Source organism: Microcebus murinus, chromosome 3, assembly GCF_040939455.1.
Source record: "Microcebus murinus isolate Inina chromosome 3, M.murinus_Inina_mat1.0, whole genome shotgun sequence".
Lineage (NCBI taxonomy): Eukaryota > Metazoa > Chordata > Mammalia > Primates > Cheirogaleidae > Microcebus > Microcebus murinus.
Genome location: NC_134106.1, coordinates 8266095 through 8551350, shown reverse-complemented (window position 1 = coordinate 8551350; position 285256 = coordinate 8266095). Strand labels below are relative to the sequence as shown.

The window sequence follows — 285256 nt, the reverse complement described above, 5'->3', positions numbered from 1 at the left end:
CAGTTGAGAGAATACCAGCAAACAACCACCTACCGTGCAATGGGATCAGGCACCCAACAGGGGAAGGTAGGAACGGGAGTGGAGTGACTGATACATTTAAAATAGGACTTGGAGGATGATAGAAATCCTCCCGGGCAGAGAAAGAGGAAGACCAGGTGAGGAAACAATATGCACAAAGGCAAAGAAGTAGCAACATGTGCTGGGAGGGATGTGGTTTTCAAACTTCTGACTATGACCCACAGTGAGAAAGATATGACATCGTTTCCACTGCACATGCAAATATTTCTCACAACAATTATCTAACTTCCCTGCAGTATACTCTTCTATTTATCCCATTTCATTTAAAACACAACAATGTAAAGACCTAATCAGTCACAAGCTGCAGTGTGAAAAACACGGTGCTAAAGCTTCCAGAACTCTCTAATGCCTACAAGATAAGGAGTTGTGGTGGTGGTGATTATTTAACAGGTCAGTGGTATGGTCAGAATTGTATTTTAGAGAGATGGGTGCAGAATAATGTAGTGAAAGAGTGTTAAACTTAAGAATCAGGAAGATTGGAATCTGTTCATTCATACAACAAATATATGTTGCACATTATGTAAGTGCTAGGTACACAAAGACAAACAAGGTCTCACCGTCTAGGTGGTGAAGGACTGTTAGGGCTTGATCTTCCAGCATTAAGACTGTAAGAGCCTTTACTTAACCTCTGTGAACCTCAGGTTTACCACCTGTTTAAAGTGTTAGGGGTTGCAGCGCAGGTGAGGAGGGGAGACAGGGTCTGGCTTAAAGTAAGCATTGGGTAAACAGATTTCTCCCTCCTAGTGCGGAGAGTGGCTTGAGAGGAGAAGTGATACAAGAAAGGAAACAAAATTATTTTTATTTTCCGGTTCAGCCATTTTAGAAAATGTATAGATGACATCGAAGTTATTGACAAGGATGTTTTGCTTTTTAAAACTTTGGTTAAATTTCAAAAAGTGGTTTAGAATTGCTTCAAAGCACCAGTGTGGTTTGTGTTCATGGTTTGGCTCTGGATTGGTAATATAAAAAGATGATGTATCTACTCTGTGCCCAAAAGAATGATCAAATACATAGGGTTGTTATATGAGGATTAAACAAGTTGATATTTTTAAGGTATTTTTAATGCACAGAGCCTGACAAATAGTAAATACTATATAAATATTGGATGAGTTAAAAAATCTAACAGAAATAAGGCTGGTCTGAATTCTGTTTTAGCTGTGGTTGTAATTGCATTTTACTTGGAATCTTACATTGATCCATCATCAGAGGGTCTTCTGACATGCTAGAGGGACGTTGCCTGTTTGAGAGGATCCTTGATGTCTCTGGGTGCTAGCATAGGTATCCATATCATCCAGGCCTTCTGGGAACAGATCGTTGTTGCGATGAAAACTCCAGCCTAAACCAAATGAGTTTCCAACTCCCAGAGAAGTAGATGGTGATTCACAGGTTTTAAGAAAGTGAGAAACTTTTAACACATTTGCTGTTAATTTCCTAATGTAGCCACCGTGCTACTGTCTTCAGGAATAAGTGTCAAAAGGGTCTAAATGAGCTGTCTTTGTCTGCATATCTGTTCTATTAAGCTCATTTTATTTTTTAAAAAATGTTTGTTAGGTTTTAAGTATTTTATGCACAAAGTTCTTACTGTTTTTAAACTATAGCAAACTGCTTTTAAACTATAGAAAACGGTCATTTACTATTCTTAGAAGTGGCAAATATGTGGCATAGAAAAGAATCGGTGGTCAGTGAAACTATTAAAGCAGATAATTGATAATTAAGTGACAGTTAAATGTTTGCAGTACTCCCTAACAAGTAGGAAATAAAAATGCATTTATTCATAGGAACTTGGCTATTTTAAATTACTGATTATATAAAAAGGCTTTTATGAAAGATAGCATCAAGCCAAAGAATGTTTATACCTTTTATAAAGCCCATTTTATTTTGAGACAAGGTCTCACTGTCACCTGGGGAGAGTGCAGTAGCACCATCATAGCTCACTGCAACTTCAAACCCTGGGTTCAAATGATCCTCCTACATCAGCCTCCCAAGTAGCTGGGACTACAGGCATGTGCTGCCACAGCCTGGTAATTAAAAAAAAATTTTTTTTAAGAGACAGGATCTTGCCATGTTGCCCAGGCTGATGTCAAGCTCCTGGCCTCCAATGATCCTCTCGCCTTGGCCTCCCAAAGTGCTGGGATTACAGACGTGAGCCGTGGTGCCTGGCCAAGCCGTTTTACAAGTAACAATATGCCCAAGAGGTGGATATGTTGGATCCGGTTTTGTGGCTAATTAGTACACTTTGCTGTGACCGTGCGTCCTTGAGGCTGTGTCTGTGCGTGCCGAGCCTACTGTGGCTATACCTGTCGTCCTGCCAGGGAGAGGCAGCTGCTAAACTATGTGGAGGCTCTGTACGTGCCCACGGCTTTTCTCAGCCGCACTGAAAGCGTGGGCACACGGGCCCTCCTGCCAGCCATTCTCAGGAACGGCGAAGGCTTGGGTATCTCACGCCACAAAGTCTGGGAGGCAGCCACCTGGGAGGACCCGTGGACCTACTCCAGGGTGATGTCTGCAGGTGATTGCTTTAGAAATCTCCACTGAAAAATGTCCCCTTCTGGGGAAGGACAGCTACTCGAAGTAGGCCTAAAACCAGGCGTCCTTAAACTATGGCCCGAGGGCCACACGCCTCCTGCCAATGACATTCATCCCGCCCCCGGGTGTTTTGCCGCCGCTGCCTGTCCTGCTTAGCAGCCGACTCATCCCAGGCCCACAGTGCGCACTCTCCAACGGTCCGAGGGACAGTGAACTGGCCCCCTGTTTAAACAGTTTGAGGACCCCTGCCTAAAACTATAGCCAAGAAGGTGAGCTGAATGCAGATGTTCTGTGGGTCTGTGTGTCTAAAAGGGGAGCCTGTTTGTGGAATGACAGAGGAGGATTTGAGACTGTTCTTCATCTCACTGCAGGTCACTCTGTTGACAGGTGGCAGAGGCGTGGCACAGGCGGAGGAATGGCATCCTCGGGGTGTGGTCCAGGGCTAACAGCCTGAACTAGGGCGGGGTATAGAGGCTGGCGTCGTTTCCAATTACAAAACTGCTATTTGGAGGGCTTACAACTTTGTCATCTTGATAACGACACAAAGTGAGCCTGCCCCAAAAGCTGTTTCCGTTCCTGCAATAGAGAAAACAACAGAAAATGTGAGAAGGAGTGGTCGTATGTATGGTGGGAAGAAAATGACGAAAGTAGGCCCTCCGTTAAGAATGGATGATGCAATTCTTGGGTTGGTGTAATTCCTGAAAGGAAAATGTCCATTTCTAAATAATTTTAAGAAGTCATACTTCAAGTTTTTGTTTTGTTTTGTTTTTTTGAGACAGAGTCTCACTTTGTTGCCCAGGCTAGAGTGAGTGCCGTGTAATTAATTTAAAATGAAATAAAATTTAAAATTCAATTCCTGAGTTGCACTAACCACATCTCCAGTGCCCAGTAGTCACATGTGGCTGGCAGCTGCCACACTGGACAGCACAGAGAACATTTCTTTTTTTTTTTTTTTTTGAGACAGAGTCTCACTCTGTTGCCCTGGCTAGAGTGCCATGGCATCCGCCTAGCTCACAGCAACCTCAAACTCCTGAGCTCAAGCAATCCTTCTGCCTCAGCCTCCCAAGTAGCTGGGACTACAGGCATGCACCATCATACCCGGCTAATTTTTTCTAAATATTTTTACTTGGCCAATTAATTTCTTTCTATTTTTAGTAGAGATGGGGTCTCGCTCTTGCTCAGGCCGGTTTCGAACTCCTGACCTTGAGCAATCCTCCCACCTCGGCCTCCCAGAGAGCAAGGATTATAGGCATGAGCCACCACCGCCCAGCCACAGAGAACATTTCTATCATACAGAAAGTTCTGGTAAACAGTACTGCTATCAACTATTATTATTGCATCCCCCAACAAAAGTGACCACATTCTAACTAAGCTTTACCAATTGCATTTCATTATTTAAAATATTTAAAACATTTCATTATTTAATCAGATATGTTTTGGTGTCAAAGATTAATTATAGTGATTTTAATCACACATTAAGCCATTAAAATAGTTACTCTGATTTATGTAGGCACAGTTATAAATAAAGCATGTTGGCAATTAAATTGGATAGTGTTGACAGATATGGAATGCATGTAAGTCACATATGTATTCAACACTTAGCTTGCTGTCTGAGTGTGATCGACTGACAGCATTGAGGAGGTGGAGTTTTGAGTGTTCACATCCTGACACCACGTGGCCAGCTGAGTCTATCATAGCACAGGTGTCATGGCCCCCAAACTGACATTAATTTTTCTAAATCTCTACTCTTGTTTGCTCAAAAGAAGAAAATAAGGAAATTTCATGATCACTATGTTTCATAAGACAGAAAGAGTATAAATTAAAATGTTGAGAGACAAAACTGCCCATCCCTGTGAGAGAGGCAAACTGGTTAATACTTTCTCTCACCTGTAATGACACCTCACTGCTCTCTTCCAGGCCGTGTCACTGTCCAGGTAGGGAACACACAGGCCCATTGGCATCTGTGCAGGAAGAAACAGGCCAGTGCCAGCAAGCTTGCAGACCCTGGGGCTTCTTAATTGAAAACGTCTCTAAGACCCTTTGATCAAAGTAAATATAAAAGGATTTAACATGATTATGAAAAAACAAATACATTTTACCCTAATGTTATTGCTTTATTCTAATTATAAAAGCAACACGTGGTTGTAGCAGAAAATTTGGAAAATGCAAAGAAGTGTAATCATGTTTCTTCCTAGTTTTATTTCTATCCATATATATTTTTACATACATAGTTGAAACATGCAAAATAAAATTTTCTACCAGAATAATGAGCTTTTGAAGTCAGAAAGTTCAAAATAGCAAAAACAAAGTATCACTTTATACTCTTACAACTTTATACTCTTACAAGAAAATGTTTTGAAAATTTCAGTAACATTTTTAAACTTTTTTTTTGAGACACAGAGTCTTGCTTTGTTGCCCAGGCTAGAGTGAGTGCCTTGGCATCAGCCTAGCTCACAGCAACCTCAAACTCCTGGGCTTAAGCAATCCTCCTGCCTCAGCCTCCCGAGTAGCTGGGACTACAGGCATGCGCCACCATGCCCGGCTAATTTTTTCTATATATATTAGTTGGCCAATTAATTTCTTTCTATTTATAGTAGAGACGGGGTCTCGCTCTTGCTCAGGCTGGTTTTGAACTCCTGACCTCAAGCAATCCACCCACCTCCCAGAGTGCTAGGATTACAGGCGTGAGCCACCGCGCCCGGCCTTAAACATTTTTAAACCAAACCACTAATGTATCAATTGATATCAATATCTTATTCTTCCAACATAAATTGTTGGAATATAGTTTTTTGCAGATAGTCTCCGTTATGCAGGACCATCTATCCTAAGACTATGTGAAATTCCTTGTATTAGGGCCGTGGCGGTGGTGGTTCACATCTGTAATCCTAGCACGCTGGGAGGCCGAGGTGGGAGGATTTCTTGAGCTCAGGAGTTTGAGACCAGCCTGAGCAAAAGCAAGACCCCATCTCTACTAAAAAGAGAAAAATTAGCCAGGTGTTGTGGTGCCTATAGTCAAAGCTACTCGGAGGCTGAGGCGAGAGGATCACTTGAGCCCAGGAATCTGAGGTTGCTGTGAGCTATGATGGCGCCACTGCACTCTATACAGGGAGAAAGAGTGAGACTCTGTCTCAAAAAAAACCAAAATTCTATGTGTTAGACCTTAGCTCTGGAAGAAATCAAATAGAATTATGGAGTAGATTTTAGGGCATGATTGGAAATTGATTGGACAGAGGTACAAGAGGTGTTGGAAACTTTTTGTGGTGATGGAGACCTTCTGTATGTTGTTATGGGCAATGGTTGCATGAATGTATCCAATTGCCAAACTCATTAAACTGTACATTTAAAATCTGTGCATTTTATTTATTGTTATTAATAATTCAATTAATAAAAAACCTTTAACCACTTGCAATTATTCCAAAGAAAATTAAATACTTAGGTATACACTTAACAAAACATGTACAAGATCTGTATACTGAAAATTACCAAATGCTAATGAAAGAAATCAAAGAAGGCCTAAATAAATGGAGAGATATCTTGTGTTCATGATTGGAAGATTCAGCATGCTAAAAATGTCAGTTCTCTATAAATCAATCTGTAGGTTTAATGCAATTCCTATCAAAATTTCAGCAAAGTTTTTTGTAGATATAGACAAGCTTATTCTAAAATTTATATGGAAAGGCACATGCCCTAGAATAGCTAAAACTATCTTGAAAAAGAATAATAAAGTAGAAGCACTCATCCTATCTACTATATAGTAACCAAGACAATGTGGTATTGCAGAGGAATAGACACAGAGATCAGTGGAAAAGAATTGAGAACCCAGAAATAGGCCCATGCAAGTATGTGCAACCGATTTTTGAAAAAAGTACAAAAGCAATTTAATGGAGGAAGGGTAGCCTTTTCAGCAAATAGTACTGGAGCAACTGGATGTCCACAGGGCAAAAAAATGGGTCTGTACCTAAATCTCACACCTAATACAAAAATTAGCTCAAAACGGATCGTGGTCTTATATGTAAAATATAAAACTATACAACTTTTAGGAAAAAAATAGTAGAAAATCTTTAGAATCTAGGGATAGGCAGAATTCTTCTACATGACACACCAAACACAATGTATGTCAGGGAAAATGGATACATTGAACCTCATCAAAATTAAAACCTTTGCTTTGCAAAAACCTGTGTGAAAAGGATGCAAAGACAATGTACAGACTGGAGAAAGTATTTGCAAACCACATATACAACAAAGAAACAGTATCTAGACTAGATAAAACAAATTCTTCAAACTCGGCAATTAAGAAAAAAACAATCCAACTAAAAAGTGGGCAAAAGACATGAACAGATTATTTCACAAAAGAGGATACACAAATAGCAAATGAGCACATGAAAAGGCGTTTAACATCATTAGTGTTACAGAAATGCAAATTAAAACCACATGAGTTTTAGTCGCTCCATACCTATCAGAATGGCTAACATTTAAAAAGCAACAACACCGACTGCTAGGGGGATGCAAGAAAAATGGATTACTTATTCATTGCTGGTGGGTATGTAAAATGGTGCAAGCACTCTGGAAAACAGTTCTCAGTTTCTTATAAAAAAAGAAACAACAAACTACACAAGCAAGTTTATAAAACTAAACAGGCAAGTTCCATCAGGCCCAACAATTACACTCTTCTTGGGTATATATCCCAGAAAGGCAAAAACTTGTGCTCACACAAAAACCTATGCACAAATGTTCGTAACAGCTGTATTTGTAACAGCCAAAGCCTGGAAACAACTGGATGTCATTCAAAGAATGAATAAACACCCCCCATAGTACATCTGTACCAGGGACTACCACTCAGCAATACACAGGGACAAACTACTGATACACTCAACAACTTGGATGGATCTCCAGGGAATTGCACTAAGGGAAGAAAAAAAAAAAAAAAAAGCCAATCCCAAAAGATCACAAATTCTGGTCCTATTTATATAACATTCTTGAAATAACAACACTATAGAAATGGAGAAGAGATTAGTGGTTGTCTGGTGCCAGGGCCGGGGTGGGAGTGGGCTAGCTGTTGCTGTCTTTGAAAGAGCAACCTAAGAGATTTCTGTGCTGATGGAATTGTCCTGTATTTTGACTGTATCGATGTCAATATCCTAGCTATGACATTGTACTGTAATTTGCTGAGTTCACCGCTGGGGAACCTGGGTGCACAGCTTTCCATAGTTTCTTACTATTGTGTTTCCCTGAAAATAAGACAGGGTCTTATATTTATTTTTCCTCAAGAAGATACCCTACGGCTTATTTTCAGGGGATGTGTTGTTGTTTTTTTAAGTACAGTACAACAATCTACATTTATTCAAATATAGTTAAGTTTTCTTCTTCTGGAACATCATCATAACTCTCCAAACCCCAAATTCCATCCTGAATTTCTTGCGACTCTATTTCCATTAGAACCATTGGCCCCAATCTCTCATGTCAAGCCTTAGAGCTCTCACGGGGCAGATGAGAAGGGCTGCTCGTCTTCTTTCCCACTCCGCAACGACATGCATGGGTTGTGCAGACGCGCTGCGTAGCCACGCCCGTCACTAGGGCTTATTTTCAGGGTGGGGCTTATATTGCACAAACGCTTAGAGATCCTGCTAGGGCTTATTTTATGGGTAGGTCTTATTTTCAGGGACACACAGTACTGCATGTGAATTGACAATTCTATGTAAATAAAACATTTAATCAGAAAAATGTTAAGTTATTCCACATAACTGTTTCAGATTTTCACTTGCATCTTCAAACCTTCCTTTAAACCACTGTTCTTCTTACCCTCATAGGAACTTAGTGTGTGAGTGATAAAATTTGACCATTTCCGTCAACTTAGTGTTTTTCTGTACTTCTTTCCATCTGTCTAAATACAGATTGCTGTGTTTTCGTTGTTGTCTGCAGAGTTAAAGCATAAAATGGCTGAATAGAGAGCAAAAAAGCAGGGGGAAAAAAGACTCTTTCAAAGGAGGAAAACAAAATAATCAATAAATATTGCAAAAAAAGTTTTTTTTTTTAAAGCTTACCCTGCTCCCCCCACCCCCACGACCTCCTGAGTCACAGACAGCCATTCTACCGGTGGAGATGATATTGCCGGAGAAGGATATTTCACCAGTTCAGAAAAAGCACCTGTCTCTGCTTTCCTTGCCCTCCGTGCCTCTCTGTGCTCTCTGCCTGTTCGTAACTGCAGGCGGTAACAGAATATGAAGACATGATGACGGGATGACGGAAGAAGAAACCTTCAGATGCTCCTAAACAAGGGGGGACCTGCGACTGGATTCCGCCCAAGCAGGAGCAGGGAGTGCAAGCGGGTGAGTCGGAGGAACGAACACCACGTGGGAGGAAAGACGCCAACCCTGGACACAGGCTCAGACCGGTTCGAAATCCATACATTGAACTGATTTCCCGTTCTGTGAAATAGTTGGTACCCTGGCTATTCCCTAAGTGACCCCTGGTTGACTTGCGTGGTACTGTTAAGATAAAGATGTGTTAGTGGTGGAAAAACATCAGACCCAAAAGAAATATTGAAATGTTGCTTAGTTAAAAGCCTTTTCAGGCCGGGCACGGTGGCTCGCGCCTGTAATCCTAGCACTCTGGGAGGCCGAGGCGGGCGGATTGCTCGAGGTCAGGAGTTCGAAACCAGCCTGTGCAAGAGCCAGACCCCCGTCTCTACTATAAATAGAAAGAAATTAATTGGTCAACTAATATATATAGAAAAAATCAGCCGGGCATGGTGGCGCATGCCTGTAGTCCCAGCTACTCGGGAGGCTGAGGCAGGAGAATTGCTTGAGCCCAGGAGTTTGAGGTTGCTGTGAGCTAGGCTGACACCATGGCACTCACTCTAGCCTGGGCAACAAATCGAGACTCTGTCTCAAAAAAAAAAAAAAAAAAAAAAAGCCTTTTCAATGTGTTACCATCTGACATGCGGTTGCTGATTCCATCACATAATCTGGGGAGGGAAAGTAAAGCCTGTGACACTGGCGAGCTATTTAAAAAACAAGGCAGCGTGCTGCTCAGTGCTCGTCAGCCCTCTGAAGAAGCTGAACATCACGTCCGGTGCTTTGCAAAATCCTTTCAGATCCTCTAATGATAGCTTTAGTAAAAAATGTCATCACGATCCAACCCAGTCATCTGTAGACAGGCTCGTTTTACATTTAACTTTGAAGATATATTTACAATGATTGAGAATCATTCTTCTCAGGGTCACTGCCTCTCAGCTGCACAGCTGGGTTCTATTTAAGGCCCAAAGGAAAATTGGACCTTAGGTAAACGTTACATCATGCTCAGGCAGTGATTTGTAGCAATTTCAAGCTACACCTAGATCTCTTGTACTTGCATGAATCTTATTACACTTTATTATTGTTATAATTCCTATCTACTCATGGCAATGACTGCCATTTCTTGAGCCCTTATCGTGTGCCAGCCGCTGGAGCCGGAGATGGAATGGAATCTTTGCATTACCTGTGGCATCATCGTCCTCATTTTAGAAATGGGGGTGAGTGGCGTCCCAGCCCAGGTCCACAGCTGGTATAATATGAGAGCAGGATCTGGACCCCAGATGGCGCCATTCATGCTCCCTTTAAAAACAAGGGTGACCCTTAGTCAAGCTGTGTGATGTGGGGTTCTAGAAGTCTTTCAGCGTATGCTGCAGTTACTAGAGAAGATCTCACTTTTCAGACAACTCTTCAGAAGTTGGGACAAACATTGACTATCAAACTGTGAAGTCAGAACATATTTATATATGTACATATAAAACAACTAGGCCAGGCACAGTGGCTCACGCCTGTAATCCTAGCACTCTGGGAGGCGGAGGCGGGCGGATCGCTCAAGGTCAGGAGTTCAAAACCAGCCTGAGCAAGAGCGAGACCCCGTCTCTACCATAAATAGAAAGAAATTAACTTGGCCAACTAAAAATATACAGAAAAAATTAGCCGGGCATGGTGGCGCATGACTGTAGTCCCAGCTACTTGGGAGGCTGAGGCAGAAGGATCACTTGAGCCCAGGAGTTTGAGGTTGCTGTGAGCTAGGCTGACGCCACGGCACTCTAGCCTGGGCAACAGAGTGAGACTCTGTCTCAAAAAATAAAAAAATAAAATAAAATAAAACAACTACATATATGATATTATGTATATTACATATGTTGTGTCTATAATATACATATGTACAATAGGTATATAATATATGTAATGTATATGTTATACATATTCTGGAGTAACTTTTTGGATCTTTATTAGGGAATTAGAGATATTTTAAATAAAGTCACCAAAAATAATGTCACAGCAAATTTAGAAGGTTATCATTAACGCTTGAAATATGGCATGTTTACTTATTTACACTTCACAATGTTTAAGATAGGATTGCCAACATCTTATGAAAGCATACAATACAGCATCCTTAAAAAAGAGTTAAGGAAATTGGGGCCAAGGGTGAATCAAGGGAGAAAATAGCATGAAACCCGGGGAGAGGCCAGTGCAGAGGCGCATGCTGTACCGTGTGCGTCACTTGCTGCACCTCACTTTAAAAATAAAACGGCACATCCCACTTTCCTAAAAATGCGGCTTCTTGATCAGGAATCTCCATCTCTTTTATGGCAATGGGACTTCGTGTCCTTTTGAACACTTTGCTCTTTCTGCCCTGCCCTAGGACATATTCCACTTGATTTTGTCCTTTTTTTTTTTTTTTATCCAAATAGGCAACCTTCCATAGCAGTCTGAGACAATGAAAAATCACTTGAGCTTTTTAAAACAAACGATCACGAGGAGCATTTGAGGATTCCTTTGTCAAGTTAGTTGGAACTTCTTATGTGGGCAAGATCATGTTTCCAATTTGGGACTCGGAGCGAGCAATCAGCTGTGCGCCTCCTCATATCTGCTTGACGTCAGCACCGAGGCCCGCGGTATCTTTAGCAGCTTACTGTGTGCGGTGACGCCAAGAGCATGAGTCGCCCTCCTGGAAAACAGCTCACTTGACATATGTGGATGAAGCTGCAACTTGGCACTGGTATACAAGACCTTTCTTCTAGAAATTGCTATTCCCACTGTGCACAGCGGACAGACCTGAAAGGGAGAATCTAATTTTTCCACTGACTCTTCCCTCCCTATGAAGATTAGGTAGCATGTCCTACATAAAACCACAACTTCCAAACGGAGAACGTTGATTGCATTCTTTACATCAGCACTTTAGATGGATGAGTTGAATATGATAAAAATGAAATGTACATAACTCTATATAGAACTGCAAAGTGTTTTAGATAAAATGTGAAGTGTCCATTATTTTCACATTGGGCCACTGTAAATATAAAAAGAAATAATCAAAAACACTAGGCAGAATTGTGGGGCAATGGGGACCTAAAATTCTAAAAGCAATGTTTGCTGAACTTTTTTAATTTTTGCCTTCAATGGCTTTTTAAAATAGATTTTATTTTTTTAGAGAAAATTTAGGTTTACAGAAAAATGATGCAGGAAATACAAAGTTCCCATATACCCCCCTCCTCCCACACTTAGTTTTCTCCTATTATTAACATCTTACATTGGTGCCGTATACCCATTACAACTGATGGACCAATATTAATACAGTATTATTAATTGAAGTCCGTAATTTACATTAGGATTCACTCTCTCTTCTGTACATTTCCATGGCTTTTTTTTTTTTTGAGACAGAGTCTCACTCCGTTGCCTGGGCCAGAGTGCTGTAGTGTCAGCCTAGCTCACAGCAACCTCAAACTCCTGGGCTCAAGCAATCCTTCTGCCTCAGTCTCCCAAGTAGCTGGGACTACAGGCATGCGTTAGCATGCCCACCTAATTTTTTCTATATATATTAGTTGGCCAATTAATTTCTTTCTATTTTTAGTAGAGACAGGGTCTTGCTCTTGCTAGTTTCAAACTCCTGACGTTGAACGATCCTCCCACCTAGGCCTCCCAGAGTGCTAGGATTACAGGCGTGAGCCACCCTGCCCAGCCATTTCCATGGGTTTTGACAAGTGCATAATGTCTTATATCCGCCATTACAGTATCATACAGAGTAGTCACCACCCTAAAAATCCCGTGCTCTGCCGATTCATCTCTCCTTCCCTACCTCTGATAACTTCTGATATTTTTACTGTCTCTATAGTTTCTCCTTTTCCAGAATGACATACAGTTGGAATCATAGAGTATGTAGCTTTTTCAGACAGGCTTCTTTAACTTAGCAATACATATTTAAGCTAGTGTGCCTTGATAGCCCATTTCTTTTTATTGCTGAATGATACTGCACTGGGCGGAGGGACCACAGTTCGTGTTGGGAAGCCGTATGTGCTGCAGGGCCTGTTCTGGGAGAAGCCACACACAGTGGAGTCTGCCCAGCAATACAGAGACCAGAAAGCAAAACCTTTCCCTCCTGCACTCTCCCTCGTGCTCGCTACTGACAAAGCTTAGCACCATGCCAGATGGCAAAGAAAAAGTATTCAAAAGGCCCAGATTCATTTTCACAGAGCAAGCAAAAAGGATGGTGTTGAGGTTGCCAGGCTGTATATCAATAATTGGCCCAACAATAATCTAACCTACCGCAGATTGTTGGACTCAAAGGAGAGAAATCGGGGAGCTGAAATCTAATCACTCGTGAGAAGCATCCATCCAAGCTCACTCTCCAGACCAAAGCACTACTTCTGCTGGGCCAATGAGTCCAGAGTGCCTTCCTCAAACCTGTTACGCCAGAACCACCGAGGGGCTTGTTACAGTGCAGATTCCTGGGCTCCAGCTGCAGCTGAGGAGCTGATTTACGACGGAGACAGGCAGGAATCTGTATTTTGAGAGCTTGTTTGGAGGTTCTAGCAGGGGAGCGCAGCTACTCGTATACCCTTGACCGAACCCGAAGACCGGTCCTCCTCTAGCGGGGAAGGTCGTCCTCTTCGACCGAGCGCGCAGCTTCGGGAGGGACGCACATGGAGCGGTGAGGGAGGAAGGGGACACCCGCCTAGCCAGCCAGATCAGCCGAATCAACCCTGGCGATCAATGGGGTGACAGATGTCGCAGCCAGATCGCCCTCACATCCAGGAATCTGTATTTTGAACTTCTACTCCGCTAACTTAGTGTTACCAAAAAATGGTGTTCTTCTACTTTACATCGGCTGCAAAGAAAGAAGGCCCATCGGTAAAGCATTTAGGTTTTAAATCAGTAGCCAAAGAATGGAGAAGGGGAGTTTATGCTCAAGACAGCTTCCCCCTGAGCAAGGAGGTGTCCCGGGACGGAGGAGGTGTGTGAGCATGCGCAGGGCGGAGTCGCAGGCGCGCAGGCGCAGTTCCTGTACGTGCTTCGTACATCGCGTGCACAGAAAACGGTGGCGATTTCTTCTCGAGGGAGGGTTGTTTTAGTATTATGATATTTTACTAAGCCAGAGGTAACTGGAGGTGGCCTGCTCTGGTCTGCATGGGTTTTGTGCAGGTCTGGACTTCCTCTGGCATCCCTGGGGGTCATGTGACTCTCTGTGGCCTCTGGCCATCTGGTGTCCTTGAGCAGCTGGGCCTCTAGATAAAGAGGCTAAAGGAAAAACTGTTAAAAGATAGAAAGAAAAGAGAGGGGGGAAAACTGCTGAAGTTTTCCATTTGCTTTGTCAGGGCCCATCCCGGTGACATTAGCACTCTAAAGTTTAAGATTCAGGAGCTCTTTGAGAGTAGGGACCGGTTTTATTCATTGTCATGTCCTTGACTCTCAGCCCGGCATCTGGCTTTTACAGGGTGTTGCTGCAGACTGGTTGGTTCCTGGTTGGCTGTGTGGTTGAGCGATCTGATTCACACCCGGCCAGCCGGGACTGGTCGTGGGCTACACCCCCACTGCACTCTGATGGCGTGTGGCTGGCGAGCGTGTCCCTCCACTATTGTTGGTAAAACCCAGAGGTGACACAGCCTCACTGGGATGGCAGATAGTATTTTCCAAAGGCGACTGCAGCAGTATCTTCCCATCCTACACCTGGAAGAGGTGTGTGAGCATGTGCAGAGGGTGGAGTCGCAGACATGAAGGTGCAGTTCATGTGCATGCTTCACACCCCTCCCGTGGTGTGATCTCACCACCCCTCCATCAAGGGGTGAGGTCTATGTCTCCCACCCGTGAATGCGGGCAGGCATGGGACTTGCTTGTAACTGATCGGGTGTGCAGAAGTGATGTTCTCTGAGGCTGACTTAGAACGGCAATGCAAGTTCTGCCCTGTCCTCGGCACTCTTGCTTTTGGGGCCTTGAGTCTCCATGTAAGAGGGACAACTACCCTGGTGCCTCCACACTATGAAGAAACTCAGGCTACAAGGAAAAGCCACATGTGGATTCTCCAATCAAGTGTCCTGGCTGAGGGCCCACCCAATGGTCAGATCAACCCCCACCTGACAAGTGAGTGCGATGTCCCCAGGGATTCCAGCCCCCAGACACTGAGTCACTCTTCCCAGCTGAGGCCTCAGGGCCATCCCACTGCCTTGTCCAAATTCCTGACCACAGAATCTGTGAGAGTGATAAAATAGTTGTTGTAAGCTTCTTAGTTTGAAGATAATTTGTTATGCAGCAATAGTAACTACAACAGGTTGTAAAGCACTTCCGGATCAGAATCACTGTTCATCTCATCCTACAACTCACAGCCACTGAAATGCATGAACTTATACTTTAACCTTCCCTCTACCAGTGGTACCGCTGAGATCTTCCTTTCCTTCTCCCAGCAGCATTGTAAAAGAGAAAACCCAAGGCTCCTAAACTTGTTGCATTGTCTAATAGTTCTGTTTGAAGAGCTTAAAAAAAGCTAGCTGGGAAGGTTTCATTACTTTAGCAATATCAGGGAGGTTTAATAAAGCAACACATTCCAATCTAAGAAGGAAAGCACTACACAATCACTTGTGTCATAGCAGTATCCAGGCACTGGCCACGTAATCTTTAGCAAGCCTCTCAGTCTGGAAGGTCAAACAGGAAATCATTAGGGATCCATAAAACCTATGTTCAAAAATAGGTTCTTCCAGACAGAACCTGTGTGGTTGTCTGTGTAGTCTCCAACAATTTACTTAACCTCTCTGAGCTTCAGTTTCTCTATCTCTAAAACAGGATTATCTAACGACATGCCTAGCCCACGGGGTTGTGACACTGACCAAGCGAGGTGCTAAGAGATGTGAACGCATTTTGTAAGGCTGTAAGACAAAATAGGAACAGTTGTTATAGCTTCCCACTAAGGACCGCTTCAGAAAAATGAGAGATAATACACAAAATAAGGTGACAATGTTTCTAGGCAACTTAGGACAGTGTCAAGAAAGACAGAGCAAAGAAAAATGTCCTCTATGGACATTTTCCTTCTTAAGTTGTGATGTGCCTGGCAGACGCAGTGTTCGTCATTTGCCTGTTATGCGGCTAGAGGGACCGGGCAGTGACAGTAGCACCACCTCACTGTCCTTCCCCGCAAATGCTGTTTACGCCAAGCGCTGTGCTGCCAGGCTTTGCAAGCTCATCTTCTGCTAAAGCGCTTCCTTCCCCGACACCCCCACTTTCCAAACGAGCCTGTGCTTTGCAAACTGCCAGCTCAGGTTCCTAGCTTAGGCTGCCAGTCTTCTTGGGGTCTTCCATTTGGGTTTTATGCCCAACCTGCAGCTGGCCTCGTCTGCTCCTGTTGCTCAGAGAATTTAAATGCTAGTGTTCTATTTTTGACTTGCATGGCTGAAGGGACCCTCAGAGCCCAGCCAACCCCATCACTTTACAAACCAAGACCCAGGAGATTGCAGGCTCGCAATCAGGTGTCACAACATGCTACAGAACAGAGCTCCTCTTGCCATAAATAGTTTCCCCCGGTTATTCCCGCATCAAGCATGTGTTCCAGACTCTCAAATCCAGCAGCCTGCTTGACATCTCCAGATGGATGACTAAGAAGTTCCTCAAACTTAACTTGTCCAAGCAGAACTCTCGATTCCACCCACCCGAGCTCGTTCCTCCCCCGGTGCACCCAGCCTCAGCTAATTGCCCAGTCGCCCGGGCCAAAAATCCCAGGAGTCATACTTAATTTAGTTTTTTTTCTCTCACTTCCTACATCCAATTCACCAGCAAGTCCTGTGGCTCTTCCCTCAAAATACAGCCAGAATTTGCCTAGTTCTTACCGCTTTGCTGACTACCAAGACACCCTCTCCTCTCGCTTGGGCTCCTATGGTAGCCATCCAACCAGACTCCCTGTGTCCCCACCTGTCCGCCTTGAGTTTTGTCTCCACATAGTAGCCACGGTGAAGTTTCACAACCATAAATCAGATCATGTCACTTCTCTAGTCAAAGGGCCCCAGTTACTGCCCATCTCATAATAAAATCCAAACTCCTTACCATATTCTTTAAGGTCCCACATAATGGACCCTGCCTACTTCTTGGACTCCGTCTCCCATTGCTGACTCCTTAACTCTCTCTATTCCAGCCTCACTGGGCTTCCTGCTATTCCTGGAACACACCAAGCTCATCTCTACCCCAGGGCCCTTGCACTTGCTGTTTCCTCTCCTGAAATGCTCTTCACCCACTTCTTCACGTGGATCATCTTTACTTTATCCAGGTTTCTGATTAAACCTACCTTGACCATTCTATCAAAGAGTACATACCCCACCGGTCACTCCAATCCTTTATCCTGCTTTATTCTTGAAATTATGCTATACATTTGTTCCTGTGCTTGTTTATTGTGTGTCATCCCCACTAGTACTTGAGTGCCATCGCCATGAGGGTGGGCTCTTTGTCTTGGTCCCTTGCTTTATCTAGGGTGCCTAAAATAACGTCTATCGTGTATCGATCACATATCACAGTGTCTATCACAATATTTATTGAATGAATGAGTGAGTGAATGAATCAGTAAACTAGCATATAAAATTTGGGACAATTCAAGACTTTTTGAGAAACAACTTTGAGACTTAACACACCGTAGTCTTATGTATCATTTCTTAGCACATGGCTGATGCAGAGGCAATTTTGTCTGTGACGGATTTGCCAAAGGGCCACAGTGCTTACAAAGAAGAGAGAGAACGAAATACTTTAAAATGCATTTAGTGCAAGGAGTGCACCAGCTGGCGCTGGAGCTCCTGGTGGTCCTCGTTTTCCTGCGGCACATTTATGTGTAGGCTCAGACCTCGGCACATTCCCAAGACACGCAGCTCCCAGCAGAGAGGTGGGTCGATTCCAAGCAGTTGAAGCATTCCATCTGTGCAACATGGCTTAGAGGCTCTCCAGCATCCATTTGCACATGGACCTCCAGGAATTCCCTGGCAGGAAGGAATCGGACCTGCAGGGGGAGCTGATGGCATGCGTCCATTCTGGAAAGCCTCAGAAAACTGGGGTCCAGAAAGTTAGCTGTTTCTTCAAGTAGAACAGATTAAAGGGGTCATTAAATTTTATAAACATCCAAGATGTTCTCTTACTCCTGCCAGAATTTGAAAAATTGAAAGATTCTTAAGACTCCAAAATCTCAAGCGGTCACATTGGGTTTATTACAGCCTGTTTAAGGCAGGATTTTGTCTGAACTCTGGGACCACTTTCTCTTTGTGTATAGATTTGAATGTCCCTCATCACCTTGTCTGCAAACATCGCCAAGGTGGTGGCTCTAAAGAATGGTTAAGAAGACCCAAGAAATACGCTATCAAAATTCTGCCTGGAAAAACACATCAAGCCAGCTCTCATCATCATATAGAAACTTTTGTGGATTTCAGAGAACCTCAGAACTTTGCTTCATGCAAACAAGAACAAAACAATGCGACCTTTGTGTTCAGCGATCTAAAAACACTAAACAAAATGGAAATCACTCTACCAATATCTTATTTACAACACTATAGCTAGGTCAGATTTGATTATCAAATCTTGCTTCTAATGTCACACTGGCAACTTCATTAAGCCTTCATGAAGCCAGCCTTTTTTGTGGGTGATAAGGCTTTGCTCACTCTCAGACTCCAATCCTTCAAGGCAACCCTTGAAAACGACAATGAGTCCTGTTTCCAATCCCGCTGTCACCCCAGCAAGAACCAGTGTAGTCAGAAGGAAAGGGGGACAGTTCCTCTCAGCCTGGCTTCTCCATTAGATCTGGGAAAGGGCGTGTCTCTCCCCAGCATGAAAGGGCAGGGGCAGATTTTTGCTCAGGAGCAGTGGGATGGGGTGACCCTCCGAAGGCAGATCTTCAAGTCTTCCTAGTGTGGAATTCAACTTTGTGAATTCCTGGACTTCCCTCTCAAGGCCTTAACACCAAAAACACAGTCTATATAAAAATAAACTTTGCAAGATTGCTCATTCCCCATCCAAACCATGACATATATGTCAGTGTATCTGACGTGTCCTCAGATCTCACCAAGCTGTGACTACGAAAACAAGAACACATCTAAATTGTAATGACTCTGTCTTCACCTGCCCCAAAGAACAGAAAAATCAGACTCCTTCTCTAGACTCTCCTCTGAAATTCCATATTTACCTAATATTTATTACATAATTAACAGCTCTGAAAGGGTACATCTTACAACTAACACCAAAAATTAAAAACACAATTCTCAGTGTACCTCCAGTTCCAGGTGTTGCTGTTCCTAGTTGTCTGATGGTCACAGCCTGTGTGTGGGTATATTCCCAGGGTGGATCCACTCACCTGGGCATCTCCTCCAGTTACGTGCCTTGGTGCCATCGCACAGTGCTGCATCTTAACTTACATGGGGATCCCCGACTGTTATTTAAAATGTCTTTGCAGGCCAGGCGCAGTGGCTCACGCTTGTAATCCTAGCACTCTGGGAGGCCGAGGAGGGCAGATTGCTCAAGGTCAGGAGTTCGAAACCAGCCTGAGCAAGAGCGAGACCCCGTCTCTACTAAAAATATATAAAGAAATTAATTGGCCAACTAAAAATATATATAGAAAAAATTAGCCAGGCATGGTGGCGCATGCCTGTAGTCCCAGCTACTCGGGAGGCCGAGGCAAGAGGATTGCTTGAGCCCAGGAGTTTGAGGTTGCTGTGAGCTAGGCTGACACCACAGCACTCACTCTAGCCTGGGCAACAAAGTGAGAACTCTGTATAAATAAATAAATAAAATGTCTTTGCAATGGTCTGTTGGACTACTGCAGCATGGAGGCAAGAAGTTTTATATATGCCAAAGACTGTCTCTCACATACCAATACAATAAGACGCAATATACACATTGCCAAATCACTCAGGGTGTATTCTTAGATTTTTCTAAGTTAAGCAAGGTTAATGTAGTCAGTCCTTGACTAAAAAGAGACTTTTCCTTCAACTCCAGAACAAACACCTATCAAAATCTCAAGAAAATTGATGGTAATTCCACTGATATGTAATTCAGTTGAGGAGGGGTGTGAGGATGAAACTAGGCATTTAACCAAGCAGGCAATGAAGATGCGTGATCCCAACATGCCGGTCAACTGTGAAGGCCGTGTCACCTGGCACCGTGCGTCCTCGCCAACAGCGGCCGGGAATTCAAAAGAATCTTCAGAGTCTGGATATGAAGCTGCTTCAACAAAATTTTTAACTATACCCTGGAAATTAATGCTGTGGATAAGTGTAGGCTACTGTTCATGTTTTTTAAACGTTTTTTAGAGAACATAGAGTGGTTCTTTGATTCCCACAAAGCTGTCATGAAATCAGCCATACATTTTACAGCCTCTAGCATCTTAGGACGGGAGCGCCGTTGCCAGGCGCCCATGGCTGCTTCCCCGGCCACTGAACCAGTCCTCCTCTTCCTCCTCCTCCTCCTCCCCGAGGCGCCCCTGCTGCTTCTGCCAGGTGAGTGGGAAACTCGGATGCTGACGCCGAAGGGTACCACCGGGCTATGCCCACTGGGCGCTGCCGCCCAGGGCTTTCTGGCCTGCCCTGCTGTCTCCACTGCCGAGACTAGCGCCCCCAGCCCTCGGCGACCCTGCCAGCTCCACCCTCCACCTCCTAGGCATCAGGAGCCTCTTACAAATTCATCAGAAGAAAGGGACACACAGCTACATTTTTTAAAGCCATTGGGCTGATTTACCTCTAATGTCATTTTTGTTCAAATGTTCTACGATTCACTAAGTCCATATGCTGCTTTTAATTGAATTGACATAGTCATTGCTTTCTTCACATGAAGAGACTGGATCAGGGCAGGGTAAAGGGTTCAGCCAGGACTCGGATGACTCTAGCTCTGGTCCGGTGGTTCTCAACTGAAGCTTAAAAAAAAAAAAAGAACACACGAAAAAAGATGTTTATACTCCATCCCTGGCTGGTTACATCAGAATCTCTGGGGTCAAGCCTAGGAATCAGTATTTCTTTTCTCTGGTTCAAGCTCTCTCATGGGACATCAGTATTTAAAAAAAAAAACAACATTTGTCAAGGTGATTCTAATTCAATGCCACATTGAGAAGCATTGGTTTGGTGGACAAAATCCACCACCGCATGGCTCTGTGGAACCCAGGGACTCCCAGCTTCTAGGCTCTGCTCTGTCACTCGGGGAAGCCACCGAGTTCTTGGGCCCAATTTCCATATCTGTAAAATAAAGGATGTGGGCCGGAGGATCGCTTCTTCCTTTCAGATCTGACTCTCATGCTAATGGCAAGTCTCTGTCACTGTGTCCACAGATATTTCAGTATAAGGATGCTTAGAACTGCACTTTGGACTAAAGCTACCAAAGTAGATCAGAACCCAAAACGTGACCTCTTTTTGCCCAACATATTAGCCTTTTTTAGACGCCATTCCTCTCCCAGCTTTGTGGCTCTGACGCTTAGTCCCATCTTCCTGAGCGCTTCCTCCCTAAAGGCCCCTGAGGCATTGCATTCACTAGACAGCAGGACAAAGTCCTCAGCACGGGATTGAAGGAACCCCGAGAACAGGGGAAGAACAGAAGTGAAGAGGGACGGGGGAGGATCTCTTGGGATGACTGGGAGTGGAGGCAAGCGAGGCTCAGATTCCCATCGTCCCCAGGTTTTTGTTAGTCTTCCAGGACGTGTCGTCAGCATATGAAACAGGCATGTAAAGGGGAGAGGCTGGCTTGGCTGGGAACGTGATACATTCAGTGTTCTGTACCTGTTTTTTTTTTTTTTTGAGACAGAGTTTCACTTTGTTGTCCAGGCTAGAGTGAGTGCCGTGGCGTCAGCCTAGCTCACAGCAACCTCAATCTCCTGGGCTTGAGTGATCCTTCTGCCTCAGCCTCCCGAGTAGCTGGGACTACAGGCATGCGCCACCATGCCCGGCTAATTTTTATATATATATATATCAGTTGGCCAATTAATTTCTTTCTATTTATAGTAGAGACGGGGTCTCGCTCTTGCTCAGGCTGGTTTTGAACTCCTGACCTTGAGCAATCCGCCCGCCTCGGCCTCCCAAGAGCTAGGATTACAGGCGTGAGCCACAGCGCCCGGCCAGTGTTCTGTACCTGTTGAGTTTGAAACGCCAATGTTTCCATAATTGCATCTAGAAGGGTATGTAAGGCCTCGAGGAACTCTGAGATTCTTCCAGATTTTTCACTCATGTTAATGGCAAATCCTGTAATGGTGTATGCAGTTATACAATGGGAAGGGAAATTGGATGTGCATTTGGGGGCGTCTATCAGGATTAAGGAAGATGCCCTGGTGTTTGTCCCATGCCCCCATGACTTTCCTGTCAATTTCTTCATTCATGACACACTCACGCCTTCATTCTTCATTTATCCATCCCCTTCTCCTCTCAGTTCTCAAAATACTGCATTTGGGACTCTTTTTTTGGCATTTATTTTCTCACATTGTATTTTGTCACCAATGGATGTTGAATAAATGAATGGAATAAGAAAGTACGTCGTTTGACAAGCACTCCCTAGCAAAAAGTAAACATAAAAAACACAAAACAGATATAAAGCTCAATGAACTCAGATCCCTTACAGTGACAAAAACAATCTTGGAGTAGTTACTGTAGGGGCAATAACAATAGCTGACCTTTTTGTGTCATTGATAATGACATGAGCACATTCCATTTGTCAGGTATGCTGCCGGAAAGCTTTATGGGCACACTGTGTACATAATGTATAGACATTATCTCATTTATTTATTAATTATTTTTTAGAGACAGAGTCACTTCCTGTTGCCCAGGCTAGAGTGCAGTGGCACAATCATACCTCACTGTCATCTCGACTCCTGGGCTCAAGCGATCCTCCTTGCCTCAGCCTACCAAGTAGCTCAGACTATAGGCATGCACCACAGTGCCCAGCTAATTTTTAAAATTTTTTGGTAGAGATGGGGTCTTGCTATGTTGCCTAAGCTGGTCTCAAACTCCTGGCCTCAGTGATCCTCCTACCTTGGCCTCCCAAAGTGTGAGGATTACAGGTGTGCACCACCATTGTCTCATTTAATCTTCACAACAACCCCAGGAGGTAAGAATTATTCCCATTTTATATATGAGGAAACTGAGGCTGAGAGGTTAGGTCACTTCTAGAAAATTGCACAGCTGGTGGGCGGCAGCTAGAATTCAAAGCTGGGTGGGCTCGACTCCAAAGCCCACTCTTTCTGTCTTGTCACTGGCAGCAACAGTGTGTCTAGTCCAATGCGATAAATGATGTTCCTACTAGTGATTCTGAATCATCATTTCATTTCCTCATCTCAGAAAGTGCAAAGGTGTGTACTATCATTTGGAAAGGGTCCTTCCCAAATGGTCAAAATGAAAATGTTTTAGTTCATAATTGGTTACTCTTCAACTACCTGGAAAATTCACTTATATGGAGATCTTATCCTCGTCAGTGAAATAAATATAGAATTACAGTAGTTTTCTTGAGATTAAATCACCAGAAACACACAGAATGCCAAGCACAAATGCACCATGACTTTGAATAAGATAAGGGTGATATATTCTGGTTTGCTTCCAAAATCTTAAGAAATCATGTCCCAGGCTAGTTCAACCTTTTGAACCACAAAAACACATTGGCCTATTGGATTCAGAGAATAATCTATGATGACTCACTCCAAAGTCCCTCTCCTGGGTCACGGTCAAAGCTGGGCCACTAATTTTTTATACTTATAAATTGGATAATTCACCCCCAAAATGTTTTCCTTCCCATCTGCCCCCACCACTGTCAGGCCACCGCTCAGCCCAGAAACAAAAGGCCCCGAAAGCATCAAATGAATCTCCTTTTGGCTGACTCCTTCCCAATATTGTGCAAGTAAAGGCACTTGAAAGTAAAAATTGTAAATTCAGAGGTGGAAGTCAGAGCTTCAAACAGACTGCACAGTGAATTTCTATTTTATCTCTGTTACTTTGGCCATCTTGGATAGCCAAGAGTCAATGTAATTCATTAGACTTTCATGCTATCTTTTATTTTTTCCCCTCTGAGCCAAGAAAGAAGTAAGAGAGGTTAAAAACACAAGTTTGGAGTTAGAAAGAGTGCCCTTACATCCCAGCACTGTCCCAGCCCCTCTGAGCAAGTCACTTGAGCCACATCTGAAAATTGGGGTTAGAATGTCTCCCTTCCCCATTCCTCCTTCTTTCTTTTTTTCCCCTCATTTGAAAAACCTTGCCATATCAGAAACCAGGGAGAGGGCCTAAGCCTGAATAAGAAGCTTTTAGCACGGTCCTTCTTACATTTAAGTTCTCCATAAATTAGTTATTCTAATTATTAAGAGAGGGCCAAGTTGGTTGGGTTCACAGGAAGACTGAAGGTCCAGCTTAGCCATCAGAGGGGCCGCCATAGTTTAACTGGCATAACTCATGGAGTAGCAGTTGGCTTTGGTATTGGTCAGTGTAGAAGGTTGAATGGTGTTACCCACAATTTATGTCACTGGGACCCTCAGAATATGACCTTATTTTGAAATAGGGTCTTTGCAGATGTACTTAGCTAAGTGTCTTGAAATGAAATCATCTTGGGTTTAGAGCACCCCTAAATCCAATGACTGGTGTCCTTAAAAGAAGAGGAGAGGGCACAGAGAAACGAGGAGAAGGTCACGTGGAAACAGAGGCAGAGATTGGAGTCGAGCTGTCCTAAGCCAAGAAACATCTGTACCAGAGGTTGGACAGGCAGGAAGGAGCCTCCTCTAGAACCTTTGAAGGAGAATGGCCCTGTTGACACCTTGATTTTGGACTTCTAATTTCCAGAACTGTGAAAGAATTAAATTTTTGTTGATTTAAGCCACCCAGTTTGTGGTAATTTGTGATGACAGCCCCAGGGAACTAACACAGTCATTCTCTGGTTTTTCACCTCAAAATTCTGAATTAGTCTCGTAATTGCTATAAAGTTTGGCCCAGGATCCGCTGAACAGCAAATGCGGATGCACTGAATGAACTCCTGGTACCTGAGGAGGGATTTGAGGAAGAAGGCCACAGCCTCCCATCACACCCATACAAACACTGCCTGAAAGATTAAGACCAGATTTCTTAGTGTGTCCTTCACTACTCACCATGCTCTGACCCAGCCCAACCCTTCTAGGGTCAGCTTAATTGGATTAGGATTCAGCCCACATCCAGCCAACACGACTGTTCAGCCACAGAGATGTCCTTGTCCTCTCTCATCTCACTGCTCCAAATCCTACTCATCTTCAAGTTTTAAGTTCTATGCCACCTCTAATCCTAATCCATCCTGTATCAGCAGGGATGCTTTGGTTGGAAGTTCAAAAATACCCAACTCAAACTGACTTAAACAATGAGGAGAATTTATTGTCTCATGTGACTGAGAAACCAAGAACAAGAATGGTGTTAGGTAAAGAACATTCTCGTGGTTCAGAGACTAGTTTACTTGTTCCTTCATTCACCTTCTGCAGTCAGCCTCATCAGAAGGCTGGCTCACCTCATGGTTACAAAACAGCTTTCAGCAACTCCGGGCTTCTTTCCTTCTGTCCAACACAGAGCCTCCCATCCCAGTCTGTATCAACATTCCCAGCCACAGTCTTAAACTTCACTCTGATTGGTCCAGCTTGGGGTGAACCTGAACCAAACACCGTGCTAGGGCATGAAGTGCACTGATTGGCCAAGCCAAGTCATGTGTTCAGCTAGGAGGGAGACTCTACTTCCCTGGAACCATGTGGCTCCTCCAATAGAAGCAGGGGCTGTTGGGAAGAGGGTAGGAGGAAGGATGATGAGAGAGAACCATCAAATGTCCGTTACAATCACGCCCTCTTCTATATGCCTAAAACACTTGTCAGCAGTTCTATAAAGGGACTGGTCACCCTTGTCGTGTAATGTATTTTATTCATGTACCTCCCTCTGAAACCTGCCAGTTCCTTGGGACCAGAGACTGTGTCTTGCTTAGGTCTCAAGTTAACCTTTCCCATCATTGCTGCTCAATAAAGTTTTGTTGAAGTGAATTAGACTTTTTAAAAAAATAAAGAAAAATGTTGTTTTCAGACTTTCAAATTCCCAAGGGATCCTGTTACATTGTTTTCTGCATGTTGGTTAATCCCTTCTCCAGTAAGCAAGGTTAATCACGGGCACAGAAAGGCTCTCACGTGCTGTAACCTGATACATCTAGAACATTTTCGTCATTTAAAAACGAAGTCAAATGTCCCCTGCATTTTTCATGTGTGAATGTGCGCCTAGTTATAAATAGAAATGGAAAAACACTGAACTCCGTTGGCAGGGGACCTGGATTTAGACCCCCAAATATAGCCTGCTGACAATTTGCCTCAGGCATGTTTTTTCCACACAGTTCATTTCATACATTCTGAGCAACCATCCTGAATATTTGCTCAACAGTACATTTTTTCCACTTTGTCTCTTGGCCAAATGTGTGGCTTTTTCTTTAAAAAGAGATGAGAATCTCAGGCACAGATAAATATATACCCTGGCATTTGGCTACAATACAATTCTCCATAGGCAGTTCTCTGTCATGTCCGTGGGAGTGCTTTAAGTTTGGAAGCCTCCGGAAGGCCTCGGTCTCACATGCCTTCTCCCATAGCTTGAGCCAATGGCAGGAACCCTGAGGAGAAGTTTCAGGGAGTGGAAAGCAGACATAGTTTCCCATTAAATAGAACCAGACAGAAAGAAAATCTTGGGCAGTGGTTTCTCAACACAGTGGAGCTCTGGGTAGCCTTCACTTTGGAACTGTGTGGTGACCACCACAGAATGTAACCGTCAGCCCCAGAACTTGTCCCAACATTGTCACACTGTTGTTCTGCCTATGTTTCTCCCCCTTCCACTTCCCCTCTCCGGACCCCACCCAGCTTCCAAAGGCCAGCCTCACTGCCGGATTTGACACATCTGATTATACATACAGTCATTTCCCAATGGATGGCTGCTCCATGACTGGATCTCGGAGTCTGAGATCAGAACAGACTTTCCCATGGTATCAAGTAATTAATGACGGTTTGGATTCCCAGGGTTGACCACAGAAGCCCATGTAATCCAGATGTGCCACTGATGTCCTGGGTGAGGCTTCGAGTCAGCTTTTGAAAGGGAACAGACCTGAATGGCATCTTCATTTAGCCCTGCATCCTTGGCTCTTCCCTCATCCTCCTGCCTCAGGTGCAATGGGGTGGATGGCTGGAGGGGATCCACCATCAAAACGCCAGGAGAGCAAGAGCCACACCTCCCTGAGTAGCTATAGCCACCCAGGGCTGCCCACCTCTAGATCCCTTACAGAAGTAAAAAGAAAAAGAAAAGAGAGACCTGTTTGAATAATCCACTATGGGCAGCTTTTTGCTTAATGCAGCAGAACAAAGTTCTATTAATAAATTGATTCAGGATAGTTCTTGCTGTAGCTCCAGGTGTACTGACTCCTGATTTTAAACAACTGGGGGCTGAGATATCTCGATCACACAGAGGCCACTGATGAGCTTTGCTATTCCTGGTGTCCCTCCCTTGTCAGGCCTGGTGGGGCACTGGGCTAGGAAGAAGTGACAATGAAAACACAATCCAATGATGGATTAAGAGGCTGGAAGGAGGGGCAGGAGAAGCTCTCAAGGGACATGCTTGTGTTTTGAAATAGGCACAGAAAACTAAAACTGCCTCAGTAGGGCTGCTCTCCTCTCTCTCAGCTCTGGAGCAATCCTAGCTCACCTGGCCATGCATACTTCACTAGCAGTTTCCTTCTGCCAGGAGCTTGGAGCAACCTGAGTCCACACCAGCCCTCACTGAGCCAGGCCCCATCTACCCGATACTCAGGTGGGGAGACCCTGACGCTCTGTGGCTTCAGCCAGGGCCACAGGCTGTTCTCAGCAGGCCTCCACGGGCAGCAAACAGAGCCCAGAGGCTGCAAGGGCAGGCCTGGGTCTGTTCTGAGAGGCTGCAACACAGCCTAGGGCCCACTGTGGCATTTGTCAAATGTGGTGGCAGCAGCTCTGAGAATTGTGTGCCTTATCTTGATCACACAGTTTCATCTTTCAGCAGCACAGGACTTTGCAACAAAGGACAGGGGCTTTTTGCCACGGACCAAAGACTGCCACGGTGCTGGAGAGAAGAAAGAGGGGACAGAGGAGATCTGTGGTCAAGAACAATCTCATTACTATTGTTACTTTTAATAATTCTAATAACAGAGTCACTATCATACCTTTTTTTCCCGGAGTATTGTCACCTATATTGATTCATTTAATTCCCACACTGTACCTCTGAATTAGGAAAGTCTGGGGTATGATACTTTCATTTAACAGCTAAAGAAACAGCCTCAGAACGGATTACTGACTTGATAGGATCACACAGGAAATCAGATGTGCTCTCACACTCAAAGGAACACTAACAAGGGTGTAGCACCCAGGAAACAGCGGCACTCTCCAAAGAAGTGATTCCCACAAGTATAATGAAGGGACTATTTACAGAAGTGTGCACAGGATTAAGGGACCCCAAGAAGGGATCGTGAAGCGGCCGAGGCCAAGGCCGAGGCCGTGGAGGAGCAGAGAGGGAGTGGTTCCTGGAACCCCAAGGAGAGCTGTGCTGGTTAGGGGACTGCCACCAGGAGCTGCGGGAAACACAGTCGTAGGCAAACTCAGGGAATGAACACCCACCGCTCTTTCCTCCCAGCCCCTCCCATTTCCTGCTGTGCCTCCCATTGGCCAAACCCTACCGGAAGTCGGAGGGCAAACCGGCCCATGACGTGCAGTCCATGAGGTCATCTTCCGGCAGCCGAGAGCCACTGGGGAGCGGATCCCGGGGAAGATGGAAAATGTCCAGCCACGAGCTGTTTGGACTGATTAGGTGGCAGAAACTATACTGGGAGACTGTGGTGGTTTCATTAATCCTTGTCATAGTCCTGTGAAGTAGATATGAAATCTCAGGTGGCCAACGCAGAGGTATAAGAAATGGAGCATTATTTATCTATAGTTTCATTTCCTTTCTACGAGGAGCTTCTAATCTGAAGGGTAGTAGAAATTTTACCTCAGTCAGTTCATAGTTTGTTCAGCCAATTCTGGATCCCAGCACAAACTAACTGCTAAAAAAAAATGTTTGCAAGGGGCTTCATGTGTGTCCACCAGGTTTGCAGGGTGCCCAGGCAACAGTTGCTTCTATCCTCACTTCTATGTTGGCATCTCTCAAGGCATCCTTGTTCCCATCTGGTCTCTTGTCACTGGATCAAATTCGTGAGTGCCTGTCCCAACTGTAAGATCTCTCTAGGTCCTATTCTCTTTCAGCCCTCTAGGGAGCTTGGGAAGCATTGGGCCATTGCCCATAATGTGATGGTGGTGGTGGTGTCACTCAGGGCTGCCATGGTCCAGCCAGATGCAGCCTTCTCTACTGTACCCCTCTCAGGTGGACCGGTGGGGAGATTCCATGGTACTTGCCACTTCAGGGCTCCACTCTGGAAGCAAGGTTAAAGTCCTCTTCGAGTCAAATTTCCAAGTGGATCTGGAGTTTCTGTTATGCCCATTCCTCTGAGGGTGTGGCCCAGGATCCTTCCCTTGGGTCCCATGGCAGTATCCATCTAAACTGCATCTCCTTCTCTGCTCCTCCTGCCCCCAACCCCCAGCGGCTGATGCCAGCATGTGGAATCTTTGAGCGATCATTGCATTAGAGTATTAGAAAATGACTCTGAATAATTAGATATGTTTCTGTTTTCAAATCCATGGCATAAACTTTATTCTCTAAGTCTCTCAAGGATTAGGAGTTTGAAGCTCAAAAGCCTAGATTTTTGTAACCCAAAGCATTTTCTTAAAAAAAAAAAACACCACTTTTTTGTTATCTCTGCCATGGGATAATTAGGAACTCAGAAGTCAAGAACTGCCATCTTGGTTTTTTGCCTTCTGTGGCATCCCTCCCTGGGGGAAGAGCCTGCAGGGGGCTCCGGTTGCCCAGTGGGGGAGAGGCCTCTGCAGGGTGGGGGAAGAAAGGCCCAGCTCTTAATGGGAGAAGTGGGCCACCCCTGCCAGCTTTGAGGGTTCAGAGGGGTCTTGGGAACCAAAATCCTCAGGACAAATAATTTTTTTAGTATAAGTATGTTCCAAGTTTTGGGATGAGGTTGCAACCCACTTGCTATCATTTTCCCTGGGAGAAAGTTATGACACTGGAGAATGCCCCAGCCACGGGAGAGTCCAGGCAGTGCGATGGTCCTAGCTTTTAAAGAGTAGCGGGAGATATGGGTGGTGGAATGCACAATAAAGTATACATTGTACACAAGGAGTAATTTTTAAGTATAAGTATGTCCCATGCATTATTTGGGGCATGCAGCATTTTTATTTAATGTTTGGGACATACTCATACTTAAAAAGTATTGCTTGTTTATCTGAAATTTGAACATAACTGGGCATCCTGTTTGTATCTGGGAAGCCCAAGTGAGAGGGCAGCAGCCGTGCGGGTTCCCTGCAGGCCAGGGCTGACAGCAGGAGATGTCCCTGAGATTGGCTAATTGACAGCTGGGGGGATGATGGTGCTGGGAAGCAGTAGAAGCCAGGTGGCAGGGCTTAGCCACCAGAGGCCAGGAGCTCAGGACTGGCAAGGCTGGAACAGCAACCAAGGGGGCTTGACCTGCAGAGAGTGGGGGAGACGTTAATAGAACACAGCAGCCCGTAAGTGTATCGCTGTACATGTATGAACATGGTTGTGCACATATATAAGTGTGTGTCAATGTGTGTGTATATAAACTGGACTGGATTCAGTTTTCTAAACTGAAAACCATTGATGAGAGGTGGCTGGGTACTTAAGAGAAAGAATCCTGTAACATAATGGGTTATAATGTAATGACTTCAGATAAACAACAGGACCTATGGCCATTTACTAGAGTGACTTTTCACTGGGGAAAGGGGAATACTCATATATTTGGGGGACTATTTGAAGAACTGAATTGACATTGACATCCAGAGACCCCAAGCACCACAGGGGCAGGGTAATAAGTGGAGTACTTACTGGCTAAAGTCCAGCTTCTTTTGGGTCCACTAGGCCCATGGATCCATCCTGTGGTCATTTCCCCAGTCCTTAGATGCATAATTGGCATTGGAGAAATCCCACATTGGGTTTTGGCATGCAGGGTAAAAGCTATTGTAGTGGGAAAAGCTAAGTGGAAACCTCCGATACAGCTCCCACTCTGAACCTCAGCCAAGACAGTAAAATATAAACAATGTCACATCTCCTGGGGAGGCTGGAGATGAATGCCACCCTCAAGGAACTCAAGGATGCATGGCTGGTGGTCCCCACCATATCTCCACTTAACTGAGCAGTCTGGCCCTACAAGAACGGGAGGAACCAGGAGAACTGAGGACTCGCAGACTCAACCAATGACAGCCAGGGCAGTGTCTCTGCTGTAGCAGATGAATATGGCCTTAGGTACATGACATGTAGCCATTGATTTAATGAGCACATTCTTTTTTATCCCAATCAGATAAGAGAATCAGAAATATTTTGTATTCATCTGGAATGGACAACTCACATTTATAGTGTTGCCCCAGGGCTATTTGGTTCACTCATTTGCTTTCTGTCTTAATTTAGCTGGGAGAGATCTGGCTTGTTTGGGCACCTCACAGAACATCACACTGATCCATTAAATTGATACTATCTTTCTAATTTGGCAGGATGAGGAAGGAGTAGCTAGCTTGCAGAGGACTTGGTGAAGTACACACGCTATAGAGTGTGGGTGATAAACACTGATGTGCAGAGACTGGCATAGCAATGATGTTTTAAGGGGTGGAGTGATTGGGGACATGCTAGGGCATCCCCTCCAAAGTAAAAGATAAATTGGTGCATTTTGCATCCTCTGTTGCAAAGAAGGAAGCAGGATGCCTGATAAGCCCCTGGGGATTCTAGAGGCCACCTGCTGCACACCCAGGAATGCTATTCCAGCCCCACCGGCAAGTGGCATGGAGGGCCGCCAGCTCTGAGCAGAGTGGGCCCTGAGGCAGGTTCGGGCTGTGGTGTGGACAGCCCTGCCAGTTGGGCTGTGTGATCTAGCACTGTGGTCCCCAACCCCTGGGCCAAGGACCTGGAAGCAGGAAGTGAGCAGCAGGCTAGCAAGCGAAGCTTCAACTGTGTTTATAGCTGCTCTCGATCGCTCGCATCACCGCCTGAGCTCCACCTCCTGTCAGATTAGTGGTGGCATTAGATTCTCATGGGAGCGTGACCCCGACTGTAAACTGGGCATGGGAGGGATCTGGGTTGTGCTTTTTATGAGAATCTGGTGCCTGACGATCTGAGGTGGAGCTGAGGTGGTGATGCTAGCGCTGGGGAGCAGCTGCAAATACAGATCATCATTAGCAGAGAGGTTTGACTACACAGAGACCATGATAAATCAATTGCTTGCAGACTATCAACCCAGTGAGTGGCAAGTGACAATTAAGCTGCATCTGATGATAAGATTTATAGTGGCAAGTTAGTCTATATACTTCAATTGTACAACTGCATCTGGTGGCAGGCTTTAAGCCAGAATCCAGCACTTATTTTAGTCCACGAGTGGCCTGCCCATTATTTTATTTAGCACTTCTGTCTATGCCTGTTTCCCCACACTGTGCACTTGTCCCAGTCACACTTTGGTAAGCCCACAGCTAACCCTAGAAAAAATGAGTAAAAAACAAATGTAGCTGGAAAGCTTCTTTGGATAGGAGAAAAGACCCAATGATGAGACAGCAGAAGGTGCTAAGACTGTCAACAAAATGAAAGCTGCTTTTAAAAGAAAATACCAAGAGTCCTACTTAAATTACAGGTTCATTGCAACAGGTGATTCACATTCTCCAAGCTGCTTTGTACAATATGTGGTGACTGGCTATCCAATGAAGCCATGAAACCTTCAAAACTGCTTTGCCACATGGAGGCCAGGCACCCTGTATTAAAGACAAGCATTTGGAGTTTTTCAAAATATAAAAATACGGACATGAAGAACAGAAGCAATTACTGAAGGCCACCACTTCAAATGTGTCTGCACTGACAGCATCATTCTTAGCGACTAACCGCATTGCTGAAGCTAAGAAGCCCTTTACTCTTGGTGAAGAGTCGATCCTGCCTGCTGCTAAGGACATTTGCCGTGAACTTTTAGGAGAGGCTGTAGTTCAAAAGGTGGCACTTATTTCTCTTTTGGCTAGCGCCATGACTAGACGAATTGATGAAATAGCGGAGGATATTGAAGCACAATTGTAGAGAGGATTAATGAGTCACTGTGGTACGCAATCCAGGTTGACAAGTCTACCAATGTCGACAGCAAGGCAACAATGCTTGTTTTTGTGCCATATATTTTTCAGGAGAATGTGCATGAGGATATGTCATATGCACTTTTGTTGCCAACCAACACCACAGCTGCAGAACTATTCAAGTCTTTGAATGATTTCATATCAGGAAAACTGAACTGGGCATTTTGTGTCGGTATATGCACGGATGGAGCAGCTGCCATGACTGGCTTTCTGGTTTCACTACTTGGGTCAAAGGGGTCTCATCTGCATGTGAGTCTATGCACGGTGTCATCCATAGAGAAATGGTGGCTAGCCAGAAAATGTAACCTGAACTAAAGAGCGTTTCGTAGGATGTGATTAAAATTATCAACCACATTAAAGTGCATGCCCTTAACTCACATCTGTTTGCTCAGCTCTGTGAGGAGATGGACACAGAGCACACATGTCTTCTCTTGTACATGGAAGTGAGATGGCTTTCTAAAGGTAGCTCACTGGCCAGAGTTTTTGAGTTGTGAGAGCCACTCCAGAGATTTCTTTTAGAAAAACAGTCACCACTGTTTAGAAAAACAGCACATTTCAGGGACACAGAATGGGCTGCAAAACTTGCTTACATATTCAACCTGCTCAACAAACTCAATCTATCACTTCAGGGGAGAACGACAACTGTGTCAAGTCAGCATATAAATTGGCTGCATTCAAAGCCAAACTGGAATTATGGGGGCGACAAGTGAACATTGGGATTTTTGACATGTTTCAAACATTAGCAGAGACTTTGAAAGAGACTGAACCAGGGCCTTCTCTCTCCCAGCTGGTGCATGCTCACCTATCTCAGCTTTCAAAAGAATTTGAGCATTACTTCCCAACCACAGAAGACCCCTGAACTGGGAAAGAATGGCCATTCATGACCCATTTGCGAATAAGCCAGGTGAATCTACTTTGTCCAGGCTAGAAGAGGATCAACTGCTTGATCATAAATGATGGTGGCTTTAAAACTGTGTCTGAGACAACTTGGAATCTCATACATTCTGGATTGAAGTCAATGTGGAATATCCTGAGATTGCCACAAAAGCACTGAAAATCCAGCTTCCATTTCCAACATTTTATCTTTGTAAAGCAGTTTTCTGCAGTGACAGCAACCAAAATGAGAATACAAAGTAGACTAGACATAAACAACACACTCCGGGTGTCACTGTGTCCCATCACCCCCAGATGGGACCCTCTAGTTGCAGGAAAACAAGCTCAGGGCTCTCACTGATTCTGTATTATGGTGAGTTGTATAATTATTTCATTATAATATTACAATGTAATAATAATAAAAATAAAGTAATAATAATTACTTTATTTATTTATTTTTTATTATTATAAAATAATAATAAAAAATAAAAATAAATGTAATGCCCTTGGATCATTTCCAAACCACCCCCACCCATCCATCCCCAGTCCATGGAAAAATTGTCTTCTATGAAACTGGTCCCTGGTGCCAAAAAGTTTGAGGGCCACTGATCTAGCACGTCTTGTGGTGTTGAGGTGTCAATGCAGTGCCCATGACAAGCTGCCATGGGAGAATCACCACACAGCCCTCCACCGGGGTCCTGAAACAAGACCATGCCATAGGCAGCAGAGGATGCATGCTTTTTGGAAAAAGTGCTCCAGGTGTGTTATTAATGGGAATGGAAGAGTTGCCCGTGGGATACCAAGTGAAATTGCATCTAGAAATGCCATGGTGATCTGGGTTCTCATCAAGCCATGGAAAAGGTACACCTGAGATGGAGCCTGAGGGGTGGGGGCAGAGGAAGGTGCCAAGCAGGTGTCCCGGAGCCCAGGTCCTCCTCCCTGAGCTCACCCCCATGGCAATCCGGCAGGTGGAAGCAGGTGGGGGTCTCACACTGCCAGCTGAAGGAGGAGGAAGGGCCAGAGCTTGATTTACAGGTGGGCTGGCTCAGTACTATGTGCGGGTGCAAGCTGGGACTGGAGGGCTACTACGACACTCAGGGATGGATCGCTAAAGACGGTGGCCAGGGGAGACCCTCCCAGAGGCAGGGACTCCAGCAGTGTCGCTGGTTATGCCCTTTATGTGGAAGGAAAATTTGCCAAAGATGAGAAAAATCTGAACTCATGGCAGTGACAAATGGCCTGGAGGGCTGGTCAGGGGCCAGCCTAGAAGACCAAATGACTGAGACAAGGGTGTCTGGGGGAGAAGCAATTCACAGGTATATGGAAATGGGTGTAAAGAATGAAGATCTTGGGCCAGGCATGGCGGCTCACGCCTGTAATCCTAGCACTCTGGGAGGCAGAGGCAGGCGGATTGCTCGAGGTCAGGAGTTCGAAACCAGCCTGAGCGAGACCCTGTCTCTACTATAAATAGAAAGAAATTAATTGGCCAACTAATATATATAGAAAAAATTAGCCAGGCATGGTGGCGCATGCCTGTGGTCCCAGCTACTCGGGAGGCTGAGGCAGGAGGATTGCTTGAGCCCAGGAGTTTGAGGTTGCTGTGAGCTAGGCTGACGCCATGGCACTCACTCTAGCCTGGGCAACAAAGCGAGACTCTGTCTCAAAAAAAAAAAAAAAAAAAAAGAATGACGATCTTGGTGTTATATGTCAATTAGCAGAAAACATTCAGCACGGAAGGGGCACTAAATAACCGAGTAGGCAAAATAACTGAGCCACCTGATGTCAGCGAGCAAATGCTAGAGCCTGCAAACCTGCAGAGGCAGAGGCTATATATGGCCCCAACAACATGGGCTGCCACTGACCGAGACCTGACTGGTGACTGTGGGCTGTGGCTGTCATGAAAACGTGTCCCTTGCTCAGATGTCCCTTCAAGGGCAGAGGTAAGGGGTGCAGTTGGCTGGCAGTCTCCCGTTGAGGCCCTTTCATGATTCACTGTGGCTCTTCCCTGGCAGCCAGTGGCTGAGCATGCCAGGAGCCGTCTCTGCAGACGCAGGACTCCTGGGATCGGCAGGCTTTGCTCCAGAACTGCCTGCTGGCTGGACCACAACTTTAGAAGCCCTACAGGACAGTGAGGGCCCTCCACGCCACTTCTGTTCCTCTTTCTTACCCTTGACAGGCTTCAGGTCAGCACTGTGGTCTGAAGGCTTTCTCAGCCAATCCCGTTTCAACTCTTTTTACCTGTCACAACTGTTACTCCCCGGAAACCTCCTGCATCCCTAACCCTGGTCCAGCACCTGCTTATCAGAAGACCTAGATTGATATATGGGATCCATGGGACGTGGGATTCCTTGCCAATGACATTGGTCGTGCTACCAGGGCCCGCAAGGGGCTCTGCCCACGTCCTCCCAAAGGCTACCCACACTCTGGTCTGCAAACCCCAGGCCTGAGGGGTGCCAGAAGTGGCTGTCTGCATGGGAGTGGCAGATCTTAGCCATGGAGCCTGGGCTGTGCACATTCATGTGCAAGAGCCCTCGTGGTGCAAACACAACGCCTCCTCCTGCAGGAGGAGACAGATAGCCAGGGGGTGGCTAGTTTTCTCCTCCCGATACATTCCCATATGCACTTGTTCTAAATCTGAACCCAGCCTTTCAGATTGTCAAGGAAGGAGACTGAGACACAATTTATTTAACAGTTTGTTAGCATGATTAATAACTTTCAAGTATTTATTTTAAATATATGGAATGTAGATATCCGTTTGTAGTCTTGTCCTGGGCTACACAGTTGTTAGGAGTGGGCCTAAGATTCATCTTATCTGGGCTAGTGGGATATATTGACATGTTTCAAAATCACTTCCAGTAAGTTGTTGCCAGCCATCCAGGGGAAGGAATGGCTTCTAGAAATCTTCCTGAGGCCAGCTGCGCCCACTCACCAGGCATCATGACAGAAAGTAGAGTTCTGAAAGTCACACTGTGAAATGAATGTGTTCTGGCTGCAAAAGTATGGGGTTGTGAAGAAGCAAGTCAGAATAAATCCATGGAAAATTCTTCCAGTCATGAAGATGGAATTCTGATTGCAAGCAGAGAATTTGTTTTTCATTGGCATCTAAGTGAAACTATCAATAATAAAAAACAACTTTTGATCAGCCATGCTAAAGAAAACACTGAATTATTGTTATCTCTTTATAGAAAATACCATCACAAAATCATTGTCATAGGAAGAAGCTATCAAATGTATGCAGCCAAAAATATATAGAAAAAAAGTCTTCTAGAAGCATATAAGATAATTAATAAAATACAGTATGTTATTTTTCTGGGTTTTGTGATGTTTGTAGTATTTGTTCAGTTTTTCTTTGTAATTTGTTGTGACTTTTTCTTCTAAGTTACTGTTCCCTTTCATACTAAATGTTGTATTTGTAAATGTGTACTCTTCTTTCTTAAAAAGGGCTCTCCAAATTGAATAAGCTTCAGGCCCTATAAAACCCAGATGCACTCCTGAACGAATATTGTTATTATTAGTCGCAGTATTGCTTCATCGCATCTGTAAGGTGGGTAGGATTGTCTGTTTTACAGAAAAGAAAAGTGAAGGCCCGGAGATGAAGTTGCTTACTCATTCTGACTCTGAATGCTTTTCCCGCTGGATTCTGGAATCTTCAGGCTTCTTGGCTCTCAGCCTGTTCATTTATCCTTCTGCTGCTTCCACCACCCAAGTCCCAGCAGAGAAAGCCAGAGGGAGCCTAAGGAGGAAGAACAGGCCTCTCCAAATAAGCTCCACTGAGGAGGCTCCGTAAGGTCCAGCTCTGCGGCAGATAGACCGAGGTCGGGGAGCAGGCTGGGGGTGGGAGGGGCCACAAGGAAGCTAGAAACCAGGTGGCCCAAACAACCAGCTTTTGCAGGAGGACAAAGCAGGGGCACTTAGGGGCTCTGGACCCTCGTCCAGCCTCAGTTAACTGCTAGTGTGGCTTAAACCTGATGTCATCAACAGAGAAAGGAGAGGAGGGAAGGATGTCACGTCTGTGCTTCTCATTTCCTGAAACCGTCCAGCCTGCAGTGGGGAGCCAGGGCCTGACCGGGTTCAGGATGGCCTCCAAGGGCGCCTCATCCGTCACTCATCTTTGGCCATGGGCTGTGGACATTCCTTCTGCTAATTAGGGTCATTAAGAACCATGAAAGCATTGCCTCCCAGAGCAGAAAGAACCCCAATCTCCCCGCATCTGGGGATTCTGAGGTCTACCCTGATGAAACAGGGTCAGTGAGTGACTTTTTCCAAAAGCTACGTTTATAAAATTTAAACACTATCATTTTGGCTGACATTATATCTTTTTTTAAAACTTTTTTGGTTCACCGATCCTCTCGTTTGTGAAATGATGGTGACAGTGATGACATTTGCTGGCATTTATCGTTGCCACGCGCTAAGCATCGTGCTGAAAACTTTGCGCAGCGTGCCTCACCTCACCACTATGAGAACCTTAAGAGGCAGACACTGCTATTAACCCAGTTTTACTTTCGAGGAAACAAAGACTTGGGGAGATCAAGTGGGCACATGTCAGACAGCAGCGTGTCGTGGAGTCGGGACCTGAGCTTGGCCGGTCTGATTTCATCTTGCACACCCTTCACCATCACATCTTCCTGTCTCTGTAGATTAAATGCAGTTTTGAAATTTTGATGTTCTTGTCTCCCCAAATAAAACTGTGGCAACCCTGGGTTGGAGCCTCGTGTTTGTCACAGAACTCGTGCTGGCCTAGCAGTCTGGAGGCCTGACAGCCAGTGGTGTGGCCCCTCAGGCTCATTGACAGCCGCCCCTGGGAGACGGACTTCAGGTATTCAATGTCGCCCAGCAAGTTGGAAGCAAATTAGACAAAGAGAAGACCTGGCCTGGCAGATTTCAGCATCGGTGAGACGTGAAAATTTGGGAATGTCCTTTGGTTTGGACGGCGGGTGACTGAGAGAAAGGCAGCCCCTAGAAATAAACTCAGAAACGAAGTTCTTCCAACTCGTTTCCCCAGGGACGTCCTGGCTGTGACAGCTGCAGGAATGCCTCCGCATTCCTCCCCGAGTGGGAATTTCCAGTCTGGGCTCCTGCTGGATGCCGCTTCTGGGTGACAAAGGAGTGTCTGGAGGCACATTCTCACCTCTCCCTTGCTGCACCTCCTCCCACTCGAGGAACTTCTTTCCGATTGGCTGTCTCCATGGTGAAGGTGAGAGAAAGAGAGAGTTTTGATGGTTTCTATGACAACAGCAAAGGAGAGGCTGTTTCCCTGGTGACAGTGGGAAGGTAGAGGCAGCTGGGCACACAGGATCTGTCCTCCCCCACCCCCTGCCGCCCAGCTCCCGCCCTGCACAGGTCACACCCGCAGTGTTGTTACCTGCAATGGCAGCAAGAGCAAAGTCTTCTAAGGGACAGACACTACCCTGGCCAGGAAGGCAAGCTCTGTTTGGGCTCCGGGTCCAGGCACACTCGGTTTGGGGCACGTTATCTCACCCTTTAGGTGCCTTCTCAGTTGCCTCATCTATAAAATGGGGCTAAGAACAGGGTCAACCTATTTGGGTGGTGAGGAAAGTAAAAGTCGAGTGCTTAGCTTGTGGCAAGTGCCAGTAAGTGCTAACCATTATTACTCCCTGCTAACTATTATTATGACCTGCTAATAACCATTCTTACTGCAATGCACAGAGGGAGGCAAGGCGGGTTTAATGAGGCCATTTTACAGAAGACGAAGCTGGAGGCCTGGGATGGCAGGTGAGTCTGCCTGAGTCCCACCTTTACCGGGCGCTGGTACTGGGGCTAGAAGCCAGGCGTTTGGACTCAAAGTCCAGTGCTCTTTCCTCTCCACACCCCTGCCCCCTTGCACCGTAGACACACCAACCACTGGCTGGGCTGTTTTGTTTCTGTGCCTCAATCAGAGAACCTGAAGGCTGAGCAGCTAGTCCCTAAGCCTTCCCTCTGTCACTCACCATTTGCACCATAAGTCTATACCAAGTCCACAGAAGTATCTAGATCAGTGGTCCCAGCATTTGTGGCACCAAAGATCAGCTTCATGGAAGACAATTTTTCCATGGACTAGAGGTAGGGGAGATGGTTTCGGGATGATTCAAGTGGGTTACATTTATTGTGCAGTCAAACCTCTCTGCTAATGATCATCTGTATTTGCAGCTGCTGCCCAGTGCTAGCATCACCACCTCAGCTCCACCTCAGATCGTCAGGCATTAGATGCTCATAAGGAGCATGCAACCTAGATCTCTCCGTGTGCTGTTTACAGTAGGGTTTGCGCTTCTATGAGAACCTAATGCCACGGCTGATCTGACAGGAGTTGGAGCTTATGTGGTGATGCAAGAGAGGGGAGTGGCTGTAAATACAGACAAAGCTTTGCTAGCTGGCCCAGCTACTTACCTCCTGCTGTGTAGCCCAGTTCCTAACAGGCCACCAACTGGTACTGTTCCATAGCCTGCGAGTTAGGGACTGCAGATCTAGATGATTCTCAAAGCAATTAATAAGCATGAAAAGGGAAAAGTGAGTTAACTTAGTGAAGTCTCCCCATCCCATAAATTACTGAGAAGCAGTCTAGGCTAAAGCCTGGGCTGCAGATGACAGACAGAAAGCTTCACTGCTTCAGTGAGTGATCTGGGCCTCAGGCAGCCTCCTATGGCACTCCTGAATCATACAATGTATGAATTATTAACATTTCACTTGTGTGATCTATTCGTTATTTAGAAGGTGGTACATCATCCTGGGAAGACTACCAGCTTTAGAACTAACCAGATTTGAATCAAATCCTAAACTCTCCCCACTAAATACTAGCAATTTGACTTTGGATGAGTTAGTTACAGTTTTTCTGATCTATAAAGTGGGCTATAACACTATCTCCTGATAGATTAATTGTGAAGCGTAGAGATGAAATATATAAAACACCTGGCACATTAGAAGCCATTCAACAACTGGTAGGCTTTCTTACTAAACACTGATGGGCTCATCACAGTCCTGTGGGTCGCCGATTGGGGTGGATGCTCCCCAGCGGGTCCGCGCCTTACAGGGATCTGCGAGAAGGGGAGCTGGGGAAAGTTTCACTGGTGTCAATGTGGGCTCTTGGTGGCCTCCTATGCAGTGCAGGGAAGCAGCAGGGCTCGATGATCTTAGCCTGCAGCTGGGCCAGCACTACTGTCCAGGTCAGATCTTGGGCTGTTGATCACATCCACGGTCCCTGGCAGCCGTGTGGGCTGCAAGCCCCCGCCTAAGAGCATCAGAAGTTAGTATCTGGGCCGGGCGCTGTGGCTCACGCCTGTAATCCTAGCTCTTGGGAGGCCGAGGCGGGCGGATTGCTCAAGGTCAGGAGTTCAAAACCAGCCTGAGCAAGAGCGAGACCCCGTCTCTACTATAAATAGAAAGAATTTAATTGGCCAACTGATATATATATAAAAAATTAGCCGGGCATGGTGGCGCATGCCTGTAGTCCCAGCTACTCGGGAGGCTGAGGCAGAAGGATCACTCAAGCCCAGGAGTTTGAGGTTGCTGTGAGCTAGGCTGACGCCACGGCACTCACTCTAGCCTGGACAACAAAGTGAGACTCTGTCTCAAAAAAAAAAAAAAAAAAAAAAAAAAAAAAAAAAAGAAGTTAGTATCTGGCCAAAACCCACCAACAAACTTGTATTTCCTAGGAATCTGGGATGGAGTCCAAGAGAGAGTTTAGTTAGTATCTTGATTAAGATGTTTATATATAAAGCCTGGAATGGAGAACTGGCCAATTGCCAGCCTAAGGCACTTGACCACGGGAAAGACACATACATGTGTGTACACACATACAAACACATACACACACTTGCACACACACGCACACAGATACCAGAATTCAGTGGACAGACATCCCAGATCACATGTCTGATCCCTTTCTGGGTTCCGGCAGCATTTCTGACCTTAGGTTTGGGGAAACACCTTAAAATAAATTCTCCCTTTTGGATTTTTTGTTGTTGTTAAACTAAGTCAAGTTTATTTCTATTATTTGCAGGGAGCAGGGAAGCAGACTATGAAGGGCAGGGCGAGAGCTGTGGTACCTTGAAGGAATTCCTTTAACAGAGGTTCTACTCCTCACTTTAACTTAAATAATAATAAAGTGAAAGTGAAAGGATTATTATGACCTCTTCCCATCTCAGATCCTCCTCAGCAGGGGACTTCTGCTAAGGCAGGCTGACACCAGTTTTTTGGAGCCTGAGCACCTGCATTCATATAGTTATTGTCTTTCACTGATGCCCTGTAAGTTCGCTCCCCTCTGGGTGCCAAAGAGGCTTGGAAGGCAGAAGATGAAATGCAGCCATGCACTGCCCACCATGGGCAGGTTTTTGGACTAAATTAGTTCCTGTGGGAACAACAAACAATGCTTCCCTCTGTGCTGGAAGCCATCTGGTGACAGTCACCACAAGCGATCAGAAGAGCCAAAGGTTTTGGGATCGCCCAGCAAAGCGGCCATCCACCCCCCCCCCCGGCCGCCAGGTGGGGACTCAGAAGCACCCGAGAGAGCACCCACCAAGGTGGCAGCCCACCAGCAGCCAGCGCCAGCCCCAAGGTCATGGGCTCCCAGAGGGGGAGGCTTAGGGCTCAGGGGCTCGGGGTTGCAGGGCCACCCTCTCAAGGACTGTCCTGAGGGAGGGGCAGGGAGGAGTCGGTACAGGTACAGGTCGTTTGCAGGCAGGGTGCTTGCTAAGCCATGCCATCAGAACCTCCCCGGGGAGGAGAGAGGAAGGAAGCAGGATTGGACAGAAGGCAAAGGTGAGGCCCAAAGACAGCCTTGCTGACCAGAGGGAGCACAGGAGCTAGAATGACTGTCATAGTTGTCTCTCTTGGGACCCAGATGACCAAGCCTTTACACCTTCCCCATAGGGTGCAGTCACCCCAAAAGGGCAAGATCTTGGACCAACCAGCTCTCTGCAGCTGCAGCAAACCCTGAAGGGGCTGACGATTGGGGTAGTCTGTACGCAGCGCTCCCAGCAGCCAGGGAAGCAAGTCCTTCAGGGAGGAGGCCTCTGGGTGACACATCAGTGTCCACCAAAGGCACCGCCCTCCCCACCACCCTCAACAGAAGGCAGAACAAAAACCAGCTGGGGAAGCTACAGGAGGCCAGATTCTAGTGCAGGCTGCTACGCTGGGTTCAGCTGCTCATGCTCTTGTTAAAATAATGAATGGGGAGGCCACCAAGCTGAGACACCCCAGCACCCCAGGTTCCTACATAAGCAAATGGAAACTCAGCTCAGTGGAAATGGTAAAATGAAACTTGAGCTTAACCAATCAGAAACCACCAACTAATCTCTAACTAAAGACTTTTCACTTTAACCAATCAAATACTTTCTCTGCCATGCTTCTGTGAACACCTTATACAAGTTTCCCTTTCGTGCCCTGTTGGTAGAGCCCTAAACAGTTTGCACACTTGCACTGCCCAATCCATGAGTTGCTGAATGCTCAAGTAAACTCAAATTTGTAATATGCCTACATGTATCTTTTAACACTCTGAACCCACGTTTATGAAGCATCTCTATATGCCAGCCCTTTGCCAAACACTCGATAAAAGCAGCTCCTGTCCAGAGTAGCTAGTTTGGCAGTTCAAACACAGAAGCAATATTTTATTCACCACCGTGTGCCAGGCTTCTAGCCTGGAGGGGTGTAGGAGCTCAGGGTTTAACTAAACTAAGAAACAAAATTTTAACAAGTCAAACTGTCACCAAAATTGGCTGGGCAACATTGAAAACAATTTTAAAATGCTGGTCTAGGAATCAGAAAACCTGGATTTGAAACTAGGCTCTGCTGGCTGTGTGACCTTGGCAAAGTCTCTAAGCCTCTCTGAGCTAAGTCTAAACATGGCAATCATGATACCTACCTAACTCACAGGGTCGATGTGAGATTAGTAAATTAACACATATGGCTGGCACCGTCCATGACAAAGAACAAGGATACGGAATGTTAGTTGTCTGGCTTCCTTCCTCTGATAACCACTCAGCCACTGTGGATATTGTAAAAGTTATTGTTCCAACCAGAAGGGCCATAAACTATCCTTTTTATGGCCTAATGAAGGCCAGATGTCAAATAGGGAACCATAGAACCAACGTTCACTCCCGAAACCTTTGGAACAACACAGCTGCTCAGTGTCTGATGGTCCATTGCCTTCGGTCTAGGGACAGGGAAGATTTAAATACATTATCTTGGGCTCTGGTTCAACCCTGGCCAAGGTCCATCTGGGCACAGTCGTTCTGAGTGACTCTGGCCAGACAGCATCCTTGTGAAATCAGGTAGGCAGCTACTACAAGCAATCCAACACACACACACACACACACACGCACACGCACACGCACACGCACACACATGCACGCACACACGTGATATCTCAGTCTTATGATAGCCTCTCAGATAAACATCTGCAAAATGGGCAGAGGCTCATATTAAAAAAAAAAAAAAACCAACTCATCTGAAGGATGAGGCAGAGTCATTTGTGGCTTAGATAATTAGGAGAATTGAAGTCATCTTTGCCACCCAAGTTTGCGGAAAGTGGGAGGCAAGCAGAATATTTTTATTCCCGGTGACCTAAAAATGCTGTTATAAACAGAACAGTTGGAAGATCCCAAGCAACAGCCTTCTTGTACAGCTGAGGAAACTAAAGCCCAGAGAGGGGTGGTAACTCGTTAAGGACACACAGGCCCTCTGCGGCAGGTCGAGGACTCAACCCAGACCCTTGGAGTCCCTGCCCGTGTCATTGCTCTGTGCTTTCTCGCAATCATGGGGCTAGGAGGGCAGGGTGTGGCTGGCAGTGCTCCTGAGCCTGCCAGTCCTGACTCAGCCTCCTGCACTTCTGCGGGCTTTGCAAGCAGGGAAAAGAGATGGGGATGAGGCTCAGAAGTGGGGCAGCACAGTGGAGGCTGTGTTAGTTCCCCAGGGCAGCCGCAACAGAGCGCCACGTGCTGCAGGGCTTAGACACCGGAAACTCATTTCCTTGCAGTGCCGGAAGCCAGAAGTCTGAAGTGAAGGTGTTGGCAGGGGTAGTTCTTTCTGAGGCTGTGACGGAAGGATCTGCTCCCGGCCTCTTTCCTTGGCTTGCAGAGGGCCGTCTTCATCTTCATATAGTGTCCTCCCTGTGGGCAGCTATGTCCTAATTTCCCCCTTTTATAAGGACACCAGGAACACTGGATCAGGGGCCCACCCGAGTCCAGCATGACCTCATCTTGACTAATTGCATCTGCAACAGCCCTGTTTCCAAATAAGGTCACATTCTGAGGTGCTGGGGATTAGGAGTTCAGCATACGCCTTTGGGAGCTGGCGAGGGGCAGGCGACACGGCTCAGTCCATAACAGAGTCCCTCTCCCTTGTGAATTCCTCCGGAGAGACAAGCAGACCCTGGGCTGGAGAGCCCAGACATTGCCCACGTACATTTGGCGACTCAACACATGACTCTATGGATTAACGAGAAAGGGATGAGACACTAGTCAATAAATAACCCAAATAGCCCAGCAATTTCACTCCTAGGCAGACACACTCAGCTCTAGCCAGCAAATGTGACACAGAGCTTAGTAGGAGCATATTTGTTGCAGTGTCATTTGCAATACCAAAAAGTGTCTGTCCACAGGAGAGTAAGTATGTAGGAGGTTGCTGTGGGCTGAAATGCGTCCCCCCAAATTCACACGTTGAAGTCCTAACCCAAACACCTCAGAATGTGACTGTATTTGGAGATAGGGCCCCTAGAGAGGTCATTAAATTAAAGAGAGGTCACTAGGGTGGGCCCTAATGCAGCGTGACTGGTGTCTCCATAAGAAGAGATTAGGACACAGGCGCCTACAAGCAGACGGCCATCAGCAACCCCGGGAGAGAGGCCTCAGAAGGAACCAACCCTGCCAACACCTTCATCTCAGACTTCCGCCTCCAGGACTGTGAGAAAACGGATTTCTGTTGTTTGAGGCCCACAGCCTGCGGTGCTTGGTTCTGGCCGCCCCAGCAAATTAATACACTGGGGTAAGTACAAACCCAACATGCCTAGAAAAGATCAACACCGAATTCAAGACAGCGGTTACTTTTACGAGGAATGAATGAAGTGGGACGTGACCAGGGAGAGGTGCTTAGAAGGCTTGGGCCATATTTGCAATATAGTATTTTTAAGCTGAGTGGTGGGTATCCGGATATTGATGTTATTCTATTTTTTATTATAAATCCGTGGGAATAAGTTAGTGCAACCGAAGTCTGAGTAATCCTTCCTTTCAAGGCAGCCTAGTGTAGAGGGCCTGTGGCTGTAACTCACTGTGCAACCCTGGGCTGGTCACTACTGCCCTTTGGCTTCCGTTTCTCTACCTGTAAAATTAGGAGAATGAACTAATTAGATGGTTCTCAAAGTATGTCCCACGGAACACTAATTGTGTGAGATTTTTAATACATATTCTACACTAAAAAAAGGGCTACCTGGTCAAATAATTTTAGGAAGCACTGGATAACCAAAGATATAATTGCATTGTTTTGCTGCAGAAATGTCAAAGGCGTTAATGAATAGCCAACAGGGGGCTATGGTATGCACACGACAGATTCCTCTTGTCAAGAAATAGCAATTGATTTCTGTTTGTTTTTCTATTCACTCAAATAAGAGCTGATGTTGGCAGAGCACGGTGGCTCACGCCTGTAATCCTAGCATTCGGGGAGGCCAAGGTGGAAGGATCGTTTGAGCTCAGGCGTTCAAGACCAGCCTGAGCAAGAGCGAGACCCCATCTCTACCAAAAAAGAAAGAAAGAAAGAAAGAAATTAGCTGGACAATGAAAAATATATAGAAAAAAATTAGCCGGGCATGGTGGCACATGCCTAGGATTGCTTGATCCCAGGAGTTTGAGGTTGCTGTGAGCTAGGCTGACATCACAGCACACTAGCCCAGGCAACAGAGTGAGACTCTGTCTCAAAAAGTAGCATTAAGGCCGGGCGCTGTGGCTCACGCCTGTAATCCTAGCTCTTGGGAGGCCGAGGCGGGCGGATTGCTCAAGGTCAGGAGTTCAAAACCAGCCTGAGCAAGAGCGAGACCCCGTCTCTACTATAAATAGAAAGAAATTAATTGGCCAACTGATATATATATAAAAAAATTAGCCGGGCATGGTGGCGCATGCCTGTAGTCCCAGCTACTCGGGAGGCTGAGGCAGAAGGATCACTCAAGCCCAGGAGATTGAGGTTGCTGTGAGCTAGGCTGATGCCACGGCACTCACTCTAGCCTGGGCAACAAAGTGAGACTCTGTCTCAAAAAAAAAAAAAAAAAAAAAAAAAAGTAGCATTAATATTTTTCTGCATGGGCCGGGCATGGTGGCTCACGCCTGTAATCCTAGCACTCTGGGAGGCTGAGGCGGGCGGATTGCTCCAGGTCAGGAGTTTGAAACCAGCCTGAGCAAGAGGGAGACCCCATCTCTACTATAAATAGAAAGAAATTAATTGGCCAACTAATATATATAGAAAAAATTAGCCGGGCATGGTGGCGCATGCCTGTAGTCCCAGATACTTGGGAGGCTGAGGCAGGAGGATTGCTTGAGCTCAGGAGTTTGAGGTTGCTGTGAGCTAGGCTGACGCCATGGCACTCACTCTAGCCTGGGCAACAAAGCGAGACTCTGTCTCAAAAAAAAAATTTTTTTTTTTCTGCATGGACTACTTTGTGTAAATGAATATATTTAAAAAGTTTAAAAGGCATGACAGACCCAATAGCTGCCTTGTATGCAATAGACCTTACAGAGTGTGAAATGGAACATCCTAAAATGCAAAAAGAAAGACTTTATTGAAAATATTTTTGTTGTAATGATTAGAAAAAATCTAATTTTATTTTGAAAACACTAAGCTAAAAGATAAATTAGATAAAAACTCAACTGCCTTGAATTAATTGAAAGTTAAAATAAATAGTATATATATATTATTTTTTTATTTTTTATTTATTTATTTATTTTGAGACAGAGTCTCACTTTGTTGCCCAGGCTAGAGTGAGTGCCGTGGCATCAGCCTAGCTCACAGCAACCTCAAACTCCTGGGCTCAAGCGATCTTCCTGCCTCAGCCTCCCAAGTAGCTGGGACTACAGGCATGTGCCACCATGCCCGGCTAATTTTTTCTATATATATTAGTCGGCCAATTAATTTCTTTCTATTCATAGTAGAGACGGGGTCTCGCTCTTGCTCAGGCTGGATTTGAACTCCCGACCTTGAGCAATCTACCCGTCTCAGCCTCCCAGAGAGCTAGGATTACAGGCGTGAGCCATGTTTTTGAATTTTTCACTGTGATGTATAATATGCATACAGAAAGAGTACAAAATAAATATGTAGCTTAGTAAGTATCCATCACCCAGATCAATAAATAGACATTGCCAGAACCCTACATGCCTCTTGCCAATCACTACTTCCTCTTTCCTCCCCAAAGGTAAAAGTTTATTCTGACTGTATCATTCATTACTGTTTAGTTTTGCCCCTTTAAAAAAACATCTGTTTATAAATTTTCTAAAGTATCCATTCTTTAGCATCTGCTTTCATTTGCTGTGCATTGTGCCTGTGAGAATCCATGTGATTGCACTAACTGTAGTTCCTTTATTTTCCTTGTTGCATCCATTGTATGAACACATCATAATTATTTTTACTACTCTACTGTTAATGGCATTTTGAGTTACTTCCAGTTTGAGGGCATGTATAAATGATGATGCTATGAATATTCTGCATATGTCTCTTGGTGAGCATACATTTCTCTAGTGGATATTTACTTAGGGGTAAAATTGCTAGTTGAATAGTACATTATCTTCTAAAGCCAAACATTTTCCAAAATGACTTTACCTGTTCATATTCCTACCATGAGAGTAAGAAAGCTCCTGTTGCTCTATACCTTCTCAACAATAGGCATTATCAAATTTTTAAATTTTAGTCATTCTGGTGAGCATGGTTTTAATTTGCCTGTCCACAATAATTAATGAGGTTAAGTACGTTTTCATATGCTTAGTGACCAACTACATATCCTGTTGTGAAGGATCTGTTCTGAACCATGTTGCTAATGGTTTGTCTTTTTCTTATTGATTTGTGGGAGTTCTTTATATATTTGGGATACCCTGGTGTATTAGTTCCCTGTTGCTGATGTAACAAATTACCACAAACTAACTTAGTGACTTAAAACAGTGCAAATTTATCCTCCCCTTATTGTCTGGAGGTGAGAAGTCCAAAATCAGTCCCACTGGGTGAAAGTGAAGGTGTTGGCAGGGCTGCTTCCTTCTGAAGCCTCTGAGGGAAGAATTTATTTCCTTGCCTTTTCCAGCTTCTAGAAGTCACAAGCTTCTGCTTGTGGCCCCTTCCTCACGTCACTCTCCCTTCTGGCTCCTGTCTTCACGTCTCCTGCTAGGTCTCTGCCTCTGTCTTATAAGAACCCTTGAAATTACGCTGATGGCCAAATAATCCAGCATAGTCTTCCAGTCTCAAGATTCTAAACGTAATCACATCTGCAAAATACTGTTTTCCACTTAAGGTAGAATTTTCACAGGTTCTGGACATCTTCAGGGGTCCTTATTCTGACTAGCACATCTGGTCAACAAAACCAACAAAAAATAAGATTTTAAAAATCAGGATACCGTTGTTCATTTTTCAAATTGAGATTCTTAAAAACGATCATACCTAGTGAGGGTCAGAACAGTGAATTACTAGATTCTTTTACTACTGTATACAAAACTGATACAACCTCCTTACAGGGCATTTGACTGTATGTAGGAAAGGCCTTAGAAAGGCTTAGGCCTTTTGACCCACTAATTGCACTTTGAGAACTTTGGAACAGTGACACACTTTGAAAGTATGCAGCTATTAAAAGCCATACATTTGAAAGATATTTAACAGCATGATACATATTATACGATATACCATGATATGTTAAGTACCATTTACCTAAGTGTGTTTCTTAGGACACTAGTTCTGTACAATGTCGGCAGGAAAATGTTCCATAGTTAAATATGCCTGGAGAATATTACACCCTTCATCCTTGTTTTGGAGATGTATGATAATATTAGAACATTAAAGGCTCCAACAAGGCCTAGAAGAAGAAAAAATAACCATTTCACCCAGCATTTCCCAAACTTATTTGACTATAGTTCTCTTTCTTCATGGAATACTTATTAAAATCCTGCAATGCCAGAGTCTACCTAACACACTTAAAGAAAATCTTGTTAAATAAATAAGCTTGAGATGGGAAAAAAAAAAAAAAAACAAAGACATGGGGAATGATCTTAGGGTCATATTCAGATATATATCTGTATAAATATATCACACATATATAGGGAAATGTAGCAAGACCTAGTCAAGGTTATCTTTCTGAATTGCTGCTACTGGCATTTTCTTGTTTTCAGGGTTTTCTGAATTTCAAAATTTTCTACAAAAGAACACTAGTCCTATTTTTAAAATCATAAAAAAAACTATGCATAAGCACTCTGGGAGGCCGAGGCGGGTGGATCGCTTGATGTCAGGAGTTCAAAACCAGCCTGAGCAAGAGCGAGACCCCGTCTCTACTATAAATAGAAAGAAATTAATTGGCCAACTGATATATATAGAAAAAATCAGCCGGGCATGGTGGCACATGCCTGTAGTCCCAGCTACTTGGGAGGCTGAGGCAGGAGGATTGCCTGAGCCCAGGAGTTTGAGGTTGCTGTGAGTTAGGCTAACGCCACAGCACTCACTCTAGCCTGGGCAACAAAACGAGACTCTGTCTCAAAAAAAAACTATGCATATATATGCACATACATATATGTGTATATGTATACATATGTGTATATGGGGGGGGGTTAAAATTAAATGCCAGCCATCCACAGACTATTAATGGAAATCCCGGCTTCTCGCAGCAAAGCCACTCCAAGGGCTCTGCTGTAATTCTCAGATGTCGGAGAAGCCATGTTTTCATGAGGTTCTTCCTGTACTTGTCCGAAGAGCACAGGCGCATCAAAGGCAGAAACGCCTTCCTTGAGTTATGGTGTTCCCGGTGGCCTCTGCCTTTTTGGAAATGCCCTACGAGCATCATCTGTTTGCACAGCGTCTGTGGGTCTTTTGCAATACTGTGTTGGAAGCCACGGTCCATTCCATTACCCTGTGTCTCTTTTGCAGGGACACTCAGAGGAAGTTTTGGCAGGAGCTTTATTCCAGGAAAATGAAATCAAGGAAAATGCTGTGCTCTTGCAAATCAATTTGCATGCATTCTTTTGTCAGAAAAAGAAAACTGTGTAACTCTATATGTTCCTCCCTCTGTTTTAGATGCCAGGAAGTTTAGACCCAAACTCACCATCCCTTTATAGTAATCAGCTTTTAGGATTTTCTGGGCTCCAAAATGTCAGGAGCCAGAAGACCCCTACATAACACATGGTCCCGTGCGAACACATGGGGAAAGTGAGGCTCCCGCCCTGTCACTGGGCTTTCCCAGGTGACTAGCTGCTTCCTTGATACAGGTCTCTGGCCTCAGTGGCTCCCTTTGCATCTCAGATAAGGTAAAACTCCTCTAAATTCTGCCAGAAGTACAGTGTTGCCACATATCAGAGCTGAGTGCAACAGGAGCGGGGTGAGGGGCTTCCAACAGCCCAAGCTGTGACTGAGCCTCAGCAAAAGGAGCAACCTTCTGGAAGTTTCCAGTGAATGCCAGGCCTCTCCTCCTCCAGCTCATGGCATTTTGAACTCACAGTGTACACAGATCTGTCACTCGTGTCCTGTAGAGATCTGTGTACTGAAGGCAGAGACCATGCCTTCCCTGTCTTTACCTTCCCAAGGCCCTGTGCAGGCTCTCAGACACAGGTATACCCATTTAATGTCTATCAAACAAAGGAGGGCGGGAGGGAGCCAGTGACCCAATGAGCCTAGCTCAGGAAGTAGGTAGGCACAGAGCAGGAGTGGGCTGGGAGCCCTGCCTCTCTGGACTTTCTTCCCACAGCTTGGCCATAGTCAGTGGCAGGAGGCAGCTGTGGGCCAGAGGGAGAGGGTAAGAAAAAGAGCATTTGTTAACGGTCTGATCTGGACCAAGCCACCTTTCCTGTAGTATCTCATTTAGTCTTCTCACTGATCGATGTTAGAAAACTACTGCTCAGAGAAGAGAAACAGCTCCATGGGGCCTCAGCCTGACTCTCAAATCTCCCCTCCATTCACTTTTCAGAAGGAGCCACCCTGGGCCACACAGTCCCTGCCCAGCCCCTACAGGCCCACCCGAGACTAGACTCTCGCCCTTTCAGAGGCCTGAGAGAAAGTTCCCAGGAGGAGTGGTGGCCATGTGGGGGGAAGGGACCATTTATCACAGCAAGCAACGACCCCACACGCTGCTACGGCAAACACAGCTATTTCAGACGCCATCAAGGGAGGACGGGCAGCTTAGCACAGCCGGGCTTTACTTTGTGAATAGGAGACAGAAATATCACAGAGAGCGCAGAGAGTGTTGGAAAGGGAAATATTTGTGCTCTATCACTCGACCCAGAAACTCAGCAGAGTCCTAATCTTTGATGGATTCTGTCTGCTTAACAAGCAAAAATCATAATAAAAGCGAGGGGAGTGGGGAGCATTTCAACACCTGACACATCAAACACCCCGCGCCTGAGGTGCCGCCCAAGCCTCCAGAAGCCATCTCTGTGAGGCGTCAAACACTGAGCACCATTAAATGGGTCATAAATGTTTGCAGCCCAGCAGCAAAGGAGGGGAACAGACAGTTCTCCAGGGGCGTTGAAGGCTGGGCTCCTCCTAATCCGAAAGTCAGTTTGACTTTGACAGGCCAAGGTTTCATACCTTACCAAATTTTCTCATTTCCTTAAATGTTCTTGTTCTAGTAATTCTATGTGTGGGCAATGCTTGTGCATTCAATGAATGTTACTAAGCATCGTGGGAGTGGGGGTGGGGGAGCAAGCATGGGGACAGAGTCAGCCTGGGAGGTCAGAGGAAGTTCCCCAGCCAGGTGAGCCTGCAAGGCTAGGAATTCCCCGGGAAGACCTGCCAGCCAGCAGGGCTGAGAGCCCAGGGACTAGACTTTCATTTTCCTAAAGGGTTTTTTTTTTTTTCAATTCTTTAAAAATAAATGTCCCACAACATCTAGCCAGCTGCCGTGGGCATTGTAAAGAAATGCAAGATTTACCTGCTTCTCCCACATGACCTTGTTGCTAGAGGAAGCTGCCCGGAGGTTCAGAGCCAGTCAGGCCGGAGGAGGGGCTGCCTCTACCCCGTGCTCCCTGCTTTGATCTCTCCCTTACTCCTCTGCAAATCACTTCCGACCCACTGCGCCATCTGAGCCTCATAACAGCCCTGTGAGGAGAAACCATGAGATACAGAACAAAGGCAAAGGCTTCCTGAAGAGAAGCCTTAGGTCTCTGAGATAAAAACTAAACGTAATTTTACTGAGGTTTATTGTTTCTCTTCCACGACTTCTTTACCATTGTTTGTTAAATAACAGTTTTATTGAGATATAATTCACTTATTATAAAATGTACCCTTTTAAAGTGTATGATTCAGTGGTTTTTAGTGCAGTCACAGGTTGTATAACCATCACCACAGTTTAATTCGAATATTTTCATTACCCCCCAAACAAATCCCTGTTAGCAAGTCACCCCCACTCTTCTCCTCCCTGGACAATCTTTTTTTTTTTATTTCAGCATATTATGGGGGTACAAATGTTCAGGTTATGTGTGGTGCCTTTCTTCTCCCTTCCCCCCCCCCCCAGAGTCAGAGCTCCAAGCATGTCCATCCCCCAGATGGTACACATCGCACTCATTATGTGTGTATATACCCATCCCCTCCCCCCCTACCTGCCCGACACCCGAGAAATGTCATTCCTATTGGACCATCTTTTTGAAGGGTGCAGCTGGTCCCACCACAGCTCAGAGCCAGGAAGGCCCTTTGCGTTATAGAGAAGTGAGCCCAGAGGGGTGCGGTCCTATCGGCAGGGTCTAGGGGGGCAGCCCACCAGGGTCCACCTCGCAGCACCACAGGGATTTGCAGCGGAGTGAATCTGGATCAGGGCTTCCCGAAGGTACCAGGGAAATTGTTAAAATGCAGATTTTGATTCAGAGTTCTGACACGATTCTCCATTTCTACCAAGCTCCTGGGGCTCCATTGCTGCCTCCCCTTGGAGTAACGGGGGGCTCGAGCCACTTAGCAGCACTGAGGGTTCTGCTGAAGGCAGCCAGAGAGGAGGTGGCTGACGTGGAATGACCTCTGGACTTATAAAGCCACTCAGATTTCCAGTCGGACAGACCTGGGTCTATACTCAGCATCCCTCGGCATTTGTGACTTGGAACAAGGTTCATTTAGTCACAGGAACTAGTTTAAGCAAGATGGGGAAGTTACTGGAAGTGTAGCCAGGTCTCAGATGGCAGTATGGACTTCATGAAGCCCAGTGGATTCCTCTTCTAAGTCCAGACAGCCCCAACCGCCAGCCACCGTGGGGGAGGCAGAGGGAATGGAGGGCGCAGTCCCGTTGCCTTAACCTGGATAAGCCCGTGGCACAGAGACGACATGGATGCTCTTGGAAGCTGCCTTCGGAAGTCGGGGGGAAGCACCACAGCTGGCTCAGGCGTGGTGCTCTCTTACACACATGGCAGCCATCCGGGCCTTGCTGTCCTTCTCTGCTTTTGCTGGGACATTCTGGTTTATCTCAATAGCTTCCCCATCTCCAAATATAGGGGAGAAGGGCTAGAGCTCCTTCCTTTGCTGAGTATCTCTGGATCACTCTCCAAATTGCCCCCCTAGTTCCTGGAGCTCTGCAGAACACCTGCAGGGGCTGGCTTTGCCAAGTCAAAGCTGGCCTCTTGTTCACCTAGTGAGGCCATTCAGGAATCTGCCCTGCAATGACCTTTTGTCTTTGTCTCACCAGATAGCAGCTGGTAGATTTTTCCATTAAAATTTTTTAAAAAATGGGCCGGGTGTGGTGGCTCACGCCTGTAATCCTAGCACTCTGGGAGGCCGAGGTGGCCAGATTGCTCAAGGTCAGGAGTTTGAAACCAGCTTGAGCAAGAGCGAGACCCGGTCTCTACTATAAATAGAAACAAATTAATTGGCCAACTAATATATAGAGAAAAAATTAGCCGGGCATGGTGGCACATGCCTGTAGTCCCAGCTACTTGGGAAGGCTGAGGCAGGAGGATTGCTTGAACCCAGGAGTTTGAGGTTGCTGTGAGCTAGGCTGATGCCACGGCACTCACTCTAGCCTGGGCAACAAAGTGAGACCCTGTCTCAAAAAAAAAAAAAATTTTTTTTTAAATTCAGTCTAGGTGTAGTGGCTCAAGCCTATAATCCTAGCACTTCAGGAGGAAGAGGCAGGAGGATTTCTTGAGGCCAGGAGTTCAAGACCAGCCTGAACAACATAGTGAGACCCCATCTCTACAAAAACTAGAAAAATTAGCCAGGCGTCATAGCACACACCTGTAGTCCCAGCTACTCTGGAGGCTGAAGGAGGAGGATACCTTGAGCCTAGGAGTTTGAGGCTGCAGTGAGCTATGATGATACCACTGTATTCTAACTTGGGTGACAGAGTATGACCCTGTCTCAAAGAAAAAAAAATTTTTTTTAATTCTAATAGGGTATCGTGTTACATAAAGTTAAACCCTACTAGAACATTCTGTTACAAAAAGATACAGCAGTATCTCAGGGAACCAGCTGACAGACTTTTTTCCTTAAAATTTTTTTTTTTTTTTAATTTTCATAGGGTATAGTGTTACATAAATTTAAGCCCTAATAGAACATTCTGCTACAAAATGATATAGCAGTATCTCAGGGAACCAAAGGGCCCCAAGAGTGACTGGACTAGGAAAGCTGTCAGAACCATTTGTCTGGAGTTCTGGGGGTCATCGTGTGACACTTTCATCATTTGCTCTGCAGAGAAGCTTCAGTGGCTTCTGTTTGATGTGACAAGCTCAGCTTCCCCTGTCCTGGCTTCCCCAGGGCTCCCCACACAAGAGCAAAACAGAGGTTAAGAATCAAAACTTCAGAAGAGAGTATCTGCTTGTTCTACCTTGGGTCATTGGTCCTGCGCTGGTCCAGTTAACCAAGGCTGGGGCGAGACAGGGTCACACTGCATGAACGTGGCTGTGGTTGGGGTCAGTTCTCAAAGTTAAGGGACTATGTTGGAGAGGCAGATACCCCAGAGGTTGCCTAGAATAGCCTGTTACGTGGCACAAAATGAGTGTTTTGGAGCTGTGCTGTGTGTAGCAACAGGGACAGCAACAGCCACTCTGAGTTTCCGGGAGGGAGAGTGAGTTCTTGCACACAGCAGCACTTGGGCAGCTCTCAGGGGCTGCTTCTCCTTCAGGAAGCCGGGGGAGGGGAAGAGCAAGCCCTGCAGCTTCGCACTGGGCCCTGCAGGCACCCTGGCTGGGAGGCAGCACCCAGCCCCGGTCCAGTGCCAGGTGGTGCCAACTCCACGTCCACACTCCTGGAGAGACGCCAGGCAATTCACAGGTTGTCTCTGCAACGCTAACAGTCGTAAATACTCAGCTATGAGATGTGCTTGTGTTGGCCCAGCCCAGTATAAATAGGTCTCTTTATTCCCCTGCCTTCATGCTAAGGAGAAAGAGCAGCAGCACTGGGGAAGAAGGACATTCCAGAAATGCCACAGAGACCTCAAGAGAGTGCTGCACTGTCTGTGGAGGAAGCACTTCAAGAGAGAGAAACAAGCTGCAGGAAGAGACCGCGGACTGGCGTCAGGGACGGGCCTGTCCCAGCTCTCGGGGGAGCCCAGGGCCGAGGCAGGGGGCAGGCCCCCTGACCCGGGCCAGCGTTCTTTCCACTGTGTCACCTCTTCTCTAATTTAAAAAGCGGTGGAATGTTGCCGCAGCGTGTCATTCGGAGTGAACTCCAAAGATGCCGGATTGTCCAGAGATCCATGGGGGGGTGGCTGGTATTAGTTTTAAACAGAATCGTTTTCAAACAAATGGAGTCTCCATCCAAGTGTATTAAGAATGAAGTCCTGGGGCTGGGTGTGGTGGCTCATGCTTGTAATCCTAGCTCTCTGGGAGGCCAACTCGGGCGGATTGCTCAAGGTCAGGAGTTCAAGACCAGCCTGAGCAAGAGCGAGACCCCCGTCTCTACTCTAAATAGAAAGAAATTAATTGGCCAATTAATATATATAGAAAAAATCAGCCGGGCATGGTGGCACATGCCTGTAGTCCCAGCTACTTGGGAGGCCGAGGCAGAAGGATTGCTTGAGCCCAGGAGTTTGAGGTTGCTGTGAGCTAGGCTGACTCCACGGCACTCACTCTAGCCTGGGCAACAAAGCGAGACTCTGTCTCAAAAAAAAAAAGAATGAAGTCCTGCTCCTAACTGTAGACTCGTTTACTCAATGGGAAAAACAGAGCCTTGTCAGCCCTCCTGCAGGGTCCTCCCCCTGGGGCCCTCCCAACTGACTGGCATCTCGATGGGATCTCCTCCGGTTTGAGAAAGTAAAGGTGAAAGAGGTGAATTTTTTCCCAATTTGGATGAACTTCAAATACACGTGCACCCTAACCTGGTAAAACATCCTCTCCACTTAGCTAGGCTTGGTGGATTCTGTTTTTTTCAGCTCGTTTCTCGCTTAATAACCTTCGTGCTGACTCGTGACCGCTGACGTCATCGGGCGCGAGGTTCAGGTTGGGAGCAGCTCTTCCTGTGCCACCGCTGTGCCTCTTTTCCATCGCAGACAATAGGGTCGGAAGTTTGGGTTTATTGTTATGAGGCCAAAGAAGGGGGCCACCGCTTGTGTGGGCCTGTGTTGCCTATTTCCAGAATGGGACTTCTGAGTCACCACCTAAATTAAACGCAGGTGTTCTCAGCCTGCCTCACTGAGAGATGTCGCTGAGAGTCCCCGAGAGAAGACTGTCCTCACAAGACCGCTGGGACTGGGAGAAAAAGCAGATGGGCACTGTAAAATTAGGCCCCCAGAGTGGCACCTTGTTAAGGAATAAGTTCTGGACCTTCCTTGGAAAGATCTGGTTTCACATCCTGGTTCCAGAACCTTCTGCCCTCTGGCATATGGGGCGATTTCATAGCCTGTAAAACGGTTCTCTAATTCACAAATTGCAAGATCGTTATACAGATGAAAGGTGGTGACCATCAAGCATCCCCCCAGACACACTAGGCGCTTAGCAAATGACACGTGCTGCTATTGGTACCCATTCTGGATCTGCCCTTTGTGTTAGCTGTGTTTTCCTCCCCAAACCCTCAAGCTAAGCTCTTGGAGGGCAAGGCCTGATTTGTTCACCTTTGAAATTCTTGCAGGGCAGGAAGGCATGTAGACAGCTGCCAGCAAATCCTCATGGGTCAGTCCACCAGCACCGGGTCTCCGTCTGCCACCCCAACCTATCTTGACACACGCCTCATGGCATCTGTGTTTCCAGAAGCCCCTCACGTGTGTCACAGTGATGGTCAGTGGAGTAAGAGACAGACGAAGAAGCAGCAGAAACCTAGCGAAGCACAGCATATTTCAGTTTAAGTGTCGAAGACGGCAGTGAAGAGCAGGGCCTGGGGGCAGTGGCATTCCCAGGCAGGTGTCGAGGGGAGGACTGCAGAGTCCAGTGCAAGGCCAGTGGGGACGGGGACTGCAGAGGTCTGGGTGCAGGTGTGTCTGCGGTGTGGGAGGGTAAGATCACCCCCATTCATTCATTAAGTGCCCTCGAGGGCCTACTATGTGCCAGGGACTAGGCCAGGTGCTGCAGAGTGGGCCACTGGGGACACGGACAGAGAAGAGCTCATGACAAGACTGTGCGGCGCTGTGGGTCGGTGCACAAGGCCCTGAGAGCACGTGGAGGTCGGGGGACGGGCTGCCGGGCAGGGACGGCCCATCTGGGACCTGAAGGTCGGGCGGAGGAGTTGGTCTGGCAGAGGCGGAAGAACCTTTGGAAGAGAGAAGGTTTAAAGCCTGGACACACTTGGCTTGAATGTGGGAGTCGAGGCCGACATGGGGCAGCCTTGCCGGACGGGCAGCGGGTGACCTGAGGGGAGTCCCCCCGGGGTGACAGGCTGGCATGCTGTGAGATCCTGCCTGGGGGTGCCACGCGTCCCCCCTTGGCCAAGCGTGGAGGAGGCAAGTGAGAAATGCCCCAAGGACGAGCGCAGGGAACCAGAGGAATGGCTTTCCCCACAACAGGTTTGGTGGCAGCTCAGGTTCTGCTTCTTGTTCTGGAACTTTCAGTTCCTGAAGGAGGAAGTTGGGCCTTTCATTTGGCTGTCCCCTAGGCAGGCTGTGGCCCAGCCGCGGCAGACAGATTACATTTCAAAGGTTAACTGTATTGCCACAGGCCTGGCACTCCACCCAGACCAGGGGCCGCTCAGGTTCAGGGTCAGTCTCCAGCAACGGCTGGAGACACCCCCAGGCCCCTGCGGCATCTCTCTGCCACTGCAGGCCTTAAAACACCACCCTCAAAGAGGCCACTGCTCCACGGGGCCCAGCACAGTGTTGACAGAGGACAACGCACAGTAAGGGCTGCACTTGAAGGTGAAAGAGAAGAGTGTAAGGGGACAGGAAGTGAGCCCCGAGTCCTCTGCCCTGTCCTCTGGTGGGCACCTACTCTCAGTCCGACAACGCAGTGTGTCACGGAGGAAGAACTACACATCCAGGTCTGAGCCTCTGATGTCACCTTCCCCCCTGGAGTCCCCATGGCATATGGAGGTAGCCCGGTTTGGTACCTGGCCACAGGGCCCTCAGAGTCACGAGTGACCATCAGCCAATCCCCGGAGACAAATTGCTCTGTTCGAGGACTTCCAAATATCTACTGTCCCTAGTTCAGATGATTGTTACTATTTTCCATGTGGATGGGTGGGAAAGAGCTGACGGTTTTCCTCCTAGAGAGAAGCAGCCTAAGAGCCAACTGCAGGCACCGAGCGTCACAGGAAAGGCAGGGTTAGGGTCCAGGAAGGGCCCTGCTCCCCACGCTCCTCTGCTTGCGCAGATAGCCAGAGAGGCCACAGCAGGCACCTATAGCCAGGGAGAGGTTCCCTGGGGTCAAAGTCAGAGAGAAACAGGGCACCCTGGAATGCAAGGGTGGGGAGGGCCTTGCCAATCAGATTCAGCAAACATTTGCTCAGTGCCCCAGTATGTACCAGGCACCAGGCCAGGTGACTTAGATACATGAAATAATTTAACACGTTAACTGCCAGGTGAGTCATATTTAACCCATGCTAGTTTTCAGCCCAGGGTCTCGTGAAGCATACGTACCCAACACGTCCCTTCCCCTTAGTCACTATACCTATGGGCGCAGAAAACAAAAAATAACAAATTTTTCATTAAATTAGAAAGGATCATTTCGTTTTCAAAGCTTCTATTCTGTTTTCGTAATAAAACACTGTGGCCCCAAGGAAAAACATTTTTTTTTTGTAGTGTGGCAGTCAATGTGTTAATCTCCATGACAACCCCAGGGAGTAGGCATCATGTCATCTCTGTGTCATAAGTTCTGATGGGTTGTGTGGCCTGCCCAAGAGCACAGGCCTTTGCTCCACTCAGCCTCTTTGGATATCATGGCTTAGGTCTCAGCACCTGCCCGGAGAGGACATTGGAGTCCTTTCTCTCCCGCAGCACCTGGATCTATTTTTTTTTTTTTTTTTTTTTTTTTACTTCAGGACGGCCTCTGCAATCACATACTTACTTGTGTGTTGCTTTATGTCATGTCTAACTCTCCAACTAGGCTGTGAACACACGGAACAGAACCCTACCAATTGTGTTCACTGTTTTCCTGTGAGAAAACATGTATTGAACAAACTCTAGGAATAAATACAGGTATTAAGGGCTTAAACATACATTGTCTGATTTTTTAAATTCTCTCCTTTTTTTTTTCTTTCATCATTCTTCATTATAGATATGATATGAGAAATAATGCTTGGGTGAGACTTTTCAATAAGGCCATAAAAGTTCCCATAATCTTTCTTACCCCGAAACCCCTGAGCATGTGAGCCTGAGACCTCAGCAAATCCCGGGGTCCACAACGATCTCTTCCCATGTCACAGTTTCCGCAGTACCCAAAGCGTTCCAGGTGCTCAGAGAACTCTTCGTGATTCTGGAGTAAGCCAACTAAACTTGCTCCTTGGCCATTTGATACGTGGATTGGGGCTATTTCTGTCCTGGTAGAGAAGTGTGTTTTGTCAATACAAACATTCAACTTGAATAGATTTAGCCATGGCTCAGACCATGCTGTCAGTATTTTAATTGCACCATTTCTTTGGTTGAAATGGCTTCTTCCCTTCTCCCTTCCAACCCGATCTTAGGATTACCAGAGATAACCAGCCAAAGCTCTTACACCAACACTGGCACGTGGTGGGTGCTAACTGCTGCCTCCCTTCCTTCCCCCACCTGTGGAGGTGGGCCTTGATCCCAAGTAATCCCTACCCCAACCCCCAGGGACAACCCTCTCCTCTGAATTCCTATACCACTTCCTCCTTCCCCTAGTTAACTTTGAACTGAGACATTTTTCCCTGGGCATGTGGTTCCCCAAGTCTACACTCCGAGCTCCTTGAGGACAAAGACGCAGTCTGATACTTTAAGTCCTGGCCACTCTTGTCTCCCTGCAATGTTCATTTCAGGCCTGGTCTTGCTCGAAGTAGATGCAACATAAATAAAGACCGGACCTTAGAACCTCTGAAACACAAAGCATAATGGTTGCAGAACAAGCAAGGAAAAAAAGTTGGCAGTTAGGTGTCAATCAACTGTTCCTTTTCCAGTTCTGAGCTGAGTTCTGTCTGGGCCTCCACCTTGCAGACTGAGCCCCTGACCACGCCACCGTAATCCCCAATCCCCTTCCAAGAGGACAACCTGAGCCTGGGGAGAGGTTAGAGTTTTAGAGCTAGAGTTGGATCAAAGTGGGAAAATCTGGGTGATGAGGATCAAACTAGAAAAGCAGAATTCTGCCCAAGAAGTCGTCACGGGGCCCAAAATGGGTGCAAAAGCCAGAAAGCGAGAAGCCCGGTCCTCAGCCTTCTGGAATGCAAGGCAGACAGAGAAGAGGGCAGGAAGAGCTGGACGTTGCTGCGAAGGAGGCTGGGCAGGCGAAGCTTGTTTAGCCGGTGTGGACAGGGCGCCCCATTTGGTGGCTGGGAATCCGAGGGACACCCACACGGGCCTCCCCAGCTTCCCGTAGCCCACTAGCGTCCAGGCGAAAGAGAACAAAGCTGCAGACACACGGAGAGTCCTATGTTCCGTTTCACCCAGACTGTGGAAGTGCCTTTTCTCTCCCAGAACCTCACTTTCCGGGCTCCAGGCTGCGTCCAGGGCCCAGCACCTGGCCCTCAGCCAACTTGCAAGATTCCTTTTCTGTCTGGGGTTAGAGATCTGTCTTGCTTGGATGTTTAGTCAAACGGCTTGGGAGCGCTCATGCCCAGAATCCACCCAGTCTGCATCTTGCAGGACAGCCCTGTCTCCCCAGCTGCAGCCTGGGTTTTCACTGTGCGCTGCTGATACAACACGGAGACCCTTCCAACTGGGAACCGCCTGAGGTCTCCCGCCGCCATCTGACATCTGCGGGAGAGGGCAGAGTGGGGGCCGGGACACAGGAACTTATCCATCTCATCCAAAGCTAGAGTCGGCTCCTCACTGCGATTCCACAACTGGAAAACTCTTCAACCAGCTCTCTTTTTGTTTTTCAAATCAGATATGCAAAGAAGCTGATAATTTTTTAAAAAATGCAAAACAAGAACCTCCAATTTTGGGAGCGGAGAGCCTTTGGCTTCTGAGTTCCTGCCTCGCTGAGGAAATGGATTTGAATGGCAGGGAGGAAGTGAGGAGGCAAACTTGCATGTCTATTTTAGTTTTCCAGTGAAGTCCCGTTTCCTTTTGGCTTTGTATAAACAAGGGAAGGACAGTTAGTTCGGTTATTACAGATAACCTATGTTTTTAAAGTAAATGTAGTTTATCTCGTTGGAACTCTAACAAATGACTAAACTTTTTCAAAAGTTAACTCCCCGGCTAATACTAAGAATAATAGCAGACATCACTTTATTGAGCAATTACTATGTAAGAGACACTTTGGCGTACGCTTTAGAAATGGTGTTGACTGGCTAATCATTGAACCCAGAAATCTCATTTCTGAAAATCTATTGCAAAGAAATAAAATCATCAACATAACAAAGGGGTGCGTGTGCATGCACACGTGTATACCATGGAGTACTACTCAGCTTTAAGAAACAATGGTGATCTAGCACCTCTTGTATATTCCTGGATACAGCTGGAACTCATTCTACTAAGTGAAATATCTCAAGAATGGAAAAACCAGCACCACATGTACTCACCAGCAAATTGGTATTAATGGATCAACACCTAAGCAACACCTAAGCGTGTACACACACGCACACACGTGTTACAGAATTTTTCATAGCGTCAAAAACTGGAAACAAAGTGAGTATTGATAAACATGTGAGAAAATGCAAAAAATTATGTTATTTTCAAATCATGAAATGTTATGCAGCCATTAAAGTCAGAGCTTCACCAAGTGACTGGATGGAGTTCCAGAAAGTATTGTTGAGTAAGAAAAGTAGAATACATAAATTCGGTATAATAAGATCTCTTTTTTAAAAAGATCAATCAATCTCTTGTATGATTACATATATTCACGTAAGTGTATATGCCTATCTATCTCTCTGTATGCTTTTATTATTGTACTATCATGGAGAAAAACATGGAACATCTAGGCTGTCAGCACAGTTATGTGGGCTGCGTCTTGGGCCTGGGTTTGACCGGGAGCCAGGACACAGTGGGACATCACCAGGGTACACAACGTAATCATACTGATGTATTTATGTACAGTCATGTTAGTTATGAATAATGAAAATATTAGAAATATAAAAATAGTATTGAATTTTTCTGAACCTTGTGAAATGTTCTTTTTCCCACTGAATAGATGAGGGAACTTGTGATCTGATTCACTAAAGGCTACCTAATAGGCCAGGGCTATCTGATTCCAAAGCCTGAATTCTTGTTCTGGAAGTATGATGTATAGTCATGGTGAAAAAAAGAATCAAACATTGTACTAAAGTACAAGGAAGATTATTAAAAAATCCCGAGACCCAGAGGCACTGCTTTAAATTCTGGGAAGCAGCCCTCCAGACATTGCTTTATGCATATGTACCCATTTGCCTTATCTTGTAAAATATGCCAGTATCAGTGGCTGTTGGGATCATGGGGGGGCACCACACCCATCCACTGTCACTATTACTAAAAGTGGATAATGCTAGGCAGGAAATAAGGTCGGCCTTATGGCTGGGGGAGGCCCAGGGCCTGCCTAGGGAGGCTGGAAGCGTTTGCTGTGGTGGAAAGGAGCTACCCCCCCACACACACACAGCTGCCAAAGCGTGCATGGCAAGTGAGAGCTACAGTGGCCTCTGTCCTCCAAACGCACTCCCCACCTGGACAGCCATGAAAGAAATTAGGACTGACCCTGTGGATAGGAGGAGGGCTTTGTCCCCCACCCACAGGCCAGAGAGGAATGCTGTTTCTGGACAGAGCCTGTGCTGGCCTCACCGTGTCTGCTGCCATGGCTGCAGGATGCCTTATCCTGCCTTTGGATAAACAGCCATCTACTCACTGCAGAGAGGAGCTGATCCACTAGAGTTGTCACAGTTATGCCCTACTTGCTGCTGGAGGCCTCTTCTGAATGTGACAGAAGGGTTGGGGGATCTTCTCTTTTCTCCCTGGGAGACACTGAGGTGAAACAGGTCCACATCAGCCCCCACGGAGGCAGCGGGAGGGTCCTAAGATACTCATGTGGCCATGGAAGGCACTGGGTGTTTCCTCAAGCTGCCTGGATGGTCCCTGCTCTGGGAAGATCCTGAGCGCCAGCTCTAGTGACGGCAGTGAGGCCACTCTGGACGCAGCCCACAGAAGCTGGCCATTCACGGAAGGGTCAGCATCAAAGGACAGAGCCACATTCATGTTCTTGGGGAGGTGGCAGCAAGGACATGCCTGGGGGACAGGGGGCTGATGCACAGACAGTCTTCAGAAATACCTGGAGAAGGGAATCTCAGAGATAGCATCTTTCTCCTAATTTGGGTGGGTGGGGGCTTGTGGGCATTATGATTTGAGTATTAAGGAAGAGTGACTTCAGTTTGTACCCAAGCTGGCAAGGTGGCAGGTGTCAATTATGTGGATATAGACACACATCCACAATACAATGCTTGTCATGCTGGTCCCCTACTCCCCTATTTAAAATCCACCCACAGCTTCCCTTGGGATGAAGCCCAAACTCCTGACCACAGACCTCAGGCCCTGAGCGCTATGCGGCAGCCACACTGAAGTCTTCCAGTTCCTTCCGTGGGTGTCCAGGACCTTCTACATGCTTCTGCTTGAAACACTTCCCATTCCAGTCACTCACATGGTTCCTGTTTACCCTTAGAGATTCAGCTGAACATTTCTCCTCTCCTGGGAAGTCTTCCCTTGCCCATCCCTCCCCCCAGATTAGATGAAGTCCTCCTGCTTGGTGTTCCTATAGTCATAGCATTTATTACACTTCACTGATGTGCTTTGTTAAGAAATAGGGACACTGCCCTACTTGTTTCTGTATCCTCAGTGTTTTCTATACAGTTAGCATTTATTAATATCTCCTGAATGTCAGAAGGGTGAAAGTACATAATTTCACACAAGGGATCATGTTCTGTAATCTCCTGTTTTGCACTAACAATGCCATAAGTCTGTGCCTTTCACTATGGCAGGTTCCTGCCAAAGAGATCATGGCATCCATGCACTGTAAAATCTAACCTCTTCAGCTCCATCTTCTTCCCTGATATTCATGCCTTCTCGTCTACAGTGCCTAGCACACACACAACTGGTGCACAATCAATGCGTATTCAACTGCCACAGTGAAATGCTTCAGGGTCTTCCCACATTCTTTCCTCACTTTATTCCATTCCTGTCTCCCACCCCCCCAAACCTGGCTAACTCCTACCTCTCCTCTGAAGTCCCACTGAAACGTTTTTTCTGTGGGGAGCCCAGACAGAGTGTGTCAGGCCTCCTTCTGTGGGCCCCCTGCACCTGTTCCTATCTCCTTGTGGCTCCTAACTGTACGTCAACTATGTGTTTGTAAGTCTGCTCCCGACTCAGCTTTGATCATTGATGGCACTGAGACGTTGTCTCCTTCTATTTGTCATCTGTTATCCCCAGCGTCTAGTACAGCTTCTGCCACCAACGGATGCCCAGTATTTGTTGAGTGAATGAATGAGTGAGTGAGTGAATGAATAAAGTTTAAAGTTTCACTCTTTTTTTTTCTTTTTTAAAATTTTATTTTAGCGTATTATGGGGGTACAAGTGTTAAGGTTACTTATATTCTTCATTTCCCCCTCCCCCCTCGAGTAAGAGCTTCAAGCATGTCCATCCCCCAAACGTTGCACTTCTTACTAGTTGTGGTTGTATATACCCGTCCCTTCCTCCCCCCTCCCACCCACCTGACACCCAATAAATGTTACTCCTATATGTCCGCTTAGGTGTTGATCCATTAATACCAATTTGCTGGTGAGTACATGTGGTGCTGGTTTTTCCATTCTTGAGATACTTCACTTAGTAGAATGGGTTCTAGCTCTATCCAGGAATATACAAGAGGTGCTATATCACTGTTGTTTCTTAAAGCTGAGTAGTACTCCATGGTATACATATACCACATTTTATTAATCCACTCATGAATTGATGGGCACTTGGGTTGTTTCCATAGCTTTGCAATTGTGAATCGTGCTGCTATAAACATTCGAGTGCAGGTGTCTTTTTCATAAAGTGACTTTTGATCTTTTGGGTAGATGCCCAGTAGTGGAATTGCTGGATCAAATGGTAGATCTACTGGTATCACTTTGAGGTATCTCCATATTGCTTTCCATGGAGGTTGAACTAGTTTGCAGTCCCACCAGCAGTGTAGGAGTGTCCCTCTCTCTCTGCATCCACACCAGCATTTGTTGTTTGGGGACTTTTTGATAAAGGCCATTCTCACTGGAGTTAAGTGATATCTCATTGTGGTTTTGATTTGCATTTCCCTGATGATTAGAGATGTTGAACATTATTTCATATGCTTGTTGGCCATTATTCTGTCTTCTTTTGAGAAGTTTCTGTTCATGTCCTTTGCCCATTTTTTGATAGGGTTGTTTGATTTTTTTTCTTGTTGATTTTCCTGAGTTCTAAATAAATTCTAGTTATCAGCCCTTTATCAGATGTGTAGCTTGCAAAAATTTTCTCCCATTCTGTGGGTTGTCTGTTTGCTCTCTTGACAGTTTCTTTTGGCTGTGCAGAAGCTTTTTAATTTCATTAGGTCCCATTTGTTTATTTTTGTTGCTGTTGTGATTGCCTTTGGGGTCTTCTTCATAAATTCTTTGCCTAGGCCAATGTCCTTGCAGGTTAGATGTGTTTCCTGAAGGCAGCAGATACTTGGCTTGTGTTGTATTATCCATTCAGCTAGCCTATGTCTCTTGAGTGGGGAGTTCAAGCCATTCACATTTATTGAGATAACTGCTAGGTGGGGAAGATTTCTGTTCATTATGTTGGGTTGAACTTTGTTGCTTTGTTTTCTCTCTTGAGCCATTGTAGTGTCTGGGCTTTGATCTTTAGCTTTGAGTAGATTTAACAGGAATTTGTGAGTGTTTATTGTGCTGATCCGTGGGTAACACTGATTTGAGTACTTCTTGAAGGGCTGGTCTTGTCTTGGCGAATTCCCTAAGTCTGTGCTTATCTGAGAATGTCTTGATTTCTCCTTCATATACAAAACTTAGTTTTGCAGGGAATAAGATTCTAGGCTGGGCATTGTTCTGTTTCAGAAGAGTGAGAATGGGGGCCCAGTCTCTCCTTGCTTGTAAAGTCTCAGTAGAGAAGTCTGGTGTTGTTCGAATTGGCTTTCCCTTGTATGTTACTTGCTTCTTTTGTCTTACAGCTCTTAGAAGGGCCTCTTTAGTTGATATTTTGGTCAGTCTGATGACTGTGTGTCATGACATCTTCCTTTTCGCATTGAATCTCCCAGGGGTCCTTTGAGCTTCTTGAACTTGTATATCAAGATTTTTAGCAAGGCCTGGGAAATTTTCCTCTATTACATCTTCAAATAGCTTGTCCAACCCTTGAGTGTTGTCTTCTTTCCCTTCTGGCAACACTATGACCCTCACATTAGGTTTTTTCACATAATCTCACATCTCTTGTAGGCTTTGCTCTTTTCTCTTGTTTCTCTGCTCTATCTCTGTGACTGATATATTTAATTGGAAGGTGTTATCTTCAATCTCTGAGAATCTTTCTTCTGTTTGATCTACACTGTTCTTGAGGCTTTCCACTGAATTTTGTAGTTCCCTGAATTGATTCTTCATTTCCAGGAGTTCAGTTAAACTTTTCTTCATTGTATCGATTTCTTTAGTGAAATTTTGTTCCAGGTCCTGGAGGCTTTTTGTGGTTTCTTTGTGTTGGTTATTGAGTTGTTCTTGCAGGGCGTTGAATTTTCTTATGATCCACATTCGGAATTCCTCTTCTGTCATTTTGTTTGCTTGATTTTGGTTGGTTTCCGTTTTTAAGGAGCTGGTGCTCTTCCTTGGGGGTGTGTTTCCGTTTGGTTCTTCATATTTCCGGAGTTCCTTCACTGATTTCTTCCCATGTCGATCAGTTGTTGCTTCTTTCATTTGGGTATTCACACGCCTTGCTTTAGTTTCTGAGCCAGTAGGTGGTGTCTGTAGGTGAGGTTCGACCACTCCCTGTATAATGAGTCAGTAGGTGCCATGAAGAGGGTGTGCAGGGTGTCCTCCCTGTCAGTAGGTGGTGCTTGCTTGGAGGAACAGGCTACGCTGTTGTTTTTGTGACCTGTGACCTGCTCTTGTTCCTGTAGAGAGGCACTCTAGTGCCTCAGGTGGTCAGTGAGGCCCTGGGACTTCCAGGTGTGTCCTTTTCTCCCCCTCAGTGAGGGCTGGTCTGGGAGAGAGTCTGGGCAGAGCTGGAAGCCTGCCCTCGGGCACCACGAATGCCGTTAGCAGGGGTCAAAGTTCTGTTCTCTGCTTTCGGGAAAAGCTGCCAAGGAGGGGCTGGAATGGCCCCACTCAGTCAGAGTCTGAGTGTGGGGTGGGGCTGTCTGAGACCCGCAGTGTGGAGCGGGCCTCGCTTCTTTCCACCCTCCCCAACTCTGTGGCTACTCCTGGGCCTCTGCCAGCAGGCCAGACCTCATGCCACCGGGCCTCCCCTGGCTGTGATGCTGGAGGTTCCCTGCGCAGGAACGCCACCTGGGCTGGGCGCACGGCCTCCTTTTGGAAGAAGGGTTGCCCTCTGGGACACTGATCTTCCCCTGAAGGCACACACACCTCAGTAGGCTGTTCCAGTATACCCCTTCTGTGTCCTGGGCAATGTGAGACCTGGGTGCACGGGATCTGGTCTGCAGGTCTGACCTCTGGGCCCCAGAGTTCAAACTACATCCCCACCAGGGAGAGGAGTGCCAGTCCCAATTCACCCACAGGAAGCCCAAGCTGGGTCTATGTCTCTCAGACTCAGGGTCTGCCCCGTTCTCCTGGGATCACTGGGTCAGCAGCTCCTGGGAGGGCTGGCAGGTGGGGAGCTCACAGTCTGAGTTCCCCTCAGTCAGCTGTAGGGCCCCAAAAGGGAAGGTCCCGCTCCCTGGAGGTGCCTCAAGCTGGTGGCTATACTGTCTCTCTCGGCAGCCGCGGATAGGGTCGGAGGAGGGGAGAATGAGGCAATATGGCACCTGCCGCGCGGCTCGGGTGTGTGCACAGGGAAGTGCCCTGCGGGAGTTGGGGGCCTGGTGCCACGTCCGCTATAGGCTTACTGCTCACTGGTGGCGGCCGTCTCTGGGCTGGTCTCCGCAGGTCTTTCCATCCGCTGGGGCGCCCACCAGCAGTCCGAGATGCAAGGGAGGGGAGAGTTAATTGCTCTACCTACCCTTGCTACTGGTCTCCAGGCTGTTCCAGAGGTCTCTGCTTCCAGTTCTCCTCCACAACCTTCTCCTGTGGCGTCTCCTGTGGTCTCAGGTACCCCTCCTTCTGACTCTCATCCAATGTATGCTCGTCTTCTTGCTTCTTCTAATTTCTCTTAGAATCTGTCTTTTCTGCAGAGACACTTTGTCTGGCGGTGTTTCTCTTCTGCCATCTTGATTCGATCTCTAAAGTTTCACTCTTAGGGAACCATCAAGTGAGGCTGCAGGATCAATTGGAATCCATCCCTATTGACTGCCGCAGACCTACAGACCTTATCAGTTATGATAAGAGTCACAGAAATCAGCCCAGCAGGTTGGAACTAGGTAGAAGTCTTTTTTGCACATGATGAAACATGTCTTAAAAGTAAAGGTCACACAAATTCCATATCCAGTTGGCCTGGATATCAAGATTAATACCCATTAATTTTTAGAGTCATGAGTCACCAAGATCTTACTCTTTTCTAGTGCCATGTAATATACTTTTTACTTCTCAACGAAATAATGATGATTCCTTAAAATTGTATGGCACTTTGTAGTTCACAAAGTTCTGTAAAAAAGACCTCTGAACCAGCTATTTGTGGTTAAGTCACTTTCCAGAATCGGCTTTTAAGATATGGGTCTAGGACTAGGACATAAATTTTCTGGCTCTATGTCTAGTATACTCTTCGGAACCCAATAGCTGCCTCCAACATCCCAATAAACAGTGGTTAAATATTGATTCTAGGCTCACCCATGGCAAACACCATCATTTCTAATCAATATCATCATCTCCTACTTCTAAGAATTTCCTGAAGGAGACATAGACCAGACTTGTCAAACCTTTACATGAAAGAGCTGATAAGATCTAAGCTAAGCTACAAGAAGAAACCGGAATGTTGTTTGTGTATGTGTATGTCTGTGTGTGTGTAGCTTGTCAGTGACTCTGCATGTAGAGGACTTGGTGCTTCAGAAGTGTGAGTATAAACAAAACAAGCAAATCTCCAATGCTAGGTGTCTGCATGGAGTATGACCTTAATAAATATTGCCAATGAATTAATATGCCTTATGTTAAAAATTTCTCTAATAGTTTCTCTGCATTTAACCAGTATTTCTATAATATGACTTTAAAAAATTTAAATATGTCTTCCAAATAACTGAATCTATTCATTCATGCTTTCATTCAATAATGAAGGCCTGTAGAGATGCCAGATGCAGTTTCACCATGATACAGCAGGGAACAAAACAGATAGACAAACCCCTACCTTCACAAAGTACATATTTTTTGGGGGTGGGAGACATGGGTAATAATCAAGCACTAAGTTATATTAGGTGATACTTGGTACAAAGAAAAATGTGGTAGAAAAAGGGGACGGGTAGTGCTGGCAGTTGGCAGGGGCTGGAGGCAGCAATTTAAATAAAGGTGTTCAGGAAGGTGACATTTGAGTAAAGACTTGAGAACAAAAGGCATGAACTGAGAGGCTATCTTGGGGGAAATATTAACCTTTTGAACAATCATTTGTTATTTTAAAAAGAAATTTTTCCCAAATAGCTTGTATATACTTGGCTTCCTTCAGAGGGCATGACAAGTAGTTTCACGTTTCTTGATAATCCAGGCGTCTCTGTGACGGTCTGTGCTGACCTGCAGTGTCACGGAGTCCATGGCGGTCGAGACAGTCAAAGTTCACAGCACTGCTCGCCCTCCACTCAACGGCTCAAATCAGTTTTCCTTCTGTGTTGGTTCTACGGCATCTGCTCACTGTCACATCCCGCTGTCGCTGGTAGTTCCTCTGCATCACTGCCCCACACCTCTCATCTGCCCTCTCTAATACAACACTGGTTTGCAGGCGTGGATCTAGAAGAAAAAGGCTTGAACAAAAGCCTAAAGTGTACATCTGTTCTGCCTATTCAGATAGGACTTTTTGTGCCCATTTTCCTTGCTCTCCATGTCCTTCATGACTGTCTAAATGTCAAATAAGTAAACCCTTAATTTGGGAACCATTGCTAATTCATCATTGTCTCTCCTTTTAGGGCTCAGAACCATTTTTCCCCCTGATTTCAACAGATTATTGTAGTAGGAGACAAGTCAATACACGAGTTAGTTCCACATGTGTGGCTGAGACAGACTCGGGATGGAGCAGCATATGGGAAGAAGGTTCCAAGGACGTGATGATCCAAGAGGCTCCCCGGTGAGGGGAGGGGACACAGAAGCACAGACAACAGGGACTGTATCTCTTTTTAACCAGTAAGCTTCTTGCCTGCCACCTAATAGTGGTCCCGAGGGCCACCCATAGATCATAGCTTTTATTATACATATCGGGGAGAGTAGAATGAAAAGTACTTTAACAGAAGCTCATGAAAAATGCTACGATGACTCAGAGCAATGAGTGATAAATTCTTATACAGAATTTGGGGGTTCCACAGAAGAGCTGACACTTTAGAGCTTTGAAAGATGAATACAGTCTTTATAGGTAAAGAAAGGAGGGAAGTTTCCAGACCGTAGGATCAGCAGGAGCAAAGGCCTGGAGGGGGAATAACTGCCTAGTTTCTTGACAAAAAAGTGAGCAAATAATTAGTATAGTTTAACTTTTCTAGTGCTTGTGGCCTGCGACCTAGGATCCTTCAGGTAATATACTTGCTTAAGGCTCTGTATTTCTTTTCTTTCTCCAGGTTTATATTTTGCAACATTCTCACACACACGTGTCATCAACTACCAACTCATCATTCAATGGAGCTGGAATTTAGGGTGCACAGATGGGTACTGGGAAGCGAGGTGGAGGGTTATCTGGGTCTGGACTGAGACAAGCCTTGTCTAAACACTAGCAAGTTTGGATTTTAATCCACACAGCAGTATTACCCAGGGCATATTATGGGGAACTGTAGTTCTGAGGGACATTTCTTGGAGTTACTAAGCAAAAAAAAAAAAAAAAAAGTCCTTTGGTTGAATATATTTGGGAAACACACTGAGTTCAATGAGGCTGAACAGGTTTCCTTCCTGCAGGACTCTAGGAGCAGTAGGAGGCAGCCAGGGGGAGGGAGAGAGAGAGTGGCTACATTCTCTAGTGACTCCAGTGACTAAGTGTCTCTCAGGGCCACATTGCCGTAGCTTAGCAAGGGAGTGTCACCGACATATTTGAGCTGGAGATAACAGTAACAGTAACAGATGAGCATTGTGGAATGACCCCTCTGGGTGTCATGCGGGATGTGGACAGGAGATTGGAAAAATGTTCAGGGGCTCCTCTGGTGAGCATCTGCAAGAGGGGACAAGTCCTGTCCCCAGCAGTGGCAGTGAGGCCGGCACACGTCCAGATGACCTCTACCCAAAGGTCCAGCCTTATGGCAGGCTGGCGTGGACTCCTTTCATCTCTGGCCAGAGCCAAAGTGCCAGAGCTGAGCAGCTGCCCTGGTTCTCCAGCTCCTGGGCGCCAAGAGACCACACAAGGGAGGGACATCAGAAGAGCCGAAACAAGTGACGAAAGTTCTCTTGTGCCCTCCTGGGAATGCTGTTCCCAACAAAGGGGGAGAGAGCAGCAACGTGGGACCCGCAGGCCCCATCAGGGCAGGACAGCCTTCTAGAGCCCACCATTGGGTCTAAATCCTTTATTTGAAGGGGAAACTTATTTTAAGGGGAAACTGAGGCCCAAGAAGGGAAGGGAGATGACTAAACTCACACAGCTAGCCACATTTTTCAAATAACTCCAGTTGTCCTACAGCAGTTTTACATTATCATCCTTATTGTTAATTTTTATCATTTGTTTACAAGTACTTTTGACTTAATGCCTAGTATCCTCCAGTGAATATTCTTGCTCGAGGCCAATTACATTTTTTCCCTGGATTTATAGTTTTTCAAGAACTTAAAAACATCACTTTGTTTTGGTGAGCATGCCTTTGACTTTGCTGCAAACAAACATATTTTAAAATGCAAGCGGGATAACGACAGGCACATGTCTTTTGCCAAGATTTGAATGGTGCCAAAAATATCTGTTACCGAATGGTTTCCTCACTTAATAAATTTTCCTCCAACCCTACTTTGACAAGTGACCTTCAAAGAAAGGAATCACAAAAGGGAGAAGGCAACTGCCATCAGGAGATGGAGAGACAGACCCTGATGGCAACTCAGTGGGTCAGCAGAGGAAACGAGAACCCGAGTTCCGCACTAGCTTTGGGTCCTTGAGGAGGTCAGACTCCTTCTTCCACAGTTCCTTTCAGTTTCTCGGTCTGATGGTCATGTGTCTCCAGGCTCTGTCCCCAGCCATTTCCCCTTATGTCCCATGGGCAACTTCTGTTCCGGCTGGATGTTCTTCTTAGTCACCAGCATGGTGACCCACCATCCACCCCCCAAGACTCGCTCCATTGGGAGATCTTCTGCTCTTCCAGTTATGGTTCCATTCTTCAAGTTCCTGCTTCCTCCCCACGGCCTTCCCCAGCTTCTGCAACTCAGATTGTTGTACAGTCCCCTGAATGCTGAGTACTTGATAGGATCTCCAAATTGGATGGGTACTTACAGGTTATTACCTGCAACTCTTTTGTTTACAGGGGAAGAAATAGAGGCACAGAATGGGGAGATAATTTTCCTGAGACCACACAGTTAGCAAGTGGAATCAGATTTCCTGATTCTTGACCCGTGCCCATTTTAGGATATCGAGATAGTTAACACTGTTAGATTCATTTGCCATTTAATAAGAATTATAGTAACCGACATTTTCACACCTAGTACAGTAACACCTCATCATTAGTCCTCTTAGCCATTCATTCATTCGTTCATTAGTTCATTCACTCATTGATTTATTCAAGCAGCCAATGTTTATTAGGGCCAATGTTCAGGCATAGCACTAGTCCTAAGTATTGTTGTTATTCTATTTCATAGTCAAAGAATCTGGCACTCTGAGAAGTTCCATGATTTCCTCTAATTTACCTAATGAGTTGGGTCTCAGCAGGAAATGGAACTAACTCAGGTGGTTAGTTCCAAGGAGGAACTTTTTCCAGAGGTATGGACAGGATTAAAGGAAGACAGAGTGTTGAAGGACTAAGACATCAGTAACAGAAACTGAGGTCAAAGGGCAAGGCAGGGGCAGGACATAATGTTCCCCGAGCCCAGTGAGAAGTGGGAAGCAACCTGTGGGAGTGCAAGGACTGAGGTGCAGGGCTGCTGCCAGAGGCTGAGCCCGGGGAGGGGAAGAAATCCTGTCCTCACCCCCAGTCTCTTTCAAGGGATTCCTTTTGGGCTGAGCCCAGCCAGAAGACAGACCACAAGGGAGCCCTGGGAAGGCATCTACACAGGTCACCATGGGGCACAGAGCAGGTGGACCATGGATCTGGAAGCAAGCAGAACCACCTAGCTGGGAAGTGGGTGAGCCAGGATGCCAACTGTGTCTTCAGATTCCAAGTCCTGTGTTCTTTCTTCTGTACCGCATGCCTTTCTTGTGTGTATATCCGGTTCATTCATTCAGTCCATCCTTTGTGTAGGCAATAAATACACTGAGCACTTGCTCCTGGCCAGGCCCTGTATATTTATTTGTCTCATTTCTCTCTCCAAATCACAAGGTCCATGACCTTGCCTTTCTTATCTCTGAGTTCCCCTTGGTGCCAGTCGGAGTCTCCGATGCATGGTAGGCATTCAACCCATTTTACTGATTGATAAATAGTCCCACAAAATACCACTTGTGACTTGTACTGAGGCTGCTGCCACAGAGGCAGCTGTACGTGCTGGCTGTCTTTGGACGCCCTGGGAGGGACTGCTGCTGTGCTCACCAGTAAGTCACCTTCTTGTTGTCTTGAAGTGGGAGTGGGGATCATACGTAAGGCTGATGATACCTGAGGCTGATGTGTCTGATGCTCTTGAAATTCTCGCCACTCCCAGAGCACAGAGCTCTGGGGCTGGGTGTCCCTTTCGGAGCACCTCTGCTCTGCTGAGCTGTCAATCTGGGCAGCGGAGTGTCGGTGCTACTTCTGGAGGCTCATGGCACAGCTGATGAGAGCAGAGTTTACCCTTTTCCTTCCAACACGTGGCTCCCACCTCCTTGCATAGGAGTGATCTATGTTGAGGTTTGAACGGCCTTCCCTGGTCGGCCCTGCTGGGCCACAGCAAACAGTGACTGTGCCTAACAGCCCCTGTTTAAACATGGTCAGCGAGAATGTCAATAAGAAATCCAAAGGCATGAAGACTGTGGCCATTGGCATTCTGATTCAGTAGTTGCCTCAATATCTCTCTTTCTTTTTCTGGAAAAGGGCAAAAGAATCACCATGGATTAACCTGCTTCTGATTTTGTTTGTTTTTAAATCATTTATTTTTATCTACCCTAAAATAAATTGGCAGCATTCAGATACAATAATCAATCTTTGCTACTTTGCTGATGAAGCCTGGTGAAACCCGAGGGCCATCCTAACACCCCCTGTCCCTCCTCTTCCACGTCCAGAGCCCAAGCTGGAGGCTGTTGCAGGACGTCAGAGAAAAGACTGCAGCGGTATCCAGACTCCCATACTCGTGTAGCCCCTGCACATACATTTGCTTATTTTAGTATTGAAATCAACTCTGTGGTATAGCTTTTACCACCGAGGAAGCAGAGCTCAGCAAGGTTAAGTGACTTGCCTAAAGTCACACAGCCAATAAATGGCTGTTGAATATCTGTCCCCTCCATTAGATTATAAGCCTAGTAAGGGCCAACAGGGATTATTTCTCTGTTGTTCACCATTGTGTTACCAGCACATACATTTCTTTGTTGAGTGAATAAATGAAAAAAATGAATACATGAAAGAGACAATGCCTGGAATTCTGTCAGCTTCTGCCAGGCGGGAAGGAGCTAGCCTATGCAGAGCACCTGTTCAATACGCTGGATGCCGTATGAGCCTTCTTTTTATGTGTTCCTTATAAAAATCCCAGCAGAGAAATTGAAGCTCACAGAGGTGCTCAAGGCTGCACAGCTAGAAAAGGCAGAGCTAGGCCTGAAATGAGGTGTCTCTGACTCTCTGACTCTACTGCAAATGCCGTCATCCCCACTGTCACATCCTGCCCAGAGCCTCGACCAGCCCGTGCGCCTGGCACACAGCTCTCACCCGCAGCGCGCCGGCCTCCTCTGGTTCACTCCACGGAGGCCCTGACTCTGCTTAGAGGCCAAAGGAGCAAATGGAATATCCCGAGGGCAGCCGTAGCCATCAAAGCGCCACTCTAAAGGCCAGGAAGTTTAAAGTGTTTCCTCATTTCACAACAAGGCAGGCTTTTATGGAAACTAAGTATATTCCTGCATTCTAATGACCCATCACTCAAACTACAGCTTTCTTTTTTGTATGCTTTGTAAGTTTTTAATCGATCATGATCATAAACTACCTAATTACAAACAGTGGGCTGTGGATTAGTAAAATGCCCTCTAAACTGGCATTCTTCCACTCTGCGGCTGAGGGCTGAGGACTCTTTCCAAGTCCCACCCCCACCTTGCCCATGACCGCTGAGAGGTCCCTCCCGCCTGCCACACAGGGCTACGGAATCAGAGGGTGGTGCAGCTGGAGAGACCTGGATGGCATCCTATGCCAACAGCTTCGGTTACAGTGAGTCCTGGAGGACTGGACTGCAGTGGCTTCTTTGACGTCACATTGCAAGCCAGTGCAGCCTCTAGGCCTCCTCTGATCTGGTTTCACTTACCCACTCTCGGTCCAACCACTGTGTGTCCCGTTCTCTAGGCATCATTTTTTTTCCTTTTATTTACTCATACTTTCCCACTCCTTCCCTCATTTTGCCTGGAGGACTGTTCTCTCTTTCCATTTCCAAACCTTGCTGAACCCTAAGGACTAGGTCACATGCCACCTCCTTTTTCTGATCCCTTTGCTAAAAGACATCTCTTGCTTCAGGATTCTTTGGGTTCTCATAGCAATGTTATCTGTGAATTTCTTTGGGCACATATGGTTCTTGAATTACAATGATTTGTGTTTTTTCATTTATATATTCAGCCATTTAAAAAAATTGAGTATCCGATCAACAGGCTTTTTAAATTTAATCTTTCTTTTTTTTTTTTTTTTTTGAGACAGGGTCTCATTATGTTGCCCAGGCTGGACTCAAACTCCTTGGCTCAAGGGATCCTCCTGCCTCAGCCTCCCAAGTAGCTGGGACTGCAGGTACACATCACCATGCCCAGCTTGAATCAACAATTCTTGGTTGCAAACTCTGTGTAGGAATAACCCATACTCAGTCATTTTTGTATCTGCCAAAGAACTTAGCACAGTGTTCAAGCTGAATTTACAAGAAGATTCAGCAGTTCCAGCAAAGGCAGAGGTGGCAATGGCGTGGTCTCTCCCATGGATAATGCATCCTACACAGTTTATAGTTTTGCTGGACCAGAGTGCTAGGAGAGTGGAATAGTAGGAAGACACTCTTTATGGCAAACAATGGGAAATTGAAATTACTAACTTACTCTGGACATATAACAGACCCAAGTTTCTGGATGTCAAAAACATTGAAAGAAGAATAAAGACACTGCTCTTCTCATGTATCTGAGGCAAGCACCTTGCTAAATATCTTTTTAAAAGCTACAGGGGATCCAGAACTCAGTAAGCATCAAGCCATGGTTCAAGGAAGAGGAGGTCTTCTTGAAGGACGGGCAGGAGCTCAACGGGCAGAGATGGGCTGGGAGGTGCCATTCCCCGTGGCTGGAAAGTGGCTTCACCAAAGAGGGAAGAGTTATGTGTGTTTCATTTTGAGAAAAAGTGAAGAGGAGCACTGGAACAAAAGTCTGTAAAGGAAGGCTGTGGACTCCTGTAGAAACCTCTGAATTCTAAGCTGAGGATTTCATGCACAATCATAGAAGACCCAGTGAAGGTTTTTGAGTAGGGAAATCACATGGAGAATCCTGGTACCATTTCTATCTCACTAATGGGGAAAATGAGATCGCCAGGTATGACGTCAAGGTCTCTCCACAAACTAGCAGAGCTGGAGTCTAAGCTTAGCTTTCCAGGATCCAGTCATTTCTTCCGAAACATATGTCTACGATGTATACATTTTTGGAGTGACTTACCATTTACTTCTGAGCACACTGCTGAACCATGGCCAGATCTTTCTCCTCTGAGAGTCTTTCTTTCATAGTATGCTGATGAATAATATGTCTTGGATGAATACAGTATCTTTCATCTGGGGATCTTAAGAAGCCTTAATGACAACCAAGCGTCATTATTTCTGTTTTGTGTATGAGGAAACTGACTCACAGAGGGGTTCAGTGCTTTACTCGTTCACCCTGGGAATTATGACCAGAACCATGAATGAAACTTAGGATGAAAGTCTATTTTATAAACCATTAAACTCTGTATCCTTTGTAGTAGTGGAGTTTACAAAGATAATGACATCTTTGTATTGAGAGTCCATTCCTTTATTCTGTTATTAAATCCTGGCTTATGTGGGCAGAGGCGTCTCACTACAACAGCTCCAGTCTGAGTTGCTTGGTGGTGTGAAGCAAGACGGGAAAAGTTGTTACGTGTTTTATCCATGATGGCCAGACCATTCACAGCTCATCGTTTTCATCTATCCATTTGTTAATTCATTTATTCATTCCATTTGCATATATCTGAGTCCCCATTACATCATCTGTAAAATGGGCACAATAATATTACCATTAGCAAAAGGCTGTTTGGAGAATTAAGATAATTTCTATAAAGAATGCTGCCTAGCCCATAGTAAGCCCTTAAAATAATAATTATTATCATTAAACAAGTAAGTAATTACTAAGAGCTAGATTGAAAGACAAAAAAGTGATCCTTTTGCAGCCCTATCTGTGGGTGGAGAGGGTGAGTTTGCATCTGAAGGCTAAATTAATTCTTGGGGAAGAAGCAGATCCCTCAAATCAAAAACTAGAACGGAGGAGACAGGCCTCAGACCAAAGAGGGAAGCCTGGGCCCTGGCTTTGGGACAGAAGCCTCAGGAGGGCTGGGAAGGCATTGTTGAGTAATGGCTGTTAAATTGACTCCAACCACTTAGAAAGGGCTGGGAATGAAGAGATGGACAAAAGAATCACAGACAAAATTCATATGAAATGGGGTGGAGCTTTTAAGTCCTGCAGAGCAAGCAAGTTGTGGTAGAATCAAAGCCTTATGCTCCGATTGGCCAGCCTGTTTAAATGCCCTGGATTTTCTGGGCTTATTTCCCCATTGTTCTTCCTTAGTATTGAACGAAAGTTTTTGTCCAAGTCCCTGCCTGTCTCACCTGTGCTCAGCATACCCCAGAGACAATGTTGAAAAGAAGCAGCTGACATGGGACACAGTTGCAGAGCAGCAAGAATGAGGGCAGCAGACCCCTCGGAGAAGAGCATGGACATGGAGCCCCTTTCTGTAGCTAATTTGGGATGAGCTGAGCTGGTAGTGTTAGAACTGCCATTTCCTAACATTTCCTTTATATAGCCTGTTGCAATTTCAAACCGGGTTTGAAATCTTCCCCAGCCCAGACACAAAATCCAGAAGCCATAAAGGAAAATATTGACTGATTTGACTGAATATAAGGTAAAAACTTTTGTGACAAAAGATACCAAAACCAAACTGAATGACAAGCAACAAATTGGAAGAACATATTTGCAAACTATAACATATTTTAACAAAGATATTATAATGAGGAGAACTATCCATAATACATGAGGAACTCTTGTAAATCACTAAGAAAGAGGCAAAAACCAATGGACAAAAGATATAAACAGGAGATTTGAGAAGAAACAGATACACAAAATGCCCATCTTTAGTAGTAATTAAGGGAAGACAAGTTAAAACAAGATGCCATCTTTTTTGCCCATTGGCAAAAATGTAAAAAATTGTAATATTTAATTTTGTCATAGTGGGAAATGGGCAGTTTCTTCTACTGATGGTGAGAACGTAAACTGGCATAGTTTTTCTAAAGGACAGTTTGGCAGTATCTGTAACTATTTAAAGTATGCCTACCCTTTGTTACAACAATTTCACTTTTAGGGATCTATACTCTTCAAATATTTCCACACGAAGGCAAATATATAAGATGTCAATGGCATTATTGTTTGTGACAGGGAAAAATTAGAAAATACTAATAATATCAATCATTTAGTGAGGGCCAACACACTTTCAAAGCACTTTATAGCAAACATAAGGACACAGAGATGCAGAGAAGTTAGGTAACTTGCTCAGGGTCACACAGTTGGTGTGTAGTAGGGGCAGGATTTTAGCCCAGACAATTGTTTATAGAGGTCTGTTCTTAACCACTGTGCTAACAGAGAGTAAATACAGTGTGGTACAGCCATATACTATGGACTAGAGTACAACAGTTAAAAAGAATGAGTTAGATTTCTGTCAACAGACATGGACATATCTCTAAGATATTATTGAGGGAAAAATCAAGATGCAAAATACTATGATATGGTATAATTGCATATATGTGGGAAAAAGATACATGTGTATATGCAAATATGTATATGTATGAGGATGGATAAAGGCCTGGAATGATACAAGAATGTATGTGGGAGAGTAATTTTTCAGATTATGTTCTATATATTTCTGGTCTGTTTGAACTTTTACAAGAATGCATTCGTGCATTACTTTTGTAAAACAAGAAGTGTTGTATTTACCCCCTCTCTTTACCCCTCCCCCCCAATTTTTAGCTCAAGAAGAAAAGATTAGCCTTTTCTTCTTCCTGGTAAACAATGGTACAGATCTTGGGTGAAGATCTTTTATACTATGGCTTTTTCTGGTCTATGTAAATAACCATATGAAGAAGGTACCCTGCATAGTAGCTTGTTGATCACTACTCTTTCTTTTGAAATAAGGTTTCCATGTCCAGTGTTCGGGACCAGAGAATCCTGTTATCCCTCCAAACTCCACAGAAATATACAGCCTAGTCATTGCAAAAATAATTTGGAAACTGAGAATCACCTAATGTTCCTTTTGCCTTGCATATTATATAGCTACTGAAATAAGAATCTGTAATCATGGATTATCTCATTATTTTGCTCCAATGCTCAATAGGAGGAGTGTCTTACTCTGTCCTCCTGGTGAGGTCTGTGGAGGTATAAATGAATAACTCAACACACAGACTTAAATGACTTACCTTTTGACCAGAAATCAGTGCTACTAATTGAAATGAAAAAGCTGTATTGTATCATCTAAGGCCTCTTCCTGCCTAAGTGCAAGTAAGGGTGGCTTTAACCCAAAACAAAAGAGGCTCTCAGAACACTTAATGATTAAAATGCTACATTTGCAAGGTTAGGGCTTTGGCCTATCGGTGGACTTATCTCTGACATGCCAGTGAGAAGGTTCTCAACATTTTTATTACTTAATAGCTATCAGATTGTGGCTTTTTTGGAGTGGCTCAAGTATCTCAATACAACATTTCAATTTTTGAAATTTTAACGTGCTCTTAAGTGTCTTTACGCACGAAAAAAATCCCATTCACTTAAAATACAACTGTATTCTCCTCTGTTTCTTATTGCTGCTCATTTTACATAGCCTTAAATAGTGTGCACAAACTATTTTGTGGTTGTTTTATTTCATTTAACTTTATTTCCAACACACCTTTCATGTACTTGCCAAAATTTCATGTGCTTGACACAGTCCGCATACCTGCCAGGATTCTTCCTGTAATGCGACAGAGCTTGCTTGGAGTATTCAATTGTTGGACAAATTGGGTCCATTCCCAGGTTCTGGTCATTACAAACATTGTGAATAGCCCTGCTGTAAACATCTTTCCGCAAGTTCCACCCCCCTTCCCCCTTTGGATCATTTCCTTAGAAATGTACTTCCTTAAATGGGTTTACTGGGTCAAAAGGGCTCTATGGACAGTTTTACAGCTCTTGGCACATATTTTTCATATTGCGCCCTGGGCGGATGTGACCAATGGCACGGGCCTCGAGAAGGCAGGAATGTGGGGGGCGGCACCGACGACCACCCCCCTCCGCCCCCCCAAAGGAAAGGACCCCGCGAAAGCCTGCGGAGTGCGAGTGTTTTTCTCCCGCTCCCTCGACGCGGTTAGCGATTAAGCCCGGGCGGGGAGGTGACTGCCGAGGAGCGGCAGAAACGTTTTCGACACCGCGGGCCCTGCTGCCCCAGGCCTAGGATTCCACCCGCCTCTGCCCTTCCCGAACTCCCGACGCCCAGCGCACGCGGGCGCCTCTCCCACCCTCCCGCCAAACGCCCCGCGGCCCGGGAGGCCCCGCGAGGCAGAGCCGGGCGCGCGGGGGCAGCGGCCGGTGGTCGCGGCGGCTCCGGCGCGGGTGATGCAAGGCCCGCATAGCTGCGCGCTGAGTCAGCGGGGCCGGGGGCGCGGGCCCGCCCGTCCTCCCCGGCCCCCTCCCCGGCGGCGGGGGACCGCCTCAGAGGCCACGGGGTCGTCGCCGCGGCGGGGTCAGGCGGGAGGGGCGCGGGCGGGGGCGCCGCCCCTCCCCCACGAGGGCTCGGCAGGGGCCGCGGGCCCGGCGCCTTCGCCTCTCAGGACCCCGAACGAGGAAGCGGGGGAAGGGGGTGCAAAGGACAGAGCGAAGCAGAGCATACTGGAGGAAAGAAAGAGGCAGCGCGGCGAGCCGAGGCCGGCGGGCGCGGGGGCGCGCGGGGCGGGCGGGGCGAGCGGGCGCGCGCCGGCGGCCGCGGGCGGAAGGGCTTGTGGGTAGCGGCGGCGCGCGGCCGGAGACGGGCCGCCGCGCGGGAGTGCGTGTGAGGGGCGCGGGGCGGCGGGACTGCGAGGCGGCTGGAGGCGACCATGGCAGCGGCTTGGCGGCGGCCGTAGTCCCTCACGCCTGGGCTTCAGCCTCCCGGGGCCCCAGAGGGTGGGGCGGTCAGGGCGGCGGCGGTGGCGCCGCCACTTCCCCGCTCCCGCCCGCGGCGTCCTGCTGGAGCTCGCGGCGGACCAGCGGACCGGGCGGCGCGAATCTGACTGAGGGGCGGGGACGCCGTCTGTGCCTCGTCGCTCCCGGCCGGGCCGGGCCGGGCGGGCCCCTCGCAGCAGCCCCTGGGCCCCGGACGGGCGCGGAGACCCGGAGCCCGAGCTAGAGGCGGGCGGTGGGCCGGGGCAGAGCCCCGCCCGGAGCCGGTGGTTCGGGGGCGGCGCTAGGCCCCGAGGCTGCCGGACCCCAGCGCGAGGAGCCGGAGTGCGGGCCCGGTGGTGGCGGCATGAGCCGGCCCCCGCCGACGGGGAAAATGCCCGGCGCCCCCGAGACCGTGCCGGGGGACGGGGCCGGCGCGGGCCGCCAGAGGAAGCTGGAGGCGCTGATCCGAGACCCTCGCTCCCCCATCAACGTGGAGAGCTTGCTGGTAGGTGGCCCGGGCCTGGGAGCCCTTCCCGCTCCAGCTCATGCCTCTGATCCCCCCTCTGCCACCCCTCTGTGCCCATCCATCCGTGGGGTGGGGAGATCTCACCCCACCCCGCCCAGCTTCCGGCAGCTGAGGCCGGAGACCAAACGCTCCTGCGACTAAGTTCCAAGAGTAGTGACCCGCCTTTGATTCCTTCCTTCTGTTATACCTCCTGTTGGAGCTGGTGTCATCCCCGGCTGCTCCTTTCTTCCAGCACTGGGAGGAAACACCTCTCTTTGCCTTCCGCCTACCCACTCTGGGGAGATAGGGTGGAGGACGGCCCATTCTTCATACACCAGACTAGCCGATTTGAAAGAGTGTCATGCTGCGTGGGGACTTGGGTGCAAGCAAGGGAGAAAGAAACCTGATGCTGTCCCTATTGGAAGTATCCATCTGGGGTACATGACAGAAAGCTGCCCTCACTTTCCTTTTAGTTTGAAATCTTGGAACGCATAGCTAAAGTTTTGTTGTTTTTAATTGCCTTTAAACACTCCGTAGTTGTAGTTTAGGACATTTTAATTTCTGTAAATTTAATTTCCCGAGATTATTGTGCCAGAGCCCAAAAATCAGTCTGAATCGTAGAGTGGAATAAATCTCTCCCCTTCATTGTGTATCTCTTTACAAAGACGGCCTTTGAAATCCAAATTAATAGCCAAGTAAAGGCTGCTAATTGGCTCTTGATTAAGAAAGGAACATGTTTTACAAATTAGAAATGCACAGTAGAATGCTGGCTTATTCCTTATTTTTGTTAGGATTGACAATGGTATTTCGCAGACAGGATGATTAGCGTGCATTTATGGGAAAAGGTGGTGTGGACTTTTACCCTGGGGAGTAGAAGAAAGTGAAAAAGATACTCTGGATATTAAATTAACTCTGGAAGACTTGAATTAGGATGGGTGATCCTTAGATCCCTTAGACATTCTGGGCCAAAATGCAGATGTTCAGTTCTAGTCCCTGCTGGGATAAACCTAGTCACCATGTGATGAGAAAAACTGTCTCTCCTCCCTTTACAAGGACTGCCTGACTTTTCTTCAGAGGCTGTTGGTTATCCTTTGAGGTTTCAGGAATCATTTGCTGAGTGACTCAGTCCTGTTTGGCCAAAATGCAGGAACTAACTGAAGAGTGTGTGTCTTTCTGTGCAATGCACAGAAGGCAGTGATGTACTGTATTGTATCATACATGTTTGTCTTTTTTTTCTTTTTTAATACTGATTTTCGGGTTCCTGTGTTCTTCCTATCTTCTCTTGGGAGCGTGACATCTTGGACAGTCTGTGGAAGTCTTTAATTGGGACTAAGATTGGTTGCATGGAGGGCATAGATTTTCCTAGGTTAAAGCAGAGACTCTGGGCTTCACTCCCAGCATTTTCACTTTGGTATTTGCTAGCAAAACTTTGACCTAAGGCCAGAAAATTCAGTTAAAAATAGTACAGCAAATCTCAAGTATTCATCAGGTTCATACTCAATCCCAGATAGAAATATTTTATACTTTACTTTCATCTCTTGGATCTTTAGTGATATTAATCATAATTTTTAGGGTTATTATGAACTTGAGCCTGAAGTGTTTACAAGTGTAACAAGATCATACATTTTGTTTTATTAAAATATTTCTTAATAAAATGAATGGTATTTTTAAAAATGAAACATTTCACATGCTTATTAAACAATTTAGTCCATTCATTTATTGAGTGCTTAATATAGCCAAGATATACTTTTATTAAGGTGACATATTATTGGTATGAGAGTTGACGTCACTTGCTGATGACTTCATAGACTGTTATTGCTGCTTTTAATTGATTAAATGTTATGGTTGTGAGGTGCAGTAAATCTTACCAAGCCAAAAGGTGTCCCTTACTCTTTGGAGCAAAGTTCCTGGTGCCTCTGTTGCAAATTGATAAACTGAAAAAAAATTTAAAAACCTTTTTATAATAAATTAATTTTAAAGTATGTATATTTAACTGTATAAAATATTAGAACAAATCAAGTTTTTCATTGTGGTAGCATATACATAACATAAAATTTACCATTTTTAAGTGTACAGTTCAGTGGCATTAAGTACATTCATATTGTTGTGCAGTGATTACCACTATCCATCTGCAGAACCTTTTCATCTTTCCAAACTAAAACTGCAAATTAATCTTTAAAAGAATGTTATAAAAACTTATATTTCCTGAAATACTGATGAAATAATGGCAGATATCACCTTAAAGGTTTGAAACCTTACCATTTAGGTTGCATTTTACAGTTGATCATTGTTTTAATTCATGTGGCCTTTCTTTTGGTTTTGCTATAGAAAATAAGTATTTTGGCTTTAACAGAGAAGACTTAAAGGAATATAATCTAATACAAACATAGCCATGAAATTTAGTTACTTCATGCAAGAGCTAAGAAACTATCACTGAAAATTGTAAATTGCCTAAGATGATAAGAGCAAGAAGATGAAGTATACCAGAAGTTACTGTAGGATGTTTTTGGTAGGCTGGACCTACAAGGTATAACAGTTACATGAGATAACAAGTGAAGTGCTTAGCTTAGTGCTTGGTACTCATGCTCATTAAATTTAGTTCACTTCTGCGTGCATTAGGCATATTTTTAGTTAATTGCTTTAAATTTCCTTTTAAAAAGGAAATTGGTTTTATTTACAACTATTTCTTGCATCTTAATTTTTGGTTAGTAGCATTATCATTTGAGTTTTCTTACCATCAGAAAAGTGCTAGCAATCATCAAGCTTAGAGCTGGATTCCAAGACTATATTATTGTGTAGAGTACATTATCTTGTTTCTCTGCAGAAGCTCATTGCTTTATGCAGGTCCTTAAGTTAATCTGAAGAGAATAAATATTAATATATATATATCTTTTGTGGTTGTAGATTGTGAGCTGCTTGTTATTAAAAATAGAGTTTCTAGAGAGGTTTGTTTCTGTAATGCCTTTTTTTTTTTTTTTAATTTTTTTTATTTATTTTTTTTTTTTTGAGACAGAGTCTCGCTTTGTTGCCCAGGCTAGAGTGAGTGCCATGGCGTCAGCCTAGCTCACAGCAACCTCAAACTCCTGGGCTCGAGCGATCCTTCTGCCTCAGCCTCCCGAGTAGCTGGGACTATAGGCATGCGCCACCATGCCCGGCTAATTTTTTTTTTCTATATATATCAGTTGGCCAATTAATTTCTTTCGATTTATAGTAGAGACGGGGTCTCGCTCTTGCTCAGGCTGGTTTTGAACTCCTGACCTTGAGCAATCCGCCCGCCTCGGCCTCCCAAGAGCTAGGATTACAGGCGTGAGCCACCGCGCCCGGCCTGTAATGCCTTTTTTTTAAGGGGAATCTTCAGTGATATGCTTTTGTAGTGTTTGAAACCTTTGAGTAGATACCTGTGTTTTGTTGTCAAGACTCAGCTTTTCAAACTGCTTAACCTGTTATGGTAAAAAGAATTGTGTTTTAGTGTTATGCTGGAAATATGTCTTTCTAAAAGTCTGTGTTTTTGATTTATTTTACTCTTTCAAAGAGTGAACAGTCATAATAACCTGTAGGACTTAGACTTGAGTAAACTGTTACTCAAGACTTGTGTGGATGGGCAGAGGTGATTAAAAATTCCTCTGTAATTTTCTGTGGTGTAGAACACAAAACACTTGATTTGATCAATTTCATTATACTTGTAAACTATATGAAAATATTTCTTATGGTGCTTAAGCTCAGCTTGCTGCTAGTTATTTGCCTAGTTAGAATAAAATTGTATGTGTATTTTTTCCAACTATGTAATAATGGAGTGTATTATAAATAATAATGAAATAGAATAAAAGTTGAAAAATTGTTTTATACATTTTTTTGTGGATGGATTGAGGATTTGCCATTTATAGCATAAAGGAGATTAGTTTTCTTTAAAACTTGCATTTTGATAGTCAGGAAATCTTTAAAGAAAATGAGTTATTTAGGGAGATGTTAAAAAAAAAGGTGATATGTGGAACTCTCTGCATGTATAGGTCCACAATGTCTTATCCACAATTCTGATATATAAAAAGCTCTGAAAGCAAAGTTTTTTGGTAAAATTTATATGATGGTGACATCTGACCTGATCTGACATTAGAATGTTTGTAGTCCAGTGATTCTTTTTGGTGTAAATAGGAATAGCTTTCAATGGAGAAATATTAATGTGTTTGATTTCAAGGTAATGCCCCAGATTCCCAGGAAGGTTTTCGGGAATATACAATATATATACTGTGTTACCATTCTAAAATCCAAAAAATTCTGAATTCTGAAACATCTTGGCCCCACTGTGAGGCCAGTGTAGACAAAGGAAATGTAGACTTACATACCTCTCAGTAGTTGTAAAGAAATAGTGGATGATTATCTTGAAGCTTAAGTTTTTTATTTTTCTTTTTGCTGAGTTTTGATCAGATAGCCCTCTTTTTCTCATTTTGAATTCAGAAATATTCTAATCATTAAAAGAATGTAGCATACAAATGTAAGTTATGAAGCATAAAAAGCAAACATTCATGAAATCACACAAGCTGGTAAATGGAACACTGGCCTATTGAAGTAACCTGCGTGCTACTGCTGTTGCTGGCTTCAGTCTTCCTACATTTTCTCCCGTCTGCTACCCTGAAAATTTTCTTTCTTTATTTCATAGATTATTATATTTGTGTGTATCCCTAGACAATATTGTTTAGTTTTATTGGTTTTTTTAAACTATGAAATGTCAACATTTGTATGTATGCTTTTATGACTTGCTTTTTTTCACTCAAAATTGTGTTTCTAAGATTTATTCATATTGTGGTTTATTCATATTCTCTGCTATCATGAATCAGTATAGCTCCAGTCTACTTGATGGATATTTAGGTTGTTTTTCATTTTTTCGGTATTATGGAAAGTATTGCCAGGAGCATTCTTAGAGCTCGTGTGAAGAGTTTCTATAGACTAGGATATATATATGGGAGTGGAATTGGTGGATTTTAAGATATGCTGGGTTTGACATAACATGATGGATAGAATTTAATAGTTTAAAATTTCTCCCAATATTTTATTATGGAAAATTTCAGAGTATAGTAAGGGTGAAAGAATTGACAATGAGCATCCATATACTTACCACCTAATTAATGCTTTGCAATATTTTCTTTATTACATTTATCAATCACTTTATATTATCTATCAATAATATCTTTTATTTTCGAGTCATTTAAAGTAAGTTGAGATAATAGTACATTTCACCTTTAAATACTTAAGCATGCATTTGATTAAGTAGAGTTCAATATTTGTTTAGATATTTTAAAGATTAAATTTATGTGCAATGAAATGCACAAATAAATATTAAGTGTACCATTGAAGAGTTGACAAAAGCACATACCTGTGTAATCCAAATCCTTATCAAAATGCAGACCGTTATTATGAGTTAGTATTTAGAATTCTCCCTTACATGCCTTTTCAGCTAAGTCCAAACCCCATTCTCTTAGAGGCAGTCACTTTTCTGATTTTTTTTGGACTAAAGATTACTTTTGGTCTTTTCTAGGACTTCATACAAATGAAATCATGTATACTTATTTGTGTCTGGCTTCTTCAGCTTGGCACAGTTTTGGAAATTCATCCATATTGTGTGTGTCAGCAGTTTATTCCTTTTTTAATGCTGAGTTTTATTCTTTATTATGTATAAACTACAGTTTAGCCATCTCCTGTTGATGAACACCTGGACTGTTTTCAGTTATTGTTTTTAGAATTTACAGTGGTCCCTTGGTATCTGCAGGGGATTGGTTCCAGGACACCCTTCCCATCTTCCCCACCATACCAAAATCTCAAATCCTAAATTATATATTAATAAAATGGCATAGTATTTGGCATATAGTGTACATATGTTCTTCTGTATACTTAAATCGTCTCTAGGTTACTTATAATACCTAATACAGCATAAATGCTATGTAAATAATTATACTGTATTGTTTTTTATTTGTATTATTATTTACGATTATATTGCTGTTTTACATTTTTTTCTAAATATTTTCAATCCATGGTTGGTTGAATTTGAGGATGTAGAGGGCCATCTGTATTATATACTTTGGCTCTGAATACAGCTGCTGTGAACAATCTGTATTAAGTCTTTGTAAGGACATTTTCATTTCTCTTGGGTAAATTAAATACCTTGTAGTAAGATTGCTGGGTTATAGGGCAGATATATGTTTACTTTTTAAGAAGCTGCCAGATCTTTTTTTTGAAGTAGTTATACCATTTTACACTTTCAGCAAAAATGTATGAGTATTCCAGTTGTTCCACAGCCTCCCAAACATTCAGTCTTTAAAATTTTAGCCATTCTCTGGGTAGGTAAGGATATCTCATTGTGATTTTAATTTGTATTTCCCTGATGACTAATGATGTACTTTTTCATGCATTTACCAGTCATTTGTGTGTCGTCCTTTGTGAAGCATCTGTTCAAAATATTGTTATCTCCATTTTTGCCCATTTAAAAAAGTTGGGTCATTTATTTCTTTATCATTGAGTTGTAAACACTCTTTATATATCTTAGATATATAAAGGGTCTTTTTTTTTGAGACAGAGTCTCACTTTGTTGCCCAGGTTAGAGTGAGTGCCTTGGCATCAGCCTAGCTCACAGCAACTTCAAACTCCTGGGCTCAAGCGATCCTGCTGCCTCAGCCTCCCGAGTAGCTGGGACTACAGGCATGCACCACCATGCCTGGCTAATTTTTTCTATATATATTAGTTGGCCAATTAATTTCTTTCTATTTATAGTAGAGATGGGGTCTCTTGCTCAGGCTGGTTTCTAACTCCTGACCTTGAGCAATCTGCCAGGCCTCCCAGAGAGCTAGGATTACAGGCGTGAGCAACCGTGCCCAGCCTATAAAGGGTCTTATAAATAAAGAGAAAACTTTTTATCAGATGTGTTTTGTGAATGTTTTTTCCTAGTTTGTGGTATCTCTGTTTTGTTTTTTTTTTGTTTTTTTTTTGAGACAGAGTCTTACTCTGTTCTCTAGGCTTGTACCTTGGCATCAGCTAGCTGACAGCAACCTCAAACTCGTGGTCTCAAGTGATCCTCCTGCCTTAGCCTCCTGAGTAGCTGGGACTACAGACGTGCACCACCATGTCAGCTTAATTTTTCTATATTTAGTAGAGATGGGTCTTGCTCTTGCTCAGGCTGGTCTTCTGAGCTCAAACGATCTTCCTGCCTCAGCTCAGAGTGCTAGGAACAGGCTAGAGTCAGTGCACCTGGCCAATTTCTGTTTTTTTAATAAGAATTTTTTATGGTTACTGCTTTTTCTGCCCAAGTAATTGCCCAAGCCTATCCACTGGTCAAAATGATATTCTCCTTCGTTTTCTTCCAGAAGCTCTATGGTTCGACTTTTACATTTAGGTCTAGAATACATTTTAAGCCACATTTAATGTGTGGTGTGAGTTAGGGATTGAGGTCAATTTTTTTTCCATGTCACTGTCCAGACAGACTATCATAACTGTTAAAAAACAAAACAAAACTATTTTTCTTTCTTTTCTCATTAGATTACTTTGGCATCTTTTTTAAAGATCAATTTACTGATAGGTGAACTTTTTATTTGCATTTCTACCACATTACCAACTACATCAAATCCTCAGTTTGGTTTTGTTTAACCCAAGCTCTGTTCAAAAGTCATTTCTTTTTAGTTTTATCTGTACCTGAAGGAAATGGGCAGCCAACCATGACTGAGAAAGGGAAACATATATTTTATTTTTTGAAGTGAAGAAAGATTTCCCACTTTTTAAATTACAAAAATAATATATTTTTATTATAGAAATTTAGGAAATATAAAAAAGTTTAAATGCTAGTAGCACTTACTTATCTGCAGTCTCCCTTCCCACCTGCCCCCTCAGAGATAACCACTCTTTAACATTTTGGTGTATATATCTAAAAAAAATTACAAACATTACACTATATATGTGCTTGTCATTGTTTTATTACAGTTATTGGTTTTATGTAGTCAAATTTATCTTTTCACTGTAAAGTGATTTCTGGCTTAGAAATGATTTCATGATTAGGGAATTCTTCATGACCAAAATAATAATGTCATATAGCTGACTTTTTGTACTCTTATGGCTGTATTTTTATTGATATTTTGATTCCATTTGGAATTCTGATGGAAAGAATGAAGTAGGGGTACAAAAATCTTATCAGGAGACTTTTCTAAGCATTAGAATTCCCAAAATATTAGTTGGGAGTCTCTGTTTATTATATTTCTACATTATACTTTCTATTTGGAGAGTGGTCGTTGGGGTGAGAGAGGGTCATGATTATAGATTTGATCTCTATTTGGGCCTCTTAAGTTTCTTCATGGAAATATTACTCTACAAGTATACTTAAAATGCTAATCTGTGCTGACATTTAAAAAAATATATATGGGCTGTTAGTGATAAGGGTTACTGATAAAGAGAATGTGGATGACTCAGTGCAACTTATTATAGCTTTTAAAAGTTATGCAAAGGAACATTTTCCATTGGTGGGCTAGTTTATTATATGAAACTTAATATTATTTAAATTCACATGAAATCACAGTGCATTTGGGGACTCCACTAAAACGGGCCTCACTTTGTCCTTGATTGGAGTCATTCTCCTTTTCTCTCATCTATACTTTTCCTTTAAAAGTATGATTAAATTGTATGGATATACTCATAAATTTTGCTTCCCCAAATGACCTTCACTCCTTGGAAAGCATTTGGGTCACAACAGTTGGCATTGCACTGTGTGTGTGACAAAGGGAAATATTAGGATTCATTTTTGGTTCATTGTTGGTAATCTTTTGTGGAATGGGTCTAAGTCCAAGAATGATTTTATGGTTTGTTGCCTTGTTTGGTAAGGTATGGGTTGTTTGTTCACATATCTAAAGTGCTTTATAATTTTTTTGTTATAGTTGATTGACCACTTTGTATTCATTATTCAATTTTCTGTATTCTCTAAAAGAGTTTCAGACTTCTTTAGCTATAAAGCAAGTGATAGAAATTTTACTTTATAGACTTGGAACTAATTTCTAAGATTTCATTATTGAGGTTGTTTTTTGTGCCATGGAAATGAATAGCAGAGCCTTCTCCAGAGATACTTTAGATAGGAAGAGGCCAGAGAAGCCTTGGTATTATCTTAATTATCTAGATGCTTGTGTTCAGGAATGCTTAATACACTGTTGTCTTCTAATATATTTCTTGACTTTTGAGTTTTTTACTTAATGCACAGAATACAAGCTCTTATAGAGCATGGATCTTTGTTGTTTTTGTTGTGTTCTGTAAATATTTGTTGACTGTAGTAACAATTGTTTTTTTTAAACATCAGGAATGATAACCTGTGGAAATATATCCCTACTTGAAGAGGTATTAAAGTATTCCCCACATAAACATTTTGATATGTGTTCTTATCTAGCCATAGGAAGGAAAGTAAACATTTGTATATTTAGGGAGGACAGGTTTAGAAGTAGAATATTAGGTCATATAGGAAAAGTGAATTGTGATTGGGATATTTTCTAGATTGTGCTGAAAGTTTGTCTTGGAAAGGATTTAAGCTAATTTTATTCAGTCTTTTTGGTGAAGAAAGATACCAAGTGTGGGCTGAACAACCTTTAACATTAATATGTATCATTTATTCTCGTTCCTCCTGCCCCGTGTAATGTTTTTTTCTGGTTAAACACTTCCACTTCTTATGTACCTAGGTATGCCTGTTATTGAAACAGCACTTCATGAATAAGGGCATAAGAAATGCTGGCGCTGTGTTCACGTGGTGAAATCCTTTAAAATGACATATTGGCTATTTATTAGTAATAAGGCAGTATTTATTACCATTAAAAACAAAGTTAAAGGACATGAGAGATTTTGATTAAGAATCAAGTGTCATTACATTTGTTGTGATGAATGACTGTTGTGAATGAATAATCTTTAGATATTATCAAGCATTCTGATTACTAACTTTTTTTTTTTTTTTTTTTTTTTTTGAGGCAGAGTCTCGCTTTGTTACCCAGGCTAGAGTGAGTGCCGTGGCGTCAGCCTAGCTCACAGCAACCTCAAACTACTGGGCTCAAGGGATCCTCCTGCCTCAGCCTCCCAAGTAGCTGGGACTACAGGCATGTGCCACCATGCCCGGCTAATTTTTTGTATATATTAGTTGGCCAATTAATTTCTTTCTATTTATAGTAGAGACGGGGTCTCGCTCTTGCTCAGGCTGGTTTCAAACTCCTGACCTTGAGCAATCTGCCCGCCTCGGCCTCCCAGAGAGCTAGGATTACAGGCAGCTAACTTTTTTTTTTTTTAAGACAGGATCTCACGCTGTTACTCTGGCTAGAGTGCAGTGACATCATCATAGCTCACTGCAACCTCAAACTCCTGGGCTGAAAGGATCCTCCTCCTCCCTCAGCCTTCCCTGGGACTACAGGCATGCGCTGCTGCATTAGCCTAACTAATTTTTCTATTATGGTAGCGACAGGGTCTTGCTATGTTGCTCAGGTTGATTTTGAACTCCTGGCCTCAAGCCATCCTCCTGTCTCAGCCCCCCAAAGTGCCAGGATTACAGGCATGAGCCACTGAGCCCAGCCAGATTACTAACATCTTTATCTGGCTTTAAACTGTTTAATGTTTGTAATAGTGGTTTTTCTAATAGATGCAAATGCTTAATTTTTCGTGTTGTCTTTGCACCATGTTTAAAACAGGAAGGGTAATTTAGAGTTATGATAGTTTTTCTTCTGCAGCTACTGGTGGTGTTTATTTAGCAGACAAAGAATAATACATAGTATCTTGCTTGTAGTAAGTTCTGATAATTATTGGTTGAATAAATAAATATAGCTTGCATATGTAGTGCAATTGACAAGGAGGCATGTTTCCATCTCTTATTTGCTCTTAGAATCAGCTCTGAAATAAGTCTGGCAGTTGAGAGACAACAGGTGTTGAAATAATCCGGTATCATTGTTGATTAGCTTTGCTAATTATTTTTATTTTCAACTGATTTATGTTATATTTTACATTTCATAAAGTTCACCCATTGTAAGTGTACATTTAATGATTTTCAGTAAATGTATAGGGTTGTGTAACCATCACCACAATTCCATTTTCCTTAACCCCCTAAAATTCCCTTGTGCCTATTTGCAGCCAGTCCTGACTCCCAACCCCAGGCAACCACTGATCTGCTTTCTGTGTCTATAAATTTTTTTTCTGTAAATTCCTTATAAATGTAATCATACAATATGCAGTCATTTATATGTGGCTTCTTTTACCAAGCATAATGTTTTTAAGGTTCATCTGTGTTTTAGCATTTATCAGCATTATGTTCTTTTTTATTTGCTGAATAATATTCTATGTATTATTCCATACATGTGGGACATTTTGTTTATGAAAGCATCGTATGTGAGGACATATATTTTCATTTCTCTTGGGTAGATTCCAGGGTGTGAGATTGCAGGGTTATATGGTAAGTTTACTTTTGAGAAACTGCCTGCTGTTTTCCAAAGTAGCCCTGCCATTTTACATTCCCACCAGCAATGAATGAGGTTTCAGTTTCTCCATATCTGCACAGAACACTTGGTACTATGTCTTTGTGATTATAGCCATTGTAGTGCATTTTACTAATGACAAATGATGTTGACTACCATTTTATTTGTCTGTTAATTTTGTTTATTCTTTTGATTTTTGCTGATGTGCCATGAATGTGTTGAATCAGTATATTTAAATTGTTTTTTTGTTTTTGTGCAAAAAGATAACATGGTAATCAACTGGTAAAGGAGTTTTATTTATTATGCCACAGGCCAATTCCAGTGTTAGAACACAAAATATATACAGATCAGAGCCTTCTTGCATATTATCCAAGATACAGTGTCCTTTTCAGATGTAAAAGTAGCTGCTAATGTATGCATTCAGTATCAGGTTTTGATCTTACTGTTTTCCCTTGTATTTAAGTATGATTCCTCTAGAAGTCATTCTCGAAATATGTGTATTGAAATTACAGTTTTCCCTTTAGCCTTAGTTTAGATCATTCTAATTATTTTGAATTTTTATTAAAGATACCTACCTGTGGGACTTTTTTTTGAGCAGTGAAGGAAAATTTTAGAATAGAATTATTTCAGTATTTAAGATGCTTCTCTAATATATTAAAGATAAATTTAAAAAGTTGGTTGTAGTGATAATTATTTTTCTAAAAGGAAAGTACATTAACACAGTTGACCTTTGATGTCTGTAAGATTGAGTAAAAATGTGTTTTTGTATGTTGAAATCTCTGTAAAAGTATTTAATGTGAAAATACTAATACTGTTTTGAAAAATATTTCACTCTTGAGATTAACTTAATAGTGTTACAGTTTGTGGCACTTTGGGCTCTTACACATTTAAATATATAGGGCCATATTTTTCGTGTTTTATATAGTGAGTAAAGTTGAAGTCGAATGGTTGAAACAGTGTGTTATGATTGACGATTTTGCATCTGTTCAAAGAATAAAGATTTAAAAAATTTTTCCTTGTGTATCATTAGATTTCACCAAGTGCTGCTAACAGGCCATGCCATCAGCATCCATAGAATTAGTAAAGATTAGAGGAAAAGAGATCAAAGTTATGATTTTCTTTCAGAGAAACAACATAGCAAGTAAGAAATTGGGGAAAGAGATAATGTAAAATACCAATATTGCAACTATTATAAATGTAGAATAAAATTGATTTGGAGTTAACTAATATTTGGATTTGCTTTTAAGTATCTAAATATGAACTTTGAATTTTTGCATGGGCTTCTTAATGATATAATTTCTCAAAATATAACCACGCATTGAATGTGCAAATGAAATAATGATGAACCTTTCCCTCAAACTTTAGGTACATGGTATGATCCTATGTTAGTTACATTACATTCAGTGTGAAACAAATTTTTGTCTTATATTTTTTTCAACAGTAATCTTAAAGAAGATTTACTATAATAAATGCATTGAAGGCCGGGCGCTGTGGCTCACGCCTGTAATCCTAGCTCTTGGGAGGCCGAGGCGGGCGGATTGCTCAAGGTCAGGAGTTCAAAACCAGCCTGAGCAAGAGCGAGACCCCGTCTCTACTATAAATAGAAAGAAATCAATTGGCCAACTGATATATATAGAAAAAATTAGCCGGGCATGGTGGTGCATGCCTGTAGTCCCAGCTACTCGGGAGGCTGAGGCAGAAGGATCACTTGAGCCCAGGAGTCTGAGGTTGCTGTGAGCTAGGCTGACGCCACGGCACTCACTCTAGCCTGGACAACAAAGCGAGACTCTGTCTCAAAAAAAAAAAAAAAAAAAAAAAAATGCATTGAAAAAATGTTCCTACTGGGCTTAAAATATAGAAATATATACATGTCTGGAAGTTTTAAAAATAGTTTAACACTGATAAATTTTTTTTCCTGGCTCTTCCAGATCATTTTAAGTTAAGATTTTTCTGATACATATCTGCTAAAGCTAATAGCTAAGACAGTGGTTTCCAAACTTTGCTATATATATATGTCACCAGTGATCTTTAGAAATATTGATGCCTGGCTTCCACCCCCCAGACATTCTAATATAATTGGTACATGGTATGACTTGGGGGGGGGGGCGTTAAACGTTCCCTAGGTGATTCTTATACACAGGAAAATTTGGGACCCACTGAGCTAAGGAGTGCAGTGTTGTAATTTAAAGATTGGGAGAGGTGGCCATTGGGTCCAGCTATATCTGAGAAAAGGAGAGTATTTATTTATTTACTTTTTTGTTCCCTTAACTTTGTGGTGCACTGAGGCTTGCATAAAGCCTGAAAATCAGATGTAAGCCAGAATTATGCTTAGGGTGCTTGGTGGAAGTGGTGTCAGATCTTCTGATTTAGATGATCTTCTGTGGGGCTAGGAGATCTCAGGTGATTCTGATGCAGGTAATCTGCAGGTCACAGTTTAAAAACCCTGTAACTGTTGCTGCTTCTAGTAAGTGAAAAAAACAAATAAATGCCTGAGATCTTTTTGGGACATAGAATTGTATATGTTGAAAGGCTGAAATATTGAGGGATGCCAGATTTTCTGAAATATTGTAGGATCATCACATTTTATGTCTTTTAGGTTTCCACAGGAATCAGAAAAAGGCTTAAAAATTTTTTTTAGAAGGAAACTTAATTTGCTGAGCTTTTCTGTGAGAGGATCAGATAAGAAGCATTAATATAGAAATGAAAAAAAAATTTGTTAAATATATGTAATAAAATTTCAATATAGAAATTTTATCATTACATCTTACCCTTCTATGAGAAATAAATATAGAAATGTATAATTTTAATGTTTCACATTTAGTAAATGGCAATAAGAAAAATAGTGACAATCTGTTTAGTCACTGGAGTTGATTTAATTCAGGAAGAAAATTTTCACTAGAAATTTAGAATTGAACGTGTGGTCCTTCAGAGCATAACACCTAAAGCAGTATAGTATATGTCTATCCTGTGATTGTGCCTGTATTTAAAAAATAATAGGATCATTCAAAAATTATTTTGTAGTTTCCTTAAAAGTGAGCAAAAAATAAAATGTAAAATATTTAAAACCCTTATTTTAAAATTATTTTGAAAATTCATTTTCAAAGCAGCTTTCAAGTTACTGGTTACATTAAGAAATAGTCATGAATATGTTACCGTTTAGATTTTTAAAAATGCATTCTTTGCAATTATTTCTCTTCATATAATTTAAAATTAGAGAACACCAGGGGATTCATGGGCAGTGGATATGGAGTTCATATTTTTCTTTCTTGGAAGTACATGTATATCAGATTTCCTGATGTATGGCTCTTTTATTTTTGATGGTTAAGGGATATTTACATATGTCAGATATTTGAAAATTAAATTTTATTTGTTTGTTTGTTTATTTATTTATTTTTTTGAGACAGAATCTCGCTTTGTTGCCCAGGCTAGAGTGAGTGCTATAGCGTCAGCCTAGCTCATAGCAACCTCAAACTCCTGGGCTCAAGCAATCCTGCTGCCTCAGCCTCCCAAGTAGCTGGGACTACAGGCATGCACCACTATGCCCGGCTAATTTTTTTCTATATATATTAGTTGGCCAATTAATTTATTTCTATTTATACTAGAGACGTGGTCTCGCTCTTGCTCAGGCTGGTTTCGAACTCCTGACCTTGAACAATCCGCCTGCCTCGGCCTCCCAGAGTGCTAGGATTACAGGTGTGAGCCACCATGCCAGGCCTGAAAATTAAATTTTGCATTTATTGATTTTTGAGATAATAGTTATAGCTTTTAGAGGAATGACAGTTGTGATTTTTATCTTTTTCAGTATTTGAAATCTTTAGTAATTCAGTTTGTAGATTTCTTTTTTATATCCCGGCTAATAAAACTGCATATACTTGTGGCCGTGGCACAATTAATTTTTATGAGGCTCTTGGATGACACATAATAAAAGGATCTTTAAAATTCAAAAGATTTATGACATTTTATCTCTTAAAATGTATTTATCCTTTCTAAATAATTGCTGAATAGGATATTAGAAATGTGAAATAAGTCTGAAATTGGTGACCCTTCTTTCACTAACTTATTTTTGCAATTATCTTTAGAAGTTTGTTATGGGTCATTTATGAACATTTTCATTGGAAGTGTTCAATGAAAAGTGAACATTTTCATTGGAATGTAACACTTCTCATTTTCATGTGAGAAGTGTTACAGTCTCATCAGCAGACTGTAAAATATTTCTAATTGGACTGTAAAATATTTCTAATTTATTTCTAATTGGAAATATTTTATAGTCTGCTGATGAGAATTCCTAGTCCTGTAATACTTCAGCTTTATACAAGATGCTCCAGTATTTCTAAGTATTTGGAAAAATGCAATTTAATTTGAGACTTCATGATTCAGTTATGACATGTTCATGCTAAAAATATTCCCAGACATTATTTCTTGCTATAGCTTAAATGAAATATATCTCATTATTGCAGCATTTAAAATTAGAGTATGAATATCTTTTGTCAAGGTTGGTGTTGAAGTTAAAGAAGAATTTAATTACAAAAGCAAGGAGTTACATTATAAAACAATGAGAAAATTTACGGAAAGGATTTTACTGATTGTTTTGCAAAACAAGTATATATTTTTGTGAAAAAGGGGAGGCTGTAAAGTTATAAATTTTGAAGACATTCCAGAAAACAGATTGTTTTCCATATTTAAGACATTCCCATAATAGAACAACAGATGATACAAATAAAACTAAATTTAGAACTAATAAAAGGAAACTCTAGTACAAAATTGGCTTATGAAATTTCCTCCTGAGGGAAGTCATAAAACAAAACACTGAATAAATTTTTAAGAAGTAACTGATTTTTGGGGGAGAGCTGATTGTTATAAGTTTTAGCATAGGGAAATTTTGTTTTTCAGAATGATATAGAGAATGTCAGTTCCTAGGATAGTGTTTTTGTCTTCTTCCCCCCCCTTATTATAAACAGAATTATTCAGTTTGATTCTAGTTATAACAAATCTGTGAAATAAAAGTTTCAAACTCTGAACAATGGCTTATTTCAAATAATTTTCTATTAGTGAAATTCCACTAAAGTAAGTTCAAAAGTGGATCCCTGTTTAACCTGTATTAACATATGAAAATAAAAATGAGTTTTTTTTCCCTTAAGAGTCTTTCTTTTTTCCTAAGATAGTGAAGATGAGAGAAATGAAGGCAAATTACTTGATTTTTAAAACATTTTCAAATGGATTTTTAAAAGAGAAGCAGAGTAGTATAAGACATTGGATTTGTAGTCAGAAGACTGATATTAATTAATTAGATGTTCTACTGATTATCTTCCTGATTGTGAGTAATTTATAAAACTATCTGCCATCCTTAAGGAGTTGTGAAGATTAAATTTAGTGAGAAGCTAATTGTATGTGCTCGTGTTCTGTAAACTGTGCAGTGTTAGCTTTTTACAGACAGTTAAAGAACTATGTGTAAAATAGCCTCTGTTCAATGTCTACCAAAAAATAATATGTGTATACAGAAAGTCTCCTGATATTAGCCTGTTTTTTCCCAAAAAGGTAGCATGTTAGCTGGCACATATTAGGTTTTCTCTGTATTAAATCAGTAAATTAAAATTAGTTGGCATTTTTGATTTTTTAATTCACTGGCATAGTTAGGTGCATTGGGATTTTAGATGGGCCTTTATGACCTGGATAGTAGGGCAAAATCTTGGTGGGGTTTATGGCTCAGAGACATGGGTATTGGGAATGGAAGCTTCTCCTCCTCTGATGTGGAAGGGAAGGGAGTGAGCAGGACCAGGGGATGAAGGCAATTTTCTTTTCACTGATAATCTGAATTATGTTCTTTTATACTCTTTGCCTTTATCTCTGCCTAGAGTGCTCATTCTCCCTCTCTCCTTTATCAGCTTATCAAACCAAACAAAACAAACTTCATTTTTTTAATTATAAAAGTAATATATACCTATTGTAAAAATTAAAAATTACTGAAGTGAATATAAAATATAAGTTCTCTTGTTAGCCCTTTCTCCTTGATCTCAGTCTTCTGAGGCAACTACTTTATAAAACATCACTGTAACACTCCTTTTTTTCTGTCCATATAACAATGTATCATTTTCCTGTTTTTCATGCATATAAAAATATATGACTACTTGTATGTAGCTATACCATATCTATTTTTCTGTATCCCAATTTTCATTTAGTTTGGAGATTTTCTGGTCAGAATTTATAATTTTTCTAGTTTTTTTAAAGTGCTGTGGAGTACTCCATTATCTGGATTTGCCATAATTTATTTTACTATTTCAATATTGATAGACATTTAGGTTATTTTTTTCTTTCTGTTATAAACATTGCTCTGTGAACATAATTATAAATATTTTTGCATATATGAATATTTTTATAGATTTCTAGAAATAAAAATTGTTAAAGGGTATATATACACATTTTAGAATTCCAAAATATTCTCTATTTTTAAAAAAGGTTTTAGCAAAATTGAACTCTCCCAGTAGTGATGAGAATACACGTAGTTTCACATTTTGGTAGGCTGAATATTATTAGCCTTTTACATCATTTGCCAATCTGATAGATGAAAAAAAGCCAGTATATCCCTTTACTTTTTTATGTGCATTTCAATATTTGACTACTAATGAGATTGAGTACTTGTTGTTAGGTACTAACAATAACCTATTATTAGTCTTTCTTGGATTTTAATCCTTACTTTAAGACCCACCTTAAATTATCTTCTCTGTGAGATCTCTCATTCCTACTCCTTCTTTCCACTCCAGGCAGTTTCCTTCTCTCAGTTTACTTACATAGTACTTTGTATATACCTGTGTTGTAAGCAATTATAATCATATTGTATTACAGTTGCTATCTTATTATTTTTTTATTTTTTTAGAGGCAGAGTCTCCTACTGTCACCAGGCTGGAGTGCAGTGGCACTATCATAGCTCACTGTAACCTCAGATGCCTGGGCTCAGTGATTCTCCTGCTTCAGCCTCCAGAGTAGCTAGGACTACAGGCGTGTGCCACCAAGCCTGGCTAACTTTTTTATTTTTAACTTTTTGTAGAGGCAGGGCTATGTTGTTGCCAGGCTAGTCTCCTAGCCTTAAGTGATTCTCCTGCCTCAGCCTCCCGAAGTGCTAGGATTACAGGTATGGCTCACCACTCCCAGCTCCTGTATTATGATTATTTACTTATCTGTTTATATTATATACTAGACCAGGGATTCCTCTCGAGGGTTGTGATCATGTGGTATTTATGTCTCTTCTCACTATCTAGCATGGTGCCTATAGCTCTTACTATATGTTTAGGAAACTTCATTGAATGGTTAGTCTGATTCTCAATTAAGGGTCTGCTCCTAAGGTTTGCTGCTTTCCTTCTGTTTTGAGTGTGAAGGTTGTTAATGCTACTGGTCCTAGTTCAACTCCTTCATTTTACAAACTAGGTCTAAAGGGGAAAGGACTGAGGAATGTCTTGTTTGGTTAATGAGATGTTTTTATTTCTTTATCACACTCTACTAGGTGTTGTGAAACATAGCAGAACTCCAAACTGGAAGGTACTTACAGTCAAGGACAGTTGTTTATTTTTACAATCTGTGATACATGGTGAGTTTCTCTCAGTTTTTACAGACCAAGCCTGACCATTGAGGTTTTTGCTTGATTGTTTTATCATGGAGCTTTAAACCAACACAGTTCATTCCATTCATTTGGCTCCTTCCAAAGAGGTCTGAATCTTCTTACATACTAGAAACAGATTCTCTTCTAATTGCAGTTATTCCAGACACTGGATGATTCTTGAGAGGCCTGATGTCTTCTCTTCCAGAGAACTCTTGGGACCTGTCCTCAGAGCTACTTTCTCATGAAGAAGCTCCCCACCAAGCCTCATTTCAGGGTTGCCTTTTCGTGCTCAAGATAAAAGTATAAGCTTTCTTATCATTCTTGTTCCTCCACTTGTTCTTCCTATCCTTTTGAAACATTTCTCTCCCTTGTTCTAAGGTTAACATATTCACTTACATCTTCAAATTCTTTACCAAAAGTTACTTTTATCTTTGCTTTAGTTAACACCTTTCCCTGAGGGGAAGCTCTCTAGAAGAACTTGTGTCTTCTTTTACTCCCTACATCTCAGCATAAGAAAGGCACTGGCATTGCTGTAAAACCTTCCTGTTAAAATTACAGCTAAATCCAGTGTAGTGGGGATATACATCTTCTGCCTGTCTTCCTGGGTATTACCTGCTGACCTCTTTCTTGGCCTTATCCTTTTACTCGTTGAAGATGTAGGCATCGGCCTTATAGTCTTTCCACACACAAGGTCATGCCCTATTCCAGGTGAATTTAGTGTTAATGTGAACAGATTGCCCAGGGCCTTGGCTTTACAGTTTCCTAATTTCATCATCTCTAGGGGTCTTTCTTTTCCACTTAATTCATTCACTTAATCCTAAGGAGCTACTCTGGACATCATTAATTGAAATCAGCTTTACCTTTGAAATCATAAATTTAAAACATCCTGCTCCTAGTTCTGACTCTAATCACTATCTTTTCACAAAATCTATTCATTGACACTTGAGATTTGCAGTTCCTTGACATCTCTAAATGCCTTCTTTACAAGCAGGCAAGAATCCATTGTCTGTCACTTCAAACCTCTTGCTAGAATTCTCAGTTTCCTTGTCCTGATGAATTTCCATCATATGCATCTGGCAAAACCTAGGTTCTAGATCAGTTTGTCTCTTTGGCCTACACAAGAGATGATGAATAAAAATCACACAATTACCCAACATTAATGGTACTGCAAATTCATGATCTCTAGTCCCTGAAGGAGCTATCAGGTCTGCAGGACAGTTCTTTCATTCCCCATAGGGGCTATTTTAAACATTCTTTTCTTCCTTTACACTTAAGAAACAAAGTGTCTTCCATCCAGGACAAATTGGGCAGATAAAAACAAAAACAAAAACAAAAAAAAAACACAAAGTGTCTTCCAGATGGTCTTCCTACTTGTGGGAAAGAAAATAGAAGCTATCAAAAGGAGATCTCTTAGATTTCCTGTTGCTTGACTCACCTGTCTGCCTCCTCTATACCATTTGTTCTTCCTTTCCTTTTTCAGTGGATGAGTCCATCATGCTGATTCTCCAAATGTGCTCTGGTCTCATTCTTTCCTTCCTACTGGTTAACTCTTAGTCTTTAATCTCTCACTTAATTCTGACTCTTATCTTGCTAATAAATATATTCAAATGTCTCACAAAAACAAACCAAAATACCCCAGGAAAGAGATCTCAATTCTTTCTAGCTTCTGCATCGCCTCACCAGCAAAAGAAAGCCCCAAACTTGTCTACTTCTCTTTTGTCTCACATTTTATTCACTCCTCAATACAATGTATTATGTTTTTCTCCCATCACTCACTAGAACTGCTTGCTCCAAGATCATCTGGACTTCCTTGCTGCTAAAACCGTCATCTGGTAGAATGTTCGGAAAGAAGTACTTGACACTTCTCAAATTGGCTTCTGTGACAGTACACAGAGCATCTCTAGCTGTTTCTCCTCAGGCTTCTTTGCTACCTCCTCTTCCTCTGCTAAATGGGAACATTCCTCACTTGTTTTTGTTTGTTAATGCATTTGCTGCCTTATTGGTTTTGTATCTTTTTCTAGGACTTTATCATTTGTATATTGATGACTTCCATTTTGTCCATCTGAAAGCTTGCCTCTGAGCTTCAGGCTCACACATCCAGCTACTTGCTAGGGATCTCCACTTGGATGTACTGTGGACACTTAAAGATCAGCATATCTACAGCTATATTCTTTTTCCCCCTTTGCTTCCAAATCTGCTTCATTTTTTTGTGATCTTAGACCCAGTTTCCACTATCCATCTAGCTTGGATCAAACCCAAAATCTGGGTGTCTATTGTTATCCTTGACCTCACATTCACTCACTGGATCCTTCCTGTCAGTGTAACCTCCTAAAAATTATTCACTTCTCTCCCACCTCCTGCTACTTCCCTACTTCAAGTGACTGTCATACTATTTCTAGATTATTATGATATTCTCTTCCCCAGTGTTCTTTCCTCCAGCTTTTCTAGTCCTATCCATTTTCTCCTCTCCAGCTGAGATTACTTATTATAAAATGCAAATCTTACCATGTTACTCTCTAACTTAAAGTACTTAAATGGCTAATTTCCCATTCATTCAGGGAAAAGTTAAAAATTCTAGTAATTTCCCACAAAATTGTTCATGATCTAATTTCTGTTGAATTTTCCAGCCCTATCTGTTGTCACTTACTCTCTTCCTTCTCCCAGATCCACCCATATTAAATAACTTACTTGAAAGCTACAGTTTTTCTTACCATCCTTAAGGATATATATATATTTTAAGACATGTAGATCCCTCTGCTTAAAATAAAAATGCAGACTCCCCAAATATCACTGTTACGCAGTGTGTGGAAAAACTTCTGTAGCTATTGTACTTACTTTGATTTGAAGTCAGATTCTGGAAGGAAAAGACAAATATGTACGGTCATCCCTCAATATCTAAGGGGGATTGGTTCCAGAACCTACGTGGGTACCAAAATCTATGCATGCTCATTTTTGCAGTTGGCCCTGTGGAACCTGTGGATCCAGAAAGTAGGCCCTTGGTATCTGTGGGTTTCGTCTGGTTGTAGATGTGGAACTCGCTGATACAGAGAGTCGACTGTATTTATTGAAACAAAATCTGCCTATAAGTGAACTCTTGGAGTTTAAGGGTCAACTGTATTTACAGTAATGTCTTTCAGAAAGTGACCTATTTATGTTTTTAATTATAATGGACAGTTGGTTTATATTAATAGAATTCAAAGAGGATTTCCTTAGAGATGTATTTCAAGGAGAAATGGCTAATATGAACTAATGCTTCTTGTGAACATTTCTGTTATGAAAAATGTGGATAAAATAGATGGCTAATGGAAAAATGGTAATGAAGATGCTGAACATAAAACTTCTTTAAACTAGAGAAAATGGATAGATATTTTAAGTGATAGACATTTTAATAGATATTTTAATGATAAGTACTTGAATCCTATCACATTGAGTAGAAGTTTTTATGACATACCATTAAAGTTCTTGTCAATAATAATAATAATAATAATAATATTAGCAAGGTATGTATTTCTTACTATGTTCCAGACACTGTTCTGAAATGCTTTACTAATTCATTAAATTTCTGTTTGGTTTTTCCAGTGGCATAAAAATAACATGCTTTTTAGATTTTCTTCTTTTACTTGGTAATATGCATTTAAGTTTCCTCCATGTCTTTTCATGGCTTGATAGCTCATTTTTAAAAAATGTTGAATAGTATACCATTGTCTGGATGTACCATAGTTTATTTTATTTATCCATTTACCTGCTGAAAGACATTGGTTTCTTCCAAGTTTTGGCAGTTATGAATAAAGCTGCTATAAACATCTGTGTGTAGTTTTTTGTGTGACATAAGTTTTTAACTCCTTTGGGTTAATACCAAGGAGTGCGATGCTGGATTGTACAGTAAGAGTATGATTACAACTATGTGATGTTTTGGACAAAGACAACAGTAAGGAAACAAGAAACATTGGTGATTATTAGAGGGGAGAGAGGGTTGAACAGGTGAAGCACAGAAGATTTTCAGGGCAGTGAAAATACTATATATGCCATATAATAGAATATATGGAATATATGACATTATACATTTGTCTGAACCCATAGGATGTGCAACATTTAAGTGAATCCTACTGTGCACTGTGGACTTTGGGTGGTAATGATGGGTCAGTGTAGCAGGTTTATAAGTTGTAACAAATATTCTGGTAGGGGATGTTGATAAGCGGGGAGGCGATATACGGGACATCTCTGTACATTTCAGTTTTGCTGTGAACCTAAAACTGATCTAAAAAAATAAAGTCTTAAAAGAAAACATCATACTCTTTCAAAATATCCTATACTTGGAAATACTTAAAGAATTCAGATATGGTTTAAAACATTTCTAAAAAAGTATGACCCCTTTCGGGTAGAATAGAGTTACATACTTTTTGCAAACATAATGAGAAATGTATTACCTGTCAGGATTAAAGTTATATTAAAGTTAAAAAGTCTGAGTAGCATACATCTAACAGTATATTCTCTTACCCAGTTCTTTCAATAAAGGTTTACACATTCTGTAGCTAAAAGATTTACTGTCTTTTAGGTTTAATGTTGTATTGAGCATTCGCTGTCTTAATCTGTGAAATATGTAGGGCAGATGTTATTCATATTTTTATGAATGAACAGGAAACTGAGGTTTGGAGAGGTTAAATAATTTGTCCAGTGTAATGTAGCTATATGAGAATCAGCATCTTTAGATTTCTAAGATTGTGTTCTTTTTCTCATTATCATTCTTATTTTCTAAGGTAAAACCTCAAGTATAAGAAATTGGTAGCTATTATTTTTGGACAAGCTGGATGGATATCTTAGAAAAGTAATTAATAATATTAAATGTTTTAACATTAAAACGGTTTCAAATTTCAGAATATTTGTTAAACCAGCAGTTAGTTGTTCAACTTGTTCACCCTAAGATATCCTCTCAGGTTCAGGTTAATCTTCTTTACTCTTTTTCGAAAGGGTACTGTTTGTTTTTTTCACGTTTTCAAGTGGCGAGAGCATTTAACTGTGTGATCCACACTTATTGAAGGTCTACAGTATGATGGATTCATTAAGAACAGTACCTTATTTAATGATCACTTTTTATTTATATGTCTTTTAAGGATTTGTATAGAACATTTGAATGTGGATGTGTGTGGAATTCTGCAGATTATTTAATCTTAAGATAGTAAAGCTGCAATCTGAATCCTGGATTTTTATGTTTAGTTTTCCCTTTTTGTTGGCACTTTTTTTCATTGCTAGTGATGAACAACATTCTCTCTCAAATTACTACAGAGTATTAATATAAGGAGAGCTGCTGTTACTCTTCCTCTCAGACTGGTTTGCTGTCAGACTCCAGCATAGCTTAGTGGTACATTGAAATTGAGGTATCCTCAAGTCTTGTGATAGGCCCGGTATGTCTGGGATACAAATAAAAATGGTAATGATGTCGTTAAAATAAAGGAGGTGACAGAAACTTCCATCTTTTATATATTTTTGGTTAGCAAAATTAAGGAGAGGCTTAGGTGATTAAGAAATTACAGTATCTTTAAAATCTACTAGTGTTAGTGTGATGTATATAGTTCACTGATCATTTGACCAAGTTAGGGAAGAAATGGAATATGTAACTCAGGAAAGGAGAAGGAAGCTCTTTAAACTGTGGTATCCAATAAAAATAAAATTAGCCAAATTTTATTTGTTTATATATATATGCATATTTATTTTAACTTTCTACCACATATAAGATAATGTTTGAGACATGGTCCAGGTACTTTTAAGAAGTATAGTTTGGGAAGATAAAGCTTATTGTCCAGTGGAAAATTAAGGATGAAGAGCAAATAAATACAGTAATATAAAATAGTACCTTACTTGCTATTTGAGCAGCAGATAGTGAACACCATGAATTAAGAAAAGGTAGTAGTTACCATGCTTTGGAACTGTTAAAGCGTTGTGAAGGAATAGGAACTTGACAGTAACAGTGGTGATAATAATAGCCTCAAACACTGAAATGGCTACTGTTTCTATACATACATACACACACACACACACACACACACACACACACGCTCACACACTCTTTATGTAGTGATGCCTTGATTTTTATAAAATTCAACTTTTTTCCTTATTTACTCTTTTTTACAAACCAACAAATAAAAATTGTGTATATATTTATGATGTTAACACCTTGATTTTTGAAAGATATTTCTGCTGCATGTAGTATTCTAGGTTGATAGGGTTTTTTGTTTTGTTTTGTTTTGTTTTTGACTTAAATAACAGAAATTTAGCTGGGCGTGGTGGCTCACGCCTGTAATCCTAGCACTCTGGGAGGCTGAGGCGGGCGGATTGCTCAAGGTCAGAGTTCGAAACCAGCCTGAGCAAGAGCGAGACCCAGTCTCCACTATAAATGGAAAGAAATTAATTGGCCAACTAATATATATAGAAAAAATTAGCCGGGCATGGTGGCGCATGCCTGGAGTCCCAGCTACTCGGGAGGCTGAGGCAAGAGGATCGCTTGAGCCCAGGAGTTTGAGGTTGCTGTGAGTGAGGCTGACGCCACGGCACTCACTCTAGCCTAGGCAACAAAGTGAGACTCTGTCTCAAAAAAAAAAAAAAAAATTTTATTTTCTCACAGTTCCAGAGTCTGGAAGTCTCAAATCAAGGTGTTGGCAGGTTTGGTTTTTTCTCAGGTCTCTCCTCTTGGCTTGCAGATGGCCACTTTCTCACTGTGTCCTCACATGGCCTTTTCTTTGTGCTTCCACACCCCTGGTGTCTCTCTATGTTGCAATCTTATAAGGACACCAGTCAGATTGGATTAGGGCTTACTCTAACGAACCATCCTCTTTCCAAATACAGTGACATTTTGAGGTACTGGGGATCTAGACTTCAACTTGTTAATTTTTGGGGGGGAGAGACACAATTCAGTTTGTAAACATTCATTTATATCTAATTTTAAAACCTGGAATGCTATAAAATTATCATTTTAAAACCTGGAATGCTATAAAATTATCATTTTAAAACCTGGAATGCTATAAAATTGCATATATTTTAAAAACATACAATGATATATATATATGAAAACTTCTGATTGAGTTTTCATTGTGATCTTTCCTCCTTTCTACAATAGAAACTGGTCACTTTTCTGTCTGTAATATAGTTTTCAATTCCTACTTTCCAGGATTATTTTGGGTTAGGTTGACTTTTCATTTTTCTTTTGGCACTTTAATAGTGTTGCTCCATTCTTTTTTTTAAAACAGTCCAGAGGTTTTGTGTGTGTGTGTGTGTGTGTGTGTGTGTGTGAGAGAGAGAGAGAGAGAGAGAGGGAGAGAGAGAGATAGAGAGAGAGAGAGAGAGAGAGTGTGTGTGTGTGTGTGTGTGTGTGTGTGTTTTAACTGCTGTAATGCCATGAATTCATGGGAATAGCAGCTCAGGTTCCTGGGTAGATCAAGCTGGTTCTCCAGTTGAACCCAGGTATCTTTCTCTTTGGTTTCCTTCATTTTCTGATTATTTTCCTTCATACGTTTTTAGGAAGCTACCTTCTAAAAGCTTTTAGAGTGCTTAATAAACTCAGTACGTGCATACATACATATGCTTTCTTGGTAAGAATTTTGGCCTTAACATTGTTCAGAGCAATGCCAGTAGCATGCAAGGTGTAACATTGTAGACTCTTCCACTTTTGCTGGGGGAATATTTGTGAAACATTTCTTTTTGAAAAGTGTCCATCCCCATGATGTCTCCAGTATCAGCTTTCTTTTACATTTGCATGTATGTGGCCAAACGAACAGCTCCCAGTTTTCTAAAAGTCCTAGAGAACATACAGCAGGTACCTCTTTTCTTTGTGTGGGTCATTTTGGTAAATTACTGGGAGATGGCGGTTCCGATCTCCGTTGTCTTCTGATTTGTATTGTGCCTCTGTTCGTAATGTGTCCTTTTTTCTGTGGCTCTTTTAAGAGTTTATTTTTCTGATTGGCTTTAGTCAATGTGATTATGATGTGCCTTGCTGTATGTAGTTTTCTTCATATTTCTTGTTTTTCTCATTGGTTGAGCTTCTTAATCTGTATGGTTTTTAGTTTTCATCAACTATGGAGAATTTTGAGCCCTTATTTCCTCACATTTTTCTTTCTGTTCTTTCTTCTGGTGACTCCAGTTACATATATTAATATAGTAGGTTGCTTCATGTTGTCCCACACCTTACAGATAGTCTTTTCTTTTACTAATTCGTTTTGTCTTTTTCCCCCCTCTGTATTTCATTTTGGTAATTACTTTTGCTATGTTTTAGGTTCCCTTGTCTTCTCTAAATTCTAGCCTTCTGTTAGTCTCATTCAGTGCACTTTTTGTTTTATACCTGGTATTTTTTATCCTTGGCTTTTTGTTTTGTGTCCTTTTTATATATTACATGTTTTTATTTAAAAATTTCAGTGTTTTCTGAACCTCTATTTACATTATTGTGCATAATAGGGAGTTTACCATCTCAACCACTTTTAAGTTTACAGTTCAGTGGTAGCAATGGTAGAGTTCATATTCCATCACATATTCTTTTCACTAAGCCATGTTTTTTTAACTCCTGTGTTTTAAATCCTTATTTCTAAGATGTCTTCTGGTTGGTAAATTAATTATTTAGGAGATGCTCTATAAAAGTGACTAAATTCATTGTTCCAGTCTACTTATATCTTTGGTTTCTTAATATATTGGCATAAGTTATATGTCTTTTAGTTAGTGTGCATAATTTCTCTGGTACCTCATTATTCCTGGGAGAAGTTAAAACTCCTGAACCTGCAAAATTGAACACCGCCATAAATTCTAGACTAGTGTTAATTTGACCTTAAGGAATAGAACACAGATGAGGGTTATATCAGTCTGAAGAAGGCCTCAAATTGGCCTTTGCTTTGGCCTCTTAATGCACTAGTATTCTTTGTCAGTTAAAGGTTTAGTTTATGCATTACTTTAAATTACTGCTTTAAATAAATAAATAAATGCTTAAATAAATGCTTTAAATTACTGCACTCATGATCTGAGGAAAATAGCTTGACTTAGGCTAAGTCCCCTAATTCATTGAGAAATTTTGATTCACTTTTTATTTTCATTCACTTATTTTGTTTTAACCCTCTCATTAATTCTGGAATGACATATTAGCAGTCATAGGCCAGATATATCACACCCTACGGGCCTAAGCAAGTCAAGAATTACTTAAAATACATAATCACATAAAATGTTTACTTCTTAAAGAAATTTAATTTTTATAATCTGTTATGGTAAAATGTTTTTAAGCCTGGGTGTTCCAGAACCTGTTCTACCTGTTATCTTTTAAGTGAGATGAAGACTGCATACCTGAAAGAGAAGTTCACTGGTAGACAGAATGCCAGAACTACTGAGAATAAGCCCTTGTTTATGTAACCTTTTAGTTTGTTGAGTCTTTCCTTTTTTGGAGTACAGGAAATTAAATACCGTGGAAGACTTTGCCATTCTCAGCTGTTCACATGTTCCCTATGCTGTAGAAATTCTTAATGCTACCTTTATTATTCTATAAGTCTGGCATGGTTTTTCTTGTTAGTAATTGACAAAATATGGATATAAATTTAGCAAGGAAAAATATTTAAAGTTGGTAATATTATATATACAAATGTATAAATTCCAAATTTTCTTGGTCTCTAAGAACTACCCATCACCTTCCTTCTGCCTACCTTTGTTATTGGAGATATGAGGTCTGTCCAGAAATTATCCAGCCATGTAATATGAAAAGTAGAGACATTTATTGAAGAAGTTGCAAGATAACAAGAAACATGGTATATAGGACAGTGACGCCTTATTCCCCTTCAAAGTAGACACCTTCGGACTTCACACAGTTCTCCCAGAGTCTCTTAACCTAACGCGTATACATTCAACATTCTCAGGTGTTCTGCTTGTTGCAGGCCTCCCAGAACACGGATCACTATCAACACATTCTTTGAAGCATTTGTGCCACGCTTTTATTTGGGCTGCATGCATTGCATTGTCCTGAAAGCCTTAAGAATCATTCAAGTAGTTTCTGTGGAGGAATGTTCAAGCTTAATGCAAAATTTGATGCAGATTCATCGCTCTACTTGCTCAGTCATTTTGAATGCGATGGCTACCCAGTACACGTTTTTACTGAATGTGTTTAGCGTCCCACTGACTAGTACAGGGAAATCATCACTGTTCATGCATGTGCATTATAGTCCACTTTCCTTGGTTGCCAGGTTACATCAATGTCACACAAACTGTTTTTGTTATATTAACAATGGCTGGATACTTTCTGGACAGCCCTCATTTTTTTTTTCCTCATTTGCTTTTACAATACTTACCTACTTCTCAAGTTTTGAGTGCTACCAGTTGAGGGTAATGGTATTGGATATTTCTTTTCAAGAGAGCTGTCCTAGGATATATGCAAACACTACTTTCACCAATATGGTAGCTTTTCAAGAGAGCTGTCCTAGGATATATGCAAACACTACTTTCACCAATATGGTTAGCTACCTGTGGCTAAGTTAATTAAATTAGTTAACATAAATTTAGTTCCTCAGTTGCACTAGCCTTATTTCAAGTGCTCAATAGCCACATGTGACTAGTGGCTACCATACTTGATAGCACAGATATATAGAACATTTCAAATGTCCTGTTGAATATCTGAGGTACTTTTAATCAGAATGTAAACTGAAGACGGTCCCTGGCATGGCTCTGTTTTAGATAGATATATATGTCATTTAATAATGTATTTACCAGTTTTAATTTCTGATTGAGGTTGTTTAAAAAAGTGAGATCTTTAATCTCTGTCAAGCTTGCCTTGCTTACCAGTCTACATTTTGAGGAGTTTTCCCACTATATTTTGAGGTCTTTTACAGTGTTGCCCAGTAGACAGGTAGGACTTTGCTCTTTGTTAAATGGCTTTGCCAGAAAACATTATGAATGTCTTTTTTGAAGTTTGGTATATTCCTTATTGTAAGAACAATACATAGCCATTATAAAAAATCAGAAAATGTAAAGAGTAAACAGTAAAAACTTGTGACCACTCAGAGGTAATATTCTGGGCTTTTTTTTTTTTGGCTAGTTTTCTTCTATAATTAAAAAAATTTTGAGGTGGGAAATGGGCATTTATTGAAACCTTAAAATCTGTACCCCCATAATATGCCGAAATAAAAAAAAAAGAAGGAAAAAAAATTTTTAAGCTGTTGGTAATGTATCTTATATTTAGTTTAGTTTCCATTTTGTTCCAACATTGTGGCATAAGGATTTCTCTATGATATTGTTAATTTTTTCTTAAACTTTCCTAATACATGTATTAATATTGAAATAAGTGGTTTTAATAATTTATTTAAACATTTCCCTCTTGTTGGACATCACATTCTGTGTAATCTGCTCATCATACAAGGGTACATCTGTAACTTGAATATAATTGTTTTACTTTTTTTGTAATTATTTAAGTTTATGTCTTCTACTAGAGTATAAGCCACTTGACTACAAGGACCTGTCTTGATTACCTTAGATCTTCTTTGCAGTGAAACAGGATATAAGTTATTTTAGTTATATTTGTATTCTCAATTTATAGCACTGTACTTAATATATATAATAAATACTCATCTGCCAAATTGAATTTAGATAATTGGTTTATCCATTTTCGTAGGTTTTGCCTGTAAGAATATGCTTGAAATTTTAATGAAAAAATAATTCAGCTTTTTGGACATATTTCTTGCCTTTAAGGATTATAGTCTCATTTTTAATATAAATTTTTTTCTTTTTTTGCAGCTCTTTTTATAGGAGAAAGTTATTTGATATGCCATTTAAAGGGATGAATAATTTTTCAAGGACGTCATAGTTAAGCATCATATTTGCCTGACTTTGTGACTACTACAATATGGTTTAGCTATTTGAAGAACATCTTTAGTGGCAAATACAAAACAGTGAATCATGGATGCTGGGATACTGGCTAAATTTAGTTATGATATGGCTTTGTAGCTTTTATAAGTTAATTTCAAGAATGTTCTAGTATAAAGAACCATGAAAAGTAAAATTAAGGATATGTGTGGTTTATGTTTTTTTTTCTTCCTAAACTTAATGGATTTGATGGTTTGTAAAATGTGGCATGTAAATATAGCGTACTGTAGGTTGGAAATTGTATTATGTTGGTAGCAACAAATGTACTGGTAAATTAAGTTCTAAAACATTCTTATGGTATTTTAAATGCATTTAATAGTATTGTGTTTCAGTGAATAATAGTAACTAAAAAGTCAATATATGCAGAAGTTCAAATCAATTCCTTTACAGAACATTTAGACAAAGTATTCATATCGGTCAACATTGATATGAAGAGAGCAGCAAATGGGAATACAGTAATATAGTAATAAAATAAAAATACAGTGATATTTTTATTTGCTACATTGGATTATGAGGAGAGTATTATTGTTATTGTGAAATGCAAATTGTTGACTGAATAATTACTTAATCTGGATAGCAAAGTATGTCTTTACAAATATGCATTTATGTAGATTCTAGGAAAAACACTAGAATTTTTTTCTGTATATCATATATCTTCAATTAGTGTTACATATTTTTACAGTAAGGACAAAGTAAGAATTTATGTTTATAATGAAAACATTTGGTTTAAAATGTTTAAGTATTTGAGGAGAAAAGCGAGGTTATTTTTTCATTTTATAGTATGCACCAAAATAAACTCCATATAGTTAAAGGGGTAAAGGAAAAGTGAGGAACCATAAGCAAAATGAAATTATGCAAATTTCCATCCAATCTAAACATAATTGATATGAAAACAGTCATAAAGAAAAAATTGTAGTTTTTATTTGTTGATAGTGAATAAAACTAAAAGACGTTAAAGGAGAGATAGCAAACTGAGGAAAACCACTTGCCCAAAAGGCAGACAATGATGCACTAATATTCTTAATGTAAAGAGCTTATATAAATTGACCATAAAATCTCAAATATCAAAAGAAAAATGGTGAAAGGATTTAGACAACTCACCAAAGAAGTGCAAACAACAAAAATAATGCTTAGGATTTAAAAAGATGAAAATTAAAATGTCAATGAGAGATCATTTGCTTCTATGAAGCCAAAAAATATTTAAAATATGGTAACATCTCATGTAGAAGAGAGTAAATTTGCCACATTTATTATACACTACTGGTCAATTTTTTTTTAAATTGTTAGGCTAGTAAATAGTTTTAGGTTTACAGAAAAGTGAGCAGATAATACAGAGTTCCCATGTGACCCCTACCTCTCTCTCTTTCCAGTTTCCTCATTGTTAATGTCCTACATTAGTGTGGTACACTTGTTACAAGTGATGAGCCAATGTTGGTACATTATTATTAACTAAAGTGCATAGTTTTCTTTAAGGTTCACTCTGTGTTGTTCAATGTATAATGTCATGTATCCACCATTTAAGTATCACACAGAAGAGTTTTACTGTCCTAAAAATTCCCGTGCTCCACTTCTTCATTCCTTCTTCCCAATTCCCCCTGCCTCTGCTCCCCCAGTCACTGATCTTTTTAGTATGTTTGAAGTTTTGCCATCTCCAGAATGTCATGTATTGAATAAATGGAAGTGTACATTTAGACTGGCTTCTTTTACAAAGAAAGATGCATTTGGGTTTCCTTCATGTCTTTTTGTGGCTTGATAGAGTGTTTCTTTTCATTAATGAATAATATTCCATGTACCACAGTTTATCCACTCACCTATTGAAGGACATACTGGATGCTTCCAGTTTTTGTTATAAACTTTTGTATACAGATTTTTCTGTGGCATAATTTTCAGCTTGTTTGGGAAAATGCTTAGGAGCGCAAATGCTGGATCATACAATAAGACTGTATTTGGCTTTGTAAGAAGCGGCCAAACTGTCTTTCATAGTGGCCATACCATTTTGCATTTCTACCAGCAATAGATAAAAGAGTTCCTATATATCCATATCCTTGTCAGTAATTGGTACTGTTCATTTTTGGATTTTAGCTATTCTAATCGGTGTGTAATGATATCTCATTTAAAAAAAATTTAATTCCCAAATGACATACACATAATTTCTAAAAAAAAAAATAAGACAGTAAATTTTGAGGTGTCATTTACATATAATAGCACACATTTTAAATGTACAGATTGATAGATTTTGGCTAATAAACATATCTATACAACCAAGTTATAGAACATTTTCATCACTCTGGAAAGTTCCCTCCTTTCCCTTTGCAGTCAGTCCCATCCCCCATAGCCCCTGGAAACCATCGATCTGTTCTGTCACTATAGGTTCATTTTATCTATTCTAGAATTTCATAGAAAGTAAAACCTACAGTATGAAAACATATACTCTTTTATGTCAGGCTTCTTTCAGCATAATTATTTTGAGATTCATTCATGTTACATATATCTGTCAAAACATGTGAAGGGAGTGAGATTTTACTTTGACAGGCTAGTAAGGCAGCTTGTTACTGTTTCATAGATGGTAGCAGAAGACGTTAGACTCCTGGGTGAATGACAAAGGACCTCATTACTCTTGGAAACAAGCTACTGTTTCTTGGAAACGGTAGCAGTCAGAGCTGGATGTTTGCATGAATTCCTCACGTCTGCAGTGCTGCAAAGGGGCAGTGCAGAGCCGGTGGTGATGCTCTGAACATGCAGGAGAGGAACGAGCTTGAGGAATATGCCACTTACAAAAATATAAAAAGTAAGTAGAAGCAAGGGTACTCTTTGTTATTGTTCTTGAGCTTACTTTAATTGTAGTCAGGAAACAAACTCTGTTAGCTAAATCTTTTGAAATTTACGACTTATTTTATGGCTCAGCATATGATCAGGTTTGGTAGATGTTCCATGTAGTTTTGAAAACAGTTTTTGAATGCTGTGTTGTATGTGTCAGTTAGATCAAGTTTGTTGATCATTTTCACATTCTTTGTGTTTACTCATTTTGTCTACTTGTATCTGTTACTGAGACAGGTTTGTTAAATTTGTGCAATACATTTTGGATTTTTCTGTTTCTTTTAGTTTTATCCATTTTGCTTTATATATTTGAAAGCTGTTATTAGGTATATGGAAATATAGAATTGTATTATCATGAAATGTCCTTTTATCTATGGTAATGCTTTTTAAGGTCTGTTTTGTTTGTTGTTCCTGATTTTAATTGGCTATTCAGTCTACTTATAATTAAAGTAATTATTGATATATTTGGGTTTATATTTGCCACCTTAATATTTGCTTTTTAAAATTTGTCTCACCTGTTGTATGCTTTTATTTCTCCCCTTACTGCATTTCAAATTAATTGTTTATTATTATTGTATCTCTTCCCTCATTAACCTGCTTATTATACATACTTTTTCTCTTAGTTTGGTGGTTTCCCTGGATATTTACCATGTAACTGATTTATTACAATCTGATATGTTGGTCTCACATTCTTACTCTCTTCTAAAAACATAAATTCTTTAGAAAGAAGAAAGGTAGGATGAAAAAGAGAGAAAGAAAAAGGTGCAAATGTTGGTTTAGAAAGAAAGGGGGGGAGGAAGAAGAGAAAGAAAGGTACAAATGTTGGTTTAGAAAGAAAAAAGAAAGGGAGGGAGGAAGAAAAAGAGAAAAAGGTACAAATGTTTAGAAGGAAAAAGAAAGGGAGGGAAGAAGAAAAAGAAAAAGGTGCAAGTGTTTAGAAAGAAAAAGAATAAAAATATGTGCTTTTTATAATTAAAAAATTATTTAGGACCCTAAGTAGCTTTTATTTGGGTTATAGCTATACATGTTTACTCTATTAGTTGGATGGTAAATAAACACATTCAGAGATCCTTATTATCATTGGTCATTTAGTGAAATGCAAATTAAATCCTCAGTGAGATAGCACTACATGCCTGTTAGAACAGATTAAAATAAAAGGAAGGAGGGAGAAAGAATGGTTTTGAACTCCTGACCTTGAGTAATCCGCCCGCCTCGGCCTCCCAAGAGCTAGGATTACAGGCGTGAGCCACAGCGCCCGGCCTAGAATGGTGTTAGAGTGGCCCTGATGAACTAGTAGAACATCCACCCCACCTGCAGGCTACGCCATCTGAGAGTAGATGTAAGGTTAAGTTGTGTTATCAAGGGAGAGCTGAGTTTCAGCTAGACCAAGAAGGTCTAGATAGGATGGCCATTTTAAGTTTAGTAAATAGTTGAATCATTCTGAAGATTACATATTATGTAAATAATACTAACATAAATTTCTCCTTTTTTACTTTAATAAATGTAACTTATTTAATCTTTGATGATTGTATCACCAGTCCTCTTGTTGGTACCAGATTTAATATTTGAGGGAAGGCTCTGTGTAAGGTATTACAACAGAAATGTTAGAGGAATCAAATAGAATTTGAAAAACTCTGGATTTAAGGATTTACAACTAATAGTTGTGGTAAACTGTACAAAAAGAACTGTTATAAGTACAAAGTGACATCTTTCTTCAAGAACATGTAATGCATAGGAATTTGGAATAAGAGATTTTTATCCTGGAGGATAATGAAGGAAAGTTTCTTGGAAATAAGTTTCATTTGAGCTGGTTGTGGAAGAATAGGTAAGAACTGGCCAAGTAGAGATGACTGAAGAATATTTTTTATGTTTAGCACTTATTCATATAGTATATGGCTGCCTCTGAACAAATTAATTCACTAATTTGTGTTAATGTTCCATGGTGAAAGACTGTGAGCAAAGTTATGGAAGTAGAAAAATTAGTGTGAAAGATGAAAGTTTGTTTGCTCAGGGTCAGGGTTGGGGAACCTTTCATAGTTGGAAGTTTGCATTAATTTAGCTGTAATCAAATAAGACCGATTCAAGAAACTTCAATTGGATATACTTAAAAATGTACATTATTTTGTAAGACTCTAAGTACTATGTACTTAATAATTTCAAAAAATGAAAACTATTTGTTAATTTTAAAGTAAACTAACCTTTTAATAATGACTTTGTTGTTTCTGCTTTTTGTTGGAAAGCATTTGAATATTTGGTTGCACCCTGAAGGTCCACAGTTTCAATTGATCCTCTAGATGGGTATCATCTAGAGGTGTCTTGATTTGGGTTAGGTAGGAGAATGTAGATTTGCAGCAATAAAGTGGTTGAAAAGCAAGAAAGCATATTTTGGGTACATTGATGAAGGCGTGGGTATTCTGCATTTTTCCATATTTCAGTTGGATCTTTCTTAGCATCAAACAATTACTTTAAAATGTCATCTACTGAGTGAGAGCTCAATAAATTCCATCTGCAGCTCTTTAGGTGTCTTGGTGATATCAACTAGGTGAGGCTGAAATGCTAATTTGAATGTGATGTCATGATTCTCAAAGTCAGTGGACCTTTCATTGTATTCTCCAATTAATAGTTCTGAACAGCTATGTATTCTTCAAATGATTCGCATATATCATCGTGGTCATCAGTGACCTTTGCTAACTGGTGAAATGTTCATCTGAAATTTCCTTTTGAAGATGATGTGTTTTGAAGAATATATGTTTTGAAAAAAGATAGCTTTTTTCGAAATGCTTGGACTTTTTTTACCACATATCATATATTGACTTAGTTTTACCTTACAAAGAAGTACTCAGATTGTTTTGATTTGACATATCACACAGAAATGCTGCATTCCTATAGAAATCTTCTTTTACTGATTCACATTGCTGATTCTGTTGTTCATAAAATTTAACTATCTGTTCTTGTAGAAAGAAAATGTTGGCTAACACCTATCCCTGTGATAGCCAATGCACTTTAGAATGATGTGGCAAATCCACACCTCAGTGTGCAACTTTAGCATATTATGAAACTGACAATGCCTTGTTGCATTTTGCATTAGCACAAGTATAATTAAAAATACTTATAACTTGTTGCAAAGTGTCATCTAAAATAGTAGCTTTAGCACGGAGATTTTGCTGATATAAGATACAATGAAAAGAAATGAGAGCATCTGGATCTGTTAATACTTTTTAAATCTGTGCAGTAAACCCTTATGTTTTCCTGTCAGGGAAGGGACACCAGTCTGTATGTACACTCACTAGATTTACCAAATTCAGTCCACCTTCACAACATTTTTCTTGAAAGTTGTTGAATGTATCTGTTCCCTGTGTTCTCTTTGCAAGAGGGCCCAAAGTGAGTAACTCTTTGTAGCAAAGAAAATCTTCTGTTAGTTATGACCTGAATAAAGTATAAAACCTGTTCTGAGTCAGTAGAGTCAGTTGATTCATCTAAAGCAATTGAATAATATATTGAAGTATTGCATGAATTTGTTCTGTTATGTTGAAGGCTACTTCATGGTGCTGCTAAGTTAATGGTTCTCCTTGAAAGAGGCAGTTGTTTGTACTTTGAAACTGTTGTGGGGATTTGTGCATTGAAACTTTATTGGTTATCCTACAACTTCAACGATGTATACTTCCACAATTTCTACATCACTAAATGGCTTCCCTTTTTTCACTGAGTATATAAGCTACCTTATAAGTTGTTTCAGTGGCATTATTTCCAGGTCTTATTGCTGCTTGAAAGAATAGTCTTTGCTTTTGCTTTTCATCTTTTAATTTCTGCAGTACAACCTTTTGTGCCTCCTTGTCGAATTTAAAATATTTGTGATCCTTATGAGTGTTATAATGTTGAATACTGAATTTCTTTAATGTTGATATTGGAGTATCATAAAGCAAGCAAATCATCTTACTTTTAGCATAAACAAGATAATATTGCAATTCCCAATTCTCATTAAAAAATGTTTTCTTCCTTTAGCATCCTCTTGGTCTTCCTTGATATGATGTGCCATTAAATAGACAAAATTAAAAAATACTGTCAAACTGTGCAACTATTCACAAATTACACTTCAGACAGAAACACAGTGCACTGTTGTCAAAAGCTGATAACAGACTGGCTTACTCAACCTGATAAACTCTCACCAACCAGCCTTGTGTGGTAGTCGTGCCAGGCAAACGGGGAAAGGTAGAATTAAATTATGAGTGTAGCAGTCGCCAATTTAGCCCTTGTGGCTTACTAATCTTCTAATTGTGCTGGTCAGTCTGAGAGGATCATTTCCTTGAAACCTATTTTATTCTTTGGTACTTGACATACATCCATTGTAAAGATAAAAATACAAAAGTCTAACATAAATCTGTTAATAAAAATAAAAGGATTTGTTTTGTAAAATTAGATTCAGTCCAAAGGCCACACATTCCCCTTCCCTGGTCCAGGCAATGCTGTCCAATAGATATATAATGTGAAATATTAAATTATAAATTTTTTTAATTTAAATTTTTAGTAGCCTCATTTTAAAAAGTAGAAACAAGTGAAATTAATTTCAATAATATGTTGCATTTTAACCCTGTATAACCAAAATATTATCATTTAAACATGTAATCTATATTTAAAAATTATAAATGAACAATTTTACACTCTTGATACTAAGTCTTTGAAATCCAGTGTATATTTTACATTTATAGAACATCTCAATTTGGACTAGGTACATTTCAAGTGCTCAGCACCCACACATAGCTAGTGGCTTCTCTATTGGACAATACAAATCTGGTACAAATGTGAATGAAGGGTAGTAAAATAGGGGAAAATAAGATTGGAGAAGGTTGATGGGGCAGATAGCAAGGTATTCTGAATGCTAGTTTAAGGTTATAGATTTTATTCTCTAGGCATTTGGAAGCTATTGTATAATCTTAAGGAGGGCATGAAATGTACAGATTTATATTTCAAAAAGATTAACTACTCAGCAGTGGTCTGGAGCAGAGGGAGATTAGAGGCTGGGAAACTAATTAGTAAGTAAGAAATAATGAGAATCTGAAAAACAATAGAGAATGGAGTGGAGAAGGGAGCAACTATTGAGACTGATACTTCCTTATAGGAAGTATCAGCTGTGCAGAGGAAATGACTTGATAAAAGGGACCAAGGAAAGGAATTCTAAACCTGAGTGACATAGAATGGCACTGCTTATTAGATGTATCATAGTAAGATTTGAATGAGAAGATGACTGATTCAGTTTTGGTTATGTTGATACCAAGATGTTGGCTATTTATTTATACAGTCAGTTTTTTGAGGAGATACACTATGCTTAGAATATAGAAAGTAAGTTTTTACCTTGAAGGAATATAATAAAAATTTCTTAGCCAGGGAATTTGTGACCTCCAAACTTTTTTTTTTCTGCTTTCACAAATGAGATACAAGAGCAAAAGTTTAGCCTGGGCATGGTGGCTGATGCCTGTAATCCTAGTACTTTGGAAGGTTGAGACAGGAGGATTGCTTTAAGACTAGGAGTTTGAGACCAGCCTGAGCAAGAGTGATACCTCATCTCTACAAAAAATCGAATAATTAGCCGGGCGTAGTGGCAGCTACTTGGTAGGCTGAGGAGAATCACTTGAGCTTGGGAGTTGGAGGTTGCCGTGAGCTCTGCTGATGCCAGGACACTCTAGCCTGGGCTAGAGTGAGACTCTGTCTCAAAAAAAAAAAAAAAATTTTTTTTTTTTTGGCTTAATGATGATTTGAAGATCAGGTTCTAAGTTGTTTACTTTGCTACTAGGTTTTGAGGACTATCCCAGGTCTTTTTTTTGAAACTTGACAAAGATGTATAGATACAAATGTACTGATACAAATGTATCAGTAGCTGTAGTTACTAAATCATGATACTTATTTTCTAATTCTGCCCATAAATTTTACATTTGTGTGTGTGTGGTTGTTGAAATTAAGTTTGCAGATTTCTGTTTTCCTTGATGGAGGCCACTTCTTAAAGACTAATCAGAAAGAGTTGCATTTTTATATTTTAACAAATGAGTTTAAGACCCACTGAACGTCTTTATTTTTAATTGGGTTAGAAAATTATGTTTTTAAATTTTAAAACATGGGTGTGAAAGTTAGAAACATTCTTACTAGGCAAAGCATGTTGTTATCAGTAAAATTCACCCATGGATGGAAACATTACCAGACATCCCTTTGCCGAATACTCCTTCCATAGCAAGAATTTCTTTCAAAAAGAATTTTTTTTTCTTTCCTGACTTACTGTTAAAAACATCACCCTTAGACAAAATCTGTTACTTTTTTCCAAAAAATATCTACCAGCATAATATTAATAGGTACTTAATATCATAGGCAAGGTCAGCAAATTTGGACTTTTCATTTTATAGAAGAAAAATATGTAATTCATCTATAAGTTCAATAACTTTTAAAAGTTCATTGTGACAGGATAGCTGGGAAACTTTTGTATGAAGCTGAGATTTTTCATAGTTATTTTTCATTTCACTACAAAGGATTGAAAATATTCTATTATACTTTAACAATCTTTTATAAATTTTACAGTGTTGATGACATATTGTAGCATATTGTGTGCTTAAGGATTTGATTTCTTAGTTGTTAAAGCTTGTTCTGTGAATAATGCAATGAATGAATTTCATGTGTGCTATTCTTAATACTTATATGTAGTTCTGGAGGCAGTTTTGTATTTCATTCATAGCACCAGATCTATCAGTGGTTGACTATTACAAAGGTTTTCCTTAAAATGGATATTAAAGAGGTAATTTACAATTGAGAATACCTTATAGTTACTCCAGTTATTTCTTCATTTTAGCAGTATCCAATACTGTCTACTTTCTTCCAGTAAACTTCTCTTTACTGAATTATTTATTTTGTTATACATATCTCCAGCTTTTCAATTATTTTTTGTGTGCCCTCCAAAGATATTTGCCATGTACAAAATGTACGTTTTTCACCATAATGTTTTTCATATCTCAGCCATTAAAAAAACATAACTAGAAGAACCAGTGTCTTTCAGAAGTGTATGGATTTTTTTAAAAGGATCTTTTGATGTTAAAGACAGGAAACAAAACAAAAACCCTAAAATTCAAAATAGTCTTACAAATGTGTGTCATTAAGTTCAATGAAAATTGGTAAAGTGCTGGATGGAATTTAGGACATTAAACATTCAAAAAACTATAGAGATTTATTTTCATGCTCTTGTTTAGGTTTTAAGTGTCTTGCTAATTGTGGTGGGCTTGCCTTTGTTCAGTCACTAACATGAAAAACAAATTTATGAAAATCTTTGTGTTCTGCGAAAGTCGTGCACCATAACTAACAGGGCTTATGAGAAAAAATAGGATGGATCAGACTGTGCAAACTTTTAACCAGAATAATAACTAAAATAGTGACAATTCAAATAAAAATGAGTACAGTTAAATCTCTGTTGGCCTTGGTACCCAGCATTACAGACATGTCACTGTCTGCAACCTTAACCCCTAAGGCTTGAGCTTTTTTCTTTGAAATTTAGGCCTGAGGAGGCCTTTGCTACCATAGCCCTCTGTTTAGTTTGGTTTTGTTTTTTAAGCAAAGGAGAAAGAGCTTCTTAGCTTCTTCAGCTGCACTTAAAATCTCACAAGGTGGCTTAATGTCATAAACAGTATAGGGGTTATTGAAGGCACTATTTGTACTTTGGGAAGGCATTTGTACATGATTTTTGTGTTTTTTTCTTAATGGCTTCATTTATTGCTAAGGCTTTCTCTTTAATTTGAGAAAGCTTGCTCATCATCATTTAAAAACATTTATATGCTGGAGAAAATCATGTGTTTTACTTAATACTCATATCATTCCCTTCTTCCCCAGGTAAATATGAGATATTTGTATTATTATTATTATTTTTTTGAGACAGAGTCTCTCTTTGTTGCCTAGGCTAGAGTGAGTGCCATGGCGTCAGCCTAGCTCACAGCAACCTCAATCTCCTGGCTCAAGCAATCCTTCTGCCTCAGCCTCCCAAGTAGCTGGGACTACAGGCATGCGCCACCATGCCTGGCTAATTTTTTTTTAATATATATATTAGTTGGCTAATTAATTTCTTTCTATTTATAGTAGAGACGGGGTCTCGCTCTTGCTCAGGCTGGTTTCGAACTCCTGACCTCGAGCAATCCGCCCGCCTTGGCTTCCCAGAGAGCTAGGATTACAGGCGTGAGCCACCACACCCGGCCTGTATTATTGATATATAAGTTATAGCAGCCCATATTGTACTTCATTAATGATTGTGGATGCAATGCCCTATTTCAAATAGGCTTAAGGTAATTTTGACCATTTTGGGGAGAGAGAGCGATGTGATTAGCTTGCCATTTCTTTTGGCCTCATAATTTGAACCACAAGAATTTATACAAGGGCCAGGCATGGTGGCTCACGCCTATAATCCTAGCACTCTGGGAGGCTGAGGCAGGAGGATCCCTCAAAGTCAGGAGTTCGAAACCAGGCTGAGCAAGAGCAAGACCCCGTCTCTACTAAAAATAGAAAGAAATTAATTGGCCAACTAAAAATATATATAAAAAATTAGCCGGGCATGGTGGCACATGCCTGTAGTCCCAGCTACTCAGGAGGCTGAAGCAGTAGGATTGCTTGAGCCCAGGAGTTTGAGGTTGCTGTGAGCTAAGGTGACACCATGGCACTCTAGCCCAAGCAACAAAGTGAGATTCTGTCTCAAAAAAAAGTATACAAGGAGTAGATGAAGGGTCAACCCTGCCATTTTCTTTTTGTTTCCTTCTAATACTTGCATTTTAGTGTTATCTTAAATCTGTGATTGTGTATATTACATTCATATTTTTTAATTGACTATGATTATATGTTTTCATGAGGTACATAGTGATGTTTTGAATCATATAATGTATAGTGATCAGATCAGGGTAATTAGCATATGTGTTATCTCAAACATTTGTCATTTCTTTGTGCTGGGAACATTTAATATCCTCCATCTGGCTATTTGAAACTATAATTATGGTTAATTCTAGTCATCCTACGGTGGTATAGAACACTAGTATTTATCCCTCTATCTAGCTGTAATTTTGTATCCTTTAACAAATTTCTCCCTTTCCCTCCCTCCCCAGCCTCTGGTATCATCTGTTCTACTTTTTATTTCTATGAGATCATCGGGTTTTTTTTGTTTTTTTTTTAAAGCTTCCACATATGAGTGAGAACATTCGGTGTTTTAACTTTCTGTTCCTGGCTTATTTCACTTAAGATAAGGTCCTCTTGTTCCATCTGTGTTCCACAAATATTATATTCATTTTTAAACAGCTTAATTGAGGTATAATTGACATAGAATAAATTGTACATATTTAAATTGTATAATTTGATAAACTTTGACATATGTCTGCACCCTAAAATGGAATGTTTTTAATCTACTAGGTAGTTTTTTAAGGAGAGAATTTTTAAAAATTTAGTAGATAACATCCAGGAATATGCATGATCATGTGTGTGTGTGTAAAGTATAGTATTTCACAATTCACTAAAAGCTAGCAAGAGTGAGATAATGTTGAAAATGCCTATATTATGCCTTAACTTTTTTTAGGTTAAATATGCAAATTGTAGTGTGTGTGTGTGCATGTGTGTATAAGTATTTTTTTGAGGTAGGCTATCGTTTTGTTGTTATCACAGCTCACAGCAACCTAAAATTCCTGGGCTCAAGTGATCCTCCTGCCTCTGCCTCCCAGAAAGCTGGACTATAGGTGTGCACCATCATGCCAGGCTGATTTTTCTTTCTATCTATCTGTCTATTTATTTTTTGTAGAAATAGAGTCTTGCCATGTTGCTCAGGCTGCTCTAGAACTCCTGGCCTCAAGTGATCCTTCTTTTTTTTTTTTTTTTTTTTTTTGAAACAGAGTCTCACTTTGTTGCCCAGGCTAGAGTGAGTGCCATGGCGTCAGCCTAGCTCACAGCAACCTCAAACTCCTGGGCTCAAGCAATCCTCCTGCCCCAGCCTCCCAAGTAGCTGGGACTACAGGCATGTGCCACCATGCCCGGCTAATTTTTTCTATATATATTAGTTGGCCAATTAATTTGTTTCTATTTATAGTAGAGACGGGGTCTCGCTCTTGCTCAGGGTGGTTTCAAACTCCTGACCTTGAGCAATCCACCCGCCTCGGCCTCCCAGAGTGCTAGGATTATAGGTGTGAGCCACTGCGCCCGGCCTCAAGTGATCCTTCTGCCTTAGCCTCCCAAAGTGCTGTGATTACAGGAGTGAGCCACCATGCCAAGCCTTTGTGTGTGTCTGTGTGTATGTAACTTATATTGTTATGTATTATTAATAGTGTGTGTGTGTGTGTGTGTATGTGTGTGTATTGTGGGGTTTTTTTTGAGACAGAGTCTCACTTTGTTGCCCAGGCTAGAGTGAGTGCCTTGGCGTCAGCCTAGCTCATAGCAACCTCAAACTCCTGGGCTCAAGCAATCCTGCTGCCTCAACCTCCTGAGTAGGTGGGACTACAGGCATGCGCCACCATGCCCGGCTAATTTTTTCTATATATATTAGTTGACCAATTAATTTGTTTCTATTTATAGTAGAGACGGGGTCTTGCTCTTGCTCAGGCTGGTTTTGAACTCCTGATCTCGAGTGATCTACCTGCCTCGGCCTTCCAGAGTGCTAGGATTATAGGTGTGAGCCACCGTGCCCGGCCAATAGTATATATTTTTAATTTCAGTAGGTCATCTTTCATATTGGTCTGTTCGGTATTAGGTGGAAACTTGGAAATAATGGTGTTAGGTCACTGTGTACTTTGTAGAAATAGAGTTAGCAAGCCCTAAACGATGGTTCAAAGAATAAATTCCAGATATGTATTTATACTGATGCCTTTTCCTTTTGGATGTAGGAAAAATTATGGCTATTTGTAAGTTCCAATTAATTGTGATTTAGGTTCAATGTATTTGAGTAATTTTCTTTTTCTTTAAACCACAGTTGCTAATGGGTATCTAAATTGATTGGTAACTAACTATTTCTGCTTAAAGTGAAGTTACTACCAGAAATGAAGAAGCAATATGCAGTTAGATTTACATGTAGTTAGCAAAAGGAGAAAAGAGTGTGTACTTTAAAGCAAAGCAAACAACCAACTAACCAACAACAACTATTTTCTTCTTCTTCTTTTTTTTTTTGGGAGACAGAGTCTCACTCTGTTGCCTGGGCTAGAGTGCTGTGGCATCAGCCTAGCTCACAGCAGCCTCAACTCCTGGGCTCAGGCGATCTTCCTGCCTCAGCCTCTCGAGTAACTGGGACTACAGGCATGTGCCACCATGCCCGGCTACTTTTTTCTATATATTTTTAGTTGGTGAATTAATTTCTTTCTATTTTTAGTAGAGACAGGGTCTCGCTCTTGCTCAGGCTGGTTTTGAACTCCGGACCTTGAGGGATCCTCCTGCCTTAGCCTCCCAGAGTGCTAGGATTACAGGTGTGAGCCACCACGCCTGGCCAACTGTTTTCTTCTTGCTGAAGTGTTCTTTCACAGTTCCTAGTGGTAGTTGTATGTATAGCAGAATAGTTCTTTATGGTTACAACTTCTGCTTCTGTTCTGTACCTAAGTGGCTCTGCCTCAAAACACTTCTCTATTTCCTACATTCCTTCTCCAGTGGGGCTTTTATGATAATTAAATATGAAAGTGACTTTGTTTTGCACATAGTATGCATTCAATAAATGATTTTTAGGTTATTAAATATGAAATGTCTGATTTCCTTAAGTACTAAGTTTGACAGTTGATGTCTCTGACATTTCACTTTGACACTTCTTGTTTTATTTTTACTGTGAAGGTACATCCTCAGACTTTCAAACACATATTTTGCCTTGTGATTAACTTTCAAATTTTTTTAGAGCAATTTTTGTGTAACATGGATAAGTCAAAAATTCATGTTATTTTCGAATAGAAGTTCGGCTCTTCCGTGGAATCAATGCAGCGCAGAACCAATGTTGCGCAGACAGCTTGAAATAGCAACTAAGTGTTTGGGAAGGATGTGGCTAATGAACACACAGTGCGTCGATGGTTTGAGAAGTTCCGTTCTGGTGATTTTAATCTTGGAAATGAGCCATGTGGGCAACTTGAGAGCAAGGTGGAAAATGATGAGCTGAAAAGCCGTGGTGGAAGGGAATCTATCTCAACCTATGCGTGATTTAGCAGCAAGGTTTAACGTTACTATTCCAACAATATTGGACCATTTGAAACAAATTGGCAAGGTGAAGAAGCTGGATAGATGGGTACCGCATGAATTAAATGAGAGTCAGAAGAGAAATCCTGAAGTTGTCTGTCTTTGCTGTCACAACGTAAAAGGCGAACCATTTCTACACTGTATTGTTATGTGGGATGAAAAATGGATTCTTTGTAACAGTTGCAGACAGTTGGCACAGTGGTCAGATAAAGATGACATGCCTAAACATAGTCCAAAACCAAACATTCATCAGAAAAGCTAATGGTATCTGTTTGGTGGTCCAGCGCTGGTATTACCCATTACAGCTTCATGAAACCTGGTTAATCAATTATAGCGGGTGTCTGCTGCAACCAGTTGGATGAAATGATGAGGATGCTTGCTATTAAGCAGCTGAGTTTGGTCCTTTGAGATAGGCGAATTCTCTTGTAAGACAATGCTCTACAAGCTCGACCACCTGTTGCACAAAGATCGCTGCTCAAACTATAGAAGCTGGACTTGGAAACTCTCTGTCATCCACTGTGTTCACCAGACCTTGCACCAACTGACGACCACTTCGTCCAGGCTTTGGACCAATTCCTGCAAGGAAAAATATTCAATTCAAAGCTAGCACACCCAGCTTACCTTTCTAAATTTCATGTAATTTCCTCCACATTTTCCTTCTACCCACGTCCCCTAAGGGATTTTTCTGAATTGCTGGGTTTTTTTTTCTGCAATCCTCTAGCTTCCTATACCCTTCCAAGCTCCCATTATTTCTTTTAGCATGGTGTCAATTTGATCATTGAGTCTAGGGGCATGAGTTAAGTATACTAGAACTCTTAAGGTTTAGGTAGTATTCTGTTACTGTCATTTTCTGAAAGTGTGACCTTGGGCAAATGAAAGTCACTTAATTTTTCCATGCCTTACTTTTGTTTCTTCACATTTAAAAAGGAGGATGTTTCCTCCTGCCCTCCTTAGAGTTACTTGGGGATGAAACAATACATGCAATATAGTGTTTTAGAAATACTGTTAACCTTCATAAGCATGTCCATTGAGTAATTTGGGTTTTAGTTACTTTCTGATTAGTTTCTTTTTACCCCCACCAAGTTATATGTATGTACTTTTTCGTATTTTGATTATAAAATGTAATGCATGCTCATTGTAAAAATCTGGGAAGTACAGAAAACTTAGAGAAGAATATAGAAATCCTTTTATTGGGGTTGTTTTTGGGAGACATTAAGTTTTGAGACCAAGCTCTGTGAGGGTAAGGGTAATGTCATACTTACTTTTGGATTTTCTGTTCTTTGTGTGTACTAGGCACAAAATTAATGCTTGTGTAATGAGTGGGAACTGAGTGTAGGTATATTTCTTAAAGTCAAAAGGCTGGTGAAGTTTTACTACTGGCTATTTGAAGAGAGAAAAGACATCTGACTCACAAAAGTAATAATAGATACTTTTTTTTTTTGAGACAGTTTCACTTTGTTGCCCAGGCTAGAAGTGCAGTGGCGTTAGTCTAGCTCACAGCAACCTCAAACTCCTGGGCTCAAACAATCCTTCAGCCTCAGCCTCCCGAGTAGCTGGGACTACAGGCATGTGCCACCATGCCCAGCTAATTTTTTCTATATATTTTTAGCTGTTCAAGTAATTTCTTTCTATTTTTAGTAGAGACGTGGTCTCGCTTTTGCTCAGGCTGATCTCGAATTCCTGAGCTCAAACAGTCCTCCTGCCTTGGCCTCCCAGAGTGTTAGGATTACAGGCATGAGCCACTGCGCCTGGCCCGACACGTATTTTTAAGTGGCATTTTTCTGTTGGCTAAAAGAACAAAGAAAAACACAATAAGGTTAATCTTAATATTCTGTGGCAGAGATTAAGAAACTAGATACAGCTGTTGGATATGGAGCTTCTGGGTAATATTATGTCGAAGTGTATTGGCATTTTTCTAGCAAGAACAACATATGATAAAATTTGAATACTTTTTTTGAATGCTTGGTAATTGTGAAAACTGTTTTTTTCTCTTTTTATTTTTTAACAGGATGGCTTAAACTCCTTGGTCCTTGATTTGGATTTTCCTGCTTTGAGGAAAAACAAGAATATAGATAATTTCTTAAATAGATGTAAGTATGTTTTAGCTTCACATTTGATGACATAACTATGTTTTTGATAAGAGATTTATGTTTGATTAATATTAGTAGCCTATAAACTTAGTAACTTTAAACTCTAAGTTATTATTCTTAAGTTTTTTTAGTTTACCTTTTAGTTTACCTTTTGGAAATTAACATTCTTTATTTTTAATGTAAAATTGCAGAACCAAATTACAATATATAAAGTAGGTAAAGTTAAAAAATTTTAAATAAATTATTAAGACTATTTACTATTTTAGGACAGGTTATTTGCAGCACTTTCAAGAGAAGTTTTATTTTTTTATCTTATTTTTTTATTTTTTTTGAGACAGAGTCTCGCTTTGTTGCCCAGGCTAGAGTGGGTGCCATGGCATCAGCCTAGCTCACAACAACCTCAAACTCCTGGGCTCAAGCAGTCCTTCTGCCTCAGCCTCCCAAATAGTTGGGACTATAGGGATGCGTCGCTATGCCCGGCTAATTTTTTCTATATATATTAATTGGCCATTTAATTTCTTTCTATTTATAGTAGAGATGGGGTCTTGCTCTTGCTCAGGCTGGTTTCAAACTCCTGACCTCTAGCAATCCTCCCACCTTGGCCTCCCAGAGTGCTACGATTACAGGTGTGAGCCACCACGCCCGGCCAAGAGAAGTTTTAAATTTAGATTTACAACTCTAAGACTTAATATTAACCAGAGATTTAATAAATCTTTATGTTTCTGTAAATGTGGACATTTCAGTCTAGTTAATGAAAAATAATGTGATAACAATTGTTACCATATGGGTGGTAACCCTTAATATTTGCCATTATTGATGTTCAGGTGAAGAAGTAAATGAAATTGAATTGTAAGACTAAGAAATTCTCAAAACAATTCGTATCACCACAGTAAGCTCTTTAATTTGAAATTGCCAGAGACTGGAATGTTTTCCCAATTAAACAATCTTGTCTGTAGTTACTATATATACAATATATAATTACCACTTTTCAGAAAAGTAGGCTATCAAAATTCATTACTAAGATTAGCCTCGCAGGGAATTTCTTGGCAACTTTCTGCCATGATTCAGAATGCATACCAGAATTGCTTGGGTCATCACTGTGTCAGCTGTCATCTAACTTGCCAAGCAACTGAGTCAGAAACAATAGCTTTAATGGCTACTTTTTGCTAGTCAGTAGGGTTCCTTTATATGTGTTAATAAATTGGTTATAGAGAGTTTTAGTTCTTTGATGTAAAGTTAATGCCTATCTTAGATTTCTTTTTTCTTAATGGGGGAGGGAGTAAGGGGAGGGATTCAGTTTTTTTTTAGACAGAATTTCACCTTGTTGCCCCGGGCAAAGTGCAGGGGTGTCATTGTAGCTCATCGCACCCTCAAACTCCTAGGTTTAAGCAACCCTCCTGCTTTAGCCTCCCAAATAGCTGGGACTACAGGTGTACACCAGGACTTCTGGCTAATTTTTCTCTTTTTAGTGTTTTCTGTTAGAAGTGGGTCTCACTCTTGCTCAGGCTGGTCTTGAACTCTGAGCTGAAGCAGTTCTCCTGCCTTGTCCTCCCAGAGTGCTGTAGGAGCCAGTGCCCCTGACTTGTATTTTATACTTTTAAACAGCAGACTTTAAAAACTGACAGATGTAGCTGAAAATGAAGTCCAGTTTCTTAAAATAAAAATTCATTTACAAATGTGATTATTTTAAAACATTGCTTAGCAGTATGATATTATAAATATGGTAACCTTTTTATTGTAGATGAGAAAATTGTGAAAAAAATCAGAGGTCTACAGATGAAGGCAGAAGACTATGATGTTGTAAAAGTTATTGGAAGAGGTGCTTTTGGTGAAGTCCAGTTGGTAAGAAAGTATTTTTTTTGGTTCTTGTTACTTTTTTTACATCATGGTTTTGTGAGACATTAGCCATAGCAGCTGAGTAGATCTAATTTCTATGGCCAGATATTGCCAGAAGTTAGCTCTGTGATCTTGCTCAATTCATTCCATCCCTGAGAACCTCAATGTCCTCATCTATAAAAAGAGGCAATTGTTATGTAAATACCAGGTCCCTTCCACCTCTGAAACACTGTTACTTAAGAGAATAAGGCCAACTTGGCTTCACATGTGATCTGCCTAGCAGTTAATACTCCTCTGAAACTATTGTGTTTTTATTTAGAATGTTCATATTAATAACATGTGCTTAATGAACTGAGATTTAATGAAAAAACCCAACAAAGAAATTTTAATAACAAGGTAAATCTGAAATTTATCTTTGCAGATCAAAGTGGTGCCAACTTGAAATATTTTAAATGTGAACAACAAATATGACATTTATATTATTAAATGAGGAGCTATAATAATATTTCTATTTTTATCACCTGACTATATGAGACTCCTCTATTGTCTTTATAGTTAGAGTCAAATTCTGTTCTTCTTACTACAGTGTTTATTCCTCTTGAGGGAGCACTGAGAAAAGCAATGATCATTACAAGGCAGCATAGGTTTCTCTAAGAACAAATCATGACAGACTAACGTTTTTCTTCTTCTCTTTTCATTGCTTCTTTCTTTGATAGGTTTATTGGACTTGTATATCAGAGTGGTGCAATAGGTGTGATATATATCCATAAGATATTTAAAGAAATCTAATGTAGTTGAGGATAATATGGAAAAATGGCAACTGAGTTAATTATATACATAAGCAGCTTTATAGCTAATTTACTAACTATATTCTAAGGCTGGTGGAAACTCAGATGGTACATTGGACAGAGATCGTCAAGGACAAGTTTCATTGTCTCTCTTCTCCTGTTAAACATTTTATTAATGGCTCGTATGGGGGTAATGGTGGTATGTTGAATAATTTTGCAAATGAATTAAACCTGAAGTACAATGAGGATGATTAGATGATGAGGCAAAAATCCAGAAATTATCAACAGGGAAGATCATCAGCTAGATTCAAGAAGTGAAATTTAACTAGAATATATGTACTTTGATGTGAAGAACACAAAGAATAGATTTTTAACAGTAACATATGAATTAAAGAACAATTTTCCTTGAATGTAATGAGACAAGAGTCATTAGTCATGAGATCGCCCAAAATAATAAAGAGATTTGGGGCTGCTTTAATATTATATCTAAAATTATTGATTTTCTAGTGATTTATTTTCTCTATTTTGACATGATTGATGCTCTGTTGTCCTGTTTTTTTTTCTTTTTTTTAAGATTTTATTTTTTTTAGAGCAGTTTTAGTTTTACAGCAAAATTGAGAAGGTACAAAGATATCCCATTTACCCCTTGTCCTGCTACGCACATAGATACTCCCATAGATACTCCCATTATCAGCATCCCCATCAGAGTGATACATTTGTTACAATTGGTGAGCCTACACTGATGTGTCATAAGCAATCACTTTCATAGTTTACATTAGGGTTTGCTGTTGGTATTGTATATTCTGTAGGTTTGGACAAATGTATAATGGTATATATCCATCATTATACTATCATAAATAGTATTTTCACTGCCCTAAAAATCTTCCCTGTTTATCCCCTAACCCCCAATCCCTAGCAATCACTGATCTTTTTATAGTTTTGCCTTTTCCAGAATGCCATGTAGTTAGAATCATATAATATGTAGCCTTTTCAGATTAGCTTTTTTAACTTAGTAATATGCATTTAAGGTGTCACTCTGTCTTTTCATGGCTCTATAGCTCATTACTTTTAAAAGCAGCATGATTGCTGGATCATAGGGTAATAATGTGTTTAGTTTTGTAAGAAATTGTCAAACTGTCTTCTAAAGTGGCTATACCATTTTATGTTCCCACCAGCAATGAATGAGAGTTCCTCTTGCTCCACATCCTTGCCAGCATTTGGTGTTGTCAGTGTTCTGGAGTTTGGTTGTTCATCTCCTTATTATTTCAATGGGTATTTCCCTCACCTTTAAATGCATATTTCTCAAATTGTATAGAACAACGTGGGTTTATGAATCAATGTTTAAATAATATTAGCTTTTAGACTAATAATTTTTTAAAATGTGTATCTTTAAAATCATGTAGAAAGCAAAAAATGCAATTACAAACTGTTGTTACAATAATACCAGCCTTTATAATTGCCCATGTATTCACCTTTATTGAGATTTTTATTTCTTTATATGACTTAAAGTTATTGTTTAGACAGTATGCTTTCATTTCACCCTGTAGGACTCCATTTGACCACTGGAGGTTAGTTTTGCCAGTAACATGCTCCCTAAGCTTTTGTTTATCTGGTGATGTCTTAATGTTTCTCTTAGTTTTGAAGGACAGTTTTGCTCTGAGTGTGTATGTGTGTATCTGGATTCATGGTTGACATTTTTTTTCTCTTAGCCCTTTGAATATATTTGGCCCACTGTCTCCTGGCCTCCAAAGGGTCTGATGCAAAATCTATTTATAATCTTACTGAGGATTCCTTTTATGTGACAAGTCTCTTCTCTCTCTCTCTGCTTTCAGGATTGTCTCTTTGTCTTTGGTTTCCAGAAGTTTAATTGTAATATTTCTCATTGTGGATTTCTTTGAGTTCAAGTTTATCTTATTGGATTTCATTAAACTTTTTGAATGTTATTAATATATTCATTTTTAATCAAATTTGGGGAGTTTTCAGCCATTTAAATATTGTCTGCCCCTTCTCTTTCTTCTCCTTCTGCTATTTTGCAGTGTGTATTTTGTTCTAGTTGAGGGTGTCCCACCCATACCCCTTAGACTCTGTTCAGTGTTTATCAATCTTTTTGCTTTCTGTTCCTCAGACTCACTAATTTCCATTGTCCTATATTCCTGCTTGCTGATTCTTCTGCCTGCTCAAATCTGCCTTTGAATTCCTCTAGTGAGTTTTAAAATTTCAGTTATTATACTTTTCAGCTCCAGAATTTACTGTGTCTTTTTAGGTTTTTTTGTCTCTTTATTGATACTTATGTTTAGGTCATACATCATTTTCTTGACTTTCAGTACATCCTCCTTTAGTTTTTTGAGCATCTTTCAAATACTTGGTCTAAAGTCTTTGTTGGATAGATCTGCCATCAATTCGTTTTCAGGACAGCTTTTTTTGACTTACTTTTCAGTGGGCCATACTTTCCTGTTTTTTTGTTTGTTTGTTTTTTATGCCTTGTGATTTTTGTGTTGAAAACTAGACATTTGACTCTAATAATGTGTTGACTCTGGAATTCTCCCCCTTTGCAGGGTTTGCTATTTATTTATTTTTTGTTACTGTCGTTATGCCAAGTATCCTGGCATACTTGGCATATCCTGTTGTATCCTGTCTCTGTGCCAAGTATTAATCTGAGATATAAACTTAAGGCCTTCTCAGGTCTTTTCTGAGCCTGTGCCTTTCCTTGGGTACATGTAGTCACTTTCTGATTTTCCTCATATGCAGTTGCTTTTAAATGTCTTTAGTCTTTAAAGTCTGGCTCTCAGAAGGAAAAAAACTGAAAAATGAAGGGGTCTTCAAAAAGAGTACCAACCTTTTAAATCACCTGGGTGTCACTTCAGCTGGAGGGATAGGAGTTTGCAACTATGAGGGGATGTGCGACAACAGTGGTCACCCATGTTCGTGTGCACCTGTATGATCAGAAGCAGCCATCAGTGATCAGAGCCCAGATGCCTGATGTTTGGAGAACAGGATCCTTTTTGCCTACCCTGGCTCTCCCAAGTTGAGTGCAGCTTATTCTAGGAACAGGTACCCAGCTGCCTCCCTAGGGGCAGTGGACCAGGGATTAGTATCTGCTACTGCTCTGGGAGCTGAAATTGATTAAAATTAACAACCATTTGCAGTCCAAGCCTTATCTTGGAAGTTGCAAGCCTTAAGTAGACTCCAGAATTCTCAAATCTTTACGTCAGACATATTCTGCCAGTGCAGTTGTTGTCTAGGTTGGGTGACAGACTGGTTCCTCTTGCTTCCTACTAACCGATCTTTCCAGAATCCTCTCTCTTCTCTCTGTCTCTCTTGTCTCTGTCTGTCTGTCTGTCTGTCTGTCTGTCTGTCTGTCTGTCTCTCTCTCTCTCTCTCTCTCTCTCTCTCTCTCTCTGAGATAGAGTGTTGCTCTGTTGCCCTGGCTAGGGTGCAGGGGTGTCATCCTAGCTCACAGCAACCTCAAACTCCTGGGCTTAAGTGATCCTCCTCCCTCAGCCTCCCAAGTAGCTGAGACTGTAGGCACCACCACGCTTGGCTAATATTTTTCTATTTTTAGTAGAAGGAGAATCTCACTCTTGCTCAGGCTGATCTCAAGCTCCCAACCTCAAGTGATTCTCCCTGCCTCAGCCTCCCAGAGTGCTAGGATTATAAGCATGAGTCTTCTTTTCACTTTTGAAAGATAATTTCCTAGAGTGCTGAATTCTAGTTTGGTAGTTTTTTTCCTTCTTTTAACAGTTTAAATATTTTACTCCACTCTCATTTTGCATGTATAGTTTCCTAGAAGTCAGATATAATTCTTATCTTTGTTCTCATGTAGGTAAAGTAACTTTTTTCCTCTCTGCTTTCAGATTTTTTTCCTTACATTTGATTTTCTGTAGTTTGAAAATGGTATATGCAAATGTAGTTTTTTTTTGGGGGGGGCATTTATCCTGCTCTGTGTTCTTTGAGCTTTCTGCATGTTTGGTTTGGTTTTTGACATTAATTTGGGGAAATTTTCAGTATTTGTTTCAAATGTTTATTTGGTGTTTTTGTTTTCTTTTAGTATTCCCATTACATATATTTTACATCTTTTGTAGTTGTCTCATAGTTCCTGGACATTCTGTTCTGATTTTTTCAGTCTTCCCTCTGTTTACTTTTCAGTATCTATTGATTTAGCCTGAAACTCAGAGATTCTTTCCTCAGCTATGTCCAATCTACTAATAAATCTCTCAGAGGCATTCTTTATTTCTGTTAGAGTGATTTTAATCTCTAGCATTTTTTTTTTTTTCATTAGGATTTCTATCTCTCTGCTTACATTGCCACTCTTTTCTCACATGCTGGGTACTTTATCCATTAGAGCCCCTAGAGTAATAATCATCGCTCTTTTAAGTTCCTGATCTATTAATTACAGCATTCCTGCCACGTTTGCTTCTGATGCTTGCTGTCTCTTCAAATTGTGAAGAGACAGATTTGTACTCAGATTTGAGTACACTTAGTCTCCAGCAATTTGTCAATTACAGTTCGGGTTTTCCTACCCTGACATTGGTTCCTGTGACAGTTTCCACTTGTGAGTCTCTGATCCTGTAACCATGACTTCCTCTGTTTGCATTTCTGTTTCTCTATTCTTGGGGGACAGTGGTTTATCCTGTGTCCTTACCTCTCTTTTGGATTTAAAAAGAATTGTTGATTTTTCAGTCTGTTCAGCTTTTTCTTTGTTGTTAGGATGGGGTGATGACTTTCAGACTCCTTACATGTGGAACCAGAAACCTGTTGCCCTGTTTTAAAAGGCATATGAATAGAATGTATTCAAGGGGTGGAGTGCTCAGGGACTTGAAACAATGCCTTTTGAGGTGTGGTTTAAATAATTGAGAGGTTAAGTTGGAGCAGATCTGAGGAAAGGGCTGCCATGGAAAGTGATGAAGTTTTGTTATTGTTTGGCTGGATTTTTTTGTTTTTTGGTTTTTAATGAAAATAGTAAAGCTTCACCTTTTAAAATTTTGATACTCTAGTGGGGAGAGCAGGAGCTTAGATTACCAGACAGTTGAGTTATGAAAGATCATCTAAGATGTTAGGTAGTTGAATCCCAGTTCTGCCATTTTCTAACTCAAAGATCATGGTGACCATAGGCATGAATCTCTCTCTCTTGAGTTATAACCTATCAAATAAAGATAATAATATCTATCTTATGGGAGTCATTGTGGGAGATTAAGTGAATTAATAAATAAGCCTGGTAATAGGCTTGTAAGTGTTCCTGAAGTATTAACTTTTTATTGCCTGTTTGGTATATAGATGCATGCTGCTTATATTTGAAACAGACACATTATTTCTGCATACTTATGTTTCAGGGTAGTTATAGAAAAGATACGAGAATTTGGAGTTGAATTTGCAAAGGAAATATGACAGACTCTGACTTGTTATATTTTAATGGCAGGGTATTCATCATTCTAAGTTACTTTGATAATTACAATTCAGTATGTTGAAGGAAAGGAAAACAAAGGAAAATGGACAGATACAGAAAGCTTTTATTTTGTTGTTGTTAATTTTCCAACCCAAAATTTGTTTTGGCCACAGAATATCCAGAAACAAAGTAATATATTTTTTAAAATGAAAAATATTTCAACATTTCACTAATCTGATGACCTGGCCCAAGAGCTTGTGGCATATTTGTTTTGTCTTGAATTCTTGGTTTTGTTACTTTATGCAGAGACTCTTTAAAAGAAGAATACGATTGCAAAGGAGGAGTCCAAGTGCTACTTTCATAAGGATACAAAGAAAAAATATTTTTTTACTGTGTACAATGTGTTTCTGTTTTAAGCTAAATGTTCTTGCAAAAGAGTCAGAAGTTTACAAAGTAAAAAGTTACAGTAAGCTAAGATTAATTTATTATTGAAGAAGTAAAAATATTTTTTAAAAAATTTAGTATAACCTAAGTATACAGTATTTGTAAAGTCTACAGTAGTGTACAGTAATGTCCTAGGCCTTCACATTTACTCACCACTGACTCACTCAGAGCAATTCCAGTCCTTCAGGCTTTATTCATATATGCGTCCTGTACAGATGTACCATTTTAAATATTTTATACCATACTTTTACTGTACTTTTTCTATGTTTAGATGTACAAATACTTACATTGTGTTATAGTTGCCTGCAGTATCCAGAACAGTAACATGCTGTACAGGCTTGTAGCCTAGGAGCAATAGGCTATATACCTAGGTGTGTAGTAGGCTATATCATCTAAGTGTGTCTAATTCACTCTATGATGTTCGCACAATGACAAAATCATCTAATGACACATTACTCAAAACACCTGCCTGTTGCTAAGTGACACATGACTCTATGTAAGAGCATTGGCTTTATGGTCAGGCTACTTGCAGTTGAATTTTGCCTCCATCAGTAACTAGCTGTGACTTAACTTTAATCTCTTTGTCTCTTAGTGTCTTATCTGTTAAATGAAGATAACAAATAGCATTTATATCTCATAGGGTTACTGTAAGAATTAAATGTGACAATACATATAAAGATGTGAAACAGCCCTTGGAATATAGTAGTGCTCAGTAAATGTTAGTAGTTAATTGTCAGATCTATAATGGTTTGTTTATCCATCTACCCATTAAATATTTAATCAGGGTCTGTTATGTTCCAGGAGCTCTGCTAGTCTCTAAGGATACAATAATAGTTTCCATTTTTCTGAAAGTGATGGTCCTGTGGAGGAGATGAAGATTTAGCAAGTAAAATCACTATTTCTGATTTATGATAAATACTGTGAAGGAAAAGATAGTATGTGAGAGAATGATGGAGGGATGTGCCTAATTCAGATTGGGGAGATGGGAAAGGTCTTGCTGTGAGAAAGTGACACCTGAGTTAAGATGTAAAGGAATTAGCTACATGGAGAACTGAGGTTGGGGTAGGAGTCAAAACAGAGAGAGAATAGCCCATGAAAATGTGAATTAGGAAAGTGCCAAGTCTTTAGCTACTTTGGGCCTAGATTTCCTCATATTAAAAATGAATTTCTTATAGATTGAAAAGTTCTAAAATTCCATGATACAAAATGTGCTTAGGTTATTATCTTTTTTCCTTTACCTGCAGAGAACATATACATTTATTTTATATTTTCTATCATGGAAGTTCTGTGACAAAGGTGATTTTATCTTTAAATTTACCTGTAGTCCCACAACTGAAGAGATAGTTACTCTTATTAATTTGATGTATAGCTTTCTAGCATTTTCATTTCTAAATATATGTGTAATATATGTGTCTTAAATATATCTATATTAAGAGTTCATATTAGTTTTGTAATTTGTGTTTTTTAATGCAACAACAAATAGTAGCACACATTTTTATAGCAGTTATAACATGTCAGCTGGACTTCTGAGCAATCTGAATATGGTAACAAATCTTTACAGCAGTCCTTCTAGATAGGTTGTTACTATTATGCCCATTTTACAGATGGGAAAATTCAACTCTAGGAGATAGGATAAATAACCTGTGAGAGTTCACCTAGCTACTAAGTGGTTGAAGTGCAATTTGAATTTGGGCAGAGGATTCCAGAGTCTGTTTTCTTTGTTACATGGTTATAACTGTCTTTCATGTCAATAAATATAGACTTAATCTATATTTTTATTGGCTGCATAGTATTTCACTCTCATCTTAAACTGTTACAGTATTCAGATCTCCTTATTTTTTGAAACTACTTTTTCTTACTTTACTGGCTCTTCCTTCTCAGTTTCCTTCATGGTTCATTCTCTACCTGACTTCTAAATACTGTATAATAGTTCCTAGTGGCTGAGTCTTGTTTCTTTTATTTGTATTCTCTACCAAGGTGAGCTTGTGCATACCTGTGACATTAAATAAAATTTATGTGTTGGCAAGGCTCGTATTTATAGCTACTGCTCAGAACTTTCTACTTTGCTCTCCAACTCATATCCACAGTGGCTTATTTGACATCTTTATGAATATGTGTCATAGACATACAAAATGTGTGAAATTAGGATGTTTGATTACCTCTCTAATTTTACTCTTCCTCCACGAATCTTTTCCTTCTCTTACCTTCCTCATCATCAACTTAGTTGCTCAAGTCAAAAAGTTAGGAGTCGTCATTGATTTCTTTCCTTTATTCCTTATATTTAATTTTTTAGGAAGTCCTACTGTTTCTGCCTTCATAATATTTCTCCAGTCTATGCACTTTTCCCCCCTGTATTCACTATCATTACTTTCTTCCAAGCCACCCTTTTGTTACCCATACATGAACACCTGCTTTGTGTTCTTCTCTTTTCCACGTCTGCTAACAGTGTTTCACTGTTGTTACTGTTGATCTTAGATGTGAAGTGCTGATGGAGAAAATATCAAGAAGATTGAAAATATCAATATGCAATCTTCTGTGAGTTCATGTTATCCAAGCTCAGTTGGGCCAACATTACTATTTGGCAGACTGTTTCCCCCATTCTTTATATCCTTGCATTCTCATGTCATTCTCATGTATCATTCCTATCCAGATTCTTGATGTGGATGTAATAGAATCAAGTGTGAGGCTTTTCTAGCGTACATGTTTTGTTTTTGTCTTTTATTTCTTTACCTCATATTGAGTTAGATAAAGACAGGGAATTCTAGATCTGATCTAATACAAACTGCTGCCAAATTGACCCTTCTAAAATACATTTGCTGTATTAGCTATCCTCTGCATTTAGTGGATCCTTTGCCTGCTAAATGAACTACAAAATCTTCATCCTGGCCTTCTAGGCCCTCTTTTAAGATGTCACCAATTTTTTTTAAGCTTTTTAACTTTTATCTTCCACTGTGCTGTTCATTGTAGACAGGCTACTCATTTCAAAGCATGTCTCTTTCTTCAGTCATTTAGTTTGACTTTGTGTCTCATTTTTAAAAGAAAACTCTTTATTCCGTTTGCTCTTCTTTTTTTCTACTTTTTTTTTTTTTAAAGAGATGGGATCTCGCTGTGTTGCCCAGGCTAGAGTGCATTGGCATGATTATAGCTTACTGTAACCTTAAACGCCTGGGCTCAAAGTAGTCCTACTTCAGCTTCCCGAGTACCTGGGACTACAGGTGTGCGCCACCATGTCCTGCTAATTTAAAAAAACTTTTTTTTGTAGAGTTGGGGTCTTGCTACATTGCTTAGGCTGGTCTAGAACTCCTGGGCTCAAGCAATCCTCTTGCCTTGGCTTCCCAGAGTGCTGGGATTATAGGCATGAGCCACCGTGCCTGGCTTTTATCTGGGTGTGATCTCTCCTCTGCATCCTTTAATTATAATTATTTTATTTACCTTATTTTGATTTGTGCTATCATTTATATGTTGTAGACTTCTTTGATTCCTCCTATTATGTTGTAAACTCTTTGAGGGCAGGAACTGTGTCTTTCAAGTATTTTTGCCATTTCCACCAGGGATTCATAGCTGCTTATCTAAAATAGTTCCCCAGTATCTGGGAGGAGTATCTTCTTTAGTTAAGTACACAGTCGAAGAGGAATGTCTAGAGGAGCAGAGAGACATGTAGGCATTTGTCAACTCAACCCAGGCTTTTTTTTTTTTTTTTTTTTTTGAGACAGAGTCTCACTGTGTTGCCCAGGCTAGGGTGAGTGCCGTGGCGTCAGCCTAGCTCACAGCAACCTCAAACTCCTGGGCTCGAGCGATCCTTCTGCCTCAGCCTCCCGAGTAGCTGGGACTACAGGCATGCGCCACCATGCCCGGCTAATTTTTTATATATATATCAGTTGGCCAATTAATTTTTTTCTATTTATAGTAGAGACGGGGTCTCGCTCTTGCTCAGGCTAGTTTTGAACTCCTGACCTCGAGCAATCCGCCCGCCTCGGCCTCCCAAGAGCTAGGATTACAGGCGTGAGCCACCGCGCCCGGCTCAACCCAGGCTTTGATAACTGGTGTGTATATGTGCAACCAGATCATATGTGGAATTGGATTTTTCTGTCTTTTTATATACTGTATAGCACAGAACCTTGAATATAGAAAGTTTTCATTGAAGTGAATGGACTATGATCCTTCCTTATTTCTGGGTTCAGGTTGTTTCCAGGGCATTCCGCTGGCTTGCTTTTGATTTAGTTTCAAACCAGGCTTTAGAAGGCAGGGATGTAGGAGACATGATTTTCCAATACTTCTCATATAAACTCAACTTTTTTTATTCCTTTTATGGAATAAAACAGACTCTTCACTGTTTATAGGGTTATTTCTGAGTTGTAAAAATTATTCTCTCCCTCCATGTTTTTGTAATTCCTGTATTCCCCATTCATTCTTGGCTGCCACAGTGTGAGAACATTTTTTTCTTGCATCTATAGTGGAAACAATAACTACTCCAGGACTATCAAATAGATACATTGGATCTTCTTATAAAAAATATGTAATGTGATTTTTGATAATAAAAATAAATTTGAAGATTTCAAATGAGGTGTTTGGGTTAGAATGATTTGCAAAAGTTTTTGTCCATAAGTGAGTCGTCCAGGAGGTCCATTTTAGGATTTTCCAGGCATACCTTTAGCTACACTTAGGAACGTCTCATCTACTTATGTTTTCTTTCTTTCTTAAAGCAGTTCATATTATCTGTAGAAAGTACAAATAACAAAAATAAGAAAATAAAAATCACCCAAAATTTCATCAGTTGCGACAATAACCACTGTTAACTTTTTGGCCCTTTATTTATTTATCTTTTTAGTCTTTTTTTCCTTATATGTACAGTCAATTAGATGGTGTTTTTGCACTCATCCAGTCTTTTCTATGCAAAGAGAAACATTGGAATAGGGGTAATATTTTTGTCCTTTAGGTACTCATAGACTAGTGACAGGGAACACAGGTAACGCTTCATAATAGAATGAGCCAAGTTCCCTTTGTTCGTGGTGGAGTTGGCTAACATTTTCACTGAGTATATTCTGTGTGCTAAGTATTTATAGTTGTTACCTTATTTTATCTTTGCAACAACTCTGTGATGTTATATAGATGAAGCCACTGAAATTTACAGAGATTAAATAAATTGGCCATATCATTCATAAATAGCTAGGACTTTGTCCAGATTTGTTGACATTTAAGTCTATGCTTTTAAACAATACTCTGTACAGTGTAGTAATGAATAGCTGCTATATCTGACTTTCTGTTCATCTGTCTATCCATCTGTATTGAATAGAGGAGAAGGAGCTGGAGAAAAAAGGGAAATCTATGAAGATGCTGAGGGAGATTATAGTAGAGTAACTCAGACACAGACATCTCACAGGAAGATCAGTGGAAACCACCTTTCCTAAAGCAACACCACTTTGTTGTGGTACTTTGTAACATTACTGCTAATGAATTTTAAAGATATGATGTAGACATTTGGCATAAATACGACTATTGTCTCTTAATGTTTGCTCTGTGGATCAAGTTATGTCAAAGATCACAAGCCGGTGGTTCTTAGCTCTTACGTTATGAGCCAATAACTGTCCTATCAAGGCAGTTTAAATGAAATTTAGACCATATGAACTAGAGCATCTAGCCAAAATATTCCTTCTTTATTTAACATTTTATATGTATCATACAGACATAGGTATGATTTTGTTGAATTAGACAATTTGGCATTATGTCAACCACTAGGCAGTCCCACAAATCAAAGTATGTGTTCTATTCCTTAAAGGAGCTTATGAAGTAGACATGTACACACTAATAGATTATTTTAGGTGCTGTGGAACCACAGAGAGGGGAGCAGTTTTGCATGAAGAATCACCAAAAGTGAAGTCAATAAGCATTTTTCTCATACTCAGACATCATCTTGTCTTTTTTCTTCTAGGTTTGTTTGTTTGTTTTATTTAGTTATCTCATATGTAAACATTGCTGGTTTAAATATTTACATAAATATTTAGCTATTTTCCAACAGCTAACAAATATGTTTTAGCTTCTGTTTGTAGCTTTATAATAATTCTTAAAAATTCATATGTTCTGAATCAAACATAAGTAATAATATTGTATAAATTAATTGACTCTTAATGTCATATAGATTGCTTTCTCTAATGCAGTTAGGAGAGGTTCAAAATTTGATTTGTTTTTAGAGTAAGTGAAGGTTTGAAGAATGGTATAAATATATATAGAAGAAGATGTACCTTAGCAACTTCTTTTTAACAACATTGTTAACATATTTTAAACTCTATTTAACAACAATGCTGGGATGATCATTTTCTTTGATGTAATATGCTAATTCAACACAAATCAATTAAAAGTCTGTCTGCTTTGGAAGATATTTCTAGTTTTAAGACTAGCTTCAGGCCAGGTCCCCACGCCTGTAATCCTAGCACTCTGGGAGGCTGTGGTGGGTGGATCCTTTGAGCTCAGGAGCTTGAGACCAGACTGTCTCTACTGAAAAAAAAAAAAAAGGAAAAGAAAAGAAATTAGCTGGACAGCTAAAAATATATAGAAAAAATACGCAGGCATGGTGGTGCATGCCTGTAGTCCCAGCTACTTGGGAGACTGAGACAGGAGGATCACTTGAGCCTGGGAGTTTGAGGTTGCTGGGAGCTAGGCTGATGCCACGGCACTCTAGCCCAGGCAACAGAGTGAGACTCTGTCTCAAAAAAAAAAAAAAAAAGACTAGCTTCATCTCTTAATTCCTCACACCACCTATGTTTTCACATTCTTTCCTGTGTTATTTTCAGCATTCTGTTAAGTTTTATAACCCTGTTCTATATAAGCGCAGTAATTGTTATTTTAATAATACTATACTATATAATCAAAGTAATTGTTATTCCAACTTTGTAATTTATTATAATAAAGAAGATGGATATAACGTATGATTCTTATCACTTACTTGGTACTTTGCATTTAGGATTCTTTTCATATAAAGTTACAGTGTATCAAAATACCTCAGATTTCAAAATATCTTAAAATGAGAAATGATATAACCTATTAATATAATAATCTTTGTAATTATAATTTGGTTAAGCAGTTTTCATTCTGGACTGTATTTTCTTTGTATCCATACTAATGTTTTATGTACTTGTTCTATCAAGTACTGAGATGGGGGTGTTAAAATTGCCAACTGAAATTGTGGATTTGCCTGTTTCTTTTTAGTTCTGTTTTTGCTATATAAATTTTCAAGCTTATTAATTAAAGATACATACATATTTATGCCTCCTTGATGACTTACTGCTTGTTTATGAATTATCCTCTTTATTTCTTATAATACTCCTGGTCTTGAAGTCTGCTTTATATTGCTATGCCAACTTTCATATCTTTGCTGTTTGCATAGTATATCTTTTTCATCCATTTATTTCCAGCTCATTTGATCTTGTATTTAAACTATAAGTTTAAGTCTTGCTTTTTAATCAATTTTGATAATTTCTGTTTATTAATTGTAATGTTTACTCCATTTATTTCTATACATATTTTAGACTGTTTAAAATTGTCTTGGAGGCCCCTGAGTCTCTGTTCATTTTCACTTATTCATTTTTGTCTTTATTGTTCGATTGATCTGTGTTCAGGCTTACTGACTTCCTTTCTATCTCCATTGTCTGTTATGTGTACCCTAATGGTGAATTTTTCACTTCAGTTATTATATTTCTCAATTATAGAATTTCCATTTGGTTTTTTATAGTTTCCATTTTTCTGTTGATATTTACTTGTTTACTTATTAAGACTATATTTTCTTTTATTTCTTTAACATATTTTCTTTTGTTTGAGCTTATTTATTTTAATACAAGAACATTTTAAAGTGTCAGCTAAATCTAACATCTTTTGGAACCATTTTCTATAGACTTTTTTCCTTGATGTTGAGTCACATTTTCCTTTTTGCCTCTCTAGTAATTTTCAAAAATTATATATTATACTTTTTGGTTGGTAAAGAGTCTGGATTTTGTTATTTTTCGAACTTCTGACCTCCAATAATCCACCCACCTCGGCCTCCCAGAGTGCTAGGATTACAGGCATGTTATTTTTCTTTGAGTGTTGATTTCCATTCTAATAGGCTGTCCAGTTACTTGCTGATTGATCATCCTTAACTCATGCAGGCTTAATTTTATACTTTGTAGATGTGTGGCAAGATCAAGCTGTTTCCCAAGTTCATTTAACTTGGTAGGATTCAACCTTTAAATTCTGTTCCATCTTGGATCTTTAGGATTTGGTATTAAGCTTTGTTAGGTAGTGCTAGAGTAGGTCTTACTTAGAGCATGGTTCTTTCTTATAACATGGGTCAGCTGGATGCCCAAGACATTAATAAGCATTCCTTCCAATGCTGTTTAACCTGTATGTTTCTATTCTGCTATCAGCCCTATAGCAGTTACTCTGTAGTCAACTTGGACTACTCTCTCTAGATAGACCAGCCTTTAGCCAAGTACTTACATGTGACTTCTAGGAACCTCCCTCTGTACAGCACCTTACTTTTCAGTTTCCTGCCCAGCATAATAATTTAGCTGCCTTATTTGTCTTGAACTCTGATTTCTGCCTCTTCAACTCAGCAGGACCACTGTGCTTTGCTTAGGCAATCACTTGCTGTGCACTGATTAGGATAGTGACTTTAATCATAGTTTGGGGGCAGTTATGGGGCTGACATGGTAAGTTTCTCTTCTCTCAGGGATTGTAGTCTTATGCTGCTTATTTTACAAAACCTGAAAACAGTTGCTTCATATATTTTGCCATTTCAGTCGTTGTCTACAATGGGAAGATTAGCTGGTACCAGTTATTCTGTCATAGCCAGAAGTGCATGATTCTGAGTGATAAATGTTTGTATTTATTGTGTCATCCCAGGACTTTTCTGTGTTTTCTATTAGTGATTTGTTGAAACACAGTCAACAAATAAGTCTTCTTACCTGGATTTTGTTGGCGGAAAAAAACTTTATTAAAGAGTTACATTTTATGATTTTCTAAAATTGTATTGCTTTTTATATATTATAGTATCTGATCTGTAAGATATGATGGTTCTTCCCTGTTATGTCTGGGGAAGACACAAACATATCTTTGGTTTTTATTTTCATTAATGAAAGTATTGATTCTAGAAATGGATAGTATTTGACAAAAGATAACTAGAAACTTGTTGAATCTTTTATAAAAATGCATAGTCTGGCCAGTTATCAAGTAAAAAATAATTTGCAAATCAATTTACTTGTCAAATATTTAGTGAGTGTCTCTTATTGCCAATTCTGGCATTATACTTGTACCTGGGATATGATGAGAGAACAAAATAGGCATGAATAATCCCCACCCTCGTTAGTTTACATTCTAATATGGGAAACAATAAATACAAAGAAACAACATCGAAAAATTACAAATTATGGTATCTACTAGGAAGAAAACAGGTGGGGTTCTGAGGCAGAGAACAATGAGTTCCTACTTTGGATACTGTGGTCAGAGAAAGCCTCTTTGAGGAATTTTATACTTCAACTGAGTGGATAATGAGCCAGTGTCCTTGAGTTAGTTAGAGGTGGGGTAAGGGACTGTGATGAGTTTTCTAATACCTTCCCAGTACCTGTAAAGATTCTGACGTTAAGTTTTGATGTATTAGGAGAACTAAAAGAGATCAGTGTGCCTGAAATATGAATAAAAGGGGAACAAGTGATGAGATTTAAATTGAGAAGGTGGGATTAGGCTAGATCATTTATGACCCTGTAGACTCTTGTCTGGAGCTTAACTGCCTCTTTTCTTTCCTCCAACCCTGACTAGAGTGACCATATAATCTGTTATACCAAAGCTGGCATACTTGAGTGAAAAGAAGCACAAACTGGGTAGAATACTAAGTTGACAAGATGTAATCTGGCCCTGTTTGGGGAAATCATCCTAATTGAAGGCATACATGTGTAGAGATAGTACAGATTCTGGACACAAATTACTTTTAAATCATGATTTTACTTACTATCTGTATAGCTCTCAGGCAGTTTAACTTCTTTGTACCTCAAATTTCCCATTTGTAACATGGAAGAAATAAACCTCATTGGGACTGTTAGGAAGATTAAGTATAATAAATAATACATGGATCAAAACACATAGTGCCTGGCACATACTAAGTACTCAGTAAGTTCATTCTTTCACCAAAGATTTATTGAAAGGTTATTATATATCAGGCATTATGCTAGACACTGGGGATTAAGCAGTGAACAAGACACAAAATTTCTTGCCTTATTAGGTTTAAATGCTAGTGCTAAGAGATAGGTGATAAAAGTGCAGTGGAGCAAAAGCATGGAAGAGAGAGTGGGATGGGTAGTATGCTGGCAGCAGAGGGGAACAATGAGTTCAAAGTTTAGTTTGCTTAGAGTAGGCCTCACTAAGAAGGCAATATTTGAGCAAGGGTTTAAGGAAGTGAGGGATTGAGCCCAGTTAGAGGAGGCGATTCCAGGTAGAGGGAACAGCACATGCAGAGATGATATTGGACGCCTCTAGGGGAGTTTAAGCAGAGGAGTGACAGAAAATGGTTTGTTTTAGAAGGATTACTAGACTGTGGATAGGTGAAAATGTCAGGGAAGCTGGTTGAGGCTATTGCTGGTAATTGAAATAAAAGATATTGTATCAGGATGATATGAGTGGATGTAGTTGGAAATCATGGGATTCTGAAATTACTTGAAAAGTAGAACTGACATGATTTGCTGATAAATTTGATAAGTTGTTTGAGAGAAAAAGAGGTGCTAAAGGATTTTTAGCCAGAGCAACTAGAAGGATGAAGCTGCCATTTACTAAAATGGGTAAGACTGGGAAGAATCCATTCAGGAGTAAAGATTAGGAGTTTCAGTATTAGATGTCCTATTAGACACTCAAGTGTAAATATTGGCAGTTATTATGAACTATTATCCAATAAATGTTCACTGTTATCACTATTATCTCTCTGGTAGACAGTTTGCTATGTTCTTGGAAGTAAAAGGATGGTCAAAAATAGATATCCTTCTTGCCCTTATGGAATTTACAGTCTAATGGGGAAGATAGGAAATGATCAAATAACCATATTGTTGGTAGTTTTTCCCTTAAAAATTTTTACCCGTTTCTTTCATTAAAAATGTTTTGCTTTTACTTTTTATTAGTTAGCTAAGGATCATTTTGTTTTGCAGTTGAAGTATTTAATTATAGTATTACAGTATGATCTGTTCACCTTTCTCATAAAACTAAAGTATTAATCATTTTTGTGTTTTAAAAAATCGACAGGTTCGTCATAAGGCATCACAGAAAGTTTATGCTATGAAACTTCTTAGTAAGTTTGAAATGATAAAAAGATCAGATTCTGCTTTTTTCTGGGAAGAAAGAGATATTATGGCCTTTGCCAACAGTCCCTGGGTGGTTCAGGTAAGCATACTAACTTTTATAAGTTTATTTCCTTTTTTGATATATGCTTATTATTCGTAAGAGTTGATTTTGTGTGCTAAAATTCGTATGCTTTATTCACACGGTAACAGTGCAGTTATTTTTAATAGGATCTGATTCAGTGCACTTGTTTAATGTTCCTAAACAGTATGTCCACATAGATATAACATGTAATGATTACTTAAATTGGTGTTTGGAAGCAAGTTGCATTACTTGCAACTTTTTCTTCTTTAATTCTTTTATAAAGAATTGGCTTGATCACCAGTATGCCATTATTCCCTTTCAACCCCTTGTTGTGACTTACATGGTAGGAACATAGTAAATTCATTGAACCATTTAAGGTTATATGCATACTAATATTAGTTAGAAGTTTATGTTACATTAATCAGCCTATCTTGGGGGGAAAAAACTTTATATAATAAATATTTTGAAAATTCTCCTACAGTGCTTTATATATTACCTATAATGTAAGACAGTATTAGGGCTTCTAATTCCACGACTCTTATTTGACTGTGGGTTAAGGAATTTATGGCTCTGTTTTGCCTTTTCTATTATACTCTTCACCAGCTTTACTTCTCTAAAAGTTTTTTTATACTTTTATATTTTATATCTAAATCTGCAAACATTTTTGAACAAGTGTCATGCATGAATAAGATTAGATCTATACCAGTGCTTGTTCAGAATGCTTAAATGATCCAGGAATTTGATAACCTTGCTTGTAAGAAGGCAATTTGGAGGCAAAAAAATTTGTTACATCAATGACCATGTCATTTAAAAGCTCATTGCTGTTTTTTTTTTTTTTTTAATAGAGTTGAGCCTCAGTCCTCCCCTCTTATTTTTTTACTGTAGGCAGGGAATAGAAATCCTGTTACGTGAAGCTAAAACTAAAATTTTTGTGGAAAATTATGTACCATGATAATTTACTTGATTAAAGAATGATGGTAATGAAAGTATGTATTCTACTTTTAGCTTTAAATTGCTTTCATAGTAGCAGATTCCTTGCCATTTCTAGTTAATCATTTTATAAATTGGTATCTTTTGATCTTTAATTCTGCTAAGTGGACCTTTATCGAGTGTTAATTGAGATAGAGAGGACCTGTTGATTATTGAGACAATCGAGAGATGGTGGATCCGAGGAAGCAAATCAGCAGTAAAACATAGTACAGTTGAAAAACTAACTCAGATTATCATCATGGCTGTCATATGTTTATCTATCTTGGTAAAAGACATGCCATGCACCATTATATTTATATGCACGAAGTATTAAACTTTTGGGGAAAACTTACCAAAGTGACTTATTTTTATTATTTTATTTTATTATTCAGTGATTTAAAATATATTCACAGAGTTGTACAACCATCACCACTACCTAACTTTAGAACATTTTTATCACCCCCAAAAGAAACCCTGAGCCAATTAACAATTATTCCTTAATATTCCCTGACGCCAGCCCCTATCAACTACTAATCTACTTTCTATCTCTATGGATTTCCTGTTCTGAACATTTCATACAAATAGGATCATATAATATGTATGTATGTCTTTTGTGACATCTTTCGCCTAGCCTAGTGTTTTCAGCATTCATTCATATTATAATATATATCAGTACTTCATATCTTATTATAATTGAATAAATACTCTGTTGTATATGGAAATACCACATTTTGTTCATTCATTATTTAATGGACATTTTTGGGTCTCCTTTTTGGCTATTATGAATAATGCTGCTATGAATATTCTTTCATATGGATTTTGGTGCATATGTTCATACATTTATTTTAGGGATTTACCTTGCAGTGAAATTAGTGAGTCATAGGGTGTGCCTATAATCAATTTCAGTGGATTATTTTGGTTTTCCAAATCTCAGCTCTTATTTTTTAATGACTATTCCATATTGAATCATATGAATGTTCCCATAATTTATTGTTACTATACTCTTTTTGGAAATAGCTCTTTTCATTTTTCTTATATAAATTATGCTATAATATAAATGTTTTCTTAGAAATATTTTTTGGTATGATTTTAAATTCACTAGATAAATATTGGCATATTTTAAAAAATTTTGCTGTGAGAGAGGACTTTTGCATTGTTAACTTGTGGATCCATTTGGTTCTTAGAAGGCTTATTTTTAAGCTGTATTTGCATGGATTTAGAATTGCCTTTTTATCATTTTAACATGCACATTTAGATTTTTAAATTAATTTTATTGAGGTATATAGTAACTTAAATTTATACAACTTTATTGAGGTATACAATCTTTTTCTAAATTTATAATAAACTTTTTCGAGGTATAATTTGCATACCTTAAAATTCACCTGTTTTAAGTGTACAATCCAGTGATTTTTAAGGAAATTTACAGTTATGCAGTCATCACTACAGTTTTCTGTTAGAACATTTCCACAATCCAAAATGGTCGTTCATACCCATTTATCATCATTTCCTATTACCCTAGCCCTAGGCAACCACTAATGCTCTTTCTGTCTCTATAGATTTGCTTTTTCTAAACATTTCATATGAATGGAATCATACTGTATGTTGTATTTTACATCTGGTACCTGTTCCTTAGCATAGTGTTCTTGAAGTTTATTCACATTGTAACATCTATCATCCTTCTTTCCTTTTTAGTGTTCAATAGTTTTCTATTGTGTGCTGTGGTATAATAAAGAATATATCTGTCTGGCCGGGCGTGGTGGCTCACACCTGTAATCCTAGCTCTCTGGGGGGCTGAGGTGGGTGGATAGCTTGAGGGCAGGAGTTTAAGACCAGCCTGAGCAAGAGTGAGACCCCGTCTCTACTAAAAATAGAAAGAAATTAATTGGCCAACTAATATATATAGGAAAAAATTAGCCAGGCATGGTAGCGCATGCCTGTAGTCCCAGCTACTTGGGAGGCTGCGGCAGAAGGATCGCTTGAGCCCAGGAGTTTGAGGTTGCTGTGAGCTAGGCTGATGCCATGGCACTCACTCTAGCCAGGGCAACAGAGTAAGACTCTGTCTCAAAAAAAAAAAAAAAGAATATATCTATCTGGTCCTCTTTTTCTGGCACAAAGCATTGACACTTCTGGAATTTCCTGAATGATAAGAGTGTCTTTGTTATGCTAATAAGATGACTCTAGTGGTCTCCAGATAGCTAGGGGATCACTAGAAAGAGTACATTATTAGAGGAGTGGCCTTTCAGCTGCCAGACCTCCTGGGAGAAGAGGGATGGGGGCCTGGAGATTGAGTTTAGTCACTTGGTCAATAATTTAATTAATCATGCCTCTGTCATGAAGCCCCAGTAAAAACTTTGGACATTGACACTCAGTGGAGCTTCCTGGTTGGTGAACACATTAACATATTGATGTGCTAGTGCCAGGAGGGTAACGCACCCTGATTAAATGGAAAGAGGGCGCAGAATCTCTACAGTCTCTTCCAGACTTCAACCTTTGTGTATTCTTTATAATAAAACTGTAATCATAAATATAGTGCTTTCCTGATTGTGTGACTCATCCTAGTGAATTGTTGAGCCTGAGGAGGTTGTGGGAACCCCTGAACTTATAGCCAGTAAGTCAGAAATGTATGTGGCCTGGGGATCCCAACCGTGCAGCTGCTGTCTGAAATGAGGGCAGTCTTGTGGAAGACTGAGGTTTCTACTTACAGGGTCCGATGCCAGCTCTTATGGTTAGTGTCAGAATTGTACTGCAGCACACCCAGATGGGGTGGAAACAGAGTATATAGATATACCTCATTTTGTTTATCTGTTTACCAGTTAATGGACATTTGAATTGTTTCTACTTTTTCGCTGTTATGCTACTATGAACTTTTACCCACAAGTCTTTGGTAAATATATTCCATTTCTTTTAGGTAGGTACATAGGAGTGGAATCCTTGATTGCATGGTAAATTTATGTTTAACTTTTGAAGAAATTACTGAACTGTTTTCCAAAGTGGCTGTGTCATTTTGCATTCTCTGTGTCTTTTAGTATAGCCATTCTGATGGGTGTGAAGTGGTATCTCATTGTGGTTTTAATTTGCATTTCTCTAAGGACTAATGGTAGTAGAACATCTTTTCATGTACTTACTGGCCATTCCTGTATCTTCTTTGGTAAAATATCTATTCACATCTTTTGCCTTTATTTAAATTGATTTTTTTGTCTTATTATTGAATTAGAAGAGTTCATATATTCTAGATATAAGCCCTTTGTCACATATATATCATTTCTAAATATTTCCTTCCAACCTGTGGCATATCTTTTTATTTTATTAATGGTAATTTTTGAAGCCAGAAAATTTTTATTTTGATGAAAAACTGTATTATCAGTTTTTCATTTTGTCAGCTGTGTTTTTGATGTTACATCTAATAAATCTTTACCTAATCCAAGGTCTTGAAGATTTTCTCCTTCGTTTTTGTCTAAGGTTTTTGTGATTTTAACTCTTAAATTTAGGCCTAGGATCCATTTTGAATTTATTTTTGACTGTGGTGTGAAGTAGAGATCTAAAAAATTCATCTTTTGCCTGTAAATACTGAATTTTTCAAGCACCATTTTTTAGAAAACAATATCTTTTCCCCTACTAAACTATGCTGGCACCTTTGTCAGAAAATTTTTATTGGTCATAGATACAAGAGTTCCATTGATCTATATGTCTATTTTTATGCTAGTACTAATACTGTCTTGATTACTGTGGTTTTGTAATGAGTTTTTTTTTTGTTGTTTTTTTTTTTTTTTTTTTTTTTTTTGAGACAGAGTCTCACTTTGTTGTCCAGGCTAGAGTGAGTGCCATGGCGTCAGCCTAGCTCACAGTAACCTCAAACTCCTGGGCTCGAGCGATCCTTCTGCCTCAGCCTCCCGAGTAGCTGGGACTACAGGCATGCGCCACCATGCCCGGCTAATTTTTTATATATATATATCAGTTGGCCAATTAATTTCTTTCTATTTATAGTAGAGACGGGGTCTCGCTCTTGCTCAGGCTGGTTTTGAACTCCTGACCTTGAGCAATCCGCCCGCCTCGGCCTCCCAAGAGCTAGGATTACAGACGTGAGCCACCACGCCCGGCCTGTAATGAGTTTTAAAATTGGGAAATATAAGTCTTCCTACTTTGTTCTTGTTCAGTATTGTTTTGACTCATCTAGGTTCTTTGCATTTCCAAATAAATTTTAGGATCAGCTTGTTGATTTCTGGAAAAGATCTACTGGGATTTAGATAGAGATTGCTTTGACAGTATTGATCAATTTGGGAAAAATTGCCATTTTGATAATATTGACTCTTTCAGTCTATGAACATGGGTGTCTTTCTGTTTATTTATCTCTTTTCTTTAATCATTTAGAGTTAAATACATACACACTGATAGACACACATACTTTTTCTCACACATACACATACTTTTTCTCAATTTGGTAACCAGCCTTATAATGCCTTTTCATCTCTTCCTTCCCTGCATACACTACTTTCCATTTTAAAATTATTGTGACTTTTGTCTTGACTATCAAAAAAGTAATTTTGTATCAGTAATTATATTTAATAAGTTTTTCTATATTCTTTATTTTTCCCTCTTTCTTATGTCTCACATAATCCTCTTACTTGGATTTATTTTGTCAAACGATATCCCTGAACAATTTTTGCCATCTCATTTGCTTTCTAGTCTCTCATATTCTAGAATCAAAATTTTTTTCCCCCAAACTTTGAAGATACAGTTATGTTGTCTTTGATATTCAGCATATTGGCTGAAAGTTTTGTTGTCAATATAATTTATCTATGTTTTTGCATATGAGACATGTTTTTGGAAACTTAGGATTTTTCTCTTGGATTTTTGAAAATTTAGCACTGGCTGTCTAAAATTTTCCTCTGTTTCATTTAGAGGTCTTTTCAATCTTAGATTTTTAACTTTATTCATTTCCAGAAATTTTTGTTTATTTTTTCTTTTTCTACCAGTTTGTTCTTTCTTTGTAGAACTGCTGTAGATAGGTGTGGGAGCTTTTCTAACCTTGCTTTATATTTCATCTCTTACTCATGTCAGCCTCCTGTTTGAATGATACTATAACACTTTTGAAGGTATTGATTTTACATATTTAAAGCTGTTCTATTAAACATTTCCTTGAGTGTTAATTTTATTTCTTGAATTACTTTTCCTCTATTTCATGATGTTGGTTTTTCTCAAATGTTGGTTGTTGGTTTTGTTCTATCTTTTCCCTGTTTGTCTGTGGAAGCCTTTTCTGTTTCCATTGCTTGCTTCCAAGAGGGGTGGGGCATGTTGTTTGGTGGGATATACAGATACATTTTCTTCTGACTTTGGTTTCTCTGTTTCACCTGGGGGCAGTAGCAGCCTGGGTTGGTATCCTATTTCTCTGGTCCCATGCCCCTGCTGTAGTGTGGGTACAGTTAACAATGCCTCTTGGTGCTTACCAAAATTAAGGTGATGGGGAGGCAGAGAGGAGTTAGTCCTGTTCCAAATATGGCTGCCACTTACTCATTCTTTCCACTGGTCAGGGGCTTATTCCCTCTTCTAGATCCCTTGAATCTCTTAGATTTTTCTAAATTGCTCTAATCACTCAGCTCTCTTTTATGAGTTATGTGCAGTAGTTTGTTTGGTTTTTTTTAAACTATGATGAATGCTTTTGTTATCACCTTCTATGCTACTCGTTCCTTTTCTGTTTCTTTGTTTTAAATGTTTCTATTTAAATGGTTTACTGTGTTGTGTTCCCTAAGAGGGGACATATTCATCTATGCTTCAATAAGGTATCAATATAAAAATTTGTCTCATACTGTTTTTCTGTTATACATATCCAAGTCTAAAATAGAAAATTTCATAAATTTAACTTAGTTTTGGTTACTAAATAGTTTATCTTTTTCAATAGTAATGGTAGGTTTTAGTTTTTATTCTATTTATGATTTTGTTTTTGTTTTTTGTTTTTTTTTAAATTTTTGCCCTTTTCCTTTTGTTTTCCAGCTCTTTTATGCCTTTCAAGATGATAGGTATCTGTACATGGTAATGGAGTATATGCCTGGTGGAGACCTTGTAAACCTTATGAGTAATTATGATGTGCCTGAAAAATGGGCCAAATTTTATACTGCTGAAGTTGTTCTTGCTCTGGATGCAATACACTCCATGGGTTTAATACACAGAGATGTGAAGCCTGATAACATGCTCTTGGATAAACATGGACATCTAAAATTAGCAGATTTTGGCACATGTATGAAGATGGATGAAGTAAGTAAGCAAATTTTTAAAATGCTAGTTTTTTGAGAAACAAAAGTAAATGAAATACCTAAAATCAGGACTTCATGGTTTTGAACAAAGATAAATTTAGTTTTTCTAACTGTGTAATAACTCAAACAAGATAATGCCAAATTAAAACATTTCATTCATCTAGCTATAGAGTACTTAATTAGGCAGATTTGGTGGACCCAAGAAAAATGAAAACTCAGCTGTCTTTGTTACCTTCCTCGTGGACTATTGATAAGCATTTGCTACCAGTCAGAACTGGTGCATGTGTATAATAATATAGGTAAAGAAGGACACAAAAATCTAAATTATGCTACATGAGTTCTTCCACCACCATTGATATTTCTGCAGTTTTCTTTTTAAAAAGGAAGTAAGGTAAGGAAAAAAATTTATATTACTACCGTCTACCCCACCCCTGTCTATAATCAACCATATAGGATAAATTTGGGGACATCTTTTGTGATACTTTACCTGTTGAACAATTTATAATTAATAGGTTCAGTGACATTAGCTTCATAGCTAATTATGATATTGATTTATTTTGGTTAAAAAATTTATATGTCTTGCCCTTTTCTCTGTAAATGCACTATAAGTCCTAACAGTAATTCCTTATTGGAAGGGAACATATTGGATCTAGAAGATCACTTGTAAATGTTAATATATATTGAAAGCAAACTATATTTCATTTTTTATGTGCTTTTCATAACCTTCCAGTATGCTTATATAGCTAATGTATTTCTTGTTAGTTATCTAGTCAAGACCTTTATTATAAATAAAGATAATTTTCTTTTCTCTTTACCTCAACTTATTCATGCCACCTATGTGACTTTTACTTTTATTAATCATCCTACTTTCATCAGCATTCTATGTTCATCCAAGCTCAGGTGGTAATCCTAAACTGACTAATCACTTTTCTAATGTCATAATGCCTTTGCTTATTCAGAATCTGTGCTATACTTTATAGGCCATTTTTATCTACCCATCTAAAACTTAATATCCCTTTCCTTTTTGTCTTGATAGAGACAGTTACTATCTTCTGCAACCATTCCTCAGTATTTAATATGTGGAGTATTTGATTGTACCCAAAGCTCCCTCTTGTGGTATTTAGCATAATATAGTATGAAATGATTAACAGTGAAAGTTTTCTTTAATGAAAATGAAATAATTTTCAAGTAGAATGCTAGACATTTTTATGTTTATTGTACATAATATATAATGTTTATGCACTGTACTCCTATGAATTATTCTAATTTAATTAAACCAAAAACTTTTGGGGGTGGGATGGAGTACAGAGAAATAAATCACATAGTATGTTTTTAGGGAGTGTAAAGGTGGTTATGAAAAAAAAGATATAAAGTATGACAATATGGGCAACAGGATATAATATGGCATTTGTAAAATAATTTTATGAGCATGTAATAACTACTAAAATCAGCTGTTAAAAATATCTTAAATTATCTCTATAAGGCAAAAAATGGCTTATCTAATTTTATTTACTGTTTTAATTAAGGTGCAAATAGTTATATTTTCCTCTTTTCAGTTTCTGTCTCATTCTCTTTCCTCTCTTTAATAGATAACTAATATAATGTGTTTGCCATATGCTTTTGCAGAGTATTAGTATAATATACATATATATTCTTCATTTGTATAAACAATATATTGGTACAGATGCCATTTTGTTTACTTTGTTTTTATATATATCCCTGATAATAGAAATTAGTTCATTGCTTTGTTTCTGGTGCATAGTATGCCATTAGTATCTATCTGTCAATTTATTATTCCCCTCGTGTTGGATTTCTGGTCACCTCTAGCTCCCTGCTACCAACAATATTGTCTCTAACATCTTCTTATATGTCCCATGTGTACCCTGACAAGGCTTTCTCTAAGTATAAATTTAGAAGTGAAACTACTGTATCAGAGGGTACATAAATAAAGAATTGCCTGATTTCCAGAATGGCTGTAAATGTTTATAACCTTACTAGTAGTGCATGAGAGACATTGTCTTCTCATATTCTCACTAACCCTTCTTATTATTCAGCTCTCTAAATGTTACCACTTCCATTGGTTTACAGTAGTATTTTTTCAAAATTGTGTTTATCTTATAACTAGTGATAACAAACCTCTTGTCATATACTTGTCAGTCATTTCTCTTTTGTGAATTACTTGTGTATATCTTTTATCTTTTGGCTTTGTGTATCTTTTAAAAAATGGGCTTCTTGGCCCAGACTCAGTGGCTCACAAAGAGAATTTATGAACATCCATGTAAAAGTTCAAATAAAATGTCAAGAATAGGCTGGGCATGGTGTCTCATGCCTGTAATCCTAGCACTTTGGGAGGCCGAGGCGGGCGGATTGCTCAAGGTCATGGAGTTCAAAACCAGCCTGAGCAAGAGCGAGACCCCGTCTCTACTATAAATAGAAAGAAATTAATTGGCCAACTAATACATATAGAAAAAATTAGCCAGGCATGGGTGGCACATGCCTGTAGTCTCAGCTACTCGGGAGGCTGAGGCAGGAGGATTGCTTGAGCCTGGGAGTTTGAGGTTGCTGTGGGCTAGGCTGACGCCATGGCACTCACTCTAGCCTGGGCAACAAAGCGAGACTCTGTCTCAGGGGGGAAAAAAAGGGCTTCTTGTTGATGTACAGATGTACAGAGCTTTCTTGTATAACCTAGATAGTGATTCCACAGATATTGCCATTAACATCTTCCAGTCTGCTACCCCACTATGCCTTTGTTTAAATAAAAATCTTTCGTTTTGATATAGTCAGATTTTTTAAAATACTGAACTTTAAAAATGCGGATTGTTTTACCTCAAACCCCCATTCTTCAGACAATACTAATAATGAGGATGATTATATAATTTAAAGAACAAAAGTTTTTTCTTAAAAACTATAATATATAGAATTGATAATTTTATATTAGTTATTCATATGAATAGTGTTAATTATAAGTTTCAGGTTTATTGCTTTGTTTGCCTTGTTTGATTATTGTTGCTATACTGAAACCATTAGAAATGTTTGTAGTTTCATTCTCATTTCCCTATAGAAGGAATTGGCAAACCGGAATGTAAGGTCCAAATCTGGTCTATGGCTTGGTTTGTACAGCTTATGTGCTAAAAATGATTATTATATTTCTAAAAGTTTGTTTATAAAAAGAAGAAAAATATGTGACAGAGACCCTGCGTGGCCCATAAAGTCAAAATATTTGCAATCTGGCCCTGTATAGAAAAAAATTAGCCAACCCTTCATCTATAATGTAGACATAGATGCGTGAATTGTTTTTCAGCTGTCCTGGATTCCTGTAAAATGTTATGCTTTGTATAGGAACAAAAATAAAATACAACTATAAAATTACAACTTACAAGGACTAAAATAATTTGTTATGGTCACAGTTAAAAGTAATGGTGTCTCATTAAGTTCTATTATTGATAAATCCTGGGTGACACAATTTTCTGGGTGGTGTTGCTGTTATTCTCTCTGCCTCGGAAAAAGAACCTTTTCTGGATGTATGTGAGAGTTACATTATAGTATGTTTACATCTAGATGTGTCTCAGTGACAGCTGAGAACTACTGCTATTTAAAATTATCTACATTGATCATATATGTTGGGCTTATGCTTTACCTGTTGCTAATTTCATAGCAACCTTTACCACCTTTTAAGGCACATGATATTCTGGTATTTTAAATTACATGAAGATAGGATACGATTTTCTCCATTAACATTCTGGTGTATGTCACTTGTTTAAATTAAGGTTGTGATTTTTAAAAAGTTAACTTTATAAACAATTTAGTTTAATGTTCTCAACCCTTTTACAAGTGACATCAATTTTAAAAATATACCTGTTTCAGAAACTTATGAAAATAAAAATTGGTAGCTAGCAGGGATAACTGGGATAATCCAGGTAGGCAGCTTTGTGTAGCTGTGAGTACTGCAACATTGCAAATGGGATTGTAAATTAGGTGTTTTTGGGGTAAAATGTAAGAACAAGCAGGCCTCCGTTAGCCAAGAACCCTCATGAAGCAAGGGGTATGCATCTGTGAAGAGAATGAGCAAGGGATCATTTTCAGGTTTTTTTTTTTTTTTTTTGAGATAGAGTCTCGCTTTGTTGCCCAGGCTAGAGTAAGTGCCTTGGTGTCAGCCTAGCTCACAGCAACCTTAAACTCCTGGGCTCAAGCAATCCTACTGCCTCAGCTTCCCGTGTAGCTGGGACTACAGGCATGTGCCATCATGCCTGGCTAATTTTTTATGTATATATTAGTTGGCCAATTAATATCTTTCTATTTATAGTAGAGACGGGGTCTCGCTCTTGCTCAGGCTGATTTCTAACTCCTGACCTCGAGCAATCCTCTTGCCTCAGCCTCCAAGAGTGCTTGGATTACAGGCGTGAGGCACCGTGCCCGGCCGATCATTTTCAGTGTTTAAAATGGACTGAAAAGCTTCCACCTATGCAGCAAACTGGAGCTTTTAATGCTTCTGATACTTGAAAAATTCCACTTATAAATTTTCTTTTTCTTTTTATAGGAAGCATTTCAGTAGTTTATTAAACCAACTCATAAGATTTCTGATTGACAAATTTTGTGTTTTCAGTAAATTCTCTCAAGTTATGATATTTTGTCAATGATAAAACATCAGATATATTAATACTTATCTAATATACCTTTAATCTGATACATGTAAAAAATTTGAGAAATCTTTGAAAAGCCATACCTGATTATCTTGCTATCCAGTTTTAAACCCTTCAGGAGGTTTCTGTCACCTACTGAGTAAGGTTCAGACTCCTTAGCTTGTCCTGGTAAGACTCTTATGATGAATGACCTCTGCCTACCTTTCATCCTCATTCTCTATTGTGAAGTAGTCCTTATGGCTCAGAAGTCTTGAGTCTTCTGTAGTTCTTTTTATACTGTGGTGTTCTGTGATTCCTGGCCTACATACATACATGCTGTTTAATAATCTCCATGGCAAATTCCTACCTGTATTTTGAAACTCAGTTCAGTGTTTGCGATTTTGTGAAGGCTCCTTAGGTTGGCTCCTGTGTCCTTTCAACATGCCCCCCGCCCCTTTAGGAGCATTTTCTTATTTTCGATACTATAAGGTGTTAAAGACTTGAATTTTCTCCATCTCAACCCTGGAATCAGCTACTTCTTCAAGAAGCTCTGAATATTATTGTTGTTTTTACAGAATGGTATTTAGAAATCAGTGTTTTGGTGCTAGGTGTGCTCATTGCTCCTGGAGTGTCATTACTTCTAGGCCCTGACAGAAGACAGAGTTAGGACATTTATATTGTATATACTACATATGCACTAAACCACATGTATATACATTTACATTTAATTTTTTTATCTGTGTATATAGTATATTAAAAATCACAAGTTCATACTGATACCTCTGATTCAAGTCCAACACCAAAGATTTTATTCTAGTCTTCCTTCTTTTTTGTAATTTCTTTCATGAGTAGTGAAAAATCTGACTGTCATTATCTATAGTATATTTACTTGTTCAGCCCTAGTATACACATAAAATTATTCCAGAATTGCCAATTCCTACCCCTGTGACAAACAGATTTGCTAAGTAAAATGTACTATTTTTGTATACTTCTTTTTGTTGTTTGTCTTATAGTATCCTATTAGGATACTGTTTTCCAAAGTTACTTAGGTTAGTTCTTTTCTTCCTCCCCATTCAGTGTAATTATGTTATTCATTTATAAAACAAATTCATTTCTTTTTATATTCTATTAGGTCCTTAAATATGAAATATCTGATTTTGAATCAAAAGTGTAGTTTATTATATATCTCAAACAAGAAGCAATATAATTAGTCAATTATGCACCTAACCTGTTGACACAGTTTTGCTATCTTAGCAGTAGCATGTTTATGCCAGTAGTGAAGAAGCCTGGAGAGTGAGTGGTAATGAAATCCCGAAAGGCGTTTTCCACAGCCTGTTGAGAGTTGAATAAGTTTCCTTGCAAGAAGTGGTCCAAAGCCTGAAAGAAGTGGTAGTCAGTTGGTGCAAGGTCTGGTGAATATGGTGGATGTCAGAGAGTTTCCAAGTTCAGTCTCTGTAGTTTGAGCAGTGTTGTTTGTGTGACATGTGGTTGAGCATTGTCTTGTGAGAGGATTGGCCTGTCTCTATTGACTAATCTTGGCTGCTTACTTGCATCCTCATTTCGTCCAGTTGGTTGCAGTAGACACCTGCTATAATCAACTGACCAGGTTTAATGAAGCTGTAGTGGATAATACCAGCACTGGGCCACCAAACAGACACCCATTAGGGTTTTCTTGATGAATATTTGGTTTTGGACTGTCTTTTGGCACTTCACCGTTATCTGACCACTGTGCTGAATGCCTGCAATTGTCAAAAGAATCCATTTTTCATCCTATGTAACAATATAGTATAGAAATGGTTCACCTTTATATCATGACAGCAAAGAAAGGCAAGTTTTGAAATGATTTTTCTTCTGATGCTCATTTAATTCATGAAGAACCCATCTATCCAGCTTCTTTACCTTGCTGATTTGTTTCAAATGGCCCAATGTTGTTGGAATAGTAACATCAAACCTTGCTGCTAATTCATACATAGGTTGAGATGAATTCGCTTCCACCACAGCTTTTAGGTCATCTGTATCCACCTTGGTCTGAGGTCAGCCATGTGGCTCACTTTCAAGTTTAAAATCAGCAGAACAGAACTTCTCAAACCATCAACGTACTGTGCATTCAATTAGCCATATCCCTCCCAAATACTTATTTTTTTTTGAAGTCTAATTTCTCTGGATATGTGTCAAATGAAGAAATTTTCTTTACCACAATAAGTCTCTATTAATTTTTTTCCCAATGTAAGTCTAAACTATAGGATAGTCCATGATAAAAATTAATTGCATCCCCTGCTTTTTGAAGTCAGGCACTGTCTTGTTCATCATTCATTTTTGTATTAATCCACACAAAGTATGACTCCCATAGTTTGCTCAATTATTTCTATAAAATTTATTTTTTAATTTATATTTAAATGAAAATGACTTTTTTTTTTTGAGACAGAGTCTTGCTTTGTTGCCCAGGCTAGAGTGAGTGCCGTGGCGTCAGCCTAGCTCACAGCAACCTCAAACTCCTGGGCTCAAGCAATCCTGCTGCCTCAGCCTCCCGAGTAGCTGGGACTACAGGCATGCGCCACCCATGCCCGGCTAATTTTTTCTATATGTATTAGTTGGCCAATTAATTTCTTTCTATTTATAGTAGAGATGGGGGTCTCACTCTTGCTCAGGCTGGTTTTGAACTCCTGACCTCAAGCAATCTGCCTGCCTCGGCCTCCCAGAGTGCTAGGATTACAGGGGTGGGCCACTGCTCCCGACCTGAAAATGATTTCTGTATTTGCTATAGACTTGGGAAAATAAAATCAGTGAGGTTTCCTTTTTTGATGCCTGGGCTAGAGTGCCGTGGCGTCAGCCTAGCTCACAGCAACCTCAAACTCCTGGGCTCAAATGATCCTCCTGCCTCAGTCTCCGAGTAGCTGGGACTACAGGCATATGCCACGATGCCTGGCTAATTTTTTCTATATATTTTTAGTTGGCCAGTTAATTTCTTTGTTTTTAGTAGAGACAGGGTCTCACTCTTGTTCAGGCTGGTTTCGAACTCCTGAGCTCAAGCAATCCTCCTGCCTTGGCCTCCCAGAGTGCTAGGATTACAGCCGTGAGCCACTGCGCCTGGCCTGAAAAGATTGTTTTTGAAGTTAACATCCCATGTTTAACAAGTTTTGTAGTACCTAAATAAAAACATTTACAGGCCAGGCACGATGGCTCACGTCTGTAATCCTAGCACTCTGGGAGGTGGAGGCAGGCACATCAGTCAAGGTCAGGAGTTCAAGACCAGCCTAAGCAAGAGCGAGACCCTGTCTCTACTAAAAAAATAGAAAGAAATTAATTGGCCAACTAAATATATATATATATATATATAAATTAGCCGGGCATGGTGGTGAATGCCTGTAGTCCCAGCTATGTGGGAGGCTGAGGCAGAAGCAGAAGGATTGCTTGAGCCCAGGAGTTTGAGGTTGCTGTGAGCTAGGCTGCACTCTAGCCTGGGCAACAGAGTGAGACTCTGTCTCAAAAAACAAAAACAAAGAAACAAAAACATTCACATAAATTATGTTAACAGAATACATTGATCTTCCTTTTCCTAAGATGGTTGTAATACTTAATATTTTGGTAGTTTTTATGTCTTCTGTATGAGGAGTGTGAGTAAACACATGCATTACTGGGCAGATAAAGGAAATAAAGGGCATTTAAATTAATCTGTAAAATCATTGCAAGTTAGAGCTGGAGGCCAAAGAGTATTATGTAGCACTATCCTACTATAGTGATTTATTTGTAGCATGCATACGTATACATCATACACACAACCATGATGTTATTATCCTCATCAAAAAGACATCAGGGATTATCTTATTACCTACTGAAGCTAAACACAGATAAGCATTTTTTAAAATCATTTTGCCAAATACATTGATGCCACAGCTGCATATTTCTAAATATGTATCTTGGAGGTATAGATTTTAAACTTTTCAGTTCTTTTAATTTAAACATTTGATTTATTTCTTCATTTTTTTCTTGATAATATAAGAACCATTTCTTTATATTAAACTGGGGCCCTTTGTCATCTTAATTGCTTCAGTTTATTTTGGGAATATGAAAGCTTTCTTTCTCTAATGATTCGTTTCTTTTCCCCAGGTCAGTGCCTTAAGACTACATTTTGTACTTCTCTTATTGCTAGTTTTTAATATAAGAAACAAGAAAAAGAAACAAAGTTGTTGATTTGCATGGAATCTCCGTGGAGTTTACCACCTTTTCTTTCATAGATGGAGCCTCCTGTATTTTAGAGTTATCTCCCATAATCCAGATATTTTTATGCATTTCATAATGTATTCCCTGTATCCCAAAGCCATGTCAGCAGTTAAGTTCTATTGGTAGCAATATGTAGCCTAATCATAGTTGCACTTATATGTGTGTGTTTTTACACAGATCTGTTTTTCTTTATGTCTTCTGTTTACCCAGACAGGCATGGTGCACTGTGATACAGCAGTGGGAACCCCTGATTATATATCACCTGAGGTTCTGAAATCACAAGGAGGCGATGGTTACTATGGGCGAGAATGTGATTGGTGGTCAGTAGGTGTTTTCCTTTTTGAGATGCTTGTGGGTAAGTAAACATTTTAACGTCTTCTTTCTTTCAAAACCTTTCTCATAACACTTTAGTTCAATCAAGAATTTGAGAATATAATGAAATTAATTGCCTGTTCCCTGGGAAAGTATTGGAATTTCTGGAAACTTTGAATTAGTAGTATCTGATATGACAGATTGTAAACTGGAAAATTAATATCAAGCTTGATACTAGCACAGTGATTGAATAGAATAAGTAGAATGTGGGGAAAAAATTGCAAGTATATTGCCAGGAAATATTTCTCCAGTAGACCTTTTTGAGTTTAGAAAATATTGGAACAGGAAGCTTACAACTTCAGTGGGCCTCCATTCTAGGATTCTTTTTATCAATGATGATTTGTTATAAATATTTTAAATATAAGACTGTTAATACTTGTTCTAAAAGTGATAGAAAACTAAAAATACTCTTTAGTGTCTATAATTGTTATAAAACTGATTTTGCAAACTGTATTCCTTCTATTGCTACTTGTATATAAATTTTGTTTATAATTCCAATGGATTGAATTGTAAATATAGTTATTAACTACTTAATTGTCAAGATAAATATATTTTATAATATTCAGTTTTTAAAAGCTCAGGGGCAAATTGAATTATTTCTTTTACTTTGACCATCAAAATTTGAAAGACTGAAGTATTTCAAACTTTCTTTACATGATAGATTTTATTCCTTAGCTTTCCCATTCCAAAATACTAGGTCACAAAAATATCTTCTGGCTAAGGAAGCCAATGACTGAATTATATGGAATGGGGATGAGAGGAGAAAAATGTAGCTAAATCTACTTTCTAAGGCTCGTGTAATATGGCTGATAAGATTATATAGAATGGCTTTAGATTTGAAAATATATTTTTGGAGTTAAGGAATTTATTTTCTAGAAGATGACCCCAAAAGAAATTGGTAGTATAGAATCTGTGTGATTATTGCTAAAAATTCAGAAATTTTTGGTAAATTCTGAATTGAAATAATAATTAGTATGGAACTTTTTTGTGGCTTAAATTCCCTTCTCTTGATGACCATCCTGTGCATTTATCTTGTTGTGCTTAGTTTCAGGTCTTGGTATGACCTGAAACTTTGTTTCACCTGAAACAAATGCTTTGTTTTGTACCTTTGTCTTTGTAGTGAGTCTCTTTGTATATACCATTTGGTTCCAGGTAGCTGTCTGTTGTCCCATCTCTGCCCTGACTTGATGAAGCATTAGGTTGTATCTTGTGATATTTTGAAAGGAGAGTATATTGTGTTATTTGCTTAGACTTTCCTTCTAGGGAAAATTATTTCGAAAATAAGGTACTTTGGAGGAAGCAGGTTGGCTCATTTGAAAAGACTATTTGAATTCCTACTGCTGTTTTTAACTTTGAGAACTGAATTTAGAGTTCAAATGGCAATGATTTGCAGTGTTCTGACACTATAGTGTGCTTGCTCAGGTTGGTTGGCACTAGAGTGCATTTAAAGGTTCTCAGTTAAAAATGGCACTAGGACAATCTTGAATTCAAAGCCTTCCTTCACCCTCAAACCCCCTTTGAAAGCAAACAAAAAATAACTACCTGAATACCCCTTTTGACATTTTGGATTTGCTGATTTGGGAGTCTGGTTTTCATTAAATTACTTATGGTATAGGCATACTGGCAGGACCTTTAACCCTTATGGCTTTAGATGAATACTGGCCAAAATGGTGCCTTTGGCTTTTTCTATCTTTACACTTGCTTGAGTGCCTGTTTATCACAGTCATTAACCTGTAGGAACACTGCTTTGGGAGGCCATTTCTGCCCTTTTGAATTCTAGATGTTTATCATCTTAAGTCCCTTGTTACTTCTCTGGGCCCTGGTTCCTCCTATGTAAGATAATACAGCAGGTCTAACTCTTAGAGTAGCACCATCCAGTCTGTCATGATGGAAATGATTTATATCTGTGTTGTTGTTCAGTGTGATAGCCACTGGCCACATCGATCACTTACAATGTGATAATAAAACTAGGGAACTGCATTTTTTCATTTAATTTAATTTCACTTTAAATTGCCACATATGGCTGATGGCAACTGTGTTGTATAACACAACTCTCAAGAGTAATTTCAAAATGCGGGTCCAGCTCAAGTATTAAAGAACTCTGACTGATCTGACTCTACTTATTAAATCTTTCTCTTGAACTATTCAGTAAATTATTTCATATTTAAATATTATATGAAAAGTGCTTAATTTGCATTCTCTCAGTATCTTCTTTCTTGAACTTTTAGGGGATACTCCCTTTTATGCAGATTCACTTGTAGGAACATATAGCAAAATTATGGATCATAAAAATTCACTGTGTTTCCCTGAAGATGCAGAAATTTCTAAACATGCGAAGAATCTCATCTGTGCCTTCTTAACAGATAGGTAATGTACATTGAATTTCTTTTTAGAGAAGCCCTTTTACATGTAAATTTGTAGAAATAAAAGCATACCTAACTTATTTACATATGAAATGATTCTCTTTCTCTCATTATCAAAGTTGCATTTAATTTTGGATTAGCCTTTTCCTATTGCTAAGCCTGGTATTGGTTTGCCCTCCTCATTTTTTGTTTACAGCCCAATTATAAATTTAACTCTAACCTTAACCCCCATGTCTAAAAAGAAAATATAGAACTTGGTAGAATAATCGTTTGAAAGAAATAAAACTTTTGTATTATTGACATTTTACCCTCTCAGATGGTAAATCCATGTAACTCTTGATGGTACAGCTTTTGAGAGGAGAGCATTTTGTGTAGATAAGTATACAACAGGTTATAGTCTTTAATACTATGTTTGATTTGGGAGTACCTCCTTCCCAACCCTTTTTTATTTGCATTTGAATATGAGCAAATCTATCTTGGAAATTCTATATTTTAAAAAATGAAATAGATAAAGTTGTAATATAGATAAAGGTGTAAAGCTATTTGATTTTTCTTCGTTGGTCTTTCTATTCAATTTTTTTTTCTGATGTCCCATTTTATATTTTTGATATGAATCATCTTGTCAAAAGATCAACACATGCAAGAGGGTGCTTGTGCCCCAGTCCAAACTTTTACTCATCAGCTTTGTGACCTTGGGAAATTATTTTATTTTTGGGGGAAATAATTTTACTCATCTGTAAACAGTGGGCTCAAAATAGATAACTAAGGACATTTCTAGCTATTAGATGCTGTAATTCCTCAGCATACCTTCTTGTTTGTTAAGCTTGTTGCTGTTACAAACAGTACTGCGGTGATTCTCCTCATATATTCATCTTTGCATACTTTTTACAGGATAAAATCTTAAAGGTGGAATTGTGAGATACATATTTTAAAATTGAGCGATTTTATAAAATTGACTCCCAGAGGAGTTACATCAATATCTATTTCCATTGACAATAATTGTTTCCCCCACATCAAACTATATATTATAAAACATTCTTTCTTTTTTTCATTAGAGGCAAGAAAAGTTTTTTTTTTCCCCATCAGAGAGGATGTGTTTATCAATCATTTGTAGAGTAAAACTTTAAGATTTATTAATTATGCCAGGTGAGTTGGTGCACACCTGTAAATCCCAGCACTTTGGGAGGCTGAGATGAGAGGATCGCTTGAGGACAAGAGTTTGAGACCAGCCTGAGCAATATAATGGGACCTCCTCTCCACACACACACAAAAGATGCTGGACAGGGTGGTGTGTACTTGTAGTCCCAGCTACTTGGGAGGCTGAGGCAGAAGGATTGCTTGAGCTCAGGAATTTGAGGTTGCTGTGAGCTATGATTATGCTGCTACTAATACACTCTATCCTGGGCAACAGAGTGAGACCCTGTCTCAAAACAAACAACAAACAAACTTATTAATTACATGGTTAACGAGCAGTCAGTGCTGTTAAAGTAAAATGGAAGTGATGATTTCTATATTAAGATTTGGGGATCAAGAGATGTTATCTTTGAAAAGGAGAAGAGATGTCTCTTTCTAGAGCAGACAAAGAATAGCATAGCCTGTACAGTGTTTGATATGGGCACTAAATGTGATTGGCAGAGGGGTGATGGTAATTTGTGCTGAATGATAAATTATAAAGCAGGATACCACCATATGTTAATGAAAGGAATACTATTTATGAAAGGTTTGTTTTAGCAATTTTTAAAGTCTGCAGGTTTTCCTATTTATATTGAACATAGTTCCAGAGGCTATCTATGTTCAACATAAAACAGATGCTCTCTTTTCCCAGGCCATCTTCACTGAAGACTCAGATGGTCAGAGAATGAAATTCCTAGTAACATTTTTCTTGTATTCAGAATTATAACTTTAATATAAATGTTATATTTATATGTTATATAAATGGGATAGAATTTATCAGAGTAATATATGGATAGCTCCAAACGTAATACATGAGCTTTTTTTTTTTTGGAGACGGGGTCTTGCTATGTTGCCCGGGCTAGAGTACAATGGAATTGTTGCAGCTCACTGCAACCTCAAACTTCTGGGCTCAAGCATTCCTCTTGCCTCAGCCTCCTGAGTAGCTGGGACTGTAGGCACATATCACTGTGCCTGGCTAATTTTGGTATTTTTTGTAGACATGGGGTCTGGCTATGTTGTCCAGGCTGGTCTTTAACTCCTGGCCTCAAGCATTCCTCCCACCTTGGCCTCCCAAAGTGCTAGGATTACAGGCATGAGCCACCATGCCCAGCCTACAATGAGTTCTTTATAGAAGGGGAGAGATTTTTAAAATATTTATCTTAGGGAGGTTTTGAGTAACTCTTCTATAACAAAAGTGTAGACCTATATCTAAACTTTTCACATCCTGAAGTTAGAGGGTCATGTGATTTTGGCACATAGAGGTGAGTTTTTTTTACTTGAAATTCCCTGTGTACTTTGATGCAAAATACAAGTGTAAACATATTTCACTTTTCCATGACATTTTATCACAGTCTGTCTAGAGAGATCATACTATAAAATTGGGATTGCTTAGTTTTGAGAAACATTTAAGCTGAAGCTTTTCATGAAAATATCTCATTGATTATGATCTTCATTTTGATTAAACTTATTAAGAGTTAACTTTTTTATCATTTTTATAATACAATCTCTAACTGCATTGTTTAGGGAGGTACGACTTGGGAGAAACGGGGTAGAAGAAATCAAACAGCATCCTTTCTTTAAGAATGATCAATGGAATTGGGATAACATAAGAGAGAGTAAGTTAATAAATCTAAATATTTCCATTCCATCACATTTTATATCTCATAAATTGGTTCCTTTTTAGAAATAACAAACATGTTTGATGAACTTACTGCTAACTCATTTTTAAATTAAGATATTTCATTTCAAGTTTGTTCTGTGACAATATTTATAACTAAATATTTTCTCAATATCTTAGTATATCAATGTATATATATTAGCTGTATTACTTAATACTTTTATAACAGACATTATATATTTCTTAATTTGCCAAGTTAAGTTTTGTATATGACAATCATTTTCAGAATGGAGAGAATGTAATCCTTTAAATTGAATATGTTTGAATTGATAAATCAGCAATTAATTATTTATTGAAACCATACTGTAAATATTAATACTAAGATAAGCATGGTAATTCATTTTTAGTCTATGTATATGTGACATTTATTTATTTTAAGGGTAAGGAATATTTTTATTTTAAAAATGGGGAAACTGAGGACTTAAGAATTATGTGCAAGTTATTGCTGCTTGTAATTTTTAACACCTAGAATAATATCATATTGCTTTCCTTGTTTAATTGATTAATCTATATTTAAAACCGATCTAGTATGGCAATAAATTACTTACAAAATTTTAATTCTGTGAAATCATAAAATGTGAGATATGTTGCTAAAATACTATGTAACAAATCCTAATGATGTAATCATAATATATTAATCTATTATGATTAAAATAGGTAGGTGGCGTATATCTTACATGTTGGTTATGAATGAAATAATTTATTTCTTTTCTTTTAATAGCGGCAGCTCCTGTAGTACCTGAACTCAGCAGTGACATAGACAGCAGCAATTTTGATGACATTGAAGATGATAAAGGAGATGTAGAAACCTTCCCAATTCCTAAAGCTTTTGTGGGAAATCAGCTGCCTTTTATAGGATTTACCTATTACAGAGAAAATTTGTATGTGATTTATTTGTTAAATTTCATTGTTTCGGGATCTAGCTATAAGATGTGTCTTATTTTGAGACTCAGTTATAAAAGATAAAATATTGTTTTTTCAAAAGGACTATTAGAAGAATTATTTTTAATTTTCATTTTATTTCTCAATATTATATTCATTTATACATGATTGCAAGACACTGTTCTATATTCTTTGGGGGATATAGAGTAAGAACAAATACTTGCTTCTCAAGGAGCTTGTCATGTCATCATGAAGGATATAAGAGAATTATTTAGTCATAACAAAGGGTAAAATGTGACAGTTGCCTTAAGAAAGATGCCAAGAGAATCTGAGATGGTTTGGAAGAAAAATGAAAGTTATATCTCTTCTGGGTGGGAGCAGGGAGAAGTCAAGTAAGACCTCAGGGAAGAGGTGGCATTTTAGCCGAGCCTAATGATCAGAAAGGCTTTTGAGTGACTGAGACTGAGGAGGTAAATAGTGGGGAAGCAACAGTTTGGAATGTAAGCGTACGTGAGAGCAGACTACACAATGGTTTTAGTCTAGTAGGGCTCAGACATAGGGAATGTGCTACTGTATTATGACTGTTCAGAGGACTTGATGAGACTGTGATTTTCTTGCTTATAATCTCTGCATCTAGCACCAAGGCTGGAACAAAGTCAGTCAATAAAAATTGTTTGACTAAAGTGAATATTGAACATAGGATTAGAAAATATATTGGAGTTGGGGCCAGGCGCACTGGCTCACGCCTGTAATCCTAGCACTCTGGGAGGCCCAGGCAGGAGGATCACTCAAGGTCAGGAGTTCGAGACCAGCCTGAGCAAGAGCAAGACCCCATCTCTACTAAAAATAGAAAGAAATTAATTGGCCAACTAAAAATATATAGAAAAAATTAGCTGGGCATGGTGGCGCATGCCTGTAGTCCCAGCTGCTTGGGAGGCTGAGGTAGAAGGACTGCTTGAGCCCAGGAGTTTGAGGTTGCTGTGAACTAGGCTGATGGCACAGTACTCTAGCCAGGGCAACAGAGTGAGACTCTGTCTTAAAAAAAAAAATAGATGGATGGATGGATGGATGGATGGATGGATGGATGGATGGATGGATGGATGGATGGATAGATAGATAGATAGATAGATAGATAGATAGATAGATAGATAGATAGATAGATAGATATTAGAGTTGGATTTAGGGAAAGAACAATGCAGCAGATGATTGTTGTGTGCTCTGCTAAGGGACATTTGACAGACAGGCAATGAGGGACCACTGAAAACTGTTAAAATAGTTGAGTGAGGCATTAAAGACATTTGAGAAACATATTTGATAAGCTTTTGATACATCCATATATGCAATGATCAGAGTGACCGACCATTATAATTTCCCCAGGACTGAGAGATTTCCCAAGATGTGGCTTGGGACTTTCATATTAAAACCAGGAAAATCACAGGCAGGGTGAGTTGGTCACCCTACTAATGATAAGGTTCTAAAAACTTCTGTAATACTGACCAAAATGAGGATATCAGTTCCAGAAGAAACCCAAGCCTGTTTATAGACAGCAGAGAAGGACCCAGTTGAGAGGGAGAAATTGACAGTAAAATAGAAGTGATGATTTATATATTAAGACTGGGAAATGAAGAGCTGTTATCTTTCAAAAGGAGGAGCAAAATCTTTTTCTAGAAGATAGAATAGAAGAAGGATAAAATAGCTGTAGAAACTTAAATGAGATGAAAAGGAAGGACATACATAGTTTCATTTAGTAAGTCTACTTCCAAAAATGTGAAAGACTAGGTCATTCAATAAGGCAAGAAAAGTTTAGCATTTTAAATTGCTGAAAATGATATGAATGTCTGGAGGGGAAAATATTGCTTCATTTAAAATCATATGTTGAAGGGAAAAGTAAGAGAAATCTTTGTAGTTAATGTTTAATTCTGAGGCTAACTTGGTTGAATAAGACAGAAAATGGATTAAATGCAAAAGAATTTATTTTCTCCCCTTCTCTAGGTTATTAAGTGACTCTCCATCTTGTAGAGAAAATGATTCAGTACAATCAAGGAAAAATGAAGTATGTATAGATTTTTACTATTCTATTTTAGTCACATGTTCAGATATTTTAGTAATACCCATGCTTTTAAAAAGTAATTTGAGGCTACTTTTTAAATCATGAGATGGCATTACTTGTGCAATACCAGTTAGCATAACATTGAAATGATTCATTTATGTGAACAGTATCATTATTCAAGACATGATGGCTACTAAAATGAATTATACATGGCTTTAGGCTTAGGTTAGTGGCCAAAATGATATAATAGGTTTATAAATAGCTATAATACCAGTTAGAAAATGTTATGATCTTAGTGCTGTGAAAAAGTATAGATAATAAGCTATAAGATAAGGAAGTAAGGAAGAAATGGAAATTCTGAGTATTTAGGAATGAATTTATATAAAGGATAATTTTATCAAACTGTTAAAATATTTTGTGACCTTTATCATTTGTAACTGTATACAAAGCTAAATCATACACACATATACATACACATAAATGATATACTAAACAGATTTTCTTCACACTTATGAAAACTAAAAAAGTAGGTTGGATAATTTTGGTATAATTTGTGAATTTTGCAAGGCATAACAAGCATTTTCATGTTTTTTGTGTTTTTGTTTTGTTTCAAATAGGAGAGTCAAGAGGTACGTTGATACTGTCAAATATATTGAAAAACTGAGAAAAACTCATCACTCTAGCAGTGTTTTAATATAGTTGTATCCCACCCAGCATTTGGAGTACTACATCTACCCAAAAGAGACGTTCTCATCCTTTTTTCTACCAAGTATCCCTTTTATTATTGCTTCTATGGATCTGTTGTTTAAAATATATATTTTATAATTTTCTAGTTTGTATTTATTAAGGATATATAACTGGTAGTAGGAACATATTAACATGTGATAACCAGTGTGCTCAAATTATACTAATGTAGTAGCAGCCAATAGCAGTTAAACTTGACTAGTTCACTAGCCTGCATATTCTTATTATGGGAAAATAGAGTTTTTGGAGTCTCTAGACCTGCATTGGAGTTTTGGCACTACCACTTATTAGCAATGCTGTCTTGGCCTAGTTATTCGCTTTTTTTGAATTTCAGTTTATCAAGTAGATATAATGCTACCATCATTTTAGGGTTTTTGTGAGGATTGATGAGACAATGTTTATAAAGTACGTGACACTGTATCTAAGGCAATGCAGGAACTCAACAAGTTAAATTCTTTAAAAAGGAAATAATGTTCCAAAAATGGATTATTTAATAGTTTCTGTAATTTAAGTTTATTTAAAGGTCAACATAGCTTTAAGAATAGTAATATATTTTTGAGCATATTCATTTTAATGTTCTGAATATTCATTTCAGATGTAGACCTTTCATCTTTATCTTATTAGCACAAATGGTAAAAATATTTTCAAAGAAATAATTTATAGAAGAGCAGTAGAAGATACCAGAAATGGTACCCTTTATTTCTAATGAATTTAAAACTTGCTATCGTAGACAAATTTTGCCAAAGTTAGAGCTTCTCATGCATGTTTACATAAGTGTGTTCATACATGTATACAGTGATAGAGTAAAAGCAAGACATGGGGAAGTTTTTCTATCAATAAAAGTTGCAATAAGGTACAAATACTGTACCATTACAGAGGACATTATGTGGAGTGGAAAGACAAAATAAGCTTATCATTGTTTTCTTTAACCCTCTCATCTTCAAATATGGCCAAAATTCATAATTATAGTTTTTCATGTTTTGACAGATTCAGAAAAAACTGTATACATTAGAAGAACATCTTAGCAATGAGATACAAGCCAAAGAGGAATTAGAGCAGAAATGCAAGTATGTTTTGGAAATTATTAATAATTTTATATATTTTATAATTATATTATAAAATTTAAGCTTAAACATTTTACTACAAAAGGAGAGCTATAAAATAATTATATAATTTTTAAATTTATAGACTTTAAATTATAAATTAGGAGAGTTATTTTATTTACTGGTTCTTTTTGAAATTCTTTAGATCTGTTAATATTCGCCTAGAGAAAACAGCAAAGGAGCTAGAAGAAGAGGTACAGTTGCCCTACACTGTTAACGTTTTTGTTAGTAAAAGTCTTTGATGTCTGATTTACCTATAGAATTCTTTTTAGTACCATGATAATACATACTCATATCTTGATATGCAGTAAAACCTACCTTATAGCATTGGTGGACAGGACTAAAATTATAGGATAACTATGTTATAGTAGGCTTTATTCTATTAATGTTTTTGCAAACTTCAGTTAATTTAGTATGTATAGATATTTCAACTAAAAAAATTGCATTTATAGTGTAGTTAATGATATGGTTTAAAAACAGAGTGACCATTGTTTGTTTTGTTTTGTTTTTTTTAATTGCTATTCATAACATTTTAGACACATACTGAAGTAGGATGGAAAGTTACAGAAAGTTTGGCTTTCAATAGTAAACAAAACATTTATGGTTTTGATTTTTTTAAGGTTAGTGTTTTTTATAAACATGGAAAACACAGTTTTAACAAAATGTTTTAAAAATAGCTTTTTTAAGGTCCTTTTTTCTATTGGAAGTATTTTTTGTTTAATTTGATTTTTATGCATACTTTTTGATAATAACTGTAAGCATTTTTTCAGATTACCTTAAGGAAAAATGTGGAATCAGCCTTGCGACAATTAGAAAGAGAAAAGGCACTTCTCCAGCACAAAAATGCAGAATATCAACGGAAAGCTGATCATGAAGCAGACAAGAAACGAAATTTGGAAAATGATGGTTTGTGGTGTAGAATATTAAATGCTTTTCAAGAAAAATATTAAATGTATCTATGTTGTGTTGAAGCTTGCACTAAAATGCTTTTTATCATAGTTAACAGTTTAAAAGATCAACTTGAAGATTTGAAAAAAAGAAATCAAAACTCTCAAATATCCACTGAGAAAGTGAATGAACTCCAGAGACAAGTATGTTGATCTCAATTTGCAATAAAGATATAAAGTTTTATTTATGACTGTCTTTTAACGTTAGTTTTAATTGGCAATGTTGCAAAAGACCTCTAATATTAGAGGAAATTCCTTGGGAGAATATTTTTAATCATTTATTTTAAATAGTTTGTAATGGGTAATAAGTTGATGTATTTTCATTATGTACACCTCTGTTGTTTCTTTGATTTTTAATTGGAATAACAGCTGGATGAAACCAATGCTTTGCTGCGTACAGAATCTGATACTGCATCCCGGTTAAGAAAAACCCAAGCAGAAAGTTCAAAACAGATTCAGCAGCTGGAATCTAATAATAGAGATCTTCAAGATAAAAACTGCCTGCTGGAGACTGCCAAGTTAAAACTTGAAAAGGAATTTATTAATCTTCAGTCAGCTCTGGAATCTGAAAGAAGAGACCGAACCCACGGATCAGAGATAATTAATGATTTACAAGGTATTAAAATGGTGATTGCACTTTAATTAATCTTCATTTGTAATTGGAAATAGCTTTAGATGATAGGTAATATGCTGGAGTAGCACGTTTCTGTATATACTACTCGTTATGTAAAGTTGGAATATTAGAAATATGTTGATATAAAATTTTAGGAACAAAATATTTAGTTTCAAATACTATGATTTTAAGCATCAAACTCCTCAGGTGGTAGATTGGGTTCCACTTAAATTAACTGTAGAGCACAATACCAGCAAGTGTAAAACTCCTGCTCACAAATAACAGCTCTAGAATATGATGTGGCTTCCATATTTTTTACTCTTATTGAATGTATATACTTTGTGGGTTTATGGTTTAAAATAATGTTGTAATTTTTAGGTAGAATATCTGGCCTAGAAGAAGATTTAAAGAATGGCAAAATCTTACTAGCAAAATTAGAGCTGGAGAAGAGACAACTACAGGAGAGATTTACTGATTTGGAAAAGGTAAAATATTAGCTTTATATTTTTTTGTAAGAAAATGACAGTACAGTGTCAGAAAAGTTATTCTAAAATAAAGGAAGTCATTAACTGGAATATTTCCATGTACTCCTGAACTCTTTCATATTGAGACTTGCTTGTGTAGACAAGGGCTATGTGTTTTAAGGCTTCGCATAGCACCATACAGCAGCCCTCAGTATGCTGGGTGCTTGTGGAGGAAGGGACTCTCCTGGAGTGTGTGTAACAAGGATCTTCTCTCTAGGGATCTAAGTTAAAATTAAATTTTGACTTGTAACATATGTTAAAAATGATATAATATATAGTCATCATGACTTTTGGCATTTAGTTTTTCTTTAAAAATACTATAGGCCAGGGGTGATTTCTAGCGTCTCTGCAGTTAGCATTTTATTTTCATTCACTAATTCCTTCATTTCTTTAAATATTTAGTGTATCATGTGGTAGAAATATCAGGATGTAGACCTTGACTTGAATAATGTCACCTTTAATAGGTAATTTTTAAAGTAATAATAAAGCACACAGATAAATCTAATGCAGTAGTGTCAATAGAATGATAGAAGTATAGACAGGGTGTATATATTAGGTGTATAGGATGAATCCAGGGCAGGATAGCTTTGCAAAGTAAAGGCGCATTCTGAGTTGAGGAAGATAGCATGAACAAAGGCACAGAGGATAGAAATTTTAAAAGGCATTGTTTGCTTGTTAAAGTACAAACTATTCAATATTTCTGGAATGTAGAATAGAGGTCAGCAAACTTTACTTTTTTTAGGGCAAGATAGTAAATATTTTGGCTTTTGTGGTCCATACATAGTCTATACTATAGTCTATACTATAGTCTCTGTTGGAACCACTCAGCTCTGCTGTGATTCATAAAGGCATGGGTGTGGCTATGTTCCAATGCAACTTAAAAAAAGATACTGGATCGAAATTGTCCGGAAGATGTGGAGAAAAGCTACAGGGATAGGGCTTGAACTAGATCATGCAAGATTTTGAATACTCTATTAAGGAATTTAGAATATAGTCTCTAAGTAATGGGCCAGCCACTTAACGACTTTCATATTGGATGCTCTTATTACAGGTACATTTAAGATTGATCAGTGTGTGTTATGTGGTGAATAGCTTTGAGAGAAAGACAAGGCTAGAGGCAGGGAGACTAGTCAGAAGACTTTTTCAGTAATGGAGACTTAATTAGTGCAGTAGCCAAAAGGATAGAATATAGGGATGACTTTGAGAAATATTGGGGAGAGGAATATTTGGCAGCACTTAGTAATTGATTAGATGTAGCATGCGAATAGTAGTCAAGATGAGTCCCAGGTTTGTAGGTTGTGACTAGATATATAGTGATGCCATTGATTAATAAAGAATAAAGGAAAATGGCTCATTTAGAGGAGACAATGATAAATCAATAGTCCTCTTAAGGTTCAGGTGACTGTGGGACAGCCAGATTAGAATGTCTACAAGGCAGTCAGCTATGGTAGTGGGAGCTAGAAATATTTGAGAGTCATCAGTATGTAAGTAGCTGAAAGCATCTGAGTGCAGTAACTCATATGGGAAGAGATTATGTAGAGTAGTGATTTTTTTTTTTTTTACAGCAGAGTAGATTACTGTCTTGATGGATTGTGTGGCTTGAAAAATCATTTTTAGTATTAAAGATTTTATTTGAAAATATACCTGTATTGTATTTATGATATGAACTATAGAAATTAAAGAACTACAAAATCTGTGGTGTATGTCTAGAAAATAGGAAGAGGGGATAAAAAATAACACCTCCAAAGAATACCAGCATTTAAATGGGGAAACTTCAGAAGTAACAGGACAGATGCAGGCAAGATGGAGAGAACCAAGTGAGTACAATGTCAGGAGTGTCAAGGGATAGTTTCAAGGGCAGCAGTTAGTTCAAATAAGATAAAGACTGAATAGTGTCTTTAGAATTTGATATTGAGAATAGCATTGGTCAATTTATTGAGCTTAAGTGATCTGAATACAGATCTCAAAACAGTGGGCTGGAGGTGTGGAAGATGGTTACAGTGGGAAATGAGGAAGTGGAGTACACAGATTACTATTAAAAGAAGTTTGGATGAAGAGGGGAGGGGAAATACTGAACATTCTTAATAAGTCTGTTAATTTTGAAAGTTTTTGAAATTCTGAGTCAGCCTTTTTTGTTAACTGCCATCTTAAATTTCTAATAGGAAAAGAGCAACATGGAAATAGATATGACATACCAACTAAAAGTTATACAGCAGAGCTTAGAACAAGAGGAAGCTGAACACAAAGCCACAAAGGCACGGCTAGCAGATAAAAATAAGATCTATGAATCCATTGAAGAAGCTAAATCAGAAGCCATGAAAGGTATGCATTTTTAAAAGAGGATTTTCCAGCAGCATTTTCCTAAGAAGTGATTCTGTCTTCAACTCTTTGATTTAAAAAAAAATTTATTTTATTGCCAAATATTAGGAACTGGAGGGGAAAAAACTATTAGAGAAGCTTTACGTGTTTTTTTTTTCCCTTTGCATCATTACAACAATTATTTCTAAGATAGGCTCAAACATAAAATAATTTGACCAAGTTTTTAGATCAGAAAGAAATTAATATTTCAGTGATATCAATATTAACAGGTATATAGACTGTGAAGTTCTAGGTATACATACTCAGATTTGAGGAATATATTCTTTTTTGTAATATCTATTATGGTTTGATAATTTACCAGATTATATTACAAAATTCTTGCCAGTTTATGCAAGATAAAGATTTAAAAATAATAGCCTAACTAAAATATAAGGTCACTAAATATTTTGATCTCTGTCTTCATGAAGTTACTAGCCAGATTGGTAAAAGCTGCATAATACTAATAGAACAGTTAACTTTTCTATAAACCATACTTTATTCTGGAATTGTCTTAGGATAATTTCTTGTTTTCCAAACTATTTATAATTATGATGGATTTGAAATTCCAAAGGAAATCAAGTAAAGTATTCTTGTGCAAGTCTTAAAACTCTTTTTTTTTTTTTTTTCTTGAGACAGAGTCTCACTCTGTTGCCCTGGCTAGAGTGCCATGGCGTCAAACCTAGCTCATAGCAACCTCAAACTCTTGGACTCAAGCAGTCCTTTTGCCTCAGCCTCTAGAGTAGCTGGGACTACAAGCATGCACCACCATACTCAGCTAATTTTTTTCTATATATTTTTAGTTGGTCAATTAATTTCTTTCTATTTTTTCAGTAGAGACAGGGTCTCACTTCTGCTCTGGCTGGTTTCGAACTCTTGACCTTGAGCATTCCACCCGCCTCGGTCTCCCAGAGTGCTAGGATTACAGGTGTGAGCCACCGCACCCAGCCCAAGTCTTAAAACTCTTGAAAAGAAATTTCATTTCATATTGAAGCATAACCTTTATGAATAAGTAATTTCACACATAAATTGCCTTTACTTATTGCATATAATTAAAATTATAGATTTTCATATTAAAATCAGGTTAGTTTAAGGCACTAATTCAGGATAAGAAGAAATGAAATGAGTGTTTTATTTAGAAAAGTCTAATTGGGAGGGAGGAAGTTTATTGGGTCACATTTCCTTGTCTGTGGCCTAGAAGACAGTTGAATTATCTTCATTGAGGTATAATTCATATGCAATAAAATGTAAATATTTTTGACATTTGTGATACACTCACATAACTACCACCTAAAAAAGATAAAGAATATTTCCATCACGTCAGTAAATTCCTTTGTGTCTCTTTCTATTCTCAATGCCTACATCGCGATTATTATTTTTTAAAATGAGTACATTCATTCATTGGTTATTCTCTGAACTGATGAAAATGAACCAGTTCAGTATAATATAACTACCATTTTTTCATACTGTTACTTACAACACTAATACAAGAATGCCGGATGACTTCCATATTTTACACATGAGTACACAAAACTGTTCAATATTATAGATGATATTCAAATCGGAGCCTAAACCAGGTGTCCTCAAACTATGGCCTGTGGGCCACATGTGGGTGTTTTTGCATGTTTGTTTTTTTACTTCAAAATAAGATATGTGCAGTGTGCATAGGAATTTGTTCATAGTTTTTTTAAACTATAGTCCAGCCCTTCAACTGTCTGAGGGACAGTGAACTGGCCCCCCGTTTAAAAAGTTTGAGGACCGCTGGCCTAAACCTTTTGGTCTTTCTGCCACGTGTCATTGTTTCCTTGGATTAAAAATATAGCTTACCAAATAATTACTAGCTTTATGACCTTGTCTAGTTACCTAAACTTTCTGTGCCTGGTTTCTGTAAAGGAACAATTATAGTATTGTTAGAGTGATGTGAAAATCAAGTGTAATAACACATATACACTGCTTAGAAATGCTAGCTATTAGTAGTACATGAAAAATGTTTCTTTTTTTATACTTTTGAAAATTATTAGAAAGTAAAATTTTTTAATAAATGATAATTAGATGTTGAGCATTAGGTATTAAGGAGCAGAAAATCTCTAGTTGGATTTGAACTGAAGTACTAGTCAATATTTCAAAAGATAATCCTTTAACTGTAATAACTTACATTCAGTGTTGAAATCACTTGGTTAGACAAACTTTTTCTGCTCTTCAAGATGGAAGAAGCTTTAAAAAGCCTTTCCTGATTAATAAAACAGATTAAAAATTTATTGCAAATCATTTAGAAAATAAAGGAAAGTTAAAAGAAAAAATCTACTAATCCTACTAATTAGGGTAATATTTTGTATATTTTCTCTTTTTTTTTTTTGAGACAGAGTCTAGCTTTGTTGCCCAGGCTAGAGTGAGTGCTGTGTGTGGTATCAGCCTAGCTCACAGCAACCTCAAACTCCTAGGCTCAGGCAATCCTTCTGCCTCAGCCTCCCGAGTAGCTAGGACTACAGGCATGTGCCACCATGCCCGGCTAATTTTTTCTGTATATATTAGTTGGCCAGTTAATTTCTTTCTATTGTTAGTAGAGACAGGGTCTCGATCTTGATCAGACTGGTTTTGAACTCCTGACCTCAAGCAATCTGCCCGCCTCGGCCTCCCAGAGTGCTAGGATTACAGGCGTGAGCCACCACACCCAGCCTCAATTTTCTATACTGTTTTTTTTTCTTTTAAAATCATTGTGAGCATTTTCTTAGGTTATTAAAAATTCTTTTTAAGTGCTACACGTGTATTAACTCAAAATCTTCGTAACATCCCTGGAAGGGTAGGTGCTATTGTCCCTGTTTCAGAGGTGAGGAAACTGAGGCCCAGAGAGATTAATCACCTTGCCTGGTCAAATAATTAGTGTGAGAGCCAGGATTTAAGCTCAAGAAGTTTGGTTCCATAGTCCTGACCTTCACTATCTCCCTAAAAGGTAATGTTCAATATTTGCATAATAATATGTTAGTAGGGAAAGAACCATGGAGGTCATAGAATCTACCTGTATTGTTTTAAGGTAAATTAGTAATTACTAAACTGAGAGACATTGAATTGTGGGAAAAATTTTTTAAAAATCTTTAAAGATGTAAGCATCTATTATAGAACACAAAAGAAGGATTATCTTGCATCCATTGGAATAAATGTCATATTGCAGAGTGTGATACTTTTTTTTTTTGAGACAGAGTCTCACTCTGTTGCCCGGCTTAGAGTACATTTTTATACTGCAAATAAAACTCCTAATTTTCAAGTGTGAAATTCTTGACATTTCAAATATGTTGAGAGGAGTGATAAAAATGTTAATTTAAAATAAAAATATAAGACAGCATCATTTATTGTAATTTTTATTAGCACTGTGTCATATATTTGATATGCTTCTTTTATTTGTAAATTTATGATTATGTCCATTTTTATTGTAATAGAAATGGAGAAGAAGCTATTGGAGGAAAGGACTTCAAAACAGAAAGTGGAGAATCTATTGCTAGAAGCTGAAAAAAGATGCTCCATATTAGACTGTGACCTCAAGCAGTCACAACAGAAAACAAACGAGCTCCTTAAACAGAAAGATGTGCTAAATGAGGATGTAAGTATGAATTTTACTAATAGTAATAAACTATTTAATGAATTAATAGGAAAATAAGTTTATTTGTAAAGGTCTAATGATGGCTTCATAATTTAAAAATTTTTTCTATAAAAACTGAATTTTAATGATATGCTAAATGAGTCATACTTTTAAATTTTTAAAAGTTATTTTTACCGCAAAGATTATATTTTATTTTTAAGATATATTTATAACATTCTTAGAAATACAAAAAGTATTTTACTATGAAATGAATTAGCTTCCCAAGGGCAAGAATCTGTTTTATATCACCATATTTGATGCCACTTTGTTGATAAAAATCAAAATAATTTACTAATATGCCAAGTTCACAATTTGTTTTTTAGGTTAGAAACTTGACATTAAAAATAGAGCAGGAAACTCAGAAGCGTTGCCTTACACAAAATGACTTGAAGATGCAAACACAGCAAGTTAACTCACTAAAAATGTCAGAAAAGCAGTTAAAACAAGAGAATAACCATCTCATGGAAATGAAAATGAACTTGGAAAAACAAAACGCTGAACTTCGAAAGTAAGTTTAAGACAAAGTTTTTTTTTTTTTTTTTTTTTTTTTTTGAGACAGAGTCTCGCTTTCTTGCCTAGGCTAGAGTGAGTGCCGTGGCGTCAGCCTAGCTCACAGCAACCTCAAACTCCTGGGCTCAAGCGATCCTCCTGCCTCAGCCTCCCGAGTAGCTGGGACTACAGGCACAAGCCACCATGCCCGGCTGATTTTTTTTATATATATATATATTAGTTGGCCAATTAATTTCTTTCTATTATGGTAGAGACGGGGTCTCGCTCAGGCTGGTTTTGAACTCCTGACCTTGAGCAATCCGCCCGCCTCGGCCTCCCAGAGTGCTAGGATTACAGGCGTGAGCCACCGCGCCTGGCTAAGACAAAGTTTTAATATGCACAGTTATCTATGTGTAAATTATCTTAATTTTAGTGTTTCTGGGTTTTTCTTTTGACCATTTTACTCTGCTGACCATATTTTTCCTTTCTTTCTGCAAAAGTAAGAAAGGGATTGTGTTGAAGGCCACTGTTGTCCTTAAAGAAGATTGTATTTTTATCCCCAGCAGTTTATCACTGCTGCTACTTTATGATAATATGATGATAGAGAAGGTATTTTGATGCTGTAGCAGAAGAAAATGTCTGTGATTTTCACCCCATAAGATTCTTCTTCAGGACTGCCTCTCAAGCCTATTGTCCATGTGCCTTTTGTAATGATTTTGTAGAATATACTTAGTGCTGTACTTAATGTACTTAGGAAGTGGAAAGCATATTAAAATACTTTAAAAATATACAGTGAATATGTTATAAAGTTTGTCCCACTCATTCTATTAGTAGTACAATTACTTCTTCCCAATCATGACTAAAGGTCATCTTGGATCCCAGTTATTTGATGAGAGGCAGTATGATAGAGTGAAAAGAAACATAGACTCTGGAGCCAGACAAACTGAGGTGTGAATATCGGTTCCATTGGTTACTAGTTGACCAACATTTGGCAAAATACTTTAAGCTCTCTGAGCCTTTTATCACACCTGTGAAAGAGGGCAGTAATAGCTTGCTTGTTAAAGATCTCGTAAAGGATAACAATGATTTATTTAAAGCATCCAACACACAATAAATGGTAGGGACTATTACTACTACAACTATTACTGTTACTACCACTACAACTATGACTATTATTCTACTATTTTCTTTTCTTTTTTTTTGTATCTTGAAGTTTTTATTTTATTTTTATTTTTTTTACTCTACTATTTTCATCATTGTTAATTGCCTGCTTTTTACATACCTGTGATAGATCCATAAAATTGACACTGTCCAGGAAAGGATGGTGAAAATATTTGAGTAGACTTTGTTCTTTTTGCTGATCTGTTTATTGCCAGAGTAAGCCTAGACTCTTAATGAGATTTCAACTTTTAAAATTGGAACTAGAGACTAGGTCTAGTGGCCCACACGTGTAATCCCAGCACTTCAGGAGGCCTAGGCAAGAGGATCACTTGAGCCCAGGATCACTTGAGCCCATCCTGGGAAACAAAGCAAGACTCCCATATCTGCAAAAAATATAAAAATGTTGGTGCACATCTGTAGTCAGTCCCAGCTATTCAGGGAGGCCGAGGTGGGAGGTTCACTTGAGCCCAGGAGTTTGAGGTTGTAGTGAGCTATGATGATGCCACTTCATTGTAACCCAGGTGACAAAGTGAAACCCTGTTTTGAAAATAAAATATAATAAAATTAGAACTAGAAATCAGAACAATATTCAGACATTTTCATCTTTGATTTTTGTTTGTTTGTTTTGCTTTGTTTTTCTGTATATCAAGTTTATTCTCATTTTAGGCCTGCTTTTTCCATTTAACAGAAAACTTGGCTATTGACAGCTTTAGAGATATGTCTTATAGCTTCATTTATTTGGAGAGACTCTGATCATCGAACTTTACTGGAATCCAAGTTCAGAAAGCACCCCAAGTCCTGGGATTAAACTCATTGGCCTAACTTCAGTCAACATCTTAAGCCTCCTTATATTCCTAGGCTCTAGGGAATATAGTTTAAAACTACTTCACTGAATGCTGTCCATAGTATCTGTCCTAACAATAGTGTTTATGTGAATGCAAGAGGTAGTTAATCATCTAGATTGTGCTTTTCCCCCAGTTCTAATAACACTTTGTGTATACCTTATTTATATTACTTAGTATATATACCTCTTATTTTCTTTATAAGTTCATATGGGTGTCTTGTTTTTTAATCTCTTTTTTCCTAGTCACTCCTCCCCAAAGATACCCGTGTTTTCTATCTCAACCACCTAATCGGTTATAAATTCACTGAAGGACAAAAGTCATTTATATTTTGTTCTTTCCACTTCTTAATTAAGATCTTGCACATAGAATATCTTCAGTAAATGTTGCATGAATGAATGCATCCCTGTTATGTGTGAGGCATTGGAATAGTCACTGTGGGAGATAGAAAGGTTTATCAAGTACATTTCCTACTCTGGAGAAGCTACTAGTGTTTTATCAGAAGGTATGTATTGGGGGGAGGAGGTAAGACAGGTACATAAATAATTGGAATGTAAGGTAAAAAGAAAAAGATACATACAATGGGAATTTACATATGAAGTGCTATGTAGGCTTCTTTTTAAAATGGCCAACATATATATCTCTTCTTCCTTCTAAGATTCTAGCAAAACTCTAGTAAAGAAATTTTTAAAATATATGAACCTCATAACAAGAATGAGAATGGGTTGTAGGGCAAGAGGGTCCTTTGATGGCAAATGATGGAATCCTTGTGACTATTGAAGTGGAATGAAGGGAACAAGGAGTATGTGTAAGGCCAGGAGTATATATGAAGTGGGATATATGTGAAGAAAAAAAACATTTCAGTATTCAAAGGAAATGCCTTGAAGGGCTGGAGTAAATGTGACACTGTGAATGGAATAATCGACTGGTCATACTCTACTTGCCACCCTTGTAGAAATATCTGTAGCCAGGTACTTCCCACTACTGGGGGGTTTTGGCCTAGGTCAGCTGCTCTCTGCACAAAGATCCAATTATTGAGACACGAGGATTGCCAAGAAAGAAAGGAATTTTTTAATACAAAAGATGTGTGTCGGGAGAACAGGGAATCAGCTTTAGCCTCAAATCTGTCTCCCCAACTAAGGAACAATATGAAGTTTATGAGGAGGGGCTACGTGCATTGGAATGGGTTGTGGTGAAATTAACAAGGGTCTACCTGCATTTGGGGCAGGTTGTGGGGGTTGGCGAATCTTGGCATCAGATAGTCTGCCTAGGAGCTTCAGAGTCTTACTTCCTTGTCTTGCAGAAAGTCTGCCATTTCTAGGAAACAATTTAGAAAGTTCAAGTAGTTAAAATTTTTAGGATTCTGGTCATCATGCCCTACTGGCCTGAGAATCTAAAACGTGAGAGGGAGAGGCTTAGAAAAACATATAGGGGTCATTGAAATTTGTTTATAGACCACTAGAGTTCCTCTGAGAGCATTCTCCTCTAAAGAAACTAAAGGCACAACCTCTGGAGTATTATAACAGAATAGCTAGTATGGAGTGAAAAGCCTTTTTCACTCTGGCATTTAGGGATCCTTCCGCTTAATGCTGGCTTTTTAAGCCTCATCATAAACTGAAGCTTGCCAGTGAGAAAGCTCCTCCCATGTGGATAGAGATTAAAATTTCTTCCACCTCCTTTCTAAATAAATAACCATGTATTTATTTAACCATGAAAGCCTTCAATATGAAAGACGAAAACTGTGGTAGAGAAAAAAGGAAAAGTGCCCCAGAGAAAACATACATCAAGGAGAAGAGAACTTCTAAAAGTTCTGTAACAACAGAAGACTATAAAAATCCTCTTGTAGGGCCGGGCGTGGTGGCTCACGCCTGTAATCCTAGCACTCTGGGAGGCCGAGGCGGGCGGATTGCTCAAGGTCAGGAGTTCGAAACCAGCCTGAGCGAGACCCCGTCTCTACCAAAAATAGAAAGAAATTAATTGACCAACTAAAAATATATATACAAAAAATTAGCCGGGCATGGTGGCGCATGCCTGTAGTCCCAGCTACTCGGGAGGCTGAGGCAGAAGGATCACTGAGCCTCGGAGATTGAGGTTGCTGTGAGCCAGGCTGACACCACGGCACTCACTCTAGCCTGGGCAACAAAGTGAGACTCTGTCTCAAAAAAAAAAAAAAAAAATCCTCTTGTAATTGATAGTTATTAAAAATTTCAGGAGATACCACTTCCACTTATTCCAGAATAGGAAAGTGCTCTCAAAGATTAAAAATTACTGCCAATATAAATTGATTAGAAGGACTCAAAAAAAAAAAAGGTGAAATTTCACAAAACGTAGAGCAAAAAGAAATGATACAGAAGATGCAAAAGAAATAGGTATGACACAGAGAGACTGTTCCAAGAGTTCCAGCACCCAGCTAATAAGAGTTCCAGAGACAACTAAAAACCACGGGGAGGAAATTGTTAAAGGGATAATAGAGAATTTCCCATAGCTGAAGGAGAAAAGGCTTTAGATTGAAAGGTCCAACAACTGAATGAAAAAAGACCTACATCTCGACATGTTCTCATGAAATTTTAAAAACAAACACAAAGGATGGGAATGCTAGAGTTCTCATCTAACAAACTGAGGGTATTATGCTTTGTGGTTGAAGTAAAGAGAAATAGAGGCTTAATCATGTCACTTAAACCAATATACAACTATTAATATATTGGGGTTTGGGGAGAGGTCGGGGATGGCAAGAAAGCTAAATTCAAGTCTTGCAGCAAGGAATTGGTAAATGATAATCTAAAATTTGTGTCAAAGAATAGCTGAGATGTAGAGGTAACCACCAAAAGAACAAATCCCAGAAATGAAACAAAGTGATATCTTCTAGAGGAGTAGGATTGGTGGGGGTGGAGAGGAGTAGATTAAGAGGCTGTTTTGGTTTTTGTATAATAAGTCCTTCCTGCTGTTCTGTACTATTCATTTGTAACCATGTGCCTATTACATGGTTACTTTCTGAAAAAATACTTCTCTTGTATATCTAATAAATGTAAGGTTTCTAAAGTTACATATAAGTGAATGATATGGGCTCTCAAGAAGATCTTGATATTAAAATTATACTAGAGTATGCTACAAGTGGGCTTAACTGATGATGGTCAGTTTTAAAACTTGACTTTTCATGTATTATTAATTAGTGTCTCTCACATTTTGATTCAGAGAGAAATAAAAATCATGAATTCTCAATAATATACTCATCAAAAATAAAATACAGAAATAATACCAATAAGTGACATTGAGTCATACCTTCCTTTTTTTTTTTTTTTGAGACTCGCTTTGTTGCCCAGGCTAGAGTGAGTACCATGGCGTCAGCCTAGCTCACAGCAACCTCAAACTCCTGGGCTCAAGCATTCCTTCTGCCTCAGCCTCCCAAGTAGCTGGGACTATAGGCATGTGCCACCATGCCCTGCTACTTTTTCTGTATATATTAGTTGGCCAATTAATTTCTTTCTATTTATAGTAGAGACGGGGTCTTGCTCTTGCTCAGGCTGGTCTCAAACTCCTGACCTTGAGCAATCCACCCGCCTCGGCCTCCCAGAGTGCTAGGATTACAGGTGTGAGCCACTGCGCCCTGGCCATACCTTCCTTTTTATCCAGAGGTTTAAGAGCCAGTAAGTAAACAAAGTGATTGAATTATGTTAGATAGGTATTCCCTAAGTGTCCTAAGTAATATAGTGGAATTAAGTCATTTACTCCAAGTCTTTTTTTTTTTTTAATTTTTATTTTTTTCTGCAACACTGTTTTGAAGACATGAATCTTTTTTGCTGTGTACAGTTTAAGTATCCAAGTAGTATCTAAATATCTCTCATTGTAAAATACTCAGACCTATATTTAAATAAAGAAAGAAAACAATAGAAGTTCCTCTTCATGAATTCAGACATTTTCCTCTCTGCATAGATAACATATCTTAACAGTTTGTTATCTCTCCTTTATCCTATTTCTGTACTTATATATCTGAACAAATATATTAATATATAGGGTTGGTTTTTTGTACATTTTATTTTGGTTTTTGTTTATTTGTTAATTATATCATACAAGTTACATTGTTTTCTAACTTCTTTTTTCCCCTTCGTTTTGGCTTGCAATAAACTAATTTTTATGTTTTTGCAAGGAGTTTAGAATTTAATGTAGTATTTGAACCCATCTTCTTAAATGGGTTATTGGGCTCACTTTTTATTTTATTTTTACTTTATTTCTTTATTGAAGATTAACAAACATATGGAAAAAGTACGCAAATAAGTGTAGAGCTTGGTGAATTTTTGCAAAGTATGTAAATCTGTGTAGTCACCATCCAGATTTAGATATAAAACAAGCATTTCTGATCTCTCTTCGGGCCCTGTCCCAGGCATTTCTTTCACTCTCCCAAAGATAACCAGATTTCAGGTACTCCTTGAATTCTGCTATGTGGTTGGCATATGTGGTTGATAGCAGTGTCTGTATGGGAATGCATAATTCAGTGTTGTTTACTATAACACTGTTGGGTCTCAGACCACCTTTAAATTCTTAAAAATTATTGAGGGTTCCAAAGAGTTCTTGTTTATGTGATTTATCTAATGATATCTGTTGTGTTCAAAATTAAAACTGAGACAGTTTTGAAACACATGCACACACAAGCACACACTTCATTAGCCATTGTATGTCATATAGCTGCAGGAAAAGTCCAGACACACAATAGTGAGGCAATGAGAGTAAAAAATGCATTGGTGCTTAGTATTATGAAAATGATTTGACCTCATGGATTTCCTAAAAGGACCTCAGGGACTCCCAGGAGTTCCCTAGACCATACCTCAAAACTTGCTGGTTTAAAATGTGTATAATTTATGTAAACCTTTGATTTTATATCCTCCCAGAGAACGTCAAGATGCAGATGGGCAAATGAAAGAGCTCCAGGATCAGCTTGAAGCAGAACAGTATTTCTCAGTAAGTTTTAGACACATTCATTTGAAAATTGCTATATTTATAGAATTTTGTTTTTTAATATTTACTCAGAACCAGGAGAATGATTCTTGTCTTTAAAATATATCTGTGTAGCAAACACCAGACAGAGTTATGGATGGGATGTTTTGTATCACGCAACTCTTAAAAAAGAGTAACTTGGCAAAAGAATTTAGATCGTTTAGCAAAAATCCATTATCGTTGCTAGAAAAATAATCCTAAGCACATACCATACCCTGTGAAGCTGATTAAAAGCATTGCTTTTTGAGGAAGAGTATATTTTCACAATAAATAAAATTGTCATTTTAACCTTTGTACTTTTTAAAGATCAGTTTTAAAGTATGTAGTAGAAACTGTCGCCTCTGTTTCATTGATTTAAGCCAACAAAATTTTCTTGTCTAAATTAGTAATATTTTTCCTTGCCTCCTCATTCATCCTATCTATCTCAATAACACTATGATAGCCAGTCGTAAATCATGCTTCTAAATTAGCTGAACATTTATTAATCAATCAGCTGATGACCAGAAAATAGGACAGCTCATTAAACTATTAATTTACTCTGAGCTCAATATTAAGAAAATATTTGTATGTTTCCCTTTTTGTCTGAGTAGGTTTTGAATGTAGAAATAATACTCCTGATGGTGAGGCTATAAATTTTTATTCTATTTTTGTTAATTAGACCCTCTATAAAACACAAGTTCGGGAACTTAAAGAAGAATGTGAAGAAAAGACCAAACTTTGTAAAGAATTACAACAAAAGAAACAGGAACTACAGGATGAAAGGTAAGGACAAGACCCTGGTCTTTTGTTCATAGCTATATACTCTGCTCCTAGAACAGTGCCTGGTATTTACTAAACAAAAATGTGTTGATGAATAAAAATTTGTTGGTGAATTAGATACAAACTTTGACTTCATAATGAAAATTGAACATTAAAATGAGACATTTCTAAAATGTAGGGACTCTTTGGCTGCTCAACTGGAGATCACCTTGACTAAAGCAGACTCTGAGCAGCTGGCTCGTTCAATTGCTGAAGAACAGTACTCTGATTTGGAAAAAGAGAAAATCATGAAAGAGCTGGAGATCAAAGAGATGATGGCTAGACACAAACAGGAACTTACTGAAAAAGATGCTACAATTGCATCTGTAAGTAAAATTCTTAGTACTTTTTTGGATTATAATTAAATTGTTATAAATCTTCTTTAGAATCACTAGGAAAATGTCATAGATTTAAATGAAAAATTATATATGCTGCCTATACGATTTTTAATCCATTTAACCATCAGCTTCTCAGTGTTATTTGATAGATAGAGGCTTACTGAAGAACTGTTTCCAGTGACTTTACCTGTTCACAAATTCAACGTTAAAGGACTAAACTGAAAGGGAAAGTACCGAAAGTACAAAAGAATTTTTCTTCTCTTTAGACAGACTTTAATTTATAAGAATCTTGAAACTACCATGAAGACATTTAGTTTTATGCAGATTGAAAAAATTGTAATAAAAATTTCAAAGAGAAGTAAAATATCTGGTAGTTGGGTTTACCCTATCAATTATCCAGACCTATTGAAAGGCTGCAGTAATTGAGAAGTGTGGTATTAGAAAAGGATATTTAATCCTGTTCAGTCGAAATGAATAAGGAAGCCAGAAATAGATTCTGACATATACACGAAATTGGTATGTGATGGAAATGGCAGTATACAAATCAGTGGGAAAGGATACAGATTTAATAAATGGTTTTAGAAAACTGTATTTTTATGTGGAATGGAATAAAATTAAATTCCTACCATACCACACACAAAAGTAAATTCTAGCTATCTTAAGGACTTAAATATGAAAAATTTAAGCTATTAGAATCTAAAACTTATATTTAACAGAAGACAACATAAATAACAGGGAGTAGATAATTTATTAAATAAGGGATTAGTATCTAGAATATATGTGGCACTCATGCAATTCAGTAAGAAAAGGTTAAACAATTCAGAAGAAAAATTGGCCAAAAGATAAAACCTAAATAGATAAGCAGTTGCTTAACCTCACTACTCTCTGAGAAAAGCCTAGATAAAACAACTTTGAAAGACCATTTCATAGACCCATTACATTGACAGAAATTCATTATCTGACAATTCCTAGTGTTTAAAGACTATCGGGAAGAGGACATTCTTATTTACTACTATGGGGAGTGTAAATTTAGTATGGCAGAGCATAGTATGGTAAGTAGTATGGCAATTTCCAGTAAATATTAAATATTCATATAATACTGTCCAGAGAAAGTCCACATTAAGATAAAAACAGTATAGAAACTCAGGCATGACACTTTTAACAGCATAACTGTTACAGCAAAATCTAAATTTTTTTTAAGAGACAGGGTCTTGCTTTATTACCCAGGCTCTAGAGTACATTGGCATGATCTTAGCTCACTGTATCCTCCAACTCCTAGGCTCAAGTGATCCTCCCACCTCAGCCTCCTAAGTACCTAGGACTACAGGCGTACACCAGCACACTTGGCTAATTATTTTTTATAGAGATGGGGTCTCATTATGTTGCCCAGGCTGGTCTCAAACTCCTAGCCTCAAGTGATCCCCCCCATCCTCAACTTCCCAAAGTGGTGAGATAATAGGCATCACCCCCTGCACCTGGCCCAAATGTCTTATTAGTAGACAAATGAATGACTACATTAAATGTAGTAGAAGGTGAAACTAATTATGTCAGTTAAAATGAATTAGTTAGATCTTTATAGATATCAGCAGTTTAATTCTTTAACATATTGAGTGAAAACAGTTGCAAAGAGATAAATACAGTATGATTGGAAATCTCATAAAACCACACTATATATTGTTTCAGGTGTATGTAATAAAACACAATTATAAGTGAAAAAGGTGAATACAGCTTATAATAAAACTTCCTTCAGGAAAGAAGAATAGAAATAGAATTTGGAAGGAATGCAAAAGAAAGTCAACTTCTTCAATAAAATTTTATTTTCCATTTAAAAATAATACTATGAAAGAAATATTAGTTTTTAAATTCTATTCTTCATAATTATTATTCAGGCCTTTGAATTTCCTTTTTTCTGCTTTATTAAATGTTTTTCTCATTTAGAAAAAACTGCTATGGATTTATGAGGAAAGGACAAATTTTTGGCTTCCTGGTGTGCATATGAAGTCTATTATAGTTAGTGAAATTTTTATCAAGGATGAAGTTGGGCAAGGTATCACAAGGACAAGAAGTGTAGCAGTGGATATACTTAGAAAAACAAGAGGTTCAGTAACATCGCAGGATGTTTTCTATTTGAATTGTTGTTTTATAACTTAAATTTTGTAAACAGGGATGTGATTTTATTTTTCCACTTTAATTTCTTAGCTTGAAGAAACTAATAGGACACTAACTAGTGATGTTGCCAATCTTGCAAATGAGAAAGAAGAATTAAATAATAAATTGAAGGATGCTCAAGAGCGTATGTATTAACAAAGAATAATGTTAATTTTTATTATACCTCATATTTATCAGTTGCTGTAATTGTTATCAATAAACTTTTTAAATTTTTCCATGTTTCAGAACTGTCAAGGTTGAAAGATGAAGAGATAAGTGCAGCAGCTATTAAAGCACAGTTTGAGAAACAGCTGTTAACAGAAAGAACCCTCAAAACTCAAGTATGTATAAGAGAATCTAAATATGATTTTGAATTTTGTTTTAGTTTATCTCTTCTAGCATTAGAAATTGGAAGCAGTAGTCATTGAATGTATCAAAATTTGTGAGTAGTCAAAATTACTGATTTTTGCCAGGTTGGGAGAAGTTAGATTTGATTAATATTGTCCAGTTTAATGTCTACTAAATTTTTTCTTAATTTTTCCATATGGAATCACATTCTCTCCCGATTTTTGTATTGTGATTTAATAAGTTTTTCTGCTTTTAAGGAACGATAGGGAATGACCATTTGCTGACAGCTTGAAAGGGTCAGTCTGAAAAGGCACCTGTGATTATTGGCCACCCCTCTGCCAACTCCCACAATTGTATATACAGCACAAAGGCGTGTGGGTACTAGGTACGCTTCGCTGTTGTTGGACATGGTATATTTTATTAATGTGATGCCCATGCAAAATTTTCTTTTAGAATGAAGGAAGAAAGATCTGCCTGTTGAAGTCTCTTTTGGAACTAAAATGTTGTAGCGAGTGACATCAGATCAAAACTATAAATATTTAAAATTATAGTTCTCAGAAAACGTGTAAAAAACTAACAGTATAGAATGGAGGTAGATGATGAGTAATAAAGGTATATTATTTAGATAATATGGAATGTTTCTTTGTAGCCCTATCTATAGGGAAAAAGATTATTAGTGATTGTATAACTTGCTATTGATGAGTTACTTAGAAATCATCAATGTAATTTATTTTATTTACATACATATTTTTATGTTTTTAAGGCTGTGAATAAATTGGCTGAGATCATGAATCGAAAAGAACCTGTCAAGCGTGGTAGTGACACAGATGTGCGGAGGAAAGAGAAGGAGAATAGAAAGCTACATATGGAGCTTAAATCTGAACGTGAAAAATTGACCCAGCAGATGATCAAGTATCAGAAAGAACTGAATGAAATGCAGGCTGTAAGAATACTTTTTGGACTCTAGATTAAAGACTTCTTTTTTTTTTTTTTTTTTTTTTAAAGGCTGGTCAAGTGGAGCAGTGGGAGTGGAGAAGGAACAAAGGAATCTGTAACTGGTTGTGATCAATTAGTTGTAAACACCACTGCACTCGGACCAACCTAAAGACTTCTTTTTAAGAAGTGGAATTATTTTCATGTTTGTGTATATTTCACTGGTAGAACAGTGAGATATATTGCATCCATTTAATTTGTTAATTTAATTTCTTATAGCAAATAGCTGAAGAGAGCCAGATTCGAATTGAACTGCAGATGACACTGGACAGTAAAGACAGTGACATTGAGCAGCTGCGGTCACAGCTCCAGGCCTTACATATTGGTCTGGATAGTTCCAGTATAGGCAGTGGACCAGGGGATGCTGAGGCAGATGATGGGTTTCCAGGTACAGATTTGCTTTCATCCCTCTTGTTTGTCTTTAATATAAGTCAGTAGGTTGGTTTAAGTCCTGTGACTGACTTTGCTCTGGAGGAAAAATGTTTGTCATTTTTTAAAGGGAAAACCTACACTTTGGAGTGGGGATTCAAATAACATTTTAGAATTATTTTATTTATTGGTTTGGTTTTTGACAGACTTTTTCATAAACATGCAGAAGAAAACTCCATGTGTTTAGTTATGTAAATTAACTCATTATATATTATAGTAGCTCTCTTTTTAAGCTTTCATTTTATTTTCTCTTCCTGCATTCTTACTTTTATGTTGGGTGTGTAGTTCATATCACTCAATCACACACTATGGAATCCATGTCATTCACCTACCAGCGTTCCTCTACTTCTCTCAATATTGCCACTAAGCCTTCCAGTTCTCACATGCTCCTTGACTCTGACTCTGACTCAGAAGAAGAATCTTTGCCTTATTTACCCATTTCAACGGAACCTAATGGTACAGGTGATATCCTGAAAATCTTTTCATCTTTAGCGTTTTTCCTACTACCCTTGATTTTAGCCCTTTTGAAAAATTTTTATAACATTAACTAATATTCACTAACTCTAACATGTTGCTCTATACTCGCTTAAAAATAAACTGCTGCATGAACAAAGAATTTGGTTTTCAGGTATTTTCATATGGCATTACTATTGTAATTGTGATCGGTCATTTATTTTGCCAACTTAACAAGAATGGAGCGGTACATTATATTGCTTAAGAATGCATGGTTTCACTACTTGTTTTAGCTGTTTCAACCAAGAAGAATGTCTTTACAAAGTTTAATATCAGAAGTGACAGTACAGAAAAAACATGCAGACTGTTTCAGAGGATTCTCAGGTTTTTATTGAGTGCTTACCTAGTCACATTGTGCTAGGCCTTATAAGAGAATATGAAGCAATTTGGGCTGATCTTTACCCTGAAGGGGCTTTTAGATTAAATTAAAAAACCAGAGAGTTTCTTCATTTAATGTCAAGGAGGTATCTCTGTGTGATCTTTCAAGGCTTCAATTTCCTCATCAAAATTAAGGGTATAATTCCTGTTCTGTGGGGTTGTTGGGAGGATTGAAGAGAATTTATGTAAAGCATCTAGGCACAGTTGACACATTGTAGATGTTAGATAAGTGATAACTACTTTTGCTATTATTAATAGGATAACCGCCCAAAATGCTATTTCATTTATTTCATTAAAAGATACTGATCACTTATCATTTAGGATAAATTCCAAGGATTCAGGCACTTTCCTTTGTTGAACTAGAATTTTATTGATTTTGATATTTTGGAATTTAGATATCTTTTGGTTATATTGCTGCTCGTTAACTAAATTTGTATAATTCATATAAATTTACTATGGCCATTCTAAAAGTCCATTTTCTCTGAACATGCAATTATTTAAAATGTTTTCTCCTCAAAGATGTGCACTATATCTATAGTTAGGCCTTTTTCCAAAGGAAAAATAAAGGGTTCTAATGTAATGCTGGTGGACCAGTGACAACTGAGAGCTTCTGCTGCTGCCTTTTTTTTTTTGCAACTTTTCTCCTGAATTTTGCAAATGCATGAATTTAATCAGTGGGATATTTGACTTTATAAAAACTATAGAATATCTATTTCCAATGTTATATAACATAGATTTTGTTTTGCATTACATAACTTATTTCTACTGATCCTATGCTGTTATGGTATCCTAGATAATATACCATGATAAGTTCTGAAAGCCTTATTTGGTTTCTGACTTTCATTTAAAAATTTATTAAATTCCTTGTCAGAGGAGAATTGTTACATGTAAACTTATATCTTATGCTTTTATTTATAGAGTCAAGATTAGAAGGATGGCTTTCATTGCCTGTGCGAAACAACACTAAGAAATTTGGATGGGTTAAAAAGGTAATTGGTTCCTTTGAATATGATTTTTATTGTTTTTTGTTTTGCTTTTGGTGTAACTCCAACCATTGGATTTACATGACTAGAACTTCTAGACACATAAAACTTATTTATACTTTATGATTTAGGAATGATGTTATTTTATTTATCTTTGTAAAATTTGTTTTTTTCTTCATGTGTTATTAATAAAACAGGTTTTGTTGTTAGGAAAATATAAGCCCATTGATCTTCTTGCTTTTGCTGTTTCAGTGGGAAAACAACTCTGGATATGATTTTTAAAAAAGACCCATTTATTTCTTTTCTTCTGTTACTGTGATTATTGATGTTATTATGTTCATTTTTGATAAGGTTACTATTGCTGTTGAATCCCAAAGCTAAATAAGTCCAAAAATATTCAACTTCACCCTCTCCCCCATTTACTTATTTAAAATATCTACAAACAAACTTATTTTAAGGAAGACTTTCCTGAAGATGTATTAAGTACTTTTTAGTTACTCAGGTATTTTATATGATTTTATTGCTAATATAGAATTTATTTTCAGGGCTGTGTAGGTGGCTCATGCCTATAATCCTAGCTCTCTGGGAGGCCGAGGCGGGTGGATCGCTCAAGGTCAGGAGTTTGAAACCAGCCTGAGCAAGAGCGAGACCCCTTCTCTACTAAAAATAGAAAGAAATTAATTGGCCAACTAAAAATATAGAAAAAATTAGCCGGGCATGGTGGCGCATGCCTGTAGTCCCAGCTACTCAGGAGGCTGAGTCAGAAGGATTGCTTGAGCCCAGGAGTTTGAGGTTGCAGTGAGTTAAGCTGATGCCATGGCACTCTAGGCCAGGCTACAGAGTGAGACTCTGTCACCAAGAAAAAAAAAAAAGAATTTATTTTCAAAGAAAATCAATAAATAAGGTATATAATAACTTGAGTCATTGATTCCTTTCCTCCCTCTTTTTAACAGTATGTGATTGTGAGCAGTAAGAAGATTCTTTTCTACGACAGTGAACAAGATAAAGAACAATCTAACCCTTACATGGTTTTAGATATTGAGTAAGTGCTTTTATTAGAATATTTAGAAACTATATCTTTTCTCATCTTTTAAAGTGTGGTAAGAGAGTGACAATTAATGTAATTTATTAGCCATATAAGAACTATAGTATAGCTCCTTCCATACTGTTGTTACGTTTTCTTGCCATTTGCTTTATACAGATGAAAGTTAGAAATTGCTAAAAATCTTTGGTAATGATTCAATTAATAGAATAAGATATTCGATAAGCTCCTAACATGGTTCAAAGTAGTTAATTTTTAACTTCTGAGTTAAGTATAGGTTAATATAATTTGATCCTTGGGTAATATTTTATTTCTTTATTTAAAATCTTTCATAGCAAGTTATTTCATGTCCGACCAGTTACACAGACAGATGTATATAGAGCAGATGCTAAAGAAATTCCAAGGATATTCCAGGTAACCATAGTTTTATTTTGTTTTTGTTTGTTTGGTTGGTTTTATTTTTTTCACCTAAGTTATGATATGACAGATCAAATTTCTTTATTTTTTGGCCTTCAGATTACCTTTCTGTTTCAGTACCATTTAAAAATGATTTTTTATTTTGTGACTTTTGTTGTATTTGGATACATCTTCATTCTGCTTACCATTTTAATTGTTAAAGTCTGTAGTGTATTTATATCGTGTTTCTGGTCCTTGCTGTATTTTTAAAGTTAGTTATAATTTTTTTAAGCATCGACCTTTTCCTTCTGTTTTCAATTTTGTGTTCAGCTCTCTAGAAAGTAAAAAAAATTGCTTATGGAGTTAAGTTTGTACCTTGTATCCCTTTTACTTCCAATTTAAAATAAAGCCAAATACTTCCCTTTACTGCTTTCATTTTAAAATTAGTCAGTCTAACAATTAGTTATGGAGTTTTTCTGTATAAAAGCCATTGTGCTTAGTGTGCTATTTGGGAGTTGGCCCCTTGTTTTCTGGATACTTGTAATGTTTATTCATAGTATTTTACACATCCTTTCCTCTTTTTTTCCCTCCCTCAACTCTCCAAATACATATCTTTTAAAATGTAGCTATGCTTACAGCTACCACACAGTTTTCTGTTCTTAAGGATTATAACACACCAATTAGTATAATTGCCACATTTCTTCAGGCAATTGTTTTGAACAGTCTCTTGCAAAAAACTTTCTAATACTTATGAAGTGCAAATTTACCTTTTGCTGGCCTGATAGTGTTGCTAAAGCATAGTAAAATATAGAGAAAATAAGGAGGCAGCATTTGAACACGATCAGTTCTTTCGAAATGTGAACCAAAATGACTGTCTAATGTCTTTTCTTACAGAAGCTCTTGATTAGGCAGAGCCTGCTTAGGTTTTGATTTCCAATGCATTTTCTTCTCACTGAATAATTACGACTAATTTTACTTTATCTATACTATCAGAAAGGTTGCTACATAAAAAATATGTTTGGAATCATTTATTGTTTTTTTACTGTTTATAGATTCTATATGCCAATGAAGGAGAAAGTAAGAAGGAACAAGAATTTCCAGTGGAGCCAGTTGGAGAAAAATCTAATTATATTTGCCACAAAGGACATGAATTTATTCCTACTCTTTATCATTTCCCAACCAACTGTGAGGCTTGTATGAAGCCGCTGTGGCATATGTTTAAACCCCCTCCTGCTTTAGAGTGCCGTCGCTGCCATATTAAATGTCATAAAGATCACATGGACAAAAAGGAGGAGATTATAGCACCTTGTAAAGGTAACTAGTAAATTACTCCATCAATTTTATTTATGTTCAGATCATTTTAAGCATATTAACTTTTTTCAAAAATTTCTTTATAGTGTATTATGATATTTCAACGGCAAAGAATCTATTGTTATTAGCAAATTCTACAGAAGAGCAGCAGAAGTGGGTTAGTCGGTTGGTAAAAAAGATACCCAAAAAGCCCCCAGCTCCAGACCCTTTTGCACGGTCATCTCCTAGAACTTCGATGAAGATACAACCAAACCAGTCTATTAGACGGCCAAGTCGACAGCTTGCCCCAAACAAACCAAGGTAATGAATTAAAATGTGGTTAAAATTAAAATCTATTAAAATATTTTGCTATTTATATTCAAACTACAAATTTTCCTAATTAGTTTTCCTTTGCTTGGAAAGGAAATTTTAGAGCCATGGAATACCAAATGTTTGAAAGTATTTTAGTATGCATGTCTCATTCATTGATTTGGATGAAAGTGATATAAATTTATTTACTAAATCACACTCATACATTAAATTCAACCAAAAATCTATAAAGCGTTCATTTTTGTCATGTTTAGATATATAGTCAGCCCTCAGTTAACATCCACAAGTTCTTGGAAACTTCCAGCGAATAAAGTTGTTTCCTTCAAAGTTGTTTCGCTATAACACTAATGAGAAAAGAAATGATTTTGTTACACTTCATTTCACTTAAAGTCACAATTTCTAAGAACCTGTCAACAACATTAAGTGCGAACTGACTATGTAATCATACTACTTTCAGCTTTTGTAAGTGCTTTAACTAATGTAGTAATTTAGGAGATAGTATTAACATTGCACAGAAGGCTAGGTTCAGTGGCTCACACTTGTAATCCCAGCACTTTGGAAGGCTGAGGCAGGAGGATTGCTTGAGGCAAGTAGTTTGAGACCAGCCTGGGCAACATAGTGAGACCCTATCTCCACAAAAAAGTTAAGCAGGCATGGTGATATACTCGGGAGGCTAAGGTGGGAGGATCACTTGAGCCCAAGAGTCTGAAGCTGCAGTGAGCTATAATCATACTACTGCACTCTAGCCTGGGTAACAGAGCAAGACCCCATCTCTAAGGAAAAAAAAATATTGCACACAGACCCTCAAGTATAAAGTGTGCACACTGTGATTCATGATCAAACGTTTTTATATTAGGTGACTTGGGAAGTAGGACTGAATTCAGCTGAAGTCTTAATTCAAATCCATACATTTAAATAGTAACTCAATCGTGATTTGGAGAAAAATATAAACCATCTTTAAAAATGCAAATCTTAACTGATGGGTAAAGTGGGCATTAATTGGAATTGAGGTAGAGTTAAGAACACGGAGGAAGGTAAGGTATGATCATGATGCACATAAACAATTTGATGGAGCCATTTTTCATATGGCTGTGTTAAAGTCATTTAATTAAGTATCTTGATTCAGAATAGCCATTCATTTGCTTACTAGGTACTACAGCGTTTTTAGACATTGTTATTCATTGCACATGGAGTTAACATGAGGATTTGGTTAGCTAAAGGAAAAAGTTACACTTAGATCAGGTATCTAATTTCAGGTATCCTTTTTGTTCCCTAACACAGGACCTTCAGTATACGAATAATGATGTGCATTGGCTGTATTATCAGAAATCTTATTCTAACCACAAATATCTTATACGAACTTTCTTGAAACTAGAAGGAAATAATTTAGAATGGCAAAGGTAGAATTGGTGTTTCAGCAGTGAAAATGTTGAATATTTTGTGTGAGGTATGATGAAACTAAATATTATAAAATAGTGATTATTGATAGTAATTAAGCTAAAGAAACTCAGAGTTCAGAGACACTGAAGGCCATTCAATGTGCCTTGTATAAAACTTCTAAAAATTAAGTTCCTACTATTAATGTTGTAAAACTATTGATGCATAAATGCTATTTTAATACCTTATAATATATTGTACTTTTCAGCCTCCAAAGTGCTTCCGTATATATTCTAGTCTCTCATTTAACTTCTTAGGTATTCTTTCATTTGAGCTTTAAAATACTCATATGGAGTAGAACAGGCATTGCTATCATTTTCTTTGATTGAGACTCCAGAGGGGCAGTTTATTTAGATCCAGGACTATAACAGCCCCAACGCTTTCTATATATTTTTTATTTTGTGCTATTTGACAAGTTAATGATTTCTCTGCATATCATAACATATAGAATTAGTTTATGAAGCAGTTTTCAGACCAAATGAGTCATGCCCTGAATTATGTAACAGCCTGTTTTCATGTTCACTGACTTACACTTTCCTTGCTCCCTGCCCCAAATCAGCATTGTGATGTGTTTGAAAGCACATTTACTTTTGATTTTTGTTACTTTTTTTTTTTTTTTAACTTCTGGCCCTACCCTTTGAATCATTCTTTGTTGATTTTTTTAAATTTTTGTCATAGTAACGGTAAGAAATAAGTATTTCTTTCTCTCATCTTAACAACTATGCATGTAGATAAAACTAATATCAAGACTGACAGTAAAATGTATAGGGTACATTTTGTAAGAATTTTTTATTTAATATACCCTTTTTTTTTAAATATACTCTTTGAAATCCTAAATGTAAAGAGCATACTTAAAATATAATTTGGATTTTGTTGTGCCTCTGCAACATTATTTCCATTGTTTTTGACATTTGAGTCTTCATTGCTTCATAAACTCATAAAATTGTATTTGTGTCTCTGACATGAACCAACAACCTACAGTTTGCATTCTACTTTAAATGTCACATTTTAAGAGTCATATATACAAATTTGAGAGTATAAAGAAGAGAATAACCAAGTGGGAATGGGTTATTGGAAAGTATTACACATATAGCAAGGGAAGGAGCAAGGTTAGTTTGCCTTCAGAAGAAATTATTTGAAAGTGTGAGAGATCATAAAAAGCACGAAACATTTAAAGAACCTTTCCCTTGGAAGAGGTATTAGAACAAGAAAGAATCAGAGAGACAAATTTTCAACCACATTTTGTAGCATTATTCTAGAGAGGAGTCAAGCTTCAGACTAGATGGCCTTTAACACTCTACTAGTTTATAACATATTCCTGTATACAAATGGGTAGAGCTGTTAAAGGATCATCCAAGAAAACATAGGGACAGAATTTCTGGTATGTATCAGCAATGATTTCATATGTAGTTCCTCGTTTGAGTTTATTTAGTATCAGCCTTAGCACTAGTCAGTCTAGTTTCATTTGAACTAATTAACATGATATCCTTCTTCAAGCAAATGTCTGGCTTTGTCAGACCCACCAAATCTATACATTTATATACACACTAAAACATACACCCATAAATACTCACTTGATCATTTTTTGGTAACTTTTCCTCAGTATCTTTCTTTGTTGACAACTGTACCATTGCATGTTTCCTTTGGCTTCTGTGACATTCCTTGTTCTGATTCTCCTCTTAACTCTCTTTGCAGCACTTCCCATTTTCTGTAGTTGTGAAGTGTTTTAAAGTAATGGATAAGTGTTAGCTATTATTATTATAGAAAATAACATTTTTGAGTACTTATGCCAGACACTCTTCTGAGAGCTTTAACTACACTAACTTATTTACCCTCAATACGACCCCATGAAGTAGCTATTAATATCTCCATTCAACAGATGAAGAAGATAAGGCCCAGAAAGATTGTGTGCCTAAGGTCACACAGCGAATAAGTGGCAGAGCCATGAATTTAGTTCCAGATAGTCTAGATCCAGAGCCTGCACCTTTAACTGTAATACTCCAGTGCATCACAGTGATAGGAGTAGAACTTAATCGACATCTTATAAAACATAATGTGTAGAAATGCTATTCTAAAGGAATGTTTTCTTAGTAGTTTTGAATTAAAATGCTATGTTGAAAAAGTAGGAAATTTGTGAATAAAATGCTAATTAAGACAATTTGCAGAAGTCCTAGTTTATTTCAATGCAAGACACAAAATATGGGTCTATCTAGAGGGCATTTCTCTTTATTTTTCTTTCAAAGTTCATTTTTAAAAATGCAACACTGAAGTCATGAAGAAAAGTATAAAACATGCCAACACAGTTAAAACTTAAGGGTGAGGGTAGTTGTTATGTTATTATTACCTTATCTTTGCTCTTTTCTATTTCTAATATTAGAAAATTAACAGACTAATTATTTGGGAAAAATAATAAAGTTATATACAACTTGAAGTGTGAAAAATAAATCCATAAATGAAGCAGAAGAGAATAGGTGAATATGAATGAATATGTATCTGATATTGGATTGGAGAAGAACTTCCAAAGAATAAAACAAAAGAAGAAAACAAAGTCAAAGATTGATTACCTCAAAATATAAAGCCTTGTAAATTTTTAGAACACCATGTATTTACAATATATATGAGAAAGATGAGTTAGTATCTTTGTATATAAAGAGTCCTTATAAATCATTAAGAAAAAGAAGATTGCCTCATTCCAATATAAAATTAGTGAGAAATATGCAGGCATTACTATAGTAATAGCAGTTAAATGTAAAATATAAATGATCAACCTAATTACAGTGGTCCTCCCTTATCTCATGGGCAGTACATTCCAAGACCTTCAGTGAATGCCTGAAACCACAGATAGTACCAAATCCTATATATACCGTGTTTTTTCAGTCTGATAACCAAGACCAGTAGTAAGTGACTAACAGGAAGGTGGCATCTACAGCAGGGATATGTGATGGACAAAGGCATGATTCGTGTCCCAAGCAGATGGCATGAGATTTCATCACCCTGTTGAAGGATGGCATGCAGTTTAAAACTTAAATGAATTATTATTTCAGAAGTTTTCCATTTAATATGTTCAGACCATGGTAGACCACTGGTAAGTGAAACCATGGATAAGGAAAGACAACTGTATTAAAGAAATTAAAATTACATTAGAACTATAACATAAAACCATTTTTTACCTGCGAAACTGGCAAGGTTTAAGAAACTTAGTATTGGCAAGATACAGAAATGGACATTTCATGTATTGCTGGTAGAACTGAAAATTAAATGGACCCTATTTCTGAAGCAGTCTTTGACAATTTCCCCAGGCCTTTAGTGTATCTCTAGTGACCAGTTAACAGAGGAGACAGGCGAGCAAGCAGACACAGCACTGTGTAAGATGTTGGCTATAATAGACACATGAACAGTGATACGGGGATACAAAGCATGGAGAATTCTGCCTGAGGACATTAAGGTCTCAAAAACTGGAAGATTGATAATTTTACAGGCAAATAAATACAGAAAAAGCCAACTCCAGGCAAAATGTTATGTGTGGAGTTGTCAGAACACTTAAGTTTGTAATTTTATGTTGGATTGGGTGACAGAGGGTGACGGCAGAGAGTGGGAGCAGATGGATAACACTGGAGAGAAAACTTTGAATCTGACTGAAAAGGACCATGTATACTAGGCTAAGGAGTTTTGATTTTGTTCTACAAGTACAAGTCTTTCAGTTAGGGATTGGCATGTTCCGACTTAAGGAGATCCTAAACTGAGTACTGACAGTGAAAAAGGAGAGAAGAAACCTGGATTCAGAGAGGTTTCTTAAGTCTAAATGACTAGAATTGGGTGACTGGTTGGAAGGGGATGGGGGAGAAGGTTTGAGGGAAGTCTGTGTGAACTGCACTAATATCTAGCAGTTGGAATTTGTAAATCCGAGATCCGGACACCAGCACACACTGCAAAGGTTTTGGAAGGATGCGCAATGCAGGTTTATCGTCAAGTAGCCAAGCTGGGGCTTGGATGCCCTGGAAGGCCTGCGGGTCTCAGCCTCCCAGGCAGGAGAGCGGAAACCATAGCTGAAAGTTCCTTTATATTTAAGCATAGAAAAATAAATGCACACTAGGCTGTGATATGTATTAAGTGAATAAGTAATTATATCTAAGCTTGTGTGTTTTCTGAAATATTATTCTGTGTTTAGCACATTTGAAAAAAGTAATCGGAGTAGTTTCTTTACTTTTAAATTAGGGTAATTATCCACCAAGCTACTCTTGTCAGTGTTTCTCAATGTTAACCAGCTGCATCAGAAATCACCTCAGGTATTTTATTTAAAAATGCAAATCTTTGGGCCCCAACTTCCGTCCAGTCATATCAGAATCTCTTGAGATGAGTCCTGGTAATATGCATTATAGAGAGCACTCAGTAAATCACATGCACTACAGTTTAAGAACTGAGACTTTGGGGACCAGGGGAGTTTCTTGGCACAAGTTGATTGGTGAACAACCAACCACAGTTATTAATGATGAAAGGTTACTGCTAGTTTTAAAAACAAAGATGATTGCAATGTTACAGTCCAGGTTATTGGATTGGAAAGAAAAGACCACATATAACCCAGCACTAAGTCCAGTTTATTTAGCTGAGATACGTTGCTGATGCTACTTACATACGTACCTGGCAGCTTGTCCATAGTTTTTCATATGTACAGCATAGCTGTTGGTGACCCTTGGAGCAGGTCCTGCTGGAATTCAAAAAGCTGTGTTCTTACTATTTTATTCCCTTTTTATATCATGGCTTATGGTATAATGGTGGGAAAATGTGAGCTGGTAATCTAACCACTTTTGTGAAAGGAATATTAACAAATGCTGGGCTTTCATAGTTGTCAAGCAAAACTAGGCATCAGGATGGTCACGTCTTTATCTGGGGTATAGGAGTGATGAGGGGGAAGCACCTTGTGTCTTATTATCCCAAATACTATCTCTGTCTTCAGCTCTCTGGTATTCTGGAAAGGGTACCTACCTGGCCAACAGATTGTATGTAATTCCATATAAAGGGAAAGTTTTCCCTGTGTGCTTCCATCTTAGTTTTAATCATACTGTTAACCATGAAGGGAAAGTTACAATGTTTACAGCATATTCAAAGTATGATTTCTAGGTCATAGCATTAAGCTGCAATTTCTAAAGAATGTTAGAGTATAAATTTGCAAACCTCCTATTGCAGATTGCTTGATTTGGCATTTAAAGACTGGGATTGGTCATTTGATGATGTTGATGGTGGTGATGATGATGACGATGTTTTTGATTTCTGAAGAAATAAATGGGGTAAATCAAAAAAAGAAAAATGAGTTATTTTAGTATTTCTACATAGTGCATGTGGTTTGCACTCGTGCTTTCATTATTTATGACTCGTTTTGAAAATTTATAAAGTTGCTAATAGTACATAGTTTAAAAAGTCCTTTTCAGACAAGTTTCTAACTGAAATTGCCATGTTAAGTATAAATGTGAAATGCTATGTTCAGATTCTTTATTGGCTATAAATTTCCAGTACAGTTGGAATTAAAATTTTTTATTTTAGGAATGAAACATGTAGAAACCACAAAAGGAGTTAATTCTGTGTTCATTCCATATTCAGAGGGAAAGTAAAATTTACAACATTTTTAAGTTTCTGCAACTGTACTAGTTTGTGAACATAGCATGGGATTCTTTTCTTTCTCCATCTCTGTCTTCTTCCTTCCTCTTTCTTTCCAACTTGCAAGAATTGAAACTATAAAAACTTTATAAGTCTAATAAGTGCTGTGAAATAGTTATTTCTGATTTGGCTTTTGTGTGGTGATGCTGTGAAATGTTTGCTTTGTGAGAATTTAATGTTACTCTTGCTGAAGAATGTTAATAGTATTGCTGTGAAAACTCTTGTGCTTTTAGAAAATGTGAAATAGTTTGGTTAATAGTGCCTAAGGGAGATGTGAATGAAAGTTGAGCCTCATGACTCAAATCTTTTACATAGAATGGTTTTAAAAGAAGTACTGTGTGACTTAACCTAAGTAAGCATGTTGCAAAACATAAAGCATGTACTATTGGGATCTATTTATAACCTGGTTAGCAGAGTATCTTTGCATAGATTTACTATAACCTATTTGTTCCTATTTTATAGAAAAGAAAAATGTGGCTGAGGGTCAAGCAGCCAACTGGAACCTGGTCCTTAAGTCCACTGCTCTTTCAGCTGCTTAGGCAGCTAGCAGTTAAACACCAAATCAGAGTCATTAACACCATATTCAGAGTCATTCTGTGGCATATTATTAAATAAGTCTAATAGCTAATTAATCATATTAAAACTTGTGTAATGTTTGCAGCCAATATGGAACTTTCAAAGTCCATATATTGAGAAAAGAATATAAGTCCCATGTACCTAAAAATAAGAAAAGTAATATAATAAGTATACTTACGCATGATTTAGGTGTTAAAAATAGAGTAGCAGGAAGACAGTATAGTTTAATAATGTGAATGGAATGCCTTTTCAAGGAATTTAACAATCTCTTAAATTATTTCAGCTATTATACAATTTAAACTGTATCAGCTAACTTTATTTTTCCTTTCTTTCCAGCTAACTGCCTTCTATGAAAGCAGTCATTTATTCAAGGTGATCGTATTCTTCCAGTTAAAACAAGACTGAAATTATAATGGCTCAAAATTTCTTAAAAAGCTGTATTTTCCAGAGAGACTGATAAATACACGTATACATATATGTTCCTTTTCCCCCTGTAATATAAATGACAGATTTTGGACAGATTTCCTGGGCTCCTTTGAGGCAACAAATTGATTGAACCAACTGTGATTGGTAATAGAGTAAGGATATCATGTGCAACTCTTCCAAACTTGTTTCATAAAGCTCTCTTGGCAGTCACTCACACTACATTGCACAAAAGGATGGAGAAGACTTAAAGTTTGAAGAAGTCATCTTTTCAGCTTCAATAGTGAGATTTCACCAGCACATTCACCAGAAGAATCTGGAAATGGATTCCACTACAGTGATACTGACTGCATCTTTCAGAAGTGACCATTATACTGTGTATATATATATATATATATATATTTTAAAAACCATATATATATATAGTACTGTAATACTGCAAGAGGGTTTTTTAAACTTCCCACTTTATTTTTTATATACATTAATCAGATATCATTACTTACTGCAGTTGCAACTATGCACTTGTATAAAGCCATAACGTTGGAGTTTCTATCACTCATTCGTGTGTACCTGATGGAAGCTGCATGTTCATGTTTAAGCAGTTACTGTAACAAGAAGTTTGAAGTTATTTTTATCAGTTTCCTAATGCTTCAGGATAGGCAACTTTACCTATTTTGAATGCCTTAATTTAATTTTTTTTTCAAAGTCTCAGCCCTTTTCTGTATTAAAAAAAAAAGTGTTTACCAGCTCTTAGGATGCAAACTTGCTTTGTGGAAGAAAAATAGTGCACTATTTTTACACATAATAGTTATATCAATCTTAGCCTATTTTGATTGTATAACAAATTTTTTTTTAAGTATTGGTTATAGGAACAATAATGGATAGTATTAGAACTAATATATCTTTGATGTGTATCTATTATTCATCCAACCCCTTTTACAGACCTCAATGTCAGTCTGTGACTACAAAATGTTTGCTTTGCTTTGAATTTGTTGGCTACCCTAGATGTGCTTTTATTTCTGGCAAAAACATTTGTGATTATCATTACATTCACACTCAAGATTCTAAAATTATTGCAAATATAAAGAAAACTTAGACATACTGTAGATATATTTTAATATTTGAATGTGATCTTCAAACACACAACTGTATATGGCAATATTTCAGTATTGGGTTAAGAAAAAACTGATAACTGGGAAGAAGTGGCCTCAAAGGCACTTAATTTGATTTTCCTTTTTTAAATGCTGTTAAAATTATAGTTTAGGCAGGACCATTCCTGTTATAATTCTCATGATCACAGATAAGTATATATTTTATACCATAACAGTATGCAGCAATGGTAAGCATCAGGTTTTAAAAAAAAAAAAATTATGTAGTTTTTTATCAGTCTCTCTTCATATACCTACACACAGAGTATGGTATGATACTGAAATATACATCATCTAATATTTCAATGAAGGAAGTAGACATAATTATTTCATTGATTCCCTCTGGTGTCAGTATAGAGATATTTAAAGAGTTATATCCCCATTATAGATACCATTGTGGAAATTGAAGAGCAGTCATTGGCCTACTGATGTTCTGAAACTGAATTTTGTTATTCTTACATTATCCAGTCTGCACTCTTTTATGTGCTGTCTGTGCTAAAACTAGATGTGCATGCCATTTCTCTTACAGGTATGTTCTGCAGTTTGGTTTTGGGGGACAGCTTTTTTTTTTTTTTTTTTTTTATTTGGTAAGATTAAAAAATGAAAAATATATAAAATTTATAGAGAATAAATATTTCCATTCATTAGAGTTGTTAAAAGGAGACTGAATTAATATTTTATATAAAGATTTTGTTACACTATGGGAGGTTCTATCCTATTCTGAATTGGAGAGTATATATATATATATTTTTTAATAAACTTTATTAAGGTGAAACAATTTCAAGTTTACACATGAGTAACTGCAATATTTGAGTGAAAAAGGCAGAAGTTTAAATGTTGAATGCTGTATATATTAGAGAACATGGAGAATCACCGTGTGATGCAACTGTACCAGGAAAATTAATGTGAAGTATTTGGGGGAAAAATATTCTGAGGGGTGAAAAAAATCTCTCCCATGGAGATTCTTCACATTATGTGGTTTGACATAAGGATTAGTTTGTTTGTCCAACTAACAGAAATGCGCTTAATAAAAAATTCTGACCTTGGGTAAGAATTTGCTTTTTACCGCATTGCCGCTTTTCTGTGCACACGTGAGTGCATGCACCTGTCCACATGTTCTCGTCCCACCACTCATTACTTATGACACAACCTGATTGTGTGCCAGTTTCCCTTTTTCCGAGGCCCCAAAGCTTCCAAGATATTTATGAGACTATAAGTTGCTTATTTCTTCACACCTGATTTCTCCTACAGCCATAAATACCTCCTATTGGGAACTAAGAAATAGTGAGTATTGGGATTTTCTTAGTTCGATTTTTTTTACTTTTCTTTTGTGGAGATAGAAGTGGAAGGGGGCCGGGCGAGGTGGCTCACGCCTGTAATCCTAGCACTCTGGGAGGCCGAGGCCGAGGTGGGCGGATTGCTCGAGGTCAGGAGTTCAAAACCAGCCTGAGCAAGTGTGAGACCCTGTATGTACTATAAATAGGAAGAAATTAATTGGCCAACTAATATATATATAGAAAAAATTAGCCGGGCATGGTGGCGCAAGCCTGTAGTCCCAGCTACTCGGGAGGCTGAGACAGGAGGATTGCTTGAGCCCAGGAGTTTGAGGTTGCTGTGAGCTAGGCTGACGCCAAGGCACTCACTCTAGCCTGGGCAACAAAGCGAGACTCTGTCTCAAAAAAAAAAAAAAAAAAAGTGGAAGGAAAACCGGTGCCGGTGTTACTGTGGAAATTAATGTATAGTGAATTCTTTTAAAGTATTTTAAAAAATGCTATCTAGAAGCAAGATTTCTCTTTAAAAAAATCTATTTGAAAGTTTAAAATGCTCTAATAACGGATAAGTATACCAGTAAATATAAAGTTTAATGCCTTGAAAACTAACCTGTGCTGCAGGTGCACAAATCTGGCTCTGAAGGATCTACTTTGTGTCAGCTTATCTGTAGGTCCTGAACAAGAAGTACTCCAGATTGCCAAGCCACACTTTAAAAAGTTATGCTGCTGTTGATCTGTTCTTATAGGATTCTGATGTTAGAATAGAGAAACTCAGACATGATGTGAGCCTTACTGGAACGTGCTTTAAATAACATGTTTAAATCTTATCTGAGCAAGTCACTTCTGAGTTTCTCAGTCTGTGTGGACACTGCTACTGACTCGCCTCTCCTCCCCTGGACTGAGGCTTCAGCTTCCCTATGTTGTGAAGATGCCACAGTTGAATTGTAAAGCACTTTGAAGGTGAGCACTGTGTGACAGTGCTGAATCTGATGCTTGGGGACCTCTCCCCGTCTGCCTTCCCATAATGAGTTTTGTTTGAAACTGTAATAAGTTATGAACTGCATGGTTTAGATAATCATAAATATTTGATCAGCTGTCCCCTCTGAATAAAATCGTACCCTTTTTTAATTTGTTGCATCTTTGTAGTAATGTAATTGTATTTTATGCCTGCTTTTTATAAAAAAATAAAATAAATGAAGACATGAGCATTTTCATACTTTTCCTATGAAATAGTCCTGGAGTACTGCAACCTTTTAGAATTTACCCTAGATATATGTCTTTCTCATATGATGGGTATAAAAGATGGGATGGGGATAGCAAATAAGTCTTACAGCTGAAGCTATAGAGTTGTATGATTCTTCTGCTCTGTCATTTAGTTCTTGGAGAAATGCAAAATAGAATTTCAGCCAGGAACCTGTCTCTGATTTGATTTGGGTATTTTAATGGAGACATAAACCTAATAATCTCATTTGAGCCGGTAAGGATAGGGACAGAGGCAGGGTGTCTCTTTTGCCAGGAAATAGTGTGCTGATTGGTGGTTTTCTAGAAAGTATCTCTCTGGTAATCACTGTGTTCTTTTCTGGGACACTTATCTGCTATATGATCTTGGGCAGGTTATTCATGCTGAGTTTGAGTGTTTTCCTCTGTAAAATGGAGATTGTGTCTACTTTATAGGGTCACTGTGGGATTAAACATGAAAATGTGTGAAATATCTGGAATAGCTCAAATGTTTGTTTTCTCGCAAAGGAAGAAAAGCAGACCTTTTCACATAAGTATATTCTTGAAGGAGTTGCTTTAAGCAATGACAAAGTACTAATAAACTATAAAGTTTTTGTTGGAATAAAATTTATATTTATACCGAAGGTCAGATTATAACTACAAGTGAGAGTATATCTTTTAAAAATGACATCTGTGATCCAAACAACTACAGAATGAATGTTTTATTTCTAGATGTTTCTCTTCCTGCTTATCCCAAGCAGTAATTTGAAAAGGATTAACCAGTTAATTTAAAAACTGTACCTTAACAACAAAATTAGATTAAAACAAATGACAGTTTTAAGACTTAGCAGGGGCCGGGGGCAGTGGCTCACGCCTGTAATCCTAGCACTCTGGAATGCCGAGGTGGGCGGATTGCTCGAGGTTAAGAGTTCAAAACCAGCCTGAGCAAGAGCGAGACCCCATCTCTACTGTAAATAGCAAGAAATTAACTGGCCAACTTATATATATATAGAAAAAATTAGCCGGGCATGGTGGCGCATGCCTATAGTCCCAGCTACTCTGGAGGCTGAGGCAGGAGGATTGCTTGAGCCCAGGAGTTTGAGGTTGCTGTGAGCTAGGCTGATGCCACGGCACTCACTCTAGCTTGGGCAACACAGGAAGACTCTGTCTCGAAAAAAAGACTTAGCAGAGTTCAAAATATGAAAGTTTATTTTGCATAGGAAACTAACCATTCTCTAATAAACATCACTTGTTGCATATAGCAGAATAATGTCTTCAGTTAGAATGGGAAAATGAATTATTTTATATATATTTTTAAATTTTATATGAAAGGGAGAAGTTAAAAAGGGGGTTCAATTTTTTCTTTTTTCTTTTTTCCAGTTTGTTTTGAGACAGCTTCACTCTGGCCCTGGGTAGAGTGCAGTGGCATCATCATAGCTCACAGCAACCTCAAACTCCTGGGCTCAAGTGATCCTCTAGCCTCAGCCTCCAGAGTACCTGGGACAGCAGGCACCAGCCACAACACCCAGCTAATTATTCTGTTTTTAGTAGAGACGGGGTCTCTCTTGCTCAGGCTGGTCTCAGCTGTAAGGACCAGAAGAGTTTGAAGACTTAAGCTAGATGGGGTTTTAAGAAGAGACAGCAAGGGAGATGTGACAGATTCCCTGCAAGCTATTCAAATGGTAGTGGACACGCTGGGCACTCATTAGTAAAGAACACTAGGGAGGACCAACAATTAACAGCATCTCTGGACAACAGGCCACGTGACCCGTGAGTCCACTCATGCTGTGCTCTACCCAACTGAAGACCTTCCTTCAAGCAGATGAGAAGAAAGCCTGCCGTGTCTCTTGTATTGTGGTATCATTATAACATTTTGTACTTTTAAAAACATTTACAGATTTCTTCTGTGACTGGGCAATTTCCTGGATGATCATGGGTAAAGCCATGAATTAGGTAAAATTTCTCTTTAGTCTTTTTCTGCCTGCACTTCTAGCTCCTCTCTCCTACCACTCCTCCTCCCCCCCTTTTTTTTTGCCTCTGCCCATGCTTTAAAGTGCCTCCAGGGTGCTCTCCTGGCTCCCCCAAACCCCACACACCCTTCTTTCCCTGAGAGTGGTACCCTACTCTGAGTCTCTTCCAGGGGAAGCTTCTCCAGCTGGCCATGCCCAGAGAGCAGGGCTCAACCCCGACTGAGCTTATGCAAGTGGGGCTGGTCTCTGCTGGTTCTGATAAAATCAGCAAAGGTTTCTAAAAATGCTATACTTAATGCTGGTGTTTGAAGGCTGTGAGACCAGCATTGCCATACACAGCTGGTGGGGACATCGTGTACATTTCTAGACATTGGTTTTGTGATATGTATCAAGAATGTTAAAAATGTATGCTCTTTAACCTAAAATTATACTTTAGACATATAATTGAAATAATCAGAGATGTGGAAAAATGTTTATGTACAGAGATATTTATCATAGCTTTATTTACACAATGAAAAAGGAAATACCGCCTAAATAACAATGATTTAAAGACATTATGACACAGTCATGATGAAATTTTATGCAGTCATTAAAACTGTGATTGATTTTGAGTTCTTTTTAATCTGATAAGATGCTTATTACCCATGATAAGTGAAAAAAGGCAGGGTTCACATTTTTAAGTAGAATTTAATAAAAATTATGTGCATATAAAAATACTGCTCATCTGTCTGAGTGATAGGATGGTGGTTTTATCCTTTTGGGTATTTTCTATAATAAGCACAAATTTATTCTTATGGTCAGAAAAATCAAGTATTTTGTAAAGTCTCTAGACGCTCCAATGCGGGTTGCTGCTGGGAGTGGTGCCCCTGTGTTTCCCAGGAGCCAGCCTTGAAATATATAGCTCTGTTGACCTGTATTCTGGTCCTGGCTTTGCCACTAACTGGCTGCCGGACCTTGGACAAGTCATTTTATTTCTCTGGGCCTTGGGAGTCCTTGTTTATAAAATAAATTGTCTGGATCGGATGCTCTTTAGGGGTTAGATTCTGATTCTGTGATTCTGATAAACTCATTGAATTAGTTATTCATTGTGCATAAGGCTCCATGATTTACCCTTCTCTACTGTTTGTATCCTAAACAAACAAAGTATTCTTATCTGAAGCTAAAGGAATGACTTTCTAACAGTGGAATTGTACATAGGGCTATGAATAACTTACACCCAAACACTGGTCTAATAGCTTTCTAAGGTTCATATACTTTAGGCATTATCTGGTCCTTCATGACAAAAAGGGGGTAGGGCTGACAGGGTCAGCCTCCAGCCCTAAGGGAGGAGAGGTGTCTGTCTGGAAGAGCAAGGCAAGTTCCTGGATCTGGAGATTCCTTCCCTTCCCTGCCTCCTCCCCCCAATCTCAGTTGTTCATTGCTGTCTGCTTCCTTATGTCTCCATCCTCTTCTCTGTGGTTGAGTTGGGCTTATGTCATTGTGTTTCCCTGGTGGGCTGGTGGCTCAGTCACCACAGGCTGGGGAAGGAGGCAGTGTGACTCATGTCTCAGGTCCAGTGAGTCAGCTAGGGAGGGCTGGACCAGGGGCTTCCCCAGGATAGGAAGCAGGTTCTAGGTGTGCCTTAGCTGTCTCCTAGTAGGGGTACCACCAGGAGAGAGGACCAACCTTTCTCCCTTTCCCATTTCTGTGTACTCATTCACGAACTCCTCTTGCCTAAGCAATGCCACCTCTTCTAAGCCCCAGAGAGTTGTGGCTAGGTAGAGCCAAGATAGCCTCTGTGAGGAAGGAAATGGACAGACCATAGTGGGAACCAAAGAGGATTAGAACTTTCCAGCCCAACCTCCCAGGTCCTGGGTTTGAGGCCAGCCGGGTTTCAGAGCTGAGACAACTCCTTGAGAAGCAAGTATATTTGCAATGCCCTGGAGCTGCGAGTTATTTAACTGCTTGGAGTTTCAGTTTCCTAGGCTAGAAAAATGAGATAGTAAACTCACTTCATGGGGTTGCTGTACATTAAATAAAACCTAGCACCTACCTACACTTGGCATGAGAAGGTGCTGAGTCAATGTTCATTCTGAAAGTGAATGGAAACCCCTTTGCTTTTGGACTTGCTGGGAGGTCTGAATGCCAGTTGGTGCAGAAGGCTAGAGTGGGCCATTACCCGGCAAACCCCTGCCGGGTTTCCTTGGGGTGAAAGGTGGGGGTAGGGGATGTATGTCTGTTACTGCAGGGGCAGCAGTGTGGCCTGAGTCCCAGTGCTGGGGGCACCTGGGGTGGTTTGGGAGTGGGCTTCATTCAGGCTGGTTCTGAAAGGCACTCCTGGACTTGCATAACTTGGGGCAACTTCTTCCTCTCTAGAGCCTTCTCTTCCCTTCTAGGCCTCTGAAGGCCAATCTCCTGCCTGGTGAAGAGTCCTGACTGGACCCTTCACCCTGGAGTGCAAATAAGGAATGTGTGACCGTGTCCTAAGGATTCCTAGGCAGAATCAGTATTACTGTAGTGATGTTTCCTTTTGTTTCAGGCTCCAGTGTGGCCTGGTAAGGTGCAGTTGTTGATCCTGTCTTTATTTAAAATGTTGATGTAGGCCTAGCGCGGTGGCTCATGACTGTAATCCTAGCACTCTGGGAGGCAGAGGAGGGCAGATCGCTCAAGGTCAGGAGTTTGAAACCAGCCTGAGCAAGAGCTGAGACCCCGTCTCTACTATAAATAGAAAGAAATTAATTAGCCAACTAGTATATATAGAAAAAAAATTAGCTGGGCATGGTGGCACATTCCTGTAGTCCCAGCTACTCTGGAGGCAGAGCCAGAAGGGTTGCTTGAGCCCAGGAGTTTGAGGTTGCTGTGAGCTAGGCTGCCACCACGGCACTCACTCTAGCCTGGGCAACAAAGCGAGACTCTGTCTCAAAATATAAATAAATAAATAAATAAAATGTTGATGTTTTGTTCATTAAAAAAAAAAAAAACATTTACAAATAAAAGTCAAAAAAAAATGTAAAAAGTGGTCCTCCACGTTGACCTCCCTGAGTGCTGGGAATACAGACATGAGCCAGTGTGCCTTGATAGAAAGTAGATTTTTAAATGTTTGGGTTAATATTTAAGAGGAAAATACAGTACACACGTAATCCTAACATGTTAAGTATAAGACACTATAATGAGAATAAAATCTATAAGAATTGGGCAGAACCTAGCAGTAGACTTTATATGTTTTCAATAGACAAAACCTGGCATTTTATACCAGGTCCCAATATTGGTACCTGCATAGGTGTGGCCATTTTTAAAAGGCAGCATTGTGCTTGAATCAAAAACTTTCTTAGGATTTCCTCTTTTTAAGTAGAGGTTGCAGCTAACAGTAAATACCTTTTGTTAGGAATTGCTTAAGGCACAATGGTAAGTGAAAGGACTATTTTGGTACACAGACTCAAGCCGATTATATTTTGTGCTTCCCTTGATGTCCTTGCTAGAGCGTGAGCAGGTGTTGTACCGTATTATGACATACAAACAAGGCTGTCCTGTTATGTCTATGTTACAATTAAACTTTAGTCCCAGAAAGTGAACCCTAGTAATCTATTACAGTTCTGCTTCTGACTTTCAGCACAATCCCACTCCACTCACTGCCACTGATGGGGAGGATTTGTTTTTTCTTTTTTTTTTTTTTTTTTAATATCATGAAGGATTTATTTCTTAAAAGATTCTGAAAATTAAAAAATACATGGAGGAAATTGGCACTTCAACAAGTATTTAAGTGGCTGGGCTCCTTCAAGTCTAAAAAAGACTTTGGGCTTCAAAGATTCTGACACGATTGACTAAATTTATATAAGACCTTGATTTAGCAAGGAGCTTCTTTCCTTTGGTTCAGTGATTCAAAAATCCACTTGTGGGCAGGAATAATAAACCCATCATTCAGCCTTTATAACGGTCTTGCAGTAGCGAAGTACTGTAGCTGTTACCCATATATTTAAAGCCAGCATGATCACGAAAAGTGTACGAACTGAAATCAAAAAGAACAAAAGTGTGTATTAAAAACTTTTCACATAGTAGAGCAAAATCACCTCCTGCTCTAAAGTATAATCCTAAATAAAACTTCACTCCCCACCCCTAAAATGAAACTTAACTATGGATCATGAAGACTTCGAACAACTCTGGTTCCAAGTATTTTTGGGGAAATGATCTTTCTATCAAAATCTTTTGGCCATTTGGCCTGACTTCATGAATAAATAAATCTTAAAAGATTAGAGACATTTGGCTCTGGCTAAAAGGAGTAAAACTTTTTAAAATCTCTTCACTCCTTTGAAGTCTTAAGAGTACCAGTAACACAGAACCTTCCATATTAAGCAAAGCTAGTATAACGCATTCTGTCAATTCTTATACATTTCTTAACAGAAAAACTTGCCCAAATGTCAGAGCATATTTTATATTGAAGTAACCACGAAAATGTGACTCTGTAAAAAAAAATTTAAAAACCCCAAAACCTTAACAATGACTTAACTTCCACTTTAAGGCCTGATCACCCTCTTGATAAATAAGGTTTATGAGATTTAAGATATCTCTGTGTTTCTGAAACACATGGAGATATTAACACATGTTAGATATTAGCTAAACTGTTTTTCAAAGGTTATCCCCAGATATACTAAGTCTCAGGAAAAGCTGTCACACATAAGAAATCAGAATTAGAATATTCTTGATCATGTAAACTTAATTTTTAGTGTGTAGGTTGTTGTTTAGTTAGGGTTTGACTCTCCTTTCCAAACTGAGCATTCTTGAGGTCCTGGGGAGAAGACCCGGTCTCTCTTCTCTCCAATTCCCTACTAATCAAGGTTTACTCTCTGACCAGAACAATCTTAATCCTACAATCAGAGCTGACAAAAAGTATTGGAGCCAAAAGTACAACCTCCAGGAAGAGACCAACAAATGCATCTCTGTTCTGAAGCAGTATTTCTCTATTAAATAATAATTCGCTTATGGAAGGGGTCCATGTGCTGGGGACATTTTCCAGTCTTCACAGGTGACACCATCTGTTCTAATCATTTTCGAAAGACATATGTAGTATGCTCAATTAGGGAGTTGAAAGCCTAAGGAATTACTGATTCTTTTTTAGTTACCCAAAGTATTTTCTCCTCCATCACAGCTTTTTCTTTTAGAAACACAGAACAAGAGCATACAGTCAAGAGAGTATACCACTCCCCTGCTTTAAAAACCTTCGGAGCCTTCCTGCCGTTTGTGGGCACTTCTCTTGGGTGCCGGACGCCCGACTCTGGACGGCTCGGCCACGGCCAGCCTCACCCCGCCACGCTCCCCGCCCTCCCCCGTGCCCCGGCCCTGCGGAGTTCTCTCAGGGTCTCCAGGCCTTTGTCCTCTCTGCTGCTGGCCACACGCTGCTCCTTGTCACAGTGGCCCCGCCCTTTCCTGGACTAAATCTCTACCCACTGTGAGACTTCACTTCTTCAAGGTGATCTTCCCAGCGCCTCAGACCAGGTCCGGTTCTCAGGTGCTCGCCCTGCCCTGGGCTTTCTAAACTCATCTCACAGCAGGAACAGCCGGTACCGCGGACACCTGTGCCCGTCCCGCTGCTGGAGCCAAGGGCCCTCGCAGATAGGGACCCACTATACAACCCACTATTGCAACCCACAGTGCGAAGTCTGCCCCATGTACTGCAAGTACATGGTTAATAATAAAAATGTGACTCATGAAAACCAGGAATACATTGCTGCTGTCCTCTACATCCATCATCCCTTACAGCGGAGCCCCTCTACGAACCCTAAGACACTTTCCAAATGAAGAAGGCACAAACAGCACAAAACTCAGAAGTGGGAAGAAAAATATTTTGCTTACTTGTAAAGTCATTGGTGGTCATTAAGGTTGTGACTATTCTTGCTGTAAAAGAAAATTTGCAGCAATGAATGACTTGCTTCTCAGACAACATGTACAAACCAGCCATGCGTCCTAGCCCAGTGGCTTTGAAACTGCTCATAAGAGAAGCAGCAGTTCCCAGAAGGTTCTTCGGTCCTGCCCGGGGAAGCCAGGGCTGGGGCTGAGCTTCCCCTGCCCGGCCTGTGCGTGCCAACCCGCCACGCCCCCACTCTCAAAAAGCAGCTCTATTAAATCTCATTTACATAATGAGCTTCTGGGTGGTTTATTTAAAAAAAGGCTCTCCCTAGTTAAAAAACAATGTTTTAAATTCTACCCCTGTGTTTTATAGATAGGAAAATCTTACCCTTTTCGGAGCCTCAGTTTCCTTAAGAGTCTGACTAGAACTGTTTAATTCATTTTTCTGGTATAGCCCTTCATTTAGCAAATAAGCAGGAAATCGGGGTAACAGCTGAAACTGACACTCGTAGGCTACGTGAATTGGGAGTTAGAAAACACCACCGCCTGCAACTCAAGGTGGGCCTTTTCCTAACCCAAAACCGACCCATCACACACTCGCCCTCTGCCTAACATGTTTTGCACATAGCATATGTTGAAGGGCAGACATCAAATCCTCTGAAATTTTGTGTGGCCAAATTGGATGACCCAAGGCTTTAGGTGCAGACACCATGTAAACAGGTGTTAAGTCAGCAATTTAAATGAAGGACATTGATCTTAAGTCAAGGGAGAGAAGACTCCAGTTAGGCAGGTGGCCGACAAGGACTCTCATGTCCTAACAGCCAAATATCTGATAAGGGTTATTATCCAACATACGGAAGGATCTCAACTGAATAGCATGAAAACAAATAACCCCAATACCATATTGTTAACTTAAATATAAGAGAAAAAAGAAAAACAAATGACCTGATCTAAAAATAGGCAAAAGATCTAAATAGACATTTCTCAAAGAAGACATACAAATGGCCAACAAGTATATGAAAAAATGCTCCACATCACTAGTCATCAGAGAAGTGCAAATCAAAACCACAATAAGACACACCTCACAGCTGTCAGAATGGCCGCCGTCACAAAGATGAAAGATGAATGTGGGAGAGGGCGTGGGAAGAGGGAAGCCTTGCATGCTGTTGGGCAATGTGCATCAGTACAGCCACGATGGAGAACAGTACGGAGATTCCTCCAAAAATTAACAATAGAACTGCCATGTGATCCAGAAATCCCACTAGTGGGTATACACATCCAAAGCAAATGGAATCAGTGTCTGGAAGAGGTAGCTGCGCACCCATGTTTACTCGGCACAGTTCACAATAGCCAAGACGTGGAATCAACGCAAGTGTCCATCAACAGGTGAATGGATAAAGAAAATGTGTGGTGTGTGTGTATATAAAAACTTTAACATTTTAAAGCTAAAAATAAAACTCAACAAGTATTCATGTTAAATAACCTTGGACAGAAAGACCCCAACCACCAACCATGGATAGAGAAATAGATCTTTTAAAATGCAGAAGAATCATGAGACAGTAAGATATCTAAAACTAGTAAATCCAATTAATATGCTAGCTCTGCATTTTTTAAATGTTTCTGCCTATATGTAGTATGCATGGGTTTTAGGCAGCTCTTGCGAGAACACAAACAAACAGTGGAAATTCTAAAGTTAAGACCAAACAATGTGGCTGCGGGAAATCCCTCCACTGCTACAAACTTCATTCATTCTTAAAAGCCAATGTATGATTTTCATCCTCTTAATATGTTACAAAGGTTCAAATTTTTAAAATAAATTAGCAGATTCAATATAATCAACCTCTTGATACTTTTCAAAGACGGGACCTGTGATTATAAGGCCTGATTTTTACTTTCACTTTTTTCTTCTTTTTCTGGCATCTGGAATATGGATCTTGCAGAAAATGGAGGGCAGTCTGCTTAAATCCCCCTTGTAAATATGGATACACTCAGCTGGGAGGTTCTGCCTGGGGAGCCAGGACCATGGCACTTCAGAGCCAAGGTAGCAACTGCCAGGGAGACACCTGGCGCTGGAGACACACTGGCGCCAGGCCCTCACCTGCGCAGGTGTAGGCGGAGAGGCTCCAGGTCAGCGCGCTCACGGCTCCCGAGTCCCTCGTCTTCCACAGGCACTGGAGCTGCGCAAACTTACTGGCCGCACTGATGAAAGTACATAAATTCTGTGTGCAGACAAAACGTGACAGGGTCAAGAGTCTATTTGTAAAAAAATAAGAAAAGTACAAGAGCACCAGATATTCCAAGCATGCCTGAAGCCAAATTTTCTGGTCAAATCATAATCAATTTGTACAATACGAGGTTGAACCTAAGTTTGGTGAAAAAGAACGCAACAGTGAGACGTGTATTAATAACTCACAGATTCCGCTGTGCAGTGGGTAACTCATGGGCTATAGCTAGTTTGAAGCTGGGAGTAAGAATGAATCTACTGCCTGGCCACAAAGGCTTATCTATCCATACCCCCCAATAAAAAATAAAGACACTGCATTTTGGAGCCTGGGGAAAACCATGCTGTTTGGAACTGACAAACTCCTCGACTCAAACATCAGCCCTGAATTTCTGGCTCTTCAATAACAAGTCCACACTGCGGCTGGCTCAGGCCCTGGGCTGCCTGGCAGAGTTAAGATCTTCGCAAGCTAGCCTGCAGCACCCTGCATGCTGAGGGAAGAAAAGCAATATTTGGAAGGTAAAGTCAGAAAAATAGTATGAAACCAGCATGTAATTATTAGCCTAATAAGCAGCTCTCAACTGACGCTCAGTTTTTCATTATACTACAGTTAACCACCTCCCCAATCTGGTTCTCTATGGCCCCCAAAGAGAAAGTTTACAAATAAATTTGGCCCACATTTAAATGAGAATAATACCATTTAATATTTGGATAGCACTGTACTTTGATTCCGATTATCCCTTAGTGCAGCTGAAAATTGAGCAGGTTTCACATTTGATCTCGAAAGTTCTGTCCAGGGCAGCTTGCTACTTCTCACACACGTCCTTTTCAAGGGTGGTACTCACCATGGCCAGGTCTAGGATCCACTTCTGCAGGGTGAGGATGAACCAGGAACACACCAATCTTTCCCGGTGCTAAGGCAGACAGCAGTGGGGCACCTGGCAGGACCACCCTCCCGTCCCACCCAAACAAACCAAGACCACAGAGAGCCGCACACGGAAACCAAGCGTGGAACTGGGGGCGGTTCTGCTAGCACTTGTCAACTTTGGAGAAGACAGAAAGGGTTTCGCGTGAACATCTGCTCAGAGTTCAAAAGAACAAAGCAGATTTTGGGAGAAAAACGCAAAGACACCTGTGTGCTCGGGCTGTTCCCTGGGACTGGGAACATCCTGATGGTTGTAACACCCGCTCAATCCCTCACCAGGCAGCGGTCTCAATTCACTGTCAAAAGTCAAGCACTTAAAAGGGAGGACCCACACTGCAGAGTAGGAATGTTCTGCGAAACTGGGGTGATGTGGACCTGTCCACCGATCCCCGTCCCACCAGCTCCACCCTAGAAACGATGCAGCTGAGTGACGGCTGAAGAGGGCGCTGGAACGGCCGGCCAGGAGTCTCGGGACTGCCCTGAACCAGGCACTTCCGTCTCTTGACCTGGCTTGTCTATCTGTAATGTGCACCTAGCATTCTTGCCCCGTCTACCTGCTGAATGCCAACAGCCACATCACTGGGACTCAAGAGATCGCCGTGATTATAACTAACACCATTAATTAAATGAAGGGATTGAAATGTATGGCGCCCTGTGCTAAAAGTCAGCAGAACTGAATAAGAGTAGCCTGGTCAACCAGGGCCGCTCAGTGTCAGCCGCCCGCTCGGCCCAACCCTTCCGCCTGCCCCGCGCCTCGCCGGGACCCGCCCCAACCCGCCCAATCTGCGCCCCGCCCCTGACTCGCCGCGCCTCCAACCAGGCCCCGCCCCTCCCTGACTTGCCCCGCCTCAGAGCCCACCTCGCTGCCGGATTGGCCCCGCTACTGGAGTCGCCCCTCCTGCAGACTCGCCCCGCCTCCGAGTCCAGCTTGCTCCCGGATTGGCCCCGCCTCCAGACTCGCCCCGCCTCCGAGCCCACCTTGTCCCGCCCATCACTGGCATGGCCCCGCCCCCGATTCGCCCCGCCTCCGAACCCACCTCGCTCCCGGATTCGCCCGCTACTGGAGTCGCCCCGCCTCCGAGCCCACCTGGTCCCGCCCATCCCTGGCATTGCCCCGCCCTCGTCCTCGCCCCGCCCCGCCCCCAGCGGCGGCCCCGCCCCGCCCGCCCGGCGCTTTTCCGCGGCTGCCTCGCGTCCCGCGCTCTCCGACTCGCGGTGAGGACCCGCCGGTATCGCCCCGCGGCCCCGCTCTCCCGCGGCTGGGGGCCGAGGGCCAACGCGCGCCCGCAGGGGAGGGGACTGTCCTGCTGGAATTCCTTCACCCCAACGAGCTGAGTTCCTCTGAGCACCGCGGGGGGGAACCTGGCGGGACGCGCAGCGCCCCCGTCGTGTGCGTGTCCAAGTGCGCCCGCGGCCACGGGCTGGGGCGGCCGCGGGACGGCGCGGGGACGCAGCGGGGCCACTCGAGGCGCGCCCTCCCGGAGCGGCGGGGCGGGGAACCGAGCCTCCCCGCCTCCCTCCCGGACTCCGGCCGCCAGAGCGACCCTGTCCCGGAGGAGGTGAAGCGGACCCCGCCCACCGGGGAAGGCGACCGGACGGGCCTCCGAGCAGCCCCGACTCGCGTCTGTGCTGGGGCCGGACCGTGAACCCAGGAAAGTCACAAAATGCGGTGCTGAGTCTGGAGCCTCAGCTGGGCGTGTCTTGCTCTTGCACACGCAGGTCTCCATCTCCTAACCTCAAGGGATCCTCCCACCTCAGCCTCCCAGACTGCTAGACTTTCTTCATTTTAAAGGGGGGGGGGGAAGCATTCCCAACTCAGAAGGTGATTGAGAGGCATACAGTTGGTGCTGGGTATGTATAGTCATTCCCCAACAGGTGCAGACTTGAAAACCGAGTTTGGGAGTTGTGATCACTGGCTTTTGGGGGCTGGGTGGTCCTAGCTGGAGTCCTGTTTGGGCCTGCGGGAAGGTGTTTGGGTCCAAGCTCCCACCCCCCAGCTGGGACACCCCGGCAGCTTGCTGGCCCTGCAGCCCAGATGACCATCTCAGAACAGCTCATCTTCAAGGTTCCTCTGCACCTTCAGGAGGTCCGGCAGTGCTTGGATGGGGTTTCTGCAGTGCTCACCCGGGAGATCTCTCCAGCACAAGACAGTGCCATGTTGGAGACCTCTGCCTCGTCTTCCCTCCACGGCTACACTGGACACAGCCAGCTACGTGAGCCCGACCCTATGTGGCCACAACTGAGCAGAGTGTGACTGAAGCTGGCCTCTCCTTCAGGAGGGACTTAGAATTGAGCAATGACTGACTGCATTACCCCTCCCACCCCCTACCCTCTTCAGCAGGGGAGAGTCAACTCAGAAGCCTTTGGTGGTGGCATTTCCCTCACCTTAATTTTTTTTAACTTCCTAAACCTATAGGAAGGTTGCAAGAATAGCACCATGAATACTCATGTACTCTTCACCTAGATGAGTCAATTAGTGATATTTTAATCTAGGTAAGCTCTATTTGTCTCTGTTTACACACCATGTGTGATGGACATCATGTTGTTTTGCCAGACACTTCCGCACACTCCTCCTAAGGACAAGGGTTTCTTCTACAGAACCGCAGTGGAACTGCCCCACTCTGCACCTTAACACTGGCACAGTGCTCTTCTCTCATATTTAGTCCACGTTACCTCATATCTAGTCTGCAGAGTGTCCTTCGTGGCTGCTTTTGCTTAGACCCAGGAGCTGGTCAAAGATCATGGTCTGAACCATCCTTAATCTGAGTCACTTCCTCACCCTTCCTTTGTCTCTTATGGCATTGATATTTTCAAATAATAAAGGCCAGCTATTCAGCAGATGTTCCTCAATTTGGGTTTTCCTAGAATTTCTTCCTGATTACACTACGATCACACTTTTTTTTTTTTCTTTGTGCATTGAGTGATCCCTGGGTACAATGCTCCTGGGTGCAGTGCTCCTGGGATGGTGCGGGCATTGTCACGGTGTGTCCCATGGGGAGGCACTCGTGTCACTTGTCCTGTTATTGGTGAGTGTAAGTTTAATAATTTGGTTTATACAGCATCTTCTAGACTTCAGCATTTACTGGTCTCTAAGAAGCCTTCACCAGGGGGCTGGGTGCGGTGGCTCACGCCTGTAATCCTGGCATTCTGGGAGGCCGAGGCGGGCGGATTGCTCGAGGTGAGGAGTTCGAAACCAGCCTGAGCAAAGCGAGGCCCCGTCTCTACTGTAAATAGAAAGAAATTAATTGGCCAACTAATATATATAGAAAAAATTAGCCAGGCATGGTGGCGCATGCCTGTAGTCCCAGCTACTCTGGAGGCTGAGGCAGAAGGATTGCTTGAGCCCAGGAGTTTGAGGTTGCTGTGAGCTAGGCTGACGCCACGGCACTCACTCTAGCCTGGGCAACAAAGCGAAACTCTGTATCAAAAAAAAAAAAAACAAAGAAAAAAGGAAGCCTTCACTGGATGGTTTTAATGTTTTTTTATTGATTCTTCCCTAAATCAGTTATGCCGTCATAGTCATAAAATGGTGATTTTTCTGTTATTGTTTATTTTGTATTCTTCAATAGAAAAGAGATTTTCCTCAGTACTTCAAATGTGTACAAAATTATTTGCGTGAACTCGTGGATTCTTGGTTATTATTGCTGTTGTTATTCATTGGGTTCATGGGTGCTGGCTGCGGGTGGCTGTCACAGGTGTGGTCAGGGGTGGGCTATTATTGTCTTTCATGTTGATGCTCATGTTGTCCCCAATTCAGGTTGGTTCCCTTTACATTTCCTCAGATGCTCCAGGCTCACCTTGCATGTTCCCTGGATGAAGGTCATTTCTTACCAGGGGGAAGCGGAGACTCAGGTCCTGCCCAGGCAGAGGTGATTCGAGAAGCCACAATGATGGAGAAAGCGTCCTTCCAGCTTCGCTGTGGCTCTCAGCTGCTCGCTCTGTAGCCAGGGTCCTGCTTCCCAGTTCTCCATTCTGAACCGGCCTGCGGATTTCTTGCTCTTAGTGCAGATCTGACCTTCAGTCTCCCTCTTCCCACCAGCCACTCCCTGGCACAGGCGTCCCCATCTAATTGTGTGTGTGCGTAGAAGGTGCAGAGACTGAGCCCTGAGACAGGCCAGCTCTCACCAGGAAACACCTGCAGGCTGCCGGGCATGTGTGAGCGGCCTTTGAGATGGTGCCAGACCATTCACCAGGTGTAGCAATAACTCAAAGCGACCATGGGGACCAGCCATGCCGTCTGGCACCTCCTTGCCATTCCTGCAAGCAGACTCAACAAAGTCTTTGGCTTAGTTTCTAAACCTCTCCCGTGGTGACCATCCTACCTACAAAGGAGACATCGTGGGTACAGTGCCCAGCACAGAGTTTGTGTTTATCTGTCACACCATCTGTGAGTGGCTGTGCTTCTAGGAGTGGCAGAACAGGCGCCCTCCCTGGCCCTCCTACCCTCCCTCCAGGGCAGGTAGCAAAGCCCCGGATGACTGTCCAGTCTGCGCAGGCTAGACCCCCGCAGTCTGGGTCACCCTCCACTCCTCCTGCACCTCCTGCTTCCACACTCGCCCTCAGATGGAAACAGTCCTGTTTTCTGGCTGCCTTGTGCGGATGGTGACCGGGCTACGCCTGGGCCAGGCCAGCCCGGAGCCTCCACCCTGCACACGCCCACCTGGGGAAGGCCGGCCGGGCCTTCTTATTGCCCTGAGGAGAAGGGACAGTTCGGGTCTTGGGCTGTGTGGAGAAAAGGAGGGACCCGAGTGCTACAGGGGGCCCTTGGGGTGGAAGAGAACAGCAGGGAGCGATGGCTTCTCTGTCTAAACACCTCCAGGGCTGCTGTCCTGGTTTGGATCTGGGTCCCCAAGAGTGACCTGACTCCACACCCTTTGCTGGGCTGTCTCTCCTCTTCCTGGATCCCTGGGTGCTGAGCTGGGCATGGCACCCTGTCAGGAACTGTCTGCACCCCATCCTCAGGGTTTGGAACACACACACACACACACACACACACACACACACACACACGGCCCCGCCCCTTCCTGGCAGGCTGAGAAGCTGTTCCCAGGACAACAGTCAACACAGGCCAGAGTTTAAACACAGCTGGCCTCCTTTGCCCTCCCCAGCCTGCAGGGCCCCAGTCCCCGTTGGCCACTCTGAGCTTGGGGCTCAGGGGACAGCGAGGAGGACCCCTGCCCAGGCTCCCTGGGGGACAGGAGAGTGTCCCAGGAGAGGTGAAGCTCAGGGGCTGGCGAGTGCTCTCTTGCTCTCTTTCTCTCTCTCTCTCTCTGCCACAGACAGGCACACACACACACACACACACACACACACACACACACACACACACACACACACTTGCACCCATGGGGAGCCGCCCCACCCCTGAGCTCCAGAGAACCACATCAGCTGGGTACCGGCTGCCCCGCACCAGGCCGGCTGTCCAGAGTGGCCCTGTGGCGGGCAAGGGTCTTGCGGGTGGCTGCCCGGCCCCCCAGGCCCCAAAGGCGAAGGCACAGGTAGCGGAGGGCGCGCAGCAGGACCAGCTGTGGAGGGAGCTGCTGGAGGCGGAGCAGCGGGGCCTGCGGCGCTGGTGAGTCCCTGCCCTGCCCTCCTGGGACTGACTCCCTTTCTGGACCAGACCTGCTGAGTCCCTGCCCCTCCTCCCTGCTCCCTCAGCCTGCCTGCAGGTCTAGGAAGCTTCTGGAGAAAGGGAGGTGGTGGGAAAATGATCCAGGCCAAGGGACAGAGAGCATGTAGGGGCGGGGGATGGGCCCACCCAGCCCGGGCTAGGCCAGCCCACCTCGCTCATTCTAACTGCCCCTCTCAGTTTAGACGTGTCCCTACGCCTGAAACTCAAACAGCTGGGGGAAGTCCCCGCAGGGAGCTGTTGGTCAGCCTGGGTGACAGATGCTGGCTGGCTGTCCTCGAGACAGGACGCCCCTTCATGCACTCATTCACTCACAAAGTACCCACGAGGGACACTGCAGGTACCCTGGTTTGATCATTATGCATTGCATGCTTTTACCAAAATAGCACCTGCACCCCATATATATATGCAACTATTATGTATCCATAATGACTAAAAACTTTAAAAAAATACCCATGAGCTGGTCTGCAGGGCTGCAGCAGGGGACAGCACAGGCCGTGTCTCCACAGAGCTCCATTCTCAGGACAGGGCAGCAAAAGGCAGCAGAGAAATAACCAAGTACGAACTGTGCCTGGTGATATGAAGGGACCAACTTGGGGGTAGTGGGTCCTCTCTCAGGAAGCCTCTTGGAGGTGACATTAGGCTGAGACCTGAAATATGAAAAGGGGCCAAGAAAGGGGTTCGGTGCACTTACAAAACAAAATGCAGAATGTCCCTGTGGCTGAGGCACAGCTGGCCAGCCGTGGGGAGGGCCCCAGGATGAGGGCCAAGTGTGAGAGCCACCCAAGCACTCATAAAAATGTGGAGGATATTTTCCAAACATAAGGAGGTCCCAAGGGTTTCAAGCAAAAGCATGACATGATCTAGGTTACATTTTAAAACGACCAGTCTAGTAGATCTCTAGAACTTACTCATCTTGCACAACTGAAACTTCATACCCATTGAGTAGCAACTGCCCACTGCCCTCTCCCCCCGGCCTCTGGCAACCACGGTTCTATTCTTTGCTTCCATGAGTTTGACTATTTTAGGTACCTCATATAAGTGGAAACATGCAGTATTTGTCTGGCTTATTTTACTTAACATAATGTCCTCTAGGTGTAGCCATGTTTTAGACTATTGCAGAATTTCCTTCCTTTTAAGGCTGAAAAATATTACAGTATATATGTATGGTACATTTTCTTTATCCATTTATTTGTTGATGGATATTTAAGTTGCTTCCATATTTGGGCTACTATTAACAAAAACAGTGGTATAATGAACATGGGAATGCAGAAATCTCTTTGAGATCCTGATGATAATATTATTTTGGATAAATACTCAGAGGTGGGATTGCTAAATTATGTGGTAGCTTTATTTTTAATTTATTGATGAACCTCCATACTGTTTTCCACAGCAGCTGCACCATTTTGCATTCCCATCAAAAGTGTACAAGGGTTCCGGTTTCTCCACATCCTTGCCAACACTCATTGGTTGTCCTTTATTTTGTTTTGTTTCTTTTATAATCGCCATTCTAATAGGTGTGAGGTGACATCTCATTGTGGTTTTGACATGCATTTCCCTGATGATAAGTGACATTGAGCATCTTTGCATATACCTGTTATCTATTCATATGTCTTCTTTGGGGAAATGTCTCTTCAAGTCCTTAACCCATTTTTTCAGCTGGGTTATTTGGTTTTATGCTATTAAGTTATAGCAGCCCCTTATATATTTTGGCAATTAACCCCTAATCAGATATTGCTTTGTAAATATTTTCTCCCATTCCATTGGTTGGGTTTTCACTCTGTTTCCTTTGCTCCACAGAAGTTTTTTAGTTTAATATAATCTCATTTGTCAATTTTTGCTTTTGTTGTCTGTGCTTTTGGTGTCATATCCATGAAATCATTGGCAAGACCAATGCCATGAAGCTTTCTCCTATGTTTTTGAGTTGGTTTTTGTGTATGGCATAAGAAAAGGGTCCAATTCCATTCTTCTGCATGTGAAAAACTTCTGCACAGCAAAGAAAACAATTAACAGAGTGAACAGACAGCCTGTAGGATGGCAGAAAAAATCTGCAAACTGAGTAGATGTGGGAAGCAAGGTGAGGAAGGAATGTAGGGTGCCAGAGATCTCCAGCTTGCATAATTAATGGGGAGGAGAAGACAAATGATGAAGGTGCTGAGTTCTGGTGAGTTTTAAATGTCTCAACCACACCCAAATGGAGTTGGCTGGGAGGGAGTTGAACATGAGATCAGGAGTCAGACAATAAAAATAAAAACCTGTACAGACAGAAAGTAGATTTGGGGTTCCTGGGAGTTGATGGTAAGGTAAAGTGGGGAGTGGCTGCTAAATGCGTACCAGGGGATGGCAAGGTGATGAATTTGTTCTGGAATCAGATAGTGATGATGGCTGCACAACTCTGTGAATATACTGAAAACTTTTGAATTGTACACTTTAAAAGGTAAATCTTACAATATGTGAATTATTTCTCAATTTAAAAAAGAAAAAGGTGGGTATTGACCCAGTCGATATGAATGAGCTTTCCCTGGAAGAATATGATGGAGCAGAAGAAGTGAGGACATAGCAAAGAACTTGCAACATTTACCGGCAGGGCAGAGGCGCGGCCAGGAGATGCCAGAGAAGTTAGCCCGGGCTGCAGAGAGGCAAAAGGACCATTAGGAGGCTGGGCATGGTGGGCTCCCACCTGTAATCCTAGCACTCTGGGAGGCTGAGGCAGGAGAATCACTTGAAGTCAGGAATTCAAGACCAACCTGAGCAGGAGTGAAACCTAAAAAAAAAATAATAGAAAAATTAGCCGGGCATGGTGGTGCATGCCTGTAGTCCCAGCTACTCAGCAGGCTGAGGCAGAAGGATGGCTTGAGCCCAGGAGTTCAAGGTTGCAGTGAGCTATGCTGACACCACTGCACTCTAACCTGTGCAACAGAGTGAGACCTTGTCTCAAAAAAGAAAAGACAAGAAAATATACTAAGTTGTATAAGAAAGGAACTGGAATCATATTGTACTCCTTAGGTCATCAGTGAATAGCATTTACATAACCATGGGATATGCACAATAAATAGCAATTTAACCAAGATGTATAATATAATTATTTTAGAACAATGAGTGAGAAAATGGGGGTAAGAATGCTAACTCATCACCTCCCAGAATAGGAAGTCAATAGATAAATTTTAATTAAAAAAAATATTAAGAAACAGCTGTATAAGCATATCATTTCAAAACATGGACACAAAAGGCTTGAAGAAACAGCAGAAAGACTGGGAACGGTTGACTGTAGGGTGCGGGGCTCAGGGGCTGTGAAGATGGGGGCAGAGATGGCTGGCTTTATCATGTCTTGTAGAATTGCTTGACTTTTAAAAAATAGTTGAAAATAAAAATTAAACTACCAGTGCAGGTAATGCCGTCCTCGTCTAGGTCACCCTCCATCTTTCCACTCCTCCCCCACCCTCCTCTGTCCCCCATGCTAGAAGGTTGCAGAGGCTTGAGGACATGGAAACTGGTTTTTCTTCACAAAATGCTTGAGCGCACCTAACGTGGCCTTCTGAAAACGCACAGAGGCGGGTGTTGAGACTGCAGCCAGTGGTCCCCTTAGGCAGCCTGCAACGTCCTCTGGCACCATAGTTGCCACTCTGGGGAAAGTCGTTGAATTGCTTGTCCATTTTGTAGGGTACCCGAAGTAGCTGGTTGACACTTGGCATTGCTTTCACTTAAAAGCTCTTTGGTTCTTCCAGGTGATACATAGTTGCATCGACTCCACAGAGTGAGAACTCACACTGCCAACATGTTCTTCCTTTCCAGGGTTGAGAACTGGAGCTTCCTGAAAGACTATGACCCCATGGTAAGGCGAGTGTGTTCCTGTCAAATGTGCTTGCAGTTTGAATATTCGTTTTTTCTTCACTCAGCTAACAAAGTGGCTTACAAAGCTTCCTGCGACCTAACTCTGCCTAACCCGCCAGCCTCATTCACCCCACACTGACTTCTCTCTCTCTCTCTCTCTACCCCTCCCTCCCTCCCTCTTTTCAGAGACCGGTCTTGCTCTGCTGCCCAGGCTGGAGTGCAGCGGCACGCTCGTAGCTCACTGTAACCTGGGAGGGAGAATTTAGCTTGTGAGACCTGACATCCTGCACTGAGCTTCTGGTCTGGGCTTGTAGCCTGTAAGAGTCTCTCCCTGCCAGGGGCTGAGTAACAGCAACATGACCTCTGGGATCTGCACCACACCCACAGGGTGGGGCCGCCTTGGCATGGACCTTCCCAGGCGGAAGCCAGGAGCTCATGGCGGGACTGGTTGTGCCACTGAGTTAGGAAGAGTAAGGACTGTTCCCCCACTCATCAGGTTATTTTTAATTCACATATTCACTCATTCGTCCATCAGTGACAGAGGTCACCAAAAGGCCTGTACCCGGATGCTCATGACAGCCCCAAACTGGAATCAACCCAAGCGTGCCCAACAGCAGTGCAGGCAAATAACTTGTGGACTGTTCCCACAGTTCACACCATGGAGTGTCGCACAGCAGTGAGAATGAGTGAACTGCAACCACACACACAATGTGACTGAATCTCACAAACATAGTGCTGAGAGAAAGAAGCCGGACAGAAGAGACGCGATTCCACTAATATAAAGTTCTAAACCAGGCAAACTGATGCCCGGTGTCAGAGGTCAAGGTCAGGTTGGCACAGGGGCAGAGAGAACATCTGAGGGGCGGGAGGTGAGACGGGCTGACCGTATTTCCCGATGTAGGCAGGGTTACACAGTCCTGCTCACTGTGTGAAAATTTGTTGGACTGTAGTCATGATTTGTACACTTTTGTGTATGAATATTACTCTTTAAGTAAAAATTAACAAAAAACCAAATCAGCCGGGCGTGGTGGCTCACGCCTGTAATCCTAGCACTTTGGGAGGCTGAGGCGGGCGGATTGCTCAAGGTCAGGAGTTCGAAACCAGCCTGAGCGAGACCCCGTCTCTACCAAAAATAGAAATAAATTAATTGACCAACTAAAAATATATATACAAAAAATTAGCTGGGCATGGTGGTGCATGCCTGTAGTCCCAGCTACTCGGGAGGCTGAGGCAGAAGGATCGCTGAGCCCTGGAGATTGAGGTTGCTGTGAGCTAGGCTGACGCCACGGCACTCACTCTAGCCTGGGCAACAAAGTGAGACCCTGTCTCAAAAAAAAAAAAAAAAAAAAAAAAACCAAATCAAAACCTTCGTCCTCCCACCACCTGTGAAGCAGCATCTTAGGACATGGGGCTAGAAAGAATAAGACACGGTCCCTCCCTCTGTCACTGCAGGTCACAGAGTAAAAGTCAAGGGCTCTGGGATCAAGGAAGAGAGAGCCAGCCCGGCAAAGGCTGTGGAGCCAGGTCACCCGCAGGGGACCCAGATCCAAACCAGGACAGAGGCCCCCAGAGAAGCTTCAGACAGAGAGCCATCCGCTCCCTGCTGTCCTCCGCCCCGAGGGGCCCCTGCAGCCCCCCGGGTCCCTCCTTTTGTCCACACAGCACAAGACCTGAACTGTCCCTTCTCCTCAGGGCAATAAGAAGGAGCCTGAGAAGCTGCCGGACTATGTTCCTTTCTTTTCGGACACCGTCCCCAACTCCGCGAACCGGGTCGTGGGCAGCAGGGTGGACACGCCCCTGGGGCAGGCGCTCATCGGCATGGACTTCTTCTTCGTGGAAGGGGCCCGCAAGAAGAAGCTGGAAGAAGAGCTGCAGCCGGTCTAGGAGCGAGGGGGGCCCGGCCGGCCTTCCCCAGGTGGGCGTGTGCAGGGTGGAGGCTCCGGGCTGGCCTGGCCCAGGCGTAGCCCGGTCACCATCCGCACAAGGCAGCCAGAAAACAGGACTGTTTCCGTCTGAGGGCGAGTGTGGGAGCAGGAGGTGCAGGAGGAGTGGAGGGTGACCATGGCTGCGGGGGTCTAGCCTGTGCAGACTGGACGGTCATCCGGGGCTTCGCTGCCTGTCCTGGGGGGAGGGTAGGAGGCCCAGGGAGGGCGCCTGTTCTGCCACTCCTGGAAGCACAGCCACTCACAGATGGTGTGACAGATAAACACAGACTCTGTGCTGGGCACTGTACCCAGGTTGTCTCCTTTGTAGGTAGGACGGTCACCACTGGAAGGTTTGGAAACAAAGGCAAAGACTTTGTTCAGGGAACGAAGCTACTCAGGGGCACACAGCTGGTGAAGAGCCAGGATCCACCTCACCTCTGACTTCTGCATGTCGCGTTCCCCGTGCCAGGCCATGGAATGGGGGGAGGGGAGAAGGAGACAGATTCTAGGGACATCACCAGCTCCAAGAGTCTCTTCTCTGAGCATTCAGGCAGTGCCGGCTCTTTCACAGAGTGGACTAGTCAGCTGCAACAGTGCTGTGTAACGAACACCTCCATTCTTGCTCACAGGTCTGCATGGAGCTGGGGCGGCTGACCTTGGCTGGACTTGGCTCCACATTTCAGGCTGGATCTGAGTCTTACCCAGATATCTTGCACTCTCTTGGACCCACAGCCTCCTGGACATGTTCTTCTCATGGCACGTCACTAGGGCACAAGGGCCCAACCGAATCATACAAGCACACTGAAGCCGCCTGCATGCCCCCTGCAGCCAACCCCTGTGGCCTCGCCCCTGTGTGTGCTGTCATCCTAGTAGACGCTGCCTCACGCCAGCCCCACCTGCCCTCTGCTCCCTGCCACAGCTGCCTTCTTTTCAATAGGATGGCTGCTTCTACCCCCACGGCACCCAGTGGGAGCCCGGGGAATCAGGACAGAGGGCATCTGCACTAAAGTCCTGACCCAGCCTCTCACCTTGTTTGGGCCAGAGCAAAGGAGGCCTCCGGACCTCAGCCCTGGGGAAGTGGGCACCGAGCCTGCGCGTCAGCACTAGCAAAGCAGACGGGCATTATCAATAAGGACACAGAACAGCTCAGAGCCCACGGGCCAGGGAGCAGCAGGGCTCTGGGTAGGGACTGGAATTATAACCGGCCACAGCCTCGGCCACTCACCACTTGTAAAAGCCAATAACAAGGATGAGGAGTGGTAAAAAGAAGGTGACTATTCTAGAGCTAGCAGTGGGGAAATGGCCAAGGTTAGTGCCTCGAAGAAACCATTTCAAAGATTCAGGTTGAGGACAGGGGTTTTAAAAGGGGTTTTGCTCTGCGGGGTCTGCAGGAATGGCAAGGAGGTGCCGGACGGCATGGCTGGTCCCCATGGTCGCTTTGAGTTATTGCTACACCTGGTGAATGGTCTGGCACCATCTCAAAGGCCGCTCACACATGCCCGGCAGCCTGCAGGTGTTTCCTGGTGACAGCTAGCCTGTCTCAGGGCTCAGTCTCTGCACCTTCCACGCACACACACAATTAGATGGGGACGCCTGTGCCAGGGAGTGGCTGGTGGGGAGAGGGAGACTGAAGGTCAGTTCTGCACTGAGAGCAAGAAACGCTCGGGTCGGTTCAGAATGGAGAACTGGGAAGCAGGACCCTGGCTACAGAGCGAGCAGCTGAGAGCCACAGCAAAGCTGGAAGGACGCTTTCTCCATCATTGTGGCTTCTCGAATCACCTCTGCCTGGGCAGGACCTAAGTCTCCGCTTCCCCCTGGTAAGAAATGACCTTCATCCAGGGAACATGCAAGGTGAGCCTGGAGCATCTGAGGAAATGTAAAGGGACGTAAGAACCAACCTGAATTGGGGACAACATGAGCATCAACATGAAGGACAATAATAGCCCACCCCCGACCATACCTGTGACAGCCACCCGCAGCCAGCACCCACGAACCCAATGAATAACAACAGCAATAATAACCCAGAATCCACCGGGTGTGGTGGCTCACGCCTGTAATCCTAGCACTCTGGGAGGCCCAGGCGGGTGGATTGCTCAAGGTCAGGAGTTCGAAACTACCCTGAGCAAGAGCGAGACCCCATCTCTACTATAAATAGAAAGAAATTAATTGGCCAACTAATATATAGAGAAAAAATTAGCCGGGCTGGTGGCGCGTGCCTATAGTCCCAGCTACTCGGGAGGCTGAGGCAGGAGGATTGCTTGAGCCCAGGAGTTTGAGGTTGCTGTGAGCTAGGCTGACGCCACGGCACTCACTCTAGCCTGGGCAACAAAGCGAGACTCTGTCTCAAAAAAAACACAAAAAAAACCAAGAATCTACAAGTTCACGCCAATAATTTTTTACACATTTGAAGTACTGAGGAAAATCTCTTTTCTATTGAAGAATACAAAACAAACAATAACAGAAAAATTGCCAATTTATGACTATGACGGCAATAACTGATTTAGGGAAGAATCAATAAAAAACATTAAAACCATCTGGTGAAGGCTTCTTTTCTTCTTTGTTTTTGTTTGAGACTGAGTCTCGCTTTGTTGTCCAGGCTAGAGTGAGTGCTGTGGCGTCAGCCTAGCTCACAGCAACCTCAAACTCCTGGGCTCAAGCAATCCTGCTGCCTCAGCCTCCAGAGTAGTTGGGACTACAGGCATGCACCACCATGCCTGGCTAAATTTTTCTATATATATTAGTTGGCCAATTAATTTCTATTTATAGTATAGACAAGGTCTCACTTTCGCTCAGGCTGGTTTGGAACTACTGACCTTGAGCGATCTGCCCACCTCAGCCTCCCAAAGTGCTAGGATTACAGGCGTGAGCCACCATGCCTGGTCCCATGGTGAAGGCTTCTTAGAGACCTGTAAATGCTGAAGTCTAGAAGATGCTGCATAAACCAAATTGTTAAACTTACCCTCACCAATAACAGGACAGGTGACATGAGCACCTCCACATGGGACGCACGGTGACAATGCCCGCACCACCCAGGAGCACTGCACCCAGGAGCATTGTACCCAGGGATCACTCCCCCCACAAAGAAAAAAAAGTGTGACCGTAGTGTAATCAGGAAGAAATTCTAGGAAAACCCAAATTGAGGAACATTCTGCTGAATAGCTGGCCTTGATTCTTCGAAAATATCAATGCCATAAAAGACAAAGGAAGGGTGAGGAAGTGACTCAGATTAAGGATGGTTCAGACCAAGATCTTTGACCGGCTCCTGGGTCTAAGCAAAAGCAGCCACGAAGGACACTCTGCAGACTAGATATGAGGTAACGTGGACTAAATATGAGAGAAGAGCACTGTGCCAGTGTTAAGGTGCAGAGTGGGGCAGTTCCACTGCGGTTCTGTAGAAGAAACCCTTGTCCTTAGGAGGAGTGTGCGGAAGTGTCTGGCAAAACAACATGATGTCCATCACACATGGTGTGTAAATAGAGACAAATAGAGCTTACCTAGATTAAAATATCACTAATTGACTCATCTAGGTGAAGAGTACATGAGTATTCAAGGTGCTATTCTTGCAACCTTCCTATAGGTTTAGGAAGTTAAAAAAAATTAAGGTGAGGGAAATGCCACCACCAAAGGCTCCTGAGTTGACTCTCCCCTGCTGAAGAGGGTAGGGGGTGAGAGGGGTAATGCAGTCAGTCATTGCTCAATTCTAAGTCCCTCCTGAAGGGGAGGACAGCTTCAGTCACGCTCTGCTCAGCTGTGGCCACATAGGGTCGGGCTCACGTAGCTGGCTGTGTCCAGTGTAGCCGTGGAGGGAAGACGAGGCAGAGGTCTCCAACATGGCACTGTCTTGTGCTGGAGAGATCTCCCGGGTGCGCACTGCAGAAACCCCATCCAAGCACTGCCCGACCTCCTGAAGGTGCAGAGGAGCCTTGAAGATGAGCTGTTCTGAGATGGTCATCTGGGCTGCAGGGCCAGCAAGCTGCCGGGGTGTCCCAGCTGGGGGGTGGGAGCTTGGACCCAAACACCTCCCACAGGCCCAAACAGGACTCCAGCTAGGACCACCCAGCCCCCAAAAGCCAGTGTTCACAACTCCCAAACTCGGTTGCAAGTCTGCACCTGTTGGGGAATGACTATACATACTGAGCACCTACTGTATGCCTCTCAATCACCTTCTGAGTTGGGAATGCTTCCCCCCCCCCCTTTAAAATGAAGAAAGTCTAGCAGTCTGGGAGGCTGAGGTGGGAGGATCCCTTGAGGTTAGGAGATGGAGACCTGCGTGTGCAAGAGCAAGACACGCCCAGCTGAGGCTCCAGACTCAGCACCGCATTTTGTGACTTTCCTGGGTTCGCGGTCCGGCCCCAGCACAGACGCGAGTCGGGGCTGCTCGGAGCCCCGTCCGGTCGCCTTCCCCGGTGGGCGGGGTCCGCTTCACCTCCTCCGGGACAGGGTCGCTCCGGCGGCCGGAGTCCGGGAGGGAGGCGGGGAGGCTGGGTTCCCCGCCCCGCCGCTCCGGGAGGGCGCGCCACGAGCGGCCGCGCTGCGTCCCCGCGCCGTCCCGCGGCCGCCCCAGCCCGTGGCCGCGGGCGCACTTGGACACGCACACGACGGGGGCGCTGGCGTCCCGCCAGGTTCCCCCCCGCGGTGCTCAGAGGAACTCAGCTCGTTGGGGTGAAGGAATTCCAGCAGGACAGTCCCCTCCCCTGCGGGCGCGCGTTGGCCCTCGGCCCCCAGCCGCGGGAGAGCGGGGCCGCGGGGCGATACCGGCGGGTCCTCACCGCGAGTCGGAGAGCGCGGGACGGGAGTCAGCCACAGAAAGCGTCGGGCTGGCCCGGCCGGGGCCGCCGCTGGGGGCGGGGCGGGGCGAGTCCGGGGGCGGGGCAATGCCAGGGATGGGCGGGACGAGGTGGGCTCGGAGGCGGGGCGAGTCTAAAGGCGGGGCGAGTCTAAAGGCGGGGCGAGTGTAGAGGCGGGGCGACTCCAGTAGCGGGCGAATCCGGGAGCGAGGTGGGCTCGGAGGCGGGGCGAATCGGGGGCGGGGCCATGCCAGTGATGGGCGGGACGAGGTGGGCTCGGAGGCGGGGCGACTCCAGTAGCGGGCGAATCCGGGAGCGAGGTGGGCTCGGAGGCGGGGCGACTCCAGTAGCGGGCGAATCCGGGAGCGAGGTGGGCTCGGAGGCGGGGCGACTCCAGTAGCGGGCGAATCCGGGAGCGAGGTGGGCTCGGAGGCGGGGCGACTCCAGTAGCGGGCGAATCCGGGAGCGAGGTGGGCTCGGAGGCGGGACAAGTCGGGGGCGGTGCGGGGCGTGGTCGGAGGCGGGGCGAGTCCGGGGCTGGGCGCATATTGGGCGGGTTCGGGCGGGTCCCGGCGGCAGCTGGGCGGGCAAGCCCCGGCCGAGCGCGGGGCAGGCGGAAGGGTTGGGCCGAGCGGGGCGGCTGAGACCGAGCGGCCCTGGGCGCTGCGAGCGGACCCCGCGTCCTGCGCCATGGAGGCCGCGCTGCTGCGCTTCTGCAACTGGAGCACGCTGGCCGTGTGCGCGGCGCTCAAGCTGCCGCAGATCTCCGCCGTGCTGGCGGCGCGCAGCGCGCGGGGCGTCAGCCTCCCGAGCTTGCTGCTGGAGCTGGCGGGGTAAGGCCGAGGCTGCCCCTTCCGCCCTCCCTCTGCCCCCTGCGAGCGCGCCAAGAAGGGCGGGACGACCCCGGAGCTCGGTGGTGCAGCCGGGCGGCCACGGGTTAACTCGGGAGCCTCTGGGCCGCGCGGGGCAGGACTTCCCGACTCTCCTCACCACCCTCCTAGACTGCTTGGCCGAGCCTTCCGTGATTTGCATTGACTGCGCACGCCCATTGTACAGATGGGAAAACCGAGTCATAGCAGAATGAGGCTCTCACAGCATCCCTAAGCCCGCCCCACACCATCAACTTTCTCCGGCCTCGGTTTTCTCACCGGAAAAACAAGAGTTTGAACTAAGATTTCTATAGACTCAGACGATGGGGAGACCTTTGGAGGGAGAGGAGGAGGCGGGATTCGGGCAGGAGTCAGACATGCGTGGAGGAGCCCAACGGACTCCCGGTGCCAGTTTGTCCGTGGGAGACCCGGAGGGGGCACGCTCACCCCTGGCTTACTGACCTGAGCCTGGAAAGCAGAGGTGTGAACCTGGTTGGGAGGCCTGGCAGTGCGGCTGTGGGGGAGGGAGAGGTTCCCTTCTGCGCTCTCTGCCACGGGAAAGGCTGGCAGGGGACAGATGACTAGGCAGAGAGGCTACAAGTTTGCTAATATGTCTGTGCACTCCAGAGTCCTGCAAACACGACACTCAAAGAAGGGCCAGGTGGTGGAGGCGTACCTACCCTCCTCGTGGGGGAGGGGGACGGCGGTGTAGGCAGCAGTGAGGTGTGACAATGCAAAATCAGTGACCCAGACAGGTCTTAACCAACAGAGGCTTATTAAGCTGAAGTTTGAGGCCATACCGGGACAAGCACACAGCACAGATGCACCTGTGGCCGGTGCTCCCTAAGAGGGATTGGATACAGAAGGAAAAGGAGGAAAGGGGCGGGCAGAGAGGCAGGTGAGTAGTTCTTGTGAGGCTCCAACTAGTGCCAGGAGATCCAGTTTCACAGAAGCTAAGGGGCCTGTTTGAGGAAAAGGGAGTGAAGGAAGAATCAATCATGTAGGTGACCTGGGCAGGTGGAGGAATGTTTAGTCTCATCTTTTCTCTGTTCTGCACCTGGGAAGCTAAACGCATAGTCACATTGCTAGTGTGGAATCCAACAGGCTTTAGCTTTAGGAGCTAGACTGGCCTGCAGACCTGCAGTTACATACAATCTGCATGCCCTTGTTGATGGGCGGCCAGCAAAGAATTTCCTCACCCATCATCTGCCAGGCCGGGTGGGGCGGGCAGTCCTCCAGGATGCCCGAGGCCTTTATTTTTCCTGCGGCTCTGGCTGACTAGTAATGTTAGTAACAGCTGTCCATGTGGGAGGGGCTGTTGCCTGACTCAGCCCCCAGGCCTGAGCCTCCCTTTTGCATGAGGAGTTGGGGGCTGGGGGAATCCTTGAGATTTTTATTTCTCTTTACAGGAGTAATAAATGATTTCGAGGGGAAATGAGTTACCACCAGAATGCCTGGCAAAAAGCTGCTCTGAGCTCTGGGGGAAGTGGTGGGAAGTGCGGTGTGGATTCCACTGTGGAACATGGTTGCCCTATGCAGATAAAGCCTCCCAGGAAATCTCTGGCAGCGGAGTGCGAGCCGGAGGCGGGTGGGCTGTCTGAGGGGCTTGCTGCTGGTCCGCAGACTTCCCTAGTGGCTTGGCTGGGTCAGGGCCCAGCTGCGAGCCAGCTGCAAGCAATCCAGCTCCACCACTGGATCCCAATCAATTTTAGCTCCATCTCCCCAGCGATTTAGTATAAGAGTTCCCGTTCCCTGATCACTCCCTCTGAGTTACTCAGCGGCTGTGCGCGTTACTGTACTTGATCCTCACCACTGCCTCAGCAGGTAAGTATTGTTTTCATCCCAGACGGTAGGAACCTGAGCAGGCTGGCGACTCAGCAGTGGCGGCCCTCTCACCCACTCTTCCCCTTCTCCCTGCCCTCTTCCCTCCCACCTCCCCCAGCCTTCCCTGGGGAGGCCCAGGTGGGGTGGGTGCAGTGTCTGCCTGACTCCTCAGGTGCTGCCTGCCTGGAGGCCCCCTGACCAGCTGATGGGGGGACAGCCGGAGTTAAAGCGGAGGAAGCCCCAAGGTGGTCACTGTGACGTCCAGAAAGTGGGGCCAAACAACGTGGCTTTACTGAGCGCTCCCAGGCGAGGTCTGTGGGTCCCAAGAGAGGGGGCCCGAGAAGTTGCATCCGTTTGGAGGGTTGCTGGGCCTTTATGCTGTTTGGGGTGGGCTAGGGACTTTTGTCGGGAAGAGCTGGGGTTTTCCACTGTGACCTGTGGCAGTCATTGAGAAATAGGAGGGGCTGGTGGTATTTGCAGAATTCAGGAACCAAAACTTTCTTATGGGGGGGGGATCCAGGTGTTGTTGTTTTCAGGGGTGCTTGGCAGTTGTTCTTGGTAGGTCTGGTCTTGTGAGCCTTTTCTTTGTGATCTAGGGTGGGGAGGAGGCCCACCACAAGCCTTACATCCCGGCCTTTTGTTTATGATGGGCGCCGCATCTCTTTCCGACTACTTCCTGCTGGGGGTGGGGTGGGGGTGTAGTTAGGGGCTATAGGCCTGGTCGGCTGGTGGAGGGGCGACTGGTAGAGGGGAGCATGGCTGAGGAAGTACTTGGTTTACTGCCACTCGTGACAGCTCTGGTAGGCGGCGCTGGAGGAACGCATAGAGTTCATTGAGGGACCACCGTGACAGGGAGACAAGGACCGGGGTGGATGTACTGACACAGCAGGTGAGTGTTCCATTGCACCAGAAGAACTGTCCCTGAGCAGGGGAGGTGGCTGTGGTCACAGTATGGCTGGTAAGGCGGTGTCCTTGAAGTCGTGGGTTGGGGTCAGTGTGGGAGGGGAGAAAGCACAGGTGATCCGCATAGGGTTGGCCTGTGGGCTCAGTTTCCTAAAGGGGAACGAGAGTGAGCAGAGTGGAGCTTGAGGGATCCCTTTGAGGGTTAGAATATCGTAGAGGGACAGCAGCCAGCAGGGGTCCCTGGAGGGAGGCACAGAGGAAGCAGTGGGAAATATTAGGGATTATTTCAGAGGAAGGCAAGGGTATGTTGAATGATATCCAGCCAGGAGGAGAGAAGAGTGTGGAGGGCGGTGAGTTAGGAGATCTGGAAGGCGAGGGTAGAAAAGACATGAAGGTCCTGTGCTAGGGAAAGCTTTAGTGCTTCCCTGGCAAGAGGCGGCCACACCCAGTGTCCTAAGGCAAGGCGGCCAGCTGCAGATAGGGGTGTCTAGTTGTTTGGATAAATAAGCCACTGGGGTACCGGTGGGTGGGTTGCAGGAGCCTAAAGTCTGGGCGAGGACGCCAAGGGCCAGGCCCTGGAGCCCGTAGTGTGGGCGGGTGTGAAGTGGCCACACGGCTGCCCCTCCAGAGCACAGGGGCCCCTTCTACTCCCCCAGTTTAGTTCTAGGCAGCAGAGTGTTGGCCTCTGGGTAAGAATCTTCTGGAAAAGTGCAGAGTTCAACTCCCAGCTCTGCCTCTCTGTCTCAGGCTACCCACCTCCCTGCGTCTGGGTGGCAGGTGAGTTAAGGCAGAAAACTCGAATGCGTCCACGGGGCAGGCAGGGAATACACACAAGCTAGCGGGGCTGGTGTCACATGACCGTCTGGTCTGATTCTATTATAATGAGCATTTTTGCTATTTTCAGTTAAAAGAAACATTGAAAAATAAAGACACGGCCCCACACCCTGGCCGCAGGAGCCGTGGGAAGTTTGGGTGCTGCCAAGCAGGGATAGACGATGGGGGGATGTTGATGGCTGCACCCAGACTGGTGTCAGGACATCCAGGCTCTTCATCTTTTCTGAGTTCTTGTATGGGCTTGGCTTGCTTGGGCCTCAGTTTCCCCAAGTAATCTGTAAGATGCAGAGGCCAGCTTGCGTGAGGCCTGAAGGGGAGCACAGCAGGGACACTGCCTGGTTCTGGGGTCTCAGGCTGTGTCCGGGGGAGCGTGGACAGAGCGCAGGTGTGCGGGTGGCCAGGGCCCCGTGGCCTTCTCTCACGGTCTGCGGCCGCCGGGCTGGGCGCTGCAGAGGGGGCAGGGCTGGGTGCGCAGCTGGTGCACGCGGGTTTGAGGAAGATCTCTCTGGACAAGCATTAGGATGGAAAGAAGTTTAACTTTTCCTGGGAGGACAAAGGGCCAACAGGAAAGGGGGGGAGGAAGAGTGTATTGGCATAGAAAGCTGGTTACTCAGACCTTTTATTTAGGAATTGTAAAAAAAAAAAAAAAAAAAGGGGGTGGGTGGGTAGAGCGAAAGATGATGTATGGCTGTAGCCAAATTAACAGGGTGCTGTGAACTGTCCTACGGCTCCTCTTCTTAGTGGCAGGCTGACGGCAGAAAGATGGGATTTGGGGCAGGATCTGAGGGCTGAAGTTGGTCCCTGCTGTCAGTCTGGGAACTTCTCAGGAGCACAGGAGGCTATGAAAGCAGATTGTAAAAGGGCCGTCTTAGTCATAGGTCTAGTGATCTAGTGATGGGAAAAGAAAACAATTTGCAGTTCCTTTCTGTTTGCTGGGCTCCTTTAAGATGTTGTGAAAACAGAGCTCCATAACGTGCCTGTCAGAGACACAGAGCGGAGAGCTCATCTTTCTGTTGTTTTGCTAGCAAGATGGACTGACTGTCCTTTCAGGTGGGAGGCAGCCTCCCCAGTCCCCTGGGCTCCCTCTCCCAGGTACCAGAAGGGGCTGCGCAGGAGGCCAGGCACCTGCTTGCCCCTGAAGCTGGGATCCTGCAGCCAGGCCTGGGGTCCTGCTGGTCACACAGGTGCCCAGGCCTGGGGGAGACCCACATGCTCAGGGTGACACCTGGGCCCCACCTCCCCTCCTGTGACCCCCTCCCCGGCCCTCATTCAGCCTGGCGTTGCAGGCTGTCAGAGCAGGATGGGGCAGGCGCAAGTTCTGTGCTAAAGCCAGTTTTCTGTGAGCCCTCCCCAGCTTGGGGAGTGAGGCCCTGGGCCCCGAGTGTGGGTTGATGCTCCGTGGTGCGGGCTCCCTTCCTTCCTGTCCCCGCGGTCTGGACTGAACACACCTGTGGGGCAACTGTACTGCTGGGTGGTGGGACAGAGACAGGCAGCCCAGGGGACATTGGGGACTCAGGTCCTGAGGGAGGTGATAGGGCCAGGGTGTGAGCGGGGTGGCGGAGGTTCGGGCGTGTCTCCCGAGGAGGGTGGGGCCGTCACAGAGCCAGGAGTCCCTTAGAGGGATTGAGGGTGGTCTTCAAGCCCTTCCCGCCTGCTGTCTCCTGGACGGGGCTGCACTTCTGGAAGGCAGCACGCGGCACCCAGGTGGCGTTGTGACTGACACGCAAGGTCTGGAACCTCCCATCCAGGCGTGGATCCGGCCCCCTCTGGTCCCCTGCTCCTCTGCAGCTTCTCGGGGTGATGCCTGCAGCAGCTGGGGGGCGGTGGCTGGGGGCCAGGTGACCACCTAGCCTTAGAGACTGGCGGGCCCGGGTCTCTCGTGTTGCAGAGGGTCAGTGACCTGCCTTCTGTGGACACCCTTTGTCAATGGACATCTCAAAGGACTGGGTAGAGCATGGATAGTGCACTCGGGTCCAGCTCCCAGAAAGTTCTGGATGCTCCTAAAATCATTCAGATTCTTTATTTTTAATTCTTTTTTTAGAAATGAGATCTCCCTTGTCACCCAGGCTAGAGTGCAGTGGCATCGTCATAGCTCACTGCAGCCTCCAACTCCTGGGCTCAAGCCATCCTCCTGCCTTGTCCTCCTGAGTAGCTGGAGCTACAGGCATGCGCCACCATGCCTGGCTCATTTTTGATTTCTCCGTAGAGATGGAGTCTCACTATGTTGTCCAGAGTGGTCTCGAACTCCTGGACTCATGTGATCCTTCTGCCTCAGCGTCCCAAAGTGCTGGTGTTGCAGGAGGGAGCCACGGTGTCCGGCTCAGATTATCAGACTGAGAACCATGCATGCAGTGGGGCTCCCGGCCACCACTCACAGGATTTGGCAAAGGAACGTGGCTCCTGGGATCTGGGTGGCTGTTGCGGGGCGGCCGTGTGAGTCTGTGTCGTCCTCCCCCAGGTTCCTGGTGTTCCTGCGGTACCAGTGTCACTACGGGTACCCGCTGCTGACCTACCTGGAGTACCCTATCCTCATCGCGCAAGGTAACAACGTCCCTTCCACGCCCCTCCCCGCCCGCCTCCCCTCCCCCGCCTCCCCTCCCCCTCACTCAGAGCCTTCCTCTTGCAGACGTCATCCTCCTGCTCTGCGTCTTTCACTTCAGTGGGAGCATGAAACAGGCCACACCCTACATTGCTGCGTATCCTTTTCGGCATCAGAGTCAGAAATGGGCTTGGGCGTGTTGGTTGCTGACAATTCTCGTCGTGAAGCAGGGTCCTTTACCAGATATGTGTTTTTTGGTTACACTAGAGAAGAATCCCAAATGCAGATGTATCAACACGGACCAGAGGTGCCCTCGGTACAGTCCCTGGCAGCGGCCTCCCCGCCACGGCCAGGGCGCCTGGCTTGTGCCAATGGCCCGAGTGGAGTGTCGCCTTAGCATGGCATTGCCGAGCATGCTGGAACGCACAGTCAGCCCCTGCTCAGGGCAGCATGGCACAACGGTACTGGTTTATCTTGGACATTTTTTCCTTTTCTGAAAATAGCCCCAGAGACCTTGATAACAAGGATGTCTGGTGTTGATCACTGTGCGGCCACGCCCGTTACCAGCCGCTCGCTGCCAGGCATGGGCGGCCTGGGCTCCCGAGGCTGGGCCCCAGCGGGTTCTGCTCCTGGTCCAGACAGTGGTCTGGAGGCGTAGCCTTGGGGTCCCAGCGTCAGCGTGGCCAGGAGGCTCAAGGGGTGGCTCCCATGTAGGAGGGCGAGTATTTGTTCCCACTCTTTGTAAAGACTCGCCCAGATTCTCTCACTACACTGCACGCTGCTTAGAAGGCGGGAGTTTTGTGAATGGCAGGGCAGGATGGGCAGGCAGGGTCCCGCTGTGGCTGTGACAGGCTCTGAGCTGTTTAGGTAGGAGGAAGGAGGGAAGGAGCAGCCCGTGGGGATGTGGCCTGTGAGGTCGTGGGTGTTGGGACGTGGGTGTTGGGGGTCGGGAAGCAGCTGGCCCAGAATCAGACAGGGCAGCCCCACCCCATGCTCTGAGCTGCAGCTCCCCATCTGCAAGATGGGATAATGACATCTACCTTTAGAGTTGTGCAAAAGGAAGTACCAGCAACACAGAGCAGCTGAGTAAATGCCAGGGCCGTAGTGCTGGGTTTACTGCAAGGCGGCTCTGCAGCCCGGGTCTGCAGGGGCAGCTGGGCTCTGGCGCGGCGGGGCCCTCCATGGTCTCACTGAGCCGCAAGCTCCCTGGCTCTGCAGAAAGGGGGTGCCCCGCGTGCTGCACCTCCGCAGATCACGGTCATTCCCAGCTGGGTAAAGGTTTTTGAGAACAGTGCATTGCAGATGAAAAGCATCATGTAATTTACTTTTGAAATAAAATGCAACAGCTTCTCTGTGCAAATGGTGAGGCTGAAGGTACGGTGTGGGTGCTGAGGGTAAGTTATTCAGAGCTGTGGGTGCTCAGGGCAAGTCTGTTGTCAGCAGGTGTTTATAACCTGTCAGTCGTGCCTCATGGACAGCAAATAAGTAGGGTCATTGTATTAACAACGAATATTTCATAAAGTGTAAGATTGTCCCCAGTACTGCATGGGTATACTTATATACTTAAAGATTATTTGTTGTTGACCTGAAATTCATATTAAACTGGGTGTCTGTATTTTTATTTGCCAAATCTGGCAACCCTACAAAGAAATCCTCTGTAGCATCTCAGTAGCTCCTATTGCCACTCAAATTCTATAAAATATATATTTCGAGTACATGGAGGTGGGATGGTATAGACTTGGGCAAAAAGAAAATCACAAAAATCAACTTAAAAAATTGAGTTAGAGGCCAGGCGCGGTGGCTCACGCCTGTAATCCTAGCTCTCTGGGAGGCCAAGTCGGGCGGATCGTTTGAGTTCAGGAGTTCGAAACCAACCTGAGCAAGAGCGAGACCCCATCTCTACTATAAATAGAAAGAAATTAATTGGCCAACTAATATATACAGAAAAAAATTAGCCAGGCATGGTGGCACATGCCTGTAGTCCCAGCTACTCGGGAGGCTGAGGCAGGAGGATTGCTTGAGCCCAGGAGTTTGAGGTTGCTGTGAGCTAGGCTGACGCCATGGCACTCACTCTAGCCTGGGCAACAAAGCGAGACTCTGTCTCAAAAAAAAAAAAAAATTGAGTTATAGACTGTTTTGAAAACAATTCATCCAGCTGGATTCAGGCTGCCACCTGGCATTGACCAGGCTGCTAATATTCAGTTCTGCTGACTTTTAGCACAGGGCGCCATACATTTCAATCCCTTCATTTAATTAATGGTGTTAGTTATAATCACGGCAATCTTTTGAGTCCCAGTGATGTGGCTGTTGGCATTCAGCAGGTAGACGGGGCAAGAATGCTAGGTGCACGTTACAGATAGACAAACCAGGTCAAGAGACGGAAGTGCCTGGTTCAGGGCCGTCCCGAGACTCCTGGCCGGCCGTTCCAGCGCCCTCTTCAGCCGTCACTCAGCTGCATCGTTTCTAGGGTGGAGCTGGTGGGACGGGGATCGGTGAACAGGTCCACATCACCCCAGTTTCGCAGAACATTCCTACTCTGCAGTGTGGGTCCTCCCTTTTAAGTGCTTGACTTTTGACAGTGAATTGAGACCGCTGCCTGGTGAGGGATTGAGCGGGTGTTACAACCATCAGGATGTTCCCAGTCCCAGGGAACAGCCCGAGCACACAGGTGTCTTTGCGTTTTTCTCTCATAATCTGCTTTGTTCTTTTGAACTCTGAGCAGATGTTCACTCAGAACCCTTTCTGTCTTCTCCAAAGTTGACAAGTGCTAGCAGAACCGCCCCCAGTTCCACGCTTGGTTTCCGTGTGCGGCTCTCTGTGGTCTTGGTTTGTTTGGGTGGGACGGGAGGGTGGTCCTGCCAGGTGCCCCACTGCTGTCTGCCTTAGCGCTGGGAAAGACTGGTGTGTTCCTGGTTCATCCTCACCCTGCAGAAGTGGATCCTAGACCTGGCCATGGTGAGTACCACCCTTGAAAAGGACGTGCGTGAGAAGTAGCAAGCTGCCCTGGAGAGAACTTTCGAGATCAAATGTGAAACCTGCTCAATTTTCAGCTGCACTAAGAGATAATGGGAATCAAAGTACAGTGCTATCCAAATATTAAATGGTATTATTCTCATTTAAATGTGGGCCAAATTTATTTGTAAACTTTCTCTTTGGGGGCCATAGAGAACCAGATTGGGGAGGTGGTTAACCGTAGTATAATGAAAAACTGAGCGTCAGTTGAGAGCTGCTTATTAGGCTAATAATTACATGCTGGTTTCATACTCACTATTTTTCTGACTTTACCCCCCAAATATTGCTTTTCTTCCCTCAGCATGCAGGGTGCTGCAGGCTAGCTTGCGAAGATCTTACTCTGCCAGGCAGCCCAGGGCCTGAGCCAGCCGTAGTGTGGACTTGTTATAGAAGAGCCAGGAAATTCAGGGCTGATGTTTGAGTCGAGGAGTTTGTCAGTTCCAAACAGCCTGGTTTTCCCCAGGCTCCAAAACGCAGTCTCTGTATTTTTTATTGGGGGGTATGGATAGATAAGCCTTTGTGGCCAGGCAGTGATTCATTCTTACTCCCAACTTCAAACTAGCTATAGCCCATGAGTGACCCACTGCACAGCGGAATCTGTGAGTTATTAATACACGTCTCACTGTTGCGTTCTTTTTCACCAGACTTAGGTTTCAACCTCGTATTGTACAAATTGATTATGATTTGACCAGAAAATTTGGCTTCAGGCATGCTTGGAGTATCTGGTGCTCTTGTACTTTTTAAATTTATTTTTATATTTTTACAAATAGACTCTTGACTCTGTCACGTTTTATCTGCAAACAGAATTTATGTACTTTCATCAGTGCGGCCAGTAAGTTTGCGCAGCTCCAGTGCCTGTGGAAGAGGAGGGACTCGGGAGCCGTGAGCGCGCTGACCTGGAGCCTCTCCGCCTACACCTGCGCAGGTGAGGGCCTGGCGCCAGTGTGTCTCCAGCGCCAGGTGTCTCCCTGGCAGTTGCTACCTTGGCTCTGAAGTGCCATGGACCTGGCTCCCCAGGCAGAACCTCCCAGCTGAGTGTATCCATATTTACAAGGGGGATTTAAGCAGACTGCCCTCCATTTTCTGCAAGATCCATATTCCAGATGCCAGAAAAAGAAGAAAAAAGTGAAAGTAAAAATCAGGCCTTATAATCACAGGTCCCGTCTTTGAAAAGTATCAAGAGGTTGATTATATTGAATCTGCTAATTTATTTTAAAAATTTGAACCTTTGTAACATATTAAGAGGATGAAAATCATACATTGGCTTTTAAGAATGAATGAAGTTTGTAGCAGTGGAGGGATTTCCCGCAGCCACATTGTTTGGTCTTAACTTTAAAATTTCCACCGTTCGTTTGGGTTCTCGCAAGAGCTGCCTAAAACACATGCATACTATATATAGGCAGAAACATTTTAAAAATGCAGAGCTAGCATATTAATTGGATTTACTAGTTTTAGATATCTTACTGTCTCATGATTCTTCTGCATTTTAAAGGATCTATTTCTCTATCCATGGTTGGTGGTTTGGGTCTTTCTGTCCAAAGTTACTTAACATGAATACTTGTTGAGTTTTATTTTTAGCTTTTAAAATGTTAAAGTTTTTATATACACACACACCACACATTTTCTTTATCCATTCACCTGTTGATGGACACTTGCGTTGATTCCACGTCTCGGCTATTGTGAACTGTGCCAAGTAAACGTGGGTGCGCAGCTACCTCTTCCAGACACTGATTCCATTTGCTTTGGATGTGTATACCCACTAGTGGGATTTCTGGATCACATGGCAGTTCTATCGTTAATTTTTGGAGGAATCTCCGTACTGTTCTCCGTCGTGGCTGTACTGATGCACATTGCCCAACAGCATGCAAGGCTTCCCTCTTCCTACTCCCTCTCCCACATTCATCTTTCATCTTTGTGATGGCGGCCATTCTGACAGCTGTGAGGTGTGTCTTATTGTGGTTTTGATTTGCACTTCTCTGATGACTAGTGATGTGGAGCATTTTTTCATATACTTGTTGGCCATTTGTATGTCTTCTTTGAGAAATGTCTATTTAGATCTTTTGCCCATTTTTAGATCAGGTCATTTGTTTTTCCTTTTACTCTGACATTTAAGTTAATACGGTATTGAGGTCATTTGTTTTCATGCTATTGAGTTGAGATCCTTCTGTATGTTGGATAATAACCCTTATCAGATATTTGGCTGTTAGGACATGAGAGTCCTTGTCGGCCACCTGCCTAACTGGAGTCTTCTCTCCCTTGACTTAAGATCAATGTCCTTCATTTAAATTGCTGACTTAACACCTGTTTACATGGTGTCTGCACCTAAAGCCTTGGGTCATCCAATTTGGCCACACAAAATTTCAGAGGATTTGATGTCTGCCCTTCGACATATACTAAGTGCAAAACATGTTAGGCAGAGGGAGAGTGTGTGATGGGTCGGTTTTGGGTTAGGAAAAGGCCCACCTTGAGTTGCAGGCGGTGGTGTTTTCTAACTCCCAATTCACGTAGCCTACGAGTGTCAGTTTCAGCTGTTACCCCGATTTCCTGCTTATTTGCTAAATGAAGGGCTATACCAGAAAAATGAATTAAACAGTTCTAGTCAGACTCTTAAGGAAACTGAGGCTCCGAAAAGGGTAAGATTTTCCTATCTATAAAACACAGGGGTAGAATTTAAAACATTGTTTTTTAACTAGGGAGAGCCTTTCTTTAAATAAAACCACCCAGAAGCTCATTATGTAAATGAGATTTAATAGAGCTGCTTTTTGAGGGTGGGGGCGTGGCGGGTTGGCGCGCACAGGCCGGGCAGGGGAAGCTCAGCCCCAGCCCTGGCTTCCCCGGGCAGGACCGAAGAACCTTCTGGGAACTGCTGCTTCTCTTATGAGCAGTTTCAAAGCCACTAGGCTAGGACGCATGGCTGGCTGGTAGATGTTTATGGAATAGAGTACTGTTTGGTTTTATGTGCTACCAAAAGTCTGTCAACAACACTTAGTATATATTGGTATATTTAAAGGAAAGACAATAGGTAAACACCAAAATGTCTGAGAAGCAAGTCATTCATTGCTGCAAATTTTCTTTTACAGCAAGAATAGTCACAACCTTAATGACCACCAATGACTTTACAAGTAAGCAAAATATTTTTCTTCCCACTTCTGAGTTTTATGCTGTTTGTGCCTTCTTCATTTGGAAAGTGTCTTAGGGTTCGTAGAGGGGCTCCGCTGTAAGGGATGATGGATGTAGAGGACAGCAGCAATGTATTCCTGGTTTTCATGAGTCACATTTTTATTATTAACCATGTACTTGCAGTACAGGGGACAGACTTCGCACGAGTGGGTTCCTATCTGCGTGGTACCTCCACTTCAGCAGTGGGATGGGACACAAGTGATCACGATTACCTACTGGATCCTGCTGTGAGATGAGTTTAGAAAGCGCAGGGCAGGGCGAGCACCTGAGAACCAGACCTAGTCTGAGGCGCTGGGAAGATTAACTTGAAGAGGAGTGAAGTCTCACAGTGGGTAGAGATTTAGTCCAGGAAAGGGTGGGGGCACTGTGACAAGGAGCAGCATGTGGCCAGCAGCAGAGAGGACACAGGCCTGCAGGGCCGGGGCACGGGGGAGGGCGGGGAGCGTGGCGGGGTGAGGCTGGCCGTGGCCGAGGCGTCCAGAGTCGGCGTCCGGCACCGAAGAGAAGTGCCCACAAACGGCAGGAAGGGCCCGAAGGTTTTTAAAGCAGGGGAGTGGTATACTCCCTTGACTGTATGCTCTTGTTCTGTGTTTCTAAAAGAAAAAGCTGTGATGGAGGAGAAAATACTTTGGTTAACTAAAAAAGAATCAATAATTCCTTAGGCTTTCAACTCCCTAATTGAGCATACTATATGTCTTTCGAAAATGATTAGAACAGATGGTGTCACCTATGAATACTGGACAATGTCCCCAGCACATGGACCCCTTCCATAAGCGAATTATTATTTAATAGAGAAGTACTGCATCAGAACAGAGATGCATTTGTTGGTCTCTTCCTGGAGGTTGTACTTTTGGCTCCAATACTTTTTGTCAGCTCTGATTGTAGGATTTAAATTCTTCTGGTCAGAGTAAACCTAGATCAAGGAGGGAATTGGAGAGAAGACAGACCGGGTCTTCTCCACAGGACCTCAAGAATTCTGAGCTTGGAAAGGAGAGTCAAACCCTAACTAAACAACAAACCTACACACTAAAAATTAAGTTTACATGATCAAGAATATTCTAATTCTGATTTCTTATGTGTGACAGCTTTTCCTGAGACTTAGTATATCTGGGGATAACCTTTGAAAAACAGTTTAGCTAATATCTTACATGTGTTTCACAAACACAAAGCTATCTTAAATCTCATAAACCTTATTTATCAAGAGGGTGATCAGGCCTTAAAGTGGAAGTTAAGTCATTGTTAAAGTTTTGGGGTTTTTTATTATTTTTTTTACAGAGTCACATTTTCATGGTTACTTCAATATAAAATATGCTTTGACATTTGGGCAAGTGTTTCTGTTAAGAAATGTATAAGAATCAACAGAATGCGTTATACTAGCTTTGCTTAAGATGGAATGTTCTGTTATACTGGTAACCTTAAGACTTCAAAGGAGTGAAGAGGTTTAAAAAGTTATACTCCTTTTAGCCAGAGCCAAATGTCTCTAATCTTTTAGGATTTATTTATTCATGGAGTCAGGCCAAATGGCCAAGAGATAATGATAGGGAGATCATTTCCCCAAAAATACTTGGAACCAGAGTTGTTCGAAGTCTTCATAATCTATAATTAAGTTTCATTTTAGGGGTGGGGAGTGAAAGTTTTATTTAGAATTATACTTTAGAGCAGGAGGTGATTTTGCTCTACTATGTGAAAAGTTTTTAATACACACTTTTGTTCTTTTTGATTTCAGTTCTTATACGTTTCGTGATCATGCTGGCTTTAAATATATGGGTAACAGCTACAGTACTTCGCTACCGGAAGACCGTTATAAAGGCTGAATGATGGATTTATTATTCCTGCCCACAAAGCGGATTTTGAATACTGAACCAAAGGAAAAAAGAAGCTCCTTGCTAAATCAAGGTCTTTTATAAATTGAGTCAATCATTTCAGAATCTTTGAAGCCCAAAGTCTTTTTTAGACTCGAAGGAGCCACTTCAACACTTGTTTAAGTGCCAGTTTCCTGCATGTACTTTTCAACTTTCAGAATCTTTTAAGAAACAAATCCTTGATGAGATAAAGAATAGGAAAAAGAAAAAACAAATCCTCCCCATCAGTGGCAGTGAGTGGAGTGGGATTGTGCTGAAAGTCAGAAGCGGAACTGTATAGATTACTAGGGTTCACTTTCTGGGACTAAAGTTTAATTGTAACATAGACATAACAGGACAGCCTTGTTTGCATGTCATAATACGGTACAACACCTGCTCACGCTCTAGCAAGGACAGCAAAGGAAGCACAAAATATAATCGGCTTGAGTCTGTGTACCAAAATAGTCCTTTCACTTACCATTGTGCCTTAAGCAATTCCTAACAAAAGGTATTTACTGTTAGCTGCAACCTCTACTTAAAAAGAGGAAATCCTAAGAAATTTTTTGATTCAAGCACAATGCTGCCTTTTAAAAATGGCCACACCTATGCAGTTACCATTATTGGAATGTGGTATAAAATGCCAGGTTTTGTCTATTGAAAATATATAAAGAGTACTGCTAGGTTCTGCCCAATTCTTATAGATTTTATTCTCATTATAGTGTCTTATTCTTAACATGTTAGGATTATGTGTATACTGTATTTTTCTCTATAAAGATAAACCTGAACATTTAAAAATCCACTTTCTATCAAGGCACAGTGGCTCATGTCTGTATTCCCAGCACTCAGGGATGTCAATATGGAGGATCACTTTCTAAATTTTTTTATTTCAGACTTTTATTTGTAAATGTTTTAAAAAGTACAAAATGTTATAATGATACCACAATACAAGAGACACGGCAGGCTTTCTTCTCATCTGCTTGAAGGAAGGTCTTCAGTTGGGTAGAGCACAGCATGAGTGGACTCACGGGTCACGTGGCCTGTTGTCCAGAGATGCTGTTAATTGTTGGTCCTCCCTAGTGTTCTTTACTAATGAGTGCCCAGCGTGTCCACTACCATTTGAAATGCTTGCAGGGAATCTGTCACATCTCCCTTGCTGTCTCTTCTTAAAACCCCATCTAGCTTAAGTCTTCAAACTCTTCTGGTCCTTACAGCTGAGACCAGCCTGAGCAAGAGAGACCCCGTCTCTACTAAAAACAGAATAATTAGCTGGGTGTTGTGGCTGGTGCCTGCTGTCCCAGGTACTCTGGAGGCTGAGGCTAGAGGATCACTTGAGCCCAGGAGTTTGAGGTTGCTGTGAGCTATGATGATGCCACTGCACTCTACCCAGGGCCAGAGTGAAGCTGTCTCAAAACAAACTGGAAAACAAACTGGAAAAAAAAAAACAACAGAAAATTGAACCCCCTTTTTAACTTCTCCCTTTCATATAAAATTTAAAAATATAAAATAATTCACTTTCCCATTCTAACTGAAGACATTCTGCTATATGCAATAAGTATGTTTATTAGAGAATGGTTAGTTTCCTATGTAAAATAAACTTTCATATTTTGAACTCTGCTAAGTCTTAAAGCTGTCATTTGTTTTAATCTAATTTTGTTATGTAAGGTGCAGTTTTTAAATTAACTGGTTAATCCTTTTAGAACTGCTTGGGAAAAGGAAGAGAAACTTGATTATCTAAAAATAAAACATTCATTCTGTAGTTTGGATCACAGATGCCATTTTTAAAAGATATAAGTTAATCTTTTTTCACTTGCAGTTATAATCTGAGCATCAGTATAAATACAAATTATTTTATTTTTATTCCGACAAATACTTTATTTAGATATAGTTTATTAGTACTTTGTCACTGCTTAAAACAGCTCCTTTAATAACATATTATATGAAGAGGTCTGTTTTTCCTCCTTTGGGAGAAAACAAACATTTGAGCTATTCCAGATATTTCACACATTTTCATGTTTAATCCCACACTGACCCTATAAAGTAGACACAATCTCCATTTTACAGATGAAAACACTCAGGCTCAGCATGAATAACCTGCCCAAGATCATATAGCAGATAAGTGTCTTAGAAAAGAACACAGTGATTACCAGAGAGATACTTTCTAGAAAACCACCAATCAGCACACTATTTCCTGGCAAAAGAGACACCCTGCCTCTGTCCCTAATCCTCACTGGCTCAAATGAGATTGTTAGGTTTGTGTCCCCATTAAAATACTCAAATTAGAGACAGGTTCCTGGCTGAAATTCTATTTTGCATTTCTCCAAGAACTAAATGACAGAGCAGAAGAATCATACAACTCTATAGCTTCAGCTGTAAGACTTATTTGCTATCCCCATCCCATCTTTTATACCCATCATATGAGAAAGACAAATATCTAGGGTAAATTCTAAAAGGTTGCAGTACTCCAGGACTATTTCATAGGAAAAGTATGAAAATGCTCATGTCTTCATTTATTTTATTTTTTTATAAAAAGCAGGCATAAAATACAATTACATTACTACAAAGATGCAACAAATTAAAAAAGGGTACGATTTTATTCAGAGGGGACAGCTGATCAAATATTTATGATTATCTAAACCATGCAGTTCATAACTTATTACAGTTTCAAACAAAACTCATTATGGGGAAGGCAGACGGGGAGAGGTCCCCAAGCATCAGATTCAGCACTGTCACACAGTGCTCACCTTCAAAGTGCTTTACAATTCAACTGTGGCGTCTGCACAACATAGGGAAGCTGAAGCCTCAGTCCAGGGGAGGAGAGGTGAGTCAGTAGCAGTGTCCACACAGACTGAGAAACTCAGAAGTGACTTGCTCAGATAAGATTTAAACATGTTATTTAAAGCACGTTCCAGTAAGGCTCACATCATGTCTGAGTTTCTCTATTCTAACATCAGAATCCTATAAGAACAGATCAACAGCAGCATAACTTTTTAAAGTGTGGCTTGGCAATCTGGAGTACTTCTTGTTCAGGACCTACAGATAAGCTGACGCAAAGTAGATCCTTCAGGGCCAGATTTGTGCACCTGCAGCACAGGTTAGTTTTCAAGGCATTAAACTTTTTTTTTTTTTTTTTTTTTTTTTTTGAGACAGAGTCTCACTTTGTTGCCCAGGCTAGAGTGAGTGCCATGGCGTCAGCCTAGTTCACAGCAACCTCAAACTCCTGGGCTCAAGCAATCCTCCTGCCTCAGCCTCCCGAGTAGCTGGGACTACAGGCATGCGCCACCATGCCTGGCTAATTTTTTATATATATATCAGTTGGCCAATTAATTTCTTTCTATTTATAGTAGAGACGGGGTCTCGCTCTTGCTCAGGCTGGTTTTGAACTCCTGACCTTGAGCAATCCGCCCGCCTCGGCCTCCCAAGAGCTAGGATTACAGGCGTGAGCCACAGCGCCCGGCCGAAGGCATTAAACTTTATATTTACTGGTATACTTATCCGTTATTAGAGCATTTTAAACTTTCAAATAGATTTTTTTGTTAGAGAAATCTTGCTTCTAGGTAGCATTTTTTAAAATTAATACTTTAAAAAAGTTCACTATACATTAATTTCCACAGTAATACGGGCACCGGTTTTCCTTCCACTTCTATCTCCACAAAACAAAAGTAAAAAAAAATTGAACTAAGAAAATCCCAATACTCACTATTTCTTAGTTCCCAATAGGAGATATTTATGGCTGTAGGAGAAATCAGGTGTGAAAAAATAAGCAATTTACAGTCTCATAAATATCTTGGAAGCTTTGGGGCCTCAAGAAAAAGAGAAACTGGCACAAAATCAGGTTGTATTGTATTTGATGAGTGGTGGGACGAGAACATGTGGACAGATGCACGCACTCATGTATGTACAGAAAAGCTGCAATGCGGTAAAAAGCAAATTCTTACCCAAGGTCAGAATTTTTTATTAAGCGCATTTCTATTAGTTGGACAAACAAACTAATAATCTTATGTCAAACTATATAATGTGAAGAATCTCCATGGGAGAGATTTTTTTCACCCCTCAGAATGTCTTTTTTTCCCCCCAAATACTTCACATTAATTTTCCTGGTACAGTTGCATCACACGGTGATTCTCCATGTTCTCTAATATATACAGCATCCAACATTTAAACTTCTGTCTTTTTCACTCAAATATTGCAGTTACTCATGTGTAAACTTGAAATTGTTTCACCTTAATAAAGTTTATTAAAAAAATATATATATATACTCTCCAATTCAGAATAGGATAGAACCTCCCATAGTGTAACAAAATCTTTATGTAAAATAATCATTCAGTCTCCTTTTAACAGCTCTAATGAATGGAAATATTTATTCTCTATAAATTTTATATATTTTCATTTTTTAATCTTAAAAAAAAGCTGTCCCCCCAAAACCAGAACTGCAGAACATACCTGCAAGAGAAATGGCATGCACATCTAGTTTTAGCACAGACAGCGCATAAAAGAGTGCAGACTGGATAATGTAAGAATAACAAAATTCAGTTTCAGAACATCAGTAGGACAATGACTGCTCTTCAATTTCCATAATAGTATCTATAATAGGGATCTAACTCTTTAAACATTTCTATACTGACACAGGAGGGAATCATGAAAATTATGTCTACTTCCTTCATTGAAATATTAGATGATGTATATTTCAGTATCATACCATACTCTGTGTGTATGTATATGAAGAGAGACTGATAAAAGACTACATAATGTTTTTGTTTTAAAACCTGATGCTTACCATTGCTGCATACTGTTATGGTATAAAATATATACTTATCTGTGATCATGAGAATTATAACAGGAATGGTCCTGCCTAAACTGTAATTTTAACAGCATTTAAAAAAGGAAAATCAAATTAAGTGCCTTTGAGGCCACTTCTTCCCAGTTATCAGTTTTTTCTTAACCCAATACTGAAATATTGCCATACACAGTTGTGTGTTTGAAGATCACATTCAAATATTTAAAATATATCTACAGTATGTCTTAGTTTTCTTTATATTTGCAATAATTTTTGAATCTTGAGTGTGAATGTAAAGATATTCACAAATGTCTTTGCCAGAAATAAAAGCACATCTAGGGTAGCCAACAAATTCAAAGCAAAGCAAACATTTTGTAGTCACAGACTAACATTGAGGTCTGTAAAAAGGGTTGGATTAATAATAGATACACATCAAAGATATATTAGTTCTAATACTATCCATTATTCCTATAACCAATACTTTAAAAAAAATTAGTTATACAACCATAATAGGCTGACACTGATATAACTATTATGTGTAAAAATAGTGCACTATTTTTCTTCCACAAAGCAAGTTTGCATCCTAAGAGCTGGTAAACACTTTTTTTTTTTTTTAATACAGAAAAGGGCTGAGACTTTGAAAAAAAAATTAGGGCATTCAAAATGGGCAAAGTTGCCTATCCTGAAGCATTAGGAAACTGATAAAAATAACTTCAAACTTCTTGTTACAGTAACTGCTTAAACACGAACATGCAGCTTCCATCAGGTACACACGAATGAGTGATAGAAACTCCAACATTATGGCTTTATACAAGTGCATAGTTGCAACTGCAGTAAGTAATGATATCTGATTAATGTATATAAAAATAAAGTGGGAAGTTTAAAAAACCCTCTTGCAGTATTACAATAATATATATATGGTTTATATATATATTATATATATATATATATACACATATACAGTATAATGGTCACTTCTGAAAGATGCAGTCAGTATCACTGTAGTGAAATCCATTTCCAGATTCTTCTGGTGAATGTGCTGGTGAAATCTCACTATTGAAGCTGAAAAGATGACTTCTTCAAACTTTAAGTCTTCTCCATCCTTTTGTGCAATGTAGTGTGAGTGACTGCCAAGAGAGCTTTATGAAACAAGTTTGGAAGAGTTGCACATGATATCCTTACTCTGTTACCAATCACAGTTGGTTCAATCAATTTGTTGCCTCAAAGGAGCCCAGGAAATCTGTCCAAAATCTGTCATTTATATTACAGGGGGAAAAGGAACATATATGTATACGTGTATTTATCAGTCTTTCTGGAAAGTACAGCTTTTTAAGAAATTTTGGGCCATCATAATTTCAGTCTTGTTTTTTTTTTTTTTTTTTGAGACAGAGTCTCGCTTGTTGCCCAGGCTAGAGTGAGTGCCGTGGCGTCAGCCTAGCTCACAGCAACCTCAAACTCCTGGCTCAAGCAATCCTGCTGCCTCAGCCTCCCAAGTAGCTGGGACTACAGGCATGCGCCACCATGCCCGGCTAATTTTCTATATATATTAGTTGGCCAATTAATTTCTTTCTATTTATAGTAGAGACGGGGTCTCGCTCTTGCTCAGGCTGGTTTCGAACTCCTGACCTTGAGCAATCCACCCGCCTCGGCCTCCCAAGAGCTAGGATTACAGGCGTGAGCCACAGCGCCCGGCCTTCAGTCTTGTTTTAACTGGAAGAATACAATCACCTTGAATAAATGACTGCTTTCATAGAAGGCAGTTAGCTGGAAAGAAAGGAAAAATAAAGTTAGCTGCTACAGTTTAAACTGTATAATAGCTGAAATAATTTAAGAGCTGAAATAATTTAAGTTCCTTGAAAAGGCATTGCAGGCCGGGCGCGGTGGCTCACCCCTGTAATCCTAGCACTCTGGGAGGCCAAGGCAGGCAGATTGCTCAAGGTCAGGAATTGGAAACCAGCCTGAGCAAGAGCGAGACTCCGTCTCTACTATAATTAGAAAGTAATTAATTGGCCAACTAATATATATAGAAAAAATTAGCTGGGTATGGTGGCACATGCCTGTAGTCCCAGCTACTCAGGAGGCTGAGGCAGGAGGATTGCTTGAGCCCAGAAGTTTGAGGTTGCTGTGAGCTAGGCTGATGCCACAGCACTCACTCTAGCCTGGGCAACAAAGCAAGACTCTGTCTCAAAAAAAAAAAAAAAAAAGAAAAAAGAAAAGGCATTCCATTCACATTATTAAACTATACTGTCTTCCTGCTACTCTATTTTTAACACCTAAATCATACATAAGCATACTTATTATATTACTTTTCTTATTTTTAGGTACATGGCACTTAATATTCTTTCTCGATATATGGACTTTGAAAGTTCCATATTGGCTACAAACATTACACAAGTTTTAATATGATTAATTAGCTATTAGACTTATTTAATAATATGCCACAGAATGACTCTGAATATGGTGTTAATGACTCTGATTTGGTGTTTAACTGCTAGCTGCCTAAGCAGCTGAAAGAGCAGTGGACTTAAGGACCAGGTTCCAGTTGGCTGCTTGACCCTCAGCCACATTTTTCTTTTCTATAAAATAGGAGCAAATAGGTTATAGTAAATCTATGCAAAGATACTCTGCTAACCAGGTTATAAATAGATCCCAATAGTACATGCTTTATGTTTTGCAACATGCTTACTTAGGTTAAGTCACACAGTACTTCTTTTAAAACCATTCTATGTAAAAGATTTAAGTCATGAGGCTCAACTTTCATTCACATCTCCCTTAGGCACTATTAACCAAACTATTTCACATTTTCTAAAAGCACAAGAGTTTTCACAGCAATACTATTAACATTCTTCAGCAAGAGTAACATTAAATTCTCACAAAGCAAACATTTCAGAGCATCACACACACAAAAGCCAAATCAGAAATAACTATTTCACAGCACTTATTAGACTTATAAAGTTTTTATAGTTTCAATTCTTGCAAGTTGGAAAGAAAGAGGAAGGAAGCAGACAGAGATGGAGAAAGAAAAGAATCCCATGCTATGTTCACAAACTAGTACAGTTGCAGAAACTTAAAAATGTTGTAAATTTTACTTTCCCTCTGAATATGGAATGAACACAGAATTAACTCCTTTTGTGGTTTCTACATGTTTCATTCCTAAAATAAAAAATTTTAATTCCAACTGTACTGGAAATTTATAGCCAATAAAGAATCTGAACATAGCATTTCACATTTATATTTAACATGGCAATTTCAGTTAGAAACTTGTCTGAAAAGGACTTTTTAAATTATGTACTATTAGCAACTTTATAAATTTTCAAAACGAGTCATAAATAATGAAAGCACGAGTGCAAACCACATGCACTATGTAGAAATACTAAAATAACTCATTTTTCTTTTTTTGATTTACCCCATTTATTTCTTCAGAAATCAAAAACATCGTCATCATCATCACCACCATCAACATCATCAAATGACCAATCCCAGTCTTTAAATGCCAAATCAAGCAATCTGCAATAGGAGGTTTGCAAATTTATACTCTAACATTCTTTAGAAATTGCAGCTTAATGCTATGACCTAGAAATCATACTTTGAATATGCTGTAAACATTGTAACTTTCCCTTCATGGTTAACAGTATGATTAAAACTAAGATGGAAGCTCACAGGGAAAACTTTCCCTTTATATGGAATTACATACAATCTGTTGGCCAGGTAGCTACCCTTTCCAGAATACCAGAGAGCTGAAGACAGAGATAGTATTTGGGATAATAAGACACAAGGTGCTTCCCCCTCATCACTCCTATACCCCAGATAAAGACGTGACCATCCTGATGCCTAGTTTTGCTTGACAACTATGAGAGCCCAGCATTTGTTAATATTCCTTTCACAAAAGTGGTTAGATTACCAGCTCACATTTTTCCACCATTATTCCATAAGCCATGATATAAAAAGGGAATAAAATAGTAAGAACACAGCTTTTTGAATTCCAGCAGGACCTGCTCCAAGGGTCACCAACAGCTATGCTGTACATATGAAAAACTATGGACAAGCTGCCAGGTACGTATGTAAGTAGCATCAGCAACGTATCTCAGCTAAATAAACTGGACTTAGTGCTGGGTTATATGTGGTCTTTTCTTTCTAATCCAATAACCTGGACTGTAACATTGCAATCATCTTTGTTTTTAAAACTAGGAGTAACCTTTCATCATGAATAACTGTGGTTGGTTGTTCACCAATCAACTTGTGCCAAGAAACTCCCCTGGTCCCCAAAGTCTCAGTTCTTAAACTGTAGTGCATGTGATTTACTGAGTGCTCTCTATAATGCATATTACCAGGACTCATCTCAAGAGATTCTGATATGACTGGACGGAAGATGGGGCCCAAAGATTTGCATTTTTAAATAAAATACCTGAGGTGATTTCTGATGCAGTTGGTTAACATTGAGAAACACTGACAAGAGTAGGTTGGTGGATAATTACCCTAATTTAAAAGTAAAGAAACTACTCCGATTACTTTTTTCAAATGTGCTAAACACAGAATAATATTTGAGAAAACACACAAGCTTAGATATAATTACTTATTCACTTAATACATATCACAGCCTAGTGTGCATTTATTTTTCTATGCTTAAATATAAAGGAACTTTCAGCTATGGTTTCCGCTCCCCGACTGGGAGGCTGAGACCCGCAGGCCTTCCAGGGCATCCAAGCCCCAGCTTGGCTACTTGACGATAAACTTGCATTGCGCATCCTTCCAAAACCTTTGCAGTGTGTGCTGGTGTCCGGATCTCGGATTTACAATTCCAACTGCTAGATATTAGTGCAGTGCACACAGACTTCCCTCAAACCTTCTCCCCCATCCCCTTCCAACCAGTCACCCAATTCTAGTTATTTAGACTTAAGAAACCTCTCTGAATCCAGGTTTCTTCTCTCCTTTTTCACTGTCAGTACTCAGTTTAGGATCTCCTTAAGTCTGAACATGCCAATCCCTAACTGAAAGACTTGTACTTGTTGAACAAAATCAAAACTCCTTAGCCTTGTATAAACGCTCCTTTTCAGTCAGGTTCAGAGTTTTCTCTCCAGTGTTACCTATCTGCTGCCACTCGCAGGGCCGCCTGGCCTCCAGTAGCTCCCAGTGGCTGGGGAGAGAGACAAACAAGCCAACGCCTGAGGCGTGGGTGACAGTGTCAGAGAGGAAGCCGCAGGTGGCCGTGGGAGTCCAGAGGAGCGAGACCTGGAAGACTCCTCGGAGGTGGCGAGGGAGCGGGTGGCCACCCTGCAGAGCCTAGAGCGACAGGGGCTCCATGTGTCTGGGCACAGGAGGAATGCAGGTGCCCAGAGTGAAGTGGCTTGTGGTACTGGCAGAGGAGCTGGTGGCACGAGCCCTGGCGCCTTGGGGACAGAGGTCCCGGAGCGGGAAGTGAGGTGCTGGGGCTGGTGCCTGGAGGGTGCGTGGAGGATGTAGGGCTTGGACAGTGACAGGAGACGCAGCAGCACTCCCGCCTCCCAGAAGATGTGCCACCAAACTAGGACCATCCGAGGATGGCTGGAAAGCGCAGCCCCTCACAGCGGAGCACCACGGGAAACAGTCCCCTGGGAGGGCCCGAAGGACCCTGTGGCTTTAGGGAGCTGCTCTGGTGCCTCCATCCCTCCATCCGCGCTGTTCACCTGCGCCCTGCAGCTCTCCTCCGTGGAGCGCCCAGGCGGGTCTCCTGTGGAACCCGGCCGCGGTCGCGTCACTCTGCCTTCCTCTGGCGATCCACGTCAGAGCCCCCGACAGCCGTCTGCGTTCCCGACTAGAATGTTCCAAGAAATATGTCTGTGTGACGGAATGACAGCCTCTGCAGTGACAGAATCCTCTGTACATTTGCGACAATTTCCCAGGCGCCTTGGAAGGCTGGTTCCTGACTCACCGCGCACAGCCAGGCCCCAGCTGGGACGGTGGCGCCTCTGTCCCCGCGATTCTGCCCTCACAGAATCACCTGCACTGTCTGGAAACACCGCGGGCGCCTGCCCCAGCCCCCAGGCCGTGGGAAAACCAGCGACCTGCCCGCCTGGCTCAGGGCCAGACCCCGCCGCCCACCGGCCCCTCCCGCAGCCCCCATCCCCACAGCCTTGCGGCTGGACTGTGACACCTCAAGGTTAGAAGGTCCCTGAGATGCCATTAGTGCAGCCCTTCTCCTCGCTGTGCAGACACAAACACCACTCCAGAAGGACAGGTACTTTGCATATAGCAAGGCATAAAAACGAACGATTTTAAGATTGATGACATTATATGAATGCAAAATGAACAAACATGAGATTCCATGGGCCACAGAACTAGTCGGAGGCAGCTCTCCCCCGTCCTGCTCCGGCCACACCACAGCTGGCACTGTCGGGGGCTGTGCGTTTGTGCAAGTGCCCGGCACGGGTCCAGGGAAAGGAAGGAGTCATCTAACCATCGGTCTCTCCCTTCCCTTTCCTGCTCCGGGGGTGTCGCCTGATTCTACCCATTCCACATGGGGGGCTCGTTCTTTAATCAGATTGGCCCTCCCCCACCTAGATGATCTGACTGGCCACCTGGCGTTACTCCAGTTCAACCTATACATTCTATTGCCAGACTTCTCACCTCGTAGGAATTGCAATCTCCACATAGGAGAGAGAGGGTAGAAACCTTTCTGGTCACCTTAACTGATTTCACACTTTCGCGACTAGACAATTGGTAACCCGGGAAAGTGACAGAACATGAGGCCTTCTCCCCGGTCACACGCAGGAACATGTGAACAGATAGGAAAGAGGCCCGTGGTCTGAAGAAGGGAAATGCCTGTCCGGTTTTCAAGAATGCAGAAAACCTGAATTCTAGAAACAAACTAGCAAGACTGGCCACTTTTAAGCAAAATCCCAGTATAGAGCCAATTTCTAAATGATTAGTGGGGGGAAAAGATCTCATAGCTGGGGGGCATCGGATGGTCACTGAGGACTGACTTCCTTCCTGTTGACAGGTCATTGAGCTGGCAGCCCAGGGTAGGCATGGTTGGCAGGGTCCAGGGGGAGAGGGCAGTGGGCAGTTGCTCAATGGGTATGAAGTTTCAGTTGTGCAAGATGAGTAAGTTCTAGAGATCTACTAGACTGGTCGTTTTAAAATGTAACCTAGATCATGTCATGCTTTTGCTTAAAACCCTTGGGACCTCCTTATGTTTGGAAAAAGTCCTCCACATTTTTATGCGTGCTCAGGTGGCTCTCACACTTGACCCTCGTCCCGGGGCCCTCCCCACGGCTGGCCAGCTGTGCCTCAGCCACAGGGACATTCTGCATTTTGTTTTGTAAGTGCACCGAACCCCTTTCTTGGCCCCTTTTTGTATTTCAGATCTTAGCCTAATGTCACCTCCAAGAGGCTTCCTGTGGGAGGACCCAATACCTCCAAGTTGGTCCCTTCATATCACCAGGCACAGTTCGTACTTGGTTATTTCTCTGCTGCCTTTTGCTGCCCTGTCCTGAGAACGGAGCTCTGTGGAGACACGGCCTGTGCTGTCCCCTGCTGCAGCCCTGCAGAGCGGCTCATGGGTATTTTTTTTTTTTTTAGTTTTTAATCATTATGGATACATAATAGTTGCATATATATATGGGGTGCAGGCGCTATTTTGGTAAAAGCATGCAAGGCGTAATGATCAAATCAGGGTACCTGCAGTGTCCCTCGTGGGTACTTTGTGAGTGAATGAATGCATGAAGGGGCGTCCTGTCTCGAGGACAGCCAGCCAGCATCTGTCACCCAGGCTGACCAACAGCTCCCTGCGAGGACTTCCCCCAGCTGTTTGAGTTTCAGGCGTAGGGACAGGTCTAAACTGAGAGGGACAGTTAGAATGAGCGAGGTGGGCTGGCCTGGCCTGGGCTATCTGGCCGGCCTCTCTAGCCTACCACATTCCAGGCTCAGGTCCGGCCTGGGTGGGCCGATCCCCCGCCCCTACATGCTCTCTGTCCCTTGGCCTGGATCATTTTCCCACCACCTCCCTTTCTCCAGAAGCTTCCTAGACCTGCAGGCAGGCTGAGGGAGCAGGGAGGAGGGGCAGGGACTCTGCAGGTGTGGTCCAGAAAGGGAGTCAGTCCCAGGAGGGCAGGGCAGGGACTCACCAGCGCAGGTGTGTGTGTGTGTGTGTCTGTCTGTGGCAGAGAGAGAGAGGAAGGGAGAGCAAGAGAGCACTCGCCAGCCCCTGAGCTTCACCTCTCCTGGGACACCTCCTCCCCGCCACCCCTGGGGAGCCTGGGCAGGGGTCCTCCTTGCTGCCCCTGAGCCCCCAAGCTCAGAGTGGCCAATGGGGACTGGGGCCCGCAGGCTGGGGAGGGCATTTGAGGCCAGCTGTGTTTTAAACTTTCACCTGTGTCAACTGTTGACTGTTGTCCTGGGAACAGCTTCTAAGTGTGGCAGGAAGGGGTGAGGCCGTGTGTGTGTGTGTGTGTGTGTGTGTGTGTGTGTGTGTGTGATCCAAACCCTGAGGGTGGGGTGCAGAGGGTTCCTGATGGGGTGCCATGCCCAGCTCCGCAGTAACCCCCACCCCAGGCAGGAGGCCTCAACACGGTGTGGGGCAGGGGAAGGGCTGCAAAGTCCAGACTCCAGGGCATCCCAAGCAGGCCCCGTCACTTGACCTGGGGCAGTCCCTGCCCCATCTGGCAGACGAAGGGTAGACATAGCCCTGTTCTGCCCCCTCGCGTATGCTGCGAGGTGCAAGTGACATGGGGGACGGAGGAGCTCTGTGAATTGTAGGTCAGATATTAGTGTAGTGGCAGGGGTTATAAGTATGCGTCAGGTGAGGGAAAGTTAGTGAACATGTTTTATTAGTGCCTGGTGTATCTGTAAGCCCCGAGAGTTTACAGAGCACGCCTCTCCTGGTCCGGCTCAGCCAACCGCCCACATGCACGCTCTCGTCACTCTGCCCCGGGCGCTCTCCGCTTCCGGTTCTCGGGGCTTCCTGCTAGTCCCTGTGCATGTTGCCAGATTCATGACTCTTTCCACAAAGCTCTCCTGTGGGCCGATTCAGCTGGGCACGATGCTCCCTATCTTTGCATGGCTGGGAAAGGGGACGTGTGAACAACTGAGTACAGACAGAACCATGCTACATAGACGCCCAGAGGCACTGGCACCAGTTCAGCCAAGGAACTGCTGAGCTTGCACTCTGGCACCTGTGTGCCTCACCTGGATCTGCAGCAAGAAGTTGGCACTTCACTGGTGACAAGGACTTGCCAGGTGGGATACTGCAAAAGCTTGGGTGCAAGAGAGAGCCTGGTATTTGGGGAGCAGTGGGAGGGAGGAGGCAAGGACTAGGGCACAAGGGCACATGGGGACAGTCCCCCGGGGGTGTTTCGGACCTTGTCCTGCACACAGTGGGGAGGCACTGATGGGCTGCAAGCCCCAAGGGAGCCGCAGGGTACAGAAGCATCAGAAAGGGACATGGGCTTGGGCAGGGCACAGGCGTGGAGGAGACCAGGCTGGGGGCCAGGCCAGAGAGAGCAGCCAGTTTCCTCTCTCGGCACCTGCCAGAGGGGAAGAGGCTGAGTGGTGCGATCTTCTGGGACAACACTGGTCTAAGATCAGAGCTGTGGGCCTGGGACTCTGTCTCCCCACTGTTCCTCCTCCCGCAGTGTGGATGAGACAGGCTGGCACCCAGTGACTCCTACATTTTCCTGGCAGAGGTGTGCAGGCGGGAGAGCAGCTGGGATGGCCACAGTGTGCTGGGGCCCCAGGGCAGGCTTTTCTGAGTGGCACTCAGAGGTGTCTGTGTCCCCAGCAGGCGAGGACAGGTCCCAGCATGCCCAAGGAGTGGCAGCTCTACCTTCCTTGAACACCCAGAAGGGGTCCCCTGAGTGTGTGTAGACAGGGCACACACTGGAAGAGCCAGTGTGGGACACAGGAAGGGCCTGCTACCCTGGAAGAGGCAGTGTCCTTAAGGTCCTTGCCGTGTGTCCTGGGAAGCCTGGCCAGGCCCAGCCATGTGGTTGGCTCAGACACCTCTGCCCAGGTCCCCTGGCCGCAGGCTCCGGAGACAGAGAGCAGGGCAAGTGACTAGCAAGGGCATCTGCAATGGGCCCTCCTGACCCGGCCAAATTCCTGATGTCTGTAGATGCTGAATATTTCCACGGAGGTTGGCTTTTATAAATTACAGTTTAATTTAAAAACCATTTTAGACTGATGGCTGACAAAAGGATGGATTGATTTTTGACAAAGCAAATGTAATAAGATGTTAATATAGAAACTAGGTGATGGGTGTATGGGTGTTTGCTTTACTGTTCATTCAACTTGTCTGTGTGTTTGAAAATTTCCAAAATAAAATGTTTGACGAAAAGAGATTTCACCTGCCAGTCCAGGCCAGTCACCTGCCAGTCTCTTTCCGCATGTCACGGCTCCTGGAAAAGCACCCACATTCACTGTGGGGGAGCTTCACCGCACCCTAGCCTGGGAGGACCAACCCCCATGACCCCCTTCACCCCCAGTTCTAAGGGGCACCTGGGGATCAGGACACCTTGTTCCAGGCCCCGCTCTGCCAGTGACTTGCTGTGTGCCCTTGAGCGAGTCATTGCCCCCCTCACCCCGCATTTTGTGATCTAAGCTTATGTAAGTCTTTCCAGGAGAGGACAAGAATCCCTGGATTTGGGAGGATGCTGGAGTTGTCTTTTAATAGTTTTTTTCAAGCCCAAGAAGGCACGGCGAGTTTAGGACCTTTTGGTAGGTGCGGTAGACCTTTCCCAGCCCGGCACAGGTGTGCAGCGACAGGCGGGGCCCCGCTAGGCCAAGAAGGAGCACAGAGTGGAGCGAGGCCCCGCCCCGCGCCGCAGGTGTGGGCGGGGCCAGCTCTGGTACTCCCGCCCCCTTCCTGTAGACTCCGCCCCTTCCCTAGTTGGCGGGAGAAGGGACGGTTCCCGCTGCAGGGCGTGGGGCCCAGGAGCTAGGGCTTTGGAGATGGGGTGCGGTCCGTAGGAGGAGAGGGCAGGGGAAATATTTGTGTATTTGAACCACTCTTTTCACCCCTAGACCTCCACTTCCCCGGAAAAAAATTTTGGCTAAATGCCATCTCCCCGTCTCCCATGCACACACCTTGACGGCGTCATAACAGGTGGTGACAGTCAAAGAATTCAGGGCCACAGGTCATTCCTGGGCAGCTGCTCCTAGCAAGTCCCCAGAAAGCTTCCTAGTTCACTAGAACAGCAACATTAAGGAAAAAAACCAATTTATCTATGGGAAACCTACCCCCACCTTCCTCCTGAAGCCTGGCCCCAAACATTTCATTTTTACATATAGTCACTTTGACCTTCCTGTTTGTCGTATAGTTGCTGTCAATGAACCTACCATATTGTCTCAGCTTAAATTTTTTTAACCCTTTGCACTTGGATGCTGAGTGTGACTCGACATGGTTAGCAAAAATTATAGAGATTAAAATTACTCTTTGAATGTATCAATAATTTGAAATATAAAAAAGTCCAAATAAATAAGTTTGTATGAAAAGAAACTCCAGTTTTTTGTTCTACTGCCGTGCTTTGTAAAATCTGGGGTATTTAAAAAATTAAATCCCAAGTAGAATAAAGGAATGGAGAAAAAAAGCAAGCGAATGTAAAGGGTTAAACATATCAGAAGCACCTTCTCATGTTTCTCTTTATTATTTTTATACATCTCATTTTAATCGGTTTATTAGAGTTGATGTGCCATAATTTACTTAACCATTTTTCCTATTCTTGGGCATTTATCTTATTTTATTTTCAGGTTATCATTATCTTTGAATTCTTGAATATCGTTGTCTCTCTTTCCTTCTGTTGAATAGTTGTGACAGGACACGGTCCCGGGATGGGACTATGGAGTCACTGGAAAGGAACATCTGAATGACTTCCCACGTGTAGAGCAGAGCTGCCGAGCCCACGTACGTACGTGTTACCAGCAGCCTCTGAGTGTGTCAGCTTCCCTGCAGTCTTGCCGCAGTGGAGCTGCGTGGTGTGTCGGTGTCCCCAAGAACCCCCCAGGTTTGATGACTGGCTGGGAGGACCCTCGCAGGACTCAACATACGGTGACACTCAAGGCTGTGATTTATTAACGGCAAAAGGAAGCAGAGCAAAACCAAAGGGACCAGGTGTGAGCTTTCCAGAGTCCTCTCCCAGGGGAGTCACGCAGGCTGCACTTACCCCCCCAGCAGCGTGTTGGGACAATACGAATGGAACGTCATCCACCAAGGTTGCTCACTAGAGACTCAGCACGTGGGATTTTTAGTAGGGGCTGGTCACAGAGGCACCCTCTGCCTAGTGTCTACCAAGATTCTAGACTCCCAGAAGGAAAACAGAATTCGGCATAAATCATAGTGTTTGCACAAACAGTTTAGGCACAGTGAGCCATCCGTATCAGGGAACGGTCGGAATTCTCCCCAAATCCAAGTTCCCAGACACCAGCCAAGGGCCGACCATGCAAGCAGGCTTTGCTAAGGATAGCATTGCTACGACATGTATTTCTTTCATTTTCTTTTGAAGGTAAATTATTTCGGTATAAAATGATGAGACGGGGCTGGGGCCAGCTGAAAGCTCTTCACCCAAAGGGCGGAAGTTGTGCCATCAGCTGTGACCTTTGCCGTCCCTGCTGGTCAGCTGGGGCCTCTCCACGTGGCTTGGGCTTCCCCCTAGATGGTGGCTGGGTTTCAAGAATGAGTGTCGGAGAAAGAGGGAGCCAGGCTGAAGCTGCATCACCTTTTCTAACCTAACCACAGAAGCCACCCTGTGCCGTTTCCACTACATTCTGTTGATTAGAGACAGGCACTAGTATTGGCCCATATACAGGAGGAGAGAATGAAGATCCACCTTGGATGGGAGAAGCGTCAAATAATTTGTGGATGTGCTTTAAAACCACCACACACATATGATATGAGCTTTTCCATTTTTAGGCATTTATTCTGCAAAAAACCTCATACCAAGGCTCAAAGTTATTTGAGGATATTTTCTGCAGTGTTATTACTAAAAAAAAAAAAAAAAGAAAAAGAAAAAGAAACCTAAATGGTCATCAGTAGGGGACGGGTTGAATTACTTGTGGTGCCCTTATAACACCCGTTGTCACGGAACCCCACAGGAGCACAGCCTGGGTCTGGTTACGTGCAGCACAGAAAGCCAGTTACTGAGACAATGAGCATTGTCAGGGAAGAAAGGGCTTTATTGCAGCTGATTGACATCAACTGGGAGTCGGGAGCTACTGGGCTTTTATAGTGGGCTGTGGAATGCAGGGCAGGTGGAGTTTGAAGTCACGGGGTCTGCAGGTGGTCTCATTTAAGAGCCAGCTGTTGGGGATGGATGGAGAGGCATCAGGAAGTCTTGTGGAGAAGTTGGTTAAGCAAGAAGATTACAGTGTTCTGCTCGTTAGGCTTGAGTGCTCTGAAAGTCTGAGCTACTGGGGAAGAGAACAAAAAATAACTTAGGGAGGAGGTCATTTTGCAAGGCTGATACACAATTACTTGTAAAGATGTCATCTATATAATGTTAAGCAAAACAAATGATAAAACAACAGCAAAACAAGTTATAAACCATACATGTGGTATGATTCTGTTTTCGTTATTATGCACGTGTGTTGGCTGGGAAAAGCCTGACTTAATGAGTGCACCTGTGTCTAGTGGATGTCTTTAGGAAGAATTATGGGATGTATCACTTTCTAGTTTGTATTTTTGTGGTATTTGAATACGACAGCATATATTATTTAATAATTTAAAACTACACTATGCATATAAGTGGTTTGCCCTTTTAATATGATAATTTATTCAGGTTAAAGAAAATTTTTATAAAGTTTTAATTTTGTTCACTTTTATCACCCAGCTTTCCTGATTCCTGTCTTTTAAAAAATCTCTTTGTGAGTTAAAACTGAACTCCTTTAAGAAAATCATGTTAACTTGTAAGAAATGGTCTTTCGGGGTGGTGGGGAGAGCACTGTACTGGGAGTCCAGAGAAATGTGTTCTAGTCTATGCTCCGACCCTAATCCACTAGGCCCCTTGATAAAGATTATTCAATAGTTAAGTTGTTAAAGTCTTTCTTGGATTACGTTTCAGTTCCCTGGGGCCACAAACTGGGTAGTGAAACAATAGAAATTTATCATCGCACGGGTTCGGGAGGTCAGAAGTCCAAGATCACGCTGCTGGTGGGGTTTGTTCCTTCCGAAGCTGTGAGAGAGACTCTGCTCTGGCCCTCTCCCCCTGCTCTGCTGGTTTCTGGGCGACCCTTGATAGTCCTTGGTGCGTAGCAGCGTCACACCCATATTGGATTGGGGCCCGCCCTGCTCCAGTATGGCCTTGTCTCAACTAATCACACCTGCAATCACACTTTCCAAGTAGGGCTACGTTCTGAGATACGGGGGATTAGGACTTCAGTGTAAGATTTGGGGGAACTCAGTTCAATCCATAACAGAATATATGGATGTAGACTTCTTCTGGGATAGATTATGGACAATCTTTGTGGAGCTGCGGAGCTGGCACTGAGTGACGAGCACTTGACTACTATTTTCTTCCCTAGGAGCTTCCCTGATAATTTTCAGCAATTAGACGCGCCACATTTTCAATCCAATCGCGCCTATGGGAGATGATTTTAAAATTCCCTGATAGATAATTACATTAAAAATAGCAGTTGTATAGCGTTTAAGGTTTAAAAGTGCACTCACTCGCATTTCTCATGGAAGTATCATGACAGCCTTGTGGGTGGAGCTGATCGTGTGTGATTCGGGGGGAGAAGTTGGGGGCTCAGACAACCATGGCAAGAAATGTGCCACCATTACCAGGATCTCCTCTCACTATAGTTCCCGGTCTCCTCTTAAGTTATTATTTACAGAGGAAAACCATTCCATGTAAACGGTTTTACTTCGGCTGTCAAAAATATAAACTCAATGGTTTCTATTCTGAAGACTCTAGATTCCTGGGAGTTGGGGAAATTTTAAGCATTGGAAAAAATATTCTGGCACATGGTCTTTATTTTCTTTATTCTGCAACTTCCGCTGATGGGCAGCTGAATGCATTTTTGGAGAAAGTATTTGTCGGGGATATTCCTGAAGATCAGAGCGGCGCTGGGTGGCGTGGCCAAGTCGGCAGTGCATGCAACACAGCCAAGAGGCAGCAGGGGGCAGCCCGTCGCTGCGCATCCTGCATCACCTCTGAGTCCATCCATCCCACGAGGCTGAAAGACGCCTGGTCCCTAAGGTCTGGGGCTCTGTGGCATTTCTGGTCAAAACCAGGAAATGAGTGCAATGTGGGGAGAAGGTGTCCCTGAAGGAACCCAGTAGTGCGCCTGGGGAAACGGTGCTCAGCGTAGAGCCCTTGGTGAACAGCGTGGTGTTGTAAACATCGGCGACAGGGGGTGCAGGCACTGCCAGGCAGGGGGTGGGCTGCCTTGTGCAGGTGCAGGGCAGTCTTGGGGACAGGAGATCCGGATTCCACAGCTGAGTCAGCACTCCCAGGCTGGAGACCAGCCCAGATGAGGGCTGTGGTGTCTGAAAGATGCGATGTCAAGGTCCCTTCTGGCTATAACTCTGTGGTTTCAGGTGGCCCAAGGGATTTCTAATTATGAGGCTGTGTGCTTTTGCCACCAAGTCAAGGGGACATAATATACTATAATAACGGGCCCAGCCACCTTGCCTTTGGCCTTCTAAGCCCCCTCTGAGCCCCAGGACTGACCCACACCCCGCTGACCCGTGCAGGCTGGTGCCCCAGAGCCCCAGAGCCCCAGGCTGGCCAGTCAGGCCTCACCCCCAGGCCAGGCTCCACCCAGCTCACAGCTAGGCAGCCCACCCTCCACTCCGGAGAGCTCGAGCTGGCCACTGGCTGTGTCTCCCTGGTGGTCTCTGAGCCTGTAGTGCCTCCCTCTGGGCCCAGCCCACGGGGCTCTGGAGGAGTTGGGGGCTGCCAGCATGGGGTGTCAGGTGGTGGGGGTAGGGTGGAGAGGTGGGGGGGGTGTGGAGGGGTGGAGGCTCTGGGGCTGTAGCCATGGGGTGGTTCAGGTATTCACACCTGGTCAAGATCAGCCCACCTTCCTCTGGTTGGGTTTCTAAGGAGGCCCTGGCTGCGTGGTTGTAACTGTTTCCCCACAGGGAGCCCTTCCTGGCCCCAGGCCCTCCTGCCACTTGGTCCAGAGCCCCCTTTGGCACTGCCCTTTGCTGCTGAGCAGAAGCCACCCCTGGCCTTGGCTGGGCCCTCAGGTGAGGCTGTAGGGGGCTGAATGGGGATGGTCACAAAGGTGACTGACTGGCAGGTGTTTCCAGTCAGCAGAGACAGGGGAACAGGAGGCCATCAGGTGGACATGGCAGCTGGCTCCATCTGGCTCTGAGACTCAGGTGTGCTCGTGTCCTGCTGTTACAGTAATGATGACAGTGGTAGGGACCATACCTGGATAACCACTTGAATGCTTTGTTTCATTGACGCCTAACGACAACCAGGCGAGTGGTGGGACAGTTCATTCTGTTCGTCATCTTGACTGTGCCAAGGTGGCACATTTGGTCAGGCACTATTCTGGGTGTGTCTGAGGGTGTCTCTGGATGAGACGCACGTTTGAATCTGTAGCTTGAGCAACGTGGCTGGCCCTCCCTGGGGACCTCGCCAGTCACCTGAAGACCTGAGCAGAACGCAAAGGCTGGGTAAGAGGGGCTCCCCCTGCCTGCCTGCTTGAGCTGGGACTTGCTCTCGTCCTGCCTTTGGACTCAGGCTAAAACAGCGACTCTGCTCGGGTCTCCAGCCCGCCGACTGCATGGCTGCATGAGCCAACTCCTTGTAATAACACCCCGCCCCCCATTCTATTGGTTCTGTTTCTCTGGAGACCCTCACCTGGTACAGATCGGGGTTACCGTCTCTATTTGCAGATGGGGAAACTAGGGTTCAGGGTGGAGACGGTGGAGTGGGCGCTCACGCTCGGTCTCAGGGCAAACTCCACCGTGGAGCTCTTGGCGCTGTGCTCCAAGGCACTGCCAGAGCCCTGCTTCTTGACGTGTGAGGAGCAGATGTGGCAGGGCCACGTGAATGTTGTCACCTCTGTGGATGAGGGTCGGGAGCCAGGGAAGGAGGAAAGAACTCAAGGGCATCCCATCCTTGGTTTGCAGAGAGGTGCAGGTCCTGGGAGGGCAGAGGTCGGTGCAGGGGTGGGGTGGGGACGGGGCAGAGGAGACTCTGGCTTCAAAGCCCGAGTGGCGAGAGAGGGACCTGCACGTTGACACTGTGCCCGGTGATTTTATGCTATCGTCTCGCTTTGTCTTTGTCGTAACCCTGGGAAGTGCACAGGATTTTACGCCAGCTTGAAGCAGAGGCTCCGGGAGTGTAAGGGACCTGCCTGGCAAGCTGTATGGCTGGGAGTCGGTCTCAAGTCAAATGCTTCTCGGCCGATGTTTGTCCTCCACGCTTTACTCTCTTTCCAAGTAGGATCTCCTGCTCTTTTCTAAGCTAGGAGGCAGGGAAGCTTTGTTAAAGGGACGTGTCTGGCTGATTTTGAGGAGGAAGTAAAATTTACAGCAAATAGTGAGGGATGCGAGAGTTAGCTCTGGGATTGCAAACCGAATTGGGTGGAAGAATAGTTTGTTTGCCGATGGAACTTTCTCCATTTCCTGCTATTATTTTGCCAATATCTGCCTTGTTTTGATTACTGCAAAGGTCAATTGTTGCCTCCTAAGACATGCTGGCTCTACAAACGGGCATGTGAGGAATCTGTGACTCGGGAAGGGTCCCCGGGGAACTGGGAAAGCTCGGCGTGGCCCGGGTGCTCTTTAAAGTGTCGCAGTTGCACAGTTGAAGGGAGATGTTTGCTCGGGTGTCATCAGCTCTAATCATGTGTCTGAATGGAGTCCCTGCTCTTGTTAGGGTGATTAGTGTCTATTGGGAATGAGACTGTGTTTGCATTTACATATGCTGCAAATTCTCCGGGGATCGAGTGTGCTAGCAAGGGCTGCCTCCCGCATTTAGCATCAGGACAGAAATTCACTTAGTGACTTGGAAAGTGGAAAGGCGGTAAACCATGGTGATTGAGAGCGAGCACTTGGGGGTCAGACCTCAGTGAGGGAGCTGGCTCTTTACCCCCCCACACACAATCCCGACAGCGGCTGTGCTTGCCCGGGGCAGCGTTTGCAGAGGGCTGTGGAGCGAGCACAGCGCGGGCAGGGCGCAGTGGGGAGAGCCCAGGCTCTCTGTGGGGCGGACTTGTCTGAACCTCTGCCTCACTCCTTTGTGGCGTCCCCTCTCTAAGCTCCAGTCCTGCTCCCAAGAAGGATAATGACAACATATAATGATTGCAACAGTCACCCCTTGGGATTCTGGCAAAAATGAAATGCCTTAAGTTGTGCGTAAAGTTCTTGGCAGATTGTGTGGCATCCGGTAGGCATAATGGTGGCTAATGTTATTGTGATGCTGAAGCCCACCAGGCAGAATACCCACAGGGACATCCCTGCAGTCCCTAGCGCTGGGTGGAATTGGCTTGTCTCAGCAGGGGAGAAAGCGAGTGCTGTGCTGGGGAACTGCAGGCCAACTGGGCAGTGGCCGTGTGCTGAGTGAGTCCAAGGAGGGAGTGCCGGTCATTCCTGCTGCTGCGGTGTGGTCTTGCCTGGGTTTCCTTGTCCCTCTGTTCTGTTGCCTTCATCCGTGTCCTGCTGGAAACCGTGTTTGTCTCAGTTTGCCTGCCACAGGGCCAACTTGCCCTTTCTCAGTTATACAGATCCTGGCTAGCAAGGCCTTGAGGTTGCACCTGTCCTTGCCTGTGCGCCAGCTCCGCCGGGCGGGCGGGTTCCGCCGGGCGGGCGGGTCCCACCCGCGGGTCCCACCCTCCGTCTTTGGGCTTCTTGTGCCCTGGAACTCTCTGGCCTGTGCTGGGCTCTTGCTTGTCACTCGGGTCTCAGATGGGAATCGTCCTTTCCAGTGTCTGCCTGTGCAGACGAGCTCCTCGTGCAGCTCTCCCAGCCTCTGTGTCACCACTCTACTTTCTTCTTATCATTTTTGCTCTCAATTGCTTTGTTCCTTGTCTATTTCCCGCACGGGGGGTAAAATGCTGTAGCCGCATCTCCACCCGGAGTGATGCCTGGCCCGTCGCAGGTACTGTGCACACAGTTATGGAAGGAAGGGCGGGTGGATGGACGGAAGGAAGGGAGGAAGAGTGCCCCCACACGTTACCCTTCCCTGTTGGGTCCTTGCGTTCTAAGGAGGGAAGGGCGACTGTGGCCCCGGGCCCAGCGTTGCTCAGAGCAGCGGCCCCTCCTCAGTGTCGCCCCTGGGCTTCTGCTGGACTGTTTGATCACCTGTGACATGCCAGGGGCTCTCCCTTCGGAAATGCCTTTCTTAGCGAGAGGCACACCACCCTGAGCTCCACTCGCCGCCTCCACTCCGACCCCCAGAACGCCTGAGGACAAAACCCATCACTCACGACAGCTGTCCCGTCATCAGGGTGGCTCAGCCCTCCAGCGAGTCAGCTTCCTCCACCGTGAGCCCCAGTCTCTCCCAGCAGCCCTCCCGCCACGCGGGCTCTGGAGGTCTTGCCTTCACTCTTTGTATCAGTGACCTTGGGAATCCTGAAAAGTTTAGGGGCGTCCTTCAGGGTGTCTGTGAAACCCTTGACGTATTAGCGACGTTCCCGGCAGGTGTGCGGTTTGGGGGCGGGAGAAGATCCTTGACCTCAAGGCCTCCAGGAGGGCTGCCCCGTCCATCCTGGCCCCGGCACAGGGTGGCGTCTTTGCCCTTCATGGTGACCGCTGCTCTAGGCAAGACTTTCCACTTTAATGACTCACTTTCTCATTCAGCGTTTCCTTGGTGCTCACAACTCTGTTGATTAAGCGTCTGGTCCTCCTTCTGTGAATGGGAAACGGGGTCCTGAAAGGGTGTGTTCCATTTAATCGGAGGCTGAGTCGTTAGGCGTGTGGGGTTCAAGGCTGCCACCCCTTGTGGCTGTGCCTTCACCACTGGGTAGTGGGTTTGCTGTCTCTCAAAGCACACAGGTGTTCTCCTATTAATATATTTATACTGATTTTCTTTTGGTAAATATTTGCCTGCCATATCTTTCTCCATCAGTTTATTTTAAACATGAATTCTTAGTTTTAGTTGCGTTTCTTGTAAACAGCATAAGGCTGTTCTAAAAAAAAGTTAGACAACTTCTGTCTTTTAACTACTGATTTCATTTATGTTTATTACAATTATTGATACCTTAAATTTTTTCTACACTTTTATACTTTGTTTATCTTGCCTTTTGAAAGTTCCATTTCTTTTTTCTATTATTTTGAAAGTTACAAACCGTGTTTTTTCTTGCTTGGCTCTTTGAAAATTGCCTAATTATTTAGCGCTTTTCCTTAAAATTCTAACATATGTACTTAACTCAATTTCTGAAGTTCTGCAATTTTTCTATCCTCTCTGTTTTGTCCAAAAATATAAAAATTTTAGACTGGTTTACTATAATCACCTTAACCAATTTTACATGGTTGTTTTGCCCAATATATTAGGTCCACCTTGTTGTTTTTATAATCCTTCAAATTAATTATATAAGTCAGTGCTTTTTAAGCTTTACTGACATATTTACTACTTTCTTTGCTCACCTCAGACCTTCTTTTTTGTTCATTTTCTTCTTTCTGAAGGAATTCCTTTAGAATTTTCTTTATTGAAGATCTCTTGATAAATTCATTTAGTTTCTATTTGTCTGTAAATATCTTTATTTTTCCCATTATTTTTTTGGTGAACTTTTTTTTTATTTTTTATTTCTGCATATTATGGGGGAACAGATTTTAAGGTTTCAATAAATGCCCTGCCCCCCCGACAAGTCTGAGTTTCCAGTATGACCATCCCCCAGATGGTGCACATCTCACTCCTTATGTATATATATACCCGCCCCCCTCCCCCCTCCCACCTGCCCAATACCCTATTACTGTAGTACCTGTGTGTCCACTTAGGTGCTACTCAGTTAATACCAGTTTGCTGGAGAATATATCTGGTGCTTGTTTTTCCATTCTTGGGATACTTCACTTAGTAGAATGGGTTCCAGCTCTAACCAGGAAAATATAAGATGTGCTATATCACCATTGTTTCTTAGAGCTGAATAGTACTCCATGGTAGACATATACCACATTTTATTAATCCATTCTTGGATTGATGGTTTTTCTCATTATTTTTGAATGATAGTTTCACTGGATATACATACAGTCCCACTGTGACAATAATTTTGACTTACCCCTTTGCAAAGGGGGGGCCCAGGACGGGGCCTGGTGGGGCAGGGCAGGTGGTCTCCAAGAGTCCCAAGTGGGAATCAGGGCCAGGCCTGGCTCTGCCTGTGAGGCTCCCCAGGCGGCTCCCTTGGGGGGAGGGGGGCTCCAGACCCCGCCTGCCACTGCCTCCTCCCCTCCTCCCTCCCACCGAGGGCTCGCACCTGCCCTTTCTCTTCCGTGGCCAATGTTTCCCTACTCCACACCTTTCTCCTTCCAGAAGTGAGTCTCCCTCACCCCTGCCTCGAGGCCCAGACGGCTGCTGGGGACAAGATTTAAGGAGCACAGTGAACACCCCGGTGTGACAGCTCCGAGTCCTGCTCCCACTGCCCCACGTCCCCTAGCCTGGAGGCCCCCAGGACGGGGCCCTGGTGTCTTGATCGTCACTGTGCCCCCGGCGCAGGGTCAGACAGGATCGGCGAGGGAGGATGAGTGGGGGAGTGGCGAGTGGCCGTCCTCGGCTGTGAGGGGTCAACCGGGTGCCCCAGAATCTGTGCACACCGATATTTTCAGACCCGCATCACATGAAGACATGACGTCAACATTCCCCTAGAGAACCTCAGAGGCCCCAATAAGGCATCTCTGGACCCCATCGGAGCTGTGGGAAACACTGTTTGAGAAAAACTAGACTTTTCTGGGAGACCCCAAATGGCATTAATTTCAGGGGGTACTGTTAGTTACATGTTTTTGATAAACTAGACGACTTGGTTGTAAAATGTGGCACTCCCAAATGGAGATCGAATTCGGGGACCAATCAGAAACGCCCTTCTCAGCAGGAAGCATCTCTTTGCTTGCTGCCCGGCACGTGGAAGCCAGGGCCGGTACAAGGCAGCGCCAGGGGGGTCCTGAGCGTGTCTGAAGTTCCCGTAGGGGAGAGTGGTCGCTGATATCCGCCCTCTACCCTGGACCTCACGCTCACTCCTGTTTCCAGAACGGTGAGGCAGAGGGTCAGTCCAGGGCCCCCGGGCCACAGGGGAGCTGCCCTCAGTGCTGTGGGTGCCCTCCCCCTAGGGCAGTGGCAAATAGTAAAAGCAGAGCGACCCGTAGGCATGAGAGACGACGTCCTCTGGCAGGCAGGGGTGCCGACGAGCACCTGTTGCATTTAGGACTTTCTGCTAGAGTGGCCGGCTCATCCGTGGAAAGGAGAGTGCGAGATTCTGAGCAGTGCTGGGCTTCTCTAGGGACGAGAAGATTTCTCCTGGGTCTCAGAGGAGAGCCTTTCTGGATTTTTCCTTGATGCCCTATTGTGGAGAGGTGGGGGAAGTGACACGGGGGACAGAACATAAGGCTGCCACCGTGGGGCACTGGGCTGGCGAGAGAACCACCATTCCTGCCCGGGCACCAGCCAGGGGACGAGGGACACGTGTGAGGAAGAAACAAGGACAGTTTGGCAAGACAGTGACAATATGCTCTGTGTGCCCGGAAGCAGCAGAAAGGACCCGGCCAGACCCACTGCTGACCTGTAGTGGCTTCGAATAAACTCAGCAACCAACTGGCTGGAAAAGGATGGGCGGGGCCCGGGTAAGTCCCGAGGACCGCCCTCTGCTGAGCGCCCGGTGCCAGGTGCTTACACATGTCACCTCACTCAGTTCTCCCAGTGCCACGTGCAGCAAACATCGTCACACCCCATTTCACAGGTAGGCAAATGGAGGCTCGGGGAACTTAGTGATTTGCCTGGGATCACCCAGCTAGACCCTAGACGAGGGGTGCAG

The 285256-nt window shown here is 41.5% G+C and overlaps 4 protein-coding genes and 2 long non-coding RNA genes across 7 annotated transcripts; 4 read left to right on the top strand and 2 right to left on the bottom strand.

The window, feature by feature from the left end:
* The first annotated feature begins 39196 nt into the window (after positions 1 to 39196).
* LOC105880219 (uncharacterized) lies at positions 39197 to 42053 on the top strand. Its single transcript, XR_002224347.2, has 3 exons — positions 39197 to 39362; positions 39610 to 39675; positions 41936 to 42053. It is a non-coding gene; the product is annotated as an uncharacterized LOC105880219 (long non-coding RNA).
* Positions 42054 to 73444: 31391 nt separating this feature from the next.
* LOC105880218 (uncharacterized) lies at positions 73445 to 84312 on the bottom strand. The gene is made up of 3 exons (XR_012918529.1): positions 84172 to 84312; positions 82233 to 82360; positions 73445 to 79296 (listed from the first exon to the last, which is right to left on the bottom strand). It is a non-coding gene; the product is annotated as an uncharacterized LOC105880218 (long non-coding RNA).
* On the top strand, positions 83302 to 215398 carry ROCK2 (Rho associated coiled-coil containing protein kinase 2). Its single transcript, XM_012781049.3, has 34 exons — positions 83302 to 83963; positions 131896 to 131977; positions 133719 to 133819; positions 151682 to 151819; positions 158759 to 159019; positions 168069 to 168213; positions 170459 to 170597; positions 173291 to 173382; positions 174166 to 174325; positions 176319 to 176379; positions 176994 to 177005; positions 178108 to 178187; positions 178369 to 178417; positions 178994 to 179129; positions 179223 to 179314; positions 179540 to 179786; positions 180162 to 180268; positions 182470 to 182629; positions 186097 to 186257; positions 186620 to 186804; positions 193672 to 193741; positions 194436 to 194539; positions 194715 to 194901; positions 197113 to 197206; positions 197308 to 197402; positions 198173 to 198352; positions 198622 to 198790; positions 200641 to 200711; positions 201659 to 201747; positions 202083 to 202161; positions 203196 to 203457; positions 203541 to 203754; positions 210385 to 210485; positions 211765 to 215398. The coding sequence occupies exons 1-33, from the start codon at positions 83823 to 83825 to the stop codon at positions 210470 to 210472; spliced, it is 4251 nt and encodes a 1416-aa protein (XP_012636503.1). The 5' UTR covers positions 83302 to 83822; the 3' UTR covers positions 210473 to 210485; positions 211765 to 215398.
* A 5940-nt stretch (positions 215399 to 221338) lies between these two features.
* On the bottom strand, positions 221339 to 227167 carry LOC105880216 (solute carrier family 66 member 3-like). Its single transcript, XM_076000552.1, has 4 exons — positions 226345 to 227167; positions 225377 to 225497; positions 223285 to 223326; positions 221339 to 221443 (listed from the first exon to the last, which is right to left on the bottom strand). The coding sequence occupies exons 1-4, from the start codon at positions 226345 to 226347 to the stop codon at positions 221352 to 221354; spliced, it is 258 nt and encodes an 85-aa protein (XP_075856667.1). The 5' UTR covers positions 226348 to 227167; the 3' UTR covers positions 221339 to 221351.
* Positions 227168 to 231527: 4360 nt separating this feature from the next.
* On the top strand, positions 231528 to 238167 carry CIMIP5 (ciliary microtubule inner protein 5). The gene is made up of 3 exons (XM_076000463.1): positions 231528 to 231996; positions 235846 to 235885; positions 237577 to 238167. The coding sequence occupies exons 1-3, from the start codon at positions 231770 to 231772 to the stop codon at positions 237766 to 237768; spliced, it is 459 nt and encodes a 152-aa protein (XP_075856578.1). The 5' UTR covers positions 231528 to 231769; the 3' UTR covers positions 237769 to 238167.
* A 4985-nt stretch (positions 238168 to 243152) lies between these two features.
* SLC66A3 (solute carrier family 66 member 3) lies at positions 243153 to 259212 on the top strand. 2 transcript variants are annotated; one of them, XM_076000550.1, is made up of 7 exons: positions 243153 to 243429; positions 249485 to 249567; positions 249653 to 249722; positions 252463 to 252520; positions 253382 to 253502; positions 255658 to 255699; positions 257484 to 259212. In XM_076000550.1, the coding sequence occupies exons 1-7, from the start codon at positions 243287 to 243289 to the stop codon at positions 257573 to 257575; spliced, it is 609 nt and encodes a 202-aa protein (XP_075856665.1). In that variant the 5' UTR covers positions 243153 to 243286; the 3' UTR covers positions 257576 to 259212. The 2 variants fall into 2 exon arrangements, with proteins under 2 accessions (XP_075856665.1, XP_075856666.1); XM_076000551.1 differs by lacking the exon at positions 243153 to 243429 and adding an exon at positions 244245 to 244363.
* Positions 259213 to 285256: the final 26044 nt, after the last annotated feature.

Coding starts and splice junctions, on each gene's coding strand:
- SLC66A3 (XM_076000550.1), top strand. CDS start 243,287: ATGGAGGCCGCGCTGCTGCGCTTCTGCAACTGGAGCACGCTGGCCGTG. Junction 249,568..249,652: donor CCCTATCCTCATCGCGCAAG/GTAACAACGTCC, acceptor TTCCTCTTGCAG/ACGTCATCCTCCTGCTCTGC. Junction 255,700..257,483: donor GACCACCAATGACTTTACAA/GTAAGCAAAATA, acceptor TTTTGATTTCAG/TTCTTATACGTTTCGTGATC.
- CIMIP5 (XM_076000463.1), top strand. CDS start 231,770: ATGGGGAGCCGCCCCACCCCTGAGCTCCAGAGAACCACATCAGCTGGG. Junction 231,997..235,845: donor CAGCGGGGCCTGCGGCGCTG/GTGAGTCCCTGC, acceptor CTTCCTTTCCAG/GGTTGAGAACTGGAGCTTCC. Junction 235,886..237,576: donor TGAAAGACTATGACCCCATG/GTAAGGCGAGTG, acceptor CCTTCTCCTCAG/GGCAATAAGAAGGAGCCTGA.
- LOC105880216 (XM_076000552.1), bottom strand. Junction 223,327..225,376: donor CTCCGCCTACACCTGCGCAG/GTGAGGGCCTGG, acceptor TTTCTTTTACAG/CAAGAATAGTCACAACCTTA. Junction 221,444..223,284: donor GACCACCAATGACTTTACAA/GTAAGCAAAATA, acceptor TTTTGATTTCAG/TTCGTACACTTTTCGTGATC.
- ROCK2 (XM_012781049.3), top strand. CDS start 83,823: ATGAGCCGGCCCCCGCCGACGGGGAAAATGCCCGGCGCCCCCGAGACC. Junction 133,820..151,681: donor CTTTTGGTGAAGTCCAGTTG/GTAAGAAAGTAT, acceptor AAAAATCGACAG/GTTCGTCATAAGGCATCACA. Junction 180,269..182,469: donor GATTTACTGATTTGGAAAAG/GTAAAATATTAG, acceptor AATTTCTAATAG/GAAAAGAGCAACATGGAAAT.